Below are 258,053 nucleotides of genomic sequence, written 5' to 3'. Positions count from 1 at the left end.
GGATACCATCTAAACGTCTGCCTTTATGTTTCATACTCATTTAGATGATATCTGTTCTTAAGTCTGTAAGTTTGCTAGTTGAGCTTAAAGGTTTGTTTTCAGACGTTTCATCACTGTACTAGGTAACATCAGTGAGAGTCTCTGGTGAAGCGCTGTGATATGTCACACCTCTCTATTTATGTTGGTTTTTGCAAGTGGGTGATGTCATTTCTGGTTCTTTTTTTTCAAGGGAAGGTAGATAGGAACTAAATTGATATGCTTATTGATGGAGTTCTGGTTAGAATGCCATACCTCTTAAGAATTCTTGTGTGTCTTTGCTTCGCCTGTCCGATGATTTGTCCCAGTCAAAGTGATGTATTTCTTTGTCTGATGTATAGAAACTTTGATAGTGGGTTATGTCTTTTGGTGGCCAATTGGTGTTCATGTATCCTGGTAAGTTTCCTGCTAGTTTGTCCGATGTAGTTCTTGTGTTGCTGGAAAAGCGCAGCAGGTCAGGCAGCATCTAAGGAGCAGAAGAATCGACATTTCGGGCATGAGCCCTTCTTCAGGAATTCCTGTTGCGCTTTTCCAGCAACACATTTTCAGCTCTGATCTCCAGCATCTGCAGTTCTCATTTTCTCCTTTTTACAGTTGCATGGTATCTTTGTAAATGGCGTTTAGTTTTGCTGGTGTATCTAATGGATCCTTTAGGTTCATTAGTCGTTTATTAAATGTGTTTGTAGGTTTGTGGGCTACCATGATGCTAAGGGGTCTGAGTAGTGTGGAAGTCATTTCTGATATGTCTTTGATGTAAAGTATTGTGGCTATAGCTTTTGGTTGCGTTGTGTCTGCTTGTTGGCTTTGTTTCTGAGGAATCGGCGAATTGTATTTATTGGGTACCTGTTTTTCTTGAAAACATTGTATAGAATAGATTCCCTACAGTGTGGCAACAGTCCCTTCAGCCCAAGCAAGTCCACACCAACCCTCCGAAGAGCAACCCACCCGGACCAATTCCCCTACATTTCCCTCTGCACCCAACACTATGGGCAATTTAGTATGGCCAATTCACCTAACCTGCACATCTTTGGACTGTGGGAGGAAACTGGAGTACCTGGAGGAAACCCACGCAGACACGGGGAGAATGTGCAAACTCCACACAGAGTGTCTCCCGAGGTGGGAATTGAACCCGGAACCCTGGCGCTGTGAGGCAGCAATGCTAACCACTGAGCCACTGTGCTGCCCTTCGGTACAAAGATACCTTGTGTTTGTGTTTTCAGGGAAGTTTTGCTGGAGACAGCCCTCTTGATCCACGTAATTGGTTCTTGAGCAGGTTGTTTCTTCTTTGGACGTGGAAAACAGAACAAAAGCATCCAGCTTGCAAAGGAGAAGGCACCTTAATTATATTTCTTTACCTTCTGTGTGAAGAAGTAACAAAATAGTAGTGGTTGTTCTCACTCACCATTGCCTTCTAAACTGCTTTCTTGCAAGTTCTGTTGTTGAACCGAAAAGGGAAAAAATTACCTTGAAAATTACCACTGAAGGAGTGAATCCTCAAACAGTGAATGAAAGGCTGAAAATTTGAGTATCTGCGACGTCCTGTTATTAGCTAAGAATTGTAAGTAATTAAAAGAAAATTGAAAGAAAACAACTCATTGATGTTTGTGATCTAGATTGGTGTCAGGAACCTTGCTGCTTGACTTATTCCCTTTCTCACTCGGATGTCTTGTCACTTTCTGCTTTTTGTAGTTCTTGGGTGCTGCAGTGTGACGTTGATGCAGCTCTATTTGTGTGTATTGGGATGATTACTTCTGAAGTTAAATATTTGGTCCGTGTATGTTGTTTTTCTCTAGACGCTGGTTTGAAGTTCTCTGTTAACTGTACATTCAACTGTCACGTCTAAGAATGGGAGTCTGTTGTCGTTCTCCTCTTCATTTGTGAATATTATGCCCATCATGATGATGTTGGTGGTGTATTTTTCCTATAATTTGTTCCATTTTGTGATGACAAAGGTGTCGTCAACATAGCGGACCCAAAATTCCTTCTAATGATTTTGCAGTTAGTGATGTAATACGTTATCGTTTTGACCTTGTACTTGGAAGTTTTTTTCTGCCACTTTGCAAACCCCTAGCATTTTCTGGTTTGTTTGATTCTGTGTGCTCTGTGTGTTTTATGCAGTTTTTCTTAAAAGATTGGGTAGAGGTGGGTTTTATGATTGATTAATGAATTGGGCCAAACTCTGTGGAGCAGATGTTTGGCTCTGTTCATGGTCTGTTGAATTAGCTCATGTCTGCTGTAATAGCAATACATTACAATTAGCCTGTATATGGTATTGTTATAGGATTTATTGTCATTTTGCTCTATAGTGACTCCACCTGGGAAGTGTGAGAATGTGAGCTGAGACTGTTGTAATGCTGTTCCAGTTTCAAGAGTTTGCAACTAATAATGGCTTTTTGCTTGGTGATGGCTGTTTAGACACTTGACTGCAGCAAAGGTCAGCACCTTTCAGAGACGAGAACCTCAGTTGCCTAAATAAGCTAAATTACATTGCATTGCTACTAGTTCAATGCTGCAATTCATAAAGGACACTTCTCTTAAAGAATTAGTTACCTGAGTCTTGTAATATTTTTGTAAAATTCTGTGCATAAATGATATCAAATGCAATGTGATTTGTTATATTTTCTCAATTCTGCATTTATATTTTTAATGGGTTTTACCCATGTAAAGTTGTAATTTATTTCCAATGTCTAGTACAAGGACTTAAATTACTTTTTAAAAATTGTGTATTTCACAATTTCAAGATTAAGTTTATCCAATGAATTGTCATTGTCTTTCTGAATATCTTGAGTTTTTACTTGAAAGCTTCAGCTTCCCAAAAGGCTCATTTTGGATTCAATACTTTTGCCCAGAGCTGTAATGCTGTAAGCATTTGGTTGTGCTGTCTTAGCTAATGCAGTGTTTTTATTTCCAATGATTTGTTTGTTCTGATATCTAACCAAACTGGTGAGAGAGAAAGACTGGAATCTAAAATTGACATAACTGTTATTTATGTATTTTATTTATTCTGTTCAGACCACTTCTGTTTTGTTTTTGGACGAAAAGAAAATGGGAAAAGAGACCACTTTGAACCAAGGAAACTCTGGAAGAAAATATTATTTTAAAAACCAGTTACTGGAACTCGTAAGGTGTATCTATAATGTTGCCTTACTGTACAATGACCCCTTGTGTTTGTGTTTTCAGGAAAGTTTTGCTGGAGACAGCCCTCTTGATCCACATGATTGGTTCTTGAGAGCAGGTGGTTTCATCCTTGGATGTGGACAACAGAACAAAAGCATCCAGCTTGCAAAGGAGAAGGCACCTTAATTATATTTCTTTATCCCCTTGTGTGAAGAAGTAACAAAAAAAAAGTAGTGGTTGTTCTCACTCACTATTGCCTTCTAAACTGCTTTCTTGCAAGTTCTGTTGTTGAACCGAAAAGGGAAACATTATCTTGAAAATTACCGCTGAAGGAGTGAATCCTCAAACAGTGAATGAAAGGCTAAAAGTTTGAGTATCTGCAACGTCCCGTTATTAGCTAAGAATTGTAAGGAATTAAAAGAAAATTGAAAGAAAAGAACTCATTGACATTTGTGATCTAGATTGGTGCCAGAAACCTTGCTTCTTATTCCCTTTCTCACTCAAATGTCTTGTCTCTTTGTGTGTGTATATGTGTGTGTATCTGGGAATTTTAAAAAGGAGTAGAGTTTGTTATTGAGCTACGGATTAGCAATTCTCCTTTCTTTCTTGCCGTTGGTTAAAACTAGTTTGATTACATTAGATAGGAAAAAAACTATGTTAATGAAAAAATGATGTGCATATTATTAACCTGAATTGGGAAGTTAGAAAAAAATTGGGCATTTTGGCACTTTAATCAAGTTTACCCCCAGTGAGTTATGACAGTTCCAGAGACATGAGTATCATTGGCAAGACCAGCATTTATTATCCATCCCTAATCACCTTTTGAGAAATTGGTAGTCAGTCCATGTGGTGTAAGTGTACCCACACTACTGATGGGGAGGGAGTTCCAGATTTTGGCTTGGCACAAATAAAGGAATGGTCATATAGATCAGGATGATGTTTGACTTGAGATGGAACCTCGAAGTTGCTGTATATGAGAATCTGCTGCCCTTTTATTCAGATAGTAAAGATTGAATGTTTGGAAAGAAGTAGAGTATACCAGTAGTAGAGATGATAAATATTTAAGGTAGTGGATGAGGTGCTGCTCAAAGGGGCTGTTTGTCTTGGATGGCGTCGAGCTTCTTTCATTGTTGGAATGGAGCAAGTGGAGAGTATTCCTTCACAATCCTGACTTGTGTTATATAGATGTTGTTCAGGCTTTGGGAGGCAGATGCTGAAATATTATCTGCAAAATTTCAAGCCTCTGACCTGTTCTAGTAGCCACATTATTTGTATGGCTGGAGCAGTATAGTTGCTGTTCAATGATAATCCACAGGATGCTCATGGTTAGAGGATTTGAGCTATAGAGAGAGGTTGAATAGGCTTGGGCTGTTTTCCCTGGAGCACAGAGGTTGAGAGGTGACCTTATAGAGGTTTATAAAATCCTAAGGGGCATGGGTAGGATAAATAGGCAAAGTCTTTTCCCTGGAGTGGGGGAGTCCAGAACTAGAGGGCATAGGTTTAAGGTGAAAGGGGAGAGGTATAAAAGAGAACCTAAGGGTCAACGTTTTCATGCAGAGGGAGGTACGTGTATGAAATGAGTTGCCAGAGGAAGTGGTGGAGGCTAGTCCAATTGCAACACTTAATGACATCTAGGGGGATCCAAGATGGCAGCGACCCAGCAAGTCTCCCAAAACTTGGCCAAAGTGGGCCACCCGCCTCCACCACACTCACCAAATCATTTAAAACAGTTTTTACTTAATGTAATTAGTTGCTCAGTACTGAATTTAAACAGTCTAGTCTCCTGTAAAAATGACTAAAGGGAAGGGAGCCCGCAGTTCTCAGCTGCAGCAGAAGCATCCGCAGCCGCCCCGGGGGACTGACCTACGGTGGCGAGCCTTGTGGAAATAATTTCCAAACTTGATGTGAAGATCGACGCCTTCATCGAAGAGTCCCAGAGCAGATGGAATTCACTCTTGGCCGCGCTACAAAAGCACGACCAAGACATCAAGGAAATTGAGCACCGAGTCGGAGGGGCGGAGCTAAAGGCCTCGACCTCTGAGACTATAGCAGAATCGGCCGTGGATCAGGTCCGGACTCTCGAATAGTGAGTCTGGACCTTAGAGAATCACGTCACTCGAGGTTGTCAAAAAAATATTCGTTTGCTGGGCCTTCCTGAACAGGAAGAGGAAGACCAGCTTACAGTGTTCTTTAAGCAGTGGCTTCCACAGCTTTTAAATCTGGAGGCTGGATCAGGCCAGGTAAGGGTGGAATGGGCCTACCGGCTCGAATGCGCTGGCCCGGCTCGAACCAGCGCCCCTGCCCGGTCCTGTTCCGGCTGCAGCGCTACAAGGAGAGGCAGATACTCTTAGAAGCTTCCAGAAATCTTGGGAAAGATTCCCAAGTCATGATTTATAAAGGATCCAAGATTGTTATTCCAGGACCTTTCCCCAGCTTTGGTCCGAAAGAGGAAGGCGTTTGATGAAGCGAAGAAGTGTTTAAGGGACTTAAACATTCAGTACTCCTTGCACTACCCAGCAACGCTACGCTTTAACCATGAAGGGTCTGTGTACAACTTCAAATCGCCGGAGAAGGCCAAGGAATTTTTGGACTCTCTTAGCTAAATTGTTAGAGTTAATTGATGTTGTTTTGCCCTCCCCCCACCCGGTTTACACCCCCTTTTTTTATCCCTTTCATTACCTTACTGTTTAATATTATCTCTGGGGGAGGGGAGAGGGGTTTATTTATTTGTTCTTCATTTAGCAATTTTCTCCCCCTTTTTTATTTATATATATATGCCGGGGGGGTCTAGTTAATGTAGGTGGGGGGAGGTGGTTACCTCATCCTATTTTATCTCTGTCTTTAGGAGCGGGGTTGTTTTCCCCTGTTATTTTGTATTACTATATTTAATTATTATTTGTTGAGACTGTAATTTTATAGTTATATATGTTTATACTTGGTATATGTTTATATTTGGTATTAATATTACCAAATATATCCAGGTGTTGGTGTGGGGGGGGTGGCAGGGAAGAGGTCGGATACTCACTGTTAAGTCTAGCTCTGTAGTATATTTCAATTTTCTTTATCCTAGTGTGGGGTGCCTGGGTCAAGGGTGGGGCACTGGTTGGGAGAGGATATGATGGGCTTTTGGAAAGGAAGTGATGCCCCCTGGGAACAAGGGGGAAAATCTCCATTTAAATACGTTTTTTTAAATTTAGAACTAGTTTTTTATTATATTGATGTAAGTGTATTAAAGAGCCTTTATTTTTGTGAATTCTATATGCTATATGCTCGGGATGTTTTGGATAGGGTTTCTTTTGCCGAGGGGTCTCGGACTTGCCCAGACGATTATGGTTAATCAGTCGGTTAAATGGTGCACCTGGAATGTCAAGGGGAGTAATTCACCAATCAAAAGGAAGAAAATATTATCAAACCTCAAGAAAGAAAGGGTTGATATAGCTCTCCTACAGGAGACACACTTATTGGATAAAGAACACTTGAAATTACGACAGGGTGGATTTGATCAGGCCTTCTTTTCTTCCTTCAGCTCAAAAGTAGAGGGGGTTGTTATCCTTTTTTTGGAAGAATCTCCCTTTCAAAATCCTAAATCAGATAGAAGACGAATCTGGATGATATATTCTGATTAAAGCCCTTATAAATGGAGAGGAATATGGGATCTTAAATCTGTATTGTCCCCCTGCACATCCTTTTAAATTTATAACGGAAGCCTTCTCAAAATTGATGGCTCTCGGTGCTCATCACACAATTATAGGGGGAGATTTTAATTGTATTATGGATCTGGAAATAGATAGGATTCCCAAGAGTACTGCAGGAGTATCCCCCAGATCCAGACAGTTGGTGGATTTGAACAAATAATTAAATGTATGAAGATTTGTCTTTTTACTCCAACCCACATAAATGTCATACCAGAATTGATATGATATTTGCCCCCTCGATTTTTAAAAATTCCATGTCATCCTGTAAAATAAGTGGTATAACAATTTCTGATCATGCTGCTGTATATATGGAAATCAAGGCGAGGAACAATGATTCCTTCCTGATGAAAGATAGTAAATTTGTAAAGTACTTCTCTCAAGAATTTAACTTTTTTAGAAATTAATTCAGGTACGGCTAGCAACCCATCAATGATGTGGGAGACCATCAAAGCTTACGTGCGAGGTTTGATCATATACTCAGTGACCCAGAAAAAATTAAAGGGAGAACAACAGCGTCTGCTCGAAGCTCACTTAAAAGCAGCTGAAACAGCATATGCTGACAGACCTTCAATTATCAAATTACAAAGGTTTACGACCGTTAGGACAGTTCTGACCACCACGCTTACCCAAATGGCTAAGAGGGAAATATTATTTGCAAAACAAAGGTCATATGAATTTGACGATAAATCTGGTAGATACTTAGCATTTCTTGCAAAGAAAAAAAGGCCCCTCATACTATCACATCTATCAAGGAAAGTACGGGTATTCTGACTCATGATCATAAAAAGATTAACGCAATCTTTAGAAAATTTTATTCTGATTTTATATAAATCGCAGGATTGCGAAGATAGAGCTAGGAGGATGCCGTCATTTTTTAAAAACCTGACCTTTCAGGACCTAACTCCGGAACAGGTATCGGTCCTGAATGTTTCCTGAACAAGCCAAGAAATACTTGACACAATCAGGCAACTTCAGAGCAGTAAGGCACCTGGCCCAGATGGCTTTCAAGCTGAATTCTATAAAGAATTTACAGGAATTATTGGCTGGTTCACTTATGGACATGTATAACTACGCATACAGTCAGGGCTGTCTCCCGCCTTCGCTGAAAGAGGCGAATGTCTCTCATTCTCAAAAAAGGAAAGGACCCAGAAGATTGTGCATCATACAGACCAATATCGTTGCTAAATGTAGATTTTAACATTCTAAAACGTTAGCATTGAAACTAGAAAGGGTATTGCCATACATCATAAAGGAGGATCAGATGGGGTTTATTAAGGGCTGTAGATCATCCAATAATGTTAGAAGGGTGTTGAATCAAGGAAAGATACTAGGAGTAGTAGTCTCATTAGACGTGGAAAAAGCATTTGACAGGGTTGAATGGTCATGTCTGTATTACACATTGGAACGGTTTGATGTTGGAAAGGTGTTTACCAAATGGGTCTCAATGTATAATGATCCCAAAGCAGTTGTGATTACCAATGAATTAGACTCTGATAGCTTCAGTGTGGATAGGGGCTGCCGTCCGGGATGTCTTCCTCTCTCGCCATTGCTATTTACGCTAATAATTGAGCCACTAGCAGAAGCTATATGGGCTGACCCTAATATAACGGCCCCAAGGATTGGTACAGGTAAACCTAAAATTACCCTTTATGCAGATGATGTTCTTCTATCTCTTAGTAATCCCCTGATGTCCGTACCTCGCTTAATCCAAGTTACTAATACATTTAGTGCATTTTCAGGCTATAAAATTAATTTTTCAAAATCGGAGGCTATGCCAATGGGCGGCCTTGCTAGTATATCCCACCTATTGGACGGATCCCACTTTCCCTTTCGATGGTCCCTGGAGAGTTTCTTATATTTAGGCATTTTTATTAACCCAGTATTTGGCCAGTTTTCAAGGCTAACTTTGTGCATTTACTGGAGAGGATAAGGCAGGACCTCCAGCGATGGGGAGACTTTCCAATTTCCTGGTTAGGCAGAATATCACTAATTAAAATGAATGCTTCCGGTGTTGCTGCCGATGCTGGCACGACACAACCTGTATAGCTGGCTGGGTTCCTTCATCTGGAATCATAGACAGCCCCTCATTACGCTGAAGAAGCTACAGCTTCCACAGGCAAGGAGAGGACTGGAGTTTCCAGATTTTAGGAAATATCAGTTAAGTTCTCTATTAAGTTACATAGCTGATTGGGTCTTATCTGACCCACAATCAATGTGGCTGGACATTGAGGCTTCTCAAGTAAAATACCCACTTATTAACCTCTTATTTTCAGACAAGAGGAAAATCATCTCAGATCACTGTAAAAACCCTATAATACTAAATACAATTAAAGTTTGGAATATAATGCAGCAAAATGAGGGCAATTCCCGATAGTGGGAGCATGGGGGTTTCAACCGGGCTTACAGATGCCACTTTCAAACTCTGGAGATCCAGGGGTATCTCCTGTTTAGGGGATCTGTTTAAAGATGGGGTCCTGATGTCTTTTGAACAGCTGCATTGGAAATTTGGATTGCCTAATGGTGATCTCTTTTGATACTTCCAAATTTGAGATTACATACAGAAGAAGACTACGCTATTAGATAGTCTTTATAAATCAGACAGAGAACGTAGAGTGTTATGGCCAATGGGGGTATCTTCGGTTAGCACTATTTATCATTTATTACATGATGAAGTATCGGAAGATATGGACAATCTGCTTAAAACAAGGGATCAGGATTTGGGACTGGAAATCTCGATAGAAATGTGGAATGACATTTGGGAAAATGCCAGAAAAATCTCCATCTGCAACAGAACTCAGGTCATTCAGTTGAAGATGCTTCATAGGGCCCATATAGCACTGGGCCAATTGGCAAAATGTAAGGCAGGAGCATCTCCAATGTATCCCAAATGTAAAATAGAGGTGGGCACTCTTGTACATTGCTTAAGATCATAAGATCCGTAAATATTGGACTAAAGTAGCAAGTGCTCTGACAGAAATCTTAGGAACGGAAATTATAGTGGATCCAGTATCTCTCCTTTTGGGCTTTTCAAACTTACCCTCCCTGGATATGCACGGGAAGAGATTATTTTCCATTCTCTCTTTCTGTGCAAGGTAAAATATTTTGGTAAACTGGGTGGCTGAGGGCCCCCCTGGACTTTTGAATTGGCATAGCATAATCATGGAATGTATTCCCCCTGACTTCCTTACAAATATGGTGCATGGAAAAATGGAATTAATCCATAAAATATGGCGGCCCTTCTTGAATTACACAAACACAGATATTGCAGCCATCCTAACAAGGGCTTTTAGTTAATTGAGACGGCGAACCTGGCTGGTCCGGGACCCCTTGGGAGAGGAATCCCGCACGAGTACAGGTTTTTGTTATGATCTGATGTTAACACATTCCGAGCATGTATTTCACTACTCAATTTCTGTGTTATCCGTCATTTCTTTTCATAAATAATGTAAGAGATTTAATTATACACTCTGGTTAGCTGTAGGTTAGATTAGTAGTTAGTTGAGTTTTTTTTCTATCAGTATCTTTTTTTCTGTTTGATAGATTTTGGTTATTATTTATTTAAGATTTAATTGTATATCAATGTTTATACTTGGGTTTTTTTATTTGTATACTTGTAAAAACATGTTAAATTTTCAATAAAAATATCTTTTTAAAAAAAGACGTCTGGATGGCTATATGAATAGGAAGGGTTTGGAGGGATATGGGCCAAGTGCTGGCAGGTGGGACTACATTGGATTGGGATATCTGGTCGGCATGGACAGGTTGGACCGAAGAGTCTGTTTCTATGCTGTACATGTCTATGACTCTAATTGCCTGGCAATTACTATAGTGTGAAATATCAATTATAATTGAGAGAAAGCACTTTTCTAAGCGAGATGTAACCAAGTTGCACATGTACATCTGGAATTTGATGCAGTGGGGAAGAAGTGCTTTTAGCTTTTTTTTATGATTTACAAGGACTATATTCTATAGTAACGATGACTAGCAAATAAGGACCATAGAATAATTGATATTAAGCATCTTCAAAAAGGTTTAACTTAAAGAGGTAAGTCAGGACTGGAGAGCTCAAAGATGTGATCTGTTCTTCTTACTCAACACAGAAAGCTGGGAGCATTTCCAGTGCAGCTTAGCATGTGTTCAGTTAGTGTCTGCAATTGTAGCTCCGAGAAGCCTACGTTTTGGAACTGGAGGTTGGCTGAGGACTCAGTGGAGCATCTGCGATGTGGAGACGTCATGGATTACATGACAAAAGGTAGTCAGATGCGGGCTAAGACCAATGAGCAGCAAAGGAATGGGGGACCACTAGGCAGGCAGCACGGGAGTCTCCTCTGGCTATTCCCCTACAAACACATTCACAGTTTCGGATACTGTGGGAAGAAATGGCCACTTGGGGGAGGGAGAGAGTCAGGAGAGGCAGCAACAGAGAAAATTGCACTGCAGTTTGCTGCATTATGGACCAGACCAAATCCCCTCAAAATATATTAAGAAAATAGCCTAGACGCTAATTTTTTTCTTCAAAAGGTAAGTAAAAGGTATTGTGTTCCAGGTGTAATTTGATTGGTCAAACTTGACTTTAAACAAAATACACTTTATTTTTACACCGTTAAAATACAGGCAAAATAAAAATAAAACAATTGTAATTCTATTGAAATGCTTAACAGAATAACATATTTTAACTATTACTGTTCAACTGTTCCAATATGAGGGCAGCACAGTGGCTCAGTGGTTAGCATTGCTGCCTCACAGCTCCAGGGATCTGGATTCAATTCCCACCTTGAGTGATTGTGTGGAGTTTGCACATTCTCCCTGTGTCTGCGTGGGTTTCCTCCGGGTGCTCCAGTTTCCTCCACAATCCAAAGATGTGCAGGGCAGGTGAATTGGCCATGCTAAATTACCCTAGTGTTCGGTACATTTGTGAGGGGTAAATATAGGATAGGGGAATGGTCTGAGTGGGTTGCTCTTTCGAGGGTTGGTGTGGACTTGTTGGGCTGAAGGGCCTGTTTCCATTTTGTATAATTTATAGTAACATCCCATGAACATACCCTTGGCAAACGCAAATTCTGTAAGATAGATTATCTCACATGCAATTCTTGCAGCAGGAACAGAACCCTAACTCTTAGCTGTAAACTGGAGAGGAAAAAAAACCACCAACACTCACCACTTACTGCCTTTGAGTCCAATAATCCTAAACACAATCTGGAATTAGATTTTAATCCTGACAAGGTTCCCCAGTTTGTTATGGACCAGCCCAAACCCCCTCAAAATATATGAAGAAGATAGCCAAGATCTAACCTTTTTTCATATTAAAGACAAGTGTAAGTGTTATATTCCAGATGCAATTTGGTCAAACTACTCAACTTAAAGCAAAATACACTTTATTCTTGCACTGCAGTTAAAATTCAGACAAAATTAAGATAAAAGTATTGGCTTAACTGTCAAAATGCTTAACAAAACAATATATTAACAACTACTAATTAACTGTTCTAATGTGGCAACATCCCCTGTCAAAGACAAATTCAGTAAAATAGATTGTGTCTCATGCAATTCCAGTAGCAGGAAAAGAACCCCAGCTTTTAGCTGTGCCAGAGAAAGGAATAAGAGTTTCCACATCCAGCTTCAAGACCCCAGCAACTGCTGCAAACTAGAATTTCTGGTTCTGTGGGAATTTAGCCCCACCCATTCAGGTTACTTCTATAGTTCCAACATTTGTTTTTAAATGCCCAAAGCCTCACAAGCTGTTTAGTGGCTTTGAACAGAGTGTTTTGCACTTCTGTCTCAATCTTTCTTAATTTTAAAAAAAAGGACAAAATACACCTCGTACAACCATAATTCTGTAATAGCTATGCTGCACAGAGAAGGAGTAAATAGTGTGGGAATGCAATAGATCTGGGGGATTCAATTATTAGAGAAATAAATGTGTTGTAGCCACATACAAGATTCTAGAATAGTATATTGCCTCCTTGGTGCTAGGAGTGGGTGAACAGCCACCATTCTTGGTACACATTGGTACAAGTGACATAAGTTAAATAAAAGGGATAAGGCCCTAAACAAGTATAGGGAGTTAGGAAATAACTTGAAAAGTAGGACTTCAACGGTAGCAATCTCACGATCACTACCAATACAACATGCTGTTCAGAGTAGAATTGGAATGAAAATCAAATGAATTCATGGCTAAAGTGATGATGCGAGAGGGTTTCACATTCCTAGGGCATTGGGACCAGTTCTTGGGAATCTGGGACCAGTACAGACAGGATGGATGACACCTGGGCAGGGCTGAGGGACTGATGTCCAAGGAGAATATTTGCTAGAGTGGTTGGAGAGGCTTTAAACCAAAATAGCAGGGGAATGGAACCTATGCAAGGAGTCAGAGGAAGGGGAATCTAGGACAAGAACAAAAGACAGGGGAATAAGAAAAGTGATAGGCACAGAAATCAGGGGCTGGGATCAAACAGTCACAGTGAAAAATAATGGAAGTAGAACAAGTAATGATTAAAAGACAAACCTTGTGGATCCAAAATGATGGTGATCTAGAAAGATTGCGTTGCGGAGCTCCGCACTACATCGCAACCGGGAAGAAGTCCTAACCCACCCTACCTGGATCACTGTGATATCCTGGGATTCTGGAAAGGTCATGGAGTCCCAGGAAACTGTTAAAGAACAACTTATCTTGGTTTTCGCTGTCCAGGGATGCTGAAGAAGGGCACAGGTATGTCCAAGGCCCGGCCCAGCCTGCAGGATCCTCTGACTCAATTTCATACCAAGTCCTGGTAAAGGAGCTCACAAAATCTCATGAGATGTTGGGTAAGAAGATAGAGGAGAACTTGGCCCCGATCTCTATCATACAGAAGAATGAACAGCAGCTGGGAGACGTTGAGCAAAGGACGGATGAGGTAGAACGCAGAGTCACAGTGGTAGAAGCTGATACCGATTCCTCCAAGGATAGGATCCAGGCCCTGGAGACACAGGTCTGTAATTTGCTTTATCAGGTTGATGACCTCAAACAGGGGCAGGAGAAAAAATATTCAGATCATTGGTCTGCCGAAGGGTAAGGAAGGTGAGCGACCAGTGGAATTTTTTGAGGACTGGTTGCCGAAATACCTTAACTGGAGGCTGGAATGGGAAGCTTGAAGATTGAGAGGGCTCACCGTGTCACGGCACCGAGGTCAGGTTTGGACCAACATCCTTGTCCTATTTTGGTGCGGTTCCATCACTATAGAAATAAGGGGAGAATCGTGGAAGCTTCCAGAATCCAGGGGAAGGATCCGAAGGCCCTAGTTTACAAGGGCTCTGAGATCATGTTCTTTCAGGACTTCTCAGCAGCGGTGATCTGGAATAGAAAATCCTATGATGGCGCCAAGAAAAGACTGAGGGAGCTTTGGATCACTTTTAAATGGATCTGTACATCTTTGACATGTTGGAGAAGGCAAGAGATTTTTTGGACAAATTAACTTAATCTGAACAATTTAGTATATACAAATAGTGTTATTTGGGTATTTCTGTACTTTTCGGGGCTTTCTTTTCCTATTTTCTATTAGTAATAATCTGGTCTAAACTATGCTCGGGGCGACTGGAATGTTTACTTTCAATTTCTAAGTTAAGTTAAGTTATACCAAAGGTACTTTTCTTTTTCAAAATTTCTTTGTTCACATTATTATTCCATGTTGTATTTTCTTCCTTTGTTGCTTATGTTTGTGGTGCGGCTCTAGCTAGGAGGAGAGAAAATGGTTGGGATGACTGGATGCCTAATTACGGGCAGTTTATGCCCAGTTCAGATAATTGTGTATTGGCTGCTATATTCGCAGCGGGGTGGGAAATTGGGTTTTGGGATATGTAGATGCCCCCTTAGGGCAGGGGATGAGTTCCCCTATTCAGCACCATTGACGCTTTATATGTTGGTTTGTTTTTTAGTTCTTGTTGAATATAGTTTTGTAGGTCTGTTAACTGTAGTGGTTTTAGTTTGTCATTTTTATGTTTGATGGATCTCGCGACACTAAGGCTCGGTGATTTGTAATTTGAGTTCCTCCTCCTGGGAATCTAAACGTTGCTGGAAAAGGTTATAGCTCATGACTTGATTAAATGGTGTGCCTGGAATGTCAAGGGGAGTCACTCACCAATTAAGAGGAAAAAGGTACTTTTGACTCTTCAAAAGGAAAAGGTGGATATTGCTTTACTACGGAAGACACGCTTGAATGATAGGGTGCCTTTGAAACTACAGCAGAATGGCTTTGATTGGGTTTACTTTCCATCTTTTATTATCAGAAGTAGGGGAGTGGCTATATTGGTTAGGAGGAATTTCCCATTTAAGTTACTAGAGTGTGTTAAAGACGCATGGGAGACTTGTAATCCTCAAAGCTCTGATAAACTGGGAAGAATATGGTGTTTTAAATGTTTACTGCCCTCCAGCCCACCCCCTCCAGTTTCTGATATATGCGTTCTCTAAATTGATCAGTCTCGAGTCTTGGCGTGTTAGCATAGGGGGAGATTTTAATTGTCTTATGGATCCTACGGTAGACAGGTTGCCCAAAAGCCCCCCGATACCCTCTGTATAAACTAAATAATTAGTGGATCTGTGTGTGGAGTTAGGGTTGGTAGACATTTGGAGGTGTCTCCACCCTGCAGGCAGAGATTTTACTTTTTTTCCCAAATCCACACAGATGTCTCACCAGGATTGATTTTTTTCTGACCCCCGTGGCAACCCTGGACTTGGTGGCAACTTGTATGATTGGTAATATTACCATCACCAATCGCACTCCATTGTACCTGCTGGTTAAGATTAAGGATGCATTAATGGGCCCGAGGCACTGGCGAATAGATCCCTTTATCCTTAAGGATAATAAATTTGTGGAGTACTTCTCTAAGGAATTTAGGGCATTCCTAGATGTTAATTCAGGCTCAATCACCTGATGAAGGAGCGTCGCTCCGAAAGCTAGTGTGCTTCCAATTAAACCTGTTGGACTATAACCTGGTGTTGTGTGATTTTTAACTTTGTACACCCCAGTCCAACACCGGCATCTCCAAATCATTACCTTGTTATCAGAGCAAGATGTGCAGAAGGCTGAGAAACAGCTTCAAAGTGAAAAGACATCCAGTCCTGATGGACTGCCCAGCGAATTTTATAAGGAATTTAAAAGCATATTGTCAGGCCCGATGCTCAACATGTTCAATGACTCATACAGTCATAATCGTCTCCCGCCATCTGTAGATTAGATTACTTACAGTGTGGAAACAGGCCCTTAAGCCCATCAAGTCCACACCGACCTGCCAAAGCGCAACCCACCCAGACCCATTCCCCTACATTTACCCCTTCACCTCACACTACGGGCAATTTAGCATGGCCAATTCACCTCACCTGCACATTTTTGGACTGTGGGAGGAAACCGGAGCACCCGGGGGAAACCCACGCAGACACGGGGAGAATGTGCAAACTCCACACAGTCAGTCACCTGAGGTGGGAATTGAACCCAGGTCTCTGGTGCTGTGAGGCAGCAGTGCTGACCACTGTGCCGCCCACATCACTGAGAGAAACCAATATTTCACTTATTCTTAAAAAGGAAGATCCCGGAGGACTATGTTGCTTAGAGGCCCATTTCACTCTTAAATATTGACTTTAAAAATCTTCTCTAAGACTCTTGCGTTAAGGCTGGAAACTATTACCTTCTATTGTTAAAGAGGACCAGACAGGCTTCACAAAGGGCCACAGATCCTCCAATAATGTCAGGAGGCTGCTTAATGTAATTCAAGCATGTCAACACCGTCAATACAGGGATTGGTGATTTCTCTAGATGCAGAGAAGGCATTTGACTGAGTTGAGTGGCTGTACATTTTTTTGTACTCTAGAGCAGTTTGGCTTGGACGCAGCCTTCATAAGATGAGTAAAGGTTCTTTATGGTAACTCTCTCGCTGTGGTCATCACCAGTGGGGTATGATCAAGCAATTTTAGTATTTTTAAGGGCAGCAGGGCTGTCCCCTTTTGCCATTTCTTTTTATATTGGTGATTGACCTGTTGGCGGAGGCCATTCATAGGGATCCCAATATATATTGGCCCCAGAAGTGGGGTCAAATTTACACAAGATTTTGTTGTCCACATTTTTTTTGTCAAATCCAGCAAATTCGGATGCATCAGCTCGTTTGGCACCTTTTTGGGGTATAAGATTAATTTTGAAAAATCAGAGGCTATGTCTAAGTGTGGTCTTGAAGGCAAATCTCAATTCCCATTTAAGTGGTCACAGGGAGTTTTATGTGTTTGGGCATATTCATCACTCCAGTTTTTGATCGGTTGTTTAAAGTTAATTTTGTTCTATTATTCAACAAAATCAAACAAGATCTTCAAAGATGGGAGGTGCTTCTGGTTTTATGGTTAGGTCGGATAGCTCTTATTAAGATGAATATTCTCCCCCCATTTGTTGTACCCTATACGAATGCTCCCTCTGATTTTCAATAAGCAAATGTTCAGGAGACTAAACAGCTGGCTCAGCTCTTTTATTTGGCATGGTAAGTGGCTCTTTATTAAATTAGCTAAATTGCAATTTCCTCATAGACTTGGGGGAGTGGATCTCCTGGACATTAAAAGCTATCAACTCAGCTCGCTTTTATCTTTTGTGAGTGATTGGGCTTATGGGACCCACTTTCAATATGGTTAGATATCATTACCTCTCAGGCAAAGAGCCCCCTTACTAGCTTGCTGTTTTTGGACAAAATGAGGACAGTTAAGGAATATTGCCTTAACCCAATAGTTATCAATACTGTTAAAGCATAGGGGGCAATTCAGCAGAGGGAAGGCAGTATTGGCAAAATATCTTTTCTTACACTTATAGTTGGTATGCCCTGTTTTCAACCAGGGATGACTTCAGGATTCAAACATTGGGCAGCTAGGGGTGTGTCTTGCATGGGTGCTTTATTTGAGGGAGACAATGATGTCTTTTGATCAGTTAGAATGGAAATGCAAGCTATCTAACAGGGACCTCTTTCGTTTTTTTCAAGTTAGGGATTTTATTCAAAAAAAGACAACACTTTTTTTGACCGATCCCTACAAATCTCACATAGAGAAGAGGGTGCTCAGCGCTAAGAGTACACTTTCTGTCAGCACTTTATATCATCAACTCGGGTGGGGGGGCAGCCCTTCAGATGAGTTTGATTGGATTTGCAGGATGTGGGAGAGAAAGCCAGGCATTGAAGTCTCCTCAGCGGCATGGGAAGATATTTGGGAAAACGCAAGAAAGATATCAATTCGCAAATAGGATTCCCGCTTTACAGTTGAAGATTTTCCAAAAGGTCCATTTGGCTCTGGATCATTTGTCAAAATTTAAGCCAGGAGTATCTTCAACATGTCCCTAATGTAAAGTTATTATGGGCACTCTTACCCATTGTGTCTAGTCTTGTGGCAGGCTTCAAACATACTGGAGCACTGTGGCAGGTGCAATGGAGGGGATTTTGGGTGTAAGGGTGGAGAAGGACCCAATCTCTCATCCTCTTGGCCTGCCCAGTGTATTCCCATAGATGTGCATAAGAAAAAACTTTTCAACATGCTCAATTTTGCGCAAGAAAGAATTTTTATTAGGTTGGGTGTCCGAAAATCTCCTGAGCCTGTCAGGTTGGCATAAGATTGTTATGGAGCATATCCCCTTGGATTTTCTTAAAGTATAATACACCACAAAACTGGGAATTTCTATAAGACTACCTGGACACAGATTTGTTTGCCACCCTAATAATGGCTTTTATATAGCCGTAACAATTGTGCTTTGAGTCTAATACCCAGAGAGGGGGAACTGCAAGCGTATGAATATGTGAAAATTAATGCTCTTGATATCTGAGAGTTAATGTTTTGTTTTGCTGAGCTGTTTATTAATTTGCTGTTAGAACATAGAACGTTTCAGCGCAGTACAGGCCCTTCAGTCCTCGATGCTGCTCTGACCTGTGAAATTAATCTGATGCCCATCTCACCTACACAGTTCCATAATTATCCATATGTATGTCCAATGCCCACTTAAATGCCCTTAATGTCAGCAAGTCTACTACTTTTGCAGGCAGGCTGTTTCATGCCCCTATGTCTGAGTAAAGAAACTACCCCTGACATCTGTCCTAAATCTATCACCCCTCAATTTAAAGCTATGTCCCCTTGTGTTTGCCTTCACCATCCGAGGAAAAAGGCTCCCACCTATCTGATCCTCTGATTATCTTATACATCTAGATCAACTCACCTCTCAATCTCCTTCTCTCCAACAAAAAACAGCCTCAGTTCCCTCAGCCTTTCCTCATAAGACCTTCCTTCCAACCTAGGCAACATCCTAGTAAATTTCCTCTGAATTTTTCCAAAGTTTCCACATCCTTCCTATAATGCGGTGACCAGAACTATATGCAATACTCCAGGTGCAGTCTTACTAGTGATTGTATAGCTGAAGCATGACGCTTTGGCTCCGAAACCCAATCCTCCTACCAAAAAACGCCAACACACCATATGCCTTCTTAACAGCCTTATCAACCTGGGTGGCAACTTTCAGGGATTTATGCACCTGGATACCTAGATATCTCTGTTCATCTACACTGCCAAGAATTTTACCATTAGCCCAGTACTCTGCATTCCTGTTAACGTCTTCCGAAGTGAACTACCTCACATTTCTCTGCATTAAACTCTATTTGCCATTCTCAGTCCAACTCTGCATCTTATCTATTTCGCTCTGTAACCCACGACATCCTTTGGCACTATCCACAACTCTGGAGAAAGTTAGGACTGCAGATGCTGGAGATCAGAGCTGAAAAATGTGTTGCTGGAATCCTCAGATTCCACACACAACTTCTCACTACTGTCTATGATTGGCCCTAATCTTACTCGAGTCATTCTTTTATTCTTGATATACCTATAGAAGGCCTGAAGGTTTTCCTTGATCCAGTCTGCCAACAATTTCACATGTCCCCTCCTGGCTGCTCTTAGCCTTCTCTTCAGACCTTTTCTGGCTAACTTATAACTCTCAAGCCCCCTAACTGAGCCTTCAAGCCTCATCTTCACATAAGCCTTCTTCTTTCTCTTGACAAGAGCTTCAACTTCTTCAGTAAACCAAGGCACCCTCTCTCGATAACTACCTCCCTGCCTGATTGGTATATACTTATCAAGAACCCACAGTAGCTGTTCCTTTAATAAGCTAAAGGTAGAGGAGTATATTGACCACCAAATTGTAGGGGTGATGTTGGGAATGGCATTAAACAGGAAATTAGAGGTGCAAGCAATGAAGGAACATTTCAAATTATGCATAGACTTCTATCTGCATATAGATTGGGCACATCTAATTAGTATCAATACTGTACTGGAGTGTATACTGGATGGATTTCTGGACCAATATATTGAGGGAGCAAATAGAGAACAGGCCATTCTAGAGTGGGTATTGTTTAATGAAAGGAATAGTTGGCAGTCTTGTTGTGCAAGACCCTTGGATGAGTGACCATAATACGATAACATTCCTCATCAAGTTGGAGAGTGACATAGTTTATTTTGAGACTGCAGTCTTGAATCTAAATAGAAGAAACGTGAACATATGAGACCCAAGGTGTCTTTGATAGATTGGGGAATATTTCATAAATGGATGAAAGTGGAAAACCAAGAGCAAACATCCAAAGAGTGTATGGATGAACTGCAGCAACGGTTCATCCCTATCTAGCATAGAAGTAAAGCGAGCAACTTCAGTCAGGTAGATGGATAACTATCAGGAGAGATAGGAAAGTACTGCAGGGGTCTCCTGGGGCTATCCCTCAAAGATATACTGTCTTGGGTACTAGTTTGGGGGGCAGGGGTGTGCAGGTGGTGGAAGCTGGGATTGTCTTTCAGAGGAAAATAGAAGTAGCAGCTAGATTTTGGGCACCAAGAATGAATCTTCGTTAAGTTTGGTTTGTCAAGGTTCAAAAAAGTTGTTATTATTGGGTGCTGTCCTGTTGGAGGCACAAACAGTAGATTTTGTAGCTGTGAGCGAGTATTGAGGATGGTATGTTGCCTCCCTGGTGGTTCAGTTACGGATGTCTCAAAGTGGTTGCAACGTATTGTCACAGGGGAAAGTGAAAAGCCAGATGTTGTTGCACACATTGGTAAAATAGTTAGGGAAAAAGTTAAGGGTTTTCAGAGTTTAAGAAGCTAGGTAGAAGGTTAAAAGCAGAATCTCAAAAGTAGTAATCTCTGGATTACTCCATGTGTCGCATGCTAGTGAGAGTAGGGATAAGAACATAGACAAGATAAATCAGACGCTGAGGAGCTGATACGGGGGCAGGAATTCAGATTTTTTGATGATTGGGATCTCTTCTGGGGCAGGTGGGTTTCACCTGCGAGGTCTAATAGCCTGGTGGGGAGTTTTGCTGGTTCCATTTGGAAGCTTTTTAAACTAGTAGGGAGGGTTTGTGGGGAGTCCTAAATAGAGAATAGAGTGACAGATAAAGATGATTCTGAAGTTAGAGAGCAAGTTAATTAGAAAAGGCAGGCAAGAGCAAGTTAGGAAACAAGGTTACTGAAGAATTAGCTGCATTTATTTCAGTGCAAGGGATCTTACAGGGAAGGCAGATGTACTCAGGGCAGGAATGGGAATGTGGAAATGTGGGACTGGGACATCTTAGTTTTTACAGAAACAAGTTCAGGTACATAATTCTTTGAAAGTTGCATCACAGGTAGACAGGGTGGTTAAGAAGGCATTTAGCATGCTTGGCTTCATTGTTCAAACCATTGAGTAGATGAGTTGGAAAGTCATGTTGACGTCGTACAGGATGTTGGTGAGGCCATGTTTGGAGTACTGTGTACAGTTTTGGTTGTCCTGCTATAGGAAGGATGTTACTAAATTGGAGAGGATTCAGTAAAGATTTACCATGATGTTGTCAAGACAGCAGGGTTCAATTATAAGGGTAGACTGTGACTTTTTTCACAGGCGTGTAGGAGGTTGAGGGGTGACTTTATTGAAGTTTATAAAATCATTAGGTAGATAAGATAAATAGCAAATGTCTTTTCCGAAGGGTTGGGGGTGGTGGGGGAGTTCAAAACAAGGTGACATATTTTTAAAGTGAGAGGAGAAATATTTAAAAGGGAGTGTTACCTTTTCAATATAGAGTGTCATTCGTGTGTGCATTGAAATGCCAGAGGAATTGGTAGATGCAGGTACAGTTACAACATTTAAAAGACATTTGGACAGGTACACGAATAGGAAAGGTTTAGAGGGAAATGAGCCAAGTGGGACTAATTTAGTTTGGGAAAGCTGGTCAGCAGAGATAAGTTGGACCATAAGGTCTGTTTCTGTGCTGTATGATTCTATGAATCTTTGAAAAAAGTGGCCAAATCATAGCTTACAAGTGAAATTAGAGATGGTATTAGATTGAAAGAAGAGGCGTACAAAATGGCCAGGAAAACGTAACAGACCTGAGAAATGGAAGCAGTTTAGAATTCAGCAAAAGAGGACAAAAGAATTGGTTACAAAAGAGAGAATAGAGTAGCAGTAAGCTTGCAGGAAACCTAAAAACTGTCTGTAGAAATTTCTTCACGTATGTGCAGAGAAAATGATTGATGAAGACAAATAAAGGTCTCTTACAGTTAGAAATGGGAATTTAAAATGGGGAACAAGAAAATGGTTGATGAACTAAATAAGTACTTTAGTTTTATGTTCACAAACACAGGTGTAAGTGAAAGGAAGGAATTGAAGGGAATCAGTATCTGTATGGAAATGGTGTTTTGGAAATCGATGGGATTCAAGGCCAAGAAATCCTCCGGCCCTGATAATCTACATCCCAGAGTATGAAGGTAAGTGGCCCGAGAAATAATGGATGCATTGGTGGTCATTTTCTAGGATTCTATAGACTCTAGAATTGTTCCTGCAGATTGAGGCTAGCTAATGTAGCCCTCTATTTAAAAAGGAAGGTAGAGAGAAAACCTGGAATTATAAGACTAGTTAGCCTTATGTCAGTGGTGGGGATTATGCTAGAGTCCAATATAAGAGATTTAATAGCAGAGTGCAAAACAGAATATTATTTAAATGGAGAAAAACTGCAGAAAGCTGCAACACAAATGGATTTGAGGGTACTTGTGCATGAAAACAGAAAGCTTGCACATGGTTGCAGCAGTTAATGTGGCAGGCTAATGGAATGTTGCCCCTTGTTTCAAAGGGGATTGGAGTATAACAGTAGAAGAGTCTTACTGCAATTGTACAAGGTGCTGCTGGTGTAATCACATCTGTAGTACTGAGAGCAATTTTGGTCTCTTTATTTAAGGAAAAATATCACTTCACTGAAGGCAATTCAAAAAAGGTTCACTAGGATGATCCCTGATATGGAGGAATCATCATAAAAGTAAGCCTAACAGGTTGAGATTCTACTCACTGGAGTTTAGAAGAATGACAAGTGATTTCATTAAGACATAGAGCTTTTAAGGGACTTGGGTAAATGCCAGGAAGCTGTATTCCCTCATGAGTCTAGGACCAAATGGAACAGTCTCAAAATTAAGGGGCATCAATTTAAGACTGAGATGAGGGAGAATTTCTTCTGTCAGAGGGCTGAGTGTATTTGGAACTCATTGCCACAGAGAGCTGAGTGGGCAGAGTCCTTGTATATATTTAGGGCTGAGATAGATTGATTTTTGAACAGTAGGGAAAGAGCAGGAAAGTGGATGTGAGGAATATTGGATCAGTTATGAATAGCAGAATCACCATGAGGGGCTAAATGGCCTACTCCTGTTCCTATTTCTTATGGTCTTACAGACGTTCTGTTTGTTCTCTGACACATCAGAGACTCATTGTCAGAGGATATAGCTTAATCCACTAGGTCATCTCTCAGGAGTGCCATGTTGTGTATGGTTGTATTATGTGTATTGTGTATAATGAGTGACACATAAGCCGGATAATATCATAGAGAATTGCCTGCAAGATCTAAGCATTGACATCTCATTCTTGGTTTGCTCAATGATAAGTCTGAAAATGTGTTGCTGGAAAAGCGCAGCAAGTCAGGCAGCATCCAAGGAACAGGAGAATCGACGTTTCAGGCATGAACCCTTCTTCAGGAATGAGGAAAGTGCTCCTTGGATGCTGCCTGACCTGCTGCACTTTTCCAGCAACACATTTTCAGCTCTGATCTCCAGCATCTGCAGTCCTCACTTTCTCCTCAATGATAAGTCTGATAGGTATGTAATTTTCAGCATAACATATTTCAGCTCTGTACTTCACTTGGTATCCCTTGATTCTGAAAAGCCAACTGTCTAATGGCTCTGGTGGATAGGACATCTGTGGTAGGTGGGAGAACCTAAAGATGTAAGAGTCATGATTACTTCACACCTGCATAATCCTTTGGTCATATACAAGTTAGACATTGATGCAAAGAAATCCTTTATAACTGACAAATGCCCATAGCTGGCCTGATGGAGCTTTGATGGCCATTTGCATGCAAAACACTGAACTTTAAAGAATCTGGCAATGCGTGCGATGCTTCTGGCTCTCTTAGCCTGACTTAGGATAATTCCTAAACATTGCATCTGTGACCACCATAAGGAATGTAAAGTGAAGCTTGAAATGTGCCACAAAGGGCTTCCTGCTGGTGCTTAGAATGACTCAGATGCCTAATTGTTCAAGGTGACAGCTAGCTTCATCAGACCAGGAATAAGGTGGCCATGTTTGCAATTTGAACTTACCATCTTAGCTAGCAAAAGGAGGTAATTAATTCACTCAAAGAATGCAATTTGCAAAGATACTGGTGCTCTGAGAGCTGAGCATAATTCACCCTTTACATATAGACTCTGCACTGAATAATGTCTTCTCCCCAGACATTGAATATTGTTACTGTTTCTTCTGGCTATTGGGCAAGGCAGGTTCAAATACTGTTCTCGAATGCCAAACTGTCTTGCTATGTGATGGTGTGACTGCAAATGGATACTATTGAAAGTTTTGTTGAAATCAACTAAGTTGATAATAAATAGGTTTCTGATAGCTTAACTTCAGCTTTGTGATGTTCCTAAACATAAAGATTACTTGCAGCATGATCTGCCAACCGGAGACCTTCCTGTTTGACAGTGTACTGTCACTTCTACTTTCAATCTGTTGAGTACTGTGCTGAGGAGCTTACCAAATATTGACAGTCATAGAGATGTGTAGCACAGAAACAGACCCTTCGGTCCAACTTGCCCATGCTGACCAGATATCCTAACTTAATCTAGTCTCACTCGGCCCATATCCCTATAAACCCTTCCTATTCATATACATATCCAGATGTCTTTTAAATGCTGAAATTGTACTAGCCTCCACCACTTCCTCTGGCAGCTCATTCCATATATGCACCAGCCCCTGCCTGAAAAAGTTGCCCCTTAGGTCCCTTTTAATTTTTTCCCCTCTCATCCTAAGCCTATGCCCTCTAGTTCTGGACAAGAGGTCCCTCCTGGGGATCCAGATCTTCTCTCCCACCCTAGGGAAAAGACCTTGTCTATTTATCATGTCTATGCCCCTCGTGATTTTATAAACCTCTAAGGTCACCCCTCAGCCTCCAATGCTCCAGTGAAAACAGTCCCAGCCTAGCAACATCATTGTAAATCTTTTTTGAACCCTTTCAAATTTCACGACATGTTTCCAATAGTAAGGAGACTAGAATTGTACACAATATTCCAAAAGTGGCCTAACCAATGTCCTGTACAGCTGCAACATAACCTCCCAACTCCTACATTCAATGCTCTGACCAAGAAATAAAGCATACCAAACACCTTCTTCATGATCCTATCTAACCGAGATTCCACTTTCAAGAAACTATGAAGCTGCACTCCAAGGTCTCTTTGTTTAGCAGCGCTCCCCAGGACCTTACCATTAAGTGTATAAGTGTAGCTCTGATTTGCCATTCCAAAATGTAGCACCTCACATTTATCTAAACTAAATTGTATCTGCTACTCCTCAGCCCATTGGCCCATCTGATCAAGATCCCATTGTATTCTGAGGAACCTTCTTTGCTATCCACTACACCTTCAATTTTGGTGTCATCTACAAACTTACTAACCGTACCTCCTATGTTCACATCCAAATCATTTATATAAATGATGAAAAGCAGTGGACCCAGCATCAATCTTTGTGGCTCACCATTGGTCACAGGTCTCCAGTCTGCCAAGCAACCCTCCTCCACCACCACCCACAGTCTTCTATCTTCAAGCCAGTTCTGTATCTAAATGGCTAGCTCTCTCTGTACTCCATGAGATCTAACTTTGCTAGCCAGTCTACCATAAGGAACTTTGTCAAACACCTTACTGAAGTCCTTATATAGCACATTCATCACTCTGCCCTCATCAATCCTCTTTGAGATTTTTGAAGAAGTAACAATCAAGTTAGTGAGACATAATTTTCCATGCACACAGTCATGCTGACTACCCCTAATCAGTCCTTGCCTTTCCAAATGCATGTAAATCCTGTCTCTCAGGTTTGCCTCCAACAACCTGCCCACCACCAATGTCATATTCAGTGGTCTATAGTTCCCTGGCTTTTTCTTACCAACTTTGTTAAATAGTGGCATCATGTTAGCCAACTTCCAGTCTTCCGGCATCTCACCTGTGGCTATCGATGACACAAATATCTCAGCTAGAGGCTGAGCCATCACTTCCCTAGCTTCCCAAAGAGTTCCAGGGTACACCTGATCAGGTCCTGGGGATTTATCTACCTTTATGCATTTTAAGACATCCAGGACCACCTCCTCTGTAATATGGACATTTTTCAAGATGTCACCATCTATTTCCCTACATTCTATATCTTCCATGTCCTTCTCCACAGGAAACACTGATGCAAAATATTTGTTTAGTAACTCCCCCATCTCCTGCGGCTCTACACATAGGCTGCCTTGCTGATTTTTGAGGGTCCCTATTTTGTCCTTAATGTATTTATAGATTTCCTTTGGATTCTCCATAACCCTATTTGCCAAAGCTATCTCATGAGCTCTTTTGCACTCCTGATTTCCCTCTTAAGTATACTCCCACTGCCTTTATACTCTTCTGAGGATTCACTCGATCTCTGCTGTCTGTACCTGACATATGCTTCCTTCTTTTTCTTTCCCAAAACCTCAATTGCTCTAGTCATCCAGCACTCCCTGCACCTGCCAGCCTTTCAGCCTAACAGGAATATACTGTCTCTGGACTCTTGTTGTCTAATTTTTGAAGGTTTCCCATTTTCCAATCATCCCTTTACTTACAGATATCTGTCCCCAGTCAACTTTTGAAAGTTCTTGCCTAATACCGTCAAAATTGGCTTTTCTCCAATTTCAAATTTCAACTTTTAGATCTGGTCTCTCCTTTTCCATCACTATTTTAAAAGTAATGGAATTATGGTCGCTGGCCCCAAAGTGCTCCCCACTGACTCCTCAGTCACCTGTCCTGCCTTATTTCCCAAGAGTGGGTCAAGTTTTGCACCTTCTCTAATAGGTACATCCACATACTGAATCAGAAAATTTTCTTGTACACACTTAACAAATTCCTTTCCATCTAACCCTTAACACTTTGGCAGTCCGAGTCTATGTTTGGGAAGTTAAAATCCCTGACCATAACCACCCTATTATTCTTACAGATAACTAAGATCTCCTAACAAATTTATTTCTCAATTTCCCACTGACTACTGGGGGTTCTATAATAAAATCCCAGTTAGGGGTGATCCTTTTCTTATTTCTCAGTTCCACCCAAATAGCATCCCTGGTTGTATTTCCAGGAATATCCTCCCTAAGTATAGTTGTATTGCTATCCCTTATCAAAAACACCACTCTCCCTCCTCTCTCGCCTCCTTTTCTATCCTTCCTACAGCATTTTTATCCGGGAACATTAAACAGCCAGTTTTGACCATCCCTGAGCCATGTCTCTGTTATTGCTATAATATCCAAGTATTATGAAGATGTAGATATACCTTTGAGAGTAAAAGCTAGCAGTGGCAGCACCAAGTTTTCTCAATAAGACACAATGTACATTGCTCTAGCAAGGGGGGTAGCTAGTTGCCTGGAAACAACAAAACAGATTTGAATTAGGTCAATCAGTTTAAATTATACCCCCAAAATTTCATCCTGTGAGGAATAGGAGTTGGGAGAAGGGGAGGTCCTACATAACTAAACAAAGAGTAGAGAGCACCATAAGAATTTACCACAGGATAAAAAAGAAGTCCAAGAGGGTGGAAAGGAGATGAAAGACCTCAGGTGTTTCTGCTGTGGTAAAATGGGACATGTAAAGTCATAATGCTGGTCGTTAAAGAAAGGCACTGTGGGAAAAGATGTGGTAAAAGAAGCTAAGCCAGTGGCAGTAGTGAAGGTAGTAAAGGAGACCCCACGAAGAGCCGAGGAGCTGCAGGAGCGTGCATAGCCTAAGCAGGGGCTTGGTATGGAGTTAGTAGATGATCTCTACAGAGAATTTGCCGCTGTGGTTAATGTTTACTCAGAAAGAACAGGGGGAGAAGGACAAGAAGTTATAATTTTGAGATATACAGGATCTAACCAGTTGCTGAGAGTAAATGATGAGCGAATATGCACTCTTTCTGATCTATTACCCAAGAGTGTGGTAATTTGTGGGATAGATGGACAGAAATGTAGTGTTCTCCTATGTAAGTTCAGGTTGGTGTGCCAACTTAACCTGGGGATGTTACAGTGGGAGTGATTGATAGAGTGTCAGTTCCAGAAATTCAGTTTGTTCTTGGGAATGATTTGGCAGGATCCAAGGTGGGAAGTGACGCCCCTTGTTGTGGAGAAGCCCAAGGAAGACCAAGAAACTGTGGAGTTAAAACAGAAAATCCTGATATTTTCTTAGACTGTGTGATAACCAGATCCCACTATCATAAGTCATAGCATGAAGCAAAAAGTAAAGAGAAAGATGAAGGAGCTGAGGTTCAGTTAATGGATACCTTGTTTGACATAATGGTGCAGGAAAAACCTGAACAGACCAAGAGTCAGACAAAAGTGTTTAGTCCTGAAAGGCTAAGAGACTTGCAGCAGCAAGACAAGATGATAAAAGAAATATATGTGGATGGAAAAGAGGCAGAGAATATTCCGGAGGGTTATTATGTGAAAGATAGAATCCTAAGGTGGAAATGGAGACCATGGCAGGTTAGTGCAGGGGAGAATTGGGCCAAAGTGCACCAGATTGTGTTGCCGGTAGCATACAGACAGGAGGTGTTACGGGTAGCATATGAACATAGGAGGTCCCCTAGGGGTATGAAAGACTCAGGCTTTTTTATTAGCCTGGAATGCACAAGGATGTGGTTAACTTTTGCCGTATGTGTCATACATGCCAAATGGTAGGTAAGCCACAGGCAGTAATAAAACCAGCACCTTTGTTGCCAATTCCCGCATTTGAAGAACTTTTCATGCAGGTCCCTCAATCATGCAGATTGTGTAGGTCCCCTCCCGAGAACTAAAAGTGGAAACCAGTATTTGTTAACTGCAATGGATGTATCCACCAGATTTCTGGAGGTGATTCCATTATGGAGTATCAAGGCAAAAAGGTGAATAGAGGAGTTGGTAGCTTTCTTCACATGGTATGGGCTACCTAGAGAGATTCACTCGGACCAAGGGTTAAATTTTACTGCTCGGCTGCTTAAGGAGGTTATGGATAGCTTAGGTATACAAGACAAAAGTCGGAGATCTCATACTTAGATTATGTATTGGAGGTCAGGGAGAGACTAAATCAAGTAGGTGGGTTAGCTAAGCAGCACATAAAGAGGACACAGTGTAGAATTAAGCAGGTGGCAAATAAAAGCTCTGAAACGCGGAAACTTTCCTGAGGAGATGACGTTAATACAGATACCAGTGATAGGCAATCCCTTCAAAGCCAGGTTTAGTCTTCCCTATCAAATTAGTAAAGATGCCATATAGGAAAAAAATGGTATCAGGTATGTCATGCGAACATGTTGAAACTGTATTATACTAGAGAGAAAGAACTGGAGAAACAGGTGTTAGTTATTGCCCTGCAGAGTGAGGAATCAAATCTAGATGATATGGATTTTGAGGTGCCTCAAAATAGATTAAAAATGAAGAAGTCCTTGTGGAGTGGGATACGTTAGTAAGTTACCTATCTCAGGAGCATAGAATGCAGTTGAAAGATTTATTACTGCACTATAAAGACATATGTAAGAATCTGATGGGGAGGACTAATGCTATTGTACATGAAGTAGACGTAGGGAATACTGCTCCGATAAAACAACACCCCTATCAGCTTAATCCTTTCAAAGCCATACAGGTCCAGATGGAGGTGGAGGCCATGTTCGATGAGGACATAATTGAACCATGCCAGAGTGAGTGGAATTCGCCGATAGTCTTAGTTCCCAAACCAGACGGGACTCAACGATTCTGCGTGGTTTATCAGAAAGTCAATGCCGTTACAAAATCTGACCCCTATCTAATTCCTAGATTGGAGGACTGTATCGGAAAGTCTGACAAGCCAATTACATCACCAAGTTGGACTTAATGGGTGGTTACCTTTATCAGAGTCGGCGAAAGGAATTTCCGCATTTGTAACCCCAATTGGGCTATATCAGTTTAAAGTGATGCCCTCTGGAATGAAGGACGCACCCACCACATTCCAAAGACTCATGAACAGAGTTGTGGCTGGGTTAACAAACTGTGCAGTCTATTTGGACGATGTAGTGATCTTTAGTAAGTCCTGGAAAGATTGCATGGTACAGTTGGCAGAGTTTGTTGAACGACTATGAGAAGCAAAACTGGTGATAAACTTAAATAAAAAGGAATTTGTGAAAGCAGAGCTGATGTCCTTGGGACATAACATAGGTCATGTAAGGTTCACCCCACAGAACACAAAGATGAAGGCCATCACGGAATTTCCATGATCAACCTCGAAGAAAGAAGTGCTTCGGTTCTTAGGACTTAGCGGATTCTATCAGAAGTTTGTTCCAAACATCAGCAACGTAGTGGCACCGTTGACCAATTTGCTGAAGAAGAACACAAAGTTTTGGTAGACAGAACAATGCCAGGAGGCATTCAACCATTTGAAAGCCATATTAACCACCAAGCCAGTTTTAGCTACACCAAACTTTTCAAAATCTTTTAAAGTCACCATTGATGCTAGTGACATAAGTGTTGGAGTTGTACTCCTACAGGAAAGGATTGAACTGCCACTCGGTTACTTTTTGAAGAAGATAAAAGGAAATACTCCACGATCGAAAAAGAACTGTTGAATTTGATACTGGCCTTAGAACATTTTAATGTGTATGTCACAAACAGTGTGTCAGAGACAGGTGTGTACACTGACCACAATCTGCTTACATTTTTAGAATGCTTTAAAGACAAGAATATCAGACTATTTTGTTGGAGTCTTATGTTACAGACTTTTAATTTAAAAATCGTATATGTTGTGGGTTGGAAGAGTGTAATTGCAGATGCATTATCGCGGATTTAACTGATCGAGTTTAGATGAGGTTTGTCTTTATTTAATGTTATATATACAGGTATATGGGAAGAAGTTAAGGTGAACTTATATTAAAGTTATCTATTAGATTTGAATTAGGTCAATCAGTTTAAATTATACCCCAAAAAATACCAAATTCCAATCAAGTTTGAATTGAGTATATTGACAATCTTAAAAGCCAATGACACAATTCCAATGCTTTGGGGTATAGGACCACGGAAAATTAAACAGTTGGGAGAACTGCCACCAGACCAATAGCTGTAGACTGCTAGCCAGGACTCTCTGAGAGATACCTGTCTAGAGAAGGAGGTTGCACAGAGAAAAAACCTCAACACTGACCTGGAGAGCCAATCTACTGACGAAGATAAAGAGAAGATTTGACTGCTGGCTGGTTTTAAAATTTGGATTTTTCTGTAAATTTTAGTTGGGAATTTTATCGGACTAGTATTATAGAAGGGAAGGTAAAAGATGGGTTAGAGGAAGGAATTGTAAATAGTTGTTAGTTAATATTCTGTTATACTTTAAGAGATAAAGTTATTAACTTATACTTTACATAGCTCTTGGCCACTCGATCTTTTACAAATTACTGCACAGGATAAATCTTTTTTGTATTGCTGGTTTTAAATTAAGCAGGAGGGTTTACTCCGTGTCATAACATGAGTTCCATGTTTCTAACCATGCCATGAGTTCATCTGCCTTCCCTTTTAGGCTTCTTGTATTGAAATAAATGCAGTTTAATTTATCAGTCCTACCTTGTTCTTTGCTTTCTTCCAGCCTGCCCTGACTGTTTGCCTTGCTCCTTTTCCCAACTGTATCAGTCTCAGATTGATGTCATTCCTCACTATCTCTCTGGGTCCCAACCCCCACCTTACTAGTTTAAATCCTCCAGAGCAATCTTGCAAATCCCCCTGCCAGTATATTCGAGCATTTCCAATTCAGGTGTAATCTGTCCTTCTTGTACAGGTCATCTCTACCCCAGAAGAGAATCCAAAAATATGAACTCTTCTCCCTTGCACCAGCTCCTTAGCCATGCATTAATCTGCTCTATCCTCCTATTCCTACCTCACTAGCTCGTAGTACCAGGAGTAATCCAGATATTACTACACTCAAGGACCTCCTTTTTAAATTCCTGCCTAATTTTCTATGTTCTCCACTCAAGCATTCATCCTTTTCCCTTCCTATGTCATTAGTCCCAATGTGTATGTTAGTTCCAATTACCTCCTGCTGATCCCTCTACCCTTTTGAGAACATTCTGCACCCTCTCTGAGATATCCTTGATCCTGGTACTAAAGAGGCAACACACCATCGGATATCTCACTGCCAGCTGCAGAAATGTCTGTTTGTGCCTCTGACTGAAGAATCCCCTATCACAATTGATTGGTTGAAACCTGACCTATCCCTCACTACTTTAGAGTCACTCTCAGTACCAGAAACTTGGCCATTTGTGATGCATTCCCCGAGAGTCCATCACCCCCTACATTTTCCCAAACAGCATACTTGTTTGAGATGGGATACCCATAGGCAACTCCTGCCCCCCCATCCTACCTTTCTTGGAGTTACCCCATCCACCTGACTATCTGCAATTTTTCTCTCTTCATATAACTACTATCCATCACACCCCTTAGCTCCTGTAAATTCTTTATTGCTTCTAACTGCTGCTCCAACCATCCATGCGATATGATAGGATTTGCAACCAAAGATACTTCTTACAGACATAATCATCAGTAACATGGAAACTCTTCCTAAACTCCCACATCCGACAGGAGGAGCACACCATTCTACTAAAGGCCATCTTTGCTCCTTCACAATCTACAGACCCAGAAATAGCACCATATTATTGTTCTTTAAAAAAATTGCTCCAGGCTAACATAGTACTTATGGTTTATATTATTGAAATTTAATCAAGAGACAGATCTCATTAAGAAAGAATCCCCTCTGTTCACTATTGTAGATTTACAGCAAGGTTACAATCAAAACTATGCACTTATCTGTTCCTGCGCAATGAGCTCTCCAACACAGATTCCTCCAAGATCAGCTGTGAATTTCACTGTTGTTAACTATTCCTAGACGCAGTTTAATGTCCGGAGTTATTTGCACTCAAACAGCAAAGGCAGTAACTGTGCAGATTCGCTGCTGTGTCAGACAGCAGTATAGATTTCTTTCTCTGACTACATGGTCGCTGACTTTGTTTGTCTTCCTCCTTTTTAAAGTGCCGTTGTTTTGATGTTTTTCCCCCTGAAGTTCCAAAACAATGCAACAGCATATAAAACACTAATTGCTGCTCCTGGAATTTGAGGAAATCACCTCTAACACCTAAAATGCCTCAAAAAAGGACCATCTCTTACAGCAACAATTAGTCCCATCCTCTATCTTGGACTTTTATGCCCCTTTAATTGTTGTGGTTGCTGAGTCTCCTTTTTTTTTTGCAGCTGGACAATTACTCCTTCTCTCCAGTTATCAAATGGATAAATATCCTGGAACTCCATCCCTAATGGCATTGTGGGTCTACCTTTTCTTTGTGTTCACTCACAGGATGAGGTCATTGCTGGCTGGACCAGCATTTATTGCCCAACTGTAATTTCCTAGAGAGCAGTTAAGAATCAGCCATATTGCTGTGGGTCTGGAGTCACATGTAGGCCAGACCAGGTAAGGATGGCAGTTCCTTCCCAAAAGGACATTGGGCTTTTTCTGACAATTAATTTGTGGTCATCATTAGACTTTTAATTCCAGATCTTTATTGAATTCAAATCCCACTACTTGCTGTGGTGGGAATTTGAACCCAAATTCTCAGAATACCACCTAGGAGACAGCACACCACTGCTTTTAGAAGGGCATCTGGTAATGGGCATACATGTTGGTCAGCCAGTGATGTCACATCCCATTAATAAATAATAAAAGAAATCCAGGATATCTTCCACAATTCAGATCTGTTGAACATGTCTGTTAACTCTATTAATATGGTGTTCTTCCTGTGTTTCAACAGCTGTGCTGATATCTTGTTGCACCCAGGTGTCTTATTGTTCTTCAGTTTCTAGATGGCTGTTTGGATCTCTGATCTGGCAATTTTTCCCAAGTTTACATTTGGCTGCTGAGATGCAGTAGTCATCAAACTCAAATGTGGGTCTAGTACTGGGCTGGTTTGGCATCATCAAAAAGTATTCCACCTGTCTTGTCTTCTGCTCTTCATCCATCTGTACTGCCCTACTACCCTTGTCTTTGATTGGGAGAGTAGTGTTGCTTCTGGTTCCATTTAGTTCCCATACAATCCTTGGAGCATCTTGGAATCATTCCAATTTTGTTTTTATTCAGGATATGAGTGTCACTGGATAGACCAGCATTCATTGCCCATCTCTAATTGCCCAGAGGGTAGTTGAGAGTCAACCACATTGCTGTGAAAATGGAGTCACATGTAGGCCAGACCAGGCATGGTTGGCAGTTCCTTCCTTAAAGGGCATGAGTGAACGAGGTGGGCTTTTCCTGACAATCGACCATAGCTTCATGGTCATCATCAGACTTTTAAGTGTTGCTTAAAATAAATATCTGCTGAGATAGTAAATGCATTAGTTTTAATTTTCCAAAATTTTTGAAAGGGCCCTTTCAGATCGCAAAGTAGAGAATGTGACTATGACAAGGAGGGAGACAGAAAGCTGGAAATTGCAAGCCATTTAGCTTGGCATCTGTCATGGGGAAATGCTGGAATCTTATGATGAAGTAGATTACGGCAGGGCTCTTAGAAAATCAGAAGGCCGTCAGGGAGAGTCAGTTTGGTTTTGTGAAATGCGAATCATGCGTGACTAATTTATTGGAGTTCTTTGAGGAAGTAACAAGTAATGTATCCAAAGGGAAAGTGATGGATATACTGTACTTAGATTTCCACAGAGAATTGAAAAGGTGTCACATTAAAGCCAAAACTAATTGTACAAAATAAGAGGTTATGGTGTAGGACTAATATTAGAATGGATAAATTGGTTAGCTAAAAGGAAACAGACTAACAGCAGATTCAAATGTTATTGAGAGTAGACAGGATTGTGGAGTAGAGACCAGAATTAGATTAGCAAGCACGAGGGGCCATATGACTCCTCCTGCTCCTAGTTTATAAGTATGTTTGAATGTCTACTGGTTCAGGACTATGTGCAATTGTACAGTCCAAATGAATCAGAGTTATAATTAGTTTATTGTCACATGTACTCACATGAGTACATTGAAAAGTTTACAAGCGGCCACCTATGGCACCATCTTAGGTACAATTAGAACGTAGAACATAGAACATAGAAAAATACAGCACAGTACAGGCCCTTTGGCCCTCAATGTTGCGCCGATCCAAGCCCACCTAACCTACACTAGCCCACTATCCTCCATATGCCTATCCAATGCCCGTTTAAATGCCCATAAAGAGGGAGAGTCCACCACTGATACTGGCAGGGCATTTCATGAACTCACGACTCGCTGAGTAAAGAATCTACCCCTAACATCTGACTTATACCTACCACCCCTTAATTTAAAGCTATGCCCCCTCATAATAGCTGACTCCATACGTGGAAAAAGGTTCTCATGGTCAACCCTATCTAAACCCTTAATCATCTTGTATACCTCTATCAAGTCACCCCTAAACCTTCTTTTCTCCAATGTAAACAGCCCCAAGTGCCTCAGCCTTTCCTCATACGATCTTCCTACCATACCAGGCAACATCCTGGTAAACCTCCTCTGCACCCGTTCCAGTGCCTCCACATCCTTCCTATAGTATGGCGACCAAAACTGCACACAATACTCCAGATGCGGCCGCACCAGAGTCTTATACAACTGCAACATGACCTCAGGACTCCGGAACTCAATTCCTGTACCAATAAAAGCCAGTACGCCATATGCCTTCTTCATTGCACTATTTACCTGGGTGGCAACTTTCAGAGATCTGTGTACATGGACACCAAGATCCTTCTGCTCATTCACACTACCAAGTATCCGACCATTAGCCCAGTACCCCATCTTTTTGTTACTCATACCATTCTGTCTAGGTACAGATTCTTAAGTATAAATTCTTAGAAAACAATTAGAAAAATGAAGAAATAAAAGGTCCAGCATTACAGACCTTTGCGCCATCTTAGATACTGAAGTACAAAATCATAGGAATTAATTAGAGAAATATACAAAAGATTCAGAATAACAGTCCTTTCAAACTAGCCTGCACTGGCACGCTAGCCTTCAGTAGTCTGCAGCAGCCCATGCCTCCAGACCATGCCAGGGCTCACCTTGAGGCTCTCAAGATTGGGAGTCCACTCTAGATTTAACGCAAGGCCAGGAATCCACACTGAGACCAGCAGTCTGCACTGGTTTCACCTCAAAGCCAGGAGTACTCACTGAGGCCGGGAGTCCACAATGACTTCCCTCAAGACTCAAGGATGGGAAGTAAAAAGATAGAAGAAAAAAAAAACGAAAAGAGAAAAAAACCAGATGGAGCAGACTAAATCTGGCTAAGTCCTACTCCATTGCCATCTTGGAGCTCTCTTAATATATTAAAAAATGCTGCCACTGAGAAGAACCCCAATAGAAATTAATAGAAGTCAGCCACTACCAAATGGTATAGTGTAGATGGACCTATACAATAGAAGTGCTTTCTGATAAGTGTCCCAAAATTACACCCCTGTATATTTCTCTCTCTGAAGCAGTACCACCCCCTTTAAAAATAGCACATTATTTTTTAAAAATGTATATCTTTTAAACAGTTTTTATTAGGTAAGGGTTAAGGATCTGAGACAGAAAATGGAATTGAGGCCCAGGTCAATGTGATCTAATTGAGTGTGGGAGAGTTAGGTTTAAATATTCAATTCCTATGAAAGTATATATTTAGCTTCGCTAAAGTGCACATGAATAGTAAAAATGATAATTAGATCTTGTACAACAATAGTAAATCTATTAACATGACATCCACGTCTCTATGTTTAGCTGATTTAATTTAACATGCTTTGAAGCTTTTCATCCAATTTTGCATCTTTTGTTTATGAATCTCTCTTATGTTATCGCTGCTCAAAGTTCTAGATTTTAAAGTCTAGATCGAATGTCTGATTAAATGGCATAATCAATTTACATACTGAAAGTTCAAGAGATCACTAGCCAACCGTTTTAATTTTTCTCACAAATTAACATTTTGGTTGTGGAGACAGAGGAGGTACCAAAGGAGCTGCACAGATACTAAGCATCTTGTTTATATCCAGAGAGACTTGTGCTGACTTGTTGGGCTCCGATTTTTCTGGCGTACCTAAAGACAAACTTGGTGAAGTTCGCAAAAGAGAATCTTCCTTATTTTCATTACCTGCACATATAAAATGTGATTATTGTTTTACAAATTAATGTCAATTAATCCAAGGATTCTAAATTTTTGGTAACTAATACACAATATGTAAATAAACTAAATTTCAAATATTTGATTGGTTTTAATGAAGATATAAAGATGACTGAATGGAGTTGTTCTGGTTATACTACTGTTTAATGAGTCAATTTCACATTATCAATCACTTCAATTTCTGACATGCACATAACTGTTGTGTGCAGTACAAAAAAATGAGAAGCATCAGTATTAATAAGGATTATAGGAATCTAGCAGTGCAGTTTTGAGCCTAACGTAATGTTAGGTTAAATTGACAAGTGTCCAAACAGTCAGAAACCTTTCTAACCTTCACCATGGATAACAAGTATACTAATATTGTTATAACAATTCTCTTCAATTCATCATAATTTTTTTAAGTTAGAAGTTTAGTCAGTTTCATTTACTTGAAAATTTAAACAATACTTTCAAAGGCAAATGGTTGGGAATCAGCATGGTTGAAGAACTGATCAAAGTTTTATAGCTAATGCTTGAAATCTGCAAGGCAGTATTTAAATTCTTCACACTTTGCTCTTTCTCCCACAAAAAAGATTTTTTTTTTAGTTTGTATGCTGTTTTTAATGTGTAATCTTTATAAGATGCTTAAACTTAAACAAAGCACTGGTTAGAATTCTAACCCAATATTCCATACAAATCTTTTTTAAAAGTTGCTTTCACTTCTACTGACAAGCAACTTAGAGCAAAATATAAAATAAAAATGTTAAAAATTCATATACATATGTAATATATACAATATAGCATCATAGTGGGGGAAAAAGCCTCCAACTTGGAAGTTTCTTGGTGCACTTGCATTATACTTGAGGTGGTGGTGGTGCAAAGAGGTTTCTCAGCAAAACATGGTGAAACTACCTTTGAAGTGAGGATGTGCCTTGATATTCGATTCACACTTTGAATTTTGGCATCAGTATAAAACTATTTAGGATTTGCAAAAATGGAATGCCTGTGGAATACAAAATGCACCCACGAGAATAATGAAAGTCTTACAGATTGACTGGATGGAGATATTTTGAGGACATGTAAATGTTCACTCTTCATATTAAATTCAAAACATGTTAACTGCATGAGATCAAGTAAAAATTCTGATAAGCAAATCATAGAGCCAGTAATATGGGTCTGTGGGCTAATATGAAGTTGAGTTTTGGATTAGAATTTGACTTACTCCTGAATGAAAAAAAATTGCTGGAAATCTGAAGACCAATAGCAAGATTTAATGCAATGTGAAAGAAATTGTGAAATGCAAGCAGTACCTAAAGCACCTTCAGTATTATCATAGTATTGACTTTAGCTTGGTCCCTACATGGGACTAGAGACTAGCAGCAAAAGTTTTTCTTTGGCATTTGCACCTGTCAAATTTCTATGGGTCAGCAATTTCACGCAACACCAGATGTACTTATGTAAGTTGCTACTATCAGAGGTATGAATGAATCAACTTGCATTAGCAGTTTTAAAGAGGTGATTTTTGGACAGAAGAGTGGGTGTATTCACCAACTAAAGCTAATGTAGGCTATTTTAATCAAAATGGCATAGAACTGCATCAGTTATTTTATTGTCCTACTTTACAGCATAGCACAGTTTTTCAGGGATCAGGTGTAGAAGTGTGAAATGCAAAATAACATCACTATCAATTGGTAGACATCTTTGGTTGTTTATGCTAATAGATCTCAGTGCTTTGTTTCAGACTTCCTACCAGTGAGAGCACTGAAGTATACTGAAAACATCACTTGCCAAACATACAGGTCCATAATAGAAGAAAGAAAAATACAAATGCCAGGAAATTCGGAGTCACATATGATCTGAAGTAGAAGCAACTATCTGCGTTTTGTGTCTCGATCCTGGAAGACATTTATGACATATGACATTTATGATGTAAAGTTATGTTTCAAGGTTTGATCTAAAAGATAGAGTTGAATCTTATAGGAGCTTGAACAACGTGGGCTATGATGTGAAAGGTGGCAGAATCGCACATGAAGACCGGCAAGACTAATTTTGCATTGGAAACAACTGACTGCATCTTTTAAGTGAGTTCCGAGTGTAAAGATGAGATTTTCACTAGGCAGCGGCAAATTGCCTATTAAGGGGGATTATTGGTTGTCAACAACCTTATTAACTGCAAATCTCACTTCATAAATATGCAACTTTCTGTGAGCAAATTAGATGCTACAAATTCTTGACATGGAAATCAGAATGGGTATGTGGCCACTTCAGCTTGCTGCTGGCTGTGAAGAGCCTCCAAGTTGGTCACCATGAAACAGCATCTCAAGGCACATCCATGAGCAACAGCCACATGCACTGTTCGTCCACGGCCTCCAAAATTGCCAACTCTTCAGGATCCTCATGGAACCTCTTCACATCCACCAATTGCCTAAGCAGGATGCTTAGGCAATTGAGACCTGCATTTCACAGCAAACTGGCAACTTGCATTGAAAGGTTGCTGCAAGGATACTTTATGCCAGGGACAGAGACCCAGCTTATGAAACAGGCTGCATCTCAGGTCTGCTTGTTTGCCATTTCAGTGCTCACTCACTTGGCACCTGTCTGCATGCTTGCAGCATCAATGCTCTGCCATCCCTATTAAATGTTTGAAGGGAGAGAGTCAAAATATGAAGGGAGTATGTCGTAAAGCATACTACAGGAAGGGGGAGAATGTTAGCAGTGACTACCATTGTGCCCTCTACAGGGATAGATACAGGGCCATAATTGATGTCAGTACAGTGTAATGTTGGAGCTCAGGGGCAAGGTCAAGTTGGAGGAATTGATCAATGCGGTGAGTTTCTACATGGGAGAATAAGATGGAATTAGGCATCGACATTGTGCAAGGTGAGAAGAAACCAAATGGAGCCTGGTACTGATGATATCCACCACAAGCTGCATTCCCTGATATAACTAACTGTTCACTCGATGCTAACTACAACTGGAAAATGGCTGGTACAATGCCCAGGGTAGACAGTCAATGTCAGTTTGATGGGCGAAAGCACAATCTCCATGAATGATGGATGCTAGGAATATTGAAGAGGCAAATAAATGAAGCATGCACTGCAAAATGTAGCTACATTGAATCTACAATCATTTCACTATCCGTGTGCATTGCATACAGAGTGAATGTGTCTATGGTTCAAATGCTGGTTAGAGGCGATTTGTGCCATGCTGTTGGTCTATCCAAATTGAGCAATGGCATCATAATGGTGCAGAAGTTAGCAGCTATAAGTTAAAAAGAAGTGAAGACTGGTCAAAAGTGAACTATAAGGGTGCTGTGGAAAGCAGAGACAATCACTTCATCTTCTGCCTTGCAAGTAGTACAACGATTCTACTGATGTTTGTGCATGTGATAAGGCTGATGCTGAATGATTTATGATCCTCATTATCAGAATGCTGCATGTCTCGCTGTTTGGTTGTGCATGTGTACGAGGCTTCAAGTATTGGGTATGCCACCTGTTATCAGAGTTTAGAACATAGTTTGTTCCTTGTTCCCAACATGGTCATTGCCAGCAAGAATGACATACCCAGCTGCTGGTGGGATGTTGGTTGCTGTGGCTGCCATGTTAAGAAGTTGAAGGTGGATGCAAGAGGACCAGAGCCGTTGGCGAGCCCAAGAGAAAGAACAAGCCTGAAGGGCACCCAGCCTAGGCAATTTTCATACACCTAATCCATTTTCTGAGAATGAGCAAGATGCAGTGATGATGCAGGCTCTGAATGTCAGAGGACACTAACACAGAACTATGTTTGCTGCTAGAATGGGATGTGAGGGCTACAGGAGCAGGAGGCCAGCCTCTCTCAGTTGTGTAAGCTGACAACCACTTCAAACTTCTATGTTATCGGTTCCTTCCAGGGAATGCTGGCTGACCTGTGCAGGAGCCCTCAGTTGTGCACCCACAAATGCATGAGAACAGTGACCTATGCCATCTGTAACATTACAACTGATTAATTTTGTTTCTCCATGACAAGATCAGTGCTACAGTCCAGGCAGTATGATTTGGAAGCATAAGTGGCTTCCCCCGGGGCAGGGCGCCATCAATTGTACATAGGTTGCAATGAGGGGGCCATATCACATCATTGTGGAACTCATTAATAGAAGGGGTTCCATTCCAATACCATGTGGTATATGGTAGAATGGGGTTAGAATCTGTTGAAAGGAGTGCCACAGGGATGAAGGTACTTAATGAGGTGAGTTTAGTAAGATGCAGTAGAAAGAAAAGACTTACTATGCCTCAGGGAGAGAAACCCTCTGTGAAACTCCAGGAAAAAAACAGAAGTTTCAGATCATATTTATTGTCGCCGGCCCCACTAATGCAGGCAAACCTGCTTTAATTCTGCTCCTTTCCCTCCTCTGGTTCTTATTATAATCTCCACCACCTACTCGTGAATGTCTGCTCATATCTCTCCATCTGAAACAAGACCTGAACTACTTCCCATCCCAAATCAAGCATTAGTATTATTGAAATGTCACTTTGCTCTCAGCTAAACAATTCCATCCTCCAAGTTGATCAGATAGACTTGGATGTGGATGCTAGAGAGCAAACATAACATTTTTAGAAGAATGGAAACATTAAATCATCGAGTGAAATGAACTCTGCATTTACAAGGTGTGGATTACCTGCTGTTTGAGCTGTTGGATGACTTGAAACAGACACTTTTGTTTTGTTCTCAATAATGTTTTCTTGTATGGGTTTTTCTTTCTTATCATCATCAGTTGTAGTAAGTATGTTAAATTCGGGATTATCAAAATTAATGTACTGGTACAACATTCTCCGTTGTTTCCCTGTTGATGCTATAAACAAAGAGTAGTGCACAAGTAATAAACTAAAAAAAGCAAAATCAAGTTAAATATAACATTAAATATTTTACTTTAAGGACCTTTGTATTACTTGGGTCATTCAAAACTTTGTTGTTGAATAACAACAGATAACACATTTATAGCTAAACTTTTATCATTGTAAATGCTGATAAACAAATACTCTCAGGTGACCCTTCCTCAGAACAAATGGTAGCTAGGATAATGTTGGTTTAAATGCAGAAGGTAAGGTGGGGGAAGGGGCAAGGAGTAAATAATAGGTATGGATAGAGCCCGAAGAGAGAGAAGAACAGTTGTACAGACAAAAGAGTCAATAATGATCTGGCCTGTAAATTTCTGGATCATTTCTATTCTATTCCCCCACCACCACACCCCTCTCAACAATCACCGTTGACAGTCATACATACAATGGTCCAGACCCTATAGCATGAAATACTAGCACCTCCCCCTCTCTCGACCTCCCTTTCTTTTCACCTTACTAAGATTATAACTCACTCATATTGAGTCAACGTTCCTCACATTTTGGCAAAATGGGCTGATAGCATTGAGGACATGTCTAAGTGTTTCAAGCACATTGTCAAAGGTGAGATTGAGAAGCTGGAAGTTATTGTACACATTGGTAGGAATGGCATTTTTGGGGAAAACATTAAAGCACTACAGAGCGAATTTAAGAGATTAGGTAAAAGATTAACTAAATTGCATTTATTTCAATGCAAGGGTTCTTACAGATAAGCCTAATGAACTCAGGCATGTTTAAGAACATGGGATTGGGATGTCATTACAGAAACTTGGCTGTGAGATGGACAAGACCGGCAGCTTAATGTTTGGTTTTAGATGCTATAGGAAGGATAGAAAAGGAGGCAAGAAAATAATGGGATTGGCATTTTTGAATAAAGAATACATTACAGCTGTAACTAAAGAAGATATTTCTGAAAAATCGTCCAGTGAAAATCTATGGTTAGAAATTAGAAATAAGAAAGGGAAGATGACCTTGGTGGGATTGTACTGTAGGCCTCCCAATAGTAAGAGGGAAATTGAAAAACAAAAATGCAGAGTGATCTCAGATATATGGAAGTATAATAAGGTTGTAACAGTGAGGCATTTTAATTCTCCAAACATTGTCTGCGGCTACCATTGTGTTAAAGGTTTGGTTGGTGGATAATTTGTCAAATGTGTTCAAGAAAATTTTCTTTAGGGTGTAGGTTTGCTCGCTGAGCTGTATGTTTGATATCCAGATGTTTCATTACCTGGCTAGGTAACATCATCAGTGGCGACCTCCAAGTGAAGCGAAGCTGTTGTCTCCTGCTTTCTATTTATATCTTTCTCCTGGATGGGGTTCCTGTGGTTTGTGGTGATGTCATTTCCTGTTCGTTTTCTGAGGGGTTGATAGATGGCATCTAGATCTATGTGTTTGTTTATGGCGTTGTGGTTGGAGTGCCAGGCCTCTAGGAATTCTCTGGCATGTCTTTGCTTAGCCTGTCCCAGGATAGATGTGTTGTCCCATCCAGGAGAAAGATATAAATAGAAAGCAGGAGACAACAGCTTCGCCTCACTTGGAGGTGCCCACTGATGTTACCGAGCCAGGTAATGAAATGTCTGGATATCAAACCTACAGCTCAGCGAGCAAACCTACACCCTAAACCTCAACCTGAGCTACAAACCTTGCAAAAAAATTTCTTTATCAGTATATAGATGCTCCGACTAGAGAAGGAGCAAAAGTAAACCTTCTTTTGGGCAATAAGACAGGGCAGCTGACTGAAGTAAAAGTGGGGGATCACTTTCGGTCAAGCAATCATAATTCCATTAGTTTTAAAATAGTTATAGAAAAGGATAAGTCTTCCATAAAAGTTAAAGGTTTTAATTGGAGTAAGGCAAATTTTAATGGTTGGAGACAAGAACTTTCAAAAGTTGATTGGAGTAGACTGTTTGCAGGCAAAAGGACGTCTGACAAGTGGGAGACTTTCAAGAGTGTGATGATCCAAGTTTGGAGGCATTGTGTTCCTGCTAGAGTGAAAGGTAAGGCTGGTAAGATTAAGGAACAATAGATGAATAAAGATACTGAGGTTCTAGTCAAGAATTAAAGAGAGTCTTATTTTAAATATAGACAACTTGGTTCAATTGAATCTCTTAATCAAGATAAAGAGTGTAGGCAGAAGTGGGTACTGCAGATGCTGGAGATTAGAGTCAAGATTGGAGTGGTGCTGGAAAAGCACAGCAGATCAGGCAGCATCCGAGGAGGAGAAAAATCCACGTTTTGAGCAAAAGCCCTTCATCATGAATGAGGACATCTGACAAGTGGGAGACATTCAAGAGTATGATGATGCAAGTTCAGAGGCATTCCCGATGAAGGGCTTTTGCCTGAAATGTTGATTTTCCTGCTCCTTGGATGCTGCCTGACCCGCTGTGCTTTTCCAGCACCACTCTAATAAAGAGTGTAAGGCCATTCTTAAGAAAGAAATCAGGAAGGCAAAGGGAGAACATGAGATAGCATTGGTAAATAATGTTAAGGATAATCCAAAGAGATTCTACAAATCCATTCAGGCAAGAGGGCAACTAGAGAGAAGGTAGGGCCCCTTAAAGATCAATGGGGCTGTCTTTGTGTTGAACTCCACCACCTGATGGAGATGGGAGAGATACTAAATGAACATTTCGCATCAGTTTTTACTGTGAAGAAAGAAATGGAGACTAGAGAATGCAGAGAAATAAATTTTGATGTTTTAAAAACAGTTCACATTACAGTAAAGGAAGATTAGGAGGTCTTAGAGAACATAAGGGTGGATAAATCTCCAGGACCTGACCTAAGGTACCCCATAATATTGTGGGAAGTAAGGGAGGAAATTGTGAGACCCCTTACAGAAATATTTGCATCATCTATAACTGCAGGTGAGGTCCCGGATGACTGAAGAGTAGCTAATGTTGTACCTTTGTTTAAGAAAGGTTGTAAGGAAAAACGAGAGAACTATGTAGTCCTGTCAGTCTGATTTCAGTTGTAGGTGAATTATTGAGGTGATTTTAAAAGACAGGATTTATGGACATTTAGAGAGGCAAAAAATTATTAGGGACAGTCAACATGTTTTTGTGTGAGGAAAATCATGTCTCTCAAACTTGTTTGAGTTTTTTGAGGAAGTTACCAAAAAGATTGAGGAGGGCAGAGCAGTAGACATTGTTTACTTGGACTTAATTAGTAAAGTTAGGTCACATGGGATTCAGGGTGAGCCTGGAGACAGAGAGTGGTGGTGGAGGGTTGCTTTTCAGACTGGAGGCCTGTCACCAGCAGTGTTCCACAGGGATCAGTTCTGTATCCTCTTTTGTTTGTCATTTACATCAGTGATTTGGATGAGAATATAGAAGGCGTGGTTAGTAAGTTTGCAGACAATATCAAAATTCGTGGCATAGTAGACAATGAAGAAGGTTTTCGAAGATTACAAAGGGATCTTGACGAAATGGGTCAACAGGCTGAACAATGACAGATGGAATTCAATCTGGATAAATGCAAGGTATTGCATATTGGTACAATGAACAAGGGTGGGGCTTGCACAATTAATGGTAGGGCTGTGGGTTGTGTTGTAGAACAGAGGGAGCTAGGGGTTCTGGTACATAATTCTTTGAAGTTTGCGTTCCATATTGATCGGATGGTTAAAAAGATGTTTGGCACGCTTGCCTTCATTGCTCAGTGCTTTGAGTATAGGATTGGGGCTTTACTGGACATTGGTGAAGCCTCTTCTAGAATACTGTGTCCAGTTCTGGTTGTCCAGTTATAGGAAAGGTATTATTAAGCTGAAGAAAGTTTGGAAGAGATTGACCAGGATGTTGCTGGGTATGGAAGGTCTGAGTTATAATGAAAGGCTGTATAGGCAGGGACGTTTATTCAGTGGAACATAGGAGGTTGAGAGGTGACCATATAGAAGTTTATAAAATAATGAGGGATATCGATAGAATAAATGGTAGTTCTCTTCTCCCTCGGATTGGGACCTTAAAGACTAGGGGCACATTTTTAAGATGAGAGGAGAGAGATTTTAAAAAGACATGAGGGGCAAATTTTTTACACAGAGGGTGGTTTGTGTGTGGAATGAATTTCCTGAAGAAGAGGTGGATGACGGCACAATTACAACATTTAAAAGACATTTGGATAAATACATGAATAGAAAAGGTTTGGAGGGATATGGGCCAGAAGCAGGCAGGTGGGACTATTTAGTTCAGGATTATGTTCAGCATGGACCTAGATGGACTGAAGAGTTTGTTTTTGTGCTGTGTAACTCTAAGACTAAATTCACCAGAAACACCTTGGGACATTTCTTGAAATTAAAAACACTACTGAAATATTTTGTTATGCGATCTCAATCTTTCCTTCACCTCGCAATGAAAAGTTCTCGAGGAGCACTGAATCTTGGGAAATGTTTTATACCTTACACAATTAAAGAAGAAATATTTCAGTCTTTCATACTTGAGTTTTCACACTATCACTTACATTTTACATCAGGCAAAAATTAATTTAAACATGATCTATTTTCTATTAATCTGTTACTGACACAACTGAATTTATAAGAATGTTAAATCTTATAGCGGTATCACCTTTGGGTATCCCAGATCAGATATATCATGACAAAAGATATAATAACGTGGCGTCAGTATACTACAAGCTAATTTTTGAAGATGTATCAACCTCGCACATTAGCTAACTTCAAGTGTGTGTGCTCTTTTTCTGAATTGTTGAGCCTTTTGTGTAGTTGAGCCTCTTACTGAGCCTTGTTCTCAGTAAGAATTGGGGACCAGTGTCCAAAATAATTTCACATCTAGACTGGTAGAGAAAGAAGACTTTTATCCTATTGCTCTTGATTGGATTCTAACCAGAAATGAACCAATAGTGTGTTATTTGCAATACTTTTTCTCTCAAATATTTGATTTGCTGATAGATTCATGTTGGTAAATTGGAACTTCTTTCACAAAAAAAGTTTGTTTAGTGAATTTAAGAACTCACTGTAGCAATTGTCTGATGTTTAGGAATGCATAGTTTTTTATTTGTCTTACATATTTTGGTGCTGCTTTCCTGAGTTATGTTTGAGATTTTTGGAGAGATTGTTGTGCTATTTGGCATTACCACCCCGTCATTGCGTCTCTTTTTCTTAAGGGCTTTCTTCTGCTGCAGAGCAGCTGCTGAAAGATCTGTTTTACTGCTATCACTCTCAATGTCTTTGTATGAATGTTCTTTTGTAAAGTCTGGATGTTGAAAAATGTGCACTTCTGCGCTGGCCCTAGAAATGCAAATAAAAAACAATATACCTATGAACTCCATTACAAATAAATTGAAGATATGTTTTAAATGATTAAATATAGATTCTATGTTATGAATGATGGTAAAACATAAAGAGTGCTATGAGCAAGAATTTTATCTAAATTCCATGTACACCTCCGGTAAGTTCCATATTCCCCTATATAATTAAAGAATGGTGTAGAATGAGCAAAATACAATATTTGACTTCACTGTTGTAAATACAGAATAAGCTGTTATATCTTGTCATTTTATGTCAAGTAAATTTCATTTCAGAACTTTTATCACATTTCTGGAAAATTTACTTGCATAATATTAAAGTAACAATCCATATATACTAATAGCTCCAAGAACTGCACTTTAAATAAATGTTACGGAGTGTGTTCAAATTCACAACTATAGTAATTGTCTTTGGGAGGTTTTAACCATTAATCAAAATATTGGAAATTTAGCATTGTTGGCATACAAGCCTATAGTAACCATTGGGTCAGAATGCACTCAATAAATGTTTGACTCAATAGTTTACAATGATTCACAAGTTGGAAACCATGAGAAATTACAAACTTTAGGATTTTAGGAAAATTATGCTCAAACGTATACTGGAATAATGAGATTTCTGAATAACAAAAATCTGTTAACAGATCCATTCAACCATCCACATCATTGGTAGAAAAAGATTTACTCCCTTTTGATTTTTCAAAAGACACTGTTGATATGTGAGAATTAAATGTCAGTAATAATTTTGATATTTGAAATGCAAAAAATAATCTGGAGCTAAAATTAACAAGGAAGATAATTATACCATACTTCCATAAGAAATAGGAACAGGAGTAGACCATTCAGTCCCTCAAGCCTGCTCTGCTATTCAAGGGATCATGGCTGATTCAATATTCCTCACTTCCGTTTTCCTGCCCTTTCTCCAAAACTCTTAACTCGCCTACTGATCAAGAATTTATCTTAGCCTTAAATACACACAAGTCAAAAAGTGTGGTGCTGAAAAGCACAGCGGTCAGGCAGCATCCAAGGATCAGGAGAGTTGATGTTTTGAGCACAAGCTCTTCATCAGGAATGTCATTTGCAGCATTTACAGTCCTCACTTTCTCCTCCTTAAATATACACAAGGACTCTTTCCCCCTGCCCTCTGTGGCAAGGACTTCCAAAGACAGTCAACCCTCGGAGAGGATTATGGGGGTAATCCTCCCACCTTCCAAACTCCAAAGACTTCTAACTATCCACATTTGTGTTGCACACTGGCAACTGTAGACTTGATATTTATTTATTTGGTAATCATTCAAATCATTGTTTATCTGAGTTTACAATTCTCATCTTTATGATTAAATTCCTTCTTACACTTGCCCTTTGTTTGCCCCTCCAAACCAACCACAGTCCTCTAAATCTCTGCTCCTTTAACTCTGGGTCATTTCCATTCTACTCCCCCACCCCCAAATCAATTAGCATTGACAGTCATACATACAATGGTAAAACAAGGACCGCAGATGCTGGAAACCAGAGTCTAGATTACAGTGGATCTGGAAAAGCACAGCATCCAAGGAGCAGGAAAGTCGATGTTTCGGGCAAAAGCCCTTCATACATACAATGGTCCAGACTCTATAGCATGAAATTCCGGCACCTCTCTCTCACTCTCTCTCTCTCAAACTTCATTAATTCTCCATGGGAAAATTCTTCTTACCTCAGTCTTAATTTGATGCCCCTTAATTCTGAGACTGTACCACCTGGTCCTAGACTCTCCCATGAGAGGGAACATCCTCTCAGCATTTACCCTGTCAAGGTCCTTAAGAATCCTGTGTGTGTTAATGAGATCACCTCTCATTCTTCTAAACTCCAATGATTGAAGTCCGAATCTGTTTAATCTTTGCTCATAAGACAATCCCTCCATGCTGGGGATCATTTTAATGAGCCTTCTCTGAATTGCCTCCAATGGAGTAATACCTTTCCTGATGTAAGGGGACCAACATTGCTCACAGTACTCCAGATGTGGTCTCACCAGCAGCTTGTACAATTGTTGTAAGACTTCCCTACTCTTATACACTCATCCCCTTGAAATAAGGGCTAATGTTCCATTAGCCTCCCTGATTACCTGATTATGCTAGCTTTAAGTTTTTATGAACAAATACCCACAAGTCCCTTTGTGTTGCATCTTTCTGCAGCTTTTCCCCATTGTACTCTGTTCTTTTTTTCTTACTTCCAAAATGAACAACTTCACATTTTCCCACATCATAGTCCATTTGCTAACTTTCTTCCCATGTACACGTACTTGGAAAGGCAAGGACTGATTAGGGATAGTCAAAATGGCTCTCAACAACAAATGGTCCCCCCTAGTCCTCATCTCCCATGCCACTAGCCTCCTCATCCAAAGGATCATTAGCTGCCATTTTTGCCATCACCAGTAGGATGCCATTACCAGACATATTATCTATCCCCTCTTCTCCTATTCTACAGGAACTTCCAGGACAACCTGATCCACTTCTCCACCACTCCCAACACCTCCCCACACCCCCATGGCAACTTCTTATGCAATCACAGAATCTATCTGTTTCCCTACTCGCTCCTCACTCTCCAAGGATGCAGACACACTTCCAACTGAAGCGGTGATTTATCTGAAATTCACTCAATCTAGAGTACTTGATTGCTTCTCACAATACGGTCTACTCTACAATGGGGAGATGAAATGTAGGCTGGATGACCACTTTGTGGGTCATTTACATTCTTCTGGAAAAATTATCCCAAGTTTTCATTTGCCTGCTGCTTCAAAACACTACTGTGTTCCCATGCCACCATGACGCAGGCTAGTTGCAGTGCTTTAGTGAGGTTCAACACAAGCTGAAGAAACAACAGCTCATTTTCCACTTGGGGACCTTACAACTTTCAGGACTCAACATTGAGTTTAACAATTTTAGAGCATGAACTATCTATTATTCACCCTACACTCCATGTCCTGTCATGACTTGGTTGCTTTCATTACAACCAACCCATTTTCATTTTTTCATTATGTCCATTCATCATCTAATTAGTTTCTCATTCCCTGGCTTACTGTCAAAAATTCCTTTATCTGCCTACTTGTTTTTCTTTCTCTGGGCTCTATTTCCACCTATCTGTTCATCTTTTTTGTCATACCTGCCATCAGTGTAAATGCTACTGTTTTCGAGCTGCTGTTATTTTTGAAGAAAGGTAACTAGACGTTAACTCTGTTTTCTCTCCAAGGATGCTGCCAGACCTACTGAGTTTCTCCAGCAATTCCTATTTTTGTTTGTTTCAGATCTCCATCATCCACGGTTCTTTGTTTTATTTTCTTTCCATGAAACTTTTTTTTTGCTTTTATTACGTAGTGGCACAGCATTACACCATGGCAGAAGTAAGGTCCTCCTGAATTTAAGGCCTTGGCTGCCAGGATGCCATACAGGGTAGCATAGGTAATCATTCTGTTATACAAGCCATTTATATTGAACAAAGAAACACAAAAAAATGCTCAGATGACCATTTGTACCTTCTATATAGCAACAAACTGACCAGTATATGATTTACACAACTTTGTGAATGAATTTGAAAAATGTTTCTATGAGCTTTATTTATGGTTTATAGGAGAACATTTTGTGTACAGATATAGTTACACGATTTTATTAATGCGTATTGCAGTATATGAAATCTTGTATCCATTACAAGAAAATCATCCAGTTCTGGAGACTAATACAAATTGTACTGAGTTGTACATTTTCTTAAATTCTTTTTAAATATATTTTACATTTGAGCATTTCATTAGGTTTAATTAGTAAATGATAAGAATGATGACAGAATTGAAGCAACATAAACCATTTGCATTTGATCTATTGTTGCAGAAATTGCATTTAAAATGAAAAAAGGGCAATTTATATTCATAAGTTCTTTTCTCTCCCAAGTGTAACCATAATGCAATTAGGAACATAAACCTCTGTGGACCTTTCATTGGAAGATTGCCAAAAGAGCACAATGCAGCTGAGGAAATGTCAAAGTTAATTAAATTTAAATATATGTATATTTTATTTAATTTTGGTAATAAAAATACTTGCACAGTTGCAGGCCTTATTTCAAATACCACATTGTTGTACAGTGGCTCTAGTGAATACACCATAATAGCCGCCAAAGGCTCTAATAGTTTTATTATATAATAATTTACCCATTGCTAAGAAGACATTCTGGCGGCTGTATGTTTAGATCTCTTTTGGGATTCAATTAGATTATCTTGGAAATGAATAGAAGTGCTGTGTAACTTAGCAATTGAGGAATATTTTAATACCATTTCCATGTCAGAAATATGGGGTGGAATTTTATGCTCCCTGGAGTAGCATGGGCAACAGCAAGAAAATTGCGGGTGGAAATAATTGGAGTCTTAATATTGAAGAAACATTTCCCAATTTTCTCCTTAAGTTTTAAATGGCAACTTAAGAATCTCATTATTAAACAGTGGCTTCCTTATTTCAATGTATTTGAACCTCATTATACCTCAACTTGCTTCATCTCTATCCCACTTCCAATTCTCACGTCCTGCCCTGAGAAGATAGACAGTGTCAATTCTCAACATGGAATTTGTTAAATGTGTACAAGAAAGTTTTTGGTGCAGGCACAGTGGCTTAGTGGTTAGCACTGCTGCCTCAAAGCACCAGGGCCTCTGGTTCGATTCTAGCCTTGAGCGACTGTCTGTGTGGAGTTTGCAAATTCTCCCCATGTCTGCTTGTGTTTCCTCTCAGTGCTCTGGTTTCTTCCCACAGTCCAAAGATGTTGTGAAATTTGAAAGGGTTCAGAAAAGATTTACAAAGATGTTGCCAGGGTTGGAGGGCTTGAGCTATGGGAGAGCCTGAATAGGCAGGGGCTATTTTCCTTGGAGTGTCAGAGGCTGAAGGGTGACCTCATAAAAATTTGTAAAATCATGAGGAGCATGGATCGGGTGAATAGCCAAAGTCTTAAAAGGGCGGCATGGTGGCTCAGTGGTTAGCACTACTGACTCACAGCAATTCCAGCCTCGGGCAGTTGTCTGTGTGGAATTTGCACATTCTCCCTCTGTCTGCGTGGGTTTCCTCTGGGTGCTCCGGTTTCCTCCCACAGTCCAAAGATGTGTAGATTAGGTGAATTGGGGATGCTAAATTGCCCATAGTGAGAGGTGCATTAGTCAGAGGGAAGTGGGTCTGGGTGGGTTACTCTTAAGAGGGTCGGTGTGAACTGGCTGGGCCGAAGGGCCTGTTTCCACACTATAGGGAATCTAATCTAATCTAAATTTGTGAATGTACCTACTAAAAACTAAGCAATCCTGACATTCTGTTGGGGAATAAGGCAGGGGTAGTCCCTGAGATGTGGGGAAACACATTGGGACAACTGATCACAATTCTATTAGTTTTAAAATAGTTATGGAAAAGGATAGAATTGATTAAAAAGTTAAAGTTCAAAATTGGAGTAAGGCCCCAATTTTGACGATATTAGACAGGAACTTTCAAAGGTTGATTGGGAGAGTTTATTTGTAGGCAAAGGCGTGGTTGGGAAGTGGGAGACTTTTCAGAATGAAATAATGAGAATTCAAAGATAGTATGTTCCTGTGAAGGTCAAAGCTGGGTAAGTGTAGGGAATGCTGGATGGCTAGAGAAATTGGATATCTGGTTGAGAAAAAGAAGGAGGCATATATCAGGTATAGACAGCTGGGATTGAGTGAATCCCTAGAAGAGTATAAGGACAGTTGGAGTATACTTAAGAAGGAAATCAGGAGAGCAAAAACGGGACATGAGAGGGTGCAAGAGGACAGGAGGGTTTGAGCTCGAGGGAGAAGCTTAATAGAATGGGGCCTTTTCCCCCAGAGTATCGGAGACTGAAGGGTGACCTTAAAGGTTTATAAAATCGTGAGGGGTATGGATAAGATGAATAGCCGAGGTCTTTCTCCTGGGGTGAGGAAATCCAAAACTACAGGATGTACGTTTAAAGTGAGAGGGGAAAGATTTTTAAAAAGTCTTAGGAGTAACTTTTTCATGCAGGGGATGTTGCGTATATGGAATGAGCTGCCAGAGGAAGTGGTGGAAGTGGTACAATTATGACACTTAAGTGGCACGTGGATGAACCAGAAGGGTTTAGAGGGATATGGGCCAAATGCTGGCAAATGGGACTAGGTCAGATTAGGATGTCTGATCAGTGCAGGAATGTGAAGTTACTTAGAGACAGTCAGTCTCTATGGCTTAGGTTGATATTTTTAGCATATAGGCACTTCAGTGCTAAGTTACAGGCTTTTATCTTCTGTGGCCTGCATTTCTTTTTTAGTGCAAAGGGAGAGAGAGGCAACTTGTCATGGTTGGGAACCACTGAATAGTCAAGGGTAAACAAGGGTGCTATACAGCACCATGTTGTGTTAATATCATACCTATAGTACTTGACAGCAGTTTATGTGGCAAATACACTGCATGTGTTTCAACTAAATGTTCATGCCTGAAAGACAAAGGGGAGCAGTCCTTAGTTAGGTCAAGGAGAACACTCAGTCAGACATAGTACCAAAGTCAGTCAAGGGGCTCATCCAATTTTCAGTCTGATATTTGGCATAGTCAATCAGGCACTTGGTTCAATCAAGAGTTCAAAATTTGTGTCTCTGCAGTCGAGATTGGGAATAGTTATCATGTAGGTCAAGTGCAACCAATTCAAAGATTGGAGATACATCAGGCAGGATGCTTTGAAGACATCAGTTTTGGGGATAGTTGACAGACCAGTCTGGTCTATCCTCACAAGTTAATCTTAAGGATGTGGGCAATGGTTAGTCTTGAGCATTAATGGTCATGGAGTCTTGGAAAAAGTGGAAAAAAAGTGTTATAATCTAGTGGAACTAGTAGGGATGCATGAAGCCAAATGTGATGGTAATTGTTATATGTTAATTAAGAGTTAATTGGGTGAGAACTTGACTGGGTACATTTAAATAAATAAGAAACAACTAAACAGTGTAGTCAGAGTTTTGTCTTGTGTTAGAATAACAGTGTATGCCTGAACTATGTCTAACCAACATTTAACCTCTGATGTGTAACATAAGGATGATTTGGAGATGCCAGTGTTGGACTGGGGTGTACAAAGTTAAAAATCACACAACACCAGGTTATAGTCCAACAGGTCTAATTGGAAGCACACTAGCTTTTGGGTTACTGAGAGAATGATTACATTAAAAGGGGACAATTCAAGATAGAAAAGGGGGATCTGAGAGCATAGGCAGGTACAGAGAGCTTTGGGAAAAGAGGTTTTCACAAGTTGCTATCATTCTGAACTGTACTTGGAGGACCGTGGCTAACAAGAACATGGCAATTTGCAATTTTGTGAGCTCTAGGGATAAATTGGGATATTGACAGTTATATAAAGGGGCTGAGCAAAAACAGGGGAGTTATAAGGTCATTGAGGACAGCAATATGAAAGGAAACAATAAGGATTTAAGATCACCTTGCATCTCAGGTGACCCTGCAAGTCACTCACAAGAGACACAAAGTTGAAACGTTACCATCTTCGATCCAAAGTTAACTGCGCAATAATGATTCAAGATGATTGTATTTGCATGCAGGGTGAGTAGAGTAAGTTATTGTTTTCTCTTTGGGGGTGGGGTAACTTATTTGAATTTGAGGCCCAGGTATGGGCAATAGAAGTAATCCTGCCTCCACTGACTCAGTAACATCACTCATCTGCTTTTGAATTCCACCCAATCAGCATTGTACAATAGTGCACATTGTAAATTATGGGTTTTTAAAATTTATTCACCAGATGAGGGCATCGCTGGTTATGTATTGCCCATCAATAATTACCCAGAGGGCAATAAGAGTCAACCATATTGCTGTGTGTCTGGAATCACATGTCCAGATAAGGAAGGCAGTTTCCTTCCTGAAGGAAGTTTGTGAACCAGATGGGTTTTTCTAACAACTAACAATGGATTTCAGGTCATCATTAGACTCTTAATTCCTGATTTTTATTGAATTCAAATTTCACCATCTGCCTTGGTGGGATTTGAACAGAGTACCCAGAACACTACCTGGGTCTCTGGATTAATAATTAGTCCAGCACTAATATCACTAGGCAATCACCTCCCCCAATTCATATTGTTAGCACGAATTGCTTCCTTGATTGTGTCAGCTAAGCAAATGTAATCAGACACGAACATGAGTTTGATACGTGGGTTTCACATGTCTGAAATATATTCCATACGTATCACTGGAAGACAACACTTTGGAACTACTACATTTGCACAATGAACTGTATGTATGCGAGGACATGGTCTGTGATGTGCAAGCATACCTTTTTATGGGGACGGGGCTATCACAGATGGCTTCCTGCCAGAATTCCAATCCCCCAGTGTAGCATGAATACTTTGGTTATGCAATGTACAAATTGAACATGCAAAATACCTCAAAATATTAAGGCATGATATTTCTTGCAAAACCTCCATTGCATTATGCATAACATGATACTTCATTTGATTAACGTTAAGAGTTCAGCAATAGCATTAGTGAAATGGTGTTCTTCTTCAGACATTCTGCACAGATTATGTGGCACACATTGGAAATGGACATCACCATGGCTGGAGTCCTGGAGGCATTGCTTCAGATGCAAACACAAAATTGAAAGCAAGAGCAATTTCAATGTTATCAGCAAGAACAGCAATCTCTGGTTGCTGCACAGCCTCCAGAAGGAGAAGAGTAGGAGAGGACTCCCCCAAGGGGATGAAGGAAAATGTTGTGACTCTACATCTACAAGCTTTGCTCATTCTCTACAGATCTCAGAAACTCAGTGCAGGACCAGAATGTGGATGTCCTATGCCATCAACATCAAATTGTGTCATTTGCTGCAGTATGACTTTGTTCTGAAGAACCAGATAGCAATATCATCTTGGTGGTATAAAGTTTACAGTTGCCCTGAATTCTTATGCCAATGGCTCATATCAAGGAGCAACTGGAAACCTGTGTATTCTCCCATTCTTCGCCCGAAATATACAATTGAGATGTCACTGTTGCCACTTTATTCAGGTCACAGCTGTTCATATCCCCCCTCCTCCATAATCAGGAGAGACAGTCAGCCTAGGCAGTGACATAGTTCATCATTGTCATATTCCCCCAAGTGCAAGATGCTACAGACTGTACCCAGGTTACTTTGAGAGCACCTTGGCACCAATCTCTAGAATATATAAAGGAAAGTGTCCACTATCAATGTTCAAATTATATGTGACCACTAATGCTCGATTTTAAAGGTCTGTGCTAGACATTCTGGGAGATCCCATGACATGTACATACATGAGAACTCATAGGTTTATGTCTTCTTCCAAGGTTCTCAGGCCATTTAGAGGTGGCTGCTAAGACATCTTTATGAAACCCTCAGATTGATGCAGAATGAAGACATAATGCTGAGATTTTGGAGAAGAGGTTGTGGATCAGGTTGTAAAGTTGCTCGCAGAGCTGGTTGATTTGTTCTCAGATGTTTCATCACCATGTTAGGTAACATCATCAGTGAAGCCTCCACTGAAGTGCTCGTGTTCTGTTCTACTTACTATTTGTGTGCCTCGCTTGGTGTGGTTGGTGATATCATTTCCGGTCCTGTTTCTGAGAATTTGGTAAATGGGGGCCAAATCTATATGTTTGTTGATGGAGTTCCAGTTTAAATGCCAGGCTTCTAGAAATTCCTGTGTGTGTCTTTGTTTAGCCTGTCCCAGGATGGATGTATTGTCCCAGTCGAACTGTTACCTAGCATGGTGATGAAACATCTGTGAACAAATCAACCAGCTCAGCGAGCAAATTTACAACCAGATATAATGCTGCCCATGCTACTATCAGACCTATTGTGGAACAGACCATTGGCTTCTGTAAGATAGGATTTTGTTGTCTGCACCTCTGGTGGGGCTTTCACAACTGGATTGACAAAGGTGGTATGTCCTAAATACAGAGGAAATGAGAAACTGACAGTAATCCTCAGGGTGAAGATGAGGATTTCGACACTGATGAGTATGAATATCCAAGACAGCATGCTAGAGCAAAGTATCATTGAGTGCAAGAGGCCAATTTGAACCACATTAAAACTTTAACTTTAACTGTCAATGTTTTTGATGGTTCTATAGCAAGCAATTCCACCTTGTGCAAAGGACATATCAGCCTGGTTATTTTTGCAATCCTTGACCTTTTTCTGTTGTCCATCTGATTGTACACTCGATATCATCGGGCATTTTTACTTTCAAGTATCTGCACATTACAGATCCTACTGACTGTTATGGAAAAAGCTGCAGTCTGGTAGGTAGAGCACTAACATCGCATTATGCTAAGCTTATGTAGTTCCAATGACTTCAGTTAACATAGGAAATCTCAGAGTGGTGCTGTGAGGTTTCTCATGCTAGGCAGTAGGTGGAAAGGAATCCTAAGGCATCTCCTTTTGAGCCTTTCACCACCAGTTATCCTTTAATATTTCAGGGTGTGTGTAGACTACTAAATTGCCCTAATTTCTTGAGCATCCTGTATGACAATATTTAACCTGAAAGAGGTAACATTTGGTGCAGTTTTTTCGGCAGACCACGGCACTTTGAGAGGGACGGTGGACATGTGAATTCCCATTGTACATTTCCCAATCTTTACCTACAGTGCACTCTTGAAAAGCTGACTAATCAAATAAAGCTTTAGGAATCATCACTGATTCTGTATTCTCACTCACAAAGGTGGAGAATGTCTGCAGGCCAGGTCCTAATACAATCCCCATATGTTGCTTTTAGTCTCTGTGATGTCCACAATAAAATGCAATACCTTGGCTGCAGTCATCATTGTCAGAGTTCATAATATTTGATCTCAGGAGTCTATCTGCAGCCAAGGAGTTTGTTGCTTGAGAGAGTTGAGAAAGGCTTGGCCTTTCCAAATTATTTCAGCCCTGGAATATCTGCAGAGATTGCTCATCTCTCACATGGGTGCGAATTAACAGGATCCAAACGTGACAAAGACACTAGATCAGAATTTTTAAGAGTGCAAGTGTATATATATTTTGAAGAGTGCAAGATGTTTTATAATGATGTGCCCTCAGTAAGCTTTTCCTTCCTTCCCCTCCCACTATGTGTAAATGCAATCCTAACTTGTAGAGTGCCAGTTCTGTAGTTGGGCCAAAAGGCTAAGAAGACATGGGCAATTGTCCAGCAGAGCATTTGGGCCTACAGAGCCCAGGCCTGATTAGTATATCCTGCCCAGAGGAAGGTTGACAGTCCTCAGCTGAAACTACTGCAGCACTGCATGGTCCAGGCACTTCTGGAATGTCCTGAGAAGAACCTTTTGGGAGGTCCTGTGTGTCTCTCAGCTAGTAAAAGGTTCAGGCAAAAGACTTATCGTTATTTGTGAACTCTCAGAGGACATAGATGTAGACCTGAGAGTCTCCACTGGTCTCTATGAGGATTAGATTAACATTGTGCTGCTACTGTCTGCATAAAGAAAGCCAGAGAAGTTTTTGTGAAGAGGAACAAAAATTTGGCATCTCCTCCACTTCCTGCTCCTCCGCCCTTGAATCCCGCCCCTCCAATCGCCACCAGGACAGAACCCCACTGGTCCTCACCTACCACCCTACCTACCTCCAGAAACATCGTATCATCCTTCGTCATTTCTGCCACCTCCAAACAGACCCCACCACCAAGGATATATTTCCCTCCCCTCCCATATCAGCGTTCCGAAAAGACCACTCCCTCCGCGACTCCCTCATCAGGTCCACACCCCCCACCAACCCAACCTCCACTCCCGGCACCTTCCCCTGCAACCGCAAGAAATGTAAAACTTGCGCCTACACATCTCCCCTCACTTCCCTCCAAGGCCCCAAGGGATCCTTCCATATCCATCACAAATTCACCAGCACCTCCACACACATCATTTACTGCATCCGCTGCACCCGATGTGGTCTCCTCTACATTGGGGAGACAGGCCGCCTACTTGCGGAACGTTTCAGAGAACACCTCTGGGACACCCGCACCAACCAACCCAACCGTCCTGTGGCTGAACACTTTAACTCCCCCTCCCACTCCGCCAAGGACTGCAGGTCCTTGGCCTCCTCCATCGCCAGACCATGGCAACACGACACCTGGAGGAAGAGCGCCTCATCTTCCGCCTAGGAACCCTCCAACCACAACAGATGAATGCAGATTTCTCCAGCTTCCTCATTTCTCCTCCCTCCCACCTTATCTCAGTCCCAACCCTCGGACTCTGCACCGCCTTCTTGACCTGCAATCTTCTTCCCGACCTCTCCGCCCCCACCCCCTCTCTGGCCTATCACCCTCACCTTAACCTCCTTCCACCTATTGCATTCCCAACGCCCCTCCCCCAATCCCTCCTCCCTACCTTTTATCTTAGCCTGCTTGACACACCCTCCTCATTCCTGAAGAAGGGCTTATGCCTGAAACGTTGATTCTCCTGCTCCTTGGATGCTGCCTGACCTGCTGTGCTTTTCCAGCAACACATTTTTCAGCTCTGATCTCCAGCATCTGCTGTCCTCACTTTCTCCTAAAAATGAGTTAGCATTGGTGGTAATATGAGGGCAGTGCAGCACGGAACTGTGAAGCTTACTGGGTTGGTTGTATCTTCACATCTATCCATCCTACATGAGGAGTGTGCTTTTCTCCATCTAGCTCAAGAATTTTCTCCTCATGTGGTATGAGGAGCCTTATGTTTGCCACACCTTTTCTGCTGGTCTTGACATCTTAGCCCAGTTATGAGACACCTTTTCCTGCAATGAGACAAAGGAAGAGATTGAAAATGATAGAAGTAAATGGAAGAGCAGTTAGCGATGATGTAGGAGTAGGAGAGTGAGTAGAAAATGCAGAGGACAGGAAAGGCTAGTAGTTTGGAAGGATGATGTGGATGAGAGATTGAGTGAACATGCTGCATGCAATAATGAGAGTTGTAGTTTATGACCTTGGTAAGAGGCGTGTACTATTGCAGTAATAGTGAGTGGTGGTCTTGTGATGTAGCATGGATGAGTGTGAAGTCGCATAATAAAGTGGTGGCAGAGTGCAGAAGATCATTAACCTCTTTATATGCTGTTGTACATTTCGTTTTACCCTAGGCACAGCACTAAAGCATTGTCCTCTCCATCACCCTGTCCACTAGCACCTCCAGGTCCCTGTTGGGGCAAGGTGCCAGCTTCCCTTTCTTGGTCATGTCTTCTGTGATAATGAGTATCACAATGTATAGGGCAGTTCCTGGCTTGTTCCTTGGTGCACAGCTTCGCTTTAAATGTAGTGCCAATTGATGAATGCCATGAGGTCCTGACAGTTGCAAGCACTTCCATCTTGTTGCATGGAGGGTCCATAGAGCCCAAATGCATAATTAACAAAAACAACAGAAGATTGCATGAGAAAAGTCACCCTGAGTCATGGCAAACTAGGCACACTGAATTTTACTCGAAAAAATACTTAACACAAATAGGAAAATTCAACCATTTTTAAGTTTTTTAATCTCTCTCCAGCTTTGTTTGTCTTTTCCTATTTCTATAATTTCCTCCAGCTTCATCGGTTCCATTTCTGTTTAAGCATCTTGTGCATTCCCTCTCCATTTAAGCTATTATTTGTGAGGCCATGTCTTCAGCTGCTGTAAGCTCACTCTGGACTTCACTCTTAAACGTTATTTGTCACCCTCTCCTCCTTTGCAACCCTTCTTATAAGACTCATCTATTTTGCTGAGCTTTTGTTACCTCTTTTAATCTACTTTGATTGACATCTCTAATTTTGACAAATTTGTGATGTTATTGTGAATGCAAGTTGGTGGTTACATTAACTACTGTTAATTCAAACAATTACTCCCATTTGTCCGGTCAATCTGTGCTATTCTGGTAGAGACGTTCTAATTTGGATTTAATGAGCTAATGCCTATTTAAAAAGTAGACCAAGGAATGTCATATGTGCCTGTTGGATACTGATTGATCCTCATAACTTCCATACTTAAATATTAACATGTTCTCTTTCAGTTCAGAGCAGATACCTAAAGTTAGTTCAAGATTATGCTGAGGATCACATGGAGATGCTCTCCGTCATGCTGAATGTGTGTTTAATATCACATTCTTATCTCAATTAATTGGATACCATGTGTCCCAAAGCATTGTGAAAATCAGGTCCAATCAAATCATTGTCAAAGAATAGATTACAATTGAGCAAATTCAGTTGAACTTATTATTAGATTGAGTAATTTTACTTAATCAAATTTAACTTCTCGGAGTGAAGTGTATTGCTGTTGTAAATGCCACATTGTAGAAAACTGATAAGAAGCCTAAAGTGAACATTATATACTTTTCCCTTAAATCGATTAGAATAAGAGAGTTTTGAAATACTTGTACACCATTTTTTGCATTGAGTACTCAGTTTCTTTTCCATATAAGCATATTTTACAATGGTACAATTTGTCCCTCACAATAACGTACTTTGCCATCTTCTTTTTAAATCCATATGTGCAAAGTAAGCTGTGAAGCATTGATATACTCTGATAGTTCTTTAATTCAGGCAGAAGCTCCCCATACAATTTAATTTCTTCTTCATAAAGTTTTGCATTCACTAGAACTGCTTTTCCTTTATCATCCCACTGAAAAACAATGATAATAGCATACATTTTATGGTGTCAATTCAATATATTTACTACAATAAGAAATTGAAATTGCAAAACAATACATTACTTCATGTAAACCATGTATGTATTCCAATATTTAAAACATGTCCATACTGAACCATAGTATATAAAAATAATTACTGTCTTTGCTTTAACAGAACTGTAGTTTTTTTAAAAAATCAACAGGAATATTGATTGTTTGTCCCCAGGCTACTTTTATCAATTTGAAACTGAGCCAACCAGGCAGCTGTGATATATTCCCACAGGACAGGAAAATCATAACATGATCCCGGTAATTGTCAGATGTTTAGTTATAAAGAAGAGTCATACTGGTCCCAAAACATTAACTCTTTTTTGCTCTCCACAGATGCTGCCAGACCTGCTAAGTTTCTCTAACTTTCTCTGTGATTGTTTCAATAACTGTGAGCTGCACTAAATCTGTTTTTTTTTTCATTCTTGTAGCAAAATTACAGCTTCAGTTTCCTTGCATGTGTGAGTACCTGCAAACCAGCATAACATATGAATGTATGAAGTAGGAACAGGAATTTCCAACTGGCAGCTTAAACCTGCTCTGCCATTCAACAAGATCATGGGTGATCTGATTACTCCATAATTCCACCTACTCTCGATAACCTTTCATTCCCTTATCCAGAATCTATTTAGTTCCGCCTTAAAAGTGTTCAATGACTCTGCCTTCACCATTTACTTTGCTTCCACTACTTTTTGAGGCCAATTGACTCTCAGTGAGAAGCAATTCCTCATCATCTCTGTCATTGGTGACCCCTTATTTTTAACAGTGACTCTTGGCTCTAGATTCTCTCATGCAGGAGGAAACATTGTTTCCACATCCACCTGGTCAACATCTGTCTGGAGCTTATATGTTTCAATCAAGTCACCTCTCACTCTTTTAAAATACAGTGGATACAAGTCTTACCTATACAACCTTACCACGTAAGTCAATCCACACATTAGAGGGATTTGCTGGGCTAAACTGCTTCCAAATAATTTACGTCATTCTTTAAATAAAAGAGACCAACACAGTACAAAAACAAGAATTTCAGGAGAAACTCAGCAGGTCTGGTGGTATCTGTGAAGAGAAAGCAGAGTTTACATTTCTTTAGTACACAGTACTCCAGATGTGGTCTCACCATTGCCCAGTATAACTGAAGAATGATCTCCATACTTTTGTATTAAATTCTGCTTGCTACAACATTCTATTAGTCTTCCCAATCACTTGCCTGTATCTGCATGCCCATATATTGATTCACATCCCATGACACCCAGATCTCTCTGAGTTTTGTAATTTCTCTTTATTTAAATACTGTTTTTTATTCTCCCTGCTAAAGAGTGCAATTTCACATTTTCCTACATTATACTCCATTTGCCAGATCTTTACTCATACACTAAACCTATCTATATCCTTTTGTCCTCTTCAGAACTTACTTTCCTACCTAACTTTGCATGATCAGTAAAGTTAACAATCAAACCGTTGATCTCTTCATTCAAATCATTCATATAAAGTGTAAGAGGTTAAAGTCTGAACACTGATTCCAGTGACACATCACCCATTAAGATGTGCCAAACAGAAAATTACCTTTTTATGCCTTCTGTTTCCTATTAGCTGGCCTATTTTCTTTCCATGTCATGATGCGGAGATGCCGGTGTTCGACTGAGGTGGACAAAGTCAAAAATCACATGACACTGGGTTATGATCCAACAGGTTTATTTGAAACCACAAGCTTTGGAGCCTTGCTCCTTCTTCAGGTAGTGAGAGAGAATACATCGGACAGTAAATTTATAAGTATATGATCAAAGAGTCATACAACTGATGCAAATGTATTGAACAAACCTAGATGGCTGTTAAGTCTTTAATCAGTTAGAATGGAGATGTAGGTTTTGACTGATTAAAATGTAAATCCCAGAATTTCTTTCAAGTCAGTCAATGTGGCATTTTATAAATTCCTACTTTGGAAATAAACCAGTCTGATTCCAGGTTAGGACATAGACTCTAAACAAGGCCTCACACCTAAAATGCATTGTCTGACCTGATATGTAACCTCTTTTATACAGATAAAGTATTAAGTTATCGCAGGGCTGTAACTTGAAATAAATTCTGGAATTTACATTGTAATCAGTCAAAACCTGCATCTCCATTCTAACTAATTAAAGACTTAACAGCCATCTAGGTTTGTTCAATACATTTGCATCAGTTGTATGACTCTTTGATCCATATACTTATAAATTCACTGTCCGATGTATTCTCTCTCACTAGCTACCTGAAGGAGCAAGGCCCCAAAACTTTGTGGTTTCAAATAAACCTGTTGGATCAAAACCTGGTGTCATGTGATTTTTGACTTTTTCCACGTCAGAATGTTATTCCCTAAATCATGAGAGCTTAAATTTCACAATAGCTTTTGACGTGACACCTTATTAAATGTCTTCTGGAAATCTAAGTATAATAGATTCACCAGTTTCCCTTTATTCATAGATTATTACTTTCTAAAAGAACTCTAATAAGTTGAGTTTACTTTCACATAGCCATATTGATTCTGCCTGATTACTTTGATCTGCTTGAATTGTCCAGCTATAATGACTTTAATAATAGCTTCTAACATTTTTCTGTGATATATATTAGCAATTAGGCTGTAGTTCACTGCTTTCGGTCTTCTCAAGGAGTTACATTTACTGTTATCAAATCTAATGGAAACTTGGAGGGAATTTGGTAAATTAAAACCAGCTCAACTATCTCACTGGCTATCTCTTTCAAGATCAGAAATGAGGTCCATCAAAATCCATAGATTTGTTCAGTACTATTTCTCTATTGATTATAATTTTCTAGAGTTCCTCCCGTACTTCCAGTTGCTGATTTATAGCTATTTCTAGGATTAGAATCCCTACTGTGTGGAAACAAGCCCTTCAGCCCAACAAATCCACACCGACCCTCCGAAGAGAATCCCACTCAAACCCATTCTCCTACATTTATTCCTGACTCATGCACCTAACGTATACATCTCTGAACACTATGGGCAATTTGGCACAGCCAATTCACCTAACTTGCATATCTTTGGATTGTGGGAGGAAACCAGAGTACTCAGAGGAAACCCACACAGACACAGGGAAAATGTGCAAACTCCACACAGACAGAGGCTAGAATCGAACCCAGGTCCCTGGTGCTGTGAGGCAGCAATGCTAACCATTCTGCCACTGTGCCACCTCTAAATGATGTTACATTTATCCTCTATATTGAATGCTGATGCAAAATACCCATTCAATTCAATTACCATCTCATCATTTTCCATTATTAATTTTCTCGACTTACTTCCTAAAGCAAAGCTCGTTTTGTTCACTCCTTTTAAAATACCTAAAGAAATTCTAACTGTTTATATATTACTAACTAGTTTCTCCTGTGTTTTATGTTTCCTTCCTTATTAATCTTTTCATATTCTCTCCATCCTCTCACATACTACCCACCTTTTCCCAATTATACGCATTTCTTTAAGTTTGATACTATCTTCTGCTTTTTATGTTAACTGCAGATAATGGGTCCTGACCTTGGAATTTTCTTTTCCTGTTACAATATATCTTGTGTATCCTGAAATAACCCCTTGTTATGCCTGCCACACAGTGTGTTTGAACTCTTATATATAGCAAAAGAACTGTGATTTGATTCTTAATAACAGTAAAACAATAAGTTTCATTTATTTGATATAATTAGAACAAAAAATACACTATGAACTAACAATAAACACTACAAATCTATCTTATGTTTTAATTTTGATCATATGCCACCACACTAGAACAGGCTCCATGTGCAACGAGTCTGGTCTTCCGATGGTTTCGGAGATGTCTTTTCATTTGGTGGTTATTCTCGATTTACCGCTCTCTTGTTACCGCTCAAGTTACTGCTCCTGAGGGTGGTTTTGCAACGAGTCTTATACTCCAAAGGCTTCATGCCCTTTTGAGTGGGGCTTGAGTATCTTTCAATGGATCGATCAGGTTTGATCATCCTGATCAATCGGACCCAATTAAGTGTTGGCATGCTGATGGCAGGGTGGTCCTTAAAAATTACTGGAGGTGCTGAGTGCATGTAGCTTCCTCAAATAAGGGTGTGAGGTGCCTCAGTGTCTGGTACACACCTCGATGTTTGCGATTGTCCTGAGGGCGGCATTCCATTGACCCATTCAAACCCAAATTCAGGTGTGAATTGTGGGGTTTGCAGCTGACAGGTTTGTTTGCAAACTATCTGAGGGCAGCTGCAGCATACAGCATGTTGATTGACACAGTCATTTTAGTCAAGGCTGGCTTCATTTCCCAGCATACTTTAGTCAGATTCGTCATAAATTTATCATTTTGAGTGGCCTGACCGGTCACACCCTTAAACATCTGCCACTGTGTTTCTATTGACTTATCCCTGGTCAGATCCAAATGAATTTTTCTGCTACCTATTTCATTAAAATTAAAAATTAAGTTTCAGCTGCAGATCTGAGTTTTCAGAAAAATTGCTGGTGCTATGAATTTCATTGTTAGATTATATGCCTGAATCCAGCCCATACGTTTGGACAGAAAAACTTCCTCTTGGCGCACTGAATGAACTCCAAGTAAAACTAATTTGGATAACTCCAACCTCTCTTCATGGAAACCTTTCAGGAAAGTATATGTTAGACATGCCCAACACTGCCATGTTGTTTCCTGCATGACAACAGGTTCTTCACTGTGCCAAAGTCCAGGACATAAGTTGTGGGCATGTTTTACGTTTAAGTATTAAATGCATTCTTAAATGTGCTTCACTTGCTGGCATTAGCCATTTGTTTCAGATTGAATGTTTTATTGATGACCATTATTGTTTTATTTACAAACATTACAACTGTCTATTCTTGAATCCCCCACTTGTGTACCAATTTCTCTAGTAGATAGCTTTCACAATGGAACAGCAAACACAAAGAAAAATAAATAGTCCATAGCAGGACTTACTAGAACCTCAAAAAAACAAAGTTAAAAATTACACAACTCCAGGTTATGGTTCAACATGTTTATTTGGAAGCACTAGTATTCAAAGTGCTGCTTCTTCATCAGATGGTTGTGAAATAGGATCATAAGACACAGAATTTATGGTAAAAAATTACAGTGATACAATAATACATTGAACAAACCTAAATTGTTAAGTCTTTCATCTTTTAGAATGGGTTTGCTCATTTCAGTTCTTTACTATGTAAATCTTAGAACTTCTTTTAAGTCAAATTTTCAAGATAACTTAAGGTTTATAACAAAAAGTGATATCTCAGCTCAGACAATGTGTGTGTAAGGTTAGAATCTGTCTGTATCCCAATCTTAAGTCAGACTGGTTCTATTTCCAAAGTGGAATTTACAAAGTATTACATGAATTGACTGCATGCATTGGCTTGCAGGTTCTGCATTTTTTGAGCAAAATAGAATGTATCTGCAAATATAATTCTGCAAATACAAATTCACCCCATAAACTTATATGTATGTGTGCATGCAGGAGAGAGAGAGAGAGAGAGAGAGACAGAGTGAGTGTGTGCGCGTGGGTGTGAATGCATGTGAGAGAGAGTGTGTTTGCGTGTGTGCAAGTTTGATAAAGTGTATATATGAGTGTTTTAGGATATGAGCCTGTGAGAGGGTGCATGCATGAGTGTGAATGTTGGGGGTGTATATGTGTGCGTATGAGAGAGGGTCTGTGTGAGTGTGTGAGTATGTAAGAGTATGTTTGTGTGTGCAGCATACAACGCATTATCGATTAGGATGAGCACCTCGCCAAGAGAGCCCCTACACCTCCACTTGTTACCTTTAAACAACCACCCAACCTTAAACAGGTTATTGTTCGCAGCAAACTGCCCAGCCTTCAGGACAATATCGACCACAACACTGTACAACCCCTTCATGGCAACTACTGCAAGGCGTGTCAGTGTGTCAACTTGGGGACACCATCCACCATGTATGTGGCAGGTACTCATAGGACTCAGCCTACGTTGTCTATCTCATGCTGCAGGCAAGGATGCCCCGAGGCATGGTACATTGGTGAGACCAAGCAGACACTATGACAATGGATGAATGGACACTGCACAACAATCGCCAGGCAGAGGCGTTCCCTCCCAGTTGGGCAACACGTCAGCGCTCCGGGAGATGTGGCCTCGGACCTATGGGTGACATCCTCCAAGGCAAACTTCGGGACAGGCAACAACGCAAGTGGCCAAGCAGAGGCTGGTAGCCAAGTTCGATAATCATGCAGATGGCCTCAACCAGGACCTTGGGTTCATGTCACACTACAGGTGACCCCACTGCACTATACACTCTCACATACTCACATAGACCCTCTCTCATTCATAAGTTACAAGACATATGCACACACATATACCCCCACACTCACACCCACGCATGCACCCTCTCACAGGCTTATACCCCCACAATCACACACACTACCAAGCTTGAACACACGCAAACACACACTCCCTCACGTGTACTCACACTTGCGCACACATTCACACTTTCTCTCTCTCTCTCCTGCACGTACACACACATATAGGTTTGTAGGGTGAATTTATATTTGCAGAATTATATTTGTTGATACATTCCATTTTGCTCAAAAAATGCAGAACCTGCAAGCAGTCAATCCATGCAATATTTTGTAAATTCCACTTTTGAAATAGAACCAGTCTGACTCAAGATTGGAATACAGACAGACTCTAACCTCACACTTTTAAGGCATTGTCTGAGCTAGGATGTCACCTTTTCTTATAAAGCCTTAAGTTATCTTGAGAATATGGCTTAAAATAAGTTCTGGGATTTACATATTAAAGAACCAAAACCAGCAAAGATGAAAGACTTAACAATCTAGGTTTGTTCAATGTATCATTGTATCACTGTAATCTTTTGTAAAATTCTGTGTCTTATGGTCCTGCTTCACAACTAATTGATGAAGAAGCAGCGCTTTGAAAGTGAGTGCTTCCAAATAACACCAGGTTATAGTCCAACAGGTTTATGTGATTTTTAACTTTGTCCATTCCAGTCCAACACCGGCTTCTTAAGATCATCAAAAAGCAAAACCCTCAGCCACACTGGATACGAGATATGGCTACATGTTCTGCATCTTACTAATTTTCAAATTTTGCAAGAAAAGCCTTCCTGTTAACCTGTGTGGATGAAGAGGAGAAACTGTCACACTGATCTAGTAGTGGACATGCTTGTGAAGACAGGAGCTACAGAACACTTGTGGCAGGGCACAGACTTATATAATTTTGATGTTACCTAATCTACCAGTACCCAATATTGGACCGAGGTGTTGTATGGCAGCAGCACAGACAGAAACATTGCTCACACAGGAGGGATTAAATCAAAGTTTAAAAATTTAAAAATATAGGTAAGTCGATGTTGTGTTATTGAAACATAGGAAAAAGTGTTGGCATTTTAGCCCCTCAGCTGACCTACATCCTAGCTCCACTTGATCCTCCTTGGTCCAATATTCCTTAGGACAGTACCTTTGGTGAATACAAAAATCAAATTAAATATTAAAATAACAAGTGTTTGAACATCAATAGCCATTTTAGAATTCAAAACTTCTAACATTCTTTGTTTACATTTTTCTAATTTCACCAAGGGTCTGGGCTACATTTTTAGCTCATTCCTCCTCTTACCCAAATTGTGAAAAGTGTTTCTCCTAATCCACCTAACCTGTTCCTGTTAATATCTTGAAAACTTTGATCAAGCCTCCCTTCAATTTCCTAATGTCTAATTTGTTAATATTGTGTTCATATTTTTATACAAAGCAAAAGCAAGATTAGTATACAAGATTATATATATCATCTACAATGATTTACTAAGATAGTGGCTTTTGGGGTTCTGAGCTTGTCCTGGAGTTGTCAGAAGGTAAAATTAATGTTCCAGACATAACTACAAGCAACCAGGAAAAAAATAGATACATTCCCAAATAAATATCGAATAATGAACCAGTTTTATCTTGTAATTTTGTTAATTCATATATTCTTCAAGAATGTGCAGACCAGCAAATATTTTAAATATCAAGGGGCTAATCACTTGCTTACAGCTATTTTGTTGTTGTGCTGACTTTGCAACTGTAGTCAGTACTCTCATTTTGCATCCTGATGAACCCTCTTGAAACAAATCAATTTGTCAACACTAGGTATGCAGTCATACAAAACTAGCTTATGAGAATATTGGCTTTCTAAAGCCATGAGAGAAGTAACTAACAATGCAAAATGCTGTCTTGTAGCTCTATCATTTTAATTTGCAAATTTAGTAATGGTGCGCGAACAAGGTAACATGAAAGTCTTGCAGAATATTAGAAGTGTCCTTGTCTCTAGCTCAGCAGTTTTAGATTAGATCAGATTCCCTATGGTATGGAAACAGGCCCTTCGGTCCAACAAGTCCACACCGACCCTCTGAAGAGTAACCCACTCAGACCCATTACCCTACCATATATTTACCCCTGACTAATGCACCTCACACTGTGGGCAATTTAGTGTGGCCAATTCACCTGACCTGCACATCTTTGGATTGTGGGAGGAAAGGTTCAAGTCCCGCTTTAGGACTTGACGGTTACATAAGGTGCATTTGTAATAGTTACATGAGTCAGATTATGAAGTTGTAAATCCTGCCAATGTTGTGGTTCTGTTCGCCGAGCTGGGAATTTGTATTGCAGACGTTTCATCCCCTGTCTAGGTGACATCCTCAGTGCTTGGGAGCCTCCTGTGAAGCGCTTCTATGATCTTTCCTCCGGTATTTGTAGTGGTTTAAATCTGCTGCTTCTGGTTGTCAGTTCCAGCTGTCCATTGCAGTGGTCGGTATATTGGGTCCAGGTCAATTAAGCACATACTCACAAATATTAATCTCTATACCATTATCCAGAAGTTAAAATTGCCAACTTTTGAGAGTGACCTGTGCCCAACAGTGCCTGTTGCAAAACCCCAAAGCTGCAGGGAAGGTGGATGTAGGAGTTAGGCATAGTTATAAATCACAACACCAGGTTATAGTCCAACAGGTTTAATTGGAAACACACTAGCTTTTGGAGCGACGCTCCTTCATCAGGTGATTGAAGGAGCGTCGCTCCGAAAGCTAATGTGCTTCCAATTAAACCTGTTGGACTATAAACTGGTGTTGTGTGATTTTTAACTTTGTACACCCCAGTCCAACACCGGCATCTCCAAATCAGGAGTCAGGCATGACCTCATATGTGAATAGAAAAATCTCAGCCTGGACTCCCTTGCCTTGAGGAATCACAGGACAGACTCCCGGCCTGGGTGAAGCCCAGCGCGGACTCCCTGTTTTGGAAAGACTATAATGCTGAACCCTCAATCTTCTAATTTATCCCTAAGATTTTGTACTTAGATGTCTTCGTGCCTAAGAATGCACCGAAAATGGCGAATGTGTACATGTGACAATAAAGTAATTCCGAACAAAAGAGGGCGGTTTCTGCCTGCGCACTGGGCCGCGTTGCTATGGTAATGAGGCTGCACTTACAGTTAGGGCTTGCACCTCCGGCTTTTCTATCAACGTTGACAGTTTAGCGAAAAACTGCGGCACTGGCGCTTTGCGCGGGTTAGACTCCGGTTTACTCTCGCTGGATGACATTTCTTTTCCCCAGACCGCCGTGGCGTTTTCACATAATAACGGGAGAGCGGTGAAGCGTGTCCGTTTGGTGTCGGTTAGAGCGGGAAGTTCTGGAGCTTTGGGCTCGAGCTGCCACTTGCGAGATCCGACAGTAATGTTAATACAACACCAGTGTTTCTCATTTCAAATTTCAGCCGAAGGTTCTTTATAGTTTTATTCATATATATATATATATATATATATTTTTTAAAACAGTTCAAAATACTTTAAATTTTTGCAATTACGAATTTTTTTTAAAAAACAGCCCTTGAGTTCAATACGGTTTAAATTTTGTAAAAGAAAACTTAATTCATAAAAATGAAAATTCCCTTATGTTTCATAGGTAAAAACACTGGTCTTCATATTTCAAAGGCATATCCAAACACTCTTAGGTAGATTCAAAGAAAATTTACAGGGCTGATGTCAGTTATTCCTGTCGGCGAACAGTAAGATATCCTTTGAGGAAAAAGATAGGTTTTCCCCAAAGTTTGGCACCAATTTACAACAGCTGTTCACTTCCTTCCCTCCCCCTGTAACAGGTCTTTTCCATCCCTGTTCTCACAGAGTCATGACAACTTTAAAGCCCCGAAATGGGGTCACAGGGCGAAAAAACAGTTTGGAAAGCACGTGGTGACTAGAGACAATACTTTGAAACAGTGAAGTGGCTTGAAAAGGGAATAAAATAATATTTTGATGTGGAAGGGAATTAAAAAGTAGTCATATTAGATAATCTTCAGTAAGGAACTCAAGGGAAACTTAGTGATCCATAAAGTGGTTAATTTAGAACTAGCTACCAACATCAATAATTTATTTTTATAGTGCCCCTTATAAACTGGTTATACCACAGAATGAGATCATTCAGCACATCAAGCCTTGCAGGTTTTCTGTAAAATAATTCTAATCTCACTCCTCTGCCCTTTCCCCATTTCTGAGCATTGTTTACCTTTCAGGTGTTATCCATTTCTCTTTTGAAAGGTGCAATCGAATCTGCCTTTGATATCCTTTTAGACATTGCATTCCAAATCCTCATCACTCACTGCAGAAAACTGTTTATCCTTGTGATGTTTTAAATTCATTTGCCTCTGGTTCTCAAATATTCCAGCAATGGCAACAGTTTCATTCTGTCTACTTTGGCCGGCCCATGATTTTGAAAACCTATCAAGGCGTTCTCAATCTCCCAAAATATATTGCTCCACACTTCTCTGCCTCAAATTTCATCTTCCACAGATCCACCCTTTCCCCCATCCTTTGTCCATCACCATCCTCCTCACATTTAACTTATGAGTTTTGTGTCACTCCATATTCATTGTTTTCTTGTACTCATTCTGTGACAGGGAGGTTTCAGTTTTCTGGGATCTGAAAGTATCCTTCACAGCAAAGGATTATTATAAAATCAAATAAAATTCTGTGCCATGAAGAAAAAAGAGCTGGATTCTATGGAAAAGGAACATACTACTCATCTCACCCCAGAGGAAATGGCAGTCCCAAATGGACAGATGCTAAACAACCCTGTACAGCAATAATGTACCAGAGCAGTATAATAACAAGCTGAAGGTCGGACCTCTGCTTCTCAGTGGACAGAAAGTCACATTTTCAAGAGCTGCTGGCCATTTCGATGGGCTAAAATCTCCAGCTTACCCAGCAATGCTAGAACTCAATAGTAGCTCACTGCTGAAGCTGCAAGGACAACAGTGCCGACCAGGATGAGCTAAATCCCTAGCTTTTAGGATGCAAACGGATCAGGTACCGTAGTGGGAAACGAGGATGGTTTTGGAGGCTAGGTGGAGAGAAACAAATGGTATTGATGATATCTTGGGTTTGGGGTTCCTTGATGCATACAGGATAACCACCAAGCCCACAATTAAATTCAGGTTTAATTTCTCAGTGACCCATTTAAAAATAATTTTCTTATTAAATAAAAACCTGTCTTGCACTCCATCCAAAATTTTTTCTTATCTTAATTTAAAACAGAACTAAAGTAATAATGCAGAACTACTGTTTTCAATCCTAATTTTCGTGCAAAGTTTGTTGGTTGTAAAATTAAAGTTTGAGATTTATTTTCAGTGTTATTGACTTAAGTACTTCATATTTTACTTTTCCTGTATGTGTATACAATTAGACAATATTCTGATGGTGCTATGAAATCGAAATAGAGATTGATGGATTTTAATTATGCAAAGATACTGAACCAAGTGGGACAAAGTACATTGAGTCAAGAACATTAGCCATAAACTAATTGAATGACAAGAGAGTTAAATACCCTATTTCCTAATGTTGCGACATTCCAACATTGTTACCTGACAGCAATGATATAGGAACCAAGGAAACTTCATGTTTATGATGTTCTGATATGGGTACAGGATTGAAAGATTGGTCATATACTTGGAGATGTGAGAGATGCTCAGGAAGTGGGGAAAAAAGTAGACTGTAAAATAGCTCCTTCATAAATCAGTTGCGCTCAGATGCTCCTTGTAGCAGTCACTGAGGAGTTGTCTGTGAATGTGATGCTGACATTTTCCTCCATGGGCACCTAGCTCCACAGCAGCTATAGCTACCATGTCTGTGTGTCCTTTTAAACACAGAGGTGTGCAGGGCTTGGCAAGCTGCACCTGTCCAAAATGCACAAGATGGACTATATTGAATAGCCTCATGATCTGTCAAGATGACCATTGTGATACAGGCATGTATATTCATTATAACAATACGATTTGTGATATTTGTTCGTAGGGGTTGGTTATCTCAGTTGGCTGGATGGCTAGTTTGTGATACTGATTTATGACAACAGTAGGTGTTCAATTCTTGCACCACTTGAGGTGAAAAAATGCACCATGAAAAACTCTTTCTCAACTTCTCCCCTCACTTGAACCTCAGGTTAAACCACCGCCAGTTATCTCTCTTTAAAGAGAGAGCTGCCCTATGATACAGTAGTACTATGATAGTACTTTACCTTTTATTATGTATGCAACTCTGATAGAGGCCACTATCTTTGGCAGTCACAGGATATCAGTTGACATTTTCTTTTCACATCCAGAACATATATTGACACAAAATATTTCCTTGTGAGTTTGGATGACCGAAGTATAACAGATTAATGCATTGTGGAAATTTCCATCAAATCTGGTGTTAAATTAGAGGATTGCTGTGACAAAAATCTCCACCACTGGTTCTATTTTTATAGGATTAGGTGTGGAAGCTCACAAAGCAACATGGGTACCATTTGTTTCCTGTTTGAAAAACCACCCTCCCCATAAAAGCCTCCAACTCCTATAACACACGTCTTTAATGGTACACTCATCCACTCCTCAGATGAATCACTGAAATCTGTTTATTTCAATTAACAGAATTAGTTCCGGTTATTCAAATTTATTTCTTTACAATTTAGCCAGAAATAGGTATGACCTGAAAGTTCTCTGCCTTTTTACAATATTGGTTGTTTAATTGACTGACCTGAATCATTGCATGGGTGCTTGAAACTATCCAACTTAGATATATGTGTACAAATCCAGTAATCCATACCAGAAATGTTGAGAGGTCCCTAGCTAGCAAATGTGACAAAGTAAATAGGTTCCTTTTCCAAATTTGTGCAATAAGCTTTGCTGCTGATCACATTTAAAATCTATGTATGTTGCCATTTTTAAATTTGGCACATTGAGATTCATCTCATTATTTGTACAACTGATTAAAAACCCTATGTTACTACTACTTTATAACTTGAACTTGTATGGTACCTATAATGTGAACATCTGAGTGTCAATGCTTTGAGGCACTCAGGTACCACTGTCTGAAATTCTCTCCCTAAATCCACTTGTAAGTTTTTCCAGACTCTCTCCTCCTTCAAGAACTTGTACATCAGTTATTGTAATGCTTTCAACTGGGGGAAACCCCACACCCCACATATGCACATTCTGCTCCGTAAATTTCCCCACCAATTCCACCTCTCACATATAATTTATTTGTTTTATAAGGTACCACAGTTAGCTAAGCAATGCCCCTAGACAGGAGCTGCATTGATTGCCTCCTCTTTTTCTCCAGTTCGCTTCCTCCTGTTCCTTCTTCATACTGTATATCTGGGATCAGGGTTATGCACTCATGGTGGCAAGATTGTGGAGGATACAACAGACCACGATGGTTTGTGGCAGTATTCTGGAACACAGTGCAAGGCTCCAGAGTGGTCCAGAAAGTGGAAGTGTTGCTTGAACAACCCAAAGGTCTGCAGGATGGTAGAGCTCTCATGTACACTGAGTATGCATGTATTACACATCAAAGAAGTGCCAGATAGTTAGTAGATAACCCTTGTTGCCATTTAGACTCAAATGCTGATAGTACAGCAGACTGACACAAATCATCATGATTGGCAGAACCAGGTATGGACCTGCATGATGCTTGAGTATGATCATGCACTATATTGAGAGAGTTGAACACGGTGTGGTTGCAGTACAGCTCTGAATTTACTCGTGCTCATAAAGCGATGTGAGCAGTCATATGCACCTTTTACTTTTGGGGAAACTCTTTATCATAGTGAAACTGTGCCTTCACTCTGCACATTTTGTAGAATACTGTACAATGTATTTCTCTATTTTGCACATAGAGTGTCAGTCATTTTCCTAAAATAAAACAAAATTCATGGGAAACTGTAATATTTTGTAGATATCGCCTGCTCCAGCCTGTAGGTAGCCTCATACAAAAAAGGTTGAGGTCACAATCACCTTTTCAGTCTACCAAATCTTGAGGTTTGGGATCAGCTGGCAAGAAGTGGCAGATTTCAGTGAACACCTTCTTTAAGAAATAGAAACATCACATACTTTTCTTGACTTAAGTTGAGATAGGAGAATTGTCACTGATTCATTCTCCCTGCTACATGGAAACTACAGTACCTCTGACTTGGAGTAGAGCCAGACTCCTTTAACTCAAATTGAAGACCGTCATCTTGTGCCATATCATTCCCTACAGACATCCGTTTTAAATTGGTAATTAAATTAGAAGTACAAAGCTCCACTAATACTTGATCTCTAATCAATGAGGGGAGGTGACAGCATATTTGTGTTATCACTGGATTGCTAATTCAGAGACCCAATTTATATTCTGGTAGCCAGGGTTCGAATCTCCCTACAGCAGGGGTTGAATTTAATTTAAATAGTAATCTGTAATTAAAAGTCTAATGATGACCAGGAGTTATAAAAACCTCTTGTTTCCTGCCGAAAACTATGGTCCTTACCTGTTTTGGCCCATATTTGACTCCAGATTCACAGCATCGGTGAATTATAGGTGACCCTAGCAAGCCACTCAGCTGTATCAACTATGAAAACATCTCAAAAAGGGAATGAAATCAAATGGACCACAGGCATTGATGAAGACACCAGAAATGACAATGGCAAATTTTTAGCCCTATCATCCTTATTGACATCTGGAAATTGGTGGTGGAGCTGTCTCACAAACTAGTTACTCTGGTCAGTCATACTCACAGAATTATACCTAACACAGTATGTCCCAGAAAACAGCATCACCATCTCTGTATATAGCCTATCCAACTGGCAGGACAAACCAAACTAGGTGGTAGTGTAGTGGATGTACACAGTTGCTTTAACATTGACCCTAGACCCATTGACGTCTTATGGCACTACATCATATGGTTAAGGAAAGACTGGGCATCGATGAGGTAATGTGGGCTATCCACAGCAGCAGCATTGTACTCAGGCATAACCTGCAACCTCATTGCCCAGCATATTCCCCGTTCTACCATTACCAGCAAGCCAAGCATTAAATTCTGGTTCCACAAAGTGTGCATGAAGGCATGCCAAAAGCAGCATCAGGGAACTTAAAAATGAGGTGTCAACCTGATGAAGCTACAAAAAAGTACTGCTTGCATGTCAAAACAGCAATTAGCGGACAGGGTTAAGCAATTCCTTAACCGATTGATCTGATCTAAGCTTTGCAGTCCTGCCACATAGAATCATAAAATATGGTGTACAAATAAATAATTCACTGGAGGAGTTAGCTCCACAAATATCCTCATCCTCAATGATGATGGAGCCCAGTGCAAAAGACAAGGCTGAAGCATTCAAAACAATCTTTAGCCAGAAGTGCCGAGAGCTCAATTCATCTCAGCCAACTCCAGAGGTCCCCAGCATCACAGGTGCTAATTTGATTCACTCCGTGTGATATCAAGAAACAGCTGGAGGCATTGAATACCAAAAATGTTATGGGCCCTGATAATATTCCAACAAAAGTACTGAAGATGTGTGAACCATAACTTGCAGCACCCTCAGCTAAACTGCTCCAGTACAGCTACACCAGTGGCATTACCAGACAATGTGGAAAATTATCCAACATGTCCCGTATACAAGAAGAATCAATTACGACCTAATCTATTTACTTTATGGTGTCAGTAAGGTGATGGAAAGTCATCAACAGTGAAAGTAGCAAGTAACCTTAGGACCACAGAAGTGCCAAGCAATGGCCATCTCCGATGAGGGAGAATCTAACCATCATGCTTTGACATTCAATGACATCACCATAGCTAAATCCCCTGCTATCAATATCCTTGGGAGCAATGTTCCTTTAAGTTGGTTGGAGATACCATGTCCAATGATCACATGCATTGACTTCCATATACAGAAATCACTGCCTTACAAGGACCTTGGAGGTCTGCAGCAAAAGGAAAAAGTAGGGAGAATGTAGCCCGGAGGTTGCCATTGATTAGAAACTGAACTGGACTAACCATATTAATATTGTGGCTCCAAGATGCTTGAAACACTCGCCTCCTGACTCTTCAGAGCCTGTTCACCATTTACAAGGGATAAGTCAAGATTGTGATGGAATACTCCCCACTTCCTGGATGAGTGCAACTCCAACTCAAGAAGCTTGACACCGCCTAGAACCAAGCAGCCTACTTGTTTAGCACCACATTCATAAACATTTAGTCAGTATACCACCAATACTCAGTAGCAGCAGGGTGTCTCAAGCACAAAATGCACTGTAGAATTTCACCAAGGCTCCTTTGACAGCACCTTCTAAAACCATCACTGTAGTGATTGGAATGAGGTCAGCCAGGTGGATCTCATAGAATATGAGTTCCCTGTTTGGGGCTGTTAACCTGGTCCTATCAGGGAGTCTGAACTGACAGATATAAATAGGAGTATCAGGGGTTCTGTTGACTCTAGGAGCCAGCTCTGAGCTAGCTGGGTCAGTGTCATGTACTGTGTACGTGTAAATAAAGAGTGATTTTGTGATGGAATGCCTACCTTCGTGGAGTTATTTCAATGACCACTCCCATCTAAAAGGACAAGGGGGGGCAGATACAGGGAGCACCACCACCTGCAAGATCTCCTTCAAGAGACTTACCATTTAGATTTGGAAGCATATCACCATTCCTTTAGCATCACTGGGTCAAAATCCTGGACCTTCCTCGCTAAAACCATTGTATGTCTACCTACGCCAATCATTAATATACCACAGATAGTTCTCCTATAATGCCATAGTTGCATTCCAGTGAATCCTTGCTTAATAGAAAATTGTTTAACGTAAATAATGGGGCCTATGAGGAAAGTGGAGTTGGAGCAGACCAACAAAACATATAACTCACGATCACTCAAAAATCACCCAAAAGTCTAACAAAATGTATAGCACAACCTAAATGAAAGTTTAGTCATATTTATTATTGAAACAAAAGTAAATTTGACAAATTACATTGAAAAAATATTGTTAATGCAGATGATGATAATCATTACTACCTCCATGTGCAGTTGTGGTTGCAGAAGTGGGTGGCTGTGATTGATTGTCTTCTAACTGTTTCCTGGGGGTGGTTAAAAAAAGACATTCAGTTTATGCTGCTTTGCCCTTTATCTTCTGTCTTGAAGAAGCCGTTCATAGGGTGCCAGTTGATATAAAGAACAAAGAAGAACAAAGAAAATTTACAGCCCAGGAACAGGCCCTTCATCCCTCCAAGCCTGAGCCGATCCAAATGTACTGTCTAAACCTGTTGGTCAATGCCTAAGCATTTGTATCCCTCTGCTCCCCGACTACACATGCATCTGTCCAAACGCATCTTAAATGAATCTACCATGCCTGCCTCTACCATCTCTGCTGGCAACGCATTCCCTCTCTGTGAAGTACTTGCCACGTGTATCCCCCTTAAACTTTTTTACCTCTCACCTTGAAAGCATGACCTCTCGTTATTGAATCCTTCACCCTGGGGAAAAGCTTGTCTCTATCCACCCTGTCTATACCCTTCATGGTTTTGTAAACCTCAATCAGGTCCCCCCATAATCTCCTTTTTTCTAGTGAAAATAAACCTAACCTACTCAACCTCTCTTCATAGCTAGTACCTTCCATACCAGGCAACATCTTCGTAAACCTTCTCTGCACCCTCTCCAAAGTGTCCACATCCTTTTGGTAATGTGACGACCAGAACTGTACACAGTATTCTAAATGCGGCCGAACCAATGTCTTGTACAATTTTAACATGACTTGCCAGCTCTTATACTCAATACCCCATCCAATGAAGGCAAGCATACTATATGCCTTTTTGAATGTCTTATTGAATGAACTGCTAACCTGCTGCATTCTGCGTTATAATCATTGTCCTCTAAGAGCTGCAATTGCCTCTCAATTTCCCTAAAGATAGAAGACAAAAAAAGAAGTGGAAAGCTCTCGTGGTACTGCATCCTGGGTTTCATCTTTTTCATCTCCAGCTTCCATTCCCCCCTCAGCGACAAGTTGTTGTAGATCAGCTGTAGAGAGGTCTTCACAGTGGGACTCAAGCAGCCCTTCAATATCCTCAACTTTCCACTTCTTCAAAGCCAACCTGCTTTGCAAGGGCAACATAATACTCCTTGATTTTTGGGAGCTTCTCTGACAGTTCACATTCTTTAAAATCTTGAAAAAAATCCAGGAGAAGCTGCCACCAAATTGCACGCAGGTAGTCCTTACTGACCTCACCCCAGGCCTCCACAATAATGTCAATAGCATTTTTGATGTTAAAGCTCTTCCAAAATTGAAAAACTTTATTATTCTTATTATTCCCATCAGTAGCTGCAATCAGCCTCTTGAATGTGTGCCTTAAATAATAAACTTTAAAAGCTGGTCCGAGGGTTGAATGAGAGAGATTGTGTTTGGATGTTGAAGTAGCACTTCAATGTTTTCAGAAAACTCACTGATGGTGGCAGGATCGCTTGGCGTATTATCCAGGATGAGGAGACCCTTGAAATTCAATTTTTTTTGCCTGCAATACTGTTTAAAAAATATCTTCCAAAACACCAACAATAAGGTCAGAAGAAATTTGCCTGGTACACCATCACAGGCTTAAGCTTCAAGTCTCCAGTGGCATTGGCAGGCAACAGCACCGTCATATGATCCTTTGCCACCTTAAAGCCTGGAGCATGTGCTTCATTCTTGCTGGCATTTGCTTCCGATATAAACTTGTCTCATCCAAATTAAAGATTTGATTTAAGGTGTAGCCTTCTTTGTCAATTTTTTTTTACTATGGGAGGAAATGCCAGTGCATGCATCTCGCCTGATTCACAAATTGACTTTACATTATGGAATGCATAGCAGTACTGAAAACCAGCAAATTACCCCACTGCTAGGACTAAAGGCAGGCACATCTGCAGGATTTTGAGCTTTTTTTTTGTTGAGAAATGTAGTCTCAGATCGCTTTTTTGTTTGATCTTCTATCCAACACTTAGAAGCATCTCCATCTCCTCAAGTTCCTTTGGCCATGACCTCACAGATTTGCTGGCACTCAGACTTGCTCCAGCAATACAGCTTGCTTTAATCTTTTCAGTGTTGCCTCTAATGGTGCGAAAGGTAGACTCCCTCATTCCTGTTAAATGAGCTAATCACATGTTCTCTCCTTTTGCTCAAAATGCTTTATAACATCTAGCTTTTCTTGCTGTGTTATTGCCTTTCTTTTGCATTCACCACCCACAACTTTATCACCAGCATGTTTCTTTCTAACATTTTTGTCACTATGCACCTCCACTTTTGCCAAAAAAGGATACTCTAGGAGTACTGTGTGATATGTAAGTACAAGAACAAATTAGAAAGGCAAATGGTTTGTATAAGAATAATGGAGTTCTGCAGGAATTATACAGGGCTTGTACAGGAAAATTATACAAGAGTATTCTTGTCTCAGAGAGAGAGCAATGAACATTCATTAGTTTAATTTTTGAGATGAAGCTGCTCAATGTATAATACTGTACCTCTCATGTACTCTAACGGCAGCTGACGTCAGTGAATGTGCAGAACAGCGTGGAGACCTCAGTGCTGATATCGACATGCGCAGAAAGAAGCATGTGAAACGATCGCTGCTGAAATCACACTGTTGTGAACAGAGGTATGCGGGCTCGAAAATACCGTTCCCTAATTTTCAGTAATGTTATAGCCAAATTGTGCTGTCAAAACACAGTCTCTGAGAAGTACCTGTGCTGTTTGCTATTTTATCTGCAACTCACCACAACCTTCTCAAGGGCAATTAGGATGGAGAATAAATAGGGGCTTAACCAATGTTGCCCACATCTCGCGAATGAATAATAAAAAAAACTCTTAAATGCCACTAATGCAGGGAGTCCTTTTTGCTTTCAAATGTATGTTTATCTGTGCAATATTAAGAGAGGGCATTAACTGAAATATTCAAGTCAAAATGGCAATCCATGTATTTGTGTTATCTACTAATGTAATTGTTTAATTTTATAGTTCCTGATTTGTATGTTTTTGAAATACATTTTTATAGAACCAGTTTAAATTTAAACTTTGGACATTTCAATATGATAAACCTGGCAGTGGCTGCATATTGAGTTTGAGGGATACCTTCCCTTCAGTCTTTCCAAGGATCTTAATTATTGTTTATATTTATATTTATGGTGATATCAGTGTTAGAAATTTAGATCAGATTTGAAACTCATCAATAAAACTGCTGTTTCCAGAGGATTAGCTAAAACTCTTCTGGAGACCAAGTGTTGCATAAAATTAAATCCAGTTCCTGCAGCTAAACAAAATAGACACAAACCGTAATGCAATGGTCTGAACCACTGTAGGGTTATCTACTCAGAGTTAAACTATTCCAGTTTCTTTTGCTGACCTTGATGACCTTTGACTGGGCATATCCAAAACCCAGTGTCAAAAACAATAAAGCAATTATTTTTATTTTAACAGGGATGAGGTTTGTTAGGAGGATACTTATTCCAATAATGCCAATGTTTAAAAATAGAAGAAACAACACACAAAGGGATTTGGCAGAAAGCTTTATACGTTTCTAGGCCCGGAACATTCAGTTTCCTGATTTTCTTTCAACAGCAGCAGGGGTGTAATTGAACCATGTGTAAAAGCTTTCTCAGCTGGATCCTCCGTTTTCCAGATGGGCAATAACAGTTGAAGTTGTCACACAGATATTTTCTAATCAACCTATTCAGCGATATTGCTACACTTGCTCTGGAGCAAGTGGGACTTGAACCTGGGGCTTCTGCTTCAAACGTAAGGACATTATGAATATATCAGAAGAGCACCTAAAGCTGTCACATTTTTAAAAGTTGTTTTTTATTTAACCTTTGTTTTCTAATCAAATTGTTCAGAGATGTTATTGCACACTTTTGGAGCATGTGGGACTTGAACCCGGAACTCCCAGTCCAGGAGTAAGCACACTACCACTTGAAATTGTCACGTAATTTAAAAAAAATTAACCTAGCTTTCCATTCAACCTGTTCAGAGATGTTATTACACACCTCTGGAGAAGGTGAGATTTGAACCCAGACCTACTGGTACAGGGATGAGAACATTTGCACTGCACCACAAGAACCCTCAAAGTTGTCACATAACTTTAAAAGAAATTGATTTCACCAATTTTTCTAATCAACCTGTTCAGCAATGTTATTGCACACCTCTGGTGCGGATGGGACTTGAACCTGGGTCTGTCAGTCCAGCAGTAGGGACATTACCCACAAGATCCCTCAAAGTTGTCACAGAAGAGTTGCCTTCTTAATTGCTCACATCTTCTGGGTTGTTAGTGCAATCTATTGATTTTATCAAGGTTGACAAGTCGAGACTCAGATTAAAAAGCAGGTAACGCCAGCAACATAACAGCAGTAATATTCCTGAGCCTGATGTACGTGTGTCCCATAGCCACCATGACTGCATTCTTTCTGCAATCACACTGTACCTGTATTGAGTGCTGCCTGCACATGCAAATACATTTAAATATATGGTAATCTGCTATGAAACCAAAATGAAATCACAGAATTATAGTTTCAGTATCTCCTGCATTGATTTTAATAGCAGTCCAGAGATAGATGATGACTCTGTAAGGGTTGGAATCTTTACATACAAGGTGCAGAAATTAAGTTATTTCATGCAATTTGAAAGATGCAGAAGAGGCACTTACTTTAAACTAAACAATTATAATCCATTGCTTCCTAAACCACTTTCCAAGGTAATCCCTTTTTAATACTTGAAAATTGATATGAACCCCAGTAAAGACAAAACAGCAATAAAGCAACATTTAAAAATGCAGTAAAGTCAGTACATACTCATTAAATAAGACGTAATTTATTGAAGCTTTTCATCTTCTGTGGTAGGCTTTACGGGATAGGATTTACGAGTATCTGGAAAGACACTGCTTGATTAGGGACAGCCAGCACGGATTTGTGAAGGGTAGGTCTTGCCTTACAAGTCTTATTGAATTCTTCGAGGAGGTGACCAAGCATGTGGATGAGGGTAGAGCAGTGGATGTAGTGTACATGGATTTTAGTAAGGCATTTGATAAGGTTCCCCATGGTAGGCTTATGCGGAAAGTCAGGAGGCATGGGATAGAGGGAAATTTGGCCAATTGGATAGAAAACTGGCTAACCGGTCGAAGTCAGAGAGTGGTGGTAGATGGTAAATATTCAGCATGGAGTCCAGTTACAAGTGGAGTTCCGCAGGGATCAGTTCTGGGTCCTCTGCTGTTTGTAATTTTTATTAATGACTTAGAGGAGGGAGTCGAAGGGTGGGTCAGTAAATTTGCAGATGATACAAAGATAGGTGGAGTCGTGGACAGTGAGGAGGGCTGTTGTCGGCTGCAGAGGGACTTAGATATGATGCAGAGCTGGGCTGAGGAGTGGCAGATGGAGTTCAACCCTGCCAAGTGTGAGGTTGTCCATTTTGGAAGAACAAATAAGAATGCGGAATACAGGGTTAATGGTAGGGTTCTTGGTCAGGTGGAGGAACAGAGGGATCTTGGGGTCTATGTACATAGATCTTTGAAGGTTGCCACTCAGGTGGATAGAGTTTGTAAGAAGGCCTATGGAGTATTATCGTTCATTAGCAGAGGGATTGAATTCAAGAGTCGTGAGGTGATGTTGCAGCTGTACAGGACTTTGGTTAGGCCACATTTGGAGTACTGTGTGCAGTTCTGGTCGCCTCACTTTAGGAAAGATGTGGAAGCTTTGGAGAGGGTGCAGAGAAGATTTACCAGGATGTTGCCTGGAATGGAGAGTAGGTCGTACGAGGATAGGTTGAGAGTTCTCGGCCTTTTCTCGTTGGAACGGCGAAGGATGAGGGGTGACTTGATAGAGGTTTATAAGATGATCAGAGGAATAGATAGAGTAGACAGTCAGAAACTTTTTCCCCGGGTACAACAGAGTGTTACAAGGGGACATAAATTTAAGGTGAAGGGTGGAAGGTATAGGGGAGATGTCAGGGGTGGGTTCTTTACCCAGAGAGTGGTGGGGGCATGGAATGCGCTGCCCGAGGGAGTGGTAGAGTCAGATTCATTGGCGACCTTTAAGCGGCATTTGGATAGGTACATGGATGGGTGCTTAATCTAGGATAGAAGTTCGGCACAACATCGTGGGCCGAAGGGCCTGTTCTGTGCTGTATTGTTCTATGTTCTATGTTCTATGTTCTATGTTCTATCTTGCACTCATCAATACAATTCAGAATTGCCCTGACGTGCAAGATGAAAATCTTCAAAATGTCTTTTTCCAATAATATTCAAGTTCTTTACTACCAAACTATTATCATCATTAAAATTCTCGTAGATCGACCTATGATGCATCATCTGAACATGAAAATCATACTGCCATGAAAGGTGAAATATAGCCCATTGTATAGTGAATAGTAAAAGTTTGTTTCCCTGAAAACAAAGAATCCTGCTTTGCAAAATGAAACCTTTAGAGGGCAGCATATGTTTATTCAGAATGCATAATACCCTTTTCCAGAAAACATAATTTATATGGATAGCTTCTCTTGTGTAGCCTCCTCAGTCAATATGTGAAATGTATTTTCAGTGAATTTCAAAGTCTGCTGAACAGCAGATGATTGCCAAGATAATTCCGCTACAATTTACTTACAACTGCTTGCACTTATATAGTACATTTAATATGGTAAAATGTCCGTGTGAGTGTTTTCCAACAACTTGAGTCATAAAGAGATATTAGGACAGGCTTGGTCAAAGAGATGAGTTTTAAAGAGCCTCTTAAAAGTATAGAGAGGCTGAAAATGTTTTGGAGGGAATTCCAGAATTAACAGTCGAGGCAACTGAAAGCACAGCCACAATAGTGGATTGATGACAATTGACAATGCAGGAGGGGCCAGAATTGCAGGAGCAAGGGATCCTCAAAGAATTGTTGGATTGGAGAGTAACACAGAAGCAGAAAAGGTGGGGGTGTGTTGATGGTGGGAAAGTAGAGATTTGAGAACAAGAATGAAAATTTTACCATCAAAATACTGCCAGACTAAATGCCAATTTAGGTCAATAAGCATAAGTGTAACAAGAAAATGGGGAGTGTGGTGCTGGAAAAGGACAGCAGGTCAGGCAGCATCCAAGGAGCAGGAGAATCAACATTTCGGGCATAAGCCCTTCACCAAGAGAATGGAATGATGCAAGTTAAGGTATGGTTAGCAGAGTAATGGATGAGCTCAAATTTACAGGTACAAAGGTTGCAGGATCTTTGGATGGTGAGGTAGTGATAGGGGATTAGTTAGTAAGGGGAGTAGACAGGTGCTTTTGCAGCCATAGACTTGTCTCCAGGATGGTATGCTGTTTCCCGAGTGCCAGGAACAATGATGTCAGGGATGGTCACAGTGCATTCTTAAGGGGGAGGATGAACAACTGGAGCTCTTGTTCATGTTGGAATCATTGAAGAAAGAGAAATGATTGATTGATTTATTGTCATGTGTACCGAGGTACAATGAAAAGCTTTGTTTGTGAGCAGTACAAGCAGTTCATAAGAAGCAAGGATGTACAATTCAAAAAAACTTGGGTAGCGGCATACAGGTTACTTTACACAGGGCATATGCTAGGCGAGATCAGCTTTAGCAAGATCAGCATTTTTGAGGCTAGAGAGTCCATTAATCAGTCTAATAGTAATTTTGACAGATTTAGAATTTAAATTTAAAAGTGTAGTATGGTTATAAGAAATGTTAGAGTTAGGTTTACTGTAAGGAGCTTGCAAGGAGTTGCACGGTGTCAGCACCATCTTGGCAGTATTGAAGTCCTGGATTAGTGGTACTGGAAGAGCACAGCAGTTCAGGCAGCATCCAACGAGCAGCGAAATCAACGTTTCCGGCAAAAGCCTGAAGTCCTACCAGCCAAATTTAATGAGTTAGGTAGGAAATAAAAAAGAACAGGACTTCAAATACAGTATTCTTCCAATTACCCCCAGTGACATACAGTAATGAGTATCCGAAGAGATGAAGCATGGCTGGTGAGATGGAACAGGAAGGAGGACTTTAGATTCCTGAAGCATTTGGATTGTATTTGGGAGTGTGTGACCTGTACAAGTTGAATGGGTTACATCTGAATAGAAACGGTACCAAACTTTTTGTAGGGAAGTTTGCTATTGCTGTTGGGGCAGAATTAAACTAAATTAGTAGGAGATGGGATCCTGACTAATAATTAAAAGGGGAAAGAAGCTGAGATAGAATTAGAAATTAAAACTCTTGTAAGTCAATCTGGAAGGCAAAGGATGCATAGGCTAGGTATGAAAGAAATGAGTTCAGCAAGGTTAAGTGGAATTAAATGCAAGGAGCTTGAGGAATAAGTTAGGCAAGCTAAAGACATAGATAGCTATATGGGAGTATTATATCATAGCGGTCAGGAGAAAGTGAAAACTGCTGATGCTGGAGATCAGAATCAAAAAGTAAGGCATTGGGAAAGCACAGCCAGTCAGGCAGCATCCAAGGAAAGGAGCAGGAGAGTCAACGTGTCGAGCATAAGCTCTTTATCGGGCATGGGACACATTCCTGATGAAGAGTTTATGCTCATAAGATTAACTCTCCTGCTCCTCGGATGTTGCCTGACCAGCTGTGCTTTTCCAGTGCCACACATTTTGACTATGATATCATAGCTATCTCCAAGACTTGGCTGAAACATGGGCAAAATTGGCAGCTCAACATTCCGGTTTTACATAGTGTTCAGATCAGATTGAGAGAGGGATAGTAGAGGAAGAAGGGTCGCAATATTGATCAAGCAATCAATTATAGCACTAAAGAGGAATGACATCTTGGAAGGATTGTCAAATTAGATCATGTGGGTAGAAGTTAAAAAAAAGGCACAAAAGAGGCAAACACGCTGTTAAAAACTTAAGAACAAGTAACAGGAGTGAGCAATTCAGCCCACACGAGCCCACTCTGCCATATAATACAATTATGGCTGATGTTATCTTGGTCTCAACTCCACTTTCCTGTCCACTCTCCACTATCAAACTGTTACTAATTAAAATTCTGCCTATATCCTCCTTAAATTTACTCAATGTTTTGTTTTCCACCATATATACTGGGGTAATGAATTTTACAGATTCACAACCCTTTGAGAAGTAATTTCTCCCCATCTTTGCTAACCCTTATCCTAAAACTATGATGTCTTGTTCTGGATCACCTCACACAAGGAAAGGTCCTGTCCACATCTCTTTTTGTCAATCCCCTTTTGCTGTTTATATGCCTCCTCTCACTCTTCTAAACTCCATACAGTATAGGCCTAAACAGCTCAGTCTCTCTTCATGAAAAATATCTGGAATAATTCTATTGAACCTCCTCTGAACTGACTCCAATGCAACTATATCCCTCTTGATAAATTCCTGATGAAGAGCTTATGCTCTACACATTGACTCTTCTGTTCCTCAGATGCTGCCTGACCGGCTGTGCTTTTCCAGCGCCACACTTTTTGACACTAGCCCTCCTCAAGTAAGGGGACCAAAATTGCATGCAATATTCTCGATGTGATCTCACTAATGCCTTGTGCTTGGTGGAGCTCGGCATGTACTATAGGTCTTTGCACAGTCACAGAGAGATATAGGTTTAAATATGTAATCAAATTTCAGGGAAGAGTAAGAATAATAAGACAATAACTATAACAAGACAGGGGTATTTAATTATCCAAACATCCCTTTAGAAGTGAGGCAGCTAAGCTAACTACTGAGCCACCAACCATGACTTGTCCCTTATAATTCTGAGCAGAAAATGTGTTGCTGGAAAAGTGCAGCAGGTCAGGCAGCATCCAAGGAACAGGAGAATCGACGTTTCGGGCATAAGCCCTTCTTCAGGAATGAGGAAAGTGTGCCCAACAGGCTAAGATAAAAGGTAGGGAGGAGGGACTTGGGGAAGGGGCGTTGGAAATGTGATAGGTGGAAGGAGGTTAAGGTGAGGGTGATAGGCCGGATTTGGGGTTGGGGCGAAGAGGTCAGGAAGAAGATTGCAGGTTAGGAAGGTGGTGCTGAGTTCGAGGGTTGGAACTGAGACAAGATGGGGGGAGGGGAAATGAGGAAACTGGAGAAATATGAGTTCATCCCTTGTGGTTGGAGGGTTCCTAGGCGAAAGATGAGGCGCTCTTCCTCCAGCCATTGTGTTGCTATGGTCTGGCAGTGGAGGAGTCCAAGGACCTGCATGTCCTTGGTGGAGTGGGAGGGGGAGTTGAAGTGTTGAGCCATAGGGTGGTTGGGTTGGTTGGTCCGGGTGTCCCAGAGGTGTTCTCTGAAACGTTCCCCAAGTAGGTGGCCTGTTTCCCCAATATAGAGGAGGCCACATCGGGTTCAGCGGATGCAGTAAATGATGTGTGTGGCGGTGCAGGTGAATTTGTGGCAGATATGGAAGGATCCCTTGGGGCCTTGGAGGGAAGTAAGGGGGAGGTGTGGGCGCAAGTTTTGCATTTCTTGCAGTTGCAGGGGAAGGTGCCGGGAGTGGAGGTTGGGTTGGTGGGGGTGGGGGGTTGGGGGTGGGGGGTTGGGGGTGGGGGGTTGGGGGGGGGAGGGGGGGGGGGGGGGGGGGATGTGGACCTGACGAGGGAGTCACGGAGGGAGTGGTCTTTTCGGAACGCTGATAGGGGAGGGGAGGGAAATATATCCCTGGTGGTGGGGTCCGTTTGGAGGTGGCGGAAATGACGACGGATGATACGCTGTATATGGAGGTTGGTGGGGTGGTAGGTGAGGACCATTGGGATTCTGTCATGGTGGCGATTGGAGGGGCGGGGCTCAAGGGAGGAGGAGCGGGAAGTGGAGGAGATGCGGTGGAGAGCATCGTCGATCATGTCTGGGGGGGGAGTTGCGGTCTTTGAAGAAGGAGGCCATCTGGCTTGTATGGTATTGGAACTGGTCCTCTTGGGAGCAGATGTGGCGGAGACAAAGGAGTTGGGAATATGGGATGGCGTTTTTACAGAGGGCAGAGTGGGAGGAGGTGCCTACTTCTTCAACCAGGATTCTCGCCCACCCTCTGACGACCTCTTCTCCGGCCTCCAACACACCCCATCCTCCTGGACACCCTGTGCTGGCCTCTTACCTGCCCTCGATCTCTTCATAGCCAACTGCTGCCGCGACATTAACCGCCTCAACCTCTCCATCCCTCTCACCCACTCCAACCTCTCACCCTTGGAACGTGCAGCCCTCCACTCCCTCCGTTCCAACCCCAACCTCACTATCAAACCGGCAGACAAGGTAGGCGTGGTAGTAGTTTGGCGCACCGACCTTTACACCGCTGAGGGTAAACGCCAGCTCGTGGACACCTCCTCCTCCTGCCCCCTTGACCATGACCCCACCTCCCACCACCAAACCATCATCTTCCAGATCATCCATAACCTCATCACCTCAGGGTTTCTCCCATCCACCGCCTCCAACCTCATAGTCCCACAACCCCGCACCGCCCGTTTCTACCTCCTGCCCAAAATCCACAAACCTGACTGCCCTGGCTGACCCATTGTCTCAGCCTGCTCCTGCCCCACCGAACTCACCTCTGCATATCTCGACACGGTCCTGTCCCTCTTATTCCAAGAACTCCCCACCTACGTTCAGGACACTACCCACGCCCTCCACCTCCTCCATGATCTTCGCTTCCCCAGTCCCCAACGCCTTATCTTCACTATGGATATCCAGTCCCTGTACACCTCTATCCCCCATCACGAAGGACTCAAAGCCCTCCGTTTTTCCTTTCCTGCCGTACCAACCAGTACCCTTTCACTGACACCCTCCTTCAACTGACTCAACTGGTCCTCATCCTGAAAAACTTCTCTTTCCAATCCTCCCACTTCCTCCAAACCAAAGGAGGAGTCATGGGCACCCGCATGGGCCCCAGCTATGCCTGCCTCTTCGTAGGATATGTGGAACAGTCCATCTTCCACAGCTACACTGGCACCACCCCCCCAACTTTTCCTCTGCTACATCGATGACTGTATCGGCGCTGCCTCGTGTTCCCACGAGGAGGTTGAACAGTTCATCCACTTTACCAACACCTTCCACCCCGACCTCAAATTTACCTGGACCATCTCAGACTCCTCCCTCCCCTTCCTAGACCTCTCCATTTTTATCTTGGGCGACCGAATCAACACGGACATTTACGATAAACCGACCGACTCCCACAGCTACCTAGACTACATCTCCTCCCACCCTGCCCCCTGTAAAAACGCCATCGCATATTCCCAATTCCTTCGTCTCTGTCGCATCTGCTCCCAGGAGGAACAGTTCCAATACCGTACAACCCAGATGGTGTCCTTCTTCAAAGACCACAATTTCCCCCCAGCCGTGGTCGACGATGCTCTCCACCGCATCTCCTCCACTTCCCGCTCCTCCGCCCTTGAGCCCCGCCCCTCCAATCGCCACCAGGACAGAACCCCACTGGTCCTACCTACCACCCCACCAACCTCCATATACAGCGTATCATCCGTCATCATTTCCGCCACCTCCAAACGGACCCCACCACCAGGGATATATTTCCCTCCCCTATCAGCGTTACGAAAAGACCACTCCCTCCGTGACTCCCTCGTCAGGTCCACCCCCCCCCCCACCAACCCAACCTCCACTCCCAGCACCTTCCCCTGCAACCGCAAGAAATGCAAAACTTGCGCCCACACCTCCCCCCTTACTTCCCTCCAAGGCCCCAAGGGATCCTTCCATATCTGCCACAAATTCACCTGCACCTCCACACACATCATTTACTGCATCCGCTGAACCCGATGTGGCCTCCTCTATATTGGGGAAACAGGCCACCTACTTGCAGAACGTTTCAGAGAACACCTCTGGGACACCCGGACCAACCAACCCAACCACCCCGTGGCTCAACTCTTCAACTCCCCCTCCCACTCCACCAAGGACTTGCAGGTCCTTGGACTCCTCCACTGCCAGACCATAGCAACACAACGGCTGGAGGAAGAGCGCCTCATCTTCCGCCTAGGAACCCTCGAACCACAAGGGATGAACTCAGATTTCTCCAGTTTCCTCATTTCCCCTCCCCCCATCTTGTCTCAGTTCCAACCCTCGAACTCAGCACCACCTTCCTAACCTGCAATCTTCTTCCTGACCTCTCTGCCCCCACCCCCACTCCGGCCTATCTCCCTCACCTTAACCTCCTTCCACCTATCGCATTTCCAACGCCCCTTCCCCAAGTCCCTCCTCCCTACCTTTTATCTTAGCCTACTGGGCACACTTTCCTCATTCCTGAAGAAGGGCGTATGCCCGAAACGTCGATTCTCCTGCTCCTTGGATGCTGCCTGACCTGCTGCGCTTTTCCAGCAACACATTTTCAGCTCTGATCTCCAGCATCTGCAGTCCTCACTTTCTCCTTATAATCCTGATGCTATATAAGGATCTTTATTCAGATACTCCATATCCGATGCACTTTTGTCCTTCTGCCCACCTCCCTACCCTGCTGAACAGCTGGACCACTTATTGGTGGAGGCCTAACCAACAGAACTCCTCAGCAGCTGTGGAGCTGACCTGCAGAAGACAGAATCTGGTATCCAACACTTCATCAACGTCCACTGTCCAACTTAACACCAACATCTGGAATAGGAAAATGGGGGCTTGGTTTGACTTCCCCACTGTATTAAAGACACTAACAATCAACTTCTCCATGTGCCGAAGTTCTTAATCATTGAGAAAAATAATACCTAAATTTTCCACAAAACTTTGATTTAAATAAAGCTTAGTTGGAATAACCTTTGGAGGAGAAAGTTCAAATGTAGGAGTGTAGATTTGTTCTTAGTTCAGTTGCAAAGCATAACACCATGAATGTGTTGTACTATAAATATCTTGGAACAAGGGTATAAATACCTGAAACAACCACACCTACCACAGTGGTTACTGGGTGGAATTGTTGTTTCAATATCATGACGTTACTGCATTGGCAAAACAATGTAACATTTGTCACAAAGTGCTCTGCAGATTAAGGTGTGTAAAATTAGATATAGGATTACAGAAAGCTGGGAACCATTTTAAAAACCATAAATCAGCTGAACACTTCGAACATCATTGTACACCATCAGCTTTTAACTCTTTTAACAATTTGATATTCTGAATATTTCAAAACCTATGTTTACTTTAGTTACCTAGCTGATATTCAGCAAGAATTCAATTATTGTTTATGAGACAAATGAAGAATGTCAGGAAGTGGTGAAATTATAAATTGTAAACCATCGATTATTAAAGGCTGTAGACCCTATAAGTGATTTGGATTATGAGTGAGTTATATTTGGTAGAATGATACAATTGGTTGTGCAACAAGAAGGAGACTTATAGTCTTGAGCATTTAATCTGTGATTATGGGACCCTCATTGGCAATGCTGGTTTGACCCAATGTAATTTTTCGGACTTTCACTGTCTCTTAGCAATGATAGGTATGGTGGAAAAAATCAGTAAAACAGGCAGAAAGCAGAAGTAAAAATTCATTGTCAACACAATTTGTCAATACAAATAAACATAGAAATACTTCCATGACTCCTGGATTTTTTTAAAGAGCTCCCCACCCCCCATCCCACTTCAATTTAGAATGAGAAACAGGAAATACTGGAGAAATACAGAATGTCTGGCAGCATCTGTGGAGAGAGAGTTAACATTTCGATTCCAATGACTCTTCTTTAGGACTGATGATTTCCCACAGAATGTTGAGCTTAAAGAGGATGATTTATGTTGCTTAAGAGCTAGTGTCTTCACTCAGATTGAATGTTTTTTTGTCAGTCAATCATTGCCCCTTTAATTATAGTGGCCAGATGTCCCGGTTTTGCCAGTCGAGTTCCAGATTTTAATTAAACGTACTGGCAACGTGCTTAAAATAGCTCACATGTCCCAGTTCATTGTTTTTCTCTTTTTACATGAACAAAATAAGAGATTTCACTCAGCATTTCATCTTTTCACACAACAGCAGCATTTCTTCACTTTTTCTCCCACCTCATTTACGTCCAGCTCCAGCTGCTGTAAACGCATGCTAAAAGCTCAGTTATGAGGACAGATTGTAGAAGTTGGGAGTGTTTGCATTCGAGGAAAGAAGGCTAAGAGAAGATCTAACTGAGGTTTTATGTAGAATACCTACAGTGTGGAAACAGACCATTTGGCCCAACAAGTCCATACCGACCCTCTGAAGAGTATCCCACCCAGACCCATTCCCCTACCCTATTACTCTACATTTCCCCTGACTAATGCACCTAACCTACACACCCTTAAATACTATGGGCAATTTAGCTTGGCCAATTCACTTAATCTGTGCATCTTTGGACCCTGGGAAGAAACCAGAGCACCTGGAGAAACCTACACAGACATGGGGAGAATGTGCAAACTCCACACAAGGCTGGGATCAAACTGTCAGGCAGCAGTGCTAACCACTGAGCCACCATGGTTCAAAACCACTAGTAGGCAGGAAAAAGTAGTTGAGGCTGTTCCTGCTTATAAAAGGATCAAAAACCAGAGGGCGCAAGTTTAAAGTGATTTGGAAAAACAGCTACACTGAGTAGTTAGGGCATGGAATGCATTGCCCGCAAGTGTGGTGGAGGCACTTTCTATTCAGGCTTTCAAGAGGATATTAGATCATTATTTGGATTGAAATAAAGTGCAAAGGTATGAAGGGAAAGAGAAAATTGGCAGTAAGTAATGATGCTCATTTGAAGAGCTGAAAATAACTGAAGCAGACAATGGGCTCAATAATTTCCATCTATCCCATAACATGTATTATTCTGTGAAAAAACCCTTTCAGCTATACATAGTAAATCAAAATGCCACTCAATCACCGGCCAGTAAGCAACTGTGCCAGGATGCTTCAATGTAGGCTAAAATCCTTCTCACCAACAAACAGAGTTGGCACTGAAAGCAAATTTTATTTCCCCAAATGGATTGGTTCTCATTGGAGCAATTGTTTGCTGCCCTGGTTGGTTTGCCTTTCACTGCCCTGGTTGGGCATGCTATTAGAACATTCGTACTGGCTAATAAAGAATTTGATAGACAACTGACTTTTGTTTCAATGGCATTTCTGCCTCATTTTGTTTATCACAAAATCCCAGAATCCTCTATTTATTCTCACTTTAATGTGCAATGCACAATGGTAAAAGCACCATTTATTTAAAAGTTTAATTTATTTTAATTTGTACACTGTGTTTTAAGCATAAACGTTTGCAGCTAAAAGCTGGGTTGAAAGTGAATTTACAAATGTGGGAGATTTTCTGTTTAGAAGGAAAGCTGTATGGTTTGGAACAAGTGCCAAGTGGATTTCATTGATAATCAGAACCTTGATTGGAGTTATTAACCTGGGCCAACCGGGAGCCCTGGCTGACAGATTTAAACAGGAGATTCCCTTTTAAGGATGTAAAAAGGCAGGCCCTGTATCGACTGCTGCTGCACACCGTCCACCTCTTCTCCCTTGTCCACCGTCTGGACATGCCTTGGCGTGCCCATTTGCCACCGGGCGGTGGGGATTCCCAGTGGAGGGCTCTCTACGCGGGAGTCCTCCCTCGTTCTCTCGGGGATCTGGGGTGGAGGGTGCTGCACGCAGCAGATTGCGGTGGTTCACGGACTCCCAGCCCAACTGCTTGTTCTGTGGTGCTGTGGAGTCAGTGGACCATGTTTATATTGGGTGTGGGCGTTTGCACTCCCTTTTTGATTTTCTCCAAAACCGCATCCTCTGCTTTTGGTTGCTACTGATCTTCGGGCACCCGATACGGAGGAGGGAGGGCAGGTTTGAAGACTTCCTCGTGGGTCTGCTCCTGGGCCTGGCCAAACTGGCCATAAATAGGTCCAGGCAGCGGGCCATGGAGGGTGTCATTAGGGCCGACTGCCTGCCCCTCTTCCGCGGTTACATTAGAGCCTGGTTGTCTCTGGAAAAGGAGCACGCAGTGTCCACCAACACCCTGGAGTGGTTCAGGGAGAGGTGGGCACCGCAGGGAGTGGAGTGCATTATTTCCCCCTCTAACTCTATTTTGATTTAATCCCTGTCCTCTCCTTCATTGTTTGATCACACAGCATTGCCCTTTGATGTGAAGGGCTCTGCTTGTCACAGGCCACCCAGGTGTTTCCTTTCTTCCTGGTGGTGGAAATTTGAATAAAGATTCGTACACCTTGTGAATTTCACTGTGTCTCACACCTGCACATGCACAACATAGGTGCTGGGGAAAAAATAAGCACTACCGCAGTTAGGCAGTAGTGTGGGGGTAAAATGGGGGAAAAAAAGGGAAAAAATAAACAGGAGGGTCAGAGGTTTTATTCACTTTGAGAGCTGGCTCTTGAGGGAGCTGGACCAGTAAAAAAAGAAAAAAAACAAATTAAACAGGAGATTCAGAGAGTCTCCTGATTCAAGGGCATGGTTCTGAGCTGGCTGGTCAGAGCCTATGTTCTCTGCCCATGTAAATAAAGGGTGACAGGATATCAGCCTCTGTGCAGTTCTTGAAAAAGCATATGATCTTTCAGTAAGAAATTTGATTAAACATGATAGCTCAAAACAGATCTGGCCTACCACTCTCAAGAGAGCCTGCACAAACACTATCTCTGCATGAGCTAAGCCCCCCAAGTAGTTTGAGAAGAGTAAAACAACTGGTAGCGATAGTTTACCAGCTGAGTTATATTTAACTCTATGAGGGAGAGAAAATCCACTGGAAACTGCTGCAGGTGTTTGAGAGTATGCTCTGGCTGGTGGCATGTGCAAATTCATGAGGAAAGGCATCATCACTCTCATCTACAAGCAGATGGGCAACAGGAGAAAATTAAAAATTGCTGATCAATGAAACTGCAGAATTTAGAGTGCAAAATTCTGTTCAAGGTCATCGCCAAACTGGGTCAGGTCTGCTGCGGAATCGGCGATTCGTCCCAGACAGACCTGTACTGTACCTGGCTCTGATAACCTTATACTATTCAATGATAAGATCACCTCTGTGCAGGGCAAGGGATGAACACCTACCTCATCAGCCTGATCCAGGAGAAGGCCTTTGATAGAAAATTACTTATCAACATAATAGCTGTGTTTCTCAAAATAGAGTTTAGTAAAGGAATCTGCAATTAGATCTGACTGCTCTGAACAAACATCAGTTATGCAGTTTCAATGAATGGGTGGAAATCAGCCAGCTTCCTGATCAGATCTCTCGAGTTATATAAGGCTGCTTTTTCTCCCCTGATTTACTTGTGTGTTGTACAGAGCCTTTTGAACTGAGTAAGCAGGCTTCGGAAGGTTGATGATCCCAGGCAATGGAGACCTGCAGGTCAAAACCTCTCTCTACATGGACAGTCTCACCTTCTTATGCTCAGATTAGATGTTAGTGTGCTGACTCATGAGCTTCTGCAACCAGTCAAACCGGCTTTGGAACCAAGATAAATCAAGGCCAAGTTCTTCAGGAACTAATTAACTTTTATCCCCTTCACTGACAGGTTAGGTTACTTGAAGCTGAGGATATAGTTTGGCAGGGCTGGAGCATGTGCTAAAAACTGGGAAGAACTTATTGCTGAGGTGAGGCAGAAAATGGGCACGTGGGAGTGATGCTACATCTCCATTGTGGTCATCAGGTATGAGGTGCTCTTTGATGCAGGTGTACATGATGTAAATCTGGCCCATCTAGCAAGCCTGTGACAGAGTGGTTACCTGAGCCAGCTTTGACTTTGTCTAGAGATCAAAGATGAATCATGTCTACAAGAACACCATGTACAAAACCCTGGAGAGAGTGGAGAAGAACATTCCCTAAGTCGCTGTATTTTTGATGGCCACTTATGTGTGCAGCTGCGTCAATCTCTATGCAGACCCTCGGTATGCAAACACCAAACATCATTGCGTGCTGGAGTGCTACCTGACCCAAAAGTTGTAAATAATTTGTCTGGTCACATTGCCACAAGTGATTGAGTTGTATCACCTTGCCTTCCCTTGCGCAAATATTTGTACAGAGAAACTCCCTTGATCACAGGTCCATTAGGCAGTTGTCAACGTGCAACATTCTAGAGGCGTTGTAGCAAAATGAGGAGTTTGATCCTGTTGGATGGTTCCCTGAGCTAACTGTCAAAGTAATTTCCAAGCTTTCTAACAAGCACCAAAATATAATTTGGCTGGTTATGAGAAGGGCTGTCCCCATCAGATCAATCATACATTCCTGAACTCTTTCCTTCATGGTAAACCGACCTAGAGATGGTTGTGGTGGAGAAGAGACCACCACATATCTTTTGGAATGTATCTTGCTAAGGAGAGAGATGCAGTTTATTTTGTTTTTGTTTACATTCATCCCAGCAGTATTGTGTCTCGGGAACACACATCCCTAAAATAAACATCAACTGTGTCTTGAGGACCAGCAACTTGGTGAAAGACACAGTTTGGTCTGCCCAAATCTTGTTAGTCTTCCAGTGTGAAACATTCTTGACCTAGTGTTTGGGGACTGGAGCATTCCGTGGCCCAGCACTATGTGCACTAAAGCTTGGGACAGCTATTGCAAAGGTGCAGTGAAGAAAGGCCATATCCTAAGGCCTTTCAGCTGTTATGTATTGATGGGTTGATAAAACCCCTTGGAGTCCAGGCTTGTAATAGAATTCATATAGTTAATATCACATTTAGTTAATGTTACAATTTACAATTGGATTGAGTTACCATAGAAATCAAAGTCCTTAAATCAAAAAAGTTGTACAGCTGTATTTTATTATATTTCTGTAATGTCTGATTTGCAATGGTTTGTAATATACTTTTAGGTACTTTATGAGTAAAGTATATTTTTGCAGAAAATTTGCCTGTCATCTTCCTCAGTGCTTGTGGTTGGGAGACACATGAATCTTCTGTTGTTGCCCAGCTGTTCCCTGGTACTTATGGGGTTAATAAAGCAGAATAAGAAATAAAGAACGAGAAAAGTAGAAAAACAGGAAGACAAAAAGATAATTGTATACACATAAAGAACATGAAACAGGCAGTAAGTGAATGAAAGGAAGTTACAATTTATCTTGCACATGAACAGTAAACACCAGGATAAGCTTTCAATATCTGTGGAACAGGGAATCAAAGGTTTTGTCTTTTCATGGATATTATTATTGAGCTCAGAGTTCTGTGTAAGTGCTTATGAGGTCAATCCTACTGTGTGAAAGTAAAAATAAGTGAATATTTACAAAATGACCTAGAGGTCTATGGCAGCGAGAGTCATGCTATTATCTCGGAGAAATGTCTACCCTAATCTGGGACCATTTATGATTCCTGCCACTTTCCAATTTTTGAACCTCCATTCATAATGGTGTGGTCTTTACAAAGCTGTAATTCCATGTTTTCCCATTTGGTCTAACTTAACTTCAATATCTAGTTTAAACATAATTTACCTAATTTTCAATTCTGTAAGTAAATAACTTTGCATACAGTGCACATGAAAGGCAGTAAAAAATCTGTTCAGACTATTGTTTTTATATGGATTGCAGGGAAAAATAGAGGGAGAATGTTACTACGGTAGTGTTACGATGATTTCATATTTGATATTATTTGTGAACTTGCGTTTGAAGGATTTTGGAAACTCCCAGGTTGTTTTCTTAAGTGGTCAATGAAAGGACTGGAGAAATTTTATAAAAAGCAAAGTGTTTCTTGGAACCACATGGTTTTGGATGGTTGCTGATTTTGGTAGCTTGAACTCACTTCAGAAAAACATCTGACTATTTTTAGGATGCTGGTTATAATTGTTCTGTTTGAACAGTGTTTTGCAAGTTGGAAATGGTTTTGGATTTTCTGTTGAGGAAGCTTGTTGAAAGAAAGGAGCTGCTCAGCTTGTGTCTCCTATTTCTGAAGCATCTTTGTCATGAATCCTGTGTGAAACTTGATTATCCTCTTGAAGAGTGATGGAAGATTTCTTGATTCTGTGTTTTCTGAGCAAGCTGTGGTTGCAAAATTTCCAAAGATACCTGCCTGTGTTGGTGGCACCCGTCTACACATGCCCGAATGCCAGACTGACAATTGTCCAAACTTTCCACACATTATCCCTTTTCTGCTTGCATATCTATGACCTATTGGCCAAAAGTGTTTTTTTTCTCAAAATGAATCTGTATGGAGAGAAATTTTTTTCTACCTTTCCTGATGTAAATGTGTACATGTTTGGGATTATTTAAGTGGGGAAAACAATAACACAATTCATATTACAAATTGTGTGTTAGACGGGGCATGTGTAGACGGGTGCCACCAACACAGGCAGGTATCTTTGGAAATTTTGCAACCACAGCTTGCTCAGAAAACACAGAATCAAGAAATCTTCCATCACTCTTCAAGAGGATAATCAAGTTTCACACAGGATTCATGACAAAGATGCTTCAGAAATAGGAGACACAAGCTGAGCAGCTCCTTTCTTTCAAATAACACATTTTATTTTACAATTAATTAATCATTTTGTGTTTATTAAAGAAACACAGAGGAGCAGGGGAAGTTGTAGACTCCTAGTCAGGCGGTCTGCACAACCAATAGGTGCAGGCGAGAAAAGGACCTATAGTAGAGAGTCAGGACAGAGCAAGACTCAGTGGAGCCAATTGGAATTGTTTTTCCACAGAGGAAGAAATTAACAGAAAGGAGCTAATTGCTTGATGAATCTCTGGTAAGTGGTAGAGGTCTTTTCTATTCTTAAATTTTAACAGTACACAAATTGGTGGTGAAGTTAATGAAATCTATAAAAGGCAACATAAGTAAATGAATAATGTAATCAAATAATAAAAACTCATTAAGGACTGCAGATCAGATGATGTGTCAAGTTTTGAATCCCATATGACTATTCTTCAGAAGTTCAGCATTCGGAAGAAGGGTTGTATTGGACTCGAAACATGAGCTATAGCTCTCTCTCCACAGATGCTGACTTTCTCCAGCATGTTCGATTTTTGTACAGACTTCCAGCATCCTCAATATTTTGCTTTTATTGGAAAAGTTACCTGGATTCTTTGTACCAGAAGGCAATCACATCATTTAGAACAGAGTCTCTCCATTTGGCCACAATGATCAGGGACAGGAGGGTTTGATTGTGAATGAGGCAGGTAAGGGACACAGAGGGCAGATAAATGAAGCTTTGCAGATGTCCAATAAGTTTGGGGTTCTCTCATACTGTTTGAGGGAAAGCAAGGTTTGCAGCGTGGTTGTAAAAAATGACCATGGTACCATGGTAGAGAAAATCATTCAAGTGAAAGGAGCAACAAAGAACATTGTCATAAATGATGGAAAAGGGAGGGGGATTGACAGCATTCTCTGTGGCTAAGAGCCAGAACCTAGACAGCTGTGTGGCCTGCACTGTGCCAGGATATATCCTTAGAACTGGAAAGGAACTTGCAGTGGGGAGAATCCAATGATCATGGTTCATGTAGGTACTAAATATGTAGGTAGAAGGAGGAAAAAAGTTCTGCATAGAGAACATGAAGCGCCAGGTACGAATCTTTGGATTATAACCTGAATCGTGTATAAATTGGCATAGGGTGCATAAAATTAGAGATTAATTCATGGCTTAAAGCCTTGCATGGGAAAATGGGTTCCAGTTGATGGGCCACCAGCAATGGTATGGAAAATGGAAGCTTTACTGGTGGAATGATCAACACCTGAACTATGCTGGGTCACTGTTCTTGTGAATGACATAACTAAGGGAACTGAGAGACTTTTAAATTAAATAGTGGTGGCAAGGGATCAAATATAGAAAGAGATTGTCTATCAAAGGTTAGGGACAAAGTAAGAGAGAAAAATAGCAACATGGAGAAAAGAGGATCAGACAATGGCAGGTAGAGACTGAGAGAAAAATCCTAGGAATAATGTAAACTAGATGTTCCAAAGATAAGAAAAGACAAAGCTAAAGGCTCTGTATCTGAATGCCCACAGCATTCATGAAGTTAAAAATAAATAAGAGCACACATTGAAGTAAATAAAAACTATCTTATAGCCATTACAGAGACGAGGCTTCAGGATGACAAGGACTGGGTCCTGCATATTGACATCAGAGAATTAGAAATCTCAGTAAAGCTGGAGGGGTTGTATTATTAATCAAGCATGGCATTAGTGCAATATTTAGGGATGACCTTGGTTCAGGACATCAAGATTTTTGGGTGGAAGTAAGGAATAGTAGAGAAAAGAAGTTACTGGAATGAGTGGTCTACAGGCCCCTACCAGTGACTACAATATGGGAATAAGTATACAAGAAAAAATATTGGGTGCTTGTGATATAGGGACAGCAATAATCATGGGCAACTTTAATCTAAATATTAACTGGAAAAATCAGATTGAAGTGATAGCCTGGATGAAGAGTTCATAGACTACTTTTGAGATAGTTTTCTTTACAGCAATACGTTTTGGAACTGACTAGAAAACAGGTTACATTACACTGGTACTGTACTGTGACAGGATTGACTCATGGTCTTAGAGTTAAGATATGCCGAGATAGCAGTGACTACAATATGAATGAATTTTACATCAGATCTGAAAAAGGACAGATTGGGACCAAGTCTGCTATTTTAAACTTAAAGAAAGGCAAATATGTAGATATGAAGGCTAAGGTAGCTAGAGTGAACTAGTGCACGAGGCTAAAGGATAGATTAATAGTGACACAGTGGCAGATGTTTAAGGACATATTTCAGAATACTCAGAACAGGATATTTCTACCATAAGAACAGCCAGAAAAGTGAATATTGGTCCTCCAGAGAGTGTGAATGAGAAGTTAATAGTAGATAATAAAGCAACAGTGGATGAAATAAACAAATACTTTGCTTCTGTCTTCACTGTAAAGAATACAAAAACATTCCAGTAATAACAGTAAATTAGGAGATGGAAGGGTGAGAGGAACTTAGTGAAATTACAATCATAAGGGAAGTGTTACTAAATGAATTGACAGAGCTGTCAACGTGTCTCTGGGCTCCACATGGATTTCATCAGAATGTCTTAAACGAGGTTGCTAACGAGGCAGTGGATGCAGTGGTTTTAATTTTCAAAATATCCTAGATTCAGGAAAGTCACTTTAGTCTTTTGACTGGACAAGCAGTTAATATAACCCCTCTAGGTGGAGGTACAGGTAATGTTGAGGAAGCAGGGAGGCTGCAGAGGACTTGGATAGGCTAGGAGAGTGGGCAAAGAAACAGCAGTTGGAATACAAGATGGGAAAGTGTGAGGTCCTGGACTTTGGTCAGAAGAATAGATGCATAGACTATTTTCTAAATGGGTAAAGGCTTCAGTAATCTGAAGTACAAAGGGACTTGGGAGTCCAAGTTGAGGATTCTCTTATGGTCAATGTGAAGGTTCAGTTGGCAGTTAGGAAGCCCTGTTTCTAAGGAAGGATATGCTGGCCTTGAAGTGGTCCAGAGGAGATCCACAAGAATGATCCTGGGAATGAAAGGCTTGTTATATGAGGAGTAGTTGAGGTCTTTGGGTGTATACTTGATGAAATTTAGAGGATGCGGGGAAATTTGAAAATTATTGAATACTGAGAGGTCTGCATAGAGTGGAAGTGTAGGAAGTGTTTGCACGAGTAAGGGAGACTAGGACCTGAAACCACAGCCTCAGAGTGAAGGGACAACCCTTTAGAACTGAAATGAGGCAGAATTTCTTCAGCCTGAGGGTGGTGAATCTTGGAATCCATTGCTGTAGAAGACTGTGGAGACCAAGTCATTGAGTGTCTTTGAGACAGATAGATAAGTTTTTGGTTAGTAAGGGGATTAAGGGTTACAGAGAGAAGGCAGGAGAGTGGGGTTGAGTAACATATCAGCCATGATCGAATAGTGAAGCAGTATCAATGGGTTGTATAGCATAATTCTGCTCATACATCTTATGGTCTATTCAGGAAAGGAGGGAGGTAGAAACAGGAAGCAGCTTGTTATCTGTTTGGGAAGGGTGTTAGAATCAATCATAGTGGATTAAAACAACCTGTAGACATTTTACATATGAGTTCCCAGAAAGTATTTGATAAATTTTATAAGAAAATTGCCAACTGATTTAGATAGGTTGAGTGAGTGGTCTAAAATCTTGTAGCTGGAGCATCCTATAAGAAAATGTGAAGTTGTTTAATTTAGCTGGAAAAATAAAAAAGATAAAGTAAAATGGAGAGCGAATGCAGAATTTTGAGGTGCAGAGTGGATTTAGTTAAATGTTCTGGCACATAAGACAAAAGTTAATAATCAGGTGCAGCATATTAAGTAGGCTAAAGAGATTGTATCCTTTATTATGAGAGGAATTGAACATGAAATTAAAGATAAAAACCCAAAGAACTGCAGATGCTGTAAATCAGAAACAAAAGCAGATATTACTGGAAAATCTCAGCAGGTCTGGCAGCATCTGTGAAGAGAAATTAGAGTTAATGTTTTAGATCTGATGACTAAAACATTAACTCCAATTTCACTTCACAGATGCTGCCAGACCTGCTGAGCTTTTCCAGCAATTCCTGCTTTTGTTTATGAAATTAAGGATGTTGTATTTGTTATAGGATACTAAACTGGAGAATTGAGGGTTAATGGGCGTAAACAGAAACGTGGAAAGCAAAATGCAAACAGGACAGCTGTAATCTAATTGAATGGTAGAACAGGCTAGAGGGTCAAGTAGACTGCTTCAGCTCCTATTTTGTATATCCATAAAGAAAGTTGGTTGATGGAACTTTGTATTCTAAGTCTAACATAGAAAAGGGCATATAATTGACCACATCAAAAGATAAGGGGGGGAACCTGATTGAAGTTTACAGAATGATGACAGGCATGTATAAAATGGATAGTCTTTTTCCCAAGGTATAAATGTAAATTACTAGCAGACATAAGTTTAAGGTGAAATAAGATTGGAGAGGTAAGTGTTTTTACGTAGAGGGTGGTAAGTGCCTGGGATGTGCTGCCAAAGGCCTTTGTAAAGCCAGATACAATGGCCAAATGGTCTATCCCTGCTCCTAATTTCTATGTTTTTTATGACCTCATAATAAATCATCCTCTCAGTAAGAATGATAATTACTTCATATAACTTTATGTTCAATTTGGGAATGAGAAATTTGGGACCGAAAGTAGCTTTTTAAGCTCAATGAAAGCAATTGCAAGGGTATGAAAATAGTGAAATAGAATATAGGGTGAATGTGCAAACTCCACTCAGGCACCCATAGGTGGAATTGAACCCAGGCCCTTGGCAATGTAAGATACTAGTGCTAACCACTGAGTCACCCGTAATAAAGTGCATGATGTTGAAGGTGATACGTGAGCATGGTGAGGGAATTGATTAACTAACATAAACAGATAGCCAGAATAAATTAGTCATTTTCAGGTTGGCAAACTAACTAGTGCAGCAAGGTTCAGTGCTGATGCTTTAACTATGTACAAGTTATAATATAACTTGGATGAAAGGATCAATTGTTGTAGGTAAATTTCAAAGATAAGTAGGAAAATAGAATAGAATAATAATTTATTGTCACTTGTATTTATAAGGATACAGTGAAAAATGTACACGTCGTCATAATCTGGCACCATTATACTTAGAAATTATTTTTAAAAACATTGAGACAAAGTTATGAATAACATACATAGATTCTGCAAATTAATATAAGTGGGTTAAGAGATTTGTCCAAAAAATGGGACCTGGAGTATACTGCGGGCAAAGTGTGAGGTTGTCTATTTTGGCGAAGAATAAAAAAGCAAAATATTATTTAACTGGAGAGTGACTGCAGAACTCTGCAGTGTGGAGGGATCAGGGAGTCCTCATACATGAATAACAAAAGTTAGCATGTGGGAATGGGAAGTAATTAGGAATGAAAAAGGAATGTTAATCTTTATTATGAGGAAAATGGAATATAAAAATAAGGAAGTCTTGTTACAACTGTACAGGATACTAGGGAGATCAGTCCTATAATATTGCCTATAGTGTTGATCTCCTTGTACAAGGAAAAATATACTTTCTCTGGAAGCATTTCAGAGAAGTTTCAATAGGCTGATTCCTGGGCTGAAGGGATTGTTTATGAGGAAAGCTTCAGCAGGTTGGCCCCATGCACTTTGGAGTTTTGGAGAATGAGAAGTGCACATATATACATGAAATTCTAAGGGGACTCAACAGGGTAGATGTTGAACTCCTGGTAGTATTTATAAATAGTGGGAACAATTTAAAAGTAAAGGATCTACTATTTAAGACTGAAATGAGGAGGAATTTCTTCTCTCAGAAAGCCATTAGTCATTTGTATTTTCATAGAATTTCTACAGTGTGGAAACAGGCCATTCGGCCCTAGAAGTCCACACCGACCCTCCGAAGAGTAACCCACCCAGACCCGTTCCCCTGCTACTCTACATTTACCGCTAACTAATGCACCTAATCTACACATCCCTGAACACTATGGACAATTTTACCTTGGCCAATTCACCTAACCTGCACATCTTTGGATTGTGGGACAATCATCAGCTATGATATTAATGAATGGCACTGCAGACTTGATGGGTCAAATGGACTACATCCAGTCCTACATCTTATGACTTATATTCTGTTTTGTAAGTATTCTAAGAAATAAGGGTAAGCAGAAGGGAGGTTGGTTAGCTTAGTTGGCTGCATGGCTGATTTTCAATTCAGAGTGATACCAAAAAGGTAGGTTCTATTCTCAAACCAGCTAATATTACCATGGAGGACTCTCCTCAGTCTCAGGTCTCAGTCACCATACCACACGTGAGGGCAGTCAGGTTAAACCATTACCAATTGTGTCTCTCTCTCTCTGAGAGAGCAGCCCTATGGTGACTTTACCTCTTTTCTGAGCAAAGTTTATAATTGCAATGCAATTGCAAGGACTGCTAACTAATTACTCAAATCTGACTAATTTTTAATGTTGTCTTTTAAAAGTGAATTTATTCTTTGGAAAAGTTCCATAAAAATAAGAATTAATTAGCTTTAGTAGTTTTCAATCTTTGCAAAGGTAATGTTGCTGTGTTGGGTGTTTACCTTTAAATTTATGCTGTAAAATTATTGATGTAACGCTTACATAAGCTGTTAAATTTTGTGAGCAAACTGTCAACTCATTACATTATAAAATACTGAAATAGTATTGGATATACAATGTATTTTATAAATAAATCAAGTAATTGTTTGAAATCAGTTCATATGACTTACACATACACTTCTAAAATAGTTGGGGAGTGTTGTGAATAACTGGTAGACAATAAATATGGGTAATGGGAAGATAGGGAAGTCAAGCTTAGTTCTGGAGAAGGAATAAGTAGATTTTTAAAGCCAGAATGTTTCTGAAGACATTCTGTTGAAGGAGTGACCACGGAAACAGCAGGAGAATGGAACAAGTACAAGGATGAGGGCTGATCAATAGAAGCAGGAACATCAGGCTGGAGAAGATCTTGGAAGCAGAATGCAGAAGGCTGATGAGAGATTGAAGTGGAAAAAAAAAGTAAAATCTAACAAACCATCTCTATAACATAATTTATGGGCGGCACAGTGGTTAGCACTGCTGCCTCACAGTGCCAGAGACCTGAGTTCAATTCCCACCTCAGGCGACTGACTGTGTGGAGTTTGCACATTCTCCCCATGTCTGTGTGGGTTTGCTCTAGTTTCCTCCCACAATCCAAAAATGTGCAGGTCAGGTGAATTGGCCATGCTAAATTGCCCGTAGTATTAGGTGCAGGGGTAAACATAGGCGAATGGGTGCGGGTCGGTGTGGACTTGTTGGGCCGAAGGGCCTATTTCCACACTGTAAATAATCTAATCAATTTTAGCTTTCTCTCAATATATTCAATCATTTAAATCTTGGAAGCTCTTGCAAAAATCACTAACTGTATACAAACAACTTTACATTGAAGTGGCTCACATAGTATATGAAGTGACCACAAATAACAGGCATAATTTTTTTAAAACTACAACAGCATTAAACACAGGAAATACCCAGAGCAAGTCTGTCAAATCTGAAATAGAAAAAGAAAGGTTTAAATTTTGACTTTGAATAGTTTCTGCTTTTCAGAGCTTGGAAAAGGTCTTCTGGAGACTATAAGGCCTAATCTTACATCAATAAAATGTCTTGTCCATAAGGAAGTAAATAATTTAAGTGGTAAACAGCTTTAGTATGCTGACTGAAAAAACCGGAGATACAAAGTATAATATTTATTACTGTAAATGTGCTAATTTAGTTTTCCTTTTGTTGGAATGGAGAAATGCCTGATGGATCATTCCCACATTGCATCTTTGCAGTTCAATCATAGTGATGATAACATTGCAATTATCATACATCAAACCCGAGAGAAAGATTACCCATTCTCATGGGACCCATTTTATTGTGTGAATTGTAAAGGGGAGTAAGTGCTATTTGTTCAGTATTTTTAGAAAAGCCTGAACGTTTTGGATGAATCATCAAAGCTGCAGGTTGAGGAATCTCCAAGGTGTCCCAATTTGGGATGTGCCCATATAGTGCAGAAAATAGCATTTACTTTTGCTGATGTACAATTTTCTAGACCACATTTTCTAGTCTTCCGAAATTTCTGCTGCAAAATATTATTCAATATGATGAAATTATTAACTAAAATAGTAATAAAGGTTGGACTATTTCTCAGAAAAACATTTTCTGGATTTCGTTTAACTAATTATTTCTACAGTTGACAGTTACAGATTTACTAAATCTCCATTATTACAGCTTGTTCTGTTTTTTTAAGCCTGTTGAAAATCTTGTAATTTGTTTTCCAATGGATTGGATTAACCATCATTTGAAGGTTAAACGTATACTTATTCATTGGAAAAAAGTATCACAACATCAGGTTATAGTCCAACAGGTTTATTTGAAATCACAAGCTTTCAGAGCACTCCTCCTGCTTGGATTGCTTGTATGGCAGTTTGCTATCAGAATTGCAATTTGTGTATCAAAAGTCTCACATCTGTCGTCTGCAAGGTATGAGAAAGGATTCGGAGGGATAGGATTTTTGACCATCTGGAAGAGCATGGCTTGATTAAATGCAGTCAACATGGTTTTGTGAGGGGCAGGTCATGCCTCACAAACCTTATTGAGTTCTTTGAGGATGTGACTAGAAAAGTTGATGAGGGTCGAGCTGTGGATGTGGTGTATATGGACTTCAGCAAGGCATTTGATAAGGTTCCCCATGGTAGGCTCATTCAGAAGGTCAGGAGAAATGGGATACAGGGGAACTTAGCTGTCTGGATACAGAATTGGCTGGCTAACAGAAGACAGCGAGTGGTATTAGAAGGAAAATATTCTGCCTGGAAGTCTGTGGTGAGTGGTGTTCCACAGGGCTCTGTCCTTGGGCCTCTACTGTTTGTAATTTTTATTAATGACTTGGATGAGGAGATTGAAGGATGGGTCAGCAAGTTTGCAGACAACACAAAGGTTGGAGGTGTCATTTCCAGTATAGAGGGCTGTTGTAGGCTGCATCGGGACATTGACAGGATGCAGAGATGGGCTGAGAGGTGGCAGATGGAGTTCAACCTGGATAAATGTGAGGTGTTGCATTTTGGAAGGTCGAATTTGAAAGCTGAGTACAGGGTTAAGGATAGGATTCTTGGCAGTGTGGAGGAACAGAGGGATCTTGGTGTGCAGGTACATAGATCCCTTAAAATGGCCACCCAAGTGGACAGGGTTGTTAAGAAAACATGTGGTGTTTTGGCTTTCATTAAACGGGGGATTGAGTTTAAGAGTCGTGAGATCTTGTTGCAGCTCTATAAAACTTTGGTTAGACCGCATTTGGAATATTGCATCCAGTTCTGGTCGCCCTACAAAGATGTGGATGCTTTGGGGAGGGTTCAGAGGAGGTTTACCAGGATGCTACCTGGAATGGAGGGCTTATCTTATGAAGAGAGGTTGACTGAGCTCAGACTTTTTTTTATTGGAGAAGGAGGCGGAGAGGGGACCTATTTGAGGTATACAAGATAATGAGAGGCATAGATAGAGTCGATAGCCAGAGACTATTTCCCAGGGCAGAAATGACTAACACGAGGGGTCATAGTTTTAAGCTGGTTGGAGGAAGGTATAGAGGGGATGTCAGAGGTGGGTTCTTTACACAGAGTTGAGAGAGCATGGAATGCATTGCCAGCAGCAGTTGTGGAAGCAAGGTCATTGGGGACATTTAAGAGACTACTGGACATGCATATGGTCACTGAAATTTGAGGGTGCATAAATGAGGATCAGTCGTCGGTACAACATGGTGAGCTGAAGGGCCTGTTCTGTGCTGTACTGTTCTATGTTCTATGTTCTAAAAAAACCATTTTTGCAAGTGGATGTAAAACTGTCAGTATAATTCATAATTTGATATGCCCGCCAAGAAGTTGTTGAAGTCAAAGTCTTATAATGCCATGAAAAATCCCAGTTATGGTTCCTTCCTCCACAGTTTTATTTAAATATCTGTTACTTGCAGATTTTTTTCTGAAATTCTGGTTCCTCCTTATGATTCAAACAATGAAAAATATAACTTCTACCTCTTAAGTCTTTGCACTCTACAACTACCACTTCACTTTCTATAACCCGAATCATGGATTAATATTCCAACAACTGAAACTTCCTAGAGTGAAGTCATGCCACTGCCTGTTGTAGTTCAAAGGAACACGAATCAGAAAGATCTGTATCATGATTACTAATTGATTGTGTATGTTTGAGTATTACCTACAAAATGATAGTTGGATGAAAAACTGAAAAGAATAATTTTACTAAATTGGGGCATTGTGTGTTACTTTACCAGGGGTGCAAGGTCATGTTGCAACAGTGAGAGAAGTCCTTCACTAAAGCTTTCATAAATTTTTGAAGAGGTTAAATCTGTCACTTCATGTTCTTTCAGCCCAAGAAGTCACAACCACTGTTTCAATCAACAGCCTGTACTAAGTTAGCTAACTTTGAGTTGGGATCCTACAATTGGCCTCAGCTGACCTACATGAAGGAGGAAAAATATACCCAGGACATCTGCACTTAGTGCTAGCAGTGAACTGTGCCGAAGTAAGCGTGTGGGCGTTTGATGACATCAGAATCAGGTTTATCAGGCATCTACTCCCCCTAATTTTTTGTAGTTTCTAAAACATTGAGGAATTTTAAACAGGGAAAGGAAGGCAGTTTCACCTGCTTTCACGGAATTAAATCTCCTAAAAGTGGAGCTGAGTTGGGAATCCAACATCATTCCACCCATTTCCTGGTCTCATCAGAGTGGATTTGGAGGCAATCATGGATCTTCTGAATGGCTGTCAGAAACAGATTAAAATATTTCAAACACCTATTTAACTTTGTATTTAACCCTGCATTCTGGCTTCAACAGTTAGGCTATAGGAGTCGTGATCAAGTTAGTATGCTGAGGTGACAGCACAGCAGGAAGTGATTGTTAAAATTGCTGGGAAATCTCTAAACACTATAATTGTCAAACTTATGGTTAACCACAATGAAAGATTTGATCTCACATGATTATTTGCATCAGCCTGAAATCACTGGTTTCAGAGGTAATTTCAACCATTCAAGTTAGTTTCTGGTGTCTTGGAGTATATTGACCTGCTTCCCAACATTCCAGGGTGGATGGGTGTGCAACAAAGTTGAGCCTCAAGAAAGCACTTCACCTGAAGCGGTGTATTCATTATATTAAGAAGCATTACTGAAACATGAATACTATTATAAACAGTGTAATTTAATGATTTAGACAAATGTAAGAGATTTTATTGCTAATTTTATAGATAACAAAAATTGGCGGTGTGATAAATAGCAAGGATGAAAGCACTAGACTGTTGGAAAATATAGACAGCTGATCAGATGAGCAGAACATTGGCAGATGGACTTTATTCTGGAACAGTGTGAAGTAATGCGTTTTGGGAGAACTAATGAAACAATGGAGTACATGATAAAAGATAGGACCTTGGCCATTATTATGGCTCAGCTGGACTTGGTGTGCAAGTACATAGTACATGAAGGCAACAGATCAGATGGATATGGTAGTTTAAAAAACATATGGGATATATGTCTTTATTAGTTAAGGCATTGAATAAAGCTGGGAGCTTATGATGCAGCTGTACAGGGTGTTAATTAGGCCACAGTTGAAGTACTATGGGAAGGTTTTGGTTGCCTTGGCGGGGATACAGGAAGAATAACCAGGTTATTGCCCCAGCTAGAATGGTTTAGCTATGAAGAGACACTAGATAGGCTGGGTTAGTTTCTTAGAGTAGAGGAAGCTGAGAGGGACCTGAATAAAGTCTACAAAATTATGAGAGGTATTGATAGGATAGATAGGAATACACTTTTCTCTTTAGTAGAGGGGTCAGTTCTATGGGGCAGGGGCTTTATGGATTTATTTTTCACTCAATGGGCTGGATATCTGGAAGTCATTGCCCAAAGTGGTAGAATTGCAAACAATTAAAACAGTTAAGTATATCGTTTAACACTTGGAACGCCATGGAATGAGCTACCAGAGGAAGTGGTGGAGGCTGGTACAATTGCAACACTTAAGAGGCATTTGGATGGGTATATGAATAGGAAGGGTTTGGAGGGATATGGGCCGGATGCTGGCAGGTGGGACTAGATTGGGTTGGGATATCTGGTTGGCATGGACGGGTTGGACGGAAAGGTCTGTTTCCATGCTGTACATCTCTATGACTCTATGACAAGGCTATTGTGCTAGGAAATGGGATTAGAGTAGAACATAGAAACGTACAGCACAGAACAGGACCTTTAGTCCATGATGTTGTGCCAAGGTTTAATCCAAATGTAAAATATAATAACTTTACCTATGCACGCCTCAACTCACTGCTATCCATGTGCATGTCCAGCAGTCGCTTAAATGTCCCCAATGGCTCTGCTTCCACCACCACAGCTGGCAACTCATTCCATGCATTCACAACTCTGTGTAAAGAACCAACCTCTGACATCTCCTTTATACCTTCATCCTAATATCTTCAAACTATGACTCCTCGTACCAGTCAATCCTGCCTTGGGGAAATGTCTCTGGCTATTGACTATCTATTCCTCTCATCATCTTGTATACCTCGATCAGGTCTCCTCTCTTCCTCCTTCTCTCCAAAAGAAAAGTCCGAGCCTATTCAACCTTTCTTCATAAGGCAAGCCCTCCAGTCCTGGCAGCATCCTGGTAAAGCTTCTTTGCACCCTCTTCAAAGCCTCTGTATCTTTCCTAAAGTAGGGTGACCAGAACTGGACACAATATTCCAAGTGTGGTCGCACCAGGGACTTGTAGAGCTGTAGCAAAACGCGCTTTTAAACTCGATCCCCCTGTTAATGAAAGCTAAAACACCATGTGCTTTCTTAACAACCCTATCCACTTGGGTGGCAACTATGAGGGATTTATGTACTTGCACACCCAGATCCCTGTTCCTCCACACTGCCAAGAATCCTGTCTTTAATCCTATATTCAGCTTTCGAGTTTGACCTTCCAAAATGCATCACCGCATTTATCCAGGTTGAACTCCATCTGCCATTTTTCAGCCCAGCTCTGCATCCTGTCTATGCCACGCTGCAGCCTGCAGTATCCCTCTATACTATCGATGGCACCTCCAACCTTTTGTGTCATCTGCAAATTTACTAACTCACCCCTCAACCTCCTCATCCAAGTCATTTATAAAAAACTACAGAGTAGAAGCCCAAGAACAAAGCTTGCGGGACCCCCCTCAACACTGACCTCCAGGCAGAATACTTTCCATCTATAACCGCTCTCAGCTTTCTGTCAGCCAGCTAAGTCTGAATCCAGATAGCCAAATCTTTCTGTATCCCATATTTCCTGACTTTATGAATGAACCTACCATGGGGAACCTTATCAAATGCCTTGCTGAAGTCTACATACACCACATCCACTGCTCGACCTTCATCCACCTGTCTTGTCACCTCAAAGAGCTCAATAAGATTTGTAAAGCATGACCTGTCCCTCACAAAGCTATGCTGACTGGCTTTAATCACACTATGCTTTGCCAAATAGTCATAAGTCCTATCCCTCAGAATTCTTTCCAAAACTTTGCTGACCACAGACGTAAAACTGACTGGTCTGTAATTGCCAGGGATTTCCCTATTACCCTTCTCAAAAAGAGGAGCAACATTCGCCTCCTTCCAATCCTCCAGTACAGCTCCTGCGGAGAGTGAGGGGCAAATATCCTCGCCAGTAGCTTAGCAACCTCTTTTCATACTTCCTGGAGCAGCCTAGGATAAATCTGGTCTGGTCCTGGGAACTTATCAATCTTAATATTTTCCAAACTTTCCAGCAGATGGGTGCTTGATGATCGGTGTGAACTCAATGGGCTAAAGAGCCTCTTTCTTTGCTTTAATGGACTGTAAATGAACTCTGTCATGCATGGTCTTCTTCTGCTGTCTATAACTTCTATGTATTGTGACTCTAGCTGAGCTGGAGGCAAGCTGCCTCTTCCCCTGCTCTGACACATGAGACACCTATGGTGAATGCCTGTTTGGTTTTGGAACCTAGCCAAAGATTGCCCAGCTGTAACTGTGCAGAGGCATACTTGGTCATCAGGTCAGGTGCCAGCATGAGAGAGTCTGTTGAGGAAATGGCAATGAAAGGTGACAAATGGGGACCATCTTAAAGAGTCCCCAATGCCATGTGCCTTCTCTGCATCCTTCCTCTAGGACCTACCTGTACGTCCTCACTTGTCAAGAGCTGGAGAACACTTGGTCACACATCAGTAAAGCGTTGAGCCACTGACTGAGGCTTCATTCATTTCATTGCAAAATGGCAGATAGTGTGCATTTACTATTGGTCTAGTCTGGTCCGCTGTGTACTTGGTTGCTTGATCACATCTGATTGTCCATGACAATGACTGACTGTTTGTCCCATTGAGGTGGCCATTGGTACAAAAGGCTGTGACATTATAGCATTTATGCTTGCGATGGAATCTCTTATTCTATCTCCAAAAGCACTGATGCACTGCTTCTGGAAATGCAGGCTGTAATGCATACATTTCCAGTTGCTGGCCTCCAAATTCACTTTTGTTGATGACACCGTCTCAGGATCTAAGTCCAATTAATTAGACAGGAGTCTCCTCTGCTGTTACCAGGACATTCCAAATCTCATGTACAATGTGCTCTTCACTTTGTGGAAACCTATCCATCCTTGATGCACAATGTGGATCTTTGCTGGTAGATGTTGCACAGGAGTCGTGATAGTGCGTCCTCAGTGCTCATCCTCCTCGGAGGACTCTCCGGGCTTGTTCATTAGAACCTATGATGGCAGATTGAACAACAACTCGTTTAAAAAGAGAAGAGAACAAAGACAGATGCTTTCTATTAGGACCTAGCCTGAGAAGATATTACAACTTTCTTATCTAAGGATACCATAGATAAACTGGAATTCTCAGGGCTGGCAGCTGGTTGAATGTTGAATTAGTCAATCAAGAGAAAACCAGTTCTGTCTGGGCTGGCAGGAGGCAGTGTGATCCTTGGAGATTTCCTGAGATAGTGCTGCTTGCATTGAATCATGTCTAGTTTCTCTTCAGTTATCAAATTGTTGAAGGTTCTGAGAAAATAATCTTAACCTATAATAAGTGATTACATTTTTTCTGGAAGTCTGCTGAAACTGTTTGTATTAACTAGTAACTTCAGAATTCAGGCATAATGCATAGTTCTTCTTGCCTATGACCAACACATTGTCCAAGGATTTCATGAAGGCCTAATAGCAATTGTTGGAAACTGTTTATTGAACTGGCAAATTAAAATTTTTATTTTCTTTATTAATTTATCCCTTAACTGTATCTGTTAGTTTATCGCTGTTTGAGAGAGAATGGGGGTTATGATCAAAGCAGATTGAACATTAGATTGTAAATATTAATTAGATTAGCAGAATACAGATAAACAATAAACTAAAGTTACACTACTGTTAATAAATTGTTAACTTTTGTATAGGTTATAAACTTGGTGACCAAGATCTGTTATTCATAAAGTCTGATTAGGAAGAAATGGGTAACTTGGAGGGACATTGAATGTTTTACTTTCCATGTTGATAGAGAGGCTGCTAATTCTGTCATAACAATACCTGCTGTTTCCTAGATTTATGAGCTTTCTTCTATGAGGAAAGGCAAAGCGTTATGAGTATGAGAAATAGAACAACTGTTGACGGCAAAAAAACATTTGAGGATGTTTACTTGAGGAATGGGTGCAAGAGGACAGCTGTTAGTGTACTTTTGCTACTGAGTACAAAATTTCAGCCCGTGTTTTAAGTTGACATGCTATACCAAAGGTGAACTAAAATGATAGAATTCCTTCAACTGATTTTGCCCCATTCTAGCAATAGGTGTTCAAATTGAAAGGACGAGAAGAAGGAATAATTTCAAAGATAAAATTATCCAAAGGAAGTGTTCCTAGTTGTATTTTCACTTTATGTTAATATGTAATGCACCAATTACTTTCTGTTAAGTAAAGATATCCATTTTAAACTGAACATTCGACATGTTTTAAAATCAATTCAAATAAAGTCTAACGTAGGACAAGAAAATACATTGATCTGGGAAATGAATCTTGGCAAGTGTGATCTTTGTTAAATCTCAGATTCTTCTTGCTCTGAAAACCATCAAAAGGGAAATAGAAAGCTTCCTGTGCGTGTGGAGTATTTGTTGAGTCAGCTATGAAATTGCTAGAGCAAGCAAATAAGAAAATAAATGGAAATGTAAACTCAAATCCTTTGTTGCAATGAGTTTCGTTAGGGGATTGAAATCCTGATTGTTAAAAGACAGTTCTAATTTTTTGCTGTTACTATTGCACTACAATTTGCTTGATAATTCATCTTTCACGCATGGTAAGTCTGGATGTTAAAGAGTATGAGATGGACAGTATTGAATTTTTTGCTTTGATGGCTACTAATGTAGTAAAAGTTCTGATTTGAACTGTGGAATGTTGTAGGTTCATTCCTTCTGTAAGTAACCTGAATTTTATGCACATATAATATTTAACAAAAATTACTGGTTTACAAAGATTATAGCTAGCATAAAAATAGAGAAGACTTGCTACAATTGGTCAGTATTTTGGTGATACCACACCTTAAGTGCTGCCAATAATTTTGATCGTTTTGGTTTAGGAGAGCCAAACTTGCATTAGATGCAGTTCAGGGAAAGTTCACTAGGTTGATTCCTTGGATAAAGAAGTTATCCTACAAAGAAAAGTTGAGATTATGCATGTGCTTACAGAACTTAAAGACAGGTGATCATTTTGAAACATGGGCTTGTTAAGGTAAGTGGTGAAAAAATGTTTTTCCTAGAGGGAAATTGGTGGAATTACTGTAGGTAAGTCAATGTAGACCCAATGGGCTGAAGGGCCTCTTCTGTGCTATATAATTCCATGACTCTACAGGAAAAACTAGAAGAGATAATTCTAGATTAAGGAATTAAACATTAAGGCATAGATGACAAGGAATTTATTTTGTCAGCATCATAACTCTTTCTCTACCTTATAGAAGCTAGATTGTTGAATACATTCAAAGTCTGATTTAGACAGGTTTTTGATCTACATGGAGTTGAGTCAAGAGTTATGGGGCACTGGCAGAGAAGTGGAAATGAGGCTACAATCAGATCAGCAGTGATTCCATTGGATGGCACAGCAAGCTTACAGGGCCAAATGGTCTATTTTTGCCCATATTTCTTGTGTCCTTAGGATGGGTAGGTTTATCTGGCAAATCTGCTAAGACAGACTATTTTTAAAAGGGACTTTTCAGGGCTCTGAATGGCTGCAGATTCTCCCTCACCATTCCCAGGTCTGAAACTTGTGCCTAGAGGTTCTGATAGTTGGAATCAAAGAAAATTAGAGAAGTAAACATATGGCTAAGGGACTGATGTGAGAAAGATGGGTTCCATTTCATGGGGGATAAGCATCAGTTTTGGAACGGGGTTGTGGGGATCTGTACTGATGGGATGGTCTCTACCTGAACCAATCTGGAACCAGTGTTCTAGCAAAAAGGATAAACAGGGTGGTCACTAGGAAGTTAAACTTGTGAGTCTGGAGGGAAGGGAGAGGGAAAGCAACAGGAAGTATTGTGATAAATGAAAGGTAAGCAGCAGGTTAGCATTTATGCAGGAGGGTTTAAGTTCAAGGCAGACTATGAAAGAAGCAAAAATGAAGGATAACTCAGGAGATAGAGATGTTGTGAATCATGACGCTAAGAAAGCTAGCATAAAGGCACTTTACCTGAAAGCTCGTAACAATTGTAACAAGGTTACGGCACAAATCGTTGTGAACGAATGATTTGGTAGCCATCACAGACATATGGTTAAAGAATGGTCATGACTGAGAATTAAATATCCAGGGGTACCAAACTACTCAGAAGGACTGACAGGAATGCAAGGGAGGTGGTGTATTTTGAATATTCAAGGATGACATCGGTTCTATGGAGCACGGGGTTGAATCCATTTGGGTGGAAATTAGGAATTCCAAGAAGAAAAAATTACTGATAGGTGTAGTCTATAGACTGACAAATAATACCACATTGGGGCGGGCAATAAACAAGGAAATAACAATGCCTGTAAAAATGGTACAGCTGTTATCATGGGGGATTTTAATCTGCACATAGATTGGTCAAACCAACTCGGTCAGGGAAGTCTTGAAGAGGAGTTCATTGAGTGTATTAGTAACAGTGATAGTTTTCTCGAACAGCATATAATGGAACCAACGAGGAAGCAAGCTATCCTAGATATGGTCCTATGTAATAAGACAGGAATGACCTCAGGGATGCTGTTGGAAGGAGTGATCACAGTATGGTTGAATTTAAAATACAGCTGGATAGTAGGAAGATAAAATCCAATACCAGTGTCCTGTGTTTGGAGAAGGGGGACTATGATAGAATGAAGGCCCTGACTGAAATAGACTGGAAACAGAGACTTTATGGTGCGACAGTGGAGGAGCAGTGGAGGACCGTCAAAGAAATTTTTCAAAGTGCTCAGCACAAGTATATCCTAGTGAGAAGCAAGTAGAGGGGTAAGTCTGCCATGGATGTCGAAGGAAATAAGACAAGCCATCAAAGTGAAAGAGAATGCATACAAAGTGGCCAAAAACAGCAGGAATCTAGAAGATTGGGAAAACTTTAAAGGTCAACAGAAAGCCACAAAAAGAGCTTTAAAGTAAGATACAGTATGAAAAAACTATCACAGAATATAAAGACAGATAGCAAAAGTTTCTATAAATATATAAAACAAAGAAGAGGAGCTAAAGTAAATGTTGGTCCTTTAGAGGATGAGAAGTGGCAGTTAGTTGTGCAATATGATGAAATAGCTGAGGCATTGAACAGGCACTTTGCATCAGTCTTCACTGTGAGGGATACCAATAACATGCCGGCATGGATGGGTTGGACCGAAGGGTCTGATTATGACTAAATGACGAAGAGACGAAGGTAGGTGAGGACCTGGAAACTATTATTATGGAAGAGCTAGTATTGGGTAAGCTAACGGAGCCAAGGATAGATAAGTCTCCTGGCCCTGATGAAATGCATCCCAGGGTACTAAAAGAGATGGCGGGAGAAATAGCAAGTGGACTGGTGGTAATTTTCCAAAATTTGCTGGACTCGGATAGTCCCAGCAGATTGTAAAATAGCAAATGTGATGCCACTGTTTAAAATAGGAAGTAAACAGAAGATGGGGAATTATAGACCAGTGAACTTAACCTCTATAGTGGGGAAGATGCTAGAGTCTATTATCAAAGAAGGAATAAATGGCATCTCGAAATAAAATGTCCCATTATATAGACACAGCATGGGTTCATGAAGGGTAGGTCATACTTTGCAAACCTTTTGGAATTCTTTGAAGACACTTCAAGCAAGGTGGACAACAGGGATCCAGTGGATGTGTCGTACCTAGATTTTCAAAAGGACTTTGACAAGGTTCTGCACAGGAGGCTGCTGCAAAAGATAGTGTTAGGGGTAGAGTATTAGCATGGATAGAGGATTTGTTGACAGGGAGCAAAAAGTGGGGATAAATGTGTGTTATTCTAGCTGGCAATAAGTGACTAGTGGTGTGTCTCAGGAAGCAGTGTTGGGACCACAATTATTTACAATTTATGTAGATGATTTGGAGTTCGGGACCATATGTACAGTGTCAAAATTTGCCAGTGACACAAAGATGAGCACAGTGTGCAGAGGACTGTGAAACTTTGCAGAGGGACATAGATACATTGGGTGAATGGGATGTTCAAAATTTAGGTTAGAAACTGTAAGGATGTGGACCTGCTCCTGGCCAGAGTGGCCATCAATAAGTCCAGACAGTTGGTCATAAGTGGTTTGTAGTATCAGATTATCTCAAATTATTCTCAAAAATTGCTATCCAATTATCTACCTGTCTTCCGCAGTTACACCTGCACTCAGGTATCCATTGAGAAGGTGCATGTAGACTCCTCTGGCATGATTGAGGGCATTAGGGCCTAGTGGGCACCACAGGAGCTGGGGGTGTTATCACCACATGTGGGAATGATGTTGTGATTTAATTTTGATACATTTCCATTGAGGTTCTGTAAGTTTTGGTTGACTGGTTTTTGTTTCTTCTTCGTGCTCCAGCAGGGACTGTATAACTTGTTTAAGGTTTTATTGAAAAGAGTAGAAGTTATGCATTTCCCAGATGATGGGAAGAGGCAACCAGAGTACATGAAGCCTTGTTGCTATATAAGGACATAAGATAAATAGCTCTATGGAGCTTTAAGGTTAACACAGTTTCAATGGAATTATGACAAATTGTAATAATCTGCTTCTGACTAGCTATGGCACTTATTTCAAATAGCTCCTACTAGCACTAGCTTTAAACTATGGCTGACTGAATGAGAGTTTTCCCCTTTATAGTGTTATAATGGAGGTTGAGCTGCTTTGTACAATCACTTTCCTTTCTTTACTACATTGTTGATATCACCTGACCCATGTATTGTTGGGAAAGAACATAAATTAAAATTTTAATTGATTTTTCATTGTCCCAGTTCTCGGCTTGTTTCTGGAGTTTTGGTGGGTGTGAAGAGCAATCAGAAGAAAGCTGACTTTTTAAAAGGGATGTTGACACCATGGGTAACTGCAAATATGTATCATGGACTGTAAAGTTATAGAAGCAAAATGAGAAGGGAGATTGATGCAAGGTGGCCAGTCCTACAACTCTTTCAGATAGTGCTCTAACTTAGCATCATATTAAGGAAGGGTAATTTCTTTAGTTTGATTCTTAGACTGTCATTTTAACTATAGTGCCATCAGTCAGAAGACGATTTACCTCCATGATACTCTATAATGAAGAGTCATTGATGCCACCTGTGTCCGCATAAGATTTTTCATTTTACCCTTGTCCTCCCAATAGGTCTAGGTGCAGTCCTGAGTTTTGCAGCTAAGAGTGAGTGCGTCTGCTCTACCTTGAAACCTGTTGGCTTCAAATGAGACATTGTATATCGCACATTAAACTAGCCACAAATGTTCCTGGGGTTAAAGGCCGTGACACTGTTTTACTCAGATGCAGTTCAATTTCCTCAGGGCTCAGGGTCACAGGCACATGCAGAATGGAGGTTGATGGGGGCAGGCACCTCTGGATTGTCCTGGAAGGAGACTACCTTGTGTTCTTTATATGGTTCTTCCTCTTCCTCAGTATACTGGCACCACTGAGTCCTTAAGAGGCAATAGAATGCAGTCAACATCTCTTGTCTCCACGTTGTTTTGCCATTGTTGGGAGCAACAGTGGCTAAAGCAATGGAGTTCAGGTCCATTTTTCTGGCAGCCCCTGAGCATTCTGCTGGACCAGACTCTCCATGGCAGCCACCAACCTGTCTGCTGAGATACCCAGATATACACATGCCAAAGCCAGCATGGATTTGATAACACTTCAATAAAAATAAATTACAGATACCGGAAATCTGAAATAAAACAAAAAAATGCTGGAAAAACTCAGATCTGGCAGCATATGAACAAAAAAAATTAACATTTCAAGTCCAATGATTCTTACGCAGATCTCACTTTATCAAACACTATGTGGAAAATAGAAAGTAATGAAAGTGAACAAGTCCAACATACTTAGAAGAAATATAGCAGTGAATTAAACACCCAAATAAAAGCAAAATATTTTGCAGTGAAGTTCCAAGGAGGAGTTATTAGACTCAAAATGTTAACTCTCTTCCTTGAGAGTGATATGTTAAGCTGACTTATTTTATAATGTTGTCTATTTGAAAAATTATTTAAGAGATTTAAATTTAACTTATGTCAAATGTTTAGAAAAAGGTAGTCTTAAGTCCAGAAATATAATTAACAATGCTTAAATCAACAATATCTGAATAAATTAGTGTATAACTCACAATAGCTAATATAAGAATTACACATTTTGGGAGTAAAGGCTATTTTGGGAGTTTAGGAAATCTTAACTATTAATAGTAATACATCCATTAGCAGTTTAAATTACAATACAATCTGTCCTAAGGAAAGATCCCGACTGATTCTTTAACTAATCTACAAATCGAATATTTGTAAAATTCATGACTGCTGCTTAGAGACTTGTGCAGAGAATAGGCTTGCGCACAAAAATTTGCCGCTCAAGTGATATAGCAGAAAGTTGCCTATGGCTATGTTACTAATATCCCAGCAAAAACTCAGCCACCTGGAAGCAGGTCAGAGATTCACAAAAGATAGTACTGCTGGCAATTGTTGCAAGTTACATATGGCTTGGTAGGTTATAGATCCACATACAACAATGGCCTCTGAGGAAGTATCAGACACCAGGTGGTTCCCAGAGGACAGCTTCTGTAGCATGTTGCCTATTTGTTGATTAGGGAGTTGGATCAGCAAAAGTTGGGAATTAGGTAGTACCATTCAGAATAAATAAACGGGAAAGGGGTGAAAAATGTAAATTAATTTTACCAAAACAAGAGACCAATGTACAAAAAAAAGTGACAATGTAAGTTTTTGGATAAAACTGAGTGTTCAGTAGAATGTTCATAAAAACTGATGTTTGATTGTAATGAGGAGCAGCAAATTACTGCAGATGCTGGAATCTATACTGACAACAAATGTTGGAGATCACAGTGAGTCACGCAGCATCAATGGAGAGAGAGTAAGCTAAAGCTTTGAATCTAGAGGACTCCATCAGAATGACAGTTCTTCTGGGGAATATAGTCAGAATACAGTTGAATAAGGGGAAAGTATACAGAGAAGAGGAGCTGTGATAGTAGGAGGTTCAATAGTGGTAATTAAATGTCTGTGTGGCCACAGACATGACTCCAGGATGGTGTATTGCTTCCCTAGGACCAGGGTCAATGATGTCACTGACTGACTGCAGCATATTTCGGAGGAGGAGAGCAAGCAATCAGTGATCATGATTCACATTGGCACTTGGGGAGCTAGATCGCAGATCAAAAACAGGTGCCAAGTGCTAGTGAGTATAGGAATAGATAGATACAGGAGATAAATATGTAGCTAAAAGAGTTGGTGCAGGATGGAGAACTTTAGATTCCTTATCAGCGTATCAGTTTCTGGGGAAGGTGAGACCTGTACATTTCTGATGGAATGTATCTGAACTACAGAGAAACTGATATCTTGGTGGGTGGATTTGATAGTACTGTTGGTAGGGGTGTAAACTAATTCCTGATGAAGAGCTTATGCTCAAAAATTACATTCCTGAAGAGCTTATACCCGAAACGTTGACATTTGCATTTCTGATGCTGCCCGACCAGCTGTGCTTTTCCAGCACCACACCTTTTGGCTCTGATCTCCAAAATCTGCAGTCCTCATTTTCTTTTCCGTGTAAACAAATTTGACAGGGGACTTTAATATGGAACAGGAATAATGGGAGATGCACAGACAAATGTAGAAGAAAGGCTAAGTATGTCTGGCAAGTAGATTGGTAAGTTATGACAAGGGAGTTTGGCAAGTTTGGACAGCATTTATTTCAATGCAGTGAGTCTTGCAAGTAAGGCAGATGAGTGGAGGGTGCCGATTCATACATAGGGATATGACATCATTGCTATCACAGAGACAATGGTTGCGGGAGGGGCAAAACTGGCATCTCTCTAGTCTGTCAAGAGAGTGGTGCTGGAAAAGCGCAGCAGGTCAGGCAGCATCTGAGGTGCAGGAGAATCAATGTTTTGGGCATAAGCCCTTCCATTCCTGATGAAGGGCTTATGTGCAAAATGTCGATTCACCTGCTCCTCAGATGCTGCCTGACCTGCTCTGCTTTTCCAGCGCCACACAACTCTAATCTCCAGTATCTGCAGTCCTCACTTCCTCCTAGTTGATCTCTATGCTCTATAAGAGTACAGCAAGTCAAGGAGGGGTGTAAAAGGAGATGGTGTAGTAATATTGACCAATGAGTTAATTATTGTAAAGTAAAGTAGAGATGATATCTCAGAAGGCCCTTCAGTTGAGGCCAAATGGATAGAACTTAAAGGAAGGTAGTCACATTGTTGGGAACGTCTATGGTGCGATAGAAGGGCAGATTTGGCAAATTTCAGGGAAGTGTAAGAATAGAGTCATAGATGTACAGCACAGAAACAGACCCTTCAGTCCAACTTGTTCATGTCAACCAGATATCCCAACCCAATCTAGTCCCTCCTGCCAGCACCTGGCCCATACCCCTCCAAACCTTTCCTATTCATATCGCAATCCAGATGCCTTTCAAATGTTGTAACTGTACCAGCCTCCACCACTTCCTCTAGCAGCTCATTCCATTCACATACCACCTTTTGCATGAAAAAGTTGCCCCTTAGGTCTCATATCTTTTCCCCTCTCACCCTAAACCTATGCCCTCTAGTTCTGGACTCCCTCGCTCCAGGGAAAAGACCTTGTCTATTTATCCTATCCAAGCCCCTTGTGATTTTATAAACCTCTGAAGTCACCCCTCAGCCTTTGATGGTCCGGGGAAAACAGCCCCAGCCTATTCAACCTCTCTCTATAGCTCAAATCCTCCAACGCTGGCAACATCCTTTTAAATCTTTTCTGAACCCTTTCAAGTTTCACAACATCTTTCCGATAGGAAGGAGACCAGAATTGCACGCAATATTCTAACAGTGGCCTAACCAGCCGCAACATGACCTCCCAACTCGTAATCTGACCAATAAAGTAATAAGGTAATAGTGTTAGGGAATTTCAACTTCCCTAATAATACCAATACAGAAACTTAGTGTGATTTACTCTGGGGCTCTTAAGATTCTCAGGGCAGTACAATGTTTACAATTGCTGTCTCAGTGCCAGGGACTGGGTTCCAGGAGGCTAGGTGGTTTAGCCATGGTAAATGCAGGGTTAGGAGGATAGGGTGGGATGCTCTTTGAACAGTTGATGCAGACTTGACAGGCTGCGTGGCCTCTTTCTGAACTGTAGACAATGAATAATTGGTATAGATAGTGTGAAAGTCTTAGAGGGGACGGAATTCTTCAAATGTACAGATCATTCTGCTATGAGTGTTTTGTTAACGCAAATTCGCTGTAATGCAACTGACAAATTGGAGACACTTTCTAATGCACAAACTTTTAAAATGTGTGTTGGCTGTAACATGATTACTTCGCCAATACTAAGTGCTGTTTCTAAAGTGTGATTTTTCTATAAGAAAAAGACAAGAACTTTGCACATGAACATAACCATCACGTTATAGAAGAGCTCTCTGTATCCAGGAAAACTTAAGCCAGTAAGTTGACATGAGACAGGGCAGTGACTGACCTAATTTTAGGTCACAAAGCAGGGCAAGTGATAGAAGTGTCAGTGAGAGATCACTGGTAGTTAACTTAGTCAGATTCAAGTTTGTCATGGAATGGATGAGGGTGGACCAAAAATACAGGTTTTGAATTGGAGGAAGGCTGATTTTAATATAAAACAGTATCTGGCCAAAGTGAACTGGAAGCAGTTAACTTGTAGGAAAATCTACAGAGTAGTGAGAGTCCTTCAAAAAATAAACCGTGGGAATGCAGGGTCATGTTCCTGTAAAGGTGAAGAGTGGGACAAAACAATGCAGAGAACCCTGCACAAGATTAGATAAGCGGTAAAGGAAAGCTTCTGGCAGATATTGAGGGCTCAGAATGCCACAAGCCCTAGAGGTATATTGAAAGTTTTGGGGTTACTTAAAGAATTAGGAAGGGGACAAGAGGGCATGAGTAAAATATTGGTGGGTTAATAAAAAACAATCCAAATGCGTTTTGTAGGTACAGAAGAGACAAGGGGAAGTAGGGAAAGAATTGGGCCTATTAGGGACCGAAGTGGCAAACTATGAGCAGAGCCAGAAGACAGGTGAAAACTTACTTAGGTGAGAACTTAACATCTCTATTCATGAAATTTTTCAAGACTTCAGAAAGATATCAGTATAAATCAGGGAAAGGATTGAGATACAGTTGAACAAATTACAGTTGAGAGGGAGGAGTTATTGGTGAATTTAAAATTGGATAAGTCTGTAAGCCCAGATGAAATATATTCAAGATTGCATTAATTGTCAAATCCTGTCAAGGCATAGTAGAGGTGCCAGATGATTGCAGGACAGTTAATGTTGGATCATTATTGAAGAAAGGATAAACCAGGAACTACAGATTGGTGAGTCCATCATTGGTAGGGAAACTATTAGGGGAAGAAGAAAGCGTGAAGTGAAGAATTAATCGCCATTTGGAGAGGCAAGGATTAATCCAGGACAGTCAAGGCTTTTTCAGGGGGAGTCATATCTGACAGGTTGAAGTGACTAGATGGTAGGATGCAAGTAGTGCAGTGGATATAGTCTAGATGGACTTCATTAAGGCTTTTGGCAAAGTTACACAGGGAGACTGGTCAAAATGATGAGAACCCATGATATCCAGGGCAGTTTGCCAAATTGGGGCTTGATGGCCAGAGGCAGAGGATGAAAATCAAACATTGTTTGTGTGATTAGAGGCTTGTATTCAGTGGCATAGTACAGGTTTCAGTGTTGGACCCCTTGCTGTTTGTAGCATACATTAATGATTTAGATAGGAATGTCAGATTTAATCAGTAAGTTTGCAGACAATACAAAAAAAAATCAGTGGGGTAGTAAGTAGTGAGAAGCAATGCCTTAGAATACAGATGGATATACATGAGCTGCTCAAATGGGCATAACAATGACTGTGATACAGCAAATGTCCATCCCCTCAACTGATCATTGCTGGCAAGCATTACAAGCAACTTAGATATGGGGAAAAAACTTGCTTGGAAGGTCAAGGTTTGCAATAAACTTAAGTAACAGATGTGTTAAGTGATGGAATATTAGACTAAGAAAACGGAATCACAATTTGTAGGTGTTGCATCATGCACTAAATAAATAAGTCGATTGACAAAACTGACTAAAATGAACTAGACAACAGAATTGCGAGACATTGGTCAATGTCTGGCAGAAGGTAAGGAAACAAGTGGGATACTTTGTTTTAGAATAAAAGAGGAACAAGTAGGTCAAAAGGTAGGGATGTTGGTTTGCTACACCTAGCGTGTTTTGTGCACTTTTCGGATTCTGACTGTGGGAAGTATTCCTCCACCTTACTATTGGCACACGTAATATCGGCTCGTTTGTCCATAAAAGTATAAAATTACACTTTCCTAAACTCACCATCCTGAAGTTCTCTGAATTATTCTTCAGAGGTTTTACTCTGTCTGAATATTTCCCTCTTTGGCTTGGTATCCCTTTTGTTTCATTACTGCACCTGTAAAGCCACTTGAGATTGTTTGCTATATTCAGGGATCTGTGAATCACAAGTTGTTGCCATTGAGGTGAAAGTGCAAAACTACTTGGTGGTGAATGATTTTCAGGGCTAGAGAGAAAAAAAAACACTAAGATGACCTGACATAACTTGGACCCTTTTTTGTGTAGGAAGAGAGACAAACAAATGCTTTAAATTAGAAAGGGTGAATGACTGGGAAGGGATATTTAATGTGGTACATGACTGCATGGACATTTAAAACGGATTAGTAATCCATAACTTCACAAGGCTACTTAATTTTCAGAATGACTTACCAAAGGAATTGTAAGACGTTGACATAGACATCACATTCAATTCATCTCCCCACAAGGATTTTCGGGCCAGTGGTTCTGATGCAATTTTTTCAGGCAGTACATGTTCCATCTCCCCAAAACTGGTCCCAGTGTCCCAAGAATCTAAATATCAGTGTATCAAATACACTGACTGGTCCAAAATCCAGTTTTTAAAAATTGTAACCTTGACATCAACTGATTCCTGATGCTTACCTCTGAGCTAGGAGGCCTGGGCTCAAGTTCCAACTGCTCCAAAATACTTCTCAACAGGCTGATTAGAAACTATCTACCCCTAATGCTTGTAACTAGAATGTTCAAGTACTTATTTGATTTACTTACAGGCTTTAAATCATTGTGAAGTTGTCACTCAAAGCATTTAAGACAAGCCTTTGAAAATGTTTTTAAATTTTACAGGAAGGGTTTTCTTTTAAAAAAAAAAGAGATAAATAAATAACTTAGAAGTGCCTAAAGACAAGCCACTATCTGGGTTCAAGTCAGTATTACTTAAAAATCACTTTTTCAATAGTTATCTTACTCAAAATGATAACATTCTCAGAACTTCATCTTAGTTGAATTACAACGTTGACTACTTAAAAATACAGCCCCTGCTATCCCATTATCATTGTTCTATAAATAGTCTTAAAATGTGGTTTGATTTGCACTACATTACAAATTCAAAACTATTTGCTGAGTCAAAAGAGAAATATTGCTCATTCATTCATTATCAGATACATTCAGTGGTTTGATTAAATGATGTGATCACCACATAAATCAGGCAAGCAAGACAGTCAACCAAAATTTTGCAATATAAAAACAGTTTCTCTGAACATAAAGTAAGTCCACATTTTGCCCTGTTTACAGGGATTCTTTTGTGCATTACATTTTGTACAAACTGTTTAATATCAGGTCACAGTGATACAGTCCTTCTATTATTGCTGACTGACCTTTTCCAAAGGGGAAAAAAAACAATACTATCTTTGGTACATTGTATTGTACAAGATAGAATACAAAACCCTCTTTGTTCCATTCCAGAATCCTTGCTTGAAATACTAAATTACTGTAAAATGACACCAGTTAAGAATGTGTTTAGTTTAATATTTATCATTTTTGTATATTAATAACATCACCCCCTTTTTAATGTTGCAAATAACTAATTTAGGTTTTTCATTTAAAAAACCATGGTTAAAGAGGTATGTTTCCTCTTTTGTTTGACTGAATGGAGAAGACATTAAAATGTTCATATTTTTAAAACAACTTCATGGTACAATGTTTAGTAGCGTGCTTAGAAGAAAAATCCACTCTTTCCCCATTCAAAAATTGTTATTTCACTACCTAATAAAGGCATAGAGTCATAGAGATGTACAGCATGGAAACAGACCCTTCAGTCCAACCTGTCTATGCCGACCAGATATCCCAACCCACCTGCCAGCACCTGGCCCATATCCCTCCAAACCCTTGCTATTCATACACCCATCCAAATGCCTCTTAAATGTTGCAATTGTACCAGACTCCACTACATCCTCTAGCAGCTCATTCCACACACACTCGCACAAACACACACACCCTTCTGCATGAAAACGTTGCCCCTTTTATATCTTTCCCCTCTCACCCTAAACCTCTGCCCTCTAGTTCTGGACTGCCCGACCCCAGGGAAAAGACTTTGCCTATTTATCCTATCTGTGCCCCTCAATTTTGTAAACCTCTATAAGGTCACCCCTCAGCCTCCGATGCTCTCGGGAAAACAGCCCCAGCCTGTTCAACCTCTCCCTGTAAACTTTCTTTATAACTATTTACAGCTCGAGGGAGTGAAGAAACACCCACAATTAGTTTTACAAAAATAGAAATTGCTGGAAAATCTCACCCCAGAGGAAGGGTCACTTGGTCAGAAATGTTAACTGATTTCTCTCCACGGATGCTGCCAGACCTGCTGAGCTTTTCCAGCAATTTGTTTTTGTTTGATTTACAGCATCTGCAGTTCTTTCAATTTTTATTTACCCACAATTAAAAGATTTAGCTCTATTAGCACAATAAATTTAGCAAATCAGACAGTTTAGAATTTAAACCTTCCTGCTGCAATTAGATAATGAGACTCTCAGGCATGTGTGGGGTCCTGGATGGTCAATCAAAATTATCATCCACCAATCAAGAAAGAGATCTTTCACCTAGGTTTCCATGATTCCATATTAGAAATTGAAACAAGCTAAAGAGCAGAACATTCTTATGTGCATAGACAAAATTGCAGATTTTCAATGATATTCATTAACAGTGGTTAAAGGCATTATTTTACTTTGGCTGCTGGTTACAGAAAGTAGACAAACAGGAGGCTGGAAGAACATAGCAAGCTATGCAGCATCAGGAGGTGGATAGGGATTGGGTTGGGGGGAGGGGGGGAGCGGAGTGGAGTGGGCAGAATGGTAAGGCAGTGATAGGTGGAGGGGTGGTGGGTATTACCAATCACTACCTCACCATTCTGCACTCTCCTCACCCAAAACCCCCCCCCCCCATTATCTGCAGCTGCCCCTACCCCCCACCTTCAATTTTGAAGAGTTATTCCCAAAACCTGGACTTCACCTTCTGATGCTGCCTAGCTTGCTCTGTTCTTCCAGTTCCTCGTCTATATTGGGTTGCAGTATCTGCAGTTTTTGTTTGGTCTTTAACCAGGTTACAGAAAGTAACCAATTTTCATCTCAACTACAATATTCTTCTTTTCGTCATCTTGTGATAAAAAGAATTGTGGGGTAAGCAGCACACTACATACTAAGTGCATTTGAGAATCACAGTAGAAAATCTGACTTCTACCTCATACCATAAAGTGTAGAAGCAGAATTAGGCCATTCAGCTCAGTCTGCTCTGCCATTTGATCACAATTGATATATTTCTCAAGCACATTCTCCTTCCTTCTCTATAATCTTTGATCCTCTTACTAATCAAGGACCTCTGTATTCAATACTCAACAACATGGCTCCATAGCTTTATGTGGCAACCAGTTCCACAGATTCACCACGCCCTAGCTGAAGTTGTTCCTCTTCATCTCAGTTATAAATGAGTTTTCCTTTACTCAGAGGCTGTGCCCCCTTGTCCTAGTTTCTCCTACTAATGGAAATGTCTTTTCCACTTCCACTCTACCCAGGCCTCAGTATTCTGTAAGTTTAAATTAAGATCATTCCCCCAATCTTCAAAGCTCCATTGATCCAGAGTCCTCAGCCACTTCTTTTCAAATGATCCAAAGTCTCACTGTGCATCTTTAAATAGGTCAGTCTTTCTTCAATCTCTCTCTACCGGAGATGTATGAAGGTTATGATACAAGGTGATTGTGAGAAAGTGTGAAAGGCAGCAAATTAAAGTTCTGAACAGATTTTTGCAGTTTTAAAATTTCCACCACTATTCGAGCACTGCACTCACCCTTTTATGAACCCCTTAGCACTTTGTCCACATTTTTTTCTGGGAAGGTGTCCTTTAATAGGTCAGAATTTGCATCGGAGTTTGTATTTATTAGATTAGATTCCCTACAATGTGGAATCAGGCCCTTCAGCCCAACCAGTCCACACTGACCCTCCGAAGAGTAACCCACCCAGACCAATTTCCCTCTGACTAATGCATCTAACACTATGGACAATTTAGCATGGCCAATTCACCTCTGGGAAGACACCGGATCACCAGGAGGAAACCCATGCAGACACAGGGAGAATGTACAAAACTCCACAGAGTCACCCAAGGCTAGAACCGAACCTGGGACCCTGGTGCTGTGAGGCAGCGGTGCTAACCACTGAGCCACTGTGGATCGTGAATGGAGCTTGTCTACTGGGTCTTTTAAGTTTAACCCAGTACAACCCATGGACAAAACCAACATTGTCTACAAAATTCCATGCAAGGACTGCCACAAACACTACGTAGGACAAACAGGAAGAAAGTTAGCCACCAGGAATACACAAACACCAGCTAGCCACAAAAAGACATGACCCTCTCTCCCTTGTCGCCCTACACACGGAGGGGAAAAAAACCCACCATTTTGACTGGCGCAACACATCTATTCTGTTACAGGCTAAGCAAAGATATGCCAGAGAATTCCTAGAGGCCTGGCACACCAACCACAATGCCATAAACAAAAACAGATCTAGATGCCATCTATCAACCCCTCAAAAAATGAACAGGAAATGACATCACCACAAACCCCAGGAACCCCATCCAGGAGAAAGATTAGATAGAAAGCAGGAGACAACAGCTTTGCTTCACTTGGAAGTCACCACTGATGTTACCTAGCCAGGTAATGAAACGTCTGGATATCAAACCTACAGCTCAGCGAGCAAACCTACACCCTAAACCTCAACCTGAGCTACAAACCTTCACAAACCTTGCATACAGTCTATTCAATTTGAGCTGGTTATTTGACTTGTGCCAACTGTCTAAACAAGTGATCGTGCTTAATCTCTGCGCCCTGCTTTTTTAAAAAAGTCTCTGCAATCCTGCAAGTTCCTCTCTCCAGTACCTATCCATTACCCCAAATTATATGAAGTCAGCTTCCATTACTACTTAGTTAAAGCATTCTGGAGTATACCAGTTAAAAACACTTCACCTTCTGACTAGATCTACTGCTAGGATCTTAAATCTAAGATGATTTCTGATTATTGATCACTTGCCAGATGGAATTATTTTTCCTCTATCAAAATCCATCTTGAAAACCTCTTATCCATTAATATATTCTCCTTAGAACAAATAGTTTAGACTTCTCAGCCTCCCCTCATGATTTAAACCCTCATTCATGTTAATATTCTGGTAAACTGCCTCTGTACCATTAGCAAGCCTTGATATCTCTCCTGAAATATTGTAGCTATAATTGTCCACAATACACCAGTTGAGGCCTAAATAAGTCAACGATCTATTTCCTTTTATATTACAGAGTCAGTCTTACAGAAATAGATCCTTTGGTCAAACCACTCCATGCCAACCATGTTCCCAAACTAGTCTCACCTGCCTGCATTGGCCCATATCCCTCTAAAACCTTTCCTATTCGTGAACTTATCCAAACAGCTTTTTAACATCACAAGAGTTTGCATCCACCACTTCCCCTGGCAATTCATTCCACAGACGAATCATTGTGTAAAAAACGTTGCTCCTCATGTCCTTTTAAATCTCTTTCTCCTCTCACCTTAAACATGTCTCCTAGTTTTAAGCTTCCCCACACTAAGGAAAGATCGTTGTCGTTCACCTTATCTATACCCCTCATGATTTTATAAACCTCAATAAAAGTCACCCCTCAAACTCATACACTTAAGTGAACAAAGTCTCAGCCTTTTAGTCTATTTTTATATGTCAAACCCCTTCCTATTCACGGCAAGATCCTGGTAAATCTTTTCTGAATCTTCTCTAGTTTAATAGTAATCCTTTCTATAACACTGCAACCAGTACTCTAGAGGAGGCCTCAATGTCCTGTATATCCTCAACATGATGTCCCCCAACTCCTATACTCGAAGATTGGAGGAAAGATGGCATGTGTGCTAAACACCACCTTGACAACCCGGTCTACCTGTGATGCAAATTTCCAAGAATTATATACCTGAACTCCTATACACCGGTTTTTAAATTCAAGAATCCTGAGAGCTTGCCCTATCACTTTTAAAAGGATTGTATATAAAGACAAAGTTACCTGTTATCTAGATTTTTTAAAAAAAAAATATGTCTGGCATCTATGGTATGTGGTTTTTCTAAATTAGTCCTTTCGAAGTGCATCACTTCTCATTTTTCAATATTTAACTCCATCTTTCTTACCTCTGACCATTTCAGCAGCATGTCTGTGTCACCCTGAAGTCTACACTATCCTCAGCACTACATTAGAAGTCTTCAGATAGTACAAAGCTCAACAATCCTGCTCTTTCAAATCTAGGTCATTTATATAAACATTGACGAGAAAATGGACCCAAAACTGACCTTTTTGGATCAGCACTACAATCACTTAATAGTTTTAAAAACATACCACTGGGACAGATATTGGCCTCGTAATATTGTTAAACTATTAATCCTGAAGGGCTCATGCCAGAAATGTCGATTCTCCTGCTCTTTGGATGCTGCCTGACCTGCAGCGCTTTTCCAGCAACACACTTTCAGCTATTAATCCAGAAACCCAGGTAACGTTTTGGGAACCTGGAATTAGAGTCGAGTGACAACAATGAAATCATGGATTGTTGGGAAAACCTTACCTGGATCACACTTTTAGGGAAGCAATTTGCCTACATGTGACTCCAGTCCCACAGCAATGTGATTGGAGTCTTAACAGCCCTCCAGACAATTAAGAATGGACAATAAATGCTGGTTTACCCAGCAAAATCCATATCCTGTGAATGAATTTTTAAAAATCATATTTTGGTACTGGTCACTGAACCAATTCCATTTCCAAACCACTGGTTAGCCTTTAAATCCATGCACTTCCACCTCTTAAAAGTCCCATCCAAGCCTGTTGTAAAGGCATTTGATGAAGTACATATTAGTGGAACATTTACTGCTATTGAAGAATTCATTAGTCAAACAATTTGTCCTTGATAAATTCATATTAATTTCTTGAATTAAACTATGCCTTTCCAAATTAATTGTGTCCTCGGTAAAGGTTTCTAGTAAATTCGATTTTAGATTACATTACAGTGTGGAAACAGGCCCTTAGGCCCAAAAAGTCCACACCGACCTGCTGAAACGCAACCCACCCATAACCCTACATTTACCCCTTGGCTAACACTACGGGCAATTTAGCATGGCCAATTCACCTGACCTGCACACCTTTGAACTGTGGGAAGAAACCGGAGCACCCGGAGGAAACCCACACAGACATGGGGAGAATGTGCAAACTCCATACAGTCGCCTGAGGCGGGAATTGAACCCGGGTCTCCGGCACTGTGAGGCAGCAGTGCTAACCACTGTGCCACCGACAAATATCCCACCACACGGCATGGCAGCTCGGTGGTTAGCACTGCTGCCTCAGCACCAGGGTCCCAGGTTAGATTCCAGCCTTGGGCGGCTGTCTGTGTGGAGTTTGCACATTCTCCTAGTGTCTGCATGGGTTTCCTCCGGTTTCCTCTCAGTCCAAAGATGTGTGGGTTAGGTGAATTGGCCATTCTAAAGTTTCCCATAGTGTTAGGAGCATTAGGAAGAGGGAAATGGGTCTGGATGGGTTGCTCTTCGGAGGGTCGGTGTGGGCTTGTTGGGCCGAAGGGCCTGTTTCCACATCTAATCTAATCTCGAACTTACTGGTCTGTAGTTATTTGGTGACCAGTTTTCTCTTTCAGGATCAATGATAAAATGTTACTAACCCTTCAGCCCTGTGGCATTACTATACCAAGTGAGGGGTGATAGATCATGACCAATGCCATTATATTTATACTTTTGCTTCTTTCAGCAATCAAGAAGCATTCCATTTATATTTAGTGACTTAATTTTCTGTACTGCTTATCTTTAAGTATATTGTGTTACTATCCTGTCCATAACTTCAATTTTTTCATATAACCTTTATATCTGCTCCTTTTGTGAAGAAAGCAACAGTTTTTATCCATAATGCTGATGTGTAACATGAATAGTTGTCCCAGCACTAACTCCTGCAGAATTCCACAATGCCATCCTGAAAAAGACCCCTTTATCCCCACTTGCTGCCTTCCACCAGTCACTTAAAGGAATCCATGCTAATTTGTTCCCTAACACCATGGATTCTGATCCTATTTAGCAGTCTCCTTTGCAGCACCTGGTCAAGGCCCTTCTAGCCTTTTTTATTTTAAGGTTAAAGTTTTATTTTCTCCTCTCCTGATTGCTTTTCAGTTTCCACCTGTACTTCTCAATTTCAGTTAATAACCAGGAAGATTGCCAGTATTTATCATAAGCTTATTTTTCTATTTTATTTTAAACTTATTGCCTTTACTATCCAGGCTTTGTTTGCAAAAGAAAGAGCATCCAAAGCAATGATAAAAAAAATGCTTAGTTTTCCTGAATGTTTTGTTGCTACTTTATCCTACAATTCCCTTTCCCAATCTACTCCCCTAGATTTCACAAATCACTGAAATTAATCACTTCCCAGTTGAGAATCTTATATTCAACATTTTCTTTAACTATTCTAAACCTAGTATTAACAATAAATAAAAACTCAGGACTTAACATTAAACATTGAAAGAGAAACAAATCAATGCAAAAAAATTAAATGAGAAGCAGTTTTCATTGACAGTAGAACCTTCAGAGTAACAGGTGCCACTGATTAGAACCTCAAAACTCATCCTTCATCATCTTCCTGTTTGAACAAAACATTCAGAAGTCCTTTACTGACCAACCTTTTGGTCAACCCTCAAAACTTGTGGAAAAAATAATTGGACCAGGAAAATGTCAGTCTTTGAAGTACTTAAATTTTTTCTTGGGTCCTGTATAAATGTAAATTGTAACAGGTACTGGTTATTTATCAGTCTAATGCACAAGTTAGTGTTAGAATCTTTATTTGAATAATCATACAACTATGTGACATTCACAATATTATATAGCCTGAGCCAACAAGACTGCTAATCTGTTAAATATTATAAATACAATGTTTGTACAGTTTAAGGGAAATCAGGTAGAGGCCTAGGACTGAGTGGGGTCAAATACAAAAAAGTAAGAAAAATACTGCCCTCATTTCATAAAAAAATTTATACAAAATATTCTCAGTTAGATAAAATTGCCCCCATCTCTTTACTAAACAGATTAGATGCATAACAAATTGACAAAAATGCATACATGGTCTAAAAACTCAGGAAAGTTAATTATACACGGCTGTTGAACCCTGCTGACTCAAGAGCACGGCGAGAGGAAACTCATTTAAAATAATGTAATGATAAAAACAAATTCTGCCTACAATTAACATGTATTAATGGGAATTCATTTTATTTAAACGAAAATCTAAAACTAAATTCCTGAATGCATTTTCTCTTCAATATATGTTCGTCCCTGAATGCTTAAGCCTTTTTCAGTATTAAGGAAATAGTCTTTATTTTTTGGTAATCCCCATTTTGTTTTGGGAAAAAGCAGAGCGAAACCACAGGAGGCTTCCTAAAACTGCAGAGTCATTGTGCTTCACACTGGTGAAAATGCTTGAAGGTGTGCAGAGACGCAAATACTTTGATTATTGCTCTTAATCCAATCAGTGAATGGATTCTAAATTTAAATCTAAAGCATATTAGGCTATGTAGGCAGATGAGGACAAAAAAAAATTAATTGATATTTCTTGATCATGTGCTCTACCAATAAAGGGGAAAAAGTCCCATTTTTAATTTGTTAAATACCACTTCTTACTGAGATGTGCAGGCTTGAGTGTGGTCAGCATTTGTGGCATTTCTACCATTTTTAATGAAAGAAAATTTGTCACATTGCAGTCTGTTTCAATATAAAAACCTTTCACAATCTGTTTCAAAATTGTTAACAATCTGTCAATGTTGATAGAATAGAAAGTTGTTCTGGGAAGTAAATTCCCAATATGAGACCACTATTCTTATAATTAAACAAGAAATCCTACTTTCATGGCCCTCAATAAATTCAATCTAATCCAACTATTGTAAAAGCAAATTACATAGTCAACACAGTGGATGACAATGTTGCAGTCAATTAGAGTTTCTACTGTACTGATTTATAACTGAAATTGAGGTCAAAGAAATTAAATCATTGAGCGACAAATTTGACTTTAATTATTTCCTTGATTAATATTTTAATTTGTTTAACTATATACCCAAAAGTACACTTTAAAATGTTGGCTTAATAAACTTTTAGATCTATAGTCCAACTGATCTCAAATTTTGAATATTGCTTTCTAAAAAGTGGAATATAGACTGTAAATTAATTACACCATGTATGACAAAGAGCACTAAAGCCAGCAGGGTCTGTTAAGATACAGGTAGTGTTAAAAGATAGACATACAGAATACCCTCATACCACCAAGAACAGAAAAAAATTGCTTTACAGCAATATTTCTAGAAATTTAAATTTTCAAAACACTAATATTTTCCACTCTGAGCAGAACAGCAACTTTGAAATATTTTGCTAGTGCTGCACAGCAATTTCAATACACAGTTTCAGAATTATATTTTCCATAGGAAAAAAAGTAATGCTCTCAATTAGGGAATGGAAATAATTGCTGAGTAACATTTTTGAAAATGGACTTCAGTAGTAATGTGGTCCCTCAGAATATGCAAGTATTGTGGTATGAGGTTATTGAACTTAATTTTTAAACACTTTAAGCAATTTCACAAGACTATTTATTTGCCTTCAATTGCAGACAAGGTTCAATTGCAGTTTTATGAAGTGGTACAATTCAGTTTTATAAACGTAGAATCAGTTTGGGAGGTTGGCTCCTAAAATGAAGATGAGTGAACAGAACCTCTGTGGTTAAGAAATACTAAGTTATACATTGTATCATTTCCAAAATAATATGAAGCATGGTTCTGAAAGATTCTTTATGTAAAAAGTGATTGCAATTTTATCTTCCTGCTTTCATATTTACCAATATCCTTTTGTATTGTCAAATATTTCTGGTCAAAAATAAATTGGATTCCAGTCTCCTAAATGAGGTTCCTGTCAAGCCAACATAAATCAAGAAGTGTTATTCTGAATGTACTGTATGTTAAAAAGTGATAAAATCAAGAGAAAAAGATCTATAGCGTGATCATTGTTCCATCTTCCCGCATATTTCCATGGCTTGAACTTATTTTTCTGGGATTGTCGCTGTGTGTGTTCAAAGAGTTTAATGAGCCTTTGTATTTGCTTTCGTTGTTTTCTAACAGTGGGCTGTTTAGAGAGGTGTTATGCTGCAGCTTTTTGGTTAGGTCTCCATTCACATAATTAGGAAATACTGTTTTCGGTATATATGATGGCATGTCATTTTCAATTATTATATCACCTTCATCTTCACTTTCTCCTTCTGCTGTAGTGTAATTGTTGATATAGTTGGAAGTAGCTGTTAATGTGTGCTGGCTAGGTGTACTGTCTGTTGACACCCCAGAGCTACCTGAAGCTCTGCTGCTGCGAATCACATTATTTCGTTGATTTGCTGGTTTCACTGTGATGATCAGATTGTGACTGTTGGCCACCATCATGTCAGTCACCTGGTCCAGTGACTTGCCTGCGACATCAATTCCATTTACCTCTAGTATTTCATCATTGACTGCGAGTAGGCCCGTGCTCTCTGCTAAGCCTCCCCGGACAAGCCGCGAGATGAAGATTCCAGGAACTTTCTCCACTCCTTGAGGAGCAACCCGCACACTCACCCCATCACGAATATAAAAACCAAGTGGTTTGTCAGAGCCATGTTTGTGAAGGCGAACTCTCCGATGAGTTTCTGGAAGAATGTCTACATCAATAATGGAAGAAATTTGTCTGAAATCCTGAGGCATTCCAATCAAGATGTGAGGCTTTGACTTATGATGGACAGGACGCAGAACATTAAGACCTTTCTTCTTGCGCAGAAGAGAATTGGTTCCAAATGCTCCACAGTCGCCTTCAGCTGCAGAAAGATTAAAACATTTGGTTATTCTTCTGCATCAGTTTGCGTGGATCGGATAAACAAGCAAGTTAAATCCTAAGGATTTGGCTTTATTCCCAGTTCCCCATGTAGTTCTGGCTTAAACAGATCTAAGTTTTCCCTGGATCACCTCAGTTAATATTCCCAAAACAAGTTTTATTTTTAGTTATAATATAGGTCTTAGGATAAATTATGGCATGTGTAAGGTTTGAGATTTCAATTTTGCATGTAGCTAGTTACACTTTTCAGTAACATATCACCATGAAGATTGAATCTTTCTTGCAACTATTCCTTACAATCATTATAATCTTGACAAATAAAATGAGAGAAATTGAAAGCTAGAAGGGAGTGAGCAAAGACATAATTCACTGTAAAAACCTCCTTTCTCAGTGCACAAGCTATCCTTCAAGACAATGCGATGCAACTATGCCTGTTAAAAATGAATCTGATCATTCTAAGAAATGCTAACCCTCTCTCTCAAAAACAGGGGGTAATGGAGAATAGGAAACAATGACAAATCTTCATGGCATTCAATAGATGGCTACGTAACATGACTGCTTAATTTTAGAATCCCCCTACACATTCTTCCCTCTTCTCCCTACATCTACCTAGAAGAATGTAAATACTTAGCACAAAGTATTCTCTCATGTTACCCTTGATATCAAGAGCCATAATTTAGATTGCACATTGATGACAGTTACATTTGTGATGAGATTATACAACTGTTCTACTGTTATATATATAGACCTTATTCTTTTTCCTCCCCACGGATTTCACTAGTAGCAAATCAGATTGTACACCATAACAACCAATCCCCAGATGAGTGTGTATATATTATACACTGTTCTGGTAGCCTTTTTGACTGCCTTAAAAATCTAAACTAACTAGATTTAAGTGACAGGCAGTGCTTGAGACTTTAACTCTTGACCATTTGAGTTGATAGAACGTTGCTAAATTGCTAGTCTACCAGGCCACTTCAACTTTTTCTTTTGACAAAGATTGCTTTATTTTCCAATTTATGTTAGTGTAAAGTCTGACAATATAAAATAATTCACATTCAATTAAAATTTGGATGGTAAAATTGAGAAAAATCAGTATAGAATGTCTTGTGGGGGAGGGAAGTAAAGTAATGCAAGATGCATAGTCAAGAATTTCTGATTAATTAAATAGTTAATCTATTACATGGTGACTACTTTTTGGACCCTCAACACAACACCTATGATGCTAAAAAATAACTTTCCTGCTTTTGTATTCTTATCCTCCTTTTATAAAGCCCAGAATTCAAAATGCCTTATTAACTGCTTTCTCAACCTTTGCTGCCAAACTTAAGTCATACGTATACACACAACTCCAAGTCTTTCAACTCCTGCACTCAAAAAATAAAAAAGATACAATTCGAAACTAAAAACGTTATCACTTCACTGCATTAAAATTCCATCAACCATACATCCAATAATTCCCACCAGCCTACATCTGCTTGGAGTACATTACTGCCCTCAACTCAAATTTGTATTATGTTCAAATATTGAAATTAGTACCGTCATCCCCCCTGCAGTTCTTATCCAAAAGAAGAACTTGTGTCCCATAGTCCTCATACTATTAGTCAATGGAAGATTTTCCTATGCTACCAAATGCACACCTGACAAAGTGTATGCTGCTCTCAAAATCGACGTTGTTTGTTCCAAAGTGCTTTTCCAACCTAGCCCTGTGCTAAATATCCCATCCCTGCTGTAAACTTCCTTTTAACTTCTCAAGCACACATTCACTCTTCCTAAATCAATTATGCTGACTAAAATCAGATGCAATATTCAAGTCAGATCCTAACCAGAGATTTAGAAAGGTTGTGCATAACGTACCCATTTGGTACTCAATGCCTCTATTTATGAAGCCCAAGATCCCATATGCTTTGTTAATCTCTCACATTCTGTCCTGCTACCTTCAAAAGCTGCACATGCATAAGTTTTTATTGGTTCTCCCGATTTCTGCTGTCAAAATTATCACGTTATATTTTCTGAAATAAATTCCATCCGCACTGATTTGACCATTCTGCTAACCAGTGATGTAGTAAATTTGTATCATCCCCACTGTTTGCCACTTGTCCAAGTTTGGTACCATTGATTTCAAAATTTGCCAAACTACATTGAAACACTATTCTTCAAAGGTTCAATGCCCGAATTCTGCAATTGTTAATTTAAAAACAAACTTGGGTTCTGGAACAGAATTAATGGATGATACAAAAAATAGCAAGCTAAAAGACGTGCAGCCTGGCAGAGGAGTTTGGTAATTTATGTAAACAAGTGTCATTTAACACCTACAAATACAACCCAAGTACCAAATGCATGGAACAGAATTACCTTATCAACAAAAAAGGGCCCCACATGGAATTAGTCTAGTCAGTATTTAGACAAATGTGGCATGATAATTTAAAAAGCAAACATAATGGAGATAGAATAATTGAATATTAGTCCATTAAAGGTTTGCATATTTGTGGCTGTATCCACTGATGTGAAATTGCACATAACTCAAGACAGAAGGAAGATTTATAGATTGAGAGGTACAGTCAAATACAAAAGCAAAATATTGCAGATCCTGGAAATAAAATACAAAATAAAAGCAGGAAAAACTCAGTACTGCTGTCCAACCTACAGCTAAATTCAATTTAAACTAACTACTCAATGTAGCTGCTATCCTTTTTGTTAAAGGAGAAAAGCACTTGATATATTAAAAGAGCATGCCATTGTTTCCTGTTCAACTGCTGTCTTTACACAAGTGTCTGCATTGAAGTACTTAAACCCGGACAAGCAGACCAAAATGAATAGGGACTTTGTCAGAATGAGATAAATATCAATAACTGCAACTTTTAATTATTAAAAAAAGTTTAGAGTAAGGAACCCTATTATTTGCACAAAAATGGACATACTTACCAGTCGAAAAGAATGGGGCTGGAAAAACACAGAGGTCAGGCAGCATCTGAGGAGGAGTTGATGTTTTGGGCATAACCCTTTCCTGACAAGTCCAAAACATCGACTCTACTGCTTTTGATGCTGCCTGACCTGCTGTGCTTTTCCAGCATCACTCGTGATTCTGATCTCCAGCATCTGCAGTCCTCACTTTCTCCATATTTTTGAGCCTCAGATAGCATTAGCAAGAAACAGTAATACAATATGTAAAGTTATATAGAACAAAAGACTAGGAAATTGTTGTCACTTCCTCCATGCCACCCCCACCAAAAGGAGATTTCAGGTTCAACAAATTGAGACAGGACATAAAAAAAACAAGTTTATAAACAATGTTGATAGCAGATCTTAGATTGTCGGTGAACATTGAGAAATATGAAAAAGAAAAGGCTGATGGTTCAAACCAAAACCTTCAGGGAGTTTGTTTCATTTGCATTATAGAAGACAAATGGATATCTGTTTGGTAAACTTCAAAACTTTATTAACTGTTCAGGGATTGAAAGAATCAGAGGTAACTCTTTCTGGAAACTTAAAACCAGAATCAGTAGAGCAGAGTTATTTATTGTAATAGTCTATTTTTTGGCATGCTTATTACCCTCTTAAGTAATTTATTTACTTTAATACTTAGTGGCAAATTGGATAATATGGGAAGACCTCTCCTTGAGGGAGAGGTAGAAGGCCACCTTGTTGAATTCCTGTGCGATATGAATGGACCCCAAACTGTCCTTTGTAGGTCAATTATTGATTCCTGGTTTGTTTATATCTATACTGCGTAATGAAGTTAGGCATTTTAAGTTATATATGGTGCAGCAACTTAACTTGGAAATGAACCAATATGGAGGAAAATTATAAATTATGACGACTAATTATATTTGTTTTTAACATTAACAAAAGCTATGATTAAGGAGGGACTGTGGTACTGTAAACTTCAAAACTTTAACCTTTTCCTCAAACCATTTATTAGAGCTATTGCTGATTCTTGCAATCCCTGACCAGTTAAAGGAAAAACGTTAAAGGAATTAAAAACAATGCTAATTAACCATCCCGGCAAAGGAAGAGTTAAAGTAACAAATACGCTCTTTCTGGGAGAAAGGTAACATTTACAAGTGACCAATTATTATGCAAAGTAGCAAGTTAAGATTTACCTCAGATATTCCCTCTACAGGCAAAGAAATTAATTGCTGGAAAGTTTTGTTTCAAAGAGACAGTTAATGTCAAAAGTAATAAGGAACAAGGAAACTACATCTGATAAAGCAAGTTACAGACCTGATGCCTCCAGAAGAATAATCAGGTTGTGAAGATGCTGGTGTTGGACTGTGGTAGACAAGGTCAGAAGTCACACAAGACCAGGTTATAGACCAACATGTTTATTTGATATCAAAAGCTTTTGGAGTGCTGCACCTTCTTCATCTGAAGGAGCAGCACTCAAAGCTTATCATTTCATATAAACCTGTTGGATTATAAGCATTGTGCATATGAGCAGATCAATAATGTAACATCAGAAACTTCACAAGACAAAATCCTATATATGCATTCAACTTTGGGGTTCTTTAGTAGACCTACATACAGAGGCATTGCTGGTTGGAATTGTTGTGAAATTCCATTAATTTGTTAATAGTTAAGTTGACTTGAGTGGTCTTTTGATTACTACATGCAATAAAGTTTAAGTAAATGTTTTAGAATCTTGGAAAATAAAGTAGCCAAATTAAAAAGGCAGCTTGTGGTAATCAACAAACACTGCTGTCTTGTTAACTCTATCACATCAATTAGAGGTGCTACTCTGCCAAAATACATGCCTTCAACATAAATCTGATGCCAGAGGACTGACAAAATTGCAAATGTTGCATCCTTGTTCCAAAAAGGAAACAGGCAAGGACTAACAGAGCAATTGTAGGCCAGAAAGGTTAACTTTGGTGGTGGAAAGCATCCAAACAACAATTACGGACAAAATGAAAAATTATTTGAACAAAATGAAGGCAAGGAAAGCCAGCTGAATTTGTTTAGGAAAAACAGGTCTTCAGCTGGGGTTGTTTTTGATGAGTTAGCAGGGATGGCTGATGTAAACAATGCTGATGATGGGCTGGAAATTGACTTCCAAAAGTCAGTTGATAAGGCATTGCATAGACCCATAGATATTTTTCAGACTGAAAAAGGTTTATACTGGAGTTCCAAGGGGCCAGTGACCTGCTGTTCCTGATAATGTATTAAAATTACTTGGATGTTGATTGAGAATAAAAAAAAAGTGGTGGACAATACAAAATCTGGAAACATTGTGACTGAGAAGGATTGTGCAGGATACAGATGGTTGAAATAGACAGACAAGTGGTAGGGGATATGTGAAATACAGAGAAATGAGAACGTGAAGTGCTTTAATTTTGCTAGAAAGAACAAGGCAAGACAATACAAAATCAAAAGGGGACACAATTCTAAAGAAGTTGCAGGAGAAATTGGACCTGGTATATACAGAACAACCTCAATTATCTAAACTAGACAGGCAGGGAGTATTTTGTTTGGATAACTGATTGTTTGGATACGGGAACAGGGTTTCCGAGGCGGTGACAACAGCAGGAACAGGGTCCCCATGGCAGCCTTGTTCTTGCTCCCACCACCAGCACCGGTTCAAATTTGGATAATTGATGTTTGGATAGCAGAGGTTGTTCTGTATATGCATAAAATGCAAATGTCGTACAGTTGGGAAGTAGTTAATAAAGCAGAGGATGGTTTTGCATCAATCTCTATGATGGAAGATGCTTCAAACATCCCACTAATATTGAAGAGTACAGGGAAGGAATTAAGTTATCACCACAACAGTCATATTAGTGACATTAACTGGGGGCTAAAGACATCTAGGTTCCCTGGCCTGTGTAGCTTACCTCCCAGGATCCTAAAACAGGTAACTAGAAATATCAGATGCATTGGCGGTGATTCTCCAAAATGCATTGGATTTGGAAGAAATACCAGAGGATTGAAAAACTAATGTGACACCCCTATTCAAAAAGGGAGGTAGGCAAAAAAAAAGGGAGGATAACTACAGGCTGATTAGCCTAACATCAATTATTGGAAAAAAATATTGGAATCAATTAAGGAAGTAAAAGCAGAACATTCTGAAAATCTATCTAGTCAAACAGAATCAGCATAGCTTCATGAATGGGAAATACAGTCCAAATTATTTTTGATTTTTTGGAGGAAGTCTCAACCAGAATGATGGAGGGGAACCAATAGATGTGTTCTATTTGAACTTACAGAAAGCATTCAACAAGGTACCTCACAAAATGTTGTTACCTCACATAAGAGCCCATGGTATAGGAGGTAGTATATTCACATGGATAGAGAATTTGATAAAATGAGTAGGAAACCAACAAGTAGGGTTAAGGGGTTCTTTTTCAGTTTGGGGACTGTGACCAGTGGGTTTCCACAAGGATCAGTGCTGCAACTACAACGGTTTGCAAGATATATTACTGGCTCAGGGGAAGGTAAATTTGCAGATGCCAAAAAAAATAGGTGAAAAGGCAGGTTTGCAAGAGAGATTCAGACAATTTAGAGATATTAACAACAAAAAGTTGACAAATGTAGTAGAATGTGAGAAAAAGCAATGTTTTCAATTTGGGAGGAAGAACAAAAGAATATAGACTATTATTTAACTAGAGAAAAAAAACTGCAGAAAGCTGCAATACAAAAAAGGGACTGGACAGTGCTTGTGCATGAAACACAAAGCTAGAACAAGTGGTGCAGATAATCCGTAAAGTTAATGAAACGTTGGTCTTTATTATTTCAAGGGGGTTGGAGTCTAGTGACAACTGTCTGATCAGCCATGATTCTATTAAAATGACAGACTGGTAACTGTCTGTGGGGAGTTTGCATATTCTCCCTGTGCTTGCGTGGGTTTCCTCTCTCAGTCCAAAGATGTGCATGTTAAGTGAATTGGCCATGCTAAATTGCCCGGAGTGTTCAGGGCTGTATAGGTTAGGAGTAACAGGGTAGAGGAATGGGTCTGGTTGAATACGGAGGTTCAGCGAGGACTTGTTGGGTCAGATGGGCCTATTTCCACACTGTAGGGATTCTATGATCACAACTATTATATTGAGACATCTCAATTCTGCTGGATGCAAAGAACATGGCATCAATGTCTTTTAAAAGTGAATAACAAATGAAAATAAATGACAGAGTGGGCTTGAGTGGCTGAATAGTCTACTCCGGTTCATATTTGGTTAGATTTCATTAGATTAGATTAGATTAGATTACCTACAGTGTGGAAACAGGCCCTTCAGCCCAACAAATCCATATCAACCCTCCAAAGCGTAACCCACTCAGACTCATTCCCGTACCTATATTTCCTTCTGACTAATGCACCTAACACAATGTGCAATTTAGCATGGCCCATTCATCTAACCTGCACATCTTCGGACTGTGGGAGGAAACTGGAGCACCCAGAGGAAACCCACACAGATATGGGGAGAACATGCAAGCTCTACATGGACAGACAGACAGTCACCAGAGGCTGGAATCAAACGTGCTCCCTCCCTCCCCCTCTCACTTTGTGCCCCATCTCATTCTCTTTCCCCTCTCTCCTCCTCCTCCTACACTACTTCTCTCCCTCTTTGCCTCTCCCACTCTCTCAATCTATGCCCCCATCTTTCTGCGGCCCTCTTTTTTACTGTTCCCCTTCCCTTATGCACACTCTCTCTCCCCCTGCTCCTGTCTCTTTGCCTCCCTTCCCCTCTCTGCTCCCCCCACCCCCAATCTGTACCCCCATCTCTCTGCAGCCCCTTTCTTCCCCATGTCTCTCTCTCTGCACCCCTGTGTGTATGTCTCTCTCTGCCTACCATCTGCCCTCACCTGATTCTTATAGTTCTGATGGTCTGGTGTCTAATTCTAGGTACAAGACTTCAGGATGGATGTGAAGGCATTAGAGAGAACAAAAAAAAGTTTCACAAGAATGATTCCAGGAATGAAGATCTTCAGTTAACATGAAGATTGTGGAAGTAGAGATACTTTTTCCATTCAACAAGAGAAGGTTAAGAGATTTGATTTAAAAAGTTAAAAACATGGAATGGTCTGGACAGAGAAAGTACAGAAAGCTGTTCCCATTGGTGGAAAAAAAGGAAGAGAACATTATTTAAGGTAACTGGTAGTATGAGGATAAACTTCATGCAGCAAACAGTTAGAATCTAATGCACTGCTTAAGGTGGCAGAGGAGGCAATTTCAATTAGTGCAGTCAAGATGGAATTGAGTTAACAGAAAAAGGAAGATTTTTCATAACCTTGAACAAGGTGGCAGGTGAATATTTCCTCCAGAGAGCCAGCAAAAATATGTTGGACCAAATAGGCTCCTTCTGTGCTGTAACTGTTGATTACGATAGAGCATTAATACAAAGTACCTTAATAAAACAGTTACAGCTTTAGCAATCACTTAGGTAACTGCTTGGCTCCAACAACTGATCTTTTCAAGTCAAAACTGCAACCTGTATTGATCTGACAAAAAAAAGACTAGAAACATTACCTTTTCCCCCTCTTTTTCCATTGGTAACATATAATCTATGGAATGTTAGCAGCTGGTCAGGCAGTATTTATTGAGAAAAAAAGTTAAATATTTAGAGTCCAATGTTCCTTCTCCTGAACTTCTGAAGGAGGGTTTCTAGACTCAAAACTTTAACAGTTTTCCCCTCCATACATGCTGCCAGACCTTGTAAGTTTCTTAAGCAGTTTGTTTCAGATGTCCAGTATCCACAGTTCTTGGTTTCATTTTACAAAATGTACTTATGGTTTCTTTACAAGTGAAAAATGAAGTTTTATTGTTTCATCAAACTAGTGCTGCTAAAAACAGAGGTAGACGAGTCACAAAATGATTTTATATATAAAATTGGTATTGTTAAAAAAATACCCCAAATCTATCCTTTTCATTCACTACACCATCTTCAAACTACCAAGATTTTAAGTGTTAATTATCACCCAGCTGTACTCACCTCTACCAAAATTTCATTTATATCAATCCACCCTGGCTGCACTTGCTTACAACAAACTACTTTGACCAAAAGCTACAAAAAAAAGTCTTACCTTTGTGCATTTTTGTTCAATAACAATCAAAGAGTCATTCCCCAATGCATTCCCTCCACTCTTCAGTTCCATGGGACTAAAGTAATTGTCTTTTAAGTTTATTTATCCAAAATTATCCTGTGTAGCTCTAACTGACCAAAAAAAAGAGTCAAGAATCTTCAGCTGACATGTTTGGAATTTATGGCCTCTGTGTCATGGCAAGTTCCATTAATGCGCCTGAATAATGCCACATTCTCATTTTTGTCAGGATTATGTCCCTTTTAGACTTTTGGCCCTGCCAGTTGAGAAGTGATTAGTTAATGACTATTTTAAAATAAAAGGCCTCATTCTAATGCAGCTATTAACTCAATGGACAGGCCTTTTGACCTCTAAGTAAACCAGAGTACATGTGCATACACACATGTTTGGGAATGGGTAAAAAGAAGAGGAGTTGTTCTTTGTTTGAGAGATATTCTGCCTGATTGAGGGGTGCTTTTGCAAGGGGGTGCTACTGAGATTCAGTCCCTTGACTTTGTTATTTACTATGGCCCAAATTCCTCCATGACTCTGGACTTCCAACAAACATCATTCCAGCAGCAGCCTCCCTCGCAATGCTGTTGTCCAACACTGCTGCTGGCCTTTGATTAGCCATCAGCTCTCTATTTATGGCATTTCCACCTGTCGTCTTTGATACTTAGTGGCTGGAGGACATTAAGTGCCACTTGGATACTTAATATGAGCAGACCTTCCCAGAGTCAAGTCATGGAGATGAACAGCACAGAAACAGACCCTTCAGTCCAACTGGACCATGCCGACCAGATATCCTAAATTAATCTAGTCCCATTTGGCAGCATTTGGCCCATCTCTCTCTCATAACATTGTGGGGATTTTTGTCTCCTCTCTAGCTAGTAGCTAAGATCTTAGATGCTGCTGTTTCTTTGCTGGAATGAATCCTACTTCCTGGCCACTGTGATTGTGAACAGATTTGAACTTTAACTTCTGTTCATTGCTAGAGCTGATTATTTTGACACAATAAAATTGCTCTGGAATTTAAACTGGATATGTAAAGTTTTGACAGGTTTAACATTCTTTGTTGACCTTTCATCCAACAATTTGTCACTAAATTAGCTTTGTTCTGCTTTTACCCATCTTTCTAATCAAAACAGATTCCCCATCACTCAAAATGTAAAGAGATTACAATGGTCATCTACACATCCATTCATGGCTTTGCATCACCTGCTCTAGCAGCACCAATGCTCCTTTTATTTTCTCTCATTTGACTTTCTGTACTTCTCTTCCTGTCTTTCACACTTAAACTTTACCTGTTTTACTTGTACTCCTACTCCCTTCAGAACTCATTTCTATATTTTCAAAGTTGTTCCCTTTAACGTACACCAATCCTCCTTCCTAAACCGTTGGTTTGTGATCGTATCTGACTAAGATACTCTAAACCATAAGGTGAATGCTCATTGGAGTCTAAAAACAAAAATTACAGCTTTATTTGCTTTCAGTTTTTGAGGGATCTGCAGTGTCATTGCAGACACTAAATGGTCAGGAGACAATATGGCATATGTTGAAGTGCAGCTATTGTTATCAAAGCAAGTTTACCAAATGATTCAGCTGATCAAGTAACTCAATTAGAATATGTTGGCTTATACTAAAATTAATTGGTTGCCTCCAAGCCCAGTATGACCTTTAGGTCAAAGTCGATAGATACTGCAATGCAACAACCAAATACTAATCTTTCATTGTTAAATTTTACATATGTTTTAGCACATGCTTCTTGCTAAGTGAAGAACAGTCTAGCAATGTGCCAAAACATAACCAAATCCATCTGCATTTTAAAAAAATAATGGATCACAAATGTGACCTATAAAATATCTTTACAACATCAAAGTCAGCCAGCATTCTTAAGCAGGAATTAACAATTGGAGGAAAGGAATTTTCCATTTCTGAAAACATTTTGCTGCTCAACAAGTACATGGAACATTTAAGGTTTTAAACTCAGAGTCCACTTTATAGTTTGTATTACACAGCTGGAAGTGCAGAATGTGACTGAATATCAGATCATAGAGTTACTAGCCTGGCTGTTCCTGAGATCCTTGTTCTATAATTCTGTTCAACCACCCCTTGTTTAAAGTTACTCCCTTTAACATTGTTTCACTTTAAATATCAGAATATTAATGGCACCTGTAATCTAGATAAGTTTCAGGAGATTTAATATGGTTTCCCGTGAGACATGATTAGCACCCCTCCTGCTCCATGACTTCAGTTGTGGCCCTTCCTCCTCCCCGACCTATAAACCAGCCCTTTCCCCTCCCGAATTCACCCACATGCTGCTTCTTTCTGTTTGACTTGCGTTCCCAATCAAGATCCACATTTAACCCAAAGCTGGGCTTCCATTGTTGTGGAAATCCAGTTCTGATGGTTGAAAAACACAGGGACTTTACAATCTTTACAAGGTCCCAAACGCAAAAGGAGATTCTCATAAAATTAACATTTGAGATTGAGGTAGCGTATGGATGTGGATACTCGTTGGCTGCCAGGAAACTGTAGCAATAAACAGGACTAGACGAAGTAAATTAGGAAAGGCGATGACAGTAGTATAGTCACTATATTATTAATCCAGAAACTCAGCTAATGTTCTGGGACCCAGGTTCAAATCCCACCACGCCAATGGTGGAATTTGAATTCAGTAATGAATCTGGAATGAAGGGTCAAATGTTGTCAGTGAAATAATTGTCAAAAAACCCATCTGACTAGTGTCCTTTGGGAAAGAAAATCTGCTTCCTTACCTGGTCTGGTCTTCAGGTCTCCAAACCCACAGCAAGGTGGTTGACTCAGCAATAAATTGTGGCCTAGCCAGAGAAATCCACATCCCGTGATTGAATGAAAAAGAAAATCACAGAAAAGTAATTTCTGGTGACTGGGGAAATGTCCAAAACCAAAGGATCATAGTTTGTAGGATATGGGGTAAGTCACTTGGGGTTGACAGAAGGAGAAAATTTCTTCAGTGGCAAACCTATGGAATTCTTGGCCAGCAAAATAGCTAAGGCCAAAACATTGTATACTTTCAATGGGTTACATATAGATCTCATGGCTAAAGGGATCCAAAGGGTATGGATAGAAAAGAGGGTACGGAGTTGAATGATCATACTGAAAGCAGAACAGGCAAGAAGAGCTAAAAAGCCTACTCCTACTTATATTTTATGTTTTTTTAAAAATAAACATCCCTCAAAAGCTACTCCTATCTTGGTGTCCTTTTCATGCCCTCACTTTCAGTGATGACCAGGAGAAGGATGTGGCAGCTTAAGTTCAAATCACTGTAACTTCCACACACTTCCATGTTTGAAATCTGGACACTTCTGACCTGCATTTCTGTTCAAGATGATCTCAGTCTTATGAACATTTTCATGTTTCACATATCTTACAATCTATTCTGCACATCTAAAGATGTTCATATCCACAGAAATACTGCCAGTAATGCATTCTGTAAGAGTACTGTTCAAATTTCTCACTTGCAAAAAAAACAAACAAAAACAAGACCTGGATATCAGATTGTGAAAATTGTTTGAAACGGACTGCCCCGATTATGCCAAACTTTGAACTTCCTGTGAATCCTTGATAAATCACCAAGATCTCTATCGCAATCTTGACATAATACAAGAACTGTGTAGTTTGATCTTCCTTGCACCTATTTATGTGCATGTTTTGGTGCTGCTCCAAACTGGAGTCCACACACCCATCACTTCTAGGATCCTTTCTATTAATCAACATTCCTACTTTCAATTCTCCCCTCTTAAATACATACTTAATGCTTATGTACTCCTCACTTTATTTCTCAGTCATCATCCTAGGTTCAATCCATACATCATTGTCATCTTATGAGCAGCCATCACAACTGCACTACTGAACCAGCTTGCTGAATGTCTCACTTAGCATGCCCAGTGGGGACTAACATTTCCAACTTCCTTCCCAATCCACTCATTGCTACAAATACTGATGCCACCCTCCACTACCATGCCAAACGTCCCACCAATATTTTCAGTCTTCCTCCTTCAACAACTGTACAGAGCAACTGGTATTCCACAAATTGAGACAAAGGCGAATTGCCTTTGAGTTTGCTCATTGCCCTCCTATCCTTCCTAGAAATTCCCTTACTTGCCAGTCAGAATCATAACCTTTGGTCCAACTTGTCCATGCCAACCTGACATCCTATTCTGACCTAGTTCCATTTGACAGCATTTAGAGTCACAGTCATAGAGATGTACAGTATGTAAACAGACCCTTCAGTCTGACCCGTCCATGCCGACCAGAATCCCAACCCAATCTAGTCTCACCTACTAGGACCCAGTCCACATCCCTCCTATTCATATACCCATCCAAATGCCTCTTATTGCGTGCAATTCTGGTCTCCTTCCTATTGGAAAGATGTTTGAAACTTGAAAGGGTTCAGTAAAGATTTACAAGAATGTTGCCAAGGTTGGAGGATTTGAGCTATAGGGAGAGGTTGAACAGGCTGGGGCGGTTTTCCCTGGAGCGTCAGAGGCTGAGGGGTGACCTCAGAGGTTTACAAAATTATGAAGGGCATGGATAGGATAAGTAGACAGTCTTTTCCCTGGGGTCAGGGAGTCCAGAACTAGAGGGCATTGGTTTAGGGTGAGAGGGGAAAGATATAAAAGACCTAAGGGGCAACGTTTTCCACACAGAGGGTGATATGGGTATGGAATGAGCTGCCAGAGGAAGTGGTTGGCCCAGATCCCACTAAACCCTTCATATTCACATACTCATTCGGATGTCTTTTAAAATGTTGTAAATTGTACCTATCTCTTCTACTTCTTCTGGCAGCTTTTTCTATACATGTGCGACCCTCTTCATGGGTGTGTTACCACTCAGGTCCTTTTTTAAAATCTTTGCCCTCTAGTTTTGAACTCCATCATAGGGGAAAGACCACCCTATCCCTGTCCCTCATGATTTTATTAACCTCTACAAGGTTACTATCAATCTTCAATGCTCCAGGGAAAGAAACCCCTTGAATTCTCTCAATAGAATTCAAACCCTCCAGTCCTGACAACATCCTTTGAAGTCTTTTCTGCAACCCTCTCAAGTTGAAGATCTTTTTCATTGAAGGACAACCAAATTGTACACATTACAGAACAACTTTGATTATCTGAACAAGACTGGCAGGAAGTATTTTGTTTGAATAACTGATTGTTCAGATAATGAAGACCATTTTACAGCACCTTAAGATCTTGTTTGGATAATAGAGGTTGTTCTGTATTCTAAAAGTGGTCTCACCAATGTCCTATACAGCCACATGAGATCCCAACTTCTATACTCAAAATGCTGACCAATGAATGCAAGAGTGCCAAATGCCTTCTTCACCACCCTGTCTACCTGTGATTCCACTTTGAAGGAACTATGCACCAGCACCCAAAGGTCTCTTTATTCAGTCACACTCCCAGGGCCCTATAATTAACTGTATAAGTGGTGCCCCTGGTTTGCCTTATCAAAATACAACACAGCATTTTTACCTAAATTCAATTGGATCTGCTACTCCCTGGCCCATCAGATCAAAGTCCCATTATACTCAAATAATCTTTAGTCATATCTGCAAACTTACTAACCATGCCTATATTCATATCCAAATCGTTTATATAAAAATGAAGAAAGGTAGTGGACTCAGCACTGATGGGTCTTTGCAGTGCACTGCTGGTCACAGGCCTCAAGTCTGAAAGGTCACAGGCCTCTATCACCACCTCCTGTCAAGCCAATTTGGTATCCAATTGGCCAGCTCTCTCTGGATCCAAATGTGATCTATCATGCAGAACCTTGTTGAACACTTTTCTAAAGTCCATTAGACAAAGTCTACTGCTCTGCCTTCAATTATTTTCAGCACCTCTTCAAAAAAACTCAAGTTTATCAGGCACTATTTCCATGCAACTTCAATCCAGATCATAAAGACCTTCCTGAGAAGTACCAAACTCGATCGTAATAAGGTGAAATCTCTCCTTAGACAGGGCTAAACAATTAATTGTGGAACATACCACTGATACTGTTTGAAACTTATCCCAAAACAAAGTCAACAGATTCCTACATTCTATTTCCAGCTTGGCAATGTAACAAAAACAAAAAAGCTGATGAGACCAGTTCTCAAAGTGTGAAAAACTACCATTTACCTTCAATTGTACATCAATGGCCTTTCTAAAACTAGCTATATGATACTGAAATCCTTTTATCCCAAAACTCAAAAAGATCTGGGATGGTCTGTAGAATATCAAGACAACAGCTGCTAAGAAAGCAAAAATACACAGTATTTTTTATTTCAAATCTCCAGTATCCAAAGTGCTGAGTAGATTTCGCAAGTTTGGCATCATCTATGGAAAGTGAAACAGTTAAGTTTCAACTCAGTGTGACTCCAAAGTAGTCATATTGGACTCTTGTTAAATCTCTTTATAGATGCTGCCAGATCAGAGTTCTGTCACTTGTTTCTTGTTTTAGCTAAAAATATTTTAAAAATGGATTTACCACCTTTGCCTTCCAACAGGAAAACATTCACAAGTCTTTTAAAAGCCTCCTGCTGGATTCCAAAGTTCCAAGTTCACTTCTCAAGAAAGTGGATCTCTTGATACAGCTATGAGCTGTACACATGAGCTGAACAACGGTCTTCAAAAAAAAAAGGAACCCTGCAGTTAATCTGATTAAGTCATTCAACCCCAGTTATCTAAGCTTATCTGAAATACAAATCTAAAAGGGGGGGGAAAGCATCCTTCTTCACTGGAATCTTAGAGACCATGAATTGCTAATCATTCTTTTGGTTTCATACTTGTGGTAGCAGTATACAATCTTCAATTTATCTTCGAGTCTGGTGCAATTGATGTTGTTTTAGATCTTTTGGAGCAAGCAAGCGAATAAATAATCCTATGTTTAAATCCATGTCAACTACTGGTATTTTTAAGTGACCCCATACTAAACAGAAGTTAGGAAATAACCTACAATGATTATAAACAGAAGGGAATTGGGGCTTTCATAACAAGTATGCATCTCTAATTCTTTATTTCTTGGCCTGATGGTGTCACAACTGTCAAATCTTCATTTCATTCCTTTACGTGAGATCAAAAAAGGTGGTCATTTTGCCCACTGTTGATACTTTTATCCTCAAATGTTAGCCACTTAATCTATTTTCATGCGGTCTCCATATTCTGAAGTTTTCTCCTCTTAACATTTAGTCATTTCAGTTTTGAAAGTAATGAATTCTGTCACTTTCTGGTAGAAAGCTACTATTCGAGACTTGACAAGGATTACATAAGTAGGTCAGCAAACTGAACACTGATTCCCCCATAAAAGCATTGTTAGCTCTGATCACACTCAAAGAGGCCTCTAAAGTTATTAGGAGAAGGAAAAGCAAAATACAGATTTCAGTTCATTGCTAATAGTACATCTTACATTGCATTAATCAGATTTAGAAGTGCCGGGTGACAAGAAAATGCTGAGCCATTGTACAAGCACAAACGAAAATAATGGATTTGTGAACTGCAGGCTGGTTTCGTATTGCAGCTTCCATTAACTTTGCAGATAAAAAGTAGTGAAAAGTGCAAGTTACCATTATCCCAGAGGAGCTTAGATTGCTGTGTAAAAACGTTACAACTCTTGATGAGTTTATACTGTGTCACAATGCCTCAAGCAAGGAGCAATATTGAGAAGGAGTGACCTCAGCCACAAGAGGATGAATAGTTAACACCCAGGAATGAATTGCATTCTGTCCTTCTCACTGGTGTGCGTGGGAGACAGGGAAGAGGGTCAGAGAATACAAATTATAGGGGTATGAGTATGCAGATCTGGAACAATGAGCTCACCATCCAAGGAACTTCTATTTCTCCTTTAATGATTTATTTTTGAATCCTTTCACCATGTTACTGGAGATAAATATTATCAGGGATAAGTCACTTCCTTAGAAACAAAACAAAATTGTTAGGACTCACTGAGTTACAAGAATTTCAAACAAGTCTAAATGAAGGTGTGTAACCTAGACATTTTGTCCTTGGGATTTAAATAAATATTGCAGAATTTGTCATCGAAAATAAGGAGAGCCAAAACTTCAATTGAAAGCTAAGCAGAAATGCAAGTCAAGGGAAAAGGGCCTAAGCTGACTAAGTACCCAAGTGGTAAGTGATTGATTTCTTTGTACTCCAAGGCAGGGAGTGCATTTATTCCAAATATTTAATCTATGAATCACTACTTGAATGATAGTGCTGGACCGAATGATTCCAACCAGTCATTCTTCATTCTTTTACCTGAATAGCTTTTCAAAAATGTATTCCTTTCACGTATTACTGGGCAACATGCATATCTGACTGCTCATAGCAACCGATTCACGATAATGGAATCAAGTGATCTATCACTCTAAACTGAATGGAATGTGGTGCAGAATACCATAGACAGCACATCATTCAGAAACCAAAGTACACATTTTCACTTACACAGTAATCTTGAGAATATTGAATATTTGCTAATAAAAAAAGTGTGAAGCTCATCTTTTGTAAGAAGCATGCAATAGAAGAGTCAAGTAATTCCATAACCAACAGATCAAAGATCTGCAGCCCTGTCATACCAATTTATGAACAGCAATGGACAATTAAACAAATAATTTTGCAAAAATCCCATCCTCAAATGACAGGGAAATCCAGCAATTTACTGTACAGGAAAATGCTGAAGTATTTGCAATCATCTTCAGCCAAAAGTACGATTGGATAATATACCTGTTTCCTGAAAATCTCAGTATCAGATGGCAGCTTTCAACCAATTGTATTCACTCCTGGTGACATCCAGAAACAGCTGAAGGCAGTGGATGCAGAAAAGGCTGGGAATTGGTAATATTCTGGCTGTAGTACTGAAGACTGGTTGTAGCACTACCTGCATCCCTGTATAAAGCTGTTCTAGGACATCTACACCACAAACCTATCAAAGTGTAGAATGGATCAAATGTGCCCCATTCACAGGAGAAAGAAATCAAATTTGGTCAATTACTACTACAGTTTACACTGAAAGCAGTAGTGATGCAATGGCATAAAATTGCACTTAACCTGCTCACCCATATTTGATGTAAACTTTGCCAAGGGCATTTCTGTCCCAGGTTTCTTTACAGCCTTGAGCCAAAAAAAAAGGTAGAGTTGAGTTTTCAGAGGGGAGTTGAGATGAACTGTCCTCTATCAAAACAGCGTCTGACGAAGTAATGGCATTGAAAAGCCTTAGCAAACTAACTCAATGGGAGGAGAGTTATGCCTCGCACCGAGCAAGATGATTATGGTTGAAGGAGGCCAATCATCGGAGTCCTAGAAAATCATTGCAGGAGTTCTTCAGTATAGTGTGTATTGTGTAGGCTCAACCATGCATAGACTTTTTCCACAAAAGGTCAGAAATAGAAATATTTTCTGATGAATTGCAATGAATACTGCAAATAGAAACTCCTCTGATAGCAAAATAAAGCACACACTTATACATGCATGCATGCAGCAAGACCTGAACTAATAAGTGGAAAGTAAAGTAACATCTTGCCACACAAGTGCCAAGCGATGATCACCTCCAGCAAGAACCAACTTCAGACGTTCTAACCATCTGACTTTGCTGGTGGGGATTCAGCAATACTAATGCCATTGGATATCAACAGCATGGGAGTTACCATTGACAAAAACTAACCTGGACAAGTAAGAATACTGCAGATATAAGACAAGCCATAAGCCTGGACATTCTGCTGTATTAACTCACCTCCAAAGCCTAAAAAAAGGGGAACAATTCAGGAGTGTATAGAATATACTCCATTGCTTGGGTGAGTATCACTAACACAAGAATTGTCATCATCCAATATAAACCAACCTAAATGATCTGCACCCCATCTGCACACCCCACTGTGCAGTGGCAGCAGTATGTACCATTTGCAAGGCTCACCAAAGTCCTTGACAGCACCTTACAAAGCCATACCCTGTACGGTCGAGAACATAAAGATGCATAGGAAGACCATCTCTAAGTGGTGTGTCACCCAGACTTGGAAATCATTCTTGAAATTAAAATCCTAGAATTCCTCTGAGGATTGTGGATACAATTACTTCACATGACTGCTCAGGTCTAGAGTGGTTAGGTCAATCAGGAAAAGATACTAAACGCTGGCCTTTTTAGCAACTCTATCCTATGCAATAAAAAAAATGTACAGGAGCCTTTCAAACATTTTTGTGTAAGATAATTTTGTCCCATTTCAATCAATTTATCCTGTTAATCTGAGTTTCTGTAAAATTACAGATCCATTTCACATGTCTGTCCCGATATAAGCTTGTATTTATTTGGACAGACTGTGTTCCAGGAGCACAAGCTTAGATGAAGTTTCTGCATATTGGTGAATGCTGGGTCAACAAATAGTGTAGATAACAAAAGGTCACCGGAACTAAATGAATCAAAGAAATGCAACTAACTTGTAATTTTACATCAAAGTAACAGCATCTAATCCTTATTTCAGTAGGATCCATCTCACTATTTTGTATTTTAGGTAATCCCTTGCACAAATTTCCAAGACACCCAAAGCATTTCACACAGTTAATTAGTAATACGTTTGACCTGTAGTCTTTGCTTTAATGTAGGGAATGACAAGTTTGTACACAACAGGGTCCTACAGGTAGAAAAGACAAGTAAAATGAAGAAACACCATGTCTGTGGACTGTAGCTTCAACCCAGGACACCCTGACTGTAGCAGTGTCAATACTGAAGAGGTTTAAAGAAATCAAATGGTATGCAAGAGCAAGGCCAAATGATGAGAAGCCATGTCAAATATCTTCCCAATCAAACTAAAGAAATTATTAGCTCTGATGATTCTAAACTTTATTAGTGTGAATGAATTTTAGGGGTAGATAAATAATTTTCACAATGTCTTAACCCAAATGAAATTTTTAATTATTCAAAGCCCCATGGAAGTAAGATTATTTTTTCATTTAGAGTGCTCTGTGGCACTAATTCAACCTCTACACTTGTAACCAAAAGATTTCTTCCATGAACTTATGTTCAGGTTGTCACTAATTATACTTTAAAGATAAAAATACTGGTACTAAAAAAGACACTAACATATTGTCTACCTATCACCATTGTTAACAACTAACCAGAGAATGCAACTTTTTTTTTTAAAAAGAAAAGTTTTGTGATTTGCACATTAAAGAAGTGAAACTATCACTGTATTATAACAGATGAAAGGCTTAACAGAATCAATTTTTCAATGTATAATTTCAGTTACATCACACTAAATTTTTGCTATAAATTGAGTCAGGATTGAGCCCTCCACTGTCACCTGAAGAAACGTCGCTCTGAAAGCTAGTGTGCTTCCAATTAAACCTGTTGGACTATAACCCAGTGTTGTGAGATTTTTAACTTGGTACTAAAGAAGGATAGCTAAGCCGCGGAGGCTGAGGCGGAGGAGGGTAAAAATGCCTTCAGTGAATATTTGTTAACTTACAATTTTTAAAATAGCGCAGGATTTATGAAAAAGTAAATAGCAAATGGCATTTAGTTTTCCACATCCACTCCTGCATTTGAGTTACTTTTTGCAAGAGTCTTAATTGACTGTATAGGACCCCTACTTAAAACAAAGTAGAAATATACGTATTTATTGACCTTAGTGGATATGTCTACTGGATTTCCAAAGGCCATTCTATTACTCCGTATCATAGCTAAAAGGAATGTAGAAGAGCAAGTAATTTTTTCTTTTACACTAGCTACAGACTATTCACAGAGATATAATTAGATCAGGGGTCAAACTTCACCAAGTTATTCAAGTTATCCAAAGTTATGAATAGCTAAGGAATACAACAATTTAAATCCACTGCATACCATCCAGAATCACAGGGTCTTTATGAATCATTAGAATGGTGGCATCAAACTTTAAAGACCGTGTTGAGGGCTTAAAGTCAAAACTATACAGAGGATTGGGATAACGGAATTCCATTTTTCACAATATATGTTAATGATATAGAAGATAGCATTAGTAATAACATTAGCAAATTTGCTGATGATACGAAGCTGGGTGGCAGGGTGAGATGTGATGAGGATGTTAGGAGATTACAGGGCGATTACAGGACAAGTTAGGTGAGTGGTCAGATGCATGGCAGATGCAGTTTAATGTGGATAAATGTATGGTGGCAAGAACAGGAAGGCAGATTACTACCTAAATGAAATCAATTTAGGTAAAGGGGCAGTACAGAGAGATCTGGGTGTTCTTGTACACCAATCAATGAAGGTAAGCATGCAGGTACAGCAGGTAGTGAAGAAGGCTAATAGCATGCTGGCCTTCATAACAAGAGGGATTGAGTATAGAAGCAAAGAGGTTCTTCTGCAGCTGTACAGGGCCCTGGTGAGACCACACCTGGAGTACTGTGTGCAGTTTTGGTCTTCAAATTTGAGGAAAGACATTCTGACTATTGAGGGAGTGCAGCGTAGGTTCACTAGGTCAATTCCTGGAATGGCAGGATTACCTCACACTGAAAGACTGGAGCGACTAGGCTTGTATACCCTTGAGTTTAGAAGGCTGGTGGGGGGGGGGGGGGGGGGGGGGGGGGAATGATTGAGCCATAAGATTATTAAAGGATTGGACACTCTGGCGGCAGGAAACATGTTTCCGCTGATGGGTGAGTGCCGAACCAGAGGACACAGCTTAAGAATATGGGGTAGACCATTTAGGACAGAGGAGGAGAAACTGCTTCACCCAGAGAATGGTGGCTGTGTGGAATGCTCTGCCCCAGAGGGCAGTGGAGGCCCAGTCTCTGGATTCATTTAAGAAAAAAAAAAAAAGAGTTGGATAGAGCTTTTTTTTTAAAGATTAGATTACATTAGTGTGGAAACAGGCCCTTCAGCCCAACAAGTCCACACCAACCCGCCGAAGCGTAACCCACCCATACCCCTACATTTATCCCTTACCTAACACTACAGGCAATTTAGCATGGCCAATTCACCTAACCTTCACATCTTTGGACTGTGGGAGGAAACCAGAGCACCCGGAGGAAACCCATGCAGACACGAGGAGAACGTGCAAACTCCACACAGTCAGTCGCCTGAGGCGGGAATTGAACCCGGATCTCTGGCGCTGTAAGGCAGCAGTGCTAACCACTGTGCCGCCCATAAAGCTCTCAAGGATTGTGGAATTCAAGGGTTCTGGAGAGAAGGCAGGAACAGGATACTGATTAAGGATGATCAGCCATGATCATATTGAATGGTGGTGCAGGCTCGAAGGGCAGAATGGCCTACTTCTGCACCCATTGTCATTTGTACTTTTTTGCATCTGATGATGCAACTAAATTCGGAATATTTAAATTAGTGTTTGGACAGGTGGTGAAAAGGACCACTGAAAAAGGAGTAAATCAGTGTGTCAGAGTTCAGAGAGTGCACATTTGCATTATGTCTCAAATATTAGGGAAAGATTAGTGTGGGTAGAGCACAAAAAAAACCCCAAAAATTTGCAGTTTTGCTAGTGGAGATAATGTGTTCTTATTACTACCAGTGGTAGGTGAATCTTTAAAGGCAAGGTTTACTGGGTCTTCTCAAATATAAAGTCAATAAGATTAACAATTTGTTTTAAAAACGCCAGATAGAAAGTAGAAAAAGTGTGTCATGTAAATATGCTCAAAGGTATTTTGATAGTCAAGAAAAAGCAAAATAGAGAATGTGGGAAGAGGGTAGAGCCAAGTTCAGAACTAGACATTCCTCAAATTAAATTGAGCAATGAGAAAAATGGAGATAAATTGAATTATCCTCCAGAGGAAAAATCAAAATGACCAGAAAAAAAAAAGAAGTGTTACATGAGGAGATATGTGGGATTAAGTTGTGAAGTACTAATCCAATTATGCATGATTTAGATATCAGAAATACCATTCCAATTAAGCAATATCCTCACAGATGTAACTCTCTAAGGTGACGCAGGTTCAAACAGAGATCAGACTCTGCCTCAAAGACAATGCAAATCAAACAGTGTTGATGGAGCTCACCCAATGGATGCCAAAACCAGATGGTACCCAATAATTTTACAATAGTCCACGTACAGTCATTTTCTATTCTATGTTTGGAAGACTGTATAGAGAAGGTGGGACAAGCAACTTGTATTTCAAAAGTTGTATTTATTCAGAGGGCACTAGCAGGTACTTCTATCCAAAACAGCAAAGGAAATTTCAGCTTTCCTGACACAATAGACTGTAAGCACATAAACGTTCATTATTAGAGTCAATGTTTTGCCTATGTATTGTATAGTAATAGCAAGGGTAAAGACTTTTAAAAATGAAGCCATCTTTGTATATAGAGCGCACGCGCGCGAGAGAGAGGGAGAGAGAGAGAGAGAGAGAGAAAGAGATGTGACAATACTATGGATTTAAGTGGCGTTTTTTTGTCCTTTGTTTTCAATAAAAAGTTTGAGACAGATGAGTGTCTGCTCCAAAGCCAAAAATCAGCTGGTTTCACTTTTTTTTTGAAAAGTTGGAACAATAAAAGCAGTCTGAATGGATGGGCTCAAGCTCCCACAGAACCAGGATATTTAGTTTTAGATTTCCAACAACAGTTGCAGCTGGGGCCTTGAAATGGCGAGGTGGAAATTGTTGTTCCTCTGTTACAGCTGAAAGTTAGAGTTCACTTCCTGCTGCTAGAATTGCATGTAACAATCTATTTTATGGAATTTGCTTTTGCCAAGGGGTGTTGATGGAATGTTATTAAGTTGGAACAGTTACTGTTTTGATAATCAATCTAATATTCTATTAAGTTTCCCAATAGAGTTGTTATTCCAATTCTATCGTTGCGTTTTAACCATGGTGTATGAATAAAAATGTGTTTTACTTCAAGATTGGTAGTCTGACCAAATTCCATACGGAATGCAATGCCTGGTGTTTATCTTTAAATTAGCAAAGAGTTAGGATCTAGATTTTGTTTTAAAATATATATTTTTAGGAAGTTTGGTCTGGGAGAACAGCAAGTTCACTTGGGAGAAATTCTTAATGTGGGATTGAGATGTTGACAAAAAAAAAGACATTCAAATCAAACCACAACAAAAGGAAATAAAACGCAAGTTAGTAATAAAAAACTCAAAAGAAAGAGCAAGAAAAATTAAAAATAAAGTAGGAACAAAGAATTTGGACTGCAGGAAAAAAATTCCTGTTTACATTCAAAATTTACAACTTGTCTTAATTTTGTAAGATGGTTAATATTTACCCTTGGGTCAACTACAAATGAAACCAGAATTGCATGGAGATGCAAGGCTTCTTCCCTCTTGATACTTTAGATAACATGTAGTTTTATTTGTAAAAAAAGAGATCTGGCACCTTTCATTCTTAGTGTTTTTCCTGGTATTCACTCAAGTTACCACATTTGGTCAATCCAATTTCAGACATGATAAATTAAAATGTAATCCCTCTCTAGCCCCAACAACACTGATACTTTTGTGTTCCTCTAATTCTGGTCTCTAAACATTCTTGATTTTTTTTGGCCACTAATCATTGGTTATGTCTTCTGCTGTCAGGACTAAGCTCAAACTCTCTCCCTAAACTTTTTCATCTTTACACCACTTAAAATCAGACTTGTGCACCAGTCTAATCTACATAGAACTGGCCCAATTAAAACATGAAAAATCATATCTTGCATATGCACTGGACACAATCTCAGCCACAAAATGCTACATTTAAAATTAGTCAGCCCCAAATTTTCACAAATGCATTTTAAACAAAAAGCCTTCTACTGTAAGCCATGAGTTATGCAGGTGATATGAACTCCTGTGTATCTTCACAACAGTTTAAAATAGACACTGTGCAGATCACACATGGCAAGTAACAAATGGGTCACCCAAAGCAATTGAAGTGTAAAGCTGAAGTCAGTGAGATCTTTGTATCAGGTACAAAAACAATGGATAATATTAAAATCATGTTCATTATGGTTAAGGACTATATACAATTAATTTATTTCAAACTGATATCTTAAGTTTCATAGTTTCAGGAGAGACTTAGTAGCAGAGGGGTGAGAAGTTATGGCAGTGTGGCTATGGAGTGGAGATTATGCCTGTGCTTCAATACTAGAGCATTATCTGGCTAAAATAGTGGAACGTAACCAAAAACGTTAATCAGCTCAAATCATTGGGTTTTATCTTGACCACACCTGCTATTTGTGCTCTGTCGCATTCAACCAGTGTCTGTTAACCGTAGTTACCTCAGTTTGATTCTGGAGGTTATGGAGTACAGATTCCACAGAACCTGTTTCATCTTAGCAAGTATCCAGCATTTCAAACTTTGTTTACTTTAAAATAAAAATTACCAGTGCCTCCTAACAAATCTGCTGTTCCCATCTGGAATTGTCACAAAGCTTATGTAACTAGCTGCATCTAGTACTGATCTAGCATTCATAAGCAAGCTATAATATTCATAACCACTGAATAATTAGCAGGTGCAGTAGTTTGCAATTGCAATGCTCCCAAATGTCATCACTTTATAAATCAAAGAATATAATTTATTTCCAGAAATATTGCTGATTACATGCAAGTTATTTGTCAATGACAAATTAATCTAAAAATCTGCATAGTTTGTCACAAACAGAATATTTAATAGAAAACAGTGAATTCTATTAATGTGATGATAATCATTCAGCTATTCAAAATCATACACAAGTATTATTAATTTAGTAATAATATTAAAGCAGAAAATTTCCAATTACTGGTTCTAAACATTGTGGTTTTGATGTTTTTCCTCACTACCAGCAGGATTCTGAACACAATTTTGAAAAACGTGGCAAGAATGTTATGGGCCATTGATCGGAGACCATCAGTCTGAATGTTCAATTTTTTACTGAAGGTAAAAACTTTTAAAATAAACTGAACAAGTAGCAAAATTTTGCAAACCTGACTAAAGCTCAGTGTGATAAGAGCAAATGTTTAACTGTACTTCTTTTGGTGTTATGTTCCCCAAAAGTCTCAAACCCAACCTTCTTGGGGTCAAAATATTCAATATCAAATGCTTTAGGAAGTGTGTGGAAACATTAGAGTATTTTTAAAATAACAACTATGTACAAAATGTATAAGCAATCAGAATAAAATTATTCAAAAATACAAGGTAGCAAGGGAATCCTTAAAATGTACAAAAATGAAACACTTGTTTGAATCTGTCCAAATTTAGTTCATCTTCAAAATGACATTTTGTTCAATGTACTCTTTGAAGCAGAAATGAAAATTAACATTGTGCCACAGTTGGATGTGTATTCAAGTAAAAAAAGGAACCATGCAGCATTATAACAAGAGAACCAGTTTTAAATAAGAACAAAGCTTTTAAAACAAGTAAAGATTTTCACCATTATGTTGGACTCCTTAAATAGTTTAACTTAGTTTCCCCCTTGGATGTGTGTGAAATTGAAGCTAAACACTAAAGAGATCTGATCCAGTGAAATACGATAGGCAGATACTTAAGTAAAATTAGATTTCTAAATTCTTGCAGATTCAAAGTCATTTTAAAAGCATTTACTAGATTTGATGAGCAAGGATTTTCAATTTAACAAGAATACAAGAATTTTTTTTAAAATTGTATGATTAGAATAATTATTATTAGGCAAACAAGTAAATTTGATTGCTACTGATGGGCTTGGAAAGATGTGCACCTGCCAATTTTACTCTCTGGTACAAGCCAGATTTTAATACTTCCTTAAACCACCAGTGATGTATGTTCATAAGAGGCATGTCCCCTCAATAGCACTCCACCACCTTACTTCAATTAATTCTTCTATGGATCTGCCACAAAAAAAATTCAGCACCTCCAGTTCAGTTCCTTCCTGTCTATTAGCAAGTTCCTTTATGATACACTTTTCAGAGCAGCACTTCCAGGTTTTATGAACTCCAACTTCAAAGATGCAGCTGTAGTTTACCAAATTTCAATATATTCCAGTATAGATTACACATCAGATTTATTCCATTTCATGTAAATCCTAGTTAGCAGTTTGTCATTAGTACCCAAAACACAAGGAAAGTGGTTTCCAAATGTTTACCTTGCCAATCCAGAGATACTGCATGTCAGATCACAGAATAATTCATTTATTCAACTATGTTCAATTATTCAAAATGTCAAATTTTGATTTGAAATTGTAGACTTAAAGTTCTCATGGAATGAGCAGCACCAGTATTTATTTCCCAATCCTAGTTGCCCTTGAGAAGGTGGCGATGAGCTGCTTTGTATTGTTGTAGTCCGTATGCTGTAGGTAGACCCACAATGCTTTAGGGAAGGATTCTAGGACTTTGACCCAGCAATGCTGAAGGAATGGCAATATATTTCCAAGTCAGAATGGTTGAGTAGCTTAGACAGGAATGTACGGATGGTGCTCCCATGTGGCCTTTAACCACATGTATCTGGAAGGATATGGATTTGGAAGGTGCTTTCTAAGGATCTTTGGTAAATTTCTGCAATGCGACTTCTAGATAATACACATTGCTGCTGAGAATTGGTGGTAAAGGTAAAGGATGCTTTTGGATGTCTTTCCCCCCTTTGTGGGATGTGGACATTGCTGGCTGGCTGGTCAGCATTTATTGCTTGCTTCAGTTGCCCATGAGAATGTGGTGAACTGTCTTCTTGAACAGCTGTAGTCCACCTCCTGTAGGTTGATCAACAATGCCATTAGCAATGAAATTTCAGGAATTTGACCCAGTAACAGTAAAGGAATGGTGATATATTTCCAAGACAGGACGGTGAGTGGCTTGGAGGGGACCTGAAGGCGGTGTTCCCATTTAACTACTGCCCTTATCCTTCTAGATGGAAACGATCATGGGGTTTCGAAGGTGCAGTCTGAGAATCTTTGGTGAATTTCTGCCTATGTAATGGAATATCAAATGGGCTGTTTTGTTCTGAATGCCTTTGCTCTATAAATTCTAGTAAGTATACTTACATTTTACCAAAATCTCATGACATCCCTCATGACCAAATCTAGACATTCTTTCACACATTGTACGAAGATGACCTCCCCAATGCTGGGATATTCCAGAATAGATAGACATCTCTGGCACAATATTTAAAAACACCATTGTGCACCCAGACAAGTTCAATTTGCCTAAAGCTGGTCTGCATGCCTCCTGAGGTTTAGTGGTGAGGTGGAAGCGTTGATGCCTTGTATTGCAATAATGACCTGGCAGTCCTGATGGATGGGGCAGTGCAGAGGCAGGGAATCTTATTTGCCCATGTTCACAGATGCAGCTATTACAGCAGACCATACCAGGGGATTCAAAGTTGCCACTCAGGTCGGTGCTGTCTTAGCCACCAGGAAGTGCACAGCAGAGAAAGAAGGCAGCCATGTCCATTCCACACAATGCAAGTACCACCTTTTCTCCAAAAGGACTCATTGCTATTGTAGTCACCTCCAACCAAGGCTAATACTCCACCACTATTGCCTACAATATTTTCTTTTACTCACTGTAATACAGACCTTCCTCATTAACTATCACATTGCATACTCATTAGCTTAGGATATTTCCCCACCTGCAAAAGTAACAGCTGTGGCATCTACTTTCATCTCCCTAAACAACCCCTCACTTCCAGGAGGGAAACAGCCCACAAAAAAAGGTATAAAGCATATTAACAAGCAATGAGCTACCTGACATTTGGCTGTTCACTCTGTACAAGGAAGATCCTGACCCAAGCAGCTGACTGACCATATCAAATCCCCTAGACCAAAGCTGCCCTTTATGTATTTTGCCAGAAACTGCAACCAAAGGCTATCTACCTCAACTTGACGAAGGACTGCTGACACCATGATAAGCTTCCTGGCTTTGTATTCGCATTAAATGGCATTACAAAATAGTAGAAGAGAGTCTGGTATCTCTTGAAGGGCAAGGCAGGAGTGCAGTGAACATCTGGGTAGGCTTGAAGTGAAATCGGTGAGCAGAGGGCAACTGATTAGGCTGGAATTGCAACCTGTTCCAGCCACTAACATCCTTGAGCATGAAGTGTCTCTGCTACAACATTAAAAAAAAGCAATTGCTATTGCACCTGAAGATGCAGCATTAAAGTGCAGAAGTGTACTGTAACTGGATCGGAGAGGAGAATTCTTAGAAGACAGCACATGTTGGATGTGTCTGTGGATATGGGGTTGCATGTGGCTGGTCCCTATGGCACGTACCTTGAGGTGTTCGTACCTGGTGTCCAACAGGAAGACCCTTTGGAGAAAGCAGTGAGCTGAGCTTAAGTCACCAAGTACCCGCCAATTTCCATGTTGAGAATTCTCATCATCCAGTTTACTTGGTGGATGGTATGATAAAAAGCTACATTACAAGAGGGGAGATGTGCAGTTAATGAAGTAAACAAATCAATACTCCCCTTAATGGGTAACTTGTTGCTACCTAGTGAGAATCTTGCAAATGCCCAGAACTTAGTTAAAAGATGCTTTGAGTTTTTTCCCCAACGTCAAGAGCACCTTGTTGGACTACATGCTATTCTGCCACATTTCTTGTCATAGTCCATGTTATTGAGGCCTAAGAGCTGCCCTATAAATCACTTAATTCAAATTTGTCCAAGACTCTAAACAGAGTGTACTTCAGAACAAAGTAGTCCAGACAGAACAAACTGCCCTTGTAATTTAGTGCAAAGTTTCCACACAAAATGGATTTAGCAGAAGCCACTTTTTCAAAAAAGAAAAGAGGGGGGGATGTGGGCATTTTAGATTGGCCAGCATTTATTGACCTTAAGGTGGTGGTGGTGAAGAACTGGCTGCTTGAACTGCTGCAATCAAGTGAAGGTACTCCCATAGTGCTTTTAGGTTGGAATTTACAAAATTTTGAACAGGAACAATAACAAATGACGACATTAACCCAACTATTCCAAAGGCTAGATAATTGTTAGAGCAAAGACTGGAATTGTGTCAAGCCCATGTGGGATTCAAGACAGCAGATTCCAAAAGGGCAGTTCCCTTGCATCTGGTACCCACCAAAGTAATCCATTAAAAGAATTGAGTCTTCTGCTTCCATTAGTTATCTATCTTTTCATTGATAATTTAGGAAAATTTAGTTAACCCTTGGGTAATAAAAGGAAGCGATTCCCTTTATGTAGCAAATACCCATCTACACCTCCTCTGAACTCCTTACAGGCAGGCCCACTCACACAAAACTCCTTAAATCATCCTGACCTCTGAACAAACTAACACTAATCCCATACCTGCCTTTTTATAGCAGTCCAAGAGACGACTGTGCTCAACATTTAATTGTCAGCAAATCTCACACCTGGTTACTCAAAAGGGTGTGGTTCGACTTCCTCAGACTACCTGAAACTATGGGAGAAACTTAATTTCTGACTTTCTGAAGGAATTAGGAGTGGAATGGTCATCTATAAAATGAGATGAGATATGTACTAAGAGAAAAAATTAGAAATAGCGTGGCAATCTACTAAATGATGCAGCAGATTTAGGCAATTTAGCTCACTGGTCTGCTCCACCATTCAATGAGATTGTGGCTGATGTGAAAATCCTTGTACTCCCTTTCCTTCCCAAAACCCTTTATGCCCTCACCTGATTAAAAATCTGATTATACATCTCAGCCTTGAATACACTTAATGATGCAGCCTCTACAGCCCTCTGTCGGAAAGAATTCCATATATTCACTGTCCACTGAGAAGCACGTCCTAGTCAGTTTATGTAGGTGACAGAGTCAGAGTTAGAGATTTACAGCACGGAAACAGACCCTTCGGTCTAACTCATCCAGCCCAGATATCCTAAATTAATCTAGCCCCATTTGCCAGCACTGGCCCATATTCCTCTAATCCCTTCCAATTCAAACACCCATCCAGATGCCTTTTAAAATGTTGTAATTGTATCTGCCTTTTCCACTTCCTCTGGCAGCTCATTCCATAGACACACCATCCTCTGCATGAAAAAAATTGTCCCATAGGTCCCTTTTACATCTTTCCCCTCTCACCCCAAACCTAAGCCCTCTAGTTTTGGACTCCCCCACCCTGGGGAAAAACTTGTCTATTTACCCTATCTATGCCCTTTATGACTTTATAAAGTCACCCCTCAGCCTCAGACACTCCAGGGAAAAACAGCCCCAGTCTGTTCAGCCTCTCCCTATGTAGCTCAAACCCTCCAACCTTGACAACATCCTTGTAACTCTTTCACTACATCCTTCCTAGAGCAGAGAGGCCAGAATTGCATGCAGTATTCTAATAGTGGCTTAACCAATGTCCTGTACAGCCACAACATGGTCTTCCCAACGCCTATACCCAATGCTCTGACCAATAAAGGCAAGCATACCAAACACCTTCTTCACTATCCTATCTACCGGAGACTCCACCATCAAGGAACTATGAATCTTCACTCCAAGGTCATTGTTCAGCAACACTCCCCAGGACCTTACCATTAAAAAAAGGTAATTAAGTCCTGCCCTGATTTGCCTTTACAAAAATGCAGCACCTCATATTTATACAAATTAAACTGCATCCACTACTCCTTGGCCTATCTGATCAAGATCCTGTTGCATTCGGAGGTAACCACCTTCGCTGTACACTAAATCTCCAAATTTTGGGGTCATCTGCAAACTAACTACACTTATGTTCACATGCAAACTATTTTATATAAAATGACAAAAAGCAGTGGACCCAGCACTGATCTTTGTGGCACACCGGTGGTCACAGGCCTCCAGTCTGAAAGCAACCCTCCTACCAACGTCTTCTACTTTTGAGCCAGTTCTGTATCCAAATAGCTATTTCGCCCTCTATTTAGTGTGTTCTAACCTTGCTCAGTCTACCAGGAGGAATCTTGTGAAATGCCTTGCTGAAGTCCATATAGATCACATCCACCATCTATCCTCTATCCACTCTTATTTCTTCAAAATAAAAAATCATGGGAGACAATTTCTGATGCACAAAGCCATGTTGACTATCCCTAATCAGTCCTTGCCTTTCCAAATACATGTAAATCCTGTCCCACAGGATTCCCTCCAACAACATGCCCACCACCAATGTCAGGCTCACTGGTCTATAGTTCCCTGGCTATTTCTTTAAATAGTGACACCACAACAGGCAACCTCCATCTTCCAGAACCTCGCCTATGGCTATCATTGATCCAAATATCTCAGCAAGAGGCCCAGTAATCTGTTCCCTAGCTTCCCACGACTTCTCGGTTATACCTGATTAGGTCCTGGGGATTTATCCATCTTTAGGGAATCCAGCACCACCTCCTCTGTAATATGGGCTTTTTCAAGATGTTGCTATTTATTTCCCCAAAATGCTCTATTTTCCAAATCCTTCTCCACAGGAAACACTGATGCGATCTCACATAGGTGGCCTTGCTGTTTTTTTTAAAAAGGGGCCCTATTTTCTCCCTAGTAACCCTTTTGTCCTTTATGTATTTGTAGAATTCCTTTGGATTCTCCTTAATTCTATTTGCCAAAGCAATCTCATGCCCCCTTTTTGCCCTCTGATTTCCCTCAAGTATACTTCTACTGCCTGTTTACTCGAAGGATTCACTATCTCCTGCCTATACCTGACATATGCTTTCTTCTTTTTCTTGATTAAAACCTCAATTTTTCTGGGTAAAAACAATGACTGCAGATGCTGGAAACCAGATTCTGGATTAGTGGTGCTGGAAGAGCACAGCAGTTCAGACAGCATCCAAGGAGCAGTAAAATCGACATTTCGGGCAAAAGCCCTTCATCAAGAATAAAGGTAGAGAGCCTGAAGGGTGAAGAGATAAGCTAGAGGAGGGTGAGGGTGGGGAGAAAGTAGCATAGAGTACAATAGGTGAGTGGGGGAGGGGATGAAGGTGATAAGTCAAGGAGGGTGGAGTGGATAGGTGGAAAAGAAGATAGGCAAGTCATGGGGACAGTGCTGAGCTGGAAGTTTGGAACTAGGGTGAGGTGGGAGAGGGGAAATGAGGAAACTGATGGTAAAGTCCACATTGATGCCCTGGGGTTGAAGTGTTCCGAGGCAGAAGAGGAGGCGTTCTTCCTCCAGGCGTCTGGTGGTGAGGGAGCAGTGGTGGAGGCGGCCCAGGGCCTCCATGTCCTCGGCAGAGTGGGAGGGGGAGTTGAAATGTTGGGCCACACAGGGCGGTGTGGTTGATTGGTGCGGGTGTCCTAAAGCGCTCTGCTAGGAGGCGTCCAGTCTCCCCAATGTAGAGGAGACCGCATCGGGAGCAACAGATACAATAAATGATATTGGTGGATGTGGAAGGCTCCTTTAGGGCCTTGGATGGAGGTGAGGGAGGAGGTGTGGGTGCAGGTTTTGCAGTTCCTGTGGTGGCAGGGAAGGTGCCAGGATGGGAGGGTGGGTTGTGGGGGGGGGGGGGAAGGCATGTGGACCTGACCAGGTAGTCACGGAGGGAACGGTCTTTGCGGAAGGCGGAAAGGGCTAGGGGACCCCTCCTAGTTCCAAACTTCCAGCTCAGCACTGTCCCCATGACTTGTCCTATCTGCCTATCTTCTTTGCTACCTATCCACTCCACCCTCCTCCTTGACTTATCACCTTCATCCTCTCCCCCACTCACCCATTGTACTCTATGCTACTTTCTCCCCACCCCCACCCTCCTCTAGCTTATCCCTCTACCCTTCAGGCTCTCTGCCTTTATTCCTGATGAAGGACTTCTGCCTGAAACGTCGAAGTTACTGCTTCTCAGATGCTGCCTGAACTGCTGTGCTCTTCCAGCACCACTAATCCAGAACCTCAATTTCTCTGGTCATCCACTATTCCCTACATCTACCAGCCTTGCCCTTCACCCTAATAGGGTGACACGGTCTCTGGACAGATCTCATTTTCGAAGGAATCCCATTTTCCAGTCATCCCTTTACCTGCAAACATCCATCCCCAGTCAACTTCCTAATACTGTCAAAATTGGCCCTCCAATTCAGAACTTCAACTTTTAGATCTGGTTGTTTTCTGTCACTATTTTAAAACTAATAGAATTACAGTCACTGGCCCCAAAGTGCTTCCATACTGACACCTCAGTCACCTGCCCTGCCTTATTTCTCAAGAGGTGGTCAAGTTTTGCACTCTTACGTAGGTACATCCACATACTGACTCAATTTTCTTGTACACACAAATTCCTCTCCATCCAAACCCTTAACACTACGGTAGTCCCAGTCTATGCTTGGAGAAAGTGAGGACTGCAGATGCTGGAGATCAGAGCTGAAAATGTGTTGCTGGGAAAGCGCAGGTCAGGCAGCATCCAAGGAGCAGGAGAAATCGACATTCGGGCATAAGCCCTTCTTCAGGACTGAGGAAAGTGTGCCAAGCAGGCTAAGATAATAGGGAGGAGGGGCGATGGAAACACGATAGGTGGAAGGAGGTTAAGGTGAGGGTGATAGGCCAGAGTGGGGGGGGGGGGGGGGGGCGCGGAAGCAGAGAGGTCAGGAAGGAGATTGCAGGTTAAGAAGGTGGTCCTGAGTTTGAGGGTTGGGACTGAGACAAGGTGGGGGAGGGTGGGGGAAGAGATGGAAAATGAGGAAACTGGAGAAATCTGAGTTCATCCCTTGTGGTTGGAGGGTTCCCAGGCGGAAGATGAGGCGCTCTTCCTCCAGCCGTCTTCTGATATGGAGGAAGAACTGTTTGTTTAGTGTATGGATTCTTGTGGATGAAGAACAGTAGAGGTCCTTTGCAAGTCTGAGAGAGTGTTTTCCGATATGGCAACACGACGGCTGGAGGAAGAGCGCCTCATCTTCCGCCTAGGAACCCTCCAACCACAAGGGATGAACTCATTTCTCCAGTTTCCTCATTTCCCCTCCCCCCCCCACCTTGTCTCAGTCCCAACCCTTGAACTCCGCACCACCTTCCTAACCTGCAATCTTCTTCCTGACCCCTCTGCCCCTGCCCCCACCCCCACTCCAACCTGTCACCCTCACCTTAACCTCCTTCCACCTATTGCATTTCCAACGTCCGTTCCCCACATCCCTCCTCCCTACCTTTTATCTTGGCCTGCTTGGCATACTTTCCTCATTCCTGAAGAAGGGCTCATGTCCGAAACGTCGATTCTCCCACTCTATGTTTGGTAAGTTAAAATCCCCTATTATTCTTACAGATAAGAGAGATCTACTTACAAATTGGTTTCTCAATTTCCCTCTGACTACTGGGGGCATCTATAGTACAATTACAATAAGATGATCATCTCATCCTTATCTTGTAGTTCCTTAATCGGAAATTGTGTCTTTTAGTTCTAGACTCTAGGAGAGGCAACCTTTCAGCATCAGCAACTCATGTTTCAACAAGGTCACCCCTCATTCTTCGATATTTAGTAAATATAGGCCCAACCCAGTCAACATCTCAATAAAATCTTTGTATAGATGGGATCGAGTTGGTGAACCTTCCTTGGACTGCCTTCAATGCCGGTTTTTGCTTCAGTGAGGGGCCAAACGCTGTTCACATTATTCCAGGTGTGGTCGAACTAGAGTCTTGTATAGTTTGAGCCAAAATGAATTCTATTTGTCTTTCCTGTTAACTGCTGAACTTTACATTAGCTTTGAGATTTGTGCATGACTCCTCCCAAATCCCTCTGGACAAAGACTGCAGAAATCTAGTATGGCACATTTAAATAATATTCATCTCTATTCCTGCCAAAGTGCTTAACCTTATATTTTCCCACATTATGTTCTATCTGCCAAGACGTTCCCCATCTTGCTTAACCAGTCCATCCTTGCCACTTATCTTCTCATTTGTCATCCATCATACATTCACTTTCCACATTATAGTAATGAAGTATGGCCCCAGCATTGAGCTGTGGAATGCTACTAGTGTCTTCCACAAAGACGACTGATGCAAGGTGCTTATTCAACTCCTCTGCCATTTCCTGGCTCCCCAGTATTTCCCCTACCTCATTCTAAGGGACCTATGTTCATTGTGGCCTCTATCTTCTTTTTAGGTGTTTAAACAACTCTTGCTGTCTGACATTATATTACTGCAAACTTACCCACAGTTTATCATCTCCCTCTGAGGTTTTTGGTCACTTTTTTTTAAAAAAGCAAACTTTCCTAGTCCTCGGTCTTACCACTAACTTTTGCCACCTTGTTTGTTTTTCTCTCAATTTGATGCTATCCTCAACTTCCCCTGTTAAGTACAGGTGGCTTATCTTCTTCCTTAGATCCTTCTCTTTTTCAATAGAATCTGCAGTGAGGTGTAAACTATTTAAACATCTGCCAATACTCATCAACTGTTTTTCCTACTAACTTCCTCTCCCAGTCTACTCCAGCTAAAATCTACCCTCTTTTTGTAATTACCTTTAGATTTAGCACAATTGCTTCTGAACCAAAATTTCTTCCCCTCAAACTGAACACTAAATTCTACCATTTTGTGGTCACTGTTTAAAGAGATTTTTTTTCCCCCCTTTGTCATTAAAAACTTACCTCATTAAGCTTTACTAGATACAAAATAGCCTGATTGCTAGTTGGAACCACCGCATACTAGTCTAGGAAACTGGCCTCAAAATCAATTAATTCTTCCTTGTGGCTACTTCTGCCAAACTGACTTTCCCGATCTACAAGATCAAAGCCACTCAGGATTAACATACTGCCTTTTTAGCATGTCCTCATTACCTCAATTTAATCTGTATAACTGTTAGGGTCCCTATGTAGCACACTCTTCCCCTTGTTAATTTTTACATCCACCCATGTGGATTCTACATCTTCCACTCCAAGATCATTTATTATATTATGAGATGCAACAAGTACAAACACAGCTAACCCACTACCGTTTCCTGCCTGTCCTTTTCAAAAAAAGGCCACATGCCCTGAATATTTAGTTTCCCACCTTTGATCCCCTTGTAAACATATCACCATAATAGCTTTAAAAAAAATCTTGCCCTTTAACTGTGCCATAAGTTCATTTTTGTTCCAAATGCTGTGTGCATTTGAAAAAAAGATTTTTTTTAACCATTTTCCCCACTTTAACCCAATTTACTGTTGTTCTGTACTTATAATATCCCTTCCTATCCCAATATGCATAGCCTGACAGTTCTTCTGTAATTAGTTTAAAGCCCTCTGTACAGCCCTGGTTATTCAAATCACCAGGACATTGATCCCAGCACAGTTCTTTAAGTGAAGCCTATCCCACTGCAACAGCTCCCTTCTACCCTAGTACTAGTATTAGTGTCCTATTAGCTAAAACCCATCCCACCCATTCAGCAGTCCCAATATCATTGGTACCAATATGGATAACTACAACAGATTTTTTTTCATCCTACTCCAATTCTTCTCCAGCCCAGAGATGTACGTCAAGCTGACATCAGGCATGCAACAGCCTTCAGGACCCCTGTTCTTGGCTGCATAGAACAGTATCTATCCCAGATTATACAAATCCCTACTTCTACTGCAATCTTATTTCCTTCCCCACTTGAACAGCTCCCTGTATCATTATGCTCGGGTTAATTCACTCATCCTCAACTTAAGGTCTTTCTATCTGTTGAAAAACATCAGGGCCTAGAGGACTTACCTGTGATGATACACTTCTGACAGATTGCCACTCCTTGGAATATCTGGATAATATTTCCAAGTCATAAAGGATCCTGAAGACCCTTAGCAGGGTGGATATGACAAGGATGTTTCCTCATGGGAGAATCTAGAAGTCAGGGGTCACTTAAAAAAAAAGGTTCAGATATTTAAGACAGATGGAGGAGATTTCTAATTCCTCAATTTCTTGAGCTTTCTTACCATGAAAAGCAGTGGGAGAGAGACTGGAATATTTTCAGATAGATTTTTTTTAATATAAAGAAGCAATGGGGTGAAAAGTTACCAAGAGTAGGCAAGAATGTAGGGTTATCAGATTAGCCATTATTTTAATGGATGGCTGGGGCAGGTTTGAGGGGCCAAAGGCCTACTCCTAATTCATGTCTTCGTACGTCAGACAGTACAGAAGTTTGTCAAAAATTTCCTAACTTTGAAAGAATTAGCATTCATAGGATCTAGGATATTCAAATCATGTTTGACACCATTTGTAATAGAAACAAAAAGTTCACTGCTAACGAAGGCAAGACTGATGAAATATTTCAAAGTTATTACTCCCTCCAGTGCTATGAGTGTGCTTGCCCCACCTCAGACAAAGTTTAAAAAGGCAGATCAAGTGACATTTAAAAGTACAGAATCACATACTGCAATTCTATTCCATTATACCTCCCTGATTGTTGCTCATGACCTCAATCAGAAAGTATGCATTATGAACGTCAGATGAGCGCAAGGCTGGGCAACACAAAGGTTTCCAATACATGAAGCAGGTAAGTAGCTGGGGTTATGTACATTCCAGAAAGAGCCAGTACCTTCAAGGTGCAGGAAACTGGAACGAAGTAATATAGACTCTGGAATGCTGCAGAAAAAAACCCCACATACTGGTAATATTGCAGAATGGCTTCTGCAACCAATGTATCATTGAGAAACTGTGAGTTTGTGGTTTTAGAACTTGTGGTTTTCAACTACAAGATTGATAGCATATTTTTCCCAATTTACTAGTGAAACTATAATATAGCATCAAATCCAAATTTCTGTTTTCCCCGATTGGTCAACCAGACCAAAGAAGATCTAACCAGCAAGATTGTACTTTGTTTATGTGGTCAGTGGGAGGGTGAATACACCCATGTACACAAGACCTTCAGCAGCCACCTCATTTAAATTTCTTTTCATTGTAGTCAATCAACAGATTGTTGGCTGGTAAAACAGCAGCAATACAAACAGTGCAGACAGAGGTGGCTATTAGAGATCTATGGTCATGCATTACTAGCTAGTGTAAATACAATGCTCTTATTCATTTTTCAATCTACTGAACATCTTATAGCAGCAAAAAGTATTTGAGGATAACCTGGTGTATTTAAAGTTACAACCCAGATGTTAGTTCTAGCAAGCTCTAATTGGACACATTTTTCTTCTTAGCATAGATTTTATTTGATAACTCAATTTTTAAAAATCAATATATTTTAAAACTGCATTTTGTTTGTAATTTTCCATAGATCAACATTACTTAATTATATATTTTAACTGATTTTATGGCTTAAATTAGGCAGCATACAAGCCACCTGCTTTCTGCTGAAAAGTTGGTCACTTACTGCAGCTCCACATCATGAGAAAAACCAAAATTAAAGGTATAAGCTTGTGGAAGACAGACATGTATGATTTTTTTGATAGTAGTGGCAAAGCTAATTATATCTTCTAGCAGAGCCATTATTTATTGGGCAGCCTGGATAGCAACTTGCGTATTTTACTGCATGTGAAAATATTGAAATACAGACAGCAACTTGCAGTAAAACAAACACACACAGTATTATGCTGGAACTTTGCCAATTAACTTGGTAATGGAAGCCACGCAAGGCCAAGTGGTAATATTTATCCATTAATTCGACAACACAGACAAAAGTTAGCTGGTGCATTCAGCTGCATGTGATTTTTTTTTTCAGAAAGTGTATTTAGAATTTCTGCTAACAATCCTTATGTGATTTTCACATTTTTGTTATCTCATTCCTTCAGCATTAAGAGTCATTTATTCAAATTTAGTTTAATCTTTTTCTTAGACCCTTTTCTAATTGTGTCATTCCCAACTCCTTGCCTCTTTGCTTTCTATACCTTTCATTTTTAAATGTACTTCATGTCTGAGGATTTTGTAGTCTTACTGATTGCAAAGCTCATCCTATACATTTGAGAGCCACTGTACAGGATCAGATATTTGATAATAGCAAATTGCTGCTCAAAAAATCCTCAAAAGATTTGTGAGCAGCTACAAACACAAATGAATGGCAGGCACCATTCATTCTTCACTGACTCCAAATTATAATTGTTGACAATGAGAAAATATGAATGGGTAGACAGCAGATCAGTAGCCCATGTTACATTCATCCAGATTTTTATCTCTATTGACTTCATTGAAAATTAAAACTTTAAATTTGTATTACCAAATACAAGTTACATTTTGAAATGTAATATTTAAAATATAGTCCCCTGAACTGTTTTGCTTGTGCTTTTACTGATGGCAGTCGTGTATACGAATACTGGAATTCCTTACATGGCAAACTCCAAAAGGAATTGCCTGGGAAATTGAAGATTCCATTGGGCCATTCCCCTCCACCTAGATTCTTCTAAAAGTATCCCATTTAAATCAGAATTCACAGATTCTGCTGCTGTTGATTGAATAGTCAGGAAACATCATTAAATACCTGGTCTAACTCTAGATTAACTATAAACTGACCCAAAACACTCCTCAAACCCTGACTTCACACCCTTCCCAGCTACTGGACCCAGTATCCCATCTGCTCTCAAGACCAGATCCCCTACTTACAACCCCTAACCAGACAGGCAACACTCTCTGCCACTCACTCCTGGAGCCAACATGCAACCCCTACTCCCCTGGGAGCCAACATCTGTTCCACCTGCCACCTAACCCACCACTTACTCTTAGTAAGAAGAGGGTCCAAATAGCCAGAAAGGGCTTGTGGTGCAGTAGTGTCCATAGCTCTGAACTAGGAGGCCCAGATTCAATTACCATCTGTTCCAGGGATATGCAATAATCTCTGAATAGCTTGATTGGAAAGTGTTTACCTTAGAACAGGAATTAAGACTTGTTGCAAAAATAATGCAGTAAAATAGATAGCCAAGTAGAAAAAAATTCAGACACAATTGACAAATGCACTTGAAAATGCAGTCGGCAATCTTTGTTTCAAGGGCTTACACACAGGTTTGTTGTATTCTTACAATTGAAAGAATAAATAAATATTTATGGTCAGCTCTCACCATTGGAAAACAGTACAGAGACATTTAATTTGAACTCTAGCAGCAAGCAATTGATTTAATACAATTAACATGCCTGGATATTCTTACTTGAAAAGATTTTATTCGTCTTTTGGGGATTTAAAAAAAATAGTTACATTCTTACAGCTCAAAGTATCAACCACTCAGGATTGGCCGTGGCAATAACTTCCCCCCATTAATGTTCACAATTAGCTGTTTCAGAGTCCAAAGTAAAACCAATGACAAAACATGGACTGAAATATTTCAGAGTCAATTGGAAGTAAAAATTAAAGCTGCAAAATAAAGCATAACCTCAACATGATGAAAGGCAGTAAACTGATTAATAATCCAGATCAAATTGATTTTCTCAACTGACTGGTCAATTAAGTCAAGGTGATACTAAAAGCTTAAACTTCAATATGACGTCAACCTCCAAGCATTATTGCATCAAAACAGTGGACAGAGGGATTTAGCTAAAAAAGAATAGGAATAAGGATTTTTCATCTAAAAAGAAATTTCAGTTTTAAGCATTCACACAAAAATAGTTAGTTTAATTTGGCATATTGCCTGCTAACTTCACCATTCAAAATCATAACTGATCTACTTCAATTCCACTGGTCTTATCCCAATATTCTTCAAATGTTTTTTTCTTAAAATGTGCACATGCAGGAATGCACTAGCCAACTGAATATCCACATCACTCCAGTAGGGAATTCCAAATATTCACAACTCCCTGACCAGTGTCAAATCACCCTTTTGTCCTAAGCATGACCCTCTAGTTTCAGATACAAGCCAGGGAAATCAGCCTCTCAGTTTCAACACTGCCAAACCCTTTTCAGCATTTTTATAGATTAATTGATCACTTCCCATGCTCAGACAAAGTGTAGGCCAATTCCACTTACTTCTCATTCAGTCAATACTCCCAAGTCTAGAATTAAATCTAATAAGTAGAGCAAAGTTATACACAACAATTGTATATTTCTTTGTTACCCTCAAGAATGTGCAGGTATGCACAAGGGGCTACATTTTCCCAGGTCAGTATGAATTGGATCATGGTAAGCCAGGAAAATAGGGCAAGAATGAAATAATTAGATTCTTGACGTGGAGAGGAAAGAAAAGTCAGATTTTCCATAGGACTTTAAACAGCTAGATGTGAATCTTTAAAATGGTGAGTGAGTAAGGGCCTGCCTGTTGGCATTCATGAACATCTTATGACATAAAACGCACAGAATTTTTGTGCAAATTATTTTCCCAGACAGTCGAGAGAAACTAGACAGCAACATTTCCCAGTCCAAAGGTTTGAGTATTACCTGACAGATGCAACTTGTTGGATCTTCTTTAGGTCTCTACCTTGGCCGGCATTCTCCAAAATGCTGCTCCATAGGCAGAGACTGTCTGCACTTTCCATCATGGAGGTCAAGATCAACAAAGCATCAGCCTTGCATCATCCTAGCACATTTAGGATTTGTACTTTAGTAGTTCAGCATTTTGATACTGTACTTTGGAACTCACTACTACATTAATGTTGCCTATCTCATGCAGCAAAACTTGACTCTTAGCTTGCTTTAAGCACTGACTCATTCAACATCTACTTGGATACCAATAGCATCTGTATCTGGCCTTGTAGCACACAGATAGCTAGGCAGCTGGTCATATTTGGCTGCAATGAACAGTCAAGGGTAACTATGGTCAGTCCGGGTTAGTCAAGAAAGATGGAGACATGAGGCAGTGCAAAGGGCAGAAACACTTAGTTTAGAGTGGGGGGAATATGGTGAGCAAATGCAGTTTACACCTTTTCTTCCTCAACTACAGATCCATTTTGTATCACCCTCAAACTTAAGTGTGCCTCCTAAATTTAAAGTCTACATCATTGATAGAGGAAGAAATCCAGTCATGAACCACGTAGAGTTCCACCAGAAAAAGGCCATAAAAATATATTCACCACATTAGCCAGGTATCTTCCATCAACAAAGCAATATTGACTGGCCTAGATTAGTCTAAATGTTTCTAAATAAAATTATATGGCCCAGATCCCTCAACTCTTCCTTTTCATATAGACATCAAGATGCATTTTAAATGTTATAATTGTCCCAGCCTCTACCACTTCCTCTGGCAGCTCATTCCATACACAATTCACCCTGTGCATGAAAAAGTTGCCCCTTGGGTCCCTTTCAAGTCTTTCCCCCCCCACCTTAAACCTATGCAGTCTAGTTTTGGACTCCCACAGCCTAGGGAAGAGATCTTGTCTATTCACCCTATCCATGCCCCTCATTTATAGACCTCTATAAAGTCACCCCTCAGCCTTTGATACTCCAGAAAAAAAAGCCCAGTCTATTTAGCTCTTCCTATAGAGGAAACCCTGGCAACATCCATGCAAGTCTTTTCTGACCCCTTTCAAGTTTCACAACATTCTTCCTACTGCATGCAGTATTACATAAAAAATGCTTCAAAGACAAAATGAAGTTCTCCACTGACATTAATTGACGGAGAAGCTTCATACCATTCATTCAGAATGGCAACTATCCATCAAAACAATATGGCAGAACATCAATAGTGATGAAACGAAACAGATCAAAGTCTGCACTATAGATTCCACTACCTCATGGGACATCTGACTTCTGGAGGGTAGCAGATGTTGTGCCATTATTCAGGAAAAGCTTGAAAAAAAAAGCCTGGGAATTATAAACCAGTAAGATGTTAAGCTTAACATCTTACTGGTGGTGGGCAAGTTACTTGAAAATAGTGAGGGATAAGATATACATGCATTTGGAAAGTTAGGGTTTGATGTGAGTAGTCTGCATGGCTTTCAGTAGGAAATCATGCCTCAAATTTGTTCAAGTACTTTGATGAAGTGACCAGGAAGGTTGACAAGGGCAAGGCAGTACATGTAGTCTATATAGATTTCAGTAAGGCCTTTGATAAGGTTCCACATGGTAGGCTGCTCTGTAAGGTTAGATCGCATGGAATCCAAGGTGAGCTGGCAAATTGGATACAAAATTGGCTTGAGGGTCAGAAACAGAGGACGATAGTGGAAGGATACTTGTCGGATCGGAGGCCTGTGACTAGTCGAGTGCCTCAGGGGTTGGTGCTGGGCCCATTGCTATTTGTTATCAATATCAATGATTTTAATGAGAATGTAAAGACATAATTAGTAAGTTTGTTGATGACACTAAAATAACAGCATCATGGACAGTGAGGAAGGTTATCAGAAATTGCAGTAGGACCTTGATCAGATGGGGAAAGTGGCCAGAGAAATAGCAAATGGAGTTTAATATAGACAAGTGTGAGGTTATGCATTGTGTTAAGTCAAATCAAGGTAGGAATTTAATGGAGAGTGGGAAGGCCTTGAGTGTAATAGAACACTTCAGTTTTTTGAAAGTGGAATCTTAGGTAAACAGGACAGTGAAGGCAGCTTTTGGCACACTGGCCTTCATCAGTCAGGGCACTGAGTATAGAAGTTGTGAACTTATATTGCAGTTGTATAGGATGTTGATGAGGCTGCAGTTGGAGTACTGTGTTCAGTTCTGGTCACCTTGTTATAGGAAGAATGTTGCTAAACTGGAAAGAGTGCAGAAGAAATTTACAAGGATGTTGCCTGGACTCAATGGTCTGAGTTATAGGGAGAAGTTGGACAAGCTAGGACTTTTTTTAAAGAGCTTGGGTGACTGAGGGACCTTATAAAAAGATGTATAAGATCCGGAGAGGTATGGCTAGGGTGAACGTACTCAGTCATTTTCCCACGTTTGGGGAAATAGAGGACAAGAGGGCAACAGTTTAAGGTTAGAGGGGAAAGAATAAAAAGGAACCGGAGGGGCAACTTTTTTTTAAAAAACAAGGGGAGGTACTCATTTGGAATGAACTGCCAGCAGAAATGGTTGAGATAGGTACATTAACATTTAAAAAGGCATTTGGACAAATGGGAGAATAGGAAAGGTTTAGAAATATATGGACCAAGTGCAGGGGAATGGGGTTAGCGTGGACAAACATTTTTGGTCGTTATGGACCAGTTTGGGCCATACAGTCCTATAGCATGGAGATGACCCAAGAATTGCTTGTCCAGTCACCTGAGAAACTTGCAACCCTTATCATCTTGACTGACAACCAAGGATTTAGAAAAGGGAAAAAGAAATGTCCAAAACTTGGAACCCCTGGTTAAAATAGGAATTCCTACATTAACCCACAAAATAAAATATTTCAGTTGTACACCAGAAAAATGGTTTCCATTTACATGTTTCTTCACTCCCAAATTCCACTCACTTTCAGGGTTTGATTTGTCTGTACAACTTAAAGATGACTCCAAATCAACATAAGTACATCTTTTAAAACAAAGGCTCTAAAAAGGTGATTTTAATCAATTGCATAATCTACATCTAATGGATGATTATTCATCAATGATTGTTCAGGGGTAAAATGACTGCTATCCATTCATTTTATTTTTTAAAAAACTGAAATTTATCACCAAACTAGCTTTCTAACAGTAAAATCCACAAACCAAAACCATCTCATTCAACTTCAATGGCGAAGCCTCACATACCAACTACAGCTATCACTTATGTAACTTAATTTTCCAATTAATCATGTACATGCATCATAACATTGACACGAGTGGAGCAATCTTCATGATCTAATGGGATCTAATCAAGTCTGATTAGGGTTACTTTGGGCAAGAACCAGAGCTAACTGCATAGCACAGGCCTTAATTCCAATGAAGACTGTGCTTTATTTGAGCCAACAGAAAAATTAGTTTTGGTAGTTTAAAAACAAGTTCAAAAAAGTCAGTATTTTAAAAAAGGGCTTTGAAGAGCAATTTCATTGCAATGGTAGGTTAGTTCTTCCTTCTAAACTCCTTTACAAAAAAAGATATCTAACCACATTCCCATGGTTCCATTCTACCCCTTCTATAATCTTCAACATTGCCTGAGGAGCAAGAAGGTTAATCTATAGCCATGGGAGTGCCTCAGCTACAGTTAACTTGTGAACAAATTAACACCCTTTCTTTCCACCTCCCCATAACATAAATAATTTGAAATTTGACATTGCATTGTCGCGATGAGCATATGATGAATAGCTTTAGCAAAATGACTGAGCTACTAGTCAAATGTTCATTATTTGAAGTCCATGCTGTATTCACACTAGATACAGTAGTATGCTTTAAAAAATCAGTTTTCTCACAATCCATTAAAATGAAAAAAGATACACGAATCTAATATCAGGAACGTGCACAACCAAATAAATTAATGGCTAAATTACAAGTCACATATTTTAATGAATTCAGTGAGAAAAAATTCAAACTGGTTATTGACAGATCATATCTTTTATATTCAAAAAGTGAAAAATGGTCTCCATACTCAGAACATAATGGCCTAGATTTTCCAATAGCCAGATGGTCATTTCTGTAGCAGACAGGAGTTGCATGTGAGAATCCTCAGAATTGTCAATGTAGAGAATCGCCCAGAAAGTTGACGATTCCAGGGCTGGAACCCTCCAAAAATATCCTTTCAAACATGAGATTTGAGGGTTCCACTGCATTTAATGATTATCTGGGAAAAAAAAAGTTAGCGAAAAGCATCATTCGATAAAACAATTAAGCTGGAATTCCTCATCCTCTTCTCTAACCCTCACACCCATATTTCCCTCTAATGCCTGACACTTCACTCCCTGATATTCCATTACCACTGACCTACCTTAAACACTCAATCATTACACTTTGCTTACATACTCATCCTTTCACACAAGCTACCAAACTGGCAGACTGTACTGTAGGATGAAGGGCTTATGTCCAAAACATCAATTCTCCTGCTCTTCGGATGCTGCCTGACATGCTGTGCTTTTCCACCACCACACTCACACAGACTACTGTTGTTCACTTCAAAATATAGCAATTACTTCAGTGAAGAAATCTCGTTGCATTACCACCCCTCAACTATCCTGCATTAATGGTATTAGTTAGATTTGAATTATGCTGCTCATTTTTGCGGGAGCAGCGATCGGAATCTCCTAGAAATGCAGAGCTCTTAATGTTGAGAAGTAGAAGCCAATTGGCAATCTGATGATTGCCATCCCTCCGAAAGTCATGCCCAAATGGAGGGCCCCAGGGGCAGATCAGATTTATCCTAGGCTGCTCCAGGAAGTGAGAAAGGAGGTCGCTAAGCCGCTGGCAAAGACCTTTGCCTCCTCACAGAATTTGCATCAGAGGATTGGAAGGTGGCAAATGTTGTTCCTCTTTTCAAGAATGGTAATAGGGAAACCCCTGGCAATTACAGACCAGTCTTATGTCTGTGGTCAGCAAAGCTTTGGAAAGAATTCTCAGGGATAGGATTTATAACTATTTTTGGCAAAGCATAGCATGATTAGAGGCAGTTGGTATGGCTTTGTGAGGGGCAGGTCATGCCTCACAAATCTGGAGTTCTTTGAGGAGGTGACAAGACAGTTCGACGAAGGTTGAGCAGTGGATGTGGTGTATATGGACTTCAGCAAGGCATTTGATAAGGCTCATTCATAAAGTCAGGAAGTATGGGATACAAGGAGAATTGGCTATCTGGATTCAGACTTGGCTGGCTGACAGAAAGCTGAGAGCGGTTGTAGATGGAAAGTATTCTGCCTGGAGGTCAGTGTTGAGGGGGTCCCGCAGGGCTCTGTTCTTGGGCCTCTGCTCTTTGTAGTCTTTTAGTAATGGCTTGGATGAGGAGGTTGAGGGGTGGGTTAGTAAATTTGCAGATGACAAAAGGTTGAGGTGCTGTCGATAGTATTGAGGACTATTGCAGGATGCAGAGTTGGGCTGAGAAATGGCAGATGGAGTTCAATCTGGATAAATGCGAAGTGATGCATTTTGGAAGGTCGAACTCGAATGCTGAATATAGGTTTAAAGACAGGATTCTTGGCAGTGTGGAGGAACAGAGGGATCTGGGTGTGCAAGTACATAGATCCCTCAAAATTGCCACCCAAGTGGACAGGGTTGTTAAGAAAGCATATGTTAGTTTGGCTTTCATTAACAGGGGGATCATGTTTAAGAGCTGCGAAGTTTTCTTACAGCTCTACAAGTCCCTGGTGAGACCATGCTTGGAGTATTGTCCAGTTCTGGACACCCTACTACCAGGAAAGATAGAGGCTTTGAAGAGGGTGCAAAGAAGGTTTACCAGGTTGCTGCCTGGATTGGAGGGCTTGCTTTATGAAGAAAGGTTAAATAAGCTTGGACTTTTCTCTCTGGAGAGAAGGAGGAAGAAAGGTGACCTGATCGAGGTATACAAGATAATGAGAGGAATAGATAGAGTCAATAGCCAGAGACTTTTCCCCAGGGCAGGATTGACTGGTACGAGGGGGTCACAGTTTTAAGATATTGGGAGAAAGGTATACAGGGATGTCAGAGGAATGTTCTTTACGCAAAGAGTTGTGAATGTGTTGCCACTGGTGGTGGTGGAAGCAGAGACATTAGGGACATTTAAATGACTGCTGGACATGCACATGTATAGCAGTGAGTTGAGGGGTGCGTAGGTTAAGTTATTTAATTTTATGTGCCGAGTGTTAATCCTAACGTAACAATATCATGGGCCAAAGGGCCTGTTCTGTGCTGTACTTTTCTATGTTCTAATATTTCAGTCACTGTCAACCAAGCTGTTCAGCTTGTATGAGGGGGCATAACTATAAATTGAGGGGGCATAACAACAAATTAAGGAGTGATAGATTTAGGACAGATGTCAGAGGCAGGTTTTTACACAGAGTGGTAAGGGTGTGGAATGCTCTAGCTGCTAAATGTAGTCAACTCAGCCACATTAGGGAGATTTAAACAATCCTTAGATAAGCACATGGATGATTTTGGGATAATGTAGAGGGAACGAGCTGAGAATAGTTCACAGGTCAGTGCAACAGAAGGCTGAAGGGCCTGTTCTGCACTGTATTGTTCTATGTTCTATCATAATTTAATGCACCTTTTCGGCCATTATTACCCCACAGCTTGTTTCTCAGACATGTGAAAATCTGCAATTGCATAAAACAAGTGACAGTAATTTTTAAATTGTAAAACTACTTCAGTTAGGAATTCCAAATGATTGCCATAATTCTCTTCTCCATGGCACTCAAATTCATACTTTAAAGGAAAACTCTAATAAAAGGACCCACTAACTCCACTGATAAGTCAATGAGTATCACCGGTATTCAAAATACCAGATGGAGAAATAGTAAACTACTCAAAAGACAGGCTTGAGAAATGTAAACTAAAATCAACTTTAAAAACCTTAAAACCAGCTGGAATTTTGACATTTTTTTGGAAGTACACCCAGCTAAACCATTCAAACCAGTTGAGTAAGTTTACTTGTGGAATGTGGCTCGTTGTAAACCCAACCCACTTTGTTTTACAACTGCATGTTAAAAAAGCCAAGTAAACTCAAAAACAAGTCTGCAACGTCTCCAATTACTGCATTAAACACAAATGTAGTGACACATACTGGACTGAAAAAAGGTTAGAACAAAACAAAACAAATCTACATCCATATTTAATCAAAACAAACCTTGGAATGTGAAAAGATGAGGATTACAAATAACTGCTTCAAGGCATTTTATGTAGAGGTTGTTCAAGTTCACATTCTGCCCATATCTTGTAATTACTGGATATTTCCATGCTACACTAAATTCTAAATAAATTTATAAGGAATATTTCCCTCTGGTTCCAAAGGCAATGTTAAAATCCAATACTGCCAACAACCAGCATTGAAGGTGTACTGTTACCAGTCCTTTAATGGTATTAAATACTTCATGAACAATTATAAATTCTAACTAGTCCATCACATAGGTTAGTTGGTGCCCAATGCAGGAGAAAATTCACATTTCAAATTCATACTGAAGGGTCTGACTGTAGTCATGTGTGGATGTCAAGATTTCCTTCACAAAGAGGGAAGGAAATGTGTTTTCATTACTCACTAAACAAGAGAATGGGAATGGGAATGGGAATGAGGATGAAAGTTCATCTTTAACTTCCTTTTCTACAAGGCTGCCAGCCCCAGTCACTCTCGTAATATTCTTTCATTAGTGCGTGTCATATTTTCCCAGAAGGGAAGAAATTACAGCTCAATAATAGTTGGTAAACTAACCATATTTCAAAATGTACGAGGAGCTGCAAAGCATTATGGAATGTCCCAAAGTATGAGAAGTGCTTCAAAAATAACAGCCTTTGCACTTTTATATTGCAGATTCCAGGAGACCAGCACGGATTTGCTACTTCCTGTCATGTATGCTGCTATCCTGGCAAATTAGTGGACTAGTTTTCACGTGTACACAAGTCAGTTGTCAGGACAAGGGAGACAAGTTTGGCCATACGCATTTAAAAAAAAAATCAGTTCACATCTCTCCCAGGATCAAAATAATAAACAGCATCAACACATGGATAAATCAAGTTAGCTTGCAGATGCACAGAAGTATATATATATATTAGCAGCCATATTTATTAGGGGTGTTGTGACACAGTGCTAGTGTCCTCCGAGCCAGATGGTCCAGATTCACTTTCCACAGGTGTTGAGTTTTTGTTTTAAAATTAGAAGAGAAGTGAGCATGCAAAAAATGACACTGCTCAAAAAGCAGGCTTATGAACAAACATTTCAGTATTATTGCTTATTTTCCATATTGTTTCCTTCTACTTCCTAAATGATTTTCAGTTTTTGCTGAGCTTTTTAATAGTCATTTTATATTACTTAATTTAGAGTCCCTATTTTTTCCCCTGAAAACTAAAACTGCCCAAAAACATCCTGTTCAAATGGACAAAAAGAAATGAATGAACAGGCAATCCTTTCCACCTGACTTCCTTCCATGCAATCCAACTATAATGGTTTTTATTAAAACATCCAATAGATCTTTGGCTTTGTGGACGTCCAAGTGCCACAACCAAAAAAGGTAGAAAGCATGTAATTAGGATGCATCCTAACAGGACAAACTGACCAAAAGGTTTTTTTCAGATATCAATTCAGCCATAAGTGATATGATCAAACAAAGCTGTATTTTCTGACTTCAGCAACACACCATACAATTACCTGTATGACGACTGTATGGTTATAAATTGTGCACACTGGTGAACACAATAATATCTATGAACCAACTTTCAAATGCACCTGCTTCCAAAACCTTGGGAGTATTTGTAAAATAATGAAAAAACCTTAAGCTTGCACTTCAGTAATTTATCAAGATTAAACTCTCAATATCTCAGAAGAATATGTTTAGTCACATTACAGAAGTGCCTCAAATTCTGGAAGACGACATAGAAAAAGGAGCTTTTCTGATGAAATACAGATTAAGGTTTTTCAGATAATCTCTACACAGTGTAGAATTGCCTATAGTACTTGCTTTGGTGAATGTATTTTGCATCAATAGCCATGTGCAATATTTACCCTGTAACAGAAACTAATGTGGCAGCTTTTCAAAAAAAGTTGTCCAAGACAGTGAAATTCTCCAATCTAATAGGATGTCTACAGGATAAAATAAACATTTGTTACTCCAAGGCACACTATGGTCAAAGTTTGTTCTTACCATAAGAAAAAAACGAAACAGTGAAAATTAGTATTGTGGAAGTCTGACTTCCAATTAAGCCCTAAAGTGGTCTTGAACACAAGCTGTGCTCATACTCTGTTTTTAAGATACTGACTAGAATGTTCAGAGATGCCATTTTGTGACAGTTTAAAATGTCCCATTCATAATCCCTTTGCTCAGGTAGGTTTAAATAGATTCCATGGTGTTATTTGAAAAAAAACGGCATTTGGGTGTTGTCCTGGTCAACATTCTTCCTACAAATCAAAACCAAAGACAGGTTTTCCAGTCATAGAACATAAAACATTACAGTGCGATGTTGCGCCAGCCTGTGAAAATACGCCGATGCCCATCTAACCTACACAGTTGATTAGACATATATCCACTGCCCATTTAAATGCCCCTAACATCAGGGAATCTACTACTGTTGCAGGCAGGCCGTTCCATGCCCCTACTACTGAGTGAAGAAACTACTCCTAATATCTGTCCTAAAATTAGTGAGTTTTGAGAAGATTTGTAGCTCTGGATGTAGGTTTGCTTGCTGACCTGCAAGATTCATTTTCAGACGTTTTGTCACCTTACTAGGTAAGATCTTCAGTGAGTCTCCGGATGAAATTTCGTCCGGAGACTCACTGAAGATCTTACCTAGTATAGTGTTGAAATGTCCAAAAGTGAACCTTGCAGCTCAGCGAGCAAACCTGCATCCAGAACTGTCCTAAATCTATGTCCCCTTGAGTTAGCCTTCACCGAGAAAAAAGGTGCACTGTCCACCCTATCTAACCCTGATTATCTTGTCACCTGTCAACCTCCTTCTCTCCAATGAAAACAGCCTCAGTTCCCTCAGCCTTTCCTCACAAGACCTTCCTTCCATACTAGGCAACATCTTAGTAAATCTCCTCTGAACCCTTTCCAAAGCTTCCACATCCTTTCTGTAATGCAGTGACCAGAACTGTATGCAATACTCCAGGTGTGGCCTTACCAGGGTCTTGAACAGCTGAAGCATGACCTTGTGGCTACAAAGCTCAATCCCCCTACCAATAAATACCAACACACCACATGCCTTCTTAACAACCCTATTAACCTGGGTGGCAACTTTCACGGATTTATGCACCTGGACATAGATGTCTGTTCATCTACATGGCCTAGAATTTTACCATTAACCCAGTACTCTGCATTCTTATTACTTCTTCCAGTGAACTACCACACACTTCTCCACATTAAACTCAATTTGCCACTTCTCAGCCTAGCTCTGCATCTCATGTCCTTCTGTAACCCATGACATCCTTCAGCACTATCCACAACTCTGCCTACCTTAGTGTCTTCCACAAATTTACTAACTCTTCCTTCTACACTCATCTCTAGATCATTTATAAAATGACAAACAGCAGTGGCCCCAAAACAGATCATTGCAGCACACCACTGGTAACAGGGCTCCAGGATGAATATTTCCCATCAACCACCACCACTTTTAGCTAGAAAATATCTGATCCAAACTGCTAAATCACCTTCAATCCCAAAACTCCATATTTTGTGCAATACCCTGTGTGGAACCTTATTGTTGAAGTTCATATATGCCACAAACACTTCACCTTCATCCACCTGTTGTCACCTTCTCAATAAAAGATTAGTGAAGCATGACCGACCCTTCACAAAACAGTGTTGACTACCCTAATCAAATTATTCCTTTCCAGATATTTATAAATCCTATCTCTTATAACCTTCTCCAACATCTTACCCACAACCAAAGTAAAGCTCACTGGCCTATAATTACCAGGGTTGCCCCAACTCCCCTTCTTAAACAAGGGAACAACATTTGCTATCCTCCAATCTTCTGGCACTACTCCTGTTGACAATAATGACAAAGATCAAAGCCAAAGGCTCTGCAATCTCCTCCCTGGCTTCCCAGAGAATCAGATGACAAATCCCATCTGGCCCAGGGGTTGTATCTATTTTCAGATCTTCCAAAACTGCTAAAACCTCTTTTTTGTCAACCTCGATCCCATCTAAACTAGTAGCCTATGTATCTCAGTATTCTCACTGACATTGTAAGAATTTACATTGCAAAAAGGGCAAAAAGGGGAAGTGCTTAATGAATCCTATGTCCTCAGATTCCACACAACTTTCCACTATTATGTTTGATTGGCCCTAATCTTACTCTAGTCATTCTTTTATTCCTGATCTACCTAGAGAAGACCTGAGGGTTTTCCTTGATCTTATCAGCCAATAACTTCTCATGTTCCCTCCTGGCTGCTCTTAGCCCTCTCTTTAGATGTTTTCTGGCTAACTTACAACACTCAAGCACCCTAACTGAACTTTCATGCTTCATCCTCACATAAGCCTTCTTTCTCTTGACAAGAGCTTCAACTTCTTTAGTAAACCATGGCTCCCTCACTCAACAACTACCTCCTTGCCTGATAAGTATATACCTATCAAGGACCCACAGTAGCTGTTCCTTTAATAAGCTCCACAATTTAAGTGTGTCCATCCCCTGCAGGTTCCTTCCCCATCCTGTGCATCCTAAATCTTGCCTAATTGCATCATAATTGCCTTTCCCCCAGTTATACCTCTTTCCCTGCAGTATACACCCATCCCTGCCCATTGTTATTATAAACATAACTGAATTATGGCTACTATCACTGAAGTGCTCACCTACCTCCAAATCTACCTCCAGATCAGGTTCATTCCCCAGTACCAAATCCAACATGGCATCTCCCCTTGTTGGCCAGTCATTTTGTTAGTTTACCATTTTGTCAGCCTTTGCTCAATCAGATTTCTTCTAAGAAGTGACTTTGCTTAAAAAATTAAAATTGATTAGCTGTATGGGAGGCCCAGGAATGAAGCATTAGTGATAACTTGAAGACTTGAAGTAGTATATACTCAGTAGTATATACTCAAGTCAGAAAGTTATAGGCTCATGTTGTACTTCAGAGACTGAGCACAAAATGCAAATGGACATTTCAGTGTAATACTTGGTAGCACTGCACTATCAGAAAGTGCCTTCTTTAGATAAGACAGTAAGTAACCTTATTTTGCTGTTAGTTGATCATAAACAATACCAATTCCACAACTCAAAGCAGGGGATATCTTCCTGGGTCCTGGCTAATACCTAGCCCTCAAACGTGATCACTACAGACAAATTTTGCCTTGTCACTGTGGAAGCTTATTATGCACAAATTATATTATTGCATAATTTCCAGACCACAGACTCACTACCATTCTAGTAAAAACTGTGTGTTCAGTCATGCTGTGTATAATGGAGTCAGTGTAGTCAGTTAGTCGTGTGTGTAATAGATAATATTAACTTCAGAATCCAGAGATTGTGCATAAACTAAAGACATTGTAGCCATGTACACAGTTAGTACTGTTAATAAACTTCAAAGATGTGTGTCAATCTAGAACCAATATTTGCGGCAAATGTTATAAAAGGTAACAAATCTGCAAATAAAAAAAAAATGGATCATGACGGCTGCAAGTGGGCAATAAAAGCTTGAGATGATAGTGGCCAATCTGGACACTCACTAAAAGCTGAAAAAAAGGTGGCAGTAACATAACTTGGGGAAAAGACTTTCCACTACTGCTATCAAATCTGTCAGCGTTCAGAGCTCAAGTTAGAACTACAACCAAATCAAAGGCTATAAACCCACACTAAAGCAGAGTACTCTACCATTACAGATGATCCAGTTTAAAAGTAATTCAAGTTGAAGGGCAGCTGATTTTTAAAAAATGCTCCTAGAATGGAATAAATATCTGGAAAATACTCAAGTTTTCTAAAGAGGCCAAGTTTTCTGTGTCCAAAAATCTGTTGATTTTGCCAATTTCTTTTCCTGAAAACGATGTGAAAATAGAAAGAGATAACAGTTATTGATTTTTTATGTAAATACCCCCATAGTCAAATTACTAACTTGAGAGGCAGCAGCATATGATTAAGAACAGAAGAGCTCAGAGCAGGAGTAGGCTGTCCAGCCTTTCAAGCCTGCTCTGACATTCAATAAGATCATGGCTGACCTTTTCCATTGATTCCGAACCACTTACCCACACTCACCCCCCTATCCTTTAATTCCTTTATTGTTCAAAAGAGATCTACCTTTGCTTTAAAAACATTTACTGAAGTAGCTTCAACTACTTCACTGGGCAAGGGAATATATAGGTTAACCCACTGGGTGAAGAAGTTCCTTCTCAATTCAGTCCTAAACCTGCTCTCTTTAATCTGGAGGCTATGTCCTCTGTCCTAGCTTCACCTGCCAGTAAAGATATCCTCTCTACTTGTATCTGTTCCCTTCATAATTTTATGTTTCTAAACAAATCCCCTCTCAACCTTCTGAATTCCAATGAACATAATCCCAGTCTACTCGGCCTCTCCTCATAAGCCAATGCCCTCAATTCCAGAATCAAACCAGTGAACTTCCTCTGCACCCCTTCCAGTGCCAGTACATCCTTTCTCGAATAAGGAGACCAGAGATGCACACAGTATTCCAGGTGTGGCCTCACCAGCACCCTGTACAGCTGCAACATAACCTCTTTGCTTTTGAACTCCATTCCTTTAGCAATTAAGAGCAAAATTCCATTTGCCTTCCTAATTACTTGTATCTGCAGACCAACCTTCTGCGATTCATGAAAGAAAAGCAAATAGCAAACAAAAATGCATCACATCATAGATTTTACACTGGCATTTCAGAAGAAATGAAAACTTCATTAAATAAAATGGAAAATAAACATCTTGCAATGAATTGGCATGCCAGAGATTTGAGGTTGGTGGCGCGCAGAGATTGGAGGAGACAGGCAGGATGTGATTTACACGAACAATATAAACCAAGTTCCATGATGAATATATCTGATGTTAGCTTCTAAACCTATTAAAGAATGGAGATAGTCCTTTACACCTACAGGTGAATATTCTTTAGTCTGAATTGGAAACTGCCACAATCTCAGTTTGTTCACAGTCAAACATGACACATCAAGCAAAAGCTGCACCAGTTCAGGTTGTCTGTATGTATCTGACAGATTGAACTAGTACATTTGTTTTGGCCAATCAGAAATGATCATGTGATGCTAGGATACTGAGGTGGCCATCTGTAAAGACAGACAAGTTGCAATTCTGAAAGCTTTATGTCAAAGATGCCAGACCATCTCAGCGCAGGGAAAAAAAATTGGCAAACAATCCATATATTGGCCTGAAATATACAAGGACATTGATCAACTAATCAAGTGTCTCTCCTTCAAAGCAAAATTCCTTCTGATTAATGGTGCATGACTGCAATTAATATTTTCCATTTCCAAGGACACAATTATCCTGATTATATTATTTTTCAGTGCATCAAGATGGCAAATGGTTGATGATACGTTGAATGCACTGAATTTTGCAGTCATGTTTCCTCAACAAATTATGCCCTCAGTACACTGGTGTACCCTTCCAAGACATGTGCATGATATAGTCAACATATTACCTCTGCCATCATTCCTCCTATCCAGTCACATGTGCATGATACATTATTGAAAGGAAGGGAGAAAATAATACAAGAGTGATTGACAAGTATACAAATTCTGGATTAGTGGTGCTGGAAGAGCACTGCAGTTCAGGCAGCATTCAAGAAGCTTCGAAATCGACGTTTTGGGCAAAAGCCCTTCATCAGGAAGTATACAAATTGTTAACCCACTTTAATTAGAACAAACCTTGAGATTTCCATACAGAGTTTCATGGAAAGAAACTAAATGCCACAAAGAAATAGACAACATATCCCAATTGCATATCAACCACCCATCACACAGGATAACGACTTGGTTAGGGAAGATAACATTAACCTGGACAACTATGCATCTTTGACAAATTATGCGCATTCTTCCACACGACAGTGAAGCTACGGTGTCAAGTTGTGACATCTGTATAATGACTAGATCTGGTCATCTCATACATTCAAGGCTTTCTTAATTTAAAAAGAGATATTATATCAGTCTACATGTATTATCAGAAGAGTTCCTAATCTTTCAAAGGAGTTTGTATTCTGATGGATTCCAGATCACATGGGCACAATAGCTTCAAGACAGTTATGTAACATCACAGTTATAAAAAGATAACCATCTTGACTTCAGTTACTAAATATAATCAGTTGTGTGTAACAAAGTGAATATACTTTTCGAAAAGTACTTTTCTTTTGTAAAACTTCAAGTACTCAGACAAAATCCTGTCAGAGCTTTATAAATGCAAGTTTTTCTTACCTTAGCCTAGTATCTTCCACAATAATTAGAGACTAGTTAATAGAAAGTTCATTTTTCTCTTTAAATATGCAAGTAGTACACCAATGTGACAAATTTTCCTTCACTTTCCACATTCCAAAATTGGCAAAAGCAGATTTATTGTTAAATCCAATCATGCAAAAGTGATTGCATGAAAGAAAAAATATCTATTTGTTGATGATCAAGATTGGTGGTTCTTTTGAAAGACAAATGTTGATGCCCTAAATTCACACAAATATGTTACAAAAGAACTTGTGAATCATTTCACCTGTTCCAATACACAAATGTTTTTACTTTCAAATCATCACTTAAATCCATAATCCTACATGTACAGCCATGTGAAGGATTTATCTAAGTATTGATCAAACATTATCATCTTGGACCTTCTTGCAGGATGTATTAATATAATACAGGTTAACAAAAGACACCCCTCATACAAGTCTAGAACAGAAGGTAACAAAAACTGTTGTGCAACAGGAAAAGTTATTTTTAGAATAGAATACCTAGAATTAGTTTACTGCATTCACTGAATACAAAATTTCTTAACTCTCTAGGATTCTATTAGGAAAAAATAAGCCCCTAAAATGAGTTCGTTCTGTGACTACCACCATGACCAGGATAATTTAACCATGAAATGCATTAGTTCTTGGATCTGATCTCTGCCATGACCAAGAAGCTCACTACTATTTGTAAACAGAGCATTTTTGAATGAAAATCAACATTTTGTACATTCATGCCCTTGTTAAACTGGGGTTTTAAATGCCAAATTGGTACTTTACATCAGTACCAGAAATATTCAATTGAAGAGTCAAAACTAATCACAAACCCTAGTCCTTTCAAAAATAGTGACATAATATCAATAATAACACAATACACCATTTACTGTGTCAGAACTGAAGCATATCCAAACAATTTAAATGATAATCATGGGGTGCATTTGGAGACAATGTTGTGTTAGGATCCTAACTGACCAGAATACTGGACAAGTCAAAAATGGAACCTGGTGAAAGAAAGAGAGGACTGCAAATGCTGAAGAGTCAGAATCGAAAAATGTGGTGCTAGAAACGCACTGCAGGTCAAGCAGCATCCAAGGAACCGGAAAGTTGACGGTTTGGGTAGTAAAACCATGTGGTTTGTTTTTGTAATGTGGTTACCATTGCAGTCAGTGGACATTTTCACACAAGGGTGCCAATGTATTTTAACAAAATGAGTTTATTGCTCAAAAAGAATTTTAAAAAAACAAAGCTCTTGGAAAGATTTCATAAGAGATCGGACAAAAGAAAAATTTTCCATTCTTGTTCAATTTTTTTTTAAACAGACATGCAACCCCAGGGAAAATCACTGCTTTCTTCCATAATTTCTTACTTAATTGATGAAGTTACAAACATTTCCTTTCAGTCACTTTCTGGACTTTGAGAATTGCATCTGATCAGTCTACATGAAGCTACATGAACTCATTGGTGTTTCTCATTGAACTCCAAGTAAAGCTTGGGGATTGCTCTACCTGTCGAGTTGTACTGCTAAAACAGCTTAAGATTTCTTCGCAGCTGTAATAGCTTTGAACCTGCACAAACTACCCTTCTGCTGGCATGAATAATTTCATCTGAAGTGAATGTACTTTGGCCTCTTTCATTGCCGAAGTTATTTGTCCAAACAAATCAGCTTATGAGGCAACTTGTCTAGTCATTTAGCACAAACCACATGATTTCTGCAGAAATGCTGTGACTGATTTAAAAAGATTTTGGCCCTTAAGCTATCACCTTCACAAAACTAAACAAAAATTTCCTTACCTCAAACATTATAAACCTTCAAAATTACCATAAGAGGTATAGCTGATACTATGATTATGACTTGAAATGGAAGGAGTAATGTAATTAAAACAGCAATAACTTCCAGAACAGGAAGTCAATGCTTCAATTGACATGCTGACACTAATGTACAGATCCTTGTAGGAGCTTTGTGCATGCACAGTCTTTGAGCTTAGAGGGAACCTTGTTGACATCTAGCCAAATGGACAAATTTGACCAGATATGTCTTGTGCACAAAATGGAGGGCAAATACAGCCTGACCACTTAACGCCTTATCAATCTGCTCTCAAAGTGTTGGACGTGGACATTAACTATTAAACAGCACTTGTAAATGAACAATCTGGTCAGTGGTTTGCAGTTGGAATTCTCCCAGGGCTACTCTGGTCCAAACAGGGACAAAAAAGTTCAACTCTGAATGGGAGGGAGGAAAAAAAAAGGAATGTCTGCTCTTGGCATCATATCCACATTCTGGAGAGTACCACTGACCAGAAGCTGAACTGGACCAGCAATTTAAATAAACGTTGCTGCAAAAGCAGGTCAGGGGCTAGCAATTCTTCAGCAAATAGCTCACTATCTCCTCAATCCTTCCCACCATCTACAGGACAAAAGTCAGGGGTGTGACAGAATGTTTTCCACTTGCCCAAATTGACCAACCCCAACACTCAAAGCTCACCATCATCTAGGACAAAGCAGTCTGCTTTATTATCACCTCATCAACCACTTTCAACATTAATTCCCTTCACCACTGACATAGTAGCAGCAATGTACATTTAGAGAAATGCACGGAAGTAATTGTCCGACAGCACCTTTGCTTCATGAAGGAGAAGAATAGCACATATTCCTGCAAGCCATACAATCCTGACTTGGAACTACATTACCATTGCAGGGTAAAAGATTCCCCTCTTAACTGTACCGTGGGTGCTCCGTACCACAAGAACTGCAGCAACACACTTCTAAATTCGGGCAATTAGGGATGAGCAAGAAATGCTGGTTTAACCTGTGACACCACATCCAAGAATAAAAACAATAATAAGTGGTTTCATTAAAATTGGCATGGGGTAAACTTATTGCGATCCATGCCTTTTGGTTTAGAGAGTATGACTCAAAGCATTGCTTCATCGAGCTGATCTGTTCAAAAATCTTTTCATCTCATTAGATTTAAAAATCAAATTGCGAAATTAAAAATGAAAGAACATTATTCTGAACATAAAAATTAGAGTATGCAGGGATCATACCCCCACCCCTTTTCCTAGAAATTCACTAAATTTTGCCTTCAACATTCTACACTCCAACTGGCTTTTCATTACTTGACTTTTCTCCAAATGCAAAACATACAAGGCGAACTAATGTCACTAGGCTCACATTCGTATCAGTTTTCAATCAGGGCAGTTCTTCAATGATTAGCTTTCGGGGAAGTTTCAGATTGTTTGATGCAAGGTCAAGCTTAAAATGGTGGCTTTTTGAAACATTATATTGGATGTAATTAAGGCAATATTACTAGGATTTACCCAGATTAAAACAAAAAGAAATATTATTCTAGATTGGCTGAGACAAATGGCAATGATGCTATTGAAAACAGTTTAATGATTTAAAACAAAATTTAATTCAATATATATTTGAGACAATCCAAAAAAAATGTATGATTTGAAATAATTTTAATTTTAAATTCATAATATAAAAGATCACACTGCAGTACGATTGTGAACTGAATATTCCATTCTGTAGGATTCATTGGTGGATAGATAGAGTGTCATTATCTTAAACACTCATTCTTTTGATCAATGCAGCGATAGTATGCTACTTATGAGGTGTAGTCAAAGGTTTGAGAGAAGATTTGTAGCTCGGGGGCTCGTTGTTGTGGTTCTGTTTGCCGAGCTGGGAATTTGTGTTGTAGACATTTCATCCCCTGTCTAGGTGACATCCTCAGTGCTTGGGAGCCTGTGAAGCGCTTCTGTGTTGTTTCCTCCGGCATTTATAGTGGTTTGTATCTGCCGCTTCCGGTTGTCAGTTCCAGCTGTCCGCTGCAGTGGCCGGTATATTGGGTCCAGGTCGATGTGCTTATTGATTGAATCTGTGGATGAGTGTCATGCCTCTAGGAATTCCCTGGCTGTTCTCTGTTTGGCTTGTCCTATAATAGTAGTCTTGTCCCAGTTGAACTAGTTGCCTGTCATCCAAGTGTGTGGCTACCAAGGATAGCTGGAGGTGTCGTTTCGTGGCTAGTTGGTGTTCATGGATATGGATCGTTGGCTGTCTTCCTGTTTGTCCTATGTAGTGTTTTGTGCAGTCCCTGCATGGGATTTTGTACACTACATTAGTTTTGCTCATGCTGGGTATTGGGTCCTTTGTCCTGGTGAGTTGTTGTCGGAGAGTGGCTGTTGGTTTGTGTGCTGTTATGAGTCCTAGTGGTCGTAGTAGTCTGGCTGTCAGTTCAGAAATGTTCTTGATGTATGGTAGTGTGGCTAGTCCTTTGGGTTGTGGCATGTCCTCATTCCGTTGTCTTTTCCTTAGGCATCTGTTGATGAAATTGTGGGGGTGTCAGTTTTCGGCGAATACATTGTAGAGGTGTTCTTCATTTTGCAGTTCTGCTGTGCTGCAGTGTGTTGTGGCTGTTTTGAACAGTGCCTTGATGCAACTTCTTTTGTATGGGTTGGGGTGGTTGCTTTCATAGTTCAGGACTTTGTCTGTGTGTGTGGCTTTCCTGTATAACTTTGTGGTGAATTCTCCATTGGATGTTCTCTGTACCATCACGTCTAGGAATGGGAGTTGGTTGTCCTTTTCTTCCTCTCTGGTGAATTGGATTCCTGTGAGTGTGGCGTTGATGATCCAGTGTGTGTTTTCTATCTGTGTTTTTAATGATTACAAAAGGTGTCATCCATATATCTGACCCAGAGTTTGGGTTGAATTTGCAGTAAGGCTGCTTGTTCTAATCTTTGCATTACAGCTTCTGCTATGAGTCCAGAGATGGGTGAGCCCATGGGTGTGCCGTTGATTTGTTCAAATATCTGGTTGTTGAATGCGAAGTGTGTTGTGAGGCACATGTCCAGTAGTTTGAGTATGCAGTCTTTGTTGCTAGGTTCCCCGTCTTGTTGTCTGTTCTGTATGTCCAGCAGGTTGGCTATTTTCTCTGGCTAGGGTTTTGTTGATAGAGATGAACAGTGCCATTACATTGAATGAGACCATAGTTTCTGGACTCAGCAGAAGCTGTAATGCAAAGATTAGAACAAGCAGTCTTACTGCAAATTCAACCCAAACTCTGGGTCAGATATGTGGATGACACCTTTGTAATCATTAAAAACACAGGAATAGAAAAAACACACACTGGATCATCAACACCACACTCAGGAATCAGATTCACTAGAGAGGAAGAAAAAAAAAGGACAACCAACTCCCATTCCTAGACATGGTACAGAGAACACCAAATGGAGAAGTCATCACAAAGGTATACAGGAAAGCCACACACACAGACCAAAGTCCTGAACTATGAAAGCAACCACTCCAACACATACAAAAGAAGTTGCATCAAGACACTGTTTAAAAAAAGGGCCATAACACACTGCAGCACGCCAGAACTGCAAAAAGAGAACACCACTTCTCCAATGTATTCGCCAAAAACGGATACCCCCACAATTTCATCAACAGATGCCTAAGGAAAAGACAACGGAATGAGGACATGCTACAACCCAAAGGACTAGCCACGTTACCGTACATCAAGAACATTTCTGAACTGACAGCCAGACTATTACGACCACTAGGACTCAACAGCACACAAACCAACAGCCACTCTCAGACAACAACTCACCAGGACAAAGGATCCGATACCTAGCATGAGCAAAACCAAGGTGGCGTACAAAATCCCATGCAGGGACTGCACAAAACACTACATAGGGCAAACAGGAAGACAGCCAACAATCCATATCCATGAACACCAACTAGCCATGAAACGACACGACCAGCTATCCTTAGTAGCCACACACGCAGATGACAAGCAACATGAATTCGACTGGGACAACACTATTATAGAACAAGCCAAACAGAGAACAGCCAGGGAATTCCTAGAGGCATGGCACTCATCCACAGATTCAATCAATAAGCACATCGACCTGGACCCAATATACCGGCCACTGCAGCGGACAGCTGGAACTGACAACCGGAAGCGGCAGATACAAACCACTATAAATGCCGGAGGAAACAACACAGAAGCGCTTCACAGGAAGCTCCCACGCACTGAGGGTGTCACCTAGTCAGGGGACGAAACGTCTGCAACACAAATTCCCAGTTTGGCGAACAGAACCACAACAGGTGTAGTCAACATCTCACTCAGACTCCTTTCCCTTACAAATATGATGATATGCAGATGCCAGTGTTGGACTGGGGTGGACTAAGTTAAAAATCACACACCATGACTATAACCTGGTGTTGTGAGATTTTTAACTTTACAAATATTGATCATAGCTTAATTGCACTTGACATTAAGCTAGAGGCGAAGGAGGAAGTGTACATCACAAATCACAGGATTTTAACACTAAATTGAAACAAGGTCTGAAGTCAACTGGGCTGAACTTATAAACAATACAGTACTTTGAATACATCAACTGTTATGTGATACATCAATCCCTAAAGGCAAAAGGTGCCATATTTAAGGCAGTCGAGGCAGTCAATAAAGTCAAGGAGGAGTTTGAAATGAAAAGGGCTTAGACAAATACAAGGTAAAATTAGCAAGCCAGGGAAATGTAAGAAACATAAAAAAGCAGAAACAAAATAAAGAAAGAGAGATTTAAAATTGGAACATTAAAAATTGCAATGAGTTATTAAAGCTAATAGCAAAAAAAAAACTTCAGTTCTTTTTGTTAAAAGGCAATAGATACAGGCATGACTGCTACGGATAACCACCTTTAACACAATATATTAATTTAACAGTTTATTTCCTCCAGATTGGCAAAAATGGACAAATATCACAAATAAGGAAAACCCAAGAATAAAAAAGTTACAGGATGTACTCAGGTGTTTTTATACACATTGAATAAAAATAGAAAAACAACCCTTTTAAAGTAAACAAAAAAAAAACAAGGTCAAAATATTAGGATCAGAAAATATAGGTGTATTAAATCATTTTCCAGAATAGTTACAAACTTCAGTTTTTGGATTTAAAAATTCCAAATGTGTGATGTTTTTTAAGGATGGGGGATTGGGAAGAGAACACTACCCTAGATATGTCTGTTTAATATAGATTGTGAATAAATTTCTAGAATATATTAAAGAAATGGTGAACTAGTATTTAGATACAGTATCAGCTGACCAAAAAGGAGCGAGTTTGTCACGTCTGATTAATCTTGTGGAATTGAAACCATTTGCACAGATTGGGAGTGACTATTTTATCTGCATGAATTTCCAAAAGACATTTAATAGCTAAAAGACAATAGCATAATATAGTACAAAACAAGAGCAAAAATCATAGCATTGAAAATTTAAGACAAGCTTTGCAACATGGATCTGCTGGTCAAAAAAAAGAGAGACCAATGTTTCCCCTAGGTATCTGGGCTGAAGCATTAACTTCCTTTTTTTAAAAAAAGCTAATGATTGGATAAAGGAATGTTATCTCGAAAATATTTAACTACGTTGTCAGGCGTAGTAAGAGAAACAAATGAGGAAATTCAAACAGCAGAACTCAATGCAAGGTAAGGTAAAGACATACTGATCGAAGTAGGATAAAACAATAATTTCTTCAAGCCAGTCAGTCAGAGTCTTGAAAAGAATGTTGGAGTTTAGATATCCACATACAGAACATTAAAACATCCCATTTCAATGTCTCAGCTCACGTACTGCTGATACCCTGAACCAGCCTATATTCCCTCTGGAATGGAATATTCTGAATGCTTTACAAATTTGAATTAATCAAAATTTCACATATCATACTTCACACTAAGCCCCATTACCCTGTAATTGTTGACCTGCAGTAAGTCCTGGTTCAAAATTACCATTCTAAAATTTTCAATGCCTCCACCCTTCCCTAAAGGCCTAAAGTTTTTATCTTTGCATTTCTCCAATTCTGCCATTTTAAGCCTCCCCACTTAAAATCTGAACACCATTTTGCAGAGATTGTGAACAGAGTACGGAGTCTCCTTTAAATTTATTTCTGCTGTCAGAAGCAAAACAATTAGAATCATGTATATGCAGAGATAAGTCACTTGAATTGACTTTATTGTCACGCGTACAGAGGTACAGTGAAAAGCTTTGCCTTGCGAACAATACAGGCAGATCACAGTTAAGTAGCATAGATAGGTAATCAGTGGCAAAACAAAAAACACAGGCAAATGCTGAATTTGAGTTCATTCAGTATCTTTCACTTAAGAAATACCACACAAACTATTCAATTATGTCATTTTTAAGTATTCAGTTAGATGAAAGAAGTCTTTCGCCTAAAAAATTCTCTCCTGTGTGTGAGCATTTAAATTAGTGAAAGTAGCTCACCTCACCTGCTAGCAGGCTGAGCAGTTAAGACCACATTTGAATTCTGAGTGCCATTTTGGACCTGTATGAGAAAGAGGATGTGTTGGCTTTGGAGGGTGTCCAGAGGTGGTTTACAAGAACGATCCCAGGAATGAAGAGTCTAGAAGGATTTTTTGGGGGTGGGGGTGTCCCAAGAGCTGCCAGGTGGTGGGGATGTCTCATTGAAGTTTACTGCATATTTAGGGGCTTGGATTGGTTTCCACTCGATCAGACAACTACCCCAGGCACAGCCTCAATGTATAGGGGATGATCCTTTAGAACAGAGATAAAGAGGAATTTCTGCAGAGTGTCGTTGAACTGTGGAGCTCATTGCCAAAGAATGTATGGAGGCTAAGTCATTGAGTGTATTAAGACAGAGAAAGATAGTTTTCTTGATTAGCAAGGGATCAGTGTTACATGGAGAAAGCAGGAAAATTGGGCTGGGAAATGTATCAACCGTGATTGAACAGCAAGCAAGCTTGATGGGCTGAATGGCCTAATTCTGCTTCTATTTTAATGTTCAAAACTAAACAGTGATGTTGGAAATCAGTAATAAAAATAGAAAATGCTGGAAATTGAAGTATTTCCAGCATTTTTCTTTAAACAAAAAGAGTGCATAAAATCAGTGCCTCACCATTCAGCCCAGCACACTAAAGTGATTAATTATGATAAACAAAACAATTTTACAGGACAGATGTGTTCTTTTAATCGGAATATTTAGCCAATTGCACAATATTTTCACCTTCCCATAGTCTACAACATTTAAAAATCTTAAATTAAGACAAAACTTTAGTGCATTGTACCATTTTGGGTATAATTTAGATGCCTGACATCCAAGTGTACAGTTTCTGTTCACTTCTCTCTGAACCTACCATTTTCCTTTGAAGGAATTCCAAGCATTTGCTTGGAAGTGCATGTTTCCCAAGTTAGGTATCCCAAAAGTGTAAAAACATTTTTCCACATCGAGAAGTTAAACACAAGGCTACTACCAGAGCCCTGGCATGGAGGTGCATTCCCTCACTTTGCTTATTAACTGGCTGCTCCAGAGTCAACAGCTGGAACGCACACTGAAGAAACACCAGGCAAATTCTTCAGTTAGGTGATGAGCAACAGCTGTACACCAGACAAAGTTAGATCCTAAATTTTTTGTACACAGTCTGATAACCTTTGCCTGCAACAGGGTTGGTGAGGGCAGGGGGAGAGAAACCTCAGCAAGAATCAAAGCCTGAATAAAAGGATAAAAGAATGTACAATCAGGGAATAATGCTGTTCATATTAATAACAGCTGAACATACAGCTAGCATCTAAGTTTGACATTAGTATCCTAAACAAGACTTTCCTATAACGTGGACTACATCATGTAATGGCTTGACAAAAAAATTGATTTACCAAAATTAGTAGCATTTTTATTTGCTTCACAAATTGTTTTGTTTCCTTCAAATCCAAGAATCAAATCCCTTTTCATTTCTGACATTATAGAAGGAACAAATTGTTCACTGCACTGGTGTCCTTATGCCTAAAAGGCAAATTTGTTAATCCTCTAATTAAACATGCAGAGAGAGGAAATATTATGGGCTCAAAACCTTATCCCAGTATCATTTTGTAATGTAAACCAAAAGTATTTTTAAAGTTAGAACGTTCATAAATGAACAGTAACAGATTGGAGAAAAGCAAAATTACTGCAGATGCTGGAATCTGAAACCAAAAGAGAAAATGCTGGAAAAGCTTTGACAAAGAGTCACTTAAACTTGAAACGTCAGCTCTTTTCTCTCCTTACAGATGCTGCCAGACCTGCTGAGATTTTCCAGCATTTTCTCTTTTAGTAACAGATTGGATAATTGAAGTTAAGCAGTTAAGACAAATTAAAAATATCAAATCTAAATATTAGAAAAGAAAGCCTGTTTCCAATAATGAGCCCAATATGATATTTAACTTTACATTACTTTCAGTCTGATCATTTGTCACAAATGGAAAAAGATTATTCCAACTATTAAATTTTCAATGTTTCCATGAAGAGTCACTAGACTCAAACATTAACTCTGCTTTCTTTCCCACAGATGCTGTCTGATATACCAACTTTCTCCAGCAATCTTTGTTCCTTTAAACAAAAAAAAAAATGGAGTAATCAAGCCACACTGATTAGGTGGAGATTTTTTGATCAATTTCATTGGTTTTGTTCAATTCCACATTTGGAAGAAATGTTGCCCAAAGTTTTCTGGTATCTGGATTGTCAGAGATTGGACACAAATTGGAGGAGTGTATCAGCATTTTGAAGTCATCCTGATGCATGTGCTGAAACTGCATAGTCTTTTAAACTTTGACAGGTTGATTTCTACCCGTGTCCCAGGACTCTTCGATAATGGAGTATCATACTTTATTGGACCAGACTTTGTGATTTACCTGCCATAATTACTCCAAAACATTATGCTAGTTAGCTAGTCTGATGCATAAGTAGCTAACATAATTGATCTGAGTATTACAACCACCACCAGTTATTGAGACTATAGCAAACTTAAAAAGCTTCCCCGAATGTCAGTTCCCATCATAAAACTGGCATGTATCATTGTCTTTGTATCTTCTTGCACCTAGCCCTCTTCCCTATGGATATCAGCAGTGGCACATAGAAGCATCAATTAGTATCAAGTTCTCGCTAAAAGGAAGTCACAAAAGGATTAGATCACAAACTGTATGGACAACATTAATGCTAACCAGATGATCTGGGCCATAATTTGAAATCAAGTAATATGATATCCATGCAGCTCAAAAAAAAAAGTAAATGCTCTTTTGGTTAAGATTTGACAAAAAAAAGATACTTAGGAGTTGACCATCATGACTGGTTACATGCAAACTTGATCCAAGATTTATTAGCTGATCCAACATGCTTCACCCTCCATGAAGTTTTTTTCTATCGTGTAACATACCATGGCTTTAAAATGACAGTGTTGTCCTGGTTTTTCCTTCTTGAACGGAGATTAAGACAGAGCTGTTGAGCTATGTGGATTCAATAAACAGCTCGAGAGGCCTGTTTTTTTTAAAAAAATTGGAACAATAGAAGCATCCTGAATGGGTGGAGTCACTCCCACAGAACATGGATTTGCCTGTGAGATAATCCATTTTTCTGAACTTGCCTTTTACCAAGGGTGTGTTATTGGGATATTAACGTATTGGAACAGTTAGCGTTCAGTAGTAAAATCATCTATTCGGTTAGGTTTTCCAATAAAATTATTCTAATTTCTCTCTGTTGGATGTTAACTGTAGTGTATCAATAAAGTGTGTTTTGTTTCAAATCTGGTAGTCTAACCAAATGAATTGCATCTGGAATGCAATGCTTGGCACTTGCTTTGAAATAAAAAGTTGGGTTGAGGTTATAATCTTAATATATTTTGAGGGGTTTTGGACTGGTCCTTTTTAAAAAAAAAAGTCAGCACACTAGCCCATTGATTTTTTAAAATACTCATGGGATGTGGGCATCACTGACTGCCCAGCTTTTAGTTTCCCATCCTTTATTGCCCTCATGGTGGTGGTGTTAGGGTACCCTTCTGAAGAACTGCAGTCCATGTGCTATAAGTAGACATACAGTGCCCTTAGAGGGAATTCCATGATTTTGACCCAGTGACAGTGAAGGAACAGCAACATATTTCCAAGTCGGGATGGTGAGTGACTTGGAGGAACTGGTAGTTGGAGGTGTTTCCATACATCTGTTGCCTTTGTCCTTCCAGATGAAAGTGATCATAGGCTTGGAAAGTGCTTAGAATCTTGGCAACTTTCTGCAGTGCATCTTGTAGACAGTAAATACCACAGCTAACTAGCATCAGTGGTGAAGGGAGTGAATTCTTGATGTGACAACTATCAACTGGATGTTCTGGATGGTGTCAAGCTCTGTTTTTGTGTTGCGCTCATCCAGGTAAGCAGGGAGTTTTCCAGCACAGTCTTAACTTTGCCCTGTAAATGGTGGATGGGCTTTTTGGGAGTCGGGTTGTGAGGAATTACTTGCTGCAGTATTCCTGGCCTCTGGCCTGCTCTTATAACCATTATTATTTATGGTAACCCCCCAGAACATTGATAGTAGGGGATTCAGTGATTGTAGTGCCATTGAATATTAAGGGGAGACAGTTGGATTGTCTAACTGGAGATGGTCATTGCGTGACATTTGTGGCACAGATGTTACTTGTATCTTGGTGACCCCAGTTCCTGAGTTCCCTACACAAATCAAAAGTCTCCAGTTATTCATACCACCTCCTCTTCGGGCCTTCTCTAGTACAATGATCCAAAGTTCTCTTTTTTTGGAATCATGAATCTTCTGTTTTAAAAAAAAACTCCCCATTTACTGGTAACTTTAAAAAAAAAGCCCAGATATGAGCATCCATTCTGCCAATCTACTTAAACTCTTCTTTTTAAAATTCATGAAGTCAAAAGGCATCTGGATGGCTATGTGAATAGGAAGGGTTCGGAGGGATATGGGCCAGGTGCTGGCAGGTGGGACTATATTGGGTTGGGATATTTGGTCGGCATGGACGAGTTGGACCGAAGGGTCTGTTTCTGTGCTGTACATCTCTATGACTATGACTTAGTGACACAGATTGACCAGTCATGTACAAAACTGAGGACCTTAAGAGTTGGCAGGGAAGAATCATACATCTAACAATTCTGGATAAAAAGATTTGCAGCACTGTAACCTTGACTTTCAGAGATGCTAACCTCTGCATTGTTGAACATTGTGATGTCTGGGAACCCCCTTCAGCTACGTTCTGTACAATTGTTCACTATCATTCATAACTATGGCAGGACTAAAGAACTTTGACTTGATGCACTGGTTGTGGGATCACTTCACACGATCTTGGAAAAGCTTTATATCTCAGGTTTTGGATTAGATTGTTGGCTTGCTCACTGAGCTGGTGGATTTATTTACAGGAGTTTCATCACCATGCTAGTTAACATCAGTGAGCCTCCAGTGAAGCATTGGTGTTCTGTCCTGCTTGCTATTTGTGTGTCTGTTTTCCATGGTGGGTGATAATATTTCTGGTTCGGTTTCTGAGAGGTTGGTAAATGGTGTCCTAATCTATGTTTGTTAATGGAGTTCTCTGGTTTGAATGCCAAGCCTCTAGGAATTCCAATGCATGTCTTTGTTTGGCCTGTCCCAAGATGGATGCATTGTCCCCATTGAACTGATGTTTCTCTTCATCTGTGTATGGATACCAGTGAGTCTTTTGGTGGTCATGTATCCTGGTGGCTACATTCCTGCCAGTTTGCCCAACATAACATTTGTTATAGTCCTTGCAGGCTATTTTATAGGTGACATTCGTTGTGCTGGCTGTGGGTCCTTTAAGTTCATGTTTTAATGTGGTAGTTGGTTTGTAGGCTTCCATGATGCCTAGGGGCCATAGTCCAGTGGTCATCTCTGAAATGTCTTTGATTATGCTCAGGTGACTAGAGTCTCTGGGCATGTTAAGTCTTTCTGTTTAGATCCGTTGTGCAGGAATTGGCAGACTGCGCTTATTGGGGAACAGTTTTTCCTTGGCTTCTTGAAGTTCCAGGGTGCTGCAGTGTTATGGCTCATTTGAACAGTGTTGTAATGTAACTAAGTTTGTGGGTGTTGGGATGGTTGATCTGTCGTTGAGTATCTGGTCAGTGTGTGGCTTTCCTGTAAATGCTAGTCTGCATTTCTCTATTGGCTTTTCGTCCTACCATGATTTTCAAAGAGGAAAGTCAGTCAATATTGTTCTCTTCATCTTTGGTGAGCTTTATGCTGGCAAGGATGTTGCTTGTGGGGTTCTTCTAGTGTGTCACATTTTGTGATTATAAAAGTTATCATCTCCATCGTAGACCCAAAGCTTAAGCTAAACTGTGACCAGTTACTCAACTATAGAAGCAACCATCACAATATCCATAAACAGAGTTGCATCAGGACACTATTCAAATGAACCACAACATACTGCAGTACCCCAGAACTAAGAAACCAATGAAAGACAACTATTCAATGTATTCAGGAACAAATGGTTACCACCGGCGGTAAGCGCAAATTTGCCCATTCCTGCACAAAGCAGGAATACAACAAGCCCAGAGAGACTCTAGTCACTCTGCCATACAAAAAACAAATAATTTTTTCAGAGATGACCACTTGACTATCATGATCCCTAGGGATCATGGTTGCCCACAAACCTACTACCGCAGTGAAGCAACTACTGATGAATTTTGAAAAAAAAAAGGACCCTAAACCCAGTGAGCAAAACAAACAAGAATACAAAATACCATGCAAGGACTGCAACAAACATTACATGAGGCAAACTGGCAGGAAGCTAGCCATCCGGATACACGAGTGCCAACTAGCCATCAAAAGACCTGACCAATATCACTGGTATCCATACACACAGATGAAGAGGGACCAGTTCAACCGTATCCCTCCTGGGACAGGCCAAAGACGTGTGGGAATTCCTAGAACCTTGGCATTCAAACCAGAACTCCATTAACAAACAGATTTGGACCCCATTTACCAACCTCCAAACAGAACTGGAAATGATACCACCAACCACAACAAACCAAGACACAAATAGCAAATAGGACAGAATACCAACACTTCATTGGAGACTCCCATGTTACCTAGCATGGTGATGAAACATCTGAAAAACCAACCAGCTCAGCAAGCAAACACTGGTGAAGTGCCAGAGGACAGTAGGGTTGCTCATGTCCTCATGTACAAGGGAGGGTAGTTGGACTATTCCAGGTAATTATAGACCAGTGAGCCTGATGTCAGTGTTGGGAAAGTTGCTCGAGAAGAAACTGAGGGATAAAATCTATTATATTTTGAAAATAAAACGGGCTTATCAGTGATGGGCAACATGGTTGTGTGGGAAAGATAGTGCCCTACCAACTTAGCATTCTTTGAGGAAGTGACCAAGTTGATAGATTAAGGAAAGCCGTAGATATCATATACATGGGCTTTAAGGCATTTGATAAGGTTCCCCATGGTAAACTAATGGAGAAAGTGAAGTCACATGGTGTGCAGTGTTCTAGCTAGGTGGACAAAGAACTGGTTGAGCAACAGGAGACAGTAGTAGTTGCTTGAACCAGAGAAAGGTGACCAGTGGTGTTCCACAGGGATCAGTGCTGAGGCCACTGTTGTTTGTGATATACATAAATGATCTGGAAGAGGGCATTGCTGGCCTGATCAGTAAATTTGCAGATGACACAAAGATTAGTGGAGTAGCAAAAAGCATAGGGGACTGTCAAAGGCTACAGATAGACCAGAGAGTTGGGTGGAGAAGTGGCAGATGAAGTTCAATCCAGGCAAATGTGAGGTGATGCATTTTGGGAAGTCTAATTCTAGAGCAAATTATACAAGTGAATAGAAGAGCCTTGGGAAAAGTTGATGAGCAGAGAGATCTGAGAGTTCAGATCCTCTGTACTCTGAAGGTGGCTGGTCAGGTAGATAGAGCAGTCAAGAAGGCATATGGTATGCTTGCCTTCATCGGATAGGGTATTGAGTATAAGAGCTGGCAAGTCATGTTAAAATTGTACAGGAAACTTTGGTTTGGCCACATTTAGAATTCTGTGTACAAGTTTGGTCACTATATTACCAAAAGAATGAGAATGCTTTGGAGAGGGTGCACAGAGGTTTACGAGGATATTGTGAGGTATGGAAGCTATGAAGAGAGGTGGAGTAGATTAGGATTATTTTCATTAGAGAAAAGGAGTTGGGGGGGGCCTGATTGAGGTCTACAAAATCATGAAGGGTATGGACAGGGTGGTGGATAGAGATAAAAACTTTTTCCCCCAGGGTGAGAGATCCAATAATGAGGTCATGCATTTAAGGTGGGAGGTGAAAAGTTTAAGGGGGATACACACAGAAAGTACTTTATACAGAGGGTGGTAGGTGCCTGGAACACTGTGCCTGCAAAGGTAATAAAGGCAGGTAATGGTAGATTCACTTAAGGTGCATCTGGACATTTGCACGAGTAGGTGGGGAGCAGAGGGATACAGATCCTTAGGAATTGGGCAATAGGTTTAGTCAGTGGATTTGGATTGGCTCAGGCTTGGAGGGCCAAAGGGCCTGTTCCTGGGCTGTAAATTTTCTTTGTTCTCAGTATTTAAACAGAAAGGCTGCACTATATATTTTATGCCATTGCAACTCTTTAGATACATTTTTCTACTTCAAGGTGTGATTAATACAAATGTATTTTGAAATAGTATAATTAAGATGTCTGCAGCTTTAGTAAATACGTACACATTTTGGGCAGCAGGAAAAAAGTATTTTTTACCCCCCAGTGGTGGTGTCCAATAATTGTGGCCTGGTTGAAATAGACAGCCTCTATTGTCTAGACGCACTGCTCTTATTTGTTTGGTAGCCTTAGATGACACGAGTTATTGAAATCATGCTTTGTAGAGAGCTTGGGCAATTAAATTAGTCTAATGCAAATGCATTTCAAAACAAAAATCAATAAACTGAGCCCTTGGGAGAACTCAGGATATCTTAAACCTAGGAGAAAGCAATAATGGTTTCTAACATACTTCAGCTGGTACGAAATTCCTTTGATGGAAAGATTAAACTCCCTTGCTTTATCCAAACAGTAATTGAGAAAAATCTCAAACAATTGTGGCTAGTAGTTTATTAGCAGCCATCCAAACATAATTGCAGTCCACTCCAAGCAAATTAGTCAGGGAGCGTTAAAGTAGAAACCTTCAGTAAAACTCTCAACCATTCTAGATTGTGGGGGTCAGTTTTGCTTAGTGAGATGCCAAGTATATGGGTTCAATTCCCAATCACCAGCTGAGTATACCACAAGGGACTCTCCTCAAACTCTTCGAGTTGGAGTCAGAGACATACAGCATGGAAACAGACCCTTTGGTCCAACTCATTCATGCCAACCAGATATCCCAACCTAATCTAGTCCAATTTGCTAGCATTTTGCCCCATATCCCTCTAAACCTTTTCTATTCATATAGCCATCCAGACACCTCTTAAGGGTTGCAATTGTACTAGCTTCCACCATTTTGTCTGGCAGCACATTCAATACACACCAACCTCTATGAAAAAAAAAACACCCCTTAGGTCCCTTTCCCCTCTCACCCTAATCCTATGCCCTCTAGTTCTGGACTCCCCCATCCCAGGGAAAAAAAGACTGTCTATTTATCCTATCCATGCCGCTCATGGTTTTATAAACCTCTATAAAGGTCACCCCTCAGCCTTCGATACTCCAGGGAAAATAGCCTCCGCCTATTCAACCTCTCCCTATGGCTCAAATCCTCTGACCCTGGCAACATCTTTGTAAATCTTTTCTGAACCCTTTCAAGTTTCACTACATCCTTCAGATAGGAAAGAGACCAGAATTGCATGCAATATTCCAAGTGGCCTAACCAACATCCTGAACAGCCACATGACCTCCCAACTCCTGTACTCAATACTCTGACCAATAAAGGAAAGCATATCGAATGCCTTCTTCACTATCCTATCTACTGGTGCCTCCACTTTCAAGGAGCTGTGAACCTGCTCTTCAAGGTCTCTTTGTTCAGCAACACTTCCTACGACCTTCCCATTAAAAGGTACAAGTCCTGCTAATGTTTGCTTTCTCAAAAATGCAGCACCTCACATTTATCTGAATTAAACTATCTGCCACTCAGCCCATTGATCCATCTGATCAAGATCCCATTGTAATCTGAGGTAACCTTCTTCACGATCCACTACACCTCCAATTTTGGTGTCATCTGCAAGCTTATTAATTACACTTCTGTTCATATCCAAATCATTTATATAAAAATGAAGAAAAGTAGCAGACCCAGCATCGATCCTGGTGGCACTCCACTGGTCACAGGTGTCCAGATTGAAAAAACAGCTTCCACCACCACCCTCTGTCTTTTACCTTCAAGCCAGTTCTGTATCCAAATGGCTAGTTCTCACCATAGTTCTCCCATAGGGAACTTTGTCAAATGCCTTACTGAAGTCCATACAGATCATGTCTACCACCCTCCCCTCAATCCCCTTTGTTAATTCTTAAAAAAAAAATCAAGTTTGAGAGACAGGATTTCCCACAAAGCCACGTTGACTATCCCTAATCAGTCCCTGCCTTTCCAAATACATGTAAAGCCTGTCCCTCAGGATTCCCTCCAACCACCTGCCCACCACTGAACATCAGGCTCACCAGTCCAGAGTTCCCTGGCTTGTCCTGACCACGTTTAAATAATGGTACCACATTAGCTGACCTCCAGTCTTCTGGCACATCACCTGTGATTATCAAATGATACAAATATCTCAGCAAGGGGCCCAATCACTTCTTTAGCTTCCCACAGAGTTCTAGGGTATATCTGATCAGGTCCTGGTGATTTATCCACCTTTATGCATTTCAAAACATCCAGCACTTCCTCCTCTGTAATATGGACATTTTTCAAGATGTCATCATCTATTTCCCCACATTCTATATCTTTCCATGTCCTTCTCTATAGTAAACATTGATGCAAAATACTCAATTAGTATCTCCCCTATCTTCCGCAGCTCCACACAAAGGCTGTCTTGCTGAGCTTTGAGGAGCCCTATTCACTCCTTAGTTACCCTTTTGTCCTTAAATGTATTTGTAAAAACTCTTCTCCTTAACCCAATTTGCCAAAGCTATCTCATGTCCCCTTTTTGCCCTCCTGATTTCCCTCTTAAGTAAACTCCTACTACTTTTATACTCTAAGGATTCACTCACTCAATCTCGCTGGTCTGCACCTGACATATGCTTCTTTTTTTTTTAAAACCCAAACCCACAATTTCTCTAGTCATCCAGCATTCCCTACACCAGCCTTTCCATCCACCCAAACAGGAATATACTTTCTCTGGATTCTCATTCTCATTTCTGAAGGCTTCCCATTTTCCAGCCATCCTTTTACCCATGAACATCTGCAATCAGCTTTTGAAAGTTCGTGCCTAATACCGTCAAAATTAGCCTTCCTCCAATTTAGAACTGGTCTATCCTTTTCCATCACTATCATTTCCCCCCCACTGACACCTCAGTCACCTGCCCTGCCTTATTTCCCAGTAGGTGGTCAGGTTGTGCACCTTCTCTAGTAGGTACATCCACAGTGACTTAATTTTCTTGTACACTTAAAATTCCTCTCCATCTAAGCCAACACCACTATGGCAGTCCCAGTCTATGTTTGAAAAGTTAAAATCCCCTACCATAACCACCCTATTATTCTTACAGATAACTGAGATCTCCTTACAAGTTTGTTTCACATTTTTCCAATGACAATTAGGGGGTCTATAATACAATCCCAAGAAGGTGATCATCCTTTTATGTCTCAGTTCCACCCAAACAAACTTCCCTGGATGTATTTCTGGGAGAATATCCTCCCCACGTCTCTCTCTCTCTCTCACACACACACACACAATGCCAGTCCCCCATGTCCCTAGTTCATCTGCCTTCTCTGTTAGGCCTCTTGCAATGAAATAAATGCAGTTTAATTTATTAGTCCTACTTTGTTCCTGCCTGCTATGACTGTTTGACTTGTTTCTTTTCTCAACTGTACAAGTCTCAGATTGATCTCTTTCCTTATTCTCACCCTGGGTCCCCTCCTTACTAGTTTAAATCCTCCCAAGCAGCTCTAGCAAATCTCCCTGCCAGTATATATTAGTCCCCATCCGATTCAGGTGCAATCCGTCCTTCTTGTACAGGTCACTTTACCCAAGAAGAGATTCCAATGATCCAACAGAAATGTGAATCCTTCTCCCATACACCAGCTCCTCAACCATGCATTCATCTGCTCTATCCTCCTATTCCTACCCTCACTAGCTCATAATATCTGGATTACTCCCAGTGCTATTACCCTAGAGAACCTCCTTTTTAAAATTCCTGCATAACTTGATATTCTCCCTTCATAATCTCATCCTTTTCCCTTCCTAGGTCATTGGTTCCAATGCATATAATGACCTCCTGCTGGTTGCTCTCCTCATCGAGAACGTTCCCTCTCAGACATCCTTGATCCTGACACCAGAGGGGCAATACACCATTCTGATTTTTCGATGCTGGCCACAGAAATGTCTGTCTGTGCCCCTGACTAGAGAGTCAAATTGATTGCTTGGAACCAGATCTACCCCTCATTACATTAGAGCCAGCCTTGCTACCAGAAACTTGGCTGTTCATTATATATTCCCCTGAAAGTCCATCACCTCCTACATTTTCCAAAACAGCATACTTGTTTGAAATGCGGATTGCCACAGAAGACTCCTGTACTACCAGCCTACCTTTCTTGGAATTAACCCATCTACTTGACCGTATCTGTAGCTTTTCTCCCTTCCTATAACTGCCATCCATCACACCTAGCTATGGTAAATTCCTCATTGCCTCTGTTGCTCCAACCAATCCATTCAATCTGACAGGATTCACAAACATTTATTGCAGACATAATCCTCAGTAGCCCTTAAACTCTCCTGAAACGTGCACATCACTCTACTAAAGGCCATTTTGCTCCTTCCAATCTACAGACCCAGAAAATAGCACCATCTTATTGCTCTGCAAATCACTGCTCCAGGTTAACTTAAAAAGATAAGCCGTAAGTATTAAGATTTACTCGAGGCAGATCCCAATAAAAACTAATCAAGGATTTAGAGTAAGGCTATACTTAACTATCTGTTTATGCTTTGACCTCTCCCAAACCGGTTCCTTCAAGATCAATTGTGAAGTTCGCTGTTTTCCTAGACACGTTCAGATGTCCAGCGACACATTAATTCAAACAGCAAAGGCAGTACTGTACAGATTCATTGCTGTGTTAGTTAATAGTGTGCGTTTCTTTCTCTCCCCCTTACGGACCATGTGCTTGCTGCCTTTGTCTGTCTGTCTCCCTTTTAAAAAGTGCTATTGTTCTCCCACCTGAGGTATGGTGGCCCTCAGGTTAAATCATTACCAGTCATCTTTTTCTAATGGGTGCAGCCCTATGATCTGGTAAAACTATGGCGACAACAAATTCAAGATTTAAATCACTAACAGAACATACAGCACACTATTATTGATAAAATTCAAATCTGAAAGGCTCCAAGACATCTAATTTTCAAACATTTCAATTCAAGCAATAGTAACCATTTAAGATTTGCACGATTATTTTGTAAAAGGTTTAGATATACAATGCTAACAAATTATGTACATTTCCTCCTTAATGTATTACTTTATCTTTTTCCCCCATTTGTTTCTGCTGCTGATATTTAAGTGGGTATGTTTCATATAACCCTCACTCAGCTACCAATAAACACACAAGCATCAGGTTGGGTCAGCACAGATTGAGAGATTTATATAGAGAAAGGCTGGAAGTAGATGACAGAAGAATATCGACATTACAGTCTTGAAATTTTAGGTATTTATAAATTCATACAAAATACATCCTGCTCCAAAAAAAAGGAAATAAAAAAATTAAGACATGCCACTATAGCTCACTTATAATCAGCTGGACCTGATCTTTTCCCTATTGACAACATTGCATTGTGATGCATTTTCAGGAACTAAACCTGTCAAAAAACAAACATCCCAAAATAGCACCATGTCACATTAAAGAACAGAACAATGCCTTTCATTACTTAGAAACCATAGTAGTTTTGGGAGTAAATCCAAAAGTAGAACACATTTCCTTTAATCGGAAAAGTGGAAAGAGGGTGCATAAAAAACAAAATTTCAGAGAGGTGTCACATTTGATTTGCGCTCAATCAAATTTTACTCAGCAACAGAAGACCCCAGTGAACAGGCAAGGTCAGTTTGACCTGAATTTGCAAAAGGAAAAGACAATGTTATCATTACTAAGTCACCACAAATCAAAATTGGTATAAGGTTACATAATCAAATTAGACTAGTTTAATGAAATCAGTGTTTCCGGTCAATATCTTTAAAAACGGACAGTTAATTCTATTTCGTTGTCCTGCACAGAATTTTAAAACAGTTCCACGTGTAAAGCAGACTGTATCAGGGAAGACTTAGAGTAGTGGCAGTGTTATTTGACTAGTAAACCGAAAGGCTCTGGGGACTCTGATTCAAATCCCATCATAGATGCTGTTGGAACTTATTACAACTTGAATGTATAAGTAATTCTGGAATTGAAACAGAAATCAGTAACAGGGACCATGAAGATTGTTTGTAAAAGAAACTCATCCAATTCATTAATGACATTTTGGAAGGGAGGTCTACTATCCATACATAACCTGGCTAACACTATAATCTACAGAGTAGCAATGAGATTGATTTTTAAATTGTTTTTTGAAATCATCTAGCAAACTATTCAGATTATAGCAAACTGCTGTAGAAATTTCAAAGGGATCAAGAAGTGCACTGTTCCAAATGGGTCAATACAGTAGCTGACCACCACCCTCGGTGACAATTAACAATGTGTAACAAATACTTGCCTTCCCAGGAATTTAAAAATAAATAAAATTTGACTAAAATTTTAATTTGCCACACCATGCAAAAGTATGAAAAGATGAATTGTGAAGAATGTAACAGATGAACGATGGTGTCAATATTGCAGTTTCCCATTTGTTCAAAGGGTTAAGAAACAAACAGTTTTATACAGCAACACTGTTGGTATCCTTCATTCAGGAGTTTAGTAACTTCCCTGGACACTTCCCCAGATGTCATAGAATCAGAGTTTGCCCATAGTATTAGGTAGAAACCATTCAGGCCAGTGAGGCTGCACGGACACTCCGAAGAGCATCCCACCCAGACCCACCCTATCCCCATAACCCTGCATTTGCCATGACAAATCCAACTAGCCTGTACATCCTGGTCACCATAGGGCAATTTAACATGGCCAATTCACCTAACCTCCACATCTTTAGACAGTGGGAGAAAATGAGCACATCCAAAAGGAAGCCCACAAAAAGGTGGGGAGAATGTGCAAACTCCAGACAGACTGTCACCCAGGACTTGCTGTAGGAGAATTTTGTATGAAGTAAATCATTATTTTTGTGGATGCAAGACCAAACATTCCCTAGGGTAGGATTAAAGCATTGTTCAAGAACTCTAGAATAACTCAAGTGTTTAATATTCAGGTTATTTCAGAAAGCATAATTAATTCTGCCATGAGGTCAGGATTGATACACAATAGGAAAATGGTCTTCTGCTAGATAGTCAAAACAGCTATTGATCAACAAGATTACATTAGGATAACAACAAGCAATTACTAGTAGATTTGGCAGCAGTTGAACAAAATTAAAGTAGTTACAGATTAATTAAGCTAAACAAAAATGTCTTCCTGGCTGAAAACACAAATATGTTGATACAGATCGGTTGTTTTAAAATGAAGTATTAAACAGCTTACTTGTAAATGCTAAGTAGCAAAAAAACTTCAGTGTTACATTTAAAAAGATATGCTGTTGAAGATTTTCATTTTGCACATCAGACAGGTGCAAGATTTCCCCTTAAAATGTGGTATTCTGTGAGAAATGGGGGCTGATTGGTTGCCAAACAGACCAACTATTGCCAAAGGGAACATATGAGATAATGGTTATCCCACAAGCTTTTGTTCAACTCAAATGGCCAAAATGCCTGGTCATGCTCCATTTACAGAGGACAGTGCCTTAAGAATTAATACATGTAGATTCTAGCAAGCAAATGAGCCACATTGCAAGCCTGACTGCTGATCTTAAATTAGTTCTTAGTATCATTCTTAACATTGATTTTCTGACAGCACAATCAAACAATCACCTCTATTGGGCACAGTTTTGCCAAACATAGGCTAGTTAGATTAGTGCTGTCATGAACAGATAAAGGGAGATGTTGTTTAGCAGCACCTTAACCAATCAGAATCCTTTTCTCTAATAAATTGCTATTTTCTGAAATTTGATATTCTTGCATCAGTCCTGATAAATAAGAGGTGAAAAACTTATAGCACTTATCACCACCCAACCCCTGCATCTCCACCGCACCCCCCCATGCAATGCTTGAGGCTTAGTCTTTTTAAAATTCTACAAATTTCATATACAGTTGAGTTTTAATTTATAAAACCAGTTTCTTTCCCAAGAGCTTTGTTGATTCACACTCACCACACCCCCCGCCCCAAAATTTAACAATGTAAATACAGAGTTGGTGCATCTTACAAGTAGGCTTGTTCCTAAAAACATTGGAAAATGCTTTGTTTCACAAGAAAGTCCTGCATGCATAAATTAGATTACATCATACAGCAAACATTTTGAACAATACCAGCATAAGAGCAATGAATTACTATTTCACTCCACCCCCTCTGCTCTCAACCACCAAGTGCAGGAATCCTTTCCAGTTCCTGTTTGATGGAATGTAGTTTGGTTACTGGCTACAGGATGACAATTCTCCCACAAACTATTTTATGCATGACAAAAGCACATACGTACATTCAAAATAATGGTATCTACTGTCACAACTGTGAAGTCACACTGGCCTGAAACTCATTGCTGTCAAACTGCATTCTGATGAAGGTGACTCCTGACTCAGTTGAACTTTACATTGAGGAACCTACTGTCTAAGATACTATTTTAAGAATACTGATGGAAGACAAGCTCATCAGATACTTAACAGGAAATATATAGCTGCATTCACTAGAGAAAAAAGAAAAAGGACCAAATTGAAAAAACAAGTTAGCCCCTCTCTCATTTAAACAGATAGCAAGAGATTAGTCAGGGTTGAGGGAGGACATTGCAAATGTACTTGTCTAGAATTAAAACAAAGATGGAGTTAGACTGACAACTGATGTAGTGTCCTAAACTTGAATTGAGTGATGAGTATTAATAGACAATTGTGTTAAATGAGAGCTATCACATCTCAGTAAATTGATCTCTTTACTTGTACTGTTCAAATTTGAAGAAAAACTGATTGCAATATGGTGTGTTTGTTTTTGCCACATGTTGATTCCCATGTTATATGTCTTCATAAATTTTCAATTTAGGATTGAAAATAGAAGTATCTATCCCTATGATCTCAATAAAACAAAACCAGAGCATTGTACACAATTATCCATTCATGAAAGCTTCACAGACACCAGAGATAAATCTTATAACTTTTACTTCCACTCTCCAGCCCATGCAAGTTATCTTACACTTTACCACCATATACTTCAGACTACTTTTACACCAGAATTTTTGTCAGCCAGCCAGCATAAATGCTCCCATCTTTCTTTTGTGGGGGTTGGGTCAGTAAGAGGAATTAGCAATATACAAGATTATCATACAGCCTGCTTTTGAAAACCAATTTCGTATTTTTACAAAGCAAAAAAAAAGCTTTAAACCACATTAATTTAAAGCAAATAGCTTTAAATAGTTTATACAAGACAATGCCAATCAGAAGCAGACAATTTCAATAAGATAGTTAAGTGATCAACAAGACAAATCTTCAGTGGTGGTAATGCAGTTTATTTTTGAAGCAAAAATTACAAGTGTGATTTCACTCAAATTTTCACAAAGCCTGCTTATAGGTATTTTTATTTTCCCGTGAGTATTGATGGGTTTAAAAAGCAAATTCCAAAGTTTTCCAATAAAATTATTGGTTCCGCTTATAACCAGCAAGAATTAGCCATCTGAATGTGGCAGCAAGTAATTCTAAACAGGACATCACTATTTATTGGTCGCCAGCTACCAATTTGATTAATTCAACTTATACTAACCATTAGGCTCTGTAGATTGCCTATGAAGCATCACTGTCAATCCATTTTGCATAAAGTACCAAAACTTCTGTTTAGCAGTGGTATCTTCTTTCATTTGGTGTATATCAATCTGGGCAAGGTATTGACATCTTACATTAATCTGAAATTCTCATTGTCTGGTCATTAATCAAAGTGTTAAAATCAACAAACTGCGTCCAGAGATCACAAGTGAACTTTACTAATTATATAACAATGAGAAATAGGTTCCATTGCTTTATCACTCAACCCAAGTTCTGCAGTGCCTCTGCCAAAACTGTCACCAAAATGTGATGCTATTACCTCAATGACCATATCCCCACTTTCCAGTACTCCTGAAAAATAGAATACTAGTCAATTATACTAATTGCTTGTACCTATAATATTGAGTTGCCAAAAGAATCAACTTGTTGTTTCCTTACAAGGTGAAAGATATGGTGCTGAGAAAGCACAGCTGGTCAGGCAGCATCCAAGGAACAGGAGAATCGATACTGAGCATAAGCCCTTCATCAGGAAATCACCCAAGAATGCAGAATGTCAAATCTCACCTAAAAATGATTACAACTGAAACATAGATTTAATTTCTACAGTGCAAACTTTCAACATTCTGAATGCCCAGTAACTGAACATAGTATGTTTAGGCTAATCCAGTTGGAGAAACCTACTTTCGTTAAAAAAATGTGGCAAGCTTTCATCACCCAAAATGGTAGTTTATACTTTAGTGTTCAATTCTGATGAGGTCAGAAGTCAAAACCAGGTTATAGAGCTAGGCAGTGCTTAGAGTGGTGACGTAGATGTGTCCATGTTGGACTGGGGTGGACGTGGTTAGAGGTCACATGGCACCAGGTTTAGTCAGACAGGTTTATTTGAAATCAAGAAGGAGCATCACTCCGAAAGCATCAGGTGACATCAAGTTTATGCAGACATGCAAGAAAGCAAAGAAGATCTCAAAAGCGTTATAGATCACGTCATTCAAGTTGACCTGCTGCTACACACTGACTACACAGAGACTTTGCTGTCGCACCTTTCAAATCACAATATTCTTGTATACTAGCACAGATGCTGCAACCTTCAAATTGAGATAGATGTTGTCAGCTTGTGCCCAGGGTACAGCAGACTAGCTATGAGACACCTGTCAAGCAAATGAAGCAATAGAACTATATCACCTACATGCACACAAGGATGGGAAATTGCAGAAATTTGGCATCACCATCAGCAGTAACCAAGCCTCCAAAGTACCACTGTTGAAACTCGTACCACCACAGAAATCCATACTCAACTTATCTGACCACACCTTTCAGCCAGATGAAATAAAAGTTCCAGCCAAGGGCTCAATTGTTTGCCCCACTATCAAAATGGACCTCACTGGTCTTGTGGCAGATAGAGGAACTCATCAGATAAATAAGGGTCCAGGAATTGTTCCACAAGCCAAGGTGTCAATAGTGAGCCCAATGAGACAACCAATGATCCAGAACAGTCGACAGATATCCATAGCACAGTGACCAAAGTCCAGTCAAATTGGACCACTCCACAAGGCTGCTGCCCTAGACTTGACATGTCTGCTCAAGCCATCAGGAGATGCATTAATGCTAGATTCATCAGCGGTGCTCACAATATAGCATAGAACTTCACCCAAGCACAAAGCAACAGCATCCAGGGTCTCAAGACCAACTGCAGCATAATCAAACCAGCAGACAAAGGAGGAGCCATCGTCATAGAGAACAGAATTGATTGCTGCAAAGAACAACTGAACAATTAGGAACACTAGATAAAGTACCTGCTGATCAGACCAAAGAACACTTCACCTAACAAAAGGGACAATACTCAAAGCTTGTGATTTCAAATAAACCTGTTGGACTATAACCTGGTTTAGTGTACCTTCAAACCTTGTCCACCCAGTCCAACACCAACATGTCCACATCACACTGCCAAGCACAGTGCAGTGGACTCACTTTGGTGTGGCAACCTCTGCCACATATAGAGGAATATAGTGTGTTTAGAAGATGCATGATTCACCAGTTCCTTTCTCTAGGTTCCCTTCTCAGCCAGCTGGGCTTTGGATCTTTGCTAATACTGACAGTCAGTAACCACCTCTCAGTTGTCAGTGTCAGTGTTAGCATCCAGCATCTTCACACCTCGCAGGCTAGTGTCTTTGTAGCAGAGTTACAGGTGCCTGAAAGATCTGACCCAAATCAGTTCACCATGTAGATCTTTGACTATATGGCCATAATCTATTCAATGATTATGACTGGGACAGTGCAGACATGTTAGTTTAACAATAAGTGTTGTGGAAGCATTTTGTTATATTGTGTAATGGTTAGTGATGGTAGAGGCTCCAACTTTACTTCTACACCTTCCAAACACCCATACCTCTGCTACAAAGACACTGGCATGTGAGATATGACTTGACCAGGAATCTCTTCCTTCCGTCCTCCAAATCCCTACCAGTTGCCATTGGCATATGCTGGAAAGACTTGTAGGTTGGTTTTCAACCTGTTCAGCTGCATTATATGTTGGCCATTGAGTCTTAAGATGGGAATTGAACACTTAAGCTTCTGGCTCAGAGGCAGGGCTACTAATCACTGAAGCACAAGACCCCCTCAGCAGTAAGTATCCTTATAGAATTAACACAACAGGACCGGAGAGTTGGTGACCTTGTTTTGTCAAGAGATGGCAAGGATGTCAGAGATCGAAGATGGAAACCAAATACAGTTTTCTCTTGTCCAGCTCAGGGGAGACCAGGACAATGATTATCAGCACCATATAATTGCCGTGAACTGGTGTTGCACAGATCTCTTCAAAATTATCCTACAGGATTAAAAACGGTACTATAAAATAGTCACAGTCTCATCTCATTTTTTCTGAGAATCTCTCATAGATAAGATCCAATGTCTTTTTTTACTTACCTTCTAAAATGCAAAATTGGCACCATACCTCAATACGCTCTACGAATCTTGCACGGTCAATTCCAAGACCTGCCCTATAATACCTTGGGACATCTTAAAATGAATCTGAAGCAGGATTTTAAATTTAAAAACTGTTAATGTTACACAATATCATTGGGATCCTGGCTAGCCTCCACAATAGGTATGACAACCAAAGACCTATACCATCTCGAGTGTCACGTCAACAAGCAGCATTCAAACAAACATCGCTATAGCAAAAGTAAATTGGAGAGAATACAACATGAGCAAAGTCACCCAAATCTATTTGTCCAAAAGTCTCTGGAACCCAACTCTTAGTCAAAAGTTCCAGGTGTTAAAAGCATATTCACTTCCATTTAGCTTCAGTGTTTCCACTGGGGAGACAGGCCGCCTACTTTCAGGGAACACCTCTGGGGGGACACCTGCACCAACCAACCCAACCGCCCTGTGGCAGGACACTAACTCCCCCTCCCACTCCGCTAAAGGACATGGAGGTCCTTGGCCTCCTCCATCGCCAGACCATGGCAACACGACGCCTGGAGGAAGGGCACCTCATCTTCTGCCTAGGAACCCCTCTAACCACAAGGGCTGAATGCAGATTTCTCCAGCTTACTCATTTCCCCTCCCCCCACCTTTTCTCAGTCCCAACCCTCGAACTCAGCACCGCCTTCTTGAGCTGCAATCTTCTTCCCGACCTCTCCGCCCCCACCCCCTCTCTGGCCTATCACCCTCACCTTAACCTCTTTCCACCTATTGCATTCCCAATGCCCCTCCCCCTAGTCCCTCCTCTCTACTAATTAATCTTAGCCTGCTAGGCACATCTTCCTCATTCCTGAAGAAGGGTTTATGCCCGAAATGTCGATTCTCCTTCTCAATTGATGCTGCCTGACCTACTGCGCTTTTCCAGCAACACATTTTTCAGCTCTCTCCTAACTTAGGAGTTAGTCAACTTTGCAAAACAATTCAAGAACAGCTACAATTGGTTCAAATACTAAAGCAAAATTCATCTGGGATTTACAGATACACTTAATGTCTCCAATTAAATTTGCGCCAGTAAGATTACTGCTAATCTGTACAATACCACCATTTGACTATTTTATACCCCTCAATGTCAATTAACTTGCATCTGTACATATGCTTTCAGAGGAATAAATTCCAAAATTTCCACTCCCCCCTGTGAAGATTGCTTCCTAGTTTTTAAATATTCAAAGTCTATTTAAGATTGTGCCCTCATCTGCTGGAATTAAGAAAATACTTTCCCCATAACTAAATGCCTTCATGATTTTAAACACCCCAAGTCTTCTTCACTTAATTATTTCAAAATCAATATAATACAAGCTGCTCTTGTATAATTGGTGATTATGAGCTGTATCCACTTCAATACTTTTGTTTCCCAAAACTGGATGCAAACCAAGGCAGTGAAAGCTAGTGGCTCTGAAATCTAGTTCCTCAATTTCAGAATCCAGCCTAACTTGGCATTATCTAGAAGTTTGGGTCAAACTTTACTACTTAAATCCTTTTTTTTTTTAAAATTTCCACCATCATAGAAGACAACTCCATTACACAGATTTTTTTGTTTTAAAAAGCACTTGTACTGCAGCTTTGAGACATATCTGGAACTTCCTTGATCCACTTGCACTTTGCTTCTCTACAGTTCTTAATACTTAAATTTGTCAGAATCAAATTAAATGACCTTAGATGGTGTTCAATATGGTGGAATGAAGTGCATGTTCTATTACTTCCTGTTCCCATCTACAGAACTTATTGTTCCTTCTCACTTTAGATGTTATCTCTACTCTTTCATACAGATCATGAACATGTAAGAAAAATTCCTAGTCAAATATCTGAACCCCTCTAATAATTCCTAAACCAGGTCAAGATTACTTTATATGAGGTTGAACAAAAATTGGAAATTTTTTATCAAAAAAAAAGTGAGTTTGATAAAGTGCATATAGATAACATCTGTTACCACAGCCCTATCCATTGCACAAAACCATCTTTAAAAAAAAGATTAAGACAGACTGCACTTTGATATTAAGGACAGTTCAAGTACAAGCTGCTTTTATTTGATAAAAGCAGAATACTATTTTATATTTACAATATCTGCAAAATCAAAGAAAATACTGCAGAAACTCAGCAGGTCTGGCAACATCTGTTGAGAGAGCAAGAAAGAGTCAGAGTCCAGATTGGTATGACATCTTCTGGGTAACACCACCATTTAAAATTGTGAAAATTTGGGAAGATATTACCTTGGTAGCCAAATTTGAAAGTGAAATCTGTGCTAATCTTTCCAGAATGCACCCTCCTTGATTCACTTCATTTCCCTTAAGCTCAAGTCAACAATTTAGTCCAAGAATGGAAAGGTTCTCAAGAGTCATCATGCTTGAAACATTAATTCTGCTTTTCTGTACAGATGCTACCAGACCAGAGTTTCTCCAGCACTTTAATTTGTTTTGCTTTCATTTAGCAAAGTTAATTAAAACATGTCTCCCAAAAAAAGTTCTCAGTTAAGTGCTAGCAGATAGACTGCAAATTTACCTAAAAAAATGGTTTGTCTACATAAACACCGTCTACACCACAATCCAGTAACATCAACACAATTTAGTATAAAAGCAGCTCATCAGCCACAAAACTACCAATACTACTAAACCAGAAACTAAGCCTGATCAGTACCAAAAGGACAGACTTGTGTGAGGGGATACGCACATTGAAACAGAAGCCTTAAATATAGGTTTTCCACATGGATTTTAAGTGACTGAACATACTTTGTGATCACCCACATTTAGCAATGTGGACAATTATTGATAGTGAAGTTTCTCCCCCTCCATCATCCTATCAAAACTGATCCAGTGCCCATTTGTTCAAATCCATTCAAAATATTTCATAGCTGTGTTGAAATATTTGCAATTACAAAATAAACCGAAGACCATGGATTGCTTTTTAGGCAGAATTTAACCTTCATGTTGCAACTCAGAAGGTAGCTCACACAAACTGACCTGGCATAATATTGCACAGTACTCAAGTCAGCTACTGCCCATAAAGCAGCAAAACAAATAATTCTAAAAAGACAGAATGACATAACCCAAGAGCAATTAAGTACAGATATACTCATTAGGAGAGAGTCAATATTTATCCACTCAAGTTTACATAAATTGGCATCTACCCAAGAAATGCCATCATTTTGTGGGAAATGCAAAGTAGGAATGCTACATTAAAATACCAATAGATGCCTCAATGAGTTTATTCTGAATAACTGGACCAGATAAACCAAAATAAAAGGCCCAATTCAATTGAATACAAAGCAAAATATCTCACCGATGTTGGGAATACAAAATGGAAACCCGACAAAGACCGTTATTGTTACAGATATTCAAATAGTTTATTTGCACTTTTTCCTAACGTGCACCAATTTCACCAGACTGCCTACCTAATTAGATAATTAAAATCCCAGCAGTTTTAGTGTGTTGTGACTCACATCATAAGTATCACATGATTATGTACTTACGGGGTAGTATTGACATGGACAGTTTAATTATGCAGTATATTTAAACATATACGACCACCAAATGTACAAAGCTTTGGCAAGGATTGAAAAATATGCATGACAAAGGATTTACATTGTGGAACACAATCTCATTGACAGGTTTACAAACCCCAATAAACCTCTAAATCCAGCAAAGGCCTATTTACTGGCACAGTAATTTCCCATGTTCAAAACTGGCAAAATTAAAACTTCACCAGACCTGTAAGCATCTCTCTTGCAAATATCACTTACATAAGTTTCATTGATAATCAAAAAGATAATTTGTCAGTTAAAAAGTGACTGATTCATTAGTAGACATATGTGCAGTCTTGGAATCAATCTACACCAAACGTATCAATATCAATCATAATTTGGATTCATAACTCATTCTTCAGGACGAAGTAATGCTGTCCTCAGCAAAGATAGCCAGAGAAACTGTTGCAGCCTTAACTTGGTAGAGAATATAGATGGTTTGATCAGCTGATCAGTAGCAAATTGAATTCAATCTAAATAAGTGAGAGGTGATGCACCTGAGCAGAACAAACAAGGCAAGGAAATAGATGAATAGCAGGACCTTGGGAGGCAAAGGATCAGAGGGACCTGGGTATGCATGTCCTTTTATCTTAAGGGACTGATGGACATGTAGATAAAGTGGTTATGATTGTATATGGGATGCTCGCTGAGGTTTAAGAGCAAGGAGGATATGTTGGAACTGTTCATAAGATATTCGTTAGGCTACAGCTAGAGTAGAGTAGAGTAGAGTATTGTGTGCAATTCTGGAATCCACATTGGAGGAGAGATGTGATTGCATTGGGAAAAAAAAAGGGTGTAGAGGAGATTTACCAGGAGGTTGCCTGGGCTGGAGTGTTTAGTTATGAGGAAAGATTGGATAGACTGGGATCAGTCTTTTGGGAGGAGATCAAGGGGAGACGGAGATGTATAAAATTATGACAGTAGACATGAAGGAACGTTCCTCTTCAGAAGAGGAATCAGTTACTAGGATCATAGATTTAAGGAAAGGGACATGAGGTTTAGAGGGGTTGACAGGAGTCATCGTTTGCACCCAAAGGTTGGTGGGAATCTGGAACTCACTGCTTGTAAAATCAACAGAGGCAGAAAGCCTTATATATTTTAGTATTTAAGCGTACACTTGTTATGCCAAGGCATACAAGGTTTGGGCCAAGTGCTGTAAAATGGGATTAGAATAGTTAGATGGTTGAATTTTCGCCAATCAAAAACAATGAGCCGAAGAGCCTTTTTCTGTGCTGACTTCTGACTCAGCTGTACTCAAAAGCAAATTTGCTGACCATTCTTTATGAACACATCACTGATACCAAAGCACTTGCGTGACAGAACTACCCATTTTAAAAAGGTCAGAGGTGACATGCTGGTGTCTCTGCATCAGCAAACATTCAGGCACTAGGTCAACTCCATCTATAAAAAGAAAACTGCTTCTTGACCAAAATGCACAGCACTTCATATAAATTAAACTTATTTACCCAAGCAGAACTTGCATCACGTTACATTTTCTAATGTTTTTTAAAAACAGAAAAACATCCTATTGCATTGGTCACAAAAGCACCAACCTATACATTTGAGTCCCAGTGACTCCACCCAATGTAGTGTCCCTCCAGAAAATTTTCCAACTTGTTATAATATCTCAAACTATGCTAAATATTTGTAAAGTTTACACATTAGCTTTTGCAAAATATTTGGGGGGGGGGGGGGGGGGGGGGGAAAGAGGTGGAGCAGGAGAAGAGCACTAATATATCATTTTGTCTACCTAGTAGAATAACTCTTTTACTACACGCGTAATAAGAAAACACCTGCACCTTGTTCTGCATTTTCACTGATGGATAGAAAATTCTTACAATCTAAGATAGTAGAAACCAAAATCAATTTTAAAAAAGTTAACTCAGCAAATACTTGTATGCGGTTTTGGAATTGGTAAGGTCTTTATATCAGTATTGCTCGAATATATCCAAGCATTTAGAGTCAGATGTACAGCATGGAAACAGACCTTTTAGTCCAATTTGTCTATGCCAATCAGATATCCCAAGTTAAATCTAGTCCCATTTGTCCCATATCCTTCTAAACCCCTTCCTATTCATGTACCCATCCAAATGCCTTCTAAATGTCGTAATCTTACCAGCCTCCACCACTTCCTCTGGAAGCTCATTCCATACACGCACCACCCTGTGTGAAAACACTGCCCCTTAGGTCCTTTATAAATCGTTTCCCCCCTCACCTTAAACCTATGCTCTCTAGTTCTGGATTGCCATCCTCCAGGGAAGGGACTTGTCTATGTACCCTATCCATACCCCTCATGATTTTATAAACCTCTAAGGTCAGTTGCAGCCTATGATGCTCCAGGGAAAACAACCCCAGCCTATTCAGCCAGTAAACTTTGTTTGGACCCTTTCAAGTTTCATTAGGTTACATTACAGTGTGGAAACAGGCCCTTCGGCCCAACAAGTCCACACCAACCCGCAGAAGCGCAACCCACCCATATCCCTACATTTACCCCTTACCTAACACCACGGGCAATTTAGCATGGCCAATTCACCTGACCTGCACATCTTTGGACTGTGGGAGGAAACCGGAGCACCCGGAGGAAACCCACGCAGACATGGGGAGAACGTGCAAACCCCACACAGTCAGTCGCCTGAGGCGGGAATTGAACCAGGGTTTCCGTCCACTGTGCCGACACAACATCCTTCCTCTGAGAGGCACAAAGACACCAAAACTGCACACAAGATTCCAAAGTCGCCTAACCAATGTCCTAAACAGCTGCTTTAAAAACTCTTCAATATATGCCACCGCATTCTCGAATCTTAGCAGTAAGCCATTTGATTACCTACCAGAAAAACACTGAACAAACATGTCTCAAAAAAAAACTTTAAAGCAATCAAAATGTTACCAATTCAAAATAAAAGGGCTAACTCAGAGACTGCATCAAACCCAATAAATTTCAGAAAATTTATATTTAAATCAGATAGACATAAATGCTATTGGAACGTGGCTCAGCAATCCCAAACAGAGGTCACATTTTGCAAAAGCTAAGCCAACTACAGTGAGGCTTTATATATGCCAAGTGTAGAAACTTCACTGGAGCATATCAAACAAAAAGTTGACATTCTTCCCACTTATGTGACAGTTAGGGATACACAAGCAAAATATTGATCAGAGGTAGATTTTAAAAAGGAGAACCTCAAAAGGAAAAAAGGTACATTTGAAAAATTGATTGTCTGTTAAGCTTAACAGAATCAATTTTTCAAATGTATAATTTCAGTTACATCACACTGCAAATTTTTGCTATAAATTCTGTGTTACGATTGAGCCCTCCACAATCACCTGATGAAGGAGCGTTGCTCCAAAAGCTAGTGTGCTTCCAATTAAACCTGTTGGACTATAACCTGGTGTTGTGATTTTTAACTCTTCATAAGATAAGCCCTGCAGTCCAGGCAGCATCCTGGTAAACCTCCTCTGAACAGTCTCCAAATCATCCACATCTTTCCAATAATAGGGCGACCAGAACTGGATGCAGTATTCAAAGTGCGGTCTAACCAAAGTTTTATAGAACTGCAACAAGATCTCACGACTCTTAAACTCAATCCCCTTTTTAATGAAAGCCAAAAACACCACATGCTTTCTTAACAACCCTGTCCACTTGGGTGGCCATTTTAAGGGATCTATGTACCTGCACACTGCCATGAATCCTATCCTTAATCCTGTACTCAGCTTTCAAATGCATCACCTCACATTTATCCAGGTTGAACTCCATCTGCCACCTCAGCCCATCTCTGCATCCTGTCAATGTCCCGCTGCAGCCTACAACAGCCCTCTATGCGGTCAACAACACCTCCAACCTTTGTGTCATCTGCAAACTTGCTGATCCATCCTTCAATCCCTTCATCCAAGTCATTAATAAAAGTTACAAACAGTAGAGGCCCAAGGACAGAGCCCTGTTGGACACCACTCACCAGACTTCCAGGCAGAATATTTTCCTTCTACTACCACTTGCTGTGTTCTGTTGGCCAGCCAATTCTGTATCCAGACAGCTAAGTTCCCTTGTATCCCATTCTTCCTGACCTTCTGAATGAGCCTACCATGGGGAACCTTATCAAATGCCTTGCTGAAGTAGACCAGATCAGGTAAACATGGCAGTTTCCTTCCCTAAGGGACACCAGTGAACCAGATGGTGTTGTCCAAGTCAATAGCTTCATAGTCATTTTGTTTTAAATTTCATTGAACTCAAAGTCCACCACCTGGATTTGAACCCAGGTCCCCAGAATATTACCTTGGTCTCTGGATTAAGAGTCCAACGATAATACCAGTAGACCATTACCTCCCCCATCAAGAGACCAAATTTGCAGTGTGTCTCAGGCTGGAGAAGATTTCAAAAATAGGGAGCAGAGATTTTGTAGAGACTTAAATTTTAAACATTCTCAACCTTTAACATTGCTCAGCAGGGAGCCACTGTAGGTCACCAAACAGGGGTGATGGGTGAATAGGACTTGGTGAGTGTTAGGGCACAGACACTTTTACAAAAGATTTAACACAAGACTGGCTAGGAATGAGTGGAATAATCATGTCTAGAGGTAAGGTGACACATGAATAAAGGATTCATAAGTCAAGGAGCTGAAATGATGTTTTTGGCACTGGTACATAAGTGCAAATAAGTAATCTTAACATATGGCACAAATAAGTGTTTAGAAACTCATTTCAGGTCAGATATGAAAAGATTATAACATTCTGATTCAGCTTCAGACTGTTTCTAGCAAGAGGAATGGAACCAGTGACTAGCAAAAGAATTTATGGTTGAGATATGATGGAGAGGCAATAGCTTCAATCTCACCAATATTTAGTTGGAGAACATTTCAGTTCCCTCAGTAAAAGATAGTGGAAAGACCAGAGCCAGTATGAGGTACAGATAGATGATAACACCAAGGGATGAGAAAGAGGTGGTACCAATGAAAGACCCCTGGTAAAAATCAGGAGGTGGAATTGGAGTAACTGTTCTGGATACAGATAAATACAAAGCACAAGTGTGCTTGTGGTGCAGTGGTAGTGTCCCTACTTGAGGCAGGAGGCCTGAGTTCAGGTCTCAACTGCACCACAGGGGTGTAATAGTACCTCTGGACAGGATTAAATTGAAATGAAAAGCATCAAGATGACAGTAGAAGCATTGGAGGACAGTAGTATGGATTTGGTTCAGTGAATTATGTTAAAGAGTGTAGACAGATCAGGAAAATTGCAAAGAAGAGCTTAACTTTTGACAATCTTACTAGCTGTCACGTGCCATGTTGAAAGGCCTCATCTGAGTACTATGACAAGGTTAGAAACCTAAATCAGAAGGATTCAACTTGGGAGTCCAGGAACAAAAATTTGATATGTTCAAGGACACAAAAGGAATGAAAAAGGTTGGAAATGGAGATATTATCTGCAATGTTTAAAGGGGCCAGAGGGGTTTTTCTTTCAAGAAAAGTGACTGCCACATTTGTAGGAATGCACAGGACAACATCCAGGAAGAACATATGGTTGGTTCTCATCTCATCAGATATTGCCAAGGGAAGTTGAGTAGTTAAAAGATTATTGGGAAGGGAATCAAGTGAAAAATGTAAATTTCATAAGAAAGTAAGCTGCGAGGCAACATTAAAAAAGGGAATTATGAGAAAAACCTTAAGCCAGACATTTAGACTAGTGGGCTAGGGAAAGAAAAATAGCCACACACCCAATTGATCAAATAGTTTCAAATTTTGTGACAACAAATTCTATGAGCTGCTCATATTTAGAGGGGAGGAAGAAGTTGCAAGTTACTTGTATTCCAAGATGGTTCTGGAATATTAAGCAGTTAAGTTTGAGAGCAGCATTTATTAGTGCTGAATGTAGTCTAGCCAGATTAACCAGAATTGAATGGCCAAAACATTCAGCAACCTTATCCTTTCAACTCTAATCTTAAATGGTGTGATGAAAGCAGTACCTAGGGAGCAATCAGTGAGCGTTTTCATGGGGATGAGGTGATTGAAGGTGGAGGCAAGGAAATGTTGAGCAAAACAGTACAGGTGGAGGGCTTAAAGCTAGAAATGTAAATGTTTTCAAAAATTACTTGTAGGTCACATAGGAAAGTAAGGTAGGAGAGGAAAGGAAGGGAGTAAGGAAAAAGCTAGAAAGAGGAAGTGCTCAGAAATGGGCTTATCAATGATTGGAGAATCAAGGTCAGGTAAGGTAACATGATCAAAAAGCTAGTTGATGTTGCTTGTTAAGCTTAAGATTAAGGAAGGATTGAAGATCAGTAAACGTAAGAGAGCGCGTGACAGCAAGAGAGAGGATAGTAAATTGAGATGAAGGTTGAACTCACTAGAATGATGTTCCTGCAGGTGAGGAAGGAAAGTGATAGTACTTCAATAATTTTATTAAATATACACTTGGGTAGATATTAGGGAATGAGATCTTCAGGCAAGGAGGATAGTAAAAGTGAGATATTCAAATGATGCACTTGAAGTGATGGGAAGGACGCATCAATAGACCAAGGGAAGAGTTGGTGTTAAAGGCACACTGCCACTGCAATAATCTGGATGGTACGAATGATGGAAACTTCAGCCATGAGATAGCTTCACAAAGCAGCAAGTATCATCATTCCTCAGTCAGGTTTCCATCAGGGTGATGTTAGTGCAATCATCCACAACATGCTTAAAAGGTGGAAATAGCCTTGTTCACACATAAATGGACATTGGAGAGACAAGGAGAGGATTGGTGAGGTTTGATCCACAGTCTGAGTCCACACAGCCAATGCTGGGATGTTTGGATTAGACATGGACAGACTAGATGTAGGGAAAGTAGTCCCAGCAGGTGTGCTGTGCAGTGAAGTGAAGAACAGTAAATACCTTCTGCAAAAGTTAAATCTTTGAAATCTCTTCCATCAAAACAATTGTTAATGCTTGAGCTATTAAGTACTTTAATTACGAGTTATGAAACCCCTCCAACCTGCAGCTTAATTCTTTCCAAAGGATTGTTAACTCAATTTACATATATTAAGACACTATCATTTTGACAACAGAAAGTCAACTAGAGGTATAAATGTTTGCTTTTAATGGAATTGAAAGTGCATTTCAGAACGTTGCCTCAGGATGACTGAATAACAAATATCTAACTGGATGATTAAATAAATGTACTGAGTACAACATATTTTAATCGTTGAATCTAAAGCCATTCACAATTCACCAGAGAAGTCACGGCATACTGTTACTCAAATTACAGTAGGTAGTCAAAGAATGACTTTGCTTTGCACATGAACTTCTCATGTATGGTATTTGAAATTGTAATGCATTGTTAAAGCATTTGTGAGGCCTTCAGACTTTCCTCTGCTGTTTGGATCAGTAGTTGACGATGTAATCAAAAGGTACTTGAAAGCAACAGACCCCAACATTTTGTTTCCAGCTTTTAAATAAGAGAGTTGGGACATTAAAAGCTTATTGCTGCAAGCGTTATAGCTTATACTGATACCTATAAACCATCCACTCTGCAGAGTTCAGTGAACAAGGGGACGGTTTAGAATCACATCAGCATATTGCAAATGTTAGAATCCTAGAAGACTAATAAACTGTCAAAGTGGGGTGCACATTTGGTCAATTTTATTCAAATACCCATGGGATAGCTTTGTAGCAGCCTAAAGCATTTTGTTTGAATGCCCTCCCTTTCCTAGGAACCCTGCAGTGAGAAATTACCATTAGCTTCAAAAGTAATATTTTAAGTTACTAAAATGTAATCAATGATTTGTATAGGGAACTGGAAATTTAATTCATTTCTCCTAAAATCTGTTTTTTTTTAAAAACTGTTTATTTTTATCCCCAATCAGACAGTGGTAACAGTGAGTCACCGTCTTATTTGCGCTAAATATAAATTCAGGCAAGGTGAATAATGGATAAATCTTTGGATAAAAATAGCACTTTCGTCGAAAGAGACTGCACACTACTTTTATGCCTAGTACTTTCAAATCAGGATTCCGTGCATGGCCAAGGCCTTTTACAACCACAGAAATAAAGCCTTTTATAATCCTAATCTAGGCTATATAAAACGAGAAGTGATTGAAGCAGATTTACACTGTTTTCAATAGTTTAACTCACTACCAAATTCCGCTTTACTCTCGCCATGCATCTCAAAATCAAAATCCCTTTCGAGGGAAAAAAACATCTTCGACGACCAAAGGTTGCAATAAAAAGGATGCCGTTTAGCAGGTGTTGGACTTACCTCGTCTCTGAATGATGACTCGCAGTAGAGGATTGGCAGATGAGAGCGCTTTGTGGTAATTGTCATCGTTGTTGATGGGCAACAAATCCCCGTGGATATCGGTGTATCCCAACAACACGTCCACGCAGGGGATCTGATGGACGGCTTGAATCAGCTGGTAAAATTCCTGGAAACCACCTACACTTGAACGTTTTAGAGCAAATCTTCTAAATTCAGCATCGAACTGCGAAAGAGAGAAAATGAGGGGGAAAAAATAGGGTTGCAGCACCTACACGTTTAAGTTCATTAATTCCCAGTTTTCTAATTTAATGAGATGAACACATTTTTCCAATTTGTTAATGGTAACATCGCTCTCGCAAGCGAAGCCCTGCCTTTCAACTCTTCGCAACACGCAGTGTTAAATATGGCTCCAATATTGCGATCATAATTCACATTATGGGATGGTGAGAAACTAGCACCATCACTCAAAGTGTGTCGATGGAGGAAGCAAGAATAAACAAGAGCAGCTGCAACATTAACTGTCAGATCCAGAACAATTACAAGCGTCTTTCCTTCCCCCGCGAAAGAAGGTAAGGTTTGTTTACATTAATAGCGGATCAATTCACTCCCAGGAGAAGCACGTCTTAAGTAACCGTAGTCCATCCGCTGTTGTGAACATAACACCAGACCCTCTGGAAAACACCCAGAAGGCAGCGATCAACCAAGCTAAGACCCTTTATTTTGCATTCTTACAGAAGATCTACCACCTTAAATCACCGGCAAAAAAAAGCAAAATCCCACTGTACCACAGACTTTGATATATGAAGCCAGTTTTGCGTGGAGAGAAATATTGCTTTCACAAAATGAATCAATAACTGTGCAGATATCTACCTTGCTTTTCACCTCAATAATATTATCCACAGTTCTAGCAGGCGTCCTGTGGTGTTTGGACATGGTCTCCCTGCGTTGTCCGCAGTCGTTCTTAACCATATACTGATGAGACTCCGCTGCAGGTAGCTGCACTCTTACCGTATACAACTAGCTTCTGCGAGAATACCCACTGGCCTGGCTCGACGTCACCACGCGATGTTGGCTCCCGCCTCCTCAAATTCATGAATGGCTGCTTGAGGGGATCGGGGCGTGGCCGGCACAGGTATCGTTATGACGTCATCTGGAATGTTACCGTGAAGTAACGATGGCAACACTAGAACGCGATCGAAATTTGCACCATTTCAAGAGAATGGTTCTCAGACACTCCGTCCAAACCACTTTACAAACGCTGTAAATAATGATTAGGTTTATATGAAATATCGAGTGTTGCCATATTTGTGCAAAGCAAGATCCCGCAACTAGTAGTGTGAATGAACACAATCTAATTTTGGTGACACTTCACAGATACATCGCTTCAGTTTCACTGAAGTGGCAACTAAGTAGAAATTATGACAGCAGAAAGCAACTAATTAACAAGAACAACCAAAAGCAGAAATTGGTGGACAAACTAAACAGGTTTAGCCTGCTGTGAAGGGAAATTGTTAACGTTTCGAGGCAAGTGGCCCTTCAGAACTGACAGCAACTACAAAAACGCGACACCAACTTATCCCGATGATGGGACGTTTGGGGGCTGGAGTGAACGTGAGTGAACAGATGAAGAGGGAGCCCAGAGAGAGAAAAAGGTAGGCACTCAAAGGGATTGTTGAAGGTAAACCAGGGAAGAAAAGAAGCAGGATGTGGTGGCACTGGAGGCAGTTCAGAGCAGGTTCACCAGGTTAAATTCCCGGGAAGAAAGGGCTGTCGTACGTGGAACGGTTGAATAGCTGGGGCTTGTACTTGCTGGAGTTCAGATGGAGGGAGACGGGGAATCTGATTGAGGTATACAAAATGCTAAAGGGGGATTGATAAGGTGGAGTTGAAAAAGAGGAGGAGAAACGTCTTCTCTCAGAGGGTTGTGAGTTTATGAAACTCCCTGTCCCAGAATGCAATGCAGAATCAATCAACATGTTCAAGAAAGAAATAGATATGTTTATGATGAAAAGTGGGATAGACGGCTGTGGGGAGCAGGTGGGAAAGTGGAATTGAAACCAGAATGCCATCAACCATGATTATGTTACATGGTGGAGTGGGCTCAAAGGGCTGAATTACCTACTCCTGCTCCTAATTCCTATGTTCCTATTATAATGGGGACTGTGAGTAGTTTCAAGTGGGTTGGTTGTGTTGAAAGCAACCTATTTCATTTCAGGACCTGTCTGTGTGTTGGGGGTAGGGGTGGTGGGGGGGTTGACTACGTATATTTATGCTCTAAAATTGTTAAACTTGATGTTGATTCCTGAAGGCTGTAAGGCACCCAAAAGGAGGATGAGATACTGTTGTCCAGCTTCTGTTGAGCTTCACTGAAGCATTGCAGTAGGTGAGACAGAAATGTTGGCATTGGATTATGACACTCTTTTGAATGTATATTGAAGTGGCAGGCAACTGGAAGTTCTGGGTCATTTTTAAAGACATATTTTTACATAGGTATTCTGCAAAGCTGTCACCCAGTCTGTGTTTCCTCTCCCCAGAGTAATTTTGATAGCATTGTGAGTAGTGAATACAGTAGGTTAGATTGAGTGAAGTGACCTGCTGAGTTTCTCTGGCAATTTCTGACTTTGTTTCAGATCTCCAGCATCAACCACATTTTGTCCTATGAAAGCAATATAAGAGATGTAATAAAAAGGAATTGTTAAACAAGCCCAAACAAAGTTCCTTCTCTGGATGGATTCATATTTGAATGCTTAAGGAACCTGGGAATTAGGATAGTAGAGACACTTACAGAAAATTGTTGAAAAATAGGTCATGCAGACCATGTAACTCTTATCTTCAAAATATGAGATTTAACTAATCCAGGGCTCCGTAGAGCAATTAGCTTAATATTGGCAGGAAAAATACTAATGTTTGCTAACATATCAGATAACAAAATATCAAGAAATTCAGAATATATTGGTCAGGACGTAGTTCGCATGGATTTCTAAAAGGAAGGCCATGTTTAATAAACATTATTAAATTAATTAAGTAACAGGAAGCATAGACAAGGGCAGTTAAGTAGGCATATTAAACACTGAGTTCCAGAAAGCCTTTGATGAGGTGCCAGGTAAGAGGCAAGATGGGGATGCCCTGGGAATAAAGATAAATACAATGCTAAAGGTTAAAACCCAAATTTTATAGGCCACAAAAGGTAAAAAAAATTGCTGGTTTCTTACCTAAAGTAATAGAATGCAAAAGCAGAGAGGAAAAGTCATATAGAACCTTGTTTACACCATATGGAGTACTGTTTCTGGTCTCCATACAAGGAAAATTTTATTTCAACATTGGAAAAACTTCAGAAACATAGAGCACCAGAATTAAGAAAATGCAGCTATCAGGAAAGATGCAAATTTTTTTTGTTTTCTGGAAAAGAGATGATGCAGAGGAGACCTAATATTGATTTTCAAAATTGTGAAGGAATTTGATAAAATGAAAGTGAGGTAAACTGTTTCCACTTGTGGATTATTCCAACACAACAGCATTCATAATTATAAGATACCAGTAAAAGATCTACTAATGACATTAGGAGGAAATTCTTTATGTAGTGAAAAAGAGAGCACTGCTTTGATTGAAACAGTTGTCTTTGATTCATTTAAGGGAAGGTGAGATGCATGCATGAGAGCAAAGGGATTGCTTGGTAATGTGGGCAGAGTGGAAGGAGGTTCATGGAATGTATAAATGCTGTCTTGCTCCAGTTAGGCTGCAAAGCCTGTTTCTTTTTATCATAGATCTATGTAATTCTGTGATGAAAACATGACCAGAATATCAGGAGAAATCCCTGCCCTTCCATGAATGGGATCTTTAATCTCTACCTGAATGAGCAACTGGAAATTAATTTTAAGGTCTTAGTCATAGGACAGGCTTTCCAGAAGTTCAGGATTCCTTTAATTCACACCCACATTAAATGTCTAAGTCATACTTAAAAACTCAATAACACAGAGAACGAGCAACTGAGTCATACTTCTTTCCAGATTTTTTTACAGAGCTTTGTTCTCTGTCTGACTGAATAAACAATAATAATTTGCATTTCTCTAGCACTCATCATACAAAAGGAATGTCTTCACATTTTGTACCGGTGGTGAACTAAAAGTAAACAGAGAGTGGGAGGATATATTGGGAATGGTCAATGTTCAGTCAATGGGGAGAATCTTAAGGAATCCTTTGAATGCAAGGAAGGAACTGACAAAACACAAATGCAATATCAAGGAATTCCAGCTGTGAGTAATATCCATTATTAAGGAAGGAATATGAGCAATAATTAAAGAACAGAAATGCGTTTACTTTAGCAATTGCCAAAGCTTAAGAGGGGTATGAATCTAAGGACAGGATTTAAAAATGGAGTTACAGACCAAAGAAAGCTGTAAAATCTAGGGAAGGTGGGATTGTGTTCTATTATATTCAAGTTGTTGTTTGGGAGATTGACAGGTACAACCTAGCTGAAATTATCAGGTGAATTTGAGCTTTGAAGAGCTAAAATTGTAGATAGAGTTTGCAGCAACAGAGAGCAGAGACAAAGAAGAATATTGTTAATGACAAATGCAGGTTGGATGAGAATTGAAAGCTGACATGGATGCTTAACTCAGGATTGAATGATACATCAAAGTTTCATACTTGTGGGCTCAATCTGTACTGAAGCAATAATTAGTAAATTGGAATTTATACGACTAATATATAGATGTTTGTGGAAGAAAAAGAAAATGTCTTCAGTTTTGTTAATATTTAACTGGAGAAGAAATCTTGTGGTGCTGGATAGTGTTCCTGCCTCTGAGTTAGAAGCGCTGGGTTCATATGCCAATCTTGGACCTGATGCCAAGGAAGGTGTGTTCAAAATGTGACAAGCAGGTTACATATGGACCAGTAAATCCTTCCAATAAAACCAATTACATTCCTGATCATTGGGGAGGCGATGGCCTAATGGTATTATCGCTGGACTGTCAACCCAGAAACCCAGATAACGTATGGGGATCCTGGTTCAAATCTTGCCATGGTAGATGGTGGAATTTGGAATACTAATCTCTAGAATTTGGAATATAATGATGACCATGAATCCACTGCTGATTATTAGAAAAACCCATTTGCTTCACTAATCTCCTTTCAGGAAGGAACTACCATTCTTACGTGATCTAGCCTATATATGACTTCAAACCCACAGCAATGTGGCTGACTCTTAACTGCCCTCTGAGCAATTTGGGATTGGAAATAAATACTGCGTGGTCAGCAATGCCCTCATCTTGTGAATGAATGAAGAAAGAAATTCCATCTCTATCCATAGTTTCAGGCTACAAATGTATATAAAAGTATATTATTCCACAGCAACATCATATTCCTTGGGGTCTAGTTCGCTGGATGGTCAGGGTGGATCAGTGCCAACAGGACAGTTCATGATCCCCATTCCTGCTGGTGGGGATTTGGGATCTGCTTCTTAATGGTACCCACAGTGGAGATTGCACTCTGTGGGTCAAATCTGCCTTTTGAGTAGAGAACTAACAAGGAAGCTTGTTGGAGCAAGTGAAAGACTACAGTGGACTGGAAACAACCGTTGTTACAAGTGGAAGCTAATATCATTATTCAAGTTATGTCATTTAGGATTAGCATTTAATGACAAAAAAGACTGAAGTCAAAATGGACCCTGAGATAACTCCACATTCCCAAATGACCCCTTATTTACATATGCAAAGTACTTGACATTGACCCAGCTAGTGGGAATTTCTAATGGGAACAGAACTTCTGACACTCCTGTTTATACCTGTCAGCCAGGGATTCCTGAATAGATCAGGTTAACAACTCCAATCAGACAACTATTATTCTATGGGGTCCACCTGGCTGACCTTGTTCCAATCACTACAGAGCCCAATGGTACTACACAGGTAACTATGTGGGACTGATAGGATGACAATGGTTAGGTGTGATGTGATGACTGTGACATGTCTATATTGTTGATGAACTGAAAATGGAGAAGAAATTTAAGTACATTTGCAGTCATTCTATATTGTGATTGTTGACCAATGCCAAAAAGACAGAAATGTTGTATGTTTAAATTTTCAAGGTATGCATCCTTTAATTGTGGGTACATTGTCACATAAACAAACATGTTGCATGAATTACCTTTTTTGCATTAGCTTTAAATTGATGAAGGCAAAGTGATGGACATCATCTATCTGGTCTTCAGACACATGTTCAACAAGGTTCCACATTGGTTGACTGGTTAGCAAGGTTGTATCACATGGAATCCAGGGAGAGCTAGCCATTTGTATACAAAATTGGATTAAAGTAGGAAACAAAGAGTGATAGTGGAAAGTTGTTTTTTTGACTGGAGGCCTGTGACCAGTCGTGTGCCGTAAGGTTCGATGTTGGATTCACTGCCTATTGTCATTTATATAAATGATTTGGATGTGAATATAGGAGGAATGGTTAGTAAGTCTGCAGATGACATCAAAATTGGTGATGAAGTGGGTGGTGAAGAAGGTTATCTCAGGATACAATGGGACCATGATCAAATGGGCCAAGGATTGGCAAATAGAGTTTAATTTAGAGAAATGTGAGATGTTGCATTTTTGAAAGGCAAATCCAGGTAGGACGTATACACTTAATTGTAGACTCCTTGAGTGCCCGAACAGAGACCTTGAAGTGCAGGCTCATAATCCCTTGAAGGTAGAGTTGCAGATAGACAGGGTAGAGAAGAAAGCATTTGGTACACATGCCTTTATTGGTCAGTGCATTGACTATAGGAGTTGGGAGGTCATGTTGTGGCTGTTCAGAACATTCGTTAGGCCACTATTGGAATATTGCATTCAATTCTGGTCTCTCTGCTATAGGAAAGATGTTGTTAAACTTGAAATGGTGCAGAAAGATTTACAAGGATGTTACCAGGATTGGAGGGTTTGAGCTCTAGAGAAGCTAGAGCTATTTTCTGGAGCTATTTTCTCTGGAGCGTCAAAGGTTGCGGGGTGACCTTATAGAAATTATTAGATCATGAGGGGCATGGATAGGGTAACTAGACAAGGTCTTTTCCCCAGGGTGGGGAGTCCAAAAGGTGAGAGGGGAAAGATTTAAAAGGGATCTAAGGGGCAACATTTTCATGCAGAAGGTGGTGCGTGTGTGGAATGAGTTCCAGAGGAAGTGGTGGAAGCTAATACAATTACAACATTTAAAAGGTGTCTGAAGAATATATGAATAGGAAGGGTTGAGAAGGATATAGGCCAAATGCTGGGAAATGGGACTGGATTAATTTGGGATATCTGGTCAGCATAGATGAGTTGAACTGAAGTGTCTATTTCTGTGCTGTACAACCGAATGACTATGTAACCCTCAATCTTTCCACAACCACCATGTATGGACCATACAGATATAGTTCCAAGCACTTCGGAGTTCTTTCATTCATTCAAACTAGGTCAGAAGGAAAAGACTCAATTATCAGAGTGATAGCAGCAATAAGATGGTCTTATAGTAAGTCTGAAGTAGTGAGTGGAGTGAGTTCTTTCTTGATTATGTGTTTTATTGAGATATGTCTCTTGATTAAACTTAAAATATAAGCCATAAGTATTAATTTAACCTGGAGCAGTGTTTTGTAGAGGAATAAGACAGTGCTATTTTCTGGGTATGCAGATTGAAAGAAGCAGAAATGGTCTTTAGTAGAGTGATATGCTCTTTTTGTCGGATGTGGGAGTTTAGGAAGAATATACGGGTTACTGAGGATTATATCTGCAATAAATACTGTTGGTTGCAAATCCTATCGGATCAAATGGATCGGTTGCAGACACAGTTAGAGGCAATGAGGAATTTACAAGAGCAAGAGGATGTGATGGAGGGCAGTTATAGGAAGGGGGAAAAGTCGCAGATACAGTCACATAGATGGGTTAACTCCAGGAAAGGTAAGAGAAGTAGGCAGTTAGTGCAGGAGTCTTCTGTGACTATCCCCATTTCAAACAGGTATGCTGTTTTGGAAAACGTAGCGGGTGATGGATTCTCAGGGGAACGTAGCACAAACAGCCAAGTTTCTGCTATTGAGACTGGCTCTAATGTAATGAGGGGTACATCGGGTTCAAAGAGATCGATCGTGTTAGGGGACTCTCTAGTCCGAGGTACAGACAGACATTTCTGTGGCTAGCAATGAAAAATCAGAATGGTGTGTTGCTTCCCTGGTGCCAGGATCAAGGGTGTCTCAGAGAGGGTGCAAAATGTTCTCAAGGGGGATAGGGGCCAGCAGGAGGTCATTGTACACTTTGGAACCAATGACATAGGAAGGGAAAAGGTTGAGATTCTGAAGGGAGATTATAGAGAGTTAGGTAGGAATTTAAAAAGGAGGTCCTCGAGAGTAGTAATATCTGGACTACTCCCGGTGCTATGAGCTAGTGAGGGCAGGCATAGGAGGATAGAGCAGATGAATGCATGGCTGAGGAGCTGGTGTATGGGAGAAGGATTCACATTTTTGGAATCATTGGAAGCTGGTTTGGGGTAGAAGTGACCTGTACAAGAAAGACAGATTGCACCTAAATTGGAAGGGGACTAAAAACTGGCAGGGAGATTTGCTCGAGCTGCTCGGGAGGATTTAAACTAGTAGGGTGGGGAGCAGGGGTGGGTTGGGGACCCAGGGAGATAGTGAGGAAAGAGATCAATCTGAGACTGGTACAGTTGAGAACAAAGGTGATTCAAACAGTCAGGGCAGCAGGGACAAAGCAGAGAATGAGGTAGGACTGATAAATTAAACTGCATTTATTTCAATGCAAGAGGCCTAACAGGGAAGGCAGATGAACTCAGGGCATGTTTAGGAACATGGGACTGGAATATCAAAGCAATTACGGAAACATAGCTCAGGGATGGGCAGGACTGGCAGCTTAATGTTTCAGGATACAAATGCTATAGAAAGGGAGGCAAGAGAGGAGGGGGGGTGGCGGAGGGGAGGTGGGGGGGGGGGTGGGGGTAGGTGGGGAGTGGCGTTTTTGATAAGGGATAGCATTACAGCTGTGCTGAGGGAGAATGTTCCCAGAAATACATTCTGGGAAGTTGTTTGGGTGGAACTGAGAAATAAGAAAGGTATGATCAACTAATTGGGATTGTATTATACCCCCTAATAGTCATCGGGAAAATGAGAAACAAATTTGTAAGGAGATCTCAGTTATCTGTAAGAATAAGAGGGTATTTTAACTTTCCAAACATAGAATGGTACTGCCATAGTTTAGATGGAGAGAAATTTGTTAAGTGCGTACAAGACAATTTTCTGATTCAGTATGTGGATGGACCTACCAAGAAGGTGCAAAACTTGACCTACTCTTGGGAAATAAGGCAGGGCAGGTGACTGAGGTGTCAGTGGGGGAGCACTTTGGGGCCAGCGGCCATAGTTCTATTAGTTTTAAATAGTGATGGAAAAGGATATACCAGATCTAAAAGTTGAAGTTCTAAATTGGAGAAAGGCCAATTTTGACAGCTTGGAGATGCCGGTGTTGGACTGGGGTGTACAATATTAAAAATCACACAACACCAGGTTATAGTCCAACAAGTTTAATTGGAAGCACTGGCTGAAAATGGGAAGCCTTCAGAAATGAGGTAATGAGAGTCCAGAGACAGTATATTCCTGTTAGGGTGAAAGGAAAAGTTAATAGGTATAGGGAATGCAGGATGACTAACGAAATTGTGCATTTGGTTAAGAAAAAGAAGGAAGCATATGTCAGGTATAGACAGGATAGATCGAGTGAATCCTTAGAAGAGTATAAAGGCAATAGGAGTATACTTAAGAGAGAAATCTGGAGGGCAAAAAGGGGACATGAGAGAGTTTTGGCAAATGGAGTTAAGGAGAATCCAAAGGATTTTTACAAATACATTAAGGACAAAAGGGTAACTAGGGAGAGAACAGGGCCCCTCAAAGATCAGCAAGGTGGCCTTTGTGTGGGGCCACAGGAGGTGGGGAGATACTAAACAAGTATTTTGCATCAGTATTTACTGTGGAGATGCAAATGGAAAATATAGAATGTAGGGAAATAGAAGGTGACATCTTGAAAAATGTCCATATTACAGAGGAGAAAGTGCTGGATGCCTTGAAATGCATAAAAGTGGATAAATCCCCAGGACCTGATAAGGTGTACCCTAGAACTCTGTGGGAAGCTAGGGAAATGATTGCTGGGATTCCTACTGAGATATGTGTATCATTGATAGTCACAGGTGAGGTGCTGGAAGACTGGAGGTTGGCTAACATGGTGTCACTGTTTAAGAAAGGAGTAAGAACAAGCCAGGGAACTATAGACCAGTGAGTCTGAAGTCGGTGGTGGGCAAGTTGTTGGAGGGAATCCTGAGGGACAGGATGTACATGTATTTGGAAAGACAAGGACTGATTAGGGATAGTCAACATGGTTTTGTGCATGGGAAATCATGTCTCACGAACTTGATTGTGTTTTTTTGAGGAAGTAACAAAGAGGATTGATGAGGGCAGAGCAGTGGACGTGATCTATATGGACTTCAATGAGGCGTTCGACAAGGTTCCCCATGGGAGACTGGTTGGCAAGGTTAGATCTCATGGACTACATGGAGAACTAGCCATTTGGATACAGAACTGGCTCAAAGGTAGAAGACAGAGGGTGGTGGTGGAGGGTTGTTTTTCAAACTAGAGGCCTGTGACCACTACTTTTCATCATTTATATAAATGATTTGGATGAGCATAAGAGGTATAGTTAGTAAGTTTGCAGATGACACCAAAATTGGAGGTGTAGTGGACAATGAAGAAGGTTACCTCAGATTACAGTGTGATCTTGGCCAATAGGTTGAGAAGTGGCAGATGGAGCTTAATTTAGATAAATTCAAGGGAAAGCATTTTGGGAAAATAAATCTTAGCAGGACTCATACACATAATGGGAAGGTCCTAGGGAGTGTTGCTGAACAAAGAGACTTTGGAGTACAGGTTCATAGCTCCTTGAAAGTGGAGTTGCAGGTAGATAGGATAGCGAAGAAGGCATTTGGCATGCTTTCCTTTATTGGTCAGAGTATTGTATACAGGAATTAGGAAGTCATATTGCGGCTGTACAGGACATTGGTTAGGCCACTGTTGAAATATTGCATGCAATTCTGGTCTGCTTCCTATCGGAAAGATGTTGTGGAACTTGAAAGGGTCAGAAAAGATTTACAAGGTTGTTGCCAGGGTTGGAGATTTGAGCTATAGGGAGAGAGGTTGAATAGGCTACAGCTGTTTGCCCTGGAGTGTCGAAAGCTGAGGGGTGACCTTATAGAGGTTTACAAAATCATGAGGGGCATGGATAGGATAAATAGACAAAGTCTTTTCCCTGGGGTGTGGGAGTCTAGAACTAGAGGGCATAGATTTAGGGTGAGAAGGGAAAGATATAAAAGAGAGCTAAGGGGCAACGTTTTCACGCAGAGGGTGATACGTGTATGGAATGAGCTGCCAGAGGAAGTGCTGGAGGCTAGTAAAATTGCAACATTTAAAAAGCATTTGGATGGGAATAGGAAGGGCTCTGGGCTGGTGGGACTAGATTGGGTTGGCATAGACAAGTTGGACTGAAGGGTCTGTTTCTGTGCTGTACACCTTTATGACTCTAAGACACATTGGTTCTACATTTCCCTATTTTGTCATTATTTCCTGGAATTTTCTTCTATTATTTTGAGTGCAGGATCTCAGAATGGTCTTTGTTGCCTTGTCACTGACAATCTTTGATGTTTGGCCCAAAATGCTTATGTATCCTTAGATGAAGTAAATTTGTTCTTTCTGAGTAAATCAAAGGAGTAAACTAATATTATTACAAATCTATTGCATACCGCATCGTTTGGAGGGTCAGTGTTTTACATGATAAAGAAGTGTTTAGAATTAGAATTAGAATCCCTACAATGTGGAAACAGGCCCTTTGGCCCAAACATGTTCATACCAACCCTCCGAAGAGGAATAACCCTCCCAGACCTAAGCTCCTAGGAGTGATCATCACCAACAAGCTTTTTTGGACTCTTCATGTGGACACACTGGTTACAAAGGCCCAACAATGTCTCTTCTTCTTCAGGCAGCTGAGGAACTTTGGCATGAAGGCGAATATCCTTGCCAACGTTAATAGGTGTGCCATTGAGAGCCTTCTGTCTGGATGTATCACTACCTGATGTGGCAACTGTACCATTCAAGATCAGAGATGGTTACAAGGACTGGTGAACTCAGCCCAGACAATCACAAAGGCCAACATCCCATCTATAGAATCCATCCACCAGGCCTGTTGTCAAGAAAAGGCTGCCAGCATTCTCAAAGATCCTTCCCACCCCATCTACAACTTCTACCACTGGGGAGAAGATACTGAAGCCTGAACACACACACCAGCTGGTTTCAAAACAGTTTCTACCCTGCTGTTGTTAGAATACTGAAGGTACTCACAGAGTCTTAGCTTTCACCTGTAACTGTGTTTTTGTTTTGCCGCAGTTTACCTATTATTTACTTATCCATGCTATTTAACTCTGTGATCTGCCTGTATTGCTCGCAAGACAAAGATTTTCGCTGTGCCTCAGTACACGTGACAATAAATTCAATACAAAATAATTACCCCTGACTAATAACCTACACTATAGGCAATTTAGCATGGCCAATTCACTTATCCTGCACGTCTTTGGATTGTGGAAGGAAACCAGAGCACCTGGAGGAAATCCACACAGACATAGGGACAATGTGAAAACTCCACAGTCACCTGAGGCTGGAATCGAACCAGAGTACCTGGCGCTGTGAGGCAGCAGTGCTAACTACTGAGCCACCATGTTGCAGATTAGGAAATTTAGTTTGTTGTCAGTGCTATGTGAGTTGATTTTAGCAAGGGTAAAAAATTGGAATTCCATAATGGACCTCTGCCTAGGGAAAGCCAAAAGAGAATTTCTGTTTCTGATTGTTATCCAAAGATCCTTTCTAGAAAATATTCCTACATGGAAACCTAGTGACATTAGGTGTATTGTCACATAGCAAGCTTATGTTGTTTAGTCTTGAACATAAATAATCTACTGGTGAGATACCAGAAATAGGACCAAATCCCATTGAGAGTCAGCACCTGCAGAAGAAAATGGAGAACACTGAGGAAAGATGGCAATGTGAATCAACACATGATGATCTACTGAAGAAACCTGCTAGTTCCCTGCCATTCATTTACTGGGGGAATTGGGCTCAAATTAATCATCAGCTGACATTTATATTGAGCCTTTTTCACAGTTGGCCAATTTTTGTTGATTATCTGAATGATATTAAAGAAAAATGAGGCTAATAATCAACAAATAATATGTAAATCAGAATTCTTGCTAGAAAGTCATAGGGCAGTAGTGATGATTAGTTTCATGGTGAATAGAGAAGACCACTATTCTTGTTACTATTAATGGCACCAAGTCAGTTACATAAAAGCAGAAGGAAGAGCTTGTAAATGTTTAGTACTTTTCATGACCTTGGGAAGTCACAAAGTGTTTCACAACCAATTAAAGATTTTGTGGTTGGAAAGTATTATGAGAGGAATGAAGGCAACAGAAACACATTTTGATTAGTGTGGTTTCATGTTGTGAGTTAAGGTGATAGAGATGTTTCAGCACTGACTTCACAGATTCTCATACTGAATATACTGGATCCAAGGCACAGAAGTAGTTGCAAAACCAGAATTATGCTTGAGGATCTAATTGCTATGTAGTTGCTTAATTTCTATTTCATGCAAGTGACATTCTTCATCTATTTTATCATCTTGGTAGGAACATTGTGTTGTGATAATTCTGGTATTTTCTCTTTAAAACAAGACTTGAAAATGAATCAGCACAAAGTTGGCCTCCACTTCAATACCTGTAAGTTTTCACATCGACCTTATTTGTATCCATTACTTACCTTGGAGCTCAACTATAGCCATAAATAACAAAAGATAAGCTCCAATGTTTGGAAATTGATTTACACTGTTTTATCCAATACAATATTTCAGATGTTGTTTCATGTGGCACCTGTCTCAAAGTCTAATCTTGCAAAAAATATAACTTTTAATTATCTGATGTGGTAGTTGCAACCTCAGCAAAACTCTTAGTTCAGAACTATCTCCACAGCCAATTCTCGGCCTTGTTTACTGGTACTTTTTTCTCCTAAGCCTGATGTAGTTTCTGCATGGATTAATATGACCAACTTGAAAAGCCAATGTTTCTTTGTCTGAGGATTAAGCCAATGTCAAATTTAATACGGTCAATACATTCTTTGACTGTCAGTCACATGTTTGATGCTTCAACTAAAAAAAGTAACAAGTAAAAGATCTCATTTACATGACTGTCTGCTCAGGAATTTCTCCACTGCTACATTTATGCTGCAATTGAATACAGTATCTTGCAGAAAACTAAGAGGAAACAGTGCTAAAAATATTAAAATTACCATCATTTTTAACCTAATCATAGTGTGGTATTTCTTTGCCTTATCTGTCAATATAATAAACCAGATTATAATGCATTTGACTCCAATGCCAGCAGAATTAGAACTGAAGAATAACTCAGAAGGTGGACATAGTTTAACTGATATAATATGGGGAAAGTCACAGATCCAATGCATCAAAAATCTTTACAGAGAATGCTGACCTTATGATTTTCCACTTTGAAGCTGAGTGATGTTTCTGCAAACACCTAACTAGTTTCATTATTTGATTCTATGATTTGGATGGTCAGACCTGCTGGACAATGTTCAGCTTTTCTTCTAAGTATAGTGTCAGGCTTAGCTCACTCTGTAGCAATCTCACATGTAAATCAGAAGGTTCTAAGTTTAAATTCAGAATTTGAGAACAACTGACATTTTAGTAATGAGGGAAAGCTGCACTGTCAGAAATGCCATTTTTTGGTTTGGACCAGGTTTGCCATCTCAGATGAATGTAAAAGGTTCCATGGCAATATTTAAAGAGGAATGTGAGAGTTTAACCTGAGTCTTAGCCAATATTTGTTTCCATATCATCAAAAGACATTACCTGATTATTACCCTATTGTTATTAGTGGGACCTTGCTGTGTCCCATTTCCCACAGTGCAACATTGACCACATTCAATTGGTATAAATCACTTTGGGATGTTCCAGAGGTTATGAAAAGTATGTTATAAATGCAAGTTCTTTCCATTTTAAAATATCGAGCACATTCACCCTCACTTGATAAAGAACTGAAAAGACAAGAAATGTTGTTGTAGAAAATACTAAGGCAAAAGCATAGTCACCAAAATCCCAGAGGACACTCTCTCATACAGATAAATGACAGATGGTGAGTTCAATCTGTGTGGCACCACAACTCAAGAAAGACACAAGGTTGAGAAGGCAGAACTTTCATGATGACTTCAGCCAGTGTGGGAATTGAACACAGACTGTTGACATCAGGGCTTTTGCCCGAAACGTCGATTTCGCTGCTCGTTGGATGCTGCCTGAACTGCTGTGCTCTTCCAGCACCACTAATCCAATCACTCTGTACCATCCAGCCAACTCCGCTAACTTACCCCCAACACAATACTAGCTTCTGCCATTGGATTAAGTTAGGAGACTACTCTGTACAGTTTTGTATTGACAAAACCTTTGGGTTTTTTTAAATACAGGAGATTCATAGCATAGTTGAATATGAAGAATGAAAAAAAAGACCTTTCACTCCTTAAAACCTTCCTGTGTGCATTTATGTTTTGTGACTGAGCAGAAATTTTTCAAGATTACTCTGGTATATCTGCAAGTTATGCAATGTGCTGCACCTTTTCAGGATTAACAAGAATTTAATTTAAATATTCTTGAAACATTATCAGCACCTAGCAATGTAAATCACAAAATGAGACATTGTTCTCTGCCTTTCAATCCAGAGAAAGGCAAAAAGTAAACATTGGCAAACGGTATCATCAAGATTGTATCCATTAAAGAAAGAGTCTAAACTAAGCAAACAACAAGGGAAGAAAAAGCAAATTTGGCACCAGAGTGACCAGTGTTAATCACGTGTCTGCATACTGCGTCAATTCTCAAACTGAAAAGCTGCAGTTTCGTGTAATCTAAATGATGAGTCACTCACCACTCATTTGCTTATTCATTCATTCTCTTATTCAGTTTGTTACTTGCATCTTTTGTTAAACTGCCCTGGTTGATAAAAATGCCATAAAATTAAAGGGAGTGTAAAGCAAATGTTTGACCCTAATTAAGGGAAACTGAAACAGTGCTGAAGTCATGCATTCCAATCGACAATTCATTATCTAGCCCAGCATTCCCAAGATAAAAAACAAATCCCCTGAGGAAATGTGTTTTCTTGCCCTGAATAAATTGGCACTATATTCTGCTTAAATCCTCAGTGAGAATTGTTTCAAACATTGTTTTCTCATGCTTTGCTGGGAACTAAAGGGGAAAGTTTCCAAGCTTTGCACTTAAAGCAGGAGGCTGGAGTGGCAAACTATCACTAAAACCATTATTATTAAGAATAGCATGAGTAAGTAGGGAAGTCATAACAGCGTGTGGAGCAGGTCTGTGGAAGAGAGAGAGAAGACAGAGATGTGGCATAACAGGTATTTAAAGGAATGCCTCAGTTTTGCTGGACACCAAACAGAGGTGCAAACCACCTTCATTTGTTCCAGCTTACTTAGAAAATCTCAAGGCACCTATTTTATGGGAAAGTGACCATTTCACCACCCCATCCCCATAACCCCCACAAAATAGATATAAAAACATGTAGTAAAATTGATTATGTTTGATTTTAGATTAGATTAGATTACTTACAGTGTGGAAACAGGGCCTTCGGCCCAACAAGTCCACACCGACCCTCCAAAGAGCAACCCACTCATACCCATTCCCCTTCACCTAACACTACGGACAATTTATCATGGTCAATTCACCTAACCAGCACATTTTTGGACTGTGGGAGGAAACTGGAGCACCCGGAGGAATCCCACGCAGACACGGGGAGAATGTGCAAACTCCACACAGCCTGAGGTGGGAATTGAACCCAGGTCTCTGGCGCTGTGAGGCACGCAGTGCTAACTATCGTGCCACCCACTTTTAATGAAAGCAGGTATATTTTCTATTCAACCTGCTCAGGAATGTTAGTACTCGCATCTGGAGCAAATAGGACTTGAACTTAGGTCACCTGGCTCAAAAGTAGAGACACTACCACTGTACCACACGAATCCATTATGTGACAAATTTCCTAATTGTTTCTAGTATGGCAGTGGAAGGACCTGGAAAAGAACAGGTGCTAATATTATTAATTTAAATAGAAACAGCACAGAAACTCTGCCCTGCACAATTTCCTGTTGTTTGGATGGTAAGTTTAATATTTGCTCAGGGAATCTAGGCTTGGATAAACCATTAATATACCTGAATATGAGCACCAAAGTTGTGAGCATGGCCATATTGGCATGGTATTGTGTTCCCAAATATCGGGTGCTTGCCGTATGCTCAAATGTGTTTAAATGGTAAAATAAAATCAAAATACTGGAGATCTGAAATGAAACCTGAAATTCAGCAGGTTTGGCAGCATCTGTGGAGAGAGAATAGTTAGCATTTCAAGTCCAATGACTATTCTTTGGAATAACTTAAATGATCATAGGATGATAGAGTTACATTGTCCACAAGATTTCTCTTTAATCTCACCCTTTTTTTGCATCATCATGCAGCACGTCAATACTTAAAATTTTTCAGGAGTGATTCTTCATGAGTGAAACTATTAATTGTGGTTGAGGCTGGGAGATGTCAATTGGAAGATCGAGTGTAGAGTCATAGAGATGTACAGCACGGAAACTGACCCTTCTGTCCAACTTGTCCATGCTGACCAGATATCCCCAACCTAATCTGCCAGCACTTGGCCCATATCCCTGTAAACCCTTCCTATTCATATACCCATCCAGATGCCTTTTGAATGTTGCAATTGTACCAGCCTCCACCACTTCCTCTGGCAGCTCATTTCATACATGTACCACCTTCTGCTTAAAAAAAGTTGCCCCTAAGTTCCCTTTTATATCTTTCCCCTTTCACTCTAAACCTATTCCCTCTAGTTCTGGACTCCCCCACCCCAGGGAAAAGACTTTGTCTATTTACCCTATCCATGCCTGTCATGATTTTATAAATCTCTATAAGGTCACCCCTCAGCCTTCGACACTCCAGGGAAAACAGCCCCAGTCTATTCAGCCTCTCCCGATAGCTCAAATCCTCCAACCCTGGCAACATCCTTGTAAATCTTTTCTGAACTCTTTCAAGTTTCACAACATCCTTCCAATGAGAAAGAGACCAGAATTGCATGCAATATTCCAAAAGTGGCCTAAACAATGTCCTGTACAGCCGCAACATGACCTCCCAGCTCCTGTACTCAATGCTCAGATGAATAAAGGAAAGTATACCAAACACCTTCTTCACTATCCTCTCTACTTGTGACTCCACTTTCAAGTAACTATGAACCTGCACTCCAGGGTCTCTTTGTTCAGCAACACTCCCTAGGACCTTACCATTAAGTGTATAGGTCCTGCTAAGATTTGCTTTCCCAAAATGCAGCACCTCGCATTTCTGTAAATTAAACTCCATCTGCCACTCCTCAGCCCATTGGCCCATCTGATCAAGTTCCCGTTGAAATCTGAGGTAATCTTCTTTACTGTCCACTACAGCTCCAATTTTGACATCATCTGCAAACTTACTAACTATACCTCCTGTGTTCACATCCAAATCATTTATATAAATGATGAAAAGTAGAGGACCCAGCACCGATCCTTGTGGCGCTCCACTGGTCACAGGCCTCCAATCTGAAAAACAACCCTCCACCACCACTCTTTGTCTTCTACCTTCAAGCCAGTTCTGTATCCAAATGGCTAGTTCTCCATATAGTCCATGAGATCTAACCTTGCTAACCAATCTCCAATGGGGAACCTTGTCGAACACCTTACTGAAGTCCATTTAGATCACAACAACCACTCTGTCCTCTGTGTTACTTTTTCAAAAAACTCAATCAAGTTTGTGAGACATGATTTCCCACGAAGCCATGTTGACTATCCCTAATCAGTCTTTGCCTTTCCAAATACATGTAAATCCTGTCCCTCAGGATTCCCTCCAACAACTTGCCCGCCACCCACGTCAGGTTCAATGGTCTATATTTCCCTGGCTTGTCCTTACCACCTTTCTTAAACAGTGGCACCATGTTGGCCCAAGAAATGTCTACTAGTGTTGGGGCTTAATGGGAGGGTGAAGAGCTACACAATCAAAAGAATATTTGAAACATGCATTTCTTCTCCAGTTTTATCTGGCATAGTTTCTGAAGAGGTTCTGCTTTCCTAAGAAAACACTGAATAAGTGGAATTATATTGTTTTGAAACAAAGTGTGGAGGCGACGATAAAAGTGGAATAATCTTCTACTTGGAGTAGGTCAGGTTTTCCCATGTTTTTCTCAGCTTGTTATATATTAATGCATGAGTAAAACACAAGATTTTATGGGCAGAGAGTTCTGAAGCCCACCAGAACATGCCAGGCTCCAATATCAGAGTGCTAACTTGAAAGATAACCAGACAGCATTTCACTTTCTGTAACCCAGGAACTTCACTCAGCCACTGATCATCACTCTTATCTATGCCTGGTGATATCAGAGAGCAGGCACAAAATGCCTGGTGATATCAGAGAGCAGGGATAAACTCCTAGTTTATCTGCTCTTATGTTTCAGTGGGGCGGCACGGTGGCACAGTGGTTAGCACTGCTGCCTCACAGCGCCAGACACCCGGGTTCAATTCCCTCAGGCGACTGACTGTGTGGAGTTTGCACATTCTCCCCGTGTCTGCGTGGGTTTCCTCCGGGTGCTCCGGTTTCCTCCCACAGTCCAAAGATGTGCAGGTCAGGTGAATTGGCCATGCTAAATTGCCCGTAGTGTTAGGTAAGGGGTAGATGTAGGGGCATGGGTGGGTTGTGCTTCGGCGGGGCGTTGTGGACTTGTTGGGCCGAAGGGCCTGTTTCCACACTGTAAGTAATCTAATCTAATCAATCTAATCTAATCTAATCAAAATAGCACCAGATTTTAGGTTCTCATGAAGGCTGTTCAAGAGAGAAGTGAAGTTTTTCTCGTTATGGATAACAATAAGTGTCCATCCTGACTCATGAAGGTAGTCTGAATAGACATTGGTGTGGAGATCAATACTCGTAAATGGCTCAAGAGAACCTGACTCCAGCGCCTGCAATCCTCACTTTCTCCCAGATGTTTTATTCCAGATGAGAGTGCTGGAAAAGCAAAGGTCAGGCAGCATCTGAGGAGCAGGAGAGAATCACGTTTCAAGCG

General features: G+C 40.1%; 1 protein-coding gene and 1 long non-coding RNA gene across 2 annotated transcripts; one reads left to right on the top strand and one right to left on the bottom strand.

Moving 5' to 3' along the window:
- Positions 1-136,758: 136,758 nt before the first annotated feature.
- pard6a (par-6 family cell polarity regulator alpha) lies at positions 136,759-238,813 on the bottom strand. Its single transcript, XM_072547442.1, has 3 exons — positions 238,680-238,813; positions 237,810-238,032; positions 136,759-139,782 (listed from the first exon to the last, which is right to left on the bottom strand). Exons 1-3 carry the CDS (start codon positions 238,776-238,778, stop codon positions 138,935-138,937), a joined length of 1,170 nt encoding a protein of 389 aa, XP_072403543.1. The 5' UTR covers positions 238,779-238,813; the 3' UTR covers positions 136,759-138,934.
- On the top strand, positions 165,545-189,856 carry LOC140453063 (uncharacterized). Its single transcript, XR_011952292.1, has 3 exons — positions 165,545-165,634; positions 167,573-167,691; positions 189,669-189,856. It is a non-coding gene; the product is annotated as an uncharacterized lncRNA (long non-coding RNA).
- Positions 238,814-258,053: the final 19,240 nt, after the last annotated feature.

Source organism: Chiloscyllium punctatum, chromosome 26 (assembly GCF_047496795.1).
Source record: "Chiloscyllium punctatum isolate Juve2018m chromosome 26, sChiPun1.3, whole genome shotgun sequence".
Taxonomy (NCBI): domain Eukaryota; kingdom Metazoa; phylum Chordata; class Chondrichthyes; order Orectolobiformes; family Hemiscylliidae; genus Chiloscyllium; species Chiloscyllium punctatum.
The sequence above is the reverse complement of the archived record's forward strand: the minus strand, read 5'-3'. Positions and strand labels throughout refer to the sequence as shown.

What these genes read in the sequence shown, in the direction of transcription:
- pard6a (XM_072547442.1), bottom strand. Translation starts at nt 238,778, where the DNA reads ATGGTTAAGAACGACTGCGGACAACGCAGGGAGACCATGTCCAAACAC. An exon ending in TTATTGAGGTGAAAAGCAAG is followed by an intron (nt 238,033 to 238,679) that starts GTAGATATCTGC and finishes TCTCTTTCGCAG; the next exon opens with TTCGATGCTGAATTTAGAAG. An exon ending in AGTCATCATTCAGAGACGAG is followed by an intron (nt 139,783 to 237,809) that starts GTAAGTCCAACA and finishes ATCTTTCTGCAG; the next exon opens with CTGAAGGCGACTGTGGAGCA.